Source organism: Artemia sp. Qi Xiang Cuo, chromosome 4 (assembly GCF_049724085.1).
Source record: "Artemia sp. Qi Xiang Cuo chromosome 4, ASM4972408v1, whole genome shotgun sequence".
In the NCBI taxonomy this organism is placed as follows: Eukaryota; Metazoa; Arthropoda; class Branchiopoda; order Anostraca; family Artemiidae; genus Artemia; species Artemia sp. Qi Xiang Cuo.
This window is the reverse complement of record NC_142797.1, coordinates 63,598,992-63,887,349: the sequence shown is the minus strand read 5'-3', so window position 1 is coordinate 63,887,349 and position 288,358 is coordinate 63,598,992. Positions and strand designations below refer to the sequence as shown.

General features: G+C 35.2%; 1 protein-coding gene and 1 pseudogene across 5 annotated transcripts; one reads left to right on the top strand and one right to left on the bottom strand.

The window, feature by feature from the left end:
* The first annotated feature begins 51,784 nt into the window (after positions 1-51,784).
* On the top strand, positions 51,785-256,791 carry Gprk2 (G protein-coupled receptor kinase 2). 5 transcript variants are annotated; one of them, XM_089088485.1, is made up of 14 exons: positions 51,785-51,872; positions 97,383-97,545; positions 117,837-117,932; positions 140,013-140,125; positions 154,819-154,896; positions 170,829-171,019; positions 182,542-182,746; positions 189,318-189,464; positions 204,312-204,486; positions 215,270-215,418; positions 222,861-222,953; positions 226,620-226,901; positions 247,515-247,640; positions 252,001-256,791. In XM_089088485.1, exons 2-14 carry the CDS (start codon positions 97,494-97,496, stop codon positions 252,007-252,009), a joined length of 1,716 nt encoding a protein of 571 aa, XP_088944611.1. In that variant the 5' UTR covers positions 51,785-51,872; positions 97,383-97,493; the 3' UTR covers positions 252,010-256,791. The 5 variants fall into 5 exon arrangements, with proteins under 5 accessions (XP_088944611.1, XP_088944612.1, XP_088944610.1 ...); XM_089088486.1 differs by lacking the exon at positions 51,785-51,872 and adding an exon at positions 77,564-77,822; XM_089088484.1 differs by lacking the exon at positions 51,785-51,872 and adding an exon at positions 103,326-103,530 and having other exon boundaries at positions 97,412-97,545.
* On the bottom strand, positions 125,435-126,411 carry LOC148953324 (uncharacterized; annotated as a pseudogene).
* Positions 256,792-288,358: the final 31,567 nt, after the last annotated feature.

Genomic DNA, 288,358 nt, shown 5'->3' with positions numbered 1-288,358 from the left:
CACAAAGGTATTTTTTCAAAAATAGGGGGCAAGTGCTCCTTATTTCTCAATTGTCACCACTACTCTCCTAAGCTCCTGTTGAAGCTAGTTTTGAATATTGAACTTTGTATTTTTTAATAGTATAACTGCCACAAAACGTTATTTTTTCAAAAATAGGGGGCAATTGCTCCTTATATCTCAATTGTCACCACTACTATCCGAAGCTCCTGCTGGAGCTAGATTCGAATATTGAACTTTGAATTTTTTAAAAGTATAAAAGCCACACAAGGGTATTTTTTCAAAAATAGGGGGCAATTGCTCCTTATATCTCAATATTCACCACTACTAACCAAAGCTCCTGCTGGAGCTCGTTTCGAATCTGGAACTTTGTATTTTTTTAAAAGAATAAAAGCCACAAAAACGTATTTTTTCAAAAATTGGGGGCAATTGCTCCTTATATCTCAATTGTCACCACTACTATCCTAAGCTCCTGCTGAAGCTAGCTTAGAATATTGAAATTTGTATTTTTTAAAAGTATAAATGCCACAAAATGGTATTTTTTCAAAAATAGGGGGAAATTGATCCATATATCTCAATTGTCACCTCTACTATTCTAACCTCCTCCAGGAGCTATCTTCGAATATAGAACATTGTATTTTTTAAAAGTAAAAATGACACAAAAAGGTATTTTTTCTAAAATATGGTGCAATAGATCATGAGATCTAAATTGTCACCACTACTATCCTAAGCTCCTGTTGAAGCTAGATTTGAATATTGAACTTTGTATTTTTTAAAATTATAAATTCCACAAAAATTTATTTTTTCAAAAATAGAGGGTAAGTGCTCCTTATATCTCAATTGTCACCACTACTATCCTAAGCTCCTGTTGAAGCTATATTCGAATATTGAAATTTGTATTTTTTAAAATTATAAATCCCACAAAAATTTATTTTTTCAAAAATAGGGGGCACTTGCTCGTTATATCTCAATTGCCACCACTACTATCCTAAGCTCCTCCTGTAGCTAGAATCGAATATTGAACTTTGTATTTTTTAAAAGTATAAATGCCACAAAAAGGTATTTTTTCAAAAATAGTGGGCAATTGCTCATTATATCTAAATTGTCACCACTACTATCCTCAGATCCTTCTGGAGATATTTTCGTATATTTAACTTTGTATTTTTAAAAGTATAAATGCCACAAAAATGTATTTTTTCAAAAATAGGGGGCAATTGCTCCTTATATCTCAATTGTCACCACTACTATCCTAAGCTCCTGTTGAAGACAGTTTTTAATTTTGAAATTTGTATTTTTTATAAGTATATAAGACAAAAAAATGTATATTTTCAAAAATAGGGGGCAATTGCTCCTTATATGTCAATTCTCACCACTACTATCCTAAGCTCCTGTTTAAGCCAATTTCGAATATTTAACATTGTATTTTGTAAAAGTAAACATGCCACAAAAATTTATTTTTTCAAAAATAGAGGGCAATTGCTCCTTATATATCAATTGTCACCACTACTATCCTAAGCTCCTGTTGAAGCTAGATTAGAATATTGAACTTTGTATTTTTTAAAATTATGAATGCTACAAAAAGTTATTTTTTCTAAAATAGGGGGTAATTGCTCCTTATATCTCAATTGCCACCACTACTATCCTAAGCTCCTCCTGGAGATAGCTTCGAATATTGAACTGTGTATTTTTTAAAAGTATCTATTAAACAATATAGTATTTTTTCCATTATAGGGGGCAACTGCTCCTTATATCTCATTTTTCCCCACAACTAACCTAAGCTCCTGCAGGAGCTAGGGTCGAATATTTAGCTGTGTATTTTTTAAAAAGTCGAAATTCCTCCCAAAAGTATTTTTTCAAAGATAGGGGGCACGTTCTCCTCATATGTCACTTGTCCCCACTACTAACCTAACCTCCTGCAGACTCTAGCTTCGAATATTGAATTTTGTATTTTTAAAAAGTATAAATGCCACAAAAAAGTATTTTTTATAAAATAGGGGGGCAATTGCTCCTTATATCTCAATTGTCACCAATACTATCCTAAGCTCCTGTTGAATATAGTTTCTAATATTGAACTTTGTATTTTTTAAAAGTATAAATGCCACAAAAAGGTATTTTTTCAAAAATAGAGGGCAATTGCTCCTTATATCTCAATTGTCACCACTACTATCCTAAGCTCCTGCTGGAGCTAGCTTCGAATATTGAACTTTTTAAAAGTATAAATGCCACAAAAAGGTATTTTTTCAAAAATAGGGGGCAATTGCTCCTTATATCTCAATTGTCACCACTACTATCCTAAGCTCCTGCTGAAGCTAGCTTAGAATATTGAACTTTGTATTTTATAAAAGTATAAATGCCACAAAAAGTTATTTTTTAAAAAATAGTGGGCAATTGCTCCTTATATCTCAATTGCCACCACTACTATCCTAAGCTCCTGCTGAAGCTAGGTTCGAATATTGAACTTTGTATTTCTTAAAAGTTAACATGCCACAAAAAAGGTATTTTTTAAAACATGGGGGGCGATTGCTCCTGATATCTAACGTGTCCCCACTACTATCCTAAGCTCCTGCTGGCCTTATTGTCGAGTATTGACTTTTGTATTTTTAAAAGTATAAATGACCAAAAAAGGTATTTTTCAAAAATAGGGGACAATTGCTCCTTATATCTCAATTGTCACCACTACTATCCTAAGCTCCTGCTTGAGCTAGCTTCGAATATTGAATTTTTCCAAAAGTATAAATGCCACAAAAAGGTATTTTTTCAAAAATAGGGGGCAATTGCTCCTTATATCTCAATTGTCCCCAGTACTATCCTGAGCTCCTGTTGTAGCTATTTTTGAATTTTTAATTTTGTATTTTTTAAAATTAAAAAACCCACAAAACGGTATTTTTTCAAAAATAGAGGGCAATTGATCCTTATATATCAATTGTCCCCACTACTAACCTAAGCTCCTGCTGGAGCTAGCTTCGAATATTGAATTTTTTAAAAGTATATATGCCACAAAAAGGTATTTTTTCAAAAATAGGTGACAATTGCTCATTATATATCAATTTATCTCACTACTATCCTAAGCTTCTGCTTGAGCTAGCTTCGAGTATTTAATTTTGTTATATTATAAATTACAAATAAAGGTATTTTTTCAAAAAAATGTTAAAATTTCTACTTATATATCACTTGTCACCACTACTATCAAAAGCTCCTGCTGGAGATAGCTTCGAATATTGAAGTTTGTATTTTTTTAAAATTATAAATGCCACAATAAGTAATTTTTTCAAAAATAGGGGTCAATTGCTCCTTATATCTCAATTGTCACCACTACTAACATAAGCTCCTGCTGGAGCTAGCTTCGAATATTGAACTTTTTAAAAGTAAAATACCACTTTTACCAATATCCATAAAACTCTATTCTGTATATGAAAGGGGCTGTCCCCTCCTCAACACCGCGCTTTTTACGCAAAAGTTTGTCTTTCACACGAGTATTGTTTTTAAAACAAAAAAAAAATTTCGATTAAATATCGCGGTATTGAGGCGGGGACAACCCCTGTCATATACGGAATAATTTCTGTTCGGTTTAAGTTTTACCGTCGTTCCTTGCTTTAATTTTAAAAAAAAAATTGTTTTTGTTTTTTAATATAATTAATAAGTGACATCAAAATTATTGTTTTAAGTGATGGTAGAAATGATAAACATCACGTAGATACGAGCATTAGCTTTCGAATGAGCCATTAAACGTCAATCTAAAAGTGCTGGTAGTCCACTAGCCCCCAGCTTTTCCACTTGAGACATTGCACTAAGAGTGCCGTTTTTAGTGCCGTTTTGAAGTTGTTGATGGTTGAATTTATAGGAAGAACGTAGATATGAGTAATATCTTTTATACGAGCTACTAAAAATCTGTATAGATACCTGCGATAGCAATACACCCAAAAATAATACGTCCGATACCGATACGCTGTGCAGCCCTTTCCCCAGGGGACTTGGAGGGTCATAATATCACCAACACCAAATATATTTGACTCTAGCAATGTCTCTTGTAAGCGTCAAATCTATTAAGTATCTGATGTAAGCACCCCATTCTTTAATTACCCGTGAGGCATTCTTAACCATCGCAATACCTTTACGCTAATACCTCTTCGCAAAAAATTCGCAAATCTCGTAAAATAAAGAAGTAATTACATCACTGTTGCTAGCTCCATCATTAATCTCCAACAATGTAAATGCACCACTCATTTTTTTCCTCTACTAATATCCTTGCAAATAAAAACTATTCCCTTTGAATTCAATTCTCTTACTAATATGAATTGTAAATAAAACTAAAAAGATACACCTGTTTTTCCAACACGGATTTAACCTAAAAAAAAAAAACTTGTAATTAAACCCATGAAACGAATAGCCAATTTAAAAAAAAAAAAAAAAACCTACTAATCAACTTACAGATGAATGACCACGGATTTAACCTAAAAAAAAAAAAAAAAAACTTTTATATAATTAACTAGAAATCTACGTCAGAAAAACTTGTCCTTAATAGGACCGGTATTAAATGACTGGCCCGTGGTAAGGCATATTACGCAATCACTGGCCGCGGTAATTGGGCGCTTACTACTGTAATACTTTTAATTAAGACGGTCTTTTTCATTATTTTAATTACAGAATTTACCCGTTATAATACATTTCCATTCTATTTTAATTACTGTCTCGTTTGTTTGTTGTTTTTTTTTTGAAAAAAAATTGAAAAAAAATTACCGAGCAAAAAAACAGTAAGCAACTAGCAGAAATTGTACATAATTTAAATTCACGAAAAAGGAGTAGTTTTTTGCGTTTTTTATCATAAATTTAATGAAAATCAAATGAAAATATGCTATAACAGGTGAAAATTTTATTTAAGCTAAGTTAATTATTTTTATTTTTATTTAAATTGAAGTTTCACCCTTTACAATATATTTTAGCTAATTTTAATTATGAATAGAGAGTCAGTATGGTCTAAAAAATTGTTTATGCATAACCTGTGAGTGGCAAAAGAATAATACAATCTCATTATTTTTGGATTCGGGGGAAAAACTCGGTAATATAATTAATCAACAAAATCTTTTGGAAGACAGTAAAAAACAAAAACAGAAAAACGATACCGAAATCGTTACGATTTTATTTGAACAAGCGTGTAAACCTCTATTTAAGTTCTTTCTATATGCACTTTTATATTGGCAGATGTGATGGTTTACGTAAATTCCAAAGATAGACGATAAACGTTGGTACATGGTCTTTATTAAATAACGTGAGAATATACATAGAGAAATTAAGGTAGCACAAGAACAACTAACTACGACGAAGGCGAGAGATGGACTCCCTTTAGAAATGAGCGAAGAATGTAACTTTCCTGGAACGGAAGTTCCAGGCCTGGGAACGACCACTTTCCCACGACTAGCTTTAGTCCCAAGAGCTCCCCCCTGGATCGCTATCGTTGACACATTAATCCCCAACTAACTACGAAATGAGATACCCGGAAAAGCTTCTAAAATTGATGTTAAATGCTTTACAGAGTCTCCCCCCTGTTTTAAGTTAAATTTCCCAAATTTTGCTTATTCCCTTCTAATTAAACCCCCAAAACATTAATTGGATTCAAAACATCCTATTAACAAATCATTCACTTCTCACCTACTAACATTCTATAACATGAACTAGTAAACAATCATATAATACAAACACTACACAATACTTGCATAAGTAAAACCTTACATAGTATAAACGAACCACACTAACAACCGTAGTCGGAAACTGGATATTTTAACACTTCATTTTTCTTTGTATACTTTAAAATAGACTTGTTCCCCATACTCCTGAATTTGATGAGAACAAGGAAAGTTGGGATTATGTATAAACTTTGAATTAGGGCAAAAGGACTGACCGGGAAAGGCTAATTAATCCTGAAAATACCAGCGACAAATAAATGAAGTTGCAGAAACTCTAAAAATCATACCATGCTGCAATGACGTTAAGATATTATTCCCAATAAAATCCTCGGGGTTTTATTGCTGCGGAACGCCTCGGTTTAGACCTATTTGGTTTTTCTCTGCAACATGTGGTTCGACACATGGCAGTACTATTGTTGATATTTCTACATAACTATTAGCGCGACGCATTAAAACCATCCCGTGAGGCATCAACCTCATCTCTCGAGACATTACAACCAGCTCCCTCTCCCTGGGTAGCCAAACCGCCCTGCGAGGCATCAGTACCATCTCGCAGTGCAACAAAAAAAACCATCCCGTGAGGCATCAGTACCATCCCACGGGACCTCAAAACCAGCTCCCTTTCCCTGGGTAGCAAACCCGCACTGCGTGGTTTCAGTACCAACTAAGTGTGCAACAAAAAAAAACCATCCCGTGAGGCATCAGTACCATCCCACGGGAACTCAAAACCAGTTCCATTTTCCTGGGTAGCCAAACCACCCTGTAAGTCCTCAGTACCATCTTGCAATGCAACAAAAAAAAAACCAACACATTAGTCCTCAGAAACAACCCACGGGAGGTTAAATCACGCTCCCGTTTCCTGTGTCGCCAACCCACCCGGAGAGGACTCAGTCCCATCTCGCAGTGCAACAAAAAAAACCATCCCGTGAGGCATCAGTACCCTCCCACGGGCCCTCAAAACCAGCTCCCTTTTCCTGGGTAGCCAAACCGCCCTGCGAGGAATCAGTACCATCTCTCAGATCAACAAAAAAACCATCCCGTGAGGCATCAGTACCATCCCACGGGACTTCAAAACTAGCTCCCTTTTCCTGGGTAGCCAAACCGCCCTGCGAGGAATCAGTACCATCTCGCAGCGCCTTCTCATTATCATTGAGTCCAAATTTCACCCTCGTCAGCGCAGAAAGAGATTCATCGGAAAAAGAAGACGTGTCTTCTTTCCCCACTATCTGTTCTATCTGTTCATATTGTATTGCAACCTTATACGCATCACCTAAACAAAAAAAAATTCTGCACTGTTCTCTAACAAATACCGTTTGTAGGACGGTCTGATCCACTCCTTGAATAAATTTAGAGCAAATCTTCCAAGAACTACACCATCATCCCTGGCTTCTAAGGACACCCTAAATGACCTTCCTAATTTTTGCATCCTTCTATAGAATAGATATACCTTAAATACTTTACAAGCGTAACGAATCTTTTCACAGTCTTAATTAAAAGTTCAGTTTAACAACAATGGGAAGACAACACACTAATAATTAAACAATTATTAATTAATTTTAATTATTAAGATTAATTATTAATTAATTACTAATGGTGATAATTAATCACCAGATTTTTTTTAGATGACTGTAAAAAAAAACTAAAATCGTTTCGATTCAACTTTCCCTTGAACAAGTGTAACGAATCTTTTCACTGTGTTAATTAATAGCAGTGGCGTCAATTGAAGAAAGAGCGCTTGCCGCCAAATTTTTTGCCCTTTGCCCTTTCCCCTTCGATTTTGAAGAAATGCCCTTTTTTGCGATTTTTACTGAAAAACTTTTTTTGTATTTTCATTGAAAAAAATTAAAAAAAATTGCCCCCCCCCATCCCACCAGATTAAAAAAAAATGCATTTTAATTAATGTATCTGTTAATTAATATCAGTGGCGTCAATTGGAGAGGGGGCACTTACCGCCAAATTTTTTGCCCTTTGCCCTTTCCCCTTCGATTTTGAAGAAAGGCCTTTCTTTTGCGATTTTTACTGAATTTTTTTTGTATTTTCATTGAAAAAATTTAAAAAAAATGCCCCCCCCCCATCCCACCAGACTAAAAAAAATGCATTTTTGCCCCCACCCCGCTACATTTCAGTCAATTCACGTCACCGATTAAAGATTTGGTTTAGCTATAAATGGATAGACAGACAGGTATAAGAAATTATTTAACCTTTAATACGGAACTTTCGTATTTGTACGAATGAAAAACATCCTCATTTCCACTGAATTTATGAAAATTTTTGCAATCTTTTCTTTTTTGGCCAATAGCCTATTCGATATCATATATAACTTTTCTTTATTTTACTACTATTGCTGCTAATACACCTACTGCTTACACCTTATTTCAATACTATGGCATCCAAGGCCATTAGAGCTTCGCACACTCCTCCTCCACCGAACCTATTCAAACTACTCAAAGCTCCGCTCTTTACCTCCTCCTCTAAAGTTCTAATTTCCTTTTGCTGCTAAAAATAATTTATTTAGCAGTTGCTTCTTACATACAAGATTCGGCTTCAGCTACTCTTAAATAAATTCATCTAAATCCTATAAAAATAACTAAATTCAATAAAAATACAAAGAAACTAACGATTTATGTTAGCTAGTGTTCATGCCTTTATTTTCTTTATTTTTACTTCCTTTAAATATATTTGACAAGGTCGTGAATAAATTTAAATAAAGAGGTACAAAGAGAGCTTATTTACTTTAAGCAGTAAAAACGGCATTTGAGCAATTACTTAAAATTAGTAGTCTACTAATATGAATTCAGGATCTGCTGGAAAATTATCTTATCGGAAATTGCCGGAACACAAGGAATGTTAAAAAAAAAACGGATCATTATAAACAAATCGCACGGACAGACATAAATTTCAAATTAACATTCGAGTATTCAGATAGATATAAAAAAGGTCAACAAGTATTTTAATTATATTTCGTTCTGTTAGCCAGTACACACTCGAGAATTTAGATCTACAGGTACGGGGTTGAAACAAAAGACACGCTTGGCAGATAGATAGAATATATATGTAATTTGGGCTGAATATTTGCACATTAGCGGGTTGGGGGTCAAGTATAGCGGTGTTGCATGCAAAACGTAACCTAAACTAACCAAAACACCAACTAAATATTTATTAAAATACAGCTACAATATAGTTATCCACTGAGCTGAAGCTAATTGTCTCCATATAGAAACAGCAATAAACCGGTTATTGTCTGATATTATAGATCCAAATTCTCGAGTGTGTACTGGATAACAGATGGAGCCCAAGTACCGAGATTATAACTTCTTGGGAGGAGTTTAAAGAGGGAGACTTTCAATATATTGTGATGAAGGAGTAGCGTGCGCAGCTCTGTAGGCCTCAGGCGGTATGGTGCTGCGGTGAGTTGTTAGTAGTATTAGTAGTATAGTCAAACAACGTGTTTTGGAGCTTTTCATATTGCAGAAGGGAGAGAGGTCAAACCATGAACTCCTCCGCAATCTGGACACGGCCTTGAATATACCAACACTAATTATTAGAAGTACAGGGAAAAAACCGTGTATATGGGGATCAAGTAACAACAATCCGTTATGATGGCGCACACGTCTTTTCAAAATGATACAGCGGAAAAAAGTATTCAATCAGTCAGTTCACTGGAATAACTGGACTTAAAAAAGAAGCAGTTCATTAGCTGTAAGTATTCCTCAGAACATACATGACAGGGGAATCCTGGTCAGTGTTTCCACTATCACCAATTTTGTCAGGACTTCCCTGAAAGATCATTGGGTTCTCAAAAATCTCCAAAAAATTATAATTTCGTAAATATGCGAACGTTAACACAAAACACGAACCGTTAACTTTAACCAACGTTCAATTTGGGGAAATTTCGGAGAACCCAATTTTTTTTTGGGGGGGGGGATTTTAGGAAACCTTAAAAAGTTGGGGATAGTGAAAGCGCGGATCCTACTCAAGAGTAATGTCCATGCCCCCTCTAATACTTTTCTTAGGTCCCTATATGGTCCCTTAGGTCCCTATATAAGATGCAATTATTCTGTAGCACAAAGATAACAAAGACAAAGACCACACTGCTTTCCAATAAAAAAAAGTTAAGAAGTTAGCGGGGGGTTTTCTAAGGACAGTGAATAAAATATAAGATACAACCTAAGCGAATATTTCTTTTCTCTTCTTACCTTTTTTTTACAATATATTTCGCTGAAGACAACTGTTGGTTATATAGCCGAAATATTCGCTTAGTTGTATATTATATTTTATTCACTGTCTTAAGAAAATTCCTCAGTATCTTCTTATACTTTGTACGAAAAAATACGAAAGGAGATCTCTTAAGACAGCGTTGTTCGGCATTTTTAGGATTAGTGTTTTTCCTTGGGAGGGGGATACAAAAAATTTTTGGCCACTGTTTTTCGATTTTTGCCCTTTATCTTGAAAAAACTATTTACGTCTTAATTTTCAAAAATCAACCTTGATAACTAAAAAATTGATAGAAGTGAGCACCTTCTTCGTGAATGTAGGGTTAACAATGGTTTCTGAAATAGCTTATGCTTCAGGTACAGCAGTTTTCAAAAAATGAAGTTTCTTAAACTATTTTAAGTCTAGCCCATTTTTGACATTGATTAAATTAAAAAGCACAAACAAAAATGATTTTTAAATGGAAATTTTTAAATGGTTATTATATATAGGCTTTAAATATAGCTTTAGAAGCATTCAATCTGCAGTCGCTACCTTGTTCCAGCAGACAACCTAACACCAACTAATTTATATTTTTATAATAGAATTATTTATATGAATTGACCTTACCTGCTGATCAAATAAGGAATCCGATCTGAATTTTCAGTGATAATATTTCCTTCGGTATCCATAGTTCTATTTAAACGACTAATTCTAGATTCCGCGCCTTGTTCCTTAAATGTTTCGTTAAAAAGTCCAAGATAAAGCATGATAAAAAAAAATCTATCATCTTCATCTGATAAAAAAAAATATTTTTAGCCAAATAAATTATTAGAACGGGCTGAGGCTACGGAGAGGGAATATTATCAAAATATTTTTTAGGTCGGCATGAAATTGGATGAAGGTGTTTAAGCTCACCTACAGTCAGTGGCGTCGTTGGGGGGGGGGGAGGGGGCAAGAGGGCAGTTGCCTCCTAATAATTTGGAGAAAAAATTATTAGGACAACACCATTTTCTTTTCTTTTTAATGAAAAAACAACCCAACTTACACTTTTTGGGTGCCATTTGGCACTTAATGATCGCCTTGTTAAATCAAATTCATAAAGAGCAACTAAATATAACAATTAATTGATAAATAAGCCCATAATTAGCTCTCTGCAGTGTTCATGGTTCTAGGCGTTTACCCCCTCCCCTCGGAAAAATACCCCCCCCCTCCCCCGCGACAAATACCCTCCGGAGAATACCCCCCTGGAAAAAAGGCTTTCCAAATTTGAGAATTTGATTTGAATTTTGTTTTTTAAATTTCCGCAGGCGGAAGGAACTTTGGTACTTGTGTATTTTGCACCACTCACTCAAGTTTGTGCTGTTTAAAACTCGAGAACACACCGTTTTTTTCGTTAGTTCCTTTATTAGTTTAGAAACGAATTTGGACTATAGATTTGCGCATTAGGGGGGGGGGGGGGGGTAAATGAAAGCGGGTCTGCATGCAAAACGTATTTGGTACAATTATTCTGCATATTAGATAGATAGATAAATAAGTGTATTTTAGAGCCAAATATACGGCCATGAACATAGTAAAATAACATAAATGAATATAGAACAGAATAGAATACGATTTATTGGCTAAAATAGCACAAAAGCTAGCTTAAGCACGTCAGAATTACCATAACAAACCAGATGTTAGGGGATAAATATAAAACAAAAAATTGAATCAACAATAAAACAGATGTTAGAGGATAAACATAAAAAAAAGTTATATCAATTATTAAAATGGGAAACAAAATAGGGGACAAAAGAGTTTTGGTATCTCATGGTCAACATTTGGGGATACAGGTTCAGTTGGGTATTTGGAGTTCAACGAGCATTGAGTCTTGTATTAGGAAGGGTTGGGGGATTTTCTTTAAAGGGAGGGAGAAAACGTCGATGATAGTCAGAACTAAGGTACAGTTCATGATAAGGATGTGACGTCGTGATTCCAATGTAACAAGTTCAAGTCTAGCCAAACCTTCATCGTATGTAGTATAGGCCGTCCCCAGAATAATTTTTATTGCTCTTTTTTGAATACGTTCAATTTTAGAACATTGGTCCTTGGTCAACCCAAGGTGCCAGACAGGACAATCACTTTCCAGACAGGGTCTTATATAAGAACTATAATTGATTTTAAGGTTTTGGATTGATGTGGATAACCGTTTGAGAAGGGAAAAAGTTTTAAGGAGAACAACTAACTGACTTAAATACGTAGGAAACGCGAGAGCTCCATTTAAGGTTGTTGTCCAACTGCGCACCTAGCAGTTTAACCGTATTTATACTCCGTATGCAAAGGTAATTATTGATGAGGGGTATATTTTTAAAAAAAGAAAATAACATGAAACTGCTTTTGGGTATGCTTAAGTTGAGTTTAACATTGTCAAGATCATTCAAATGATCTTGACGATGTCAATATAGTGAATGGGGTGTGTTTAACGCCCCGGAAAATACCCCAACGCGGAAAAGGCCCCCCGACGAAAAATACCCCCCACGGAAAGTAACTCCCGCGGAAAATACCCCTTTCTTTGAAAATACCCTCGCGGAAAATACCCCCCCCCTGTGGAAAATAAGGTTTCTAAATTTGAAGCCTTTATTTGAGTTTTTTTTAGTTTCATTGAAAAGTGCTAAGGAACGGGAAAAAGAGGAATTTACACACCAGAAGTATCTTAAAAACTTAGAAAAAAAAACAAAACAAATCTATTTGTGTTGGAAAGACTTCCATATGAACTTCTGCAATTTTTGGCAGTAGCGGGGACCAAATTAAAAAAAAAATTAAAGAAGAAAAAAATACAGGCAAACAATCATCAAAATTGAGTAAAAAGATATGACACCAAAAAGTTTAAGAAGGTTTGGCCATCCTTTGAAAGGGTAGTTGGCTTTGGGAACCAACAAATTCTAAATTGTTTAAGTTTTTACAGACGAAAGCGTTGTAAAATTCAACGAGTTTGTTTTTCTTATCTTCCAAGTGTAAAACTACCACGAATCAACATTAACAAATAAATGAAACCTACAGAAACTAACAGAAATTACAATAGATAGCCTAGTCAAACTCACAATGAGCAAAAATTAAAAGGAGTATGGCTGACAACACCCATGTCTTCTTCAGACCAGAAAATAATTTGCATTTTACCTTTTTTTTTAAATCGTGTATTGTCAGGTTGACATACATACTCTGATATCTATTCCTTATAGTCTTAATACTTCTTTATTTGTTAAAGTCAAAAAAGTTAAAACATTTATAATGTACTTTGTTTTCAGTGAAGTGCAAATTATGTTCTAGTCTTGAGGACGTGTGGGGGTTGTCAGCCCTACTCATGCTAATTGTTGCTATTTTGAACAAGTTATTTATTGTAATTTCTGTTCGTTTTGGGTTCAATTCATTTATTTGTGATGATTTGTGGCGGTTTTACGCTTGGAAAGTTATTTGAATTTATTTCTGCTCGTTTTTGGCTTAACAAGGCTGTTTACTATTCTTTGACAAACTTGTTTTATGGAAAACGTTTTTTTTTTGTTTAAAAAATTTCCCGATACCTCGCTATTCTTCTGAAGCTTTTTAGTGGCCATATACCTAGCAAGAATTGTTTTCTGACTTCAAACTGTCCAAATACTTTACCCCCCCCCCCAGAGGAAAAGAAGGTTTTCCAAATTTGAGAATTTTATTTGAGTTTTATTTTTTTAATTTCCGTAGGGGGGAGGAGTTTTGGTACTTGTGTATTATGGGCGATTCACTTGAGTTTACGCTTTATAAAACTCGAGAACAAAACCGGTTTCTTCGTTAGTTTATTTCAGCTTAGCGCGAGACAAGACAAAAGACGAGTGACAGAATATATGGGAAATATATAATTTGGGGTATATATCTGCACATAGGGGGGGGGGGAGTAAAGAATTTGGATAGTTTGAAGTCAGAAAACAATTCTTTCTAGGTATATGGCCACTAAAAAGCTTCAGAAGAATAGGGAGGTATCTGGAAATTTTTTTAATAAAAAAAATAAAAAATCCCAGTATAAAGTAAATATAATGTTTCATTTAAGTTTTTTTTCCAAGTGTTGAGTGTTTTTTTTGTCAATGACCGTTTTTCCAAGTATTAAGTACTATTATTAGGTTAATGTAGTGTTTCATTTAAGTATTTTATGATGATCGCTGATCAAAGTTTATGTTATTTGTGCCTTTCATTTATGTTATTTTACTATGTTCATGGCCGTATATTTGGCTTTAAAATACACTTCTCTATCTATCTATCTAATATGCAGAATAATTGCACCAAATACATTTTGCATGCAGACCCGCTATACCTTACCCCTCCCCCCCTAATGTGCAAATCTATACCACAAATTTATTTCTAAAGTAACGAAGAAACTAACAAAAAAACCGGTGTGTTCTCGAATTTTACATAGCGTAAACTTGAGTTAGTGGCGCATAATACACTGAAAAAATAAAACTCAAATAAAATTCTCAAATTTGGAAAGCCTTATTTTCCGCGGGGGAGGGGTTATTTTCCGTGGAGGTTATTTTCCGGGGGTATTTTCCGGGGGTGGTGGGGTATTTTCCGCAGGAGGGGGGGGGGGTAATCACCGGGGGGTAAACGCCGGCCACCAGTGTTCATGTGTCTGGCCCAGCCTTTCCATTCCAACAATTTCACCCAAATTGCGCTTTTAGTGTACCACGTGGAACACTCCGTGCCAAATTAGTGTCCTTTTCGTGCCACGTTAGTGTGACGAAAAGCCCCGTAAGCATTTCAAACGCTCCATAGTCAGGTTAAAAAAACTGCATTAGCTCGATTTTTTCTACGGCTGTTTATAATAGTGAAAACATATAGTGTAGGATAATTTCACTCACAGGAAAGTGCTAACGCATTGATTAGGATAAAAGCGATTATTCGTTGCTAAGCAACAGAGGGTCGTACAAAATTCCCACACAAACCATTCGAAAGTGGGGAAAAAAAATATGCCGAATGACAGAAGATCTCTATTATTTTTTGTTTTTCTTACAGAATACGATAATTTCGCCCTCAGGTCGCGATACACAGAAATTGAGCTCGAATAAAGTACTCTCCAGAAAATACAGAGGAGAGAAATTTTAACATCGAAAGATCACGAATCTGAAATTGGCGACAATTCTTATATGACTTTCCAGTTATCTACACCTTCGTAGGCGGGCCTAGTAGATTTTGCTGCAACAAAAAAGTTTCAGAGGTAGAAACTGTTCAAAAAGATTTCTCAATTCAAGATAATATTTTTTTTCTAAAAATAGTTTGTGTGACAGTCAAATGCTAATTTCACAAATAGGCCTACAAAGAAGGCAGAAAACCTTCAACAGTTGACAGGAAAAGCCCTTCTTTCTCAGAAAAGCCAGAAATGTAACATAATGTGTAAATTACAACATTGAAACTCAGCAGAGTGTAAAATCCTCTAATAACCCCCAGTGAATCAAACCTTCCTTTTCGGCCAGTTCCAGGAATTTTTATGGCGAAAACGAAAAGATTCAAAGAAGTGGAACTTTCCAAAATTTAACAGCTAAATTTATTTTTCACGATATACTAAAATTTTCCACAGAGGGTGAGCTTATTAGGTTATTTAAAAATCCCAACAATATCACCAAGGGGATATTCAGCGGATGGGTTAGGGGTTTTAACCCCCAACCCCTAAATGTTTGTCCGACTCGTAAAAACGTAATAAAGATAAATAAAACACAATTTGGTACATTTTTAAAGTTTTTGTACCCCCCCCCCCCCTTCCCGAAGAAAATCCTGGATAATGCCCTGAATATCAGATTTGACACCAAATAAAAATAGTCAGCTTACCGTACTTTAGGCCCAGTGACGGAAAAGAAAAGTTAGGCCGAAATGTCCCACCTCTCGTCCCGCCGTCAAAAAAAAAATACTCATATTTAAATTACCGACAAATATAAATTACCAAATTAAAATAGTCAGCTTACCGTATTTTGGGCCCCGTGATTGAGGAGCAAAGTTGAACCGAACTATCCTGCCTCTGATCCTTGATCCTCCCGTCATATTTAAATTACCACCCAACAAAAATTATCAAATAAAAAAAGTAAGCTTACCGTACTTTAGGCCAGGTGATTGAAAGGAAAAGTTGAGCCAAACTATCCCGCCTCTCGTCCTGTCGCCCCGTACACTCTACATGCCAATTTTCACTTTCACAAGTTCTGTTTTCTATATTTATCACAGGTATCTCACGATATGGAAGGCCATAAAATTCACTTAAGGCACTTTTCTCAGGTAGCAAATCAGGAGGAGGCGACCACATTGCCAGAGATTTTTTTCTTACCTAAAATTTACAAAAACAATGAGTCATTAACGGTAGAAGCCGCTTGGTAACGGTAACGGTAGCCGTTATTTCTTAGAACTTTTTTTTAACGGTAGCCGTAAAATTGGTAACGGTAGATGTTAAACGGTAACGGTAGCCATTATTTTTTGAAACTTTTTTTTAACGGTAGCAGTATAATTGGTAACGGTAGCCGTTAACGGTAGGAAAATCTTTGCTTCCTAATATGCAGAATAATTGTAATTAACACTATTTGACTGCGATTCCACTGTACGATCATTGCCCTAAGCTACTTAATAAACCAAGAGAAATTGTTTCAAACATTATTCTGGAAATCATTCTAGCAAGAAGTCGTGTTGCCAGATGGAGATCATTTTTTTATTATTTGGTTGCAGATTGAATTCTACGTATCAGCTCGTTTTTCGAAGCAATATTTTTTCAAATTGCACCTTCAGCAAAAACTTTACTCCAAAATGGTGCATTCAGTGAATAATCGCTTTCATAAATGGACTGCGCTAAGGCTTATATTCCCTGTGCAATTTTTTGTGTTTTTTTTTCTGATCTCGTAAAGTTTGGATATTTCAAATTTGATATATAAAAAACGTCAATTTTGACATCATTGCATACCAAAAATACATTTCATTATTTTACCAATATATATTTTTGAAATCTGGTGCATATGGTCACAAAGACTGAAAATATATCGAATATTGGCTACAGCTCTGGTCCAAGTAAAAAATTTGTTCAAAGTGATCAAAGACTCGGAAGCCTAATTAGTGTAAAGCCAAAACAGATAGTCGCTGAGAGAGGCAAAGCTGGCAAAGGTTTTTCAGAGTTGTATAAAAACGATTATTTTCACTTCTTCATCATGGTCTATTACACTAGGGCAGAACTAAGGAAGATAGACATGAAGTAAGGAAAATTCAGAAAGTCTATCAGTCTTTTGAGCCATTTGAAGGCAATTTAAGACCAAAAATTATCCAAAATTCATGACCAGTAAGGTCCATTAGACTTGTAGTTGAAACAGTTAGTTGAGCTTTTTTCTAATTGTTGTAGTTTATATTATAAAAATAATAGTTTATTATTTTGTTTAAATTGTTGAAAATTATTTATTATTTGTTTATTATATCTTTATTTATTTTTTATAAATATTATCAATAGGTATTAATAGATAGAAATATTATTAACAGATAAATATATCATAAATAGGTTTTCTCATTTCTAAGCAAGTTTAAATCCTTCTCCAAGAAAAAGTCTAAGCCATATAGTAGTTCTAGGTTAATGAATGTAGGTCATGAGACGTCAGAATATAAATACAACGGTAAAAGTTGTCTCTTCGGTACAAGCAAGTACAGTCTTATGTCTGGGCCATATTACACTCATGTGTGTAGATAAAATAAAAATTACGCATGTTGAAAATACCAAAAATATATCCCGTTGGTAATTTCTTTGGTTGAACAAGGTTCAACTTTCAAGCGTATTCTTTTAGAGTGAGAATTAAAGGCACATTTTTTTGAAATTAGAAAAAAATGGAGGCTTCGAAATCTAGTTTTCCTAACTGGAAAACTTGCTTGGAAACAAGTTATCGTTCATAACCTTGCCATAATATTCATAACAAGCTAAAAAAAAAACTTGTAAACACAATTATGCATCATGCTTGCATGTACCTTTTTTCATTGGGCAGATCCTAATTTTAATGTTTAATTTGACATCTTTGAAAAAGACCAATCCAGACTTTTACAAAAAAAACAAGGCTTTTTCTAAAAATATATGACTTACATTATCTGAACCACTAATACGTCTTCCTTCTGTATTCATATGGATTCAATACGCAGGAGTATTGAAATCAATTATGGAAGCCTAGAAAATAGAATCAAAATTAGAATACAAATCATATTTCTTTGGGTCAGGCCAGTACGAGATATTGCCAACAGATTGTAGCCAATGAGAATTTTTGCAAGATGTGCATACCCCAACAAATGTAAAAATAGTATTCTGGAAGATTTGATAAAAAAAAAACGTTTGGCAGCTAGAGTACATCTACAAGTTTTTTTTATTAATCCCTTAGAACAACACAATTCATTCAACACAAATATATAATGTTCTGAGGTATGGAGTAAAAAATTTCAGTAAAGTTTTTCTTGGGGGAAAGATAACAGTAAACACAACTCCAAATTTTGTGTTGGGGGCTAAGGAGCAAAATATTTTTTCTCTGGCTCTCAGAAAAGAGTATAACCACAATTATTCTTATGCCAGTTTTATAACAAGCTGAGTTGCCAGTTGCCAACATTAGTGTTAAAAATGTCAATATCTAATATTTATGTAAAATAGATGGCAGCACTTGTTGACATAAGTTTTAACATATTGAATAAAATCTTGCAAATATGCCCTTAAGACGCTACACCAAACTACACTTATTTCGGACTAAGTACTAAAAAGTACAATGAAGCTGCTTGGTGCCTTATAACCTTTTGGAAACCTTATTAAGCCAGACTACTTTTGCTGACCTACTAAGAATGATTATTTTATAAACAGTCCATTGTTCCTATACCAGGCCATCTATTGTTTATAAACCAGTCCCATAGACGTACATAAGGGCAGGAACCTTAGGTCCCTCCTGAAATCCCAAAGTTTTCCAAGTTTCTACGTATTTCTTAGTGAAATTACCAAATAAAATTTGTTTTTCTTTATCATTGCCCCACTCCCTAAGAAAAAATTCCTGCATGTGTGCCGTTTGCCTGTCCATTCCTGTTTGATATTCAAACCTAATGAAAGATAAAAGGCTCAAAATTGAAAATATCCAAAACAGAACCCTAAATTATTATCTTACCATCAATTATGACTTACCAAGATGATCTAATCTTTTAATACAAAAGCATTAGAAATTAATTCTGTACAACAAGAGCAATTAAGACTATCAAATTGTTGAGTTGTTGCCACAATTTTCATATTTTACCTTCACTTCTTACCGAATATACTCTTTCACTCCAAACTGAAGTATTAATTTAAATTTCCTACTCTTGTACAGCTGTATTTACTCCTTCATTATAAACTAGCCAAAGACGACATGTATAAAAATAGAAATAAAACTGTGATGTCTACTGTTTTTTGAGGAATGTAGGAAAAATATTTTACATTTTTCCCAAAAGCTATGTGTCCCTTATCGGAATTACTGAACTCCCCTTATATTCACCTCCCCTCCCCCCAGATTTCGAAAAAAAAATAATTAATTTTGGTATTTTCAATGGAAAATACAATTTACTTTGGTATATTCATTGAAAAAGATTACCACCCCACCCCACCCGAGAATTTAGTTTCATCAACCCCATTCTCTGTTAATTCCATGAGCATTTTCAAATTAATACAGTATGAAAATACTGGATTTTTTTTTTTTTTTAAACACTGAAAAATTAAATTAAAATCAGAATTAGAAAATTAAAAATTAAATTAAAAAAAAAAACTCTGAAAGCAATTTTTATTTCGAGCCGTGTGTTTTTACAAGTCATAACATCAACAAAAAACAAGAAAACAGTTACCATAATAACCAAGATTACTGAGAAGAAGTAAAGAAATGTAGATTGACATTAGAAAGCTTCATTTTTAAGTTTCATTTTATAATATGTTGCAATTTCTGTAAATTTTGGTTTCATTTATTTATTGATAGTGGCTTATGTTTGTTTTGTAGTTGGATTAATTAAAAAGACATTTTCCACAAGATAAGTTTTTCAAAAAAAGGTAAAGAACTCCATTAAACCAAAAATGAACAAAAGGAGCAGAAATTAATCTGAGTAGGGTTCTAAACCCTATGCTTTCTAAAAGTCAGAATATATTTTGTGCTTTACTGAAAAAAAATCCTTTTAAATGTTTTCACTTTTATAACTTTAAGAAATCAAAAATTAATTAAGATTTTAAGGAATAAATATCAGCATATGTACATTAAACTGACAATGCACATTTATTTAAATTTTTTTCAGTAAAGTACAAATTATATCCCGGCTTTTTAAAAGCATAGGGGGTTATGAACCCTACTCATGTTAATTTATGCTCGTTTTGAGTTTGACTCAGTTATTTACTTTAATTTCTGTTCGTTTTGGGTTTAATTTTTTATTGATACTGCTTTGTGGAATTTCTGTTCGTTTTATACTGACATAGTCTTTTTCTGGGAAAAAGAAAATAATAGTTTGAATCTTTCCGGTTTTCCTTTAAAAATTTACCGTTTGGCCTGATATTTATATGCTGAACAAACTTTTTCAGCAATTTTTGAAAATCATGACACAAATAGTAGCGTTTAATTTAGTCATATACATCCTCTAGTTGACCTGATAAATAAAAGTTAATACCATTCCCCCAAAAAAATTATATCTATGCTCTTTTACAGCCTGGATACACTAAACTCTTTTGATATAGTAAAATTTTAAGAGCAGAAGTAGTAATAGATGTAGCCCCAAACGTTTGAACATAATACCCTCAGTCGTTCTTGGCATGTTGCTGAGATGTCTTATTTGCAACCAGCATACAAAGAGTATTTTTTTTATTTAATTTTAAAGCAACATTTAGTTTTTAAGCATAATGGGCAAATTACATAACTCTGGCGGGTTGACCTACTCAATAACCCTAGAGATGTAGTTATTAGACCACTCAGCTATGATGAACAAAATAGCTGTCTTAAAACTTTGACTGGAAATGTCTGGAAAATTATGAGCTAAAGAGGAGGGCTGATTGCTGCCCTCCGATTACTTTTGACTCTTAAAAGGGTACTAGAACTTTTAATTTTTAATCAAGTTAGCTCCTTTAAAATATAAATGCTACTACTAGTTATGATAGAGCATTGCTGCCTATGTCCTTATATGCCCTATAGTGCTTATATGCCCTTGTAATACCTGCATGCATATAGTTTCCGTTTCATTGAAACTCTTCCTAAATGTTCCCTAAAAGTTTCTACTTAATGCCATTAGTGCTATTAGTTACAGTAACCGTAGAAGCAGCATTAAATGAATACCCAAAATGTCTTCTAGCTAACTCGAAACCCACAACATATGAAGGTATGAAGGGGAAATTTCCAGAGAGTATATCTTTTGTACAGATGACAACCTGCCATCCGTATGCAGGTTGTCAAAAGGGCATATAAGCAATATCTTAGGAACAGTTTCATATTTTAAATTAAAACTTAGAACACTTGTTGTGAGGGATGTTGAACTAACCAAAAGACAATATTTGCATTACAGTACTAATGCTTCTACTCCTACTACTACTGCTACTACTACTACCGCTACTAAAACTAAGACTACTACTATAACTGAACTCCCACTGCTACTACTACATTTACGGGTGCTACTGCTACAACTAATAAACTTAAAAGTATTAAGGCGAAAATTTTGGACAATATTGTAATTGTACAGAAATAAATCGAAACACACTATGCCCATATAAGTAAGTAAGTAAGTTTATTTGTAACCCTTTATATAAAATAAATGCAGAGTAAAAAAAAAGAAAAAACAAAATAATATTATCCACAAGGAAATAATAAGGAAAACACAGCATAGATAACTTAACAATATCCATAGAAACACTAATCTGTAAAAAAATAAGTGAGGGGGTCACTGGCACATAGCTTCCTTGGAGTATTGGTCCTCAGATCCTTAGTGATGTTGTCAAGCAGCTCTAGAGGGTCGATAAGTCCAAAATGAGAAATAATCTTGTGATTTCTGTACCATCTTGGCAAATATAGCAGGAATTTACGATATTTAAAATAGCCTCTCCTTAGCTGAAGACGGTCCTTTTTGCACATTAGAGGCTGCAAACCGGAATGAAAAAGAATTGCAGGAGAACAAAAACTATGGTAAAGTTTATATAAGCCTTGGCGGCTGTACCTCCCTCTATTAGGCGAGATTTTACCATATGAGAATCAAATGCACTGCAGAGCACTAGCAACCAGAGACCAGCATGTAGTCGAAAGTGTATCAGAAAAAGTAATTCCAAGCCATTTCAACTTTGAGACACACTCGAGTAGCATTGTGCCCCCATGTAAAGGAGGAGCAGGGTTAGAAATATTAAAACAAAGAAACTTGCATTTAGACGCATTTACAGAAAGCCCAATCATACCCAAAGCATTAATCAGAACATGTAGATTATTAGTGAGGCCTGACCTAGTGTGACTAACAAGCAGAACATCATCAGCATAGGCAATGTGACTAACAGCAGTATTTTCTAAAAACACAGTAGGAGACAGCATTCGCAAACAGTCCGCAAGCACAGTTTTAAAAATATATTGATTGACAACGGTAGCATCTAGGAGGTAACTTCTGAAAACGTCTAATTTTAAAAAGCTCTTATCCCAATCACAAACCTTCGTTTATAGCTTTATTTAAGGCAACATCGTCTAGACATTCAAGGCGGAAAGATCCGGAACTTCCAATTTTAGTTGCATCAACGAGACCGGGAATCATACTAATAAGTGGGAATCATACTAATAAGAATCATACTAATAACATGAGTGGATACATTTAGCTGACTAATTGCAGCGGCGGCGAGAGAGACGGCTGAGGCTTTATCTTGGGTATGGACTATCCTATATATAACCTATATATAGGTTATCAAGAGGACGTATCAGGAATCCTTCAGGACCGGTTGATGGTATTAAGTTAAGAATTTCATCGTGTGTTGAAGGGGATGTAGAAAAAAAGGTGCCATTCAAAGGTACTGCTAATACTACTACAACTATTGCTATGCATAATTAATGAGCCTTTTAACAATGCTGAAAAAATGGCTATCTCAAAACTTTGGTAGGATATTTGTTAAGGGATACGATGTTCGTGTGGGGGGGGGGTTCTCTCAAATCGCCTTGACTCTTAAAAAGAGCACTATAACTTCCAATTTAAAATCAAATGAGACCAATCTGAATTTAACATGACCACCCATTCCATAAAAACCTTATATGCCTCAGGGAATAACTTAAAACCCTTGTCCGAGGGCTCCGGGGGGTTTTGCCAACCCTGGAAGCATTGTTATATGTTCTTTAAACTACTTTAAACAAAATTGCCATCATAAAATTTCAATCAGATGCATTTGGTGAAAAGAGGGGTAATTGGGTGGGGGGAGGTGCTACTTAACCCCCATCACTATTGACTCTTAAAAGGGAACCAGAACTTTTAAAATCAATCAAATGAGCCACCTCTAAAAATTATACAATCATCCCTTCCATAAGAACCTTAAATACCCCAGGGGCATAACCTACAACCCTAACCCTCAGGCTCTGGTGGTTTGTATCAACCTCAGAAGTCTTTTTATATGATATTTGGACTATTTTGAATAAAATGACTGTCTCAAACATCTATTGAATACATCTCAGGGAAACACGATGTGTTTGTGTGTACGTGTGAGGGGGGGGGAGGGGTCCCTCCAAACCATATAAGACCACCCTTTTTATAAGAACCTTATATATCACAGGGGCACAACTTACAAATGTTTCCCTGAGAGCTGGGGGGGGGGTGTATTCCATACAGACTTAATTTCCGAAACCTTCAACTACGATGAATAAAATTGTTATCTCCAAATTCCGATTGCAGGTGTTAAGGTAAATGCTGAGCGTGGAGGGGGGGGGCTGTTTGATCTTAAATCATTTTGGCCCTTCAATAGGGCACTATGACTTCCTATTCCAAATCAAATAAGCCCCATCTGCTGTTTATACGACCGTCCATTCAATAAAAACCTTATATACCTTCATAAAATAACTTACAACCTTATCCCCAGGGCGCTGTGGGGGGGGGGGGGGTTGTGTCATCCCTAGAGACATTATTATATGTTCTTTGGACTATTTAAAAAAAAACGCTATCTCATAATTTAAATCAGATGCGTTTGGTGAAAGGAGGGGTTGTAGGAAAGGAGGGGGGGCTAAATGCCGTCCATCTCGTTTGACGCTTAAAAAGGGACTAGAACTTTCAATTTCCAACCAATGAGCCTCTTCTAAAGGTAAACAACCATCCCTTCCATAAAAAACCTTAAATACCGCCTGGGCATAACTTACAACCCTTCTCCCAATCTCTGGGGTTTGTTTCAACCCCAAAAGTCTTGTTATATGATACTTTGACTATTTTGAATAGAATGACAATCCCAAATTTCTATTAGATGCATTTTGGAATAATAATGTGTGTGCGTGTGTGTGGGGGGGTAGCTTCCCTCCGATCACTTTGACTCTTAAAAAGAGTAGTAGAGCGCCTGATTATTAATCCAATGAGCCCCCTCCGAAGTTTGTATGACCACGCTTTCTACAAAAACCTTAAATGCGCCCAGGGCATAACTTAAAACCCATGTCCTGAGGGCTGGGGGGATTTTTTATCCTTAAAGACATAATTTCCAGACCTTTCAAATTTGTTTAGTTTTGATTGGAAGTGTTTGGGAAAATGACGGGCGTGGGAAGGGGCATTTTCCCTCTGATCATTTATGACTAATAAAAAAGGCACTAGTCCACTCAATTTCCAATCGAATGAGCCCTTTTTGAAGCTTCTACGACAAAAATTTATACAAAAACTATATATGCCCCAAGCGCATTACTGACTACCCTTGTCCTGAGGGCTAAAGGGGGGGGGTGTCATCCTTCAAGACATAATTTTCAGACCTTTCAACTACGTTGAACAAAATAGCCATATCAAAATGTTGATCAGAAAGGTTTGAGGAAATGATGGGTGGGGGGGGGGAGTGATTCTCCCTCCGATTACTTTCGACTATTAAATAGGGTAATAGCCATGAAATGAGCCCTTTTTGAAGTTTTTACGAAAACGCTTTCTATAAGAACTTATATGCCCCCCTGGCATAACTTACAACCTTAGCCCTGAGGGCTTTGGAGGGGGGGAGTTGTCTTAGTCAAAGGCGTAATTTTCGGACTCTTCAACTACTTTCAGCAAAATGGCTATATCAAAATGTTGATCGGAAGTGTTTGGGGTAATGCTGAGCGTGGGGGGGGGGGGGGCATTCGCCCTCCGATTGCTTTTGACTCTTAATAAGGGCACTAGACCTCTCAATTCCAAATTGAATGAGCCCAATTTGAAGTTTCTACGACAAAACTTTCATTAAAAACCTTATATGCCCCGAAGTCATAACATAATAACCGAGCCCTGAAGGCTGTAGGGGGTTTGTCATCCTCAGACGTAATTTCCGGACCTTTGAACTATGTTGAACAAAATGGCTATCTCAAAATTTTGATTGGAAGTGTCTGGGGAAATGGTGGGCGTGAGAGGGGGGTTAGTTGCCCTCCAATCACTTTCGACTATTAAAAAGAACACTAGACCTTTCAATTTCCAATCGAATAAGCCCTTTCCAAGGTTCTACAACAACACTGTAGAGGAGTGATTCTCCGTCCGATTACTTTCGACTATTAAATAGGGCATTAGCCATCTCAATTTCCAATCAAATGAGCCCTTTTTGAAGTTTTTACGACAACGCTTTCTATAAAAACCTTATATGCCCCCAGGGCATAACTTACAAACCTTGTCCTGAGGGGAGTGGGGGGGGGGATTGTCATCCTCAAAGACCTAATTTCTAGAACTTTCAACTACGTTGAACAAAATGGCTATCTCTAAATTTTGATTGGATGTGTTTGGGGAAATAGTGTGAGAAGGGGGTTAGTTCCCGTCCAATCACTTTCAACTATTAAAAAGTACACTGGCCCTTTCAATTTCCAATCGAATGAGCCTCTTTTGAAGTTTCTATGACAAAGCTTTCTATAAAAACCTTATGTAGCCCCCCCCCCCGGGCAAAACCTGTAACCCTTGCCCTGAGGGCTGTGGGGAGGTGTCACCCTCAAAGACATAATTTCCGGACCTTTCAACTATGTCGCACAAAATGCCTATCTCAAAATTTTGATTGGATCTGTTTGGGGAAATGGTGGGCGTGAGAGGGGGGTTAGTTGTCCTCCAATCACTTTCAACTATTAAAAATGGCACTAGCCGTTTCAATTTCTAATCGAATGAGCCCTTTTTGAAGTTTCTATGATATGCCCCATCCTCAAAGACATAATTTACAGATATTTCAACCACATTGAACAAAATGGCTATCTCAAAATTTTGATTGGATGTGTTTGGGGACATGGTTGGCTTGGAAGGGGAGACAGTTGCCCTCCAATCACTTTCTTCTATTAAAAAGGACACAAGCCCTTCCAATTTCCAATCAAATGAGCCCTTTTCGAACTTTCTACAACAAATCCTTCGATACGCAGTGCCCTGGTCTAAAAGAAACCTAAAAGAAATTATTAAATAATACATTGTGCCCACAACGTTGCGCAACGTTACTTAGGCAGCGATATTGCGCTGCCTGTGACTACAATTTGAATTTATTTATGCCGGACTTAGTGCGGCTCTTTAATTTACTTTGAAAACTTCCTATGTTGAAAAGTCTTTTTTAGTTAATTTCTGTTCATTGTTAATTGACATAGATTTTCTTGTTGGTTAATAAAATGAGTGTCTGTAAAGCTAGTTTGCTTTTTCTCCTAAAGAACCAAGATTTTGGCTTAATGTTTATATTTTGGACAAAATTTTGCAAGAAATTTGGACAATAGCTACAGAAATTTGTACTACAGAAATTTGGATGGATGGGTGCGCAGAATATTATTCAAATAAATGGATTAAAAACCGGCATAGTCTTTGGGCTTCTATAGGGCTGAAGCCATTCTGACCACTAATATGTTAGAGCTTTGAATATAGACAAAACTCAATCACTCATCCCCCCCCCCAAAAAAAAAGTGCCCTGACAGTTTGTAACTTAATTCTCTTAGATGTTTCTGGGATATTGCAGATACACCCTTTTGACAATCTTGGATGCAAATAGTGTCTTTGGTCATGGGCGCCCATAAAGGGGGGCCCATTGACGCTGCCTTATATTTTCATTTTGGTATAAATGTATGACCCACGCCAGGTCATAAGGAAACATGTTAAGAAAACAATTTTTACTTCATAATATGCATAATTATCCTAGTTAACATATTTTCAAGGAAGAGCATTTTTATCGTCACTATTTTCACTGTTGTATAATTCTCTTCTGACAAAATTGTGAAAAATAAACAGATTTTACTGCATTTATGAGTTTTCAAATATTCTATATATGAAAGTTAAACACCATCACTGTCATTTACCAAAAAGAAATAAATAGGCAAATATTGATAAATTTAGGTTAGGTTAGCTAGATGGCTCTTGGGTGTTTGTTTTATAAACAATTTTCAAGACTTGGAGAATTGGCATAAAAATGAAAAATGTGATTGAAAAACTTGAAAAACAAGGAAAATAATGAGGATAAATGTGCTCACCCTGGAAAATATGAGAACTAGGATAATTTTGCATATTACGAAGTAAGAATTTTTTTTTTAACATGTCTCCTTATGACCAGGCGTGGTCATACATTTAAACCTTTATTTTTTGTTTTGAGATTTCTATTGTACAACAAGACCCTGGTGCCGTGCGAATAAGGGAAGGTCGGCGGCGGTGGGGGCATAAAATAGCAGCAGTGGAGCGCCAACGGCGCGATCATTGTTGACCACAAAAATGTTTGTTTTGATCAGTCTTTCTCAAATCCCGGCTTTAAGTTACATCAGATAATGGTCTAGTCAAGAGTTAGAAAAATTGCGAATTGCTGCCTGGGTGCTGGTCTTCTTCGTTATTCATCAAGAGAGGTAGAAATCTGGTAGAAACGAAATGGCTGTGGCATTTCAGAACCCTTGCATAATAGTTGAAATATCTAACAACTATGTATTCCTAACAAAGTTAATTATCAAAATTAGTAGTATTTTTTTCACCAAGCAACCATCACCATCAAGAAGAAATGTCACCATTTACATCACAGCTGGGTTGGTAGGAAAATCTTTCCCCCTTAGCTTTCATGCTATCAAACATACAGAAGGGATTTGGAAGGTATTATCCCCTTTCAGTCTAGATAATTTTGAAAATGAAGATCTACCTGCGAGCCTTCACGCAGAGAGGTTCTCCGTGCCGAGTGAATGAATTCGTATTAAAAAAAAAAAAATCGCAGTGTTATAGTGAAAGGATACTATACCAAAATTTCGCAGTGTTATACTGAAGGGATACTGCAAGCTGGTTTTTGGAGAATTTTCATTTTGACGAAAGTGGGCCCCGAGTGATAACTGGATTTATTACATAAAAGGGGCCCTTGCGTGTAAGTCTCACTCAATGCCTTTCTAGTTTTATTTAGGCAGTGCGGTATTAATTGGTAGCAATATATCAGTGACGAAAGACCATTTTGACCGCCGTATGGATGAGCTTCAAAGTTTGATTTCAAAGCTTCAAAATGAAAGTAAAGTACTAAGAGCAGAAAATAAATTTCTAAGGACTGAGCTGGTTCATGTCAAGACTACTGTCCTGCGATCAGAGATGTACGCTCGAAGAAATAACACTCTTATTCACGGTGTTGAAACCCTACAAGGAACAGAAAAACTCCGAAAAACTCTATTGACATTTCTTCAGTGTAAGCTTGGAATTACAGATGCTAATCAGCTAAGTATGGGTATATTGTACCGTATTTCTAAGAAGACGGCTCCCTCCAAATCTGGAGCTATGCCGAGCTTTCGAAGTAATTCACAAGAGCAGACGGCTATCGAGCCTATCTTTATTAGCCTTTCAGACACTGAACGCTCAGCCATTATGAAAGAATGTCGAAAACTGAAAAAAACGGGTTTTAGTGTGTCAACAGACTTGCCAGCTGAGCTCGGTAAACGAAGAAAAGAATTACTAGCGCTCGGGTACAAGCTGAAAAGTTCTAAATTGTCAGCAGAAAAGGTTGCAGAAACTCGTGTTGTTCAGCGAGGAATAAGACTATGGTTAGAGGTAAAAAAGTCACGAAATTTACAATGGACTAAATCTCAAGATGACTGCTTTGATCCGCTAAAGTTGGCAGTACCCACCGAACCGGACGATACCAACTTTGATGCTTGAAATGATTTTAGTGTGATTTGTTTGTTGTTGTCTGATAGTTCCGCCAGCTGTAGTAGAAGAGATTAATGAAAAATTTTAAAACATTAGCTTAAGAGTTTTTTATAAAAAAAAAATATTATTTTTTATTTTTTTTATTGGGGCAAAAGCACCGGAAACGGAAAAGAATTTCATTTTTGAATTAGTTTTTTTTTGTCGCTTGCCTAAATGAGGTATTTTTTGTACAGAAATGTTTCATTTTCCAATTTTCTGTGTTTCTTGTGTTAATCCATGTTTGTTTACATCGGTTTTTTGTTGCAGTTTCAATGAAGTTCATTCGGGTGTGTGCATTTCTCACGGCTCTCCGCTTTGCTCCAAGATGCGACCACATTCCCAGAGAGTTTTGGGTAAGTTTTGAGTTCCTTGTCTTCGTCCCCGAGGCCCAGTATATTGCCAGCAGCTCAAAAAAAATTAGAACAATTAGAAAAGGCGTTCTTAAATTTTGAAGAAATTTTTGATAGAGTAATTAGTAATGAAAATGATTGTTCTTTTTTTAGTGAAAATGAATTTCCTCGAAGTAAATATATTCAGTTAATGATTTTGTCCCAGGGATGCTCTGAATCTCAGCGCAGTATAGTTCAGATCAGCTGCCAAGGATTATGTTCGTCACTGACAGATGTAATTACCATGTGCCTACAAATACGACCTGACGTTCTTGGACTGTGTGAAACATTTCTGTCAAGGCAGACTGACATCCTGGTAGATATCCCCGGGTATACATCGAATTTTGTACACAGAAAAGAGTCAGTACGAGGAGGATTGGCAATCTACACAAAGAGCGAATACCCAGTCTGTGTTATTGGCAAACTGACTCGAAATATAGAAGGTATTTTTGAGTCACTTTTTCTTGATATGTTCCTTCCTTCACAACGGAAGGTAATCGTTGGAGAAATTTACCGATCACCGTCAGGTTCTGTTGCTTCGTTTACGGAATATTTATTGGAAACACTCCAAATGATTGAAAAACAGAATCATGATGTGGTCATCATGGCTGATTTCAACATCAACTTAGCCTATCCCCTAACTAATAGCGCTAATGATATTCTTACTCTTATGTCTGGATTTAATCTTTACCCGTCAACAACTATCCCAACGAGAATAACTGAGAGTACTCATTCACTAATAGACAATATTTTTTCTACTCTACCTCCACTCTCGGTTTCAGTAATCCTCAGTGACATGTCAGACCACTTCCCCTTATGTACCGTTTTCAAAACATCAAAGGCACCAAGGTCATTTTCAAAAACTAGAGACGATATTCTGGTTGTAGATCTGAGTGAATAAAACTTACGGTTACTTAACGAGGAATTGGAAAAAACGACCTGGGATAGCGTTATGGATAAAGAAGATCTGAATGAAGGATTTGAAAATTTTCACAGTACATTTACAACACTATATGAGGCATGTTGTTTTAAAGAAAAAATAAAGAAACGTGGAAGAAAAAACGCACAAATTTGCCCGTGGGTTACAGAAAGTTTACTCAGGTGCATCAATAAAAAGAATAATCTTTGGGTGGAATACCGTAATCTACCAAATGTAGCTAGCCTGCGTAGTTATGAAATTTATAAGAAATGCCTACGGTCTGTTCTCAGAAAAGCTAAAAGGGATTACTTTAATCAAAGGCTAGCCGAAAGTGGGAAGGATGGAAGGAAAGTATGGAAGACAGTCAATTCAGTGTTACGACCGAATAACCAACAGCCTGAACTACCATCCAAAATTACGGTTGATGGAGAAACCTTGAATGAACCAGCACAAGTTGCAAAAGCTCTTTGTACCTTCTTCGCCAAAATTGGAGAAAAAACGGCTAACACAGTGCTACCCCCCAGAAAATCCTACAGGGACTTTTTGGGCCCAGCGTGTGTCAAATCGATGGCACCCATTCCTGTAACTTCGACGGACGTTTCGATGATTGTCAAAGGCTTGAGGGGAGCATCTACCTCTAGATTTGACAGCATCCATACTGAAGTGTTGAAGGCAGTATTGCCCCCTGTAGTAGAACCTTTAACACATTTGGTAAACCTCTCCTTGAAGATGGGCGTGTTTCCATCACTTCTCAACAAGGCAAGAATAATTCCCCTCCACAAAGGTGGCCCTCAGGACGGCCCGTCTAACTTTCGACCCATCTCTATTCTTTCGGTGTTTTCCAAAGTGTTCGAAAAACCTATGAAGAACCAACTTTACTCTTTTCTGGAAGCTAAGGGATTCCTTAACCAACGCCAATTTGGATTCAGACCAGGACACTCGACGGAAGATGCCCTGGCATCACTAAGCCTGTTCATTAATAAAGCACTTGACCTGGGACTTGTGCCAGCTGCTATTTTGCTTGACATAAAAAAAAGCGTTCGATAGTATGGATCATGGGATTCTATTAGGTAAAATAGAGCACATTGGGGTTAGAGGAGAAGCTCTACGATGGTTCCGGTCTTACCTTAGTAGTCGACGTGTTTATATAGGAGATGATCCGCTGAATGACACCGTTGTCAACTTCGGTGTGCCGCAAGGCTCAATCTTAGGCCCACTGTTATTCCTGGTTCATGTGAATGACCTAAGTCGCGTTCTGAACCCTAACTCTAGGACTTCACGTTTGTGCAAGTTATGTTGCGACCCAGAAATTTTAAGCAACGATCATGAATCGGATGAGCTTGTGGCGTATGCGGATGACACTACAACAGTATTCTGTAACACCGACATGTCAGCGCTCCAGAGTAAACTTGAGGTCATCTTAGAAAGAAACTTACATTTGCATGGATGCCAATCGATTTGTAATAAATGTTGACAAATCTTGCGCTCTCTTCTTCTCAAGGATTGGACCTCTCCGCTCAGAGGTATCGGGAATAACGACTTCTCGAGGAATGATCAGACGACCGAAAACTGGCTGTGCCAGGTACCTAGGTGTACTCCTTGACGAAAAGTTATCCTTCGTACATCACATCCACGCTGTGGAGCTAAAGCTCTCCCGTAATCTTGGGATTATCAGGAAACTGAAACACATATTCCCTCAAAAAACCCTTCGTCTACTTTACAATGGACTTATCAAGTCTCATCTACAGTATTGTGCGTCAATTTGACAGTCAACATTTACTTCCCACCTGAAAAGACTTGATTCAATCGACAAACATGCCCTGAAAATTATCGGAAATATGGACGAGTTTCATTCCCGTGAATCTCTTTATTATTTATCGTGCTAAGGTATCGTTTTTAAATTTTTCTCCGGATTACTTCCATCAGCATTCCACAGTCTATTCCAGTTGGTATCGGACCAGCATCCTAGGAACACGAGATCTGCCTCAAACCTTCTGGTGAGATGAACACCTACAGTATGGTCGGATTTTGCACCGGATGTGGCGTGCGCGAAAGTGTGGAACATGCTTCCACAAGAGCTGAGATGTAGGAGCTCTCTTGGGTCTTTTAAAAATAATTTGAAAAAATATCTTACTGAATATTCTTTAAATAGAGTTTATTAATAATTGAGATTTTTTTTTTTTTTTTTTTTATTATTATTATCATTATTATCTCGGTTTGTTTGCTTTTTCTCTTTTTTTTTATTTATTTATTGATTTTTTTTTTGTATGGTTAGGGTAGCTGTGCTTTTGGGGAGGAAGGGGGGGAATCTCTTAGATAGTGATTTGTATGGTTGAGGGATGTGGTTGTGTTGAGGAGTAAGGCGAGAGTCGTAAAGCGTGATTAGGAGGAATCGTTATTTTTTTAAGGGACTCAACGTGCATTTTTTTGCATAGAGAAGTTTATTTATTTTTATTTATTTCTATTTGTTTTAATTAAACCCTATTGAATCTGAATCTGAATCTGTGCTCTTAAATACAGATCAACCAAATATTTTTTAGCCCATGAAGCTGGTGGCAAATTGCCGTGCTCATTAGAGGTTCTAACTCCAACCCCATCCCTACCTGCAGTGCCATCCTCCCACCCAATGTTTTGAGTAAGCCCTGTGATTTTGCAGCCACAGTGAAATAGGATAGTCACACCTGAATAAGTAAAACCACATCCCAGCACCACCAAGAAAATAAAATTTTTCAAGGAAGAAAAGAGGGCAGAACAAAAGTGCTTAGTGATACATCAGTGAAAGCCAAGTTTGAAGCTGTTTTTGCTACAAGGAAGATAAAGAAGAGGTGGAAAAGAAAAAATTGAAGCAACGAAAGCAGGCAAAACAACGAAGCAGAGTGTGAAGACATTTTGTGAAAAGACAGCACTGAGGGTGAAAATGAAACTTGAAAAGTTCAGACAGTGACTGTTGACGGCAACTCAGACAGTTCTCTTGGGTAAGATAGTGAAAAGGAATGTGAACTTAGTTTTAATTTGGGTTGCAGTTAGCAACTTTGTATAACCCATCTATGACGGTCATTAGGGAGAAGGTAGAACCTACTGCAGAGGTCAGTGTGACAACAGTGAGTGGTGGGAGAGATAATAAGTGAAAGTGGTTGGAACAGCAAGATCATATCTACTACATGAAAGAGGATTTAGAATAAAAGCCCCCAGTACCTGGACAGTGTGTGATCTTGGACAAATGTTTTGACTAAAATGTATCTTCTCTAAACAAGGACAGCAGGTTCTTAATCTTGGATCAGATGCAGATAGTTGGGATTGGCTGACTACAATCTTATAGCCAAGTCTATTTCAATATGATTACTCTTTTTCACAAAACATGTCAGTGATTGAATCTGTCCATGATGGAGATACTTCAATTTTAAGATCCTTTGTTCAAGATTGGGCAGTAGCCTATTTTCCAAGATTAGAGTCAAGCTAAAAATTTGCAATTACAATTAGGTTTCTACTATTAACTGTCTGTGGATTCAAAATACTTACCATTGCATATGGTTGAAATATTCAAACTAATGAAATACTTATTAAGAAAATTTAAATAGATTTAGTAGAGAAAAACTAATTTTCCAGGTGGTATAATAGATATAAGTATTTAGATGGTGATTAAGGAAATCTGCATTTGTAGTTTCCTTCCCATTCATTTCTGTCAATGTCTATAAATAAACATCTCCTAGTAATTACAGTGGTTTCCAGTGGTTTTATGACAAACAATGAAACATATTAATTGTCCTTGATGTTAAATTCAGTACCGTTTCAGTAACGCATCTATGTCACAGAATCTAAACCTCAGTATTTATAAACACCTGCCTAAGGCAAGGACTAAAGAAATGTTGTTACTTTGCTGTACCAAGGTGTCTTGAAATAGAGAGGTCCTTAGATCCCAAGTTCCTACATGGAGTTTAATCTGGTGTCTGTTCAAAAGACAATTGTCCATTCAATGGATGTGCTACCAGAACTAGTGCTGAATAAAAACTCACACTGGGAGCAGAGGTAATTCGTGCAAATTATTTGTGTGTGCACTTAATTGTTTAATTTGGAAGACTGTACTTGATTTCTAAGCGGGAAAAACGAATTACTTAACCACACGAGAAAAGAAAAGCTCCAACATTGCAGTTGACGCAATAAAGAATTGGCTCAAATTAATTCAAAGTCAGCAGAACGCCGCCACTTCGGCGGCAGTTGACCAGGCCTCTCGTCAGCGGCGTTCAAGCATAAGGCATTCGGTGTTCGAGCCCCCTGGGAGCAGCAGGAATTCATGCAATTTATTTGTGTGCACGCTTGTCTTTTTAATTTTGAAAATCACACTTGATTTCTGAGCAGGAAAATCGAAATCCTTAACCGCACAAGAAAAGAGAAGCTCCAACATTGCGGTTGACCCAATAAAGAATTGGCTCGAATTCATTCAAAGTCAGCAGAACGCCGAGGCCAGCTTGGCGGCGGTGGCAGTTGACCGAGCCTCTCGTCAGCGGCTTCGATGCATGCGCCGGCACAGCACCAGGGTCGATATCCAACATTGAAAGTACTGATTATATCAGGTAAGCCCCCCTCTCCCAACATTCAGCTTATAGGCGCCCATGTCTTTGGTTTCATTCAACATCACCCTCAGCCTACCCTGTAAGCTTTACTTTATTACCCTTAACTGATTCTGAGAAATTGCAGATACATCCTTTTGACCATCTCAATGCACATAACATCATTTGATTTAGTTCAACATCCCCTGAAACTTTCAACTTAATAACCTTGGCCATTCCCAAGATATTCGATATGTACCCTTTTGACAGCCTGGATGCACATAGTTTCTTATGATTTAGTTCAACACACCCCCAGCATGACTAAATAAACTTTTCACTTAACACATAATACAAATTTCAACTTAATACCATCAGCTGTTCCTGGAATATTGCACAGATGCCCTTTCAGCAATCTTGAAACACATGCTCTCTACGCCCTACATCCTATTAGTTTCACACAATAAAACACTCCAATAACAATACCAGTTATAGATCTCGGAAGCTTTTTTTGTCAAATCATAATCCAAATCATTTCATCATCGTCATCAATATGGGGAATCTGCAGAAGTCGCGGCGTCAACTGCTCACGTACGAAACACGCTACGCCGCCACCTTTCTTACCTAACGGATGATTCTGAACCGTTCATTGATTTTCAAGTTATCTTTTAAAAATCTAAGTGAATTGCCGTTTAGTTATGAACAGAAAGACTTTGTGTACTGCATGATTCATGGAATATTACCCTTTAGTAATACAGTTAGTCGCATATTGAAAACCCAAACGCCTACTTGTTCAATGTGTGGAGACGAAGTGCTTGACGGACTACAGAACGAATTGATTCAATGCCCCTCGAACGGTGGATTATCCCAAAGATTATTGGAAATATTAGAAAATGAAGCAATAAAAACAACGTCTGTAGAAGAAAAGAAGAAAGCTCTAAAGCTGTCCTTTTGTGTTAAAGGTAAGCCAAGGAATTATGTGTTGTGTTTGCTAACGCTTGCATGCTAACAAGTGTTAGCATGGCATGTGTGGAAAATGCAAAAACGTCAGAAACAGGTCAAATTCCTTTGGCGAATGTTTGGCTTGAAAGTTAAGTGGATGACTTGAGACGGAGTCAAGTATGGAGGGAGAGAGTAGATGTGGAATGGATGAGTAAAATTGAGTTTTAAATTTGAAAATTTTGTTTTAATTTTTATAAAGTGAAAATAGTTTTAAATTGTATAAAAAAAAAATTGAGGAAATGAAGTTAGTATTAAGATAAAAGATTTTAAATTATATTTTATTGGTTATGGTTTGAATTTTGAGTAACCAAATGGGTATTAAAAAGATTTTAGTAGTTTATTTGTGTGTTATTAATGAAGAATTAGAATGCCGTGCCTAAAGATATTGTAAGGGCACAGCATTCTATTCCTCCTAGGTTAGTTTTGGGGTTTAGGAAGGTTGGGAGGATGAAGGTTGATGTATGGTTGATGGAGTTGATGTATAGTTTATTGAGAACAAGGTCTTAAGAAAAATATTTGTGTATTATTCATGTATTTCCAAGGTGAAAGAGGTACCCTATGGCGGAAGGACACCCTGCAAAACTGGGAATGGTATTTTTTTTTTGGTGGTTTTGAAACTTTTTGTAGTATACCTTGTCTTCATCAATTATGTTTGGCTACCCAAATCCAAAATTAAATGATGTTTTTAAATTAGTGTAGGTGACATTAAAGTTTGAATTTAAGTGAAAAAGATTATTATGTCACCAAGAGGAGAGGAGGTGGGATTTAAAAAAAACGGATGATTCTGATGTCTTAGTTTAGTAGGTTGTTTTTAACCTTGTATTGTAAGATGTTCAGGACTTTGGCTGTAATATGTTCAGGAATACAGGAATATTACAGCCAAAGCATTTGCCGCCATTCCACTACATGGATTCCAAACAGCAAGTAATAGGCAAACGTGGGAAAACCTGTCTAGATTTAAATTTAGACTAAATTTACTCCTACAGTCTAGCCTGTTTAAATACAATTATTCTGTTTCAAAATGCTTGTCTTAAATTAAATATGTACAAGATTCAGTCTGTCCATGATTTAGACACTTAATTCTATATTCTTTTTGTTTTCCATTTCAAAAACTCACTCATCTAGAAACAATTTAAAAACTAAACACTGTAGGTTGGGTTTACTTATGATTACTGATTCTTCATACATATTTGGTTAACCCTAGAAGAGTAATGTCATTATAGAAAAATGTAAATACCTACTGTTATTCAAATTGACTGGAAACAAGTTCAGAAGTAAATAAGTTGAAAAGTGTAACTGGTAGAATCTAAACATGATATAAATATCTGATATGTGGGTGGGGTAAAGTGAATGCTCATAATGCCTACAGTCTTGATAGGTCTATTGCCTCCAGTTGTTAGGAATGTGCCCTGCACATTATAAATTTACCTAATTGAGCAGTCAATGCCTGCAGCTCAGAGGTCAGATGAATTACCTGCCCAGTAAATTCATGGACTGCCTGGGTAAATGTAGACAAGTCAGACAATGTTATAGATAGGCTGTAACTAGTTTTGTGCACAGTATTATCTGAAACTACCACCTGTTTGCAGCTTTTTTTTCTGTCTGTTTCTGTTGTGCCAATAATTGACAAATGCATTGGTTGTAACGGGATTTGAAATTCCATAGAGATTTGCAATAGCCATCTACAAGTTGTGCATCTGTAATTAAGGAACTGCATATTGCATTAAAAGTGTCAATGTCAATTTTTTTATTGTATGGTGTAACCATTTCTAGCTTCCCAGACTTAGTGACTGACACCCTCATCCATGTTCAACAGATGAAGCCCAATCTTATTGCTATTTGAAAAAAAATACAAAACCAGAGTCTTTTCCCTACCAAAGCTGAACATGGATGCTTATTTACCCATATTTACATATGTAGAAGCAAAAAACAAGAAGTTGTTCATCTATTGTCACCTAAGGACCTGGCTTGTATTTGCTCTGCAGTTGCTGATACACTTTCCTTAAACTGAATTAAATCTAAGGACTGTTTTGGCTATTGAATCTTGTTGCAAAGAGAAAATCTTACATATGTTCTTCAGTCTGCTACTACTGCAATAACAAATATGACTGTGACTACTACTTTTGCTGATATAGCTGCTGCTACTGTCACTCCCACTGCTGCTACCACTACCATCACTGAAATAAATCAAAAGAGTTTAAGTGAATCCTGGTTGTCAAAATGGCATAAATGCAATATTATCTGGGAGATAGTATAGGGTATTAAGCTGAAACTTTCAGGGAAAGATGAAAGGGTGTAAAACTAATAGGGTGTAGGGTGTAGAGAGCATGTGTTTCAAGATTGCTGAAAGGGCATCTATGCAATATCCCAGGAACAGGAACAATTTGTATCAGGTATTAAGTGAAAAATTTATTTAGTCATGCTGGGGGTGTGTTGAACTAAATCATAAGAAACTATGTGCATCCAGGCTGTCAAAAGGGTACATATCAAATATCTTGGGAATGGCCAAAGTTATTAAGTTGAAACTTTCAGGGGATGTTGAACTAAATCAAATGATGCTATGTGCATTGAGATGGTCAAAAGGATATATCTGCAATTTCTCAGAATCAGTTAGGGGTAATAAGATAAAGCTTACAGGGTAGGCTGAGGGTGATGTTGAATGAAACCAAAGACATGGGCGCCCATAAGCTGAATATTGGGGTAGGGGGGCAGAATCAAGGTTTTGATTCCATGACATAGATGTGTTACTTGAAACAGTACTGAATTTAACATCAAGGACAATTAGTCCTTGTGACAGTGTTTTATTGCTCACCTAGTATGGCATCTTTCCAAAAAAAGGTCTTTGCTGAAAAGTTAGATTTGTGTGTTGATCTTCTTACTTCTAAGTACCCAAATGTTGGAATTTGCATTACTGGTGATAAGAACAATCTAAGAATTGAAATATTCCTCAGAAGTCAAGGACTCAAGCAAATAGTAAAGTTTCCAACTACTAAAGGTAGCCTAATACTAAACTCAACATAATTTGCACAAATTTGTCAGAATATTATAATGAACCTCAAGACCTACCTCCCCTTGGTGGTAGCTACCACTGCATGATAAAGTGGGCTCTGCTGCCTTTGCATAAAGTAAAATAAGTCATTAAGAAATTTTCCTACCAACCTTTTTTGGACAGGAGTCTCTTAGAATTTGGATTACATCCAAGTCCTGGGATGAGGTAGCAATTTTAGAGACCTCTGATGAAAAGGCTAAATTTTTACAAGATAAATTAAGAAACAAATATGAAGAATGCTTTCCTGAGAAAACGTTCAAGCGGTGCAACACAGATCATCCTTACATAACCCAAGAAATTAAAGATTTAATTAAGTATAAATTCGACCAAGAAAAGAAGGCAAAAAAGGAAGTGCTAATGTGCTCTGCAACAAAGTACGTAAAATGATAAGAAAAGTTGCGGCTGAGTATTACCACAAAAAATTTGATAACCTTTTTAAATCAAAGCCTAGCATATGATATTAGAAAATAAAACAAATTTGTGGAAAATCCTCTAGTGGTGTTGATTTTTGTTCAGATTCTAATGATGAAATAGTTGCTAACAAGTGAAGTGGTCATTTGGCCAGAATAATCCAGTCTTTGCTGCCTCTTGATGTAAATAAAACAAACCAAGAGTATCAGAAAATTCCACATGATGATGTACCTTTACCTATTATTTCTGAGGATCAAGTTTTTAGTGAAATAAAGAAACTTAAACAAATTAGTATAACTCCCATAGATATTCTGATTGAACTTATAAATGCATTTCCTGACAAATTGACAACACTGCAAATACAAGTTTTCAATTGCATTTCAACTTCTTCAGTTTACACACAGATATGAAAAACAGGGTATGTTACTCCAATCCCTAAAAAAGATACTGAACTTAATTTCGATGGTGTGAGGCCAATCACTTTGACCCCTTTGCTCAGCAAAATGTACAAAAGTTTTGGAGCAAATTGGCTAAAAGCAGAAGTTGAACCCCTCCTTGATCCTCATCAGTAAGGTAACAGAAAGAATACATCAACATCCCATTATCTATTCAGTCTTTTATATTTTATTTTTAAGCATGTTGATGAGCCTGGTAAATGGCTGAACTTAATAACAATTTATTTTAAAAAGGGTTGGATTTGATTGATCATAATATTTTAATTCCTAAGCTTTTAATTGGTTTTAGTGAATCCTGCTGTTGTGAAAATGATTCAGAGTTTTTTAATAAATACATTACAAATTTTAAAATATAAGAAGTCTTTCTCTGAACCCAAGCCAGTTTTTTGTTGTGTGCCTCAAGGTACCATTCTGGGTCCTATTCTTTTTCTAGTTATGATAAATGATATTGCTAATGATTGTGAAAACCGCTAGAAATATGTTGACGACCATACAATTGAAAAAATTTGTGAAGCAAATGAATGTAGCAAAGCTCAAATTTTAATTGATAACATGAAGACTAAAGCTACCAGATCAAATATGACAGTAAATTTTCAATTTTAACTATTTCATTTTTTAATTCTTCCGAACCTAATTTTCTACCAGCTATCTCTGATTCTCTTAAAGTCAGGATGATTAAACTCTTGGGAGTTATTATTAGTGTTCCTTGTTTTCAGTAGAAAAGCTCTTTTTTTATTTAATTTATGATTGTTTTCCAAATCTTACCCAGGCCTAATCAAGATATAATTTGAGGTACCAGTCCCTTAGATCTCTTGTCAATTGCTTTTAAAGTGTAAATGAATAATTAGACTTTGATTAGTACCATTCTACATTTAAATTTACAATTTTAATTTTGGATAAAATTTGAATACACTTAAAAAATTGGCAATGAATAGAAACTTTGGTGAAAAATCCTTGTTAATATTGCTACTAAAGAATTTTGGTTGAATGAAAAGGGGATTATTGTTTCTTTGGATGGAAATTCACAACCTCTACAGTAGGATTTTCTTAGTGATGAATTTATTGCATATTTTTTTTTTTAAATACATTGAAGTGCTTGATATAAACAGAAAAAGAAAAATATTACCATTGGAAATTGCTGAAAACTAAGTTCCTAGCAGTATTTGCCACCCAAAAGAAATTTCATGATGGGGCTGATGATGACCTGCCTTACCCTTTCCACCTCTGTGCTGGTAGATATGGGAATGTAACATATTAGCTGTATAGAGAAACATTTTAATTAATTCCTACTCCCCCCTTCTTCTTTCAATATTTATCTGAAGCCTCATGAAGAGTAAGCAGTTTGTCAATTGAAATGTACTGTAGCAAGAATCTACCCTAGCCCCAACTAAACAATGACTCACACCCCCCTCATTATAGCATATATATTTACTAGTTGGTAATTTTTTGGCAGTTCATATTATTGACTCATAAACAAAGTAAACATACCACCTGATGCATTTTTTATGCTCTTTCCAAATATAATAACATTTTTGTCGGAAATGAATTTTACCCCCACCCATATATATATACCAATTCAGGGTATATATTTGCACATTAGGGGGTGGGGGTAAAGTTTATTTCTGATGGAAATGAGAGGTAAGTTTAAACTTTACCCCTATCCCCTTTAATGTGCAAACATATACCCTGAATTGGTATATATAGGGGTGGGGGTAAAATTAATTTCTGACAAAAATGATTAGTATATTTGGAAAGAGCATAAAAAAAGGTATTGAGTGGCATGCTTACTTTATTTTTAAGTCAATAATATGAACTGCCAAAAATTTACCAGCTAGTCAATCTGGCCCTGCTGAGAGTAGTGATAACACATTAGCAGCCTCCTATGAATATAAATCTATGGGTAGTATGATAAAGAAGTTCATAGCCAATGCAATCTCTTCACACAGCTATCGGTAAAATTCTACTTTAGCTACTTTTGGCCATCTTGGAATGGGTTTAGGTTAGGAAAATGAAACTTTCAGGTATAGGTCTACAGGCCAAAGAATGTCCTGGGAAGGTATGTTGAAGTACCTACATCCACTCCTTCTCCCCCTAGAGGGTCCTGAAATTTGCCTAAATGATAGGTCTATACCCATTGAAATTTTGACAAAACAACATTTTACCTTAATTTTCAGTTATCAGTGTCTTTCTCTCTGGCTTTAGCTCTGAAAATGCAATTTTAGTTATTTGAGCAGAATTTTAAGCCATATCAATGTTTTAATTCCAAAATTTAGGAAAAGTATTTGCATATCTTTAAAACCTTATAAATTGGGATTGAGCAAAGTTGTGAAGCTGAAAACAATTTTGTTATGCTTCATTTAAACAGAAAATCTATTTTGCAAGGTTTCACTTCTATAACTCACAGATTTTTAAAGGTCATCAAAGGTCAAGACCCTCTAGAGGGAGAAGGAGTGGAGGTAGGTACTTAAAAATACCTTCCCGGGACATACTTTAGCCTGTAGACTCATCCCTGAAAGTTTCATTTTCTTAATATAACCCCTTTCTAAGATAGTCAAAAGTAGCTAAAGTAGAATTTTACCCAGCTATCTACCTTGGTTACTTCATTTTAATCAAATAGCCTTATCTAGTCTCCAGGTAGGCCTCTATATTCTGGGTGCTGCAATATCAACCAAAAATATAAGGGAGCTGCAAATTCTAAAATTTTGAAAAACCCCACCCAGAAGTGTACTTCTAGGCAAGATATCTGTCAGAACTTAAGCTGGAATTTAAGCATAATTACAGTTTTTGTTTTGTTAGGCTTAGGAGCTTATAGGCTAGGCTTATTCAGGGGTGTAGTTCCAGCATTTTCCTTGGGAGAAGGAGGCAAGAGGTGACCATATCCGAATAGTCAAGGGACATCGCCTATATAATAATTTTGTATCCAAGTTATGGGGGAAACTGCCCCCCCCCCAAAAAAAAAAAATGACACCCCTGCTTATATTTCTAGAACCTTTCAAACCTTTGAAGTGTGGAGTGGATCTACAATTTTTATGGACTTCCACAAAATATGTCTGAGTCTCATATATCTTTAAACTCACAAATGCAGGTATTCCTGCAACAAGGGCAACAGCAACATTAACTTTTAATAGAAATCGCAGAAGCACAATTTTAAAATTTAAAAATCTAGCCTAGCTCATCTTTGTATAGCGGCGTTTTAAGTTTTGTCATCAAAGATCAATTTTCGGTAGAACATTTTTATTACTAGATATCAAGAAGGGCTCAGTTGGGTTGTCAGTAGCACCATTTTCAATTTTGTATTATCTTTTTGGAGATGTCCAAATGCCCTGAAAAAAAGAATATTCTCGAACTAATACTTTTTGGGTGTTAAGAGTCATCTGTGTTTCCGAAAAATTGGTAAAAGTGGAAGACACAGCTGTGCTACTGTCGCCTTATGTCTTTGGCTCTCATGAAATCTGAAAATTCTATTGGCAGAAGATCGAATCTCTCCTCAACTGTGGAAATTTGCGTTAGGAATTGATTTTTTTCTTCAAGCAGGAGCAAACAAATTATTAAGTATTGTTAAATATTAACATTTTTCTAATTCTAAGGAATAAAATTATCAAAATCTTAAAGAAAAGAGTAGTTTTTACGTAAAATAGTAATCCAATTAATTATTTGTAAGTTTGACTAAAATATTAATTTTACGTTGACAATGTATTGTCTTTTTTTCTAAAAAGCACCTGCTAAACCCTGAGTTTGTGGGAAAAGCTCTGTTATTTCTTCTTTTTTGATCTAGGAAAACAACACTGGTCCTACAGAACACCGGATGATATGGAATCTGGTACATCAGCGTTAAATTTTATCTAATCTTATGTCGCACCCTTAACCTTTTAAGGTTTTATCTAACTTATGTCACAGGCGTTTTGCAAAGAATATAAATCTATTTTTGTTTAAAAGAATGCTAAAATAGACCGAACATTCGAAGTATTTTACGATGTCCAATGTGTAATGGGAAATGCATTGCGATTGCTTAAGTCTAAGAATAAGAACCAAACATAAGGTTGATTAAACTTTAACACTTTACTTCCAATTTTTAAATTTATTGTGGCATAAGTACAGATTTTAACGAAAAACGGGCATAAAGTTTAATCTTGATTTCTTTTCGCCTCTTGAAAATAATAGCTATTTCTTAATAATATTTCTTATACAAATATAAGTATGTTAGCTGCTCAAAACTTAAGCTACTTAACGTAAGGAAATAAAATGATCTATGACCAGTAATTACCTAGCGTAACGTTAGCTAGGCAACGCAAGGATGTAAAATGACCATCTAAAAATAATCCACTAATCAGGATAAAGTTTACATTCTTACGGGCTTTAATATTTGGAGAGAATGAAAATCGTCTATGATTCCGGAAATGGGACTAGAGTTTCGCGAAATCATTCTATAAATTGATTTCTGATCGTTTTAGCTGACATAGACAAAGTGACAAACTGACATAGTTTTTTTGTTGCTTAATGATAAGGTTTTTCTGATTTTGCAGCCTCTTTATTTTGCAAGTTTCTTGACTTGAAATAGTTATAGATTCCTTAAAGGTGGGGCATTTATAGTGTGATGGGCATCTAGTTGCTTTAGTAGGTATAATGGATGAATTCCATGAACAAACTTCAATGTAAAAACAGAGTAAATTGCCCTCGTGGTGTGGGGGTAATAAGACCAAAAGATGATAGAAGCTCTTCAACACATTATATCCACCATTTTAAAAATTGGTGATCTGGAAAGTGAAAAGCTCAACTTCTTAATCAAATGCCAGACTAGTAAGTGTATGGCTGTACAAAAACGCTGTCCAGAAGCATTAAAATATAACTTGGAAACACATAATTTATAGCTTTGCTTCCACATATATATTTTCTTTTTTTCGGGAAGGGGGGGGGGTTGTTGGATCTATATTAAAGGGTCTGTGTTGAGATAAAGGTTTGAAAATTATGGTTTCTGACAAGAAACCATGTAGAAGCTGATTTTCTAGTTCTAATTGCATTCAGTAGTTCCTCTGTCATATTTGATAATCACCCTTTGGAATGTTTTTTTTAATTAAAAGAAGTATTTAATGGAAGGAACTGTAATCAACATAACTATCTTTGATTTAATGGTTATGTTCCCTGTGGCAAACGAGATTTTTCGAACAGCCTACATCTGTAGCTTGTATTCAAAAGCCAAGATTGTTATATTACTGAACCAATTAGTTTCAGACTCATCCATTCAAAAATCCAGTATTGTGCATTTTTTGGCTTTTCATTATAGAGCAGGGCCTTATCCAGGGGAGGCTAAGCGGTTGGAAAAGTCTCACTTTCTCACAAGGCAGAGAAATTATAGTTTAGAGACAAATCTGATTCTTAAATAAAATGTTTTCAACGAATGGGATACCTAAAACAATATATTTCTATTTTGTTCATTCCACCCCTTTCCTTATTTGGAATGCAGCTCTTTCTCAAATTCGAAATCAGTCACGAAGGACGCTTAGGACTGACAGATTTGACCATAAGAATATGCAATTCAATTTCTTTCTCCTACATATATTTTTCTATTATTAAGTGGTGCTAATTTATGAAGATTAAAGGGGGGTGGGGTTTGAAGAGCTGTCATTTTTAAATGAGGATACAAAAAAGGAATTGTACAAATACGGGGGGAGGGCATTTTTTCCTTTTCAATTGTATTATTGAAAGTACTCAAAAAAGGTATTTTCAGTATCTTTATAGAAACAATTTGTATTGTTAGCAGCATGTTTTGTTTGTCATGATATCAACGACAAAAAAAAAAAAAAAAAAAAAAAAAAAAAATTATTACAAGGCTACTCAAGACCTACGAGATTTACCACCCTCTTCTTGAATGTAGTTTGCGTTCTGTTGAAAACGATATGCATTTTGAAAAATATGGGTTTTATTTGTTAAAAAATGATCAACAACAACTACAAAAAGAAAGTCACCATAGTAATTAATAATTCTGAAAGAATTCTTTTCAGTATTTTCGAATACTATGGTGATTATCTTTTTGTTGTTGTTGTTGATGATGTTTTGAAAAATAAAACCATATTTTTCAAAATACATATGGTGAAAGTAGACTGACTTTCTAATACATAATAGTACTAATTCCTGGAAGTTTTAAGAATATTTAATTAATTAATGTTATAATTACAAAAGACAAGATGTTTAAATTATGTTTTGCATGTGACACTTTACCCTTAGAATGTTTAGTGGGCGTTAGTTGGGATGGAGGAGGAGTGTGTGTAGCTGTGTTGGCATCAGACATCTTGGTACAGCATTAAGTTGTCACTGTAGTAATAGTAGTTCAAATTAGAAACAACTATTCACTGTACTTTCTGTTCGTTTTGGGTTTGATTTATTCATTGATAGTAATTTAGATTCATTTTAGGTCTAAGTTTATTAAATACTTTTACTTCTGCAGATCTTTGATTTTTATTATGGATCCTTACTTTTCTTTAATAAATTTCTTTTTAGCCAATTCTTTAGTTTATTTCTGTTAGTTTTTAATTGACTTTAAAAACTATCAAAAAGTTTATTGATATATTGATATATCTGTGAAGTTTTTGTTTTATCTTGTCTGCTAGACAAGAATTAAGGTTTTGAATTGCCACTTAAGTTTTCTGTAAAAGTCAAAAGTTTGTTGAAAATTTTTGAATAACAATACTTTTGTCCAATAAATTTTAATAATAATTTTACTATGTGACTTTGGGAGGATGAGTAGGGACATTGTTAATCAAATGGATACAAATATGCATATTTTTGTTCTTCTACTGGGCTGAAGCCATCTATTATAAAAACTTTATTTGGTTATATTTTCTTATAATTGCTTAGTTCTGTTTCGGTGTCTTTAAAAAAAAACTTAGACAAAATAGGATGTCAAGAATCAATCCCGCCAGATTCAATTTCTAAATTTTGTGTCTTAATTTAGATTCCGTTAGTTCTGACATTGTCTTTGACGTGTCTACATGGCCTGAAATCTGAAATCTAAAACAGGTCAATATAAAAAGAAATCAAGTTCTTCGTACTAAGAATTGATACTGCCACATTTCTCTTCCAAAACTCATTGTCCTTGTTCCCTCACACTATTATTTCAGTAAGTTCACAAATATTTCAGTAAGGTTCCCTCACACCATTCTGCAGATCATGAAAGTTCCACGCATATCAGAGAGAAATAATGTTTAGCCCGTTTTAGGGTTTCAAGTAAAGATACAACCCACTTTTCCAAGATATTCTTTTCCTCTTGGGTTCGCCAAGCCCATAAAACATATCCAGTAGCTTACTTGCCCTCGGAGGCAAACTGGCTTATTTTGAGTGTCACAAATGAGTACAACATTTGTTTCCAAAGCTTATGTCTGCATTGAGGTCCCTATATTAAGTCTAACCCGAATGTAGCAAAATTATATGTGTTGGGTTATTTTCAGGTGTCAAGTATAGATACAGTCAATCTTCAAAATGTGTTTCTTTCTGTTAATTAATTCAAAAAATAATTTCCAAAAAATAAGTTTTTGAAAGAAAAGTAAAGGCCATTTTAAACTTAAACTCTGTAGATACAAATACCTGTTAAAATTCAAACTCAAAACGACCAGAAATTACTATTAAAGAATAAATTAAACCCAAAACGAACAGAAATCAAATAAACAATCATAGCAAAAAACATACAATAAGTAATAATATAAATGAATAAACAGATCGTAGAGCGAGTAATACTTAGATTGAGTATGGAAATCAAGCTTAAAACTAAAAAAAATATTTTGCTATTGAAGTATAAATGAAACTTAAAACGAACAGTAATTAAATAAACAATCAATGCAAACAATCATAAAATATATATTAGCGTAAATGAATAAATAAATCTCAAATAAATGAAAGTTAAATTGAATATGCAAATAAAGCTTGGAACGAACAAAAATCACTACAAACAAGAGTTTGGGCATCGCCTCCTTCTCTCACTGTAAAAGTCTAAAACCTACTACGTCATTGGCGCTTTACTGAAAACCAATTTTACTACAAATATTTTCTTTTGTACTTAATATTGAAAATAAACACTAAAATTATAGTAAAATTATGAACTGATAAGCTTTCAGAAATTAATATCATTATACATCAAATATTCAGTTTAATTTATTAGTTCTTTCTAAAGTTGTTCAAGACGAATATAGTTTCACTACAAACAAAAGTTTGGATACTGCCCCTTCCTTAACTTTAAATAAAAACCGAAAGCCTACTGCGTTATTGGTGTTTAACTGAAAACGAATTATATTACAAATATTTTCTTTTCCAGTTCTTACAGCATTGAAAATAAAAATAAAATTACAGTGACATATATTCTTGAACTGATGAACCTTTCAAGCAATTAATATCATTATACATAAAAAATTCATTTTGATGTTGTTTATACTTTCCAATACTTTTCAAGAAGCATATAGTTTTCATTAAAGCGCCAATGACGCAGAAGGTTTTAGACTTTTACAGTGAGAGAAGGAGGCGATACCCAAACTCTTGGTTACATTTTTTTTTTTTTTTTACAGGCTATGACTGTTTGCATTGATTGTTAATTAAATTTCTGTTCGTTTTAAGTTTCATTTATACTTTAAAAGGAAAATATTTTTTTTTTCGTTTTAAGCTTGATTTTTATATTCAATTTAAGCATTACTCGCTTTATGATCTATTTATTCATTTATATTATTACTTGTTGTATGCTATTTGCTATGATTGTTTATTTAATTCCTGTTTGTTTTGGGTTTCATATATTCTTTAATAGTAATTTCTGGTGGTTTTGAGTTTGAATGATAAACAGGTATTTGTATCTGCTGAGCTTAAGTTTAAAATGGCCTTTACTTTTTTTTAAACACTTATTTTTCGGAAGGTTTTTTTTATTAATTTTTGTTCGCTTTTGATTGCAAAAAGTTTTAAGTTTTTAAATATTCCTTATTTCAAAATCAAACTTTAAAAAAATGAAATTTTCATCAAAGTATCAAAACCGGTGTCAAAGTAACAATATCAAAGTGAAAATATGGGTTTGTGTCAACCTCGGAGTATTTATTATCTGAGGTTTGAACTATTTTTAACAAAATGGCTATCCAAAATTTTATCGGATGGGTTTGGGAAAAAAAGGGCGGGGGGGGGGGGGGTAATTGCCCTTCGATCTCTTTTGACTCTTTAAAAGTGAACTAGAACTTTATATTTTCAATCAAATGAGCCCCCTCTGAAGTTTATACGAGCATCCCTTATATAAGAACCATATATACCCACAGAGTATAACTTACAACGCCTGTCCCTGGGTCCTGGGAGTTGTGTTGACCCTGTAGTTTTAATATCTGAGGTATGAACTATTTTTAACGAAACGGTTTACCCATCAGATAAACTCAAAGGCGCGGCGGATGGGAGCGGCTAGTTGCCCTCTTATTTTTTTTTACTCTTAGAAAATGAACTAGAACTTTTAATTTCCATTCAAATGAGCCCTCTCTGAAGTTTATACGAGCATCCCTTTCATAAGAACCATATACGGTGCCAGGACACAGCTTACAATGCCTGCCCCCGGGCCCTGGGTGGTTGTGTCGACACCGAAGTTTTTGTTATTGGACCTTTGAAGTGATTTAAAAAATGGCCGTCTCAAAATTAGTATCGGATGGGTTTGGAGAAAAAGGGCGTGGGGGGGGGGGGGCTAGGGGCCCTCTGATCTCTTTTGACACACAAAAAAAATAAACTAGAACATTCAATTTCCATTCAAATAAGCTCTCTCTCAAGTTTATACCAGCATCCCTTCCATAAGAACAATATATGCCCCAAGGTCATAACTTGCAACGCCTGCCCCCGAGCCCTGGGTGGTTGTGTCGACACTGGAGTTTCTTTATCTGACCTTTGAACTATTTTTAACAAAATGGCTATTTCAAAATTTTTATCCGATGCAAGTGGGGGAAAAGGGGCGTGGAGGGGATAGTTGCCCTCTGATCTCTTTTGACTCTTAAAAACTGACTTAGAACTTTCAGTTTCCAATTAAATAAGCCCTATCTGAAACTAATATGAGCATTCCGTCCAGGAAAGCTGTATAAGCCCTCCAGGCATAAATTCAACGCTTACCCCGGGCACTGAAGGATTGTGTCGACATCGGAGTTTTCGTTGTATGACCTTTGAACCAATTTGAAAAAAATGGCTCTTTCAAAGTTCTTATCGGAGGGGTTTGAGGAAAATAGGGCGTGGAGAGGGGGGACTTTGTACCCTCCGAAATTTCTTGACCCTTGAAAAATTAACAAAAATATTCAATTCCAAATGAAATGAGCTCTTTCCAAAGTTTATACGAGCATCCTTTCCATAAGAACTGTATATGCCCCCAGAGCATTACTTACAACACCTGCCTCCGGGCCCTGGGGCGTTTGTGTCGACCCCGGAATTTTCATTATATGATCTTTTAACTATTTAAAATAATGGCTATCCCAAAGTTCTTATCAGCTGGGTTTGAGGAAAAAAGTGCATGGAGGGGGGGGGGCTATTTGCCCTCCGATATCTTTTGACTCTTTAAAAGTGAACTACAACTTTCAATTACCAATCAAATGAGCCCTCTCCGAAGTTTTTACGAGCATACCTTCCATAAGAACCATATATGCCCCCAGGGCAATACTTAAAACGCCTGCCCCGGGCCCTAGGGGTTTTTCTTATCTTATCTTTGAACTATTTTTAACGAAATGACCATAATACGTAAAGGACTTTTTGTTATATGATCTTTGAACTATTTTTAACAAAATGGCTACCCGAAATTTTTTGTCAGATGTGTTTGGGGAAAGAGGGCTTGGGGGGAGCTATTTGCCCTCCGATCACTTTTGACTCTTGAAAAGGGAACTAGAACTTTCAATTTCCAGTCTAATGAGCCCTCTCTGAAGTTTATACGAGCATCCCTTCCATAAGAACGATATATGCCCAAAGGGCAATACTTACAACGCTTGCCCTCGGGCCCCGGGGGGCTGTATCGCCCCCGGAATTTTCGTTATATGGTCTTTGAACTATTTAAAAAAAATGGCTATCTCAAAATTCTTATCGGATGGGTTTGAGGAAAAAAGGGTGTGGATGGGGGGGGGGGGGTAGGTGTTCTCAAATATCTTTTGAATCTTAAAAAGTGAACTGGAAGTTTCAATTTTCAGTCAAATGAGCCCTCTCGGAAGTTTATACGAGTATCCCATCTTTATTTATACTTCGACAGGCATGTGGTCTAAAAGGCCATTTGCTAGTTAAACATAAAATGGAAACCTTCGTCTATGTCTGTAAGTCTTTTGGTTTGGAAATTATCTACATAAGTATAAAGCTTGTTATCCAGCTATCAATGGAAACTAATAGCATTTTGTTCTAATCCCAGCAAAAGCCACCAAGTAAGTTAGTAACATATAGTATTTTTTGTCCTAAAGCAAATAATAGGACAACAAAATACCACAGATTGTATATTGCCACACCAGGAGGGGGAAAGAATGAGACGCAACTACTTCAGTAGTGATTTTATATTTGGAAAGAACATTGAATCGGGAATCAAATAATATATTCTTTTTCGATCTGATGCTGCAGTTCAGCTAGCGAAAAATATAAGATAGGAAAAGGGATAAGATGTCACTCAAGATTCCTCTAAAGGGCTCAAAATGAAATTTGTGGTAGCAATTTTAACAAACGACTGTCAAAAGGTGCGTCTAGAGTTTTAATGGCTGGCGAGTCTTACTCACAGTTTTTTCGGCTTATCTTAAAAAATGTATATATGAAGCTCATAATAAATAACTGTCGTTCAAAATTAGAAGTTTTAACCAAAATATAATTATTAGTAATTATTCTACTTTGACAAATCTCACTGACCTATTATCAGTAAATACGTAGTAGCAGAATCCAATCGCCCAAGAATCAAAACAGAAGTTTGTAAACAAAAGTAAATCACTTTGGAATAACATCAAGGATTAGAATAAATATGGTATGATCTTGGTAGATTGTTTAGGTTTTGTAATATTTGTATAAAAAATTTTATTCAGTGGCTTTTTGCTATAAAGAATCGGTAAAGATGAATTATAGCCTAGGAAGGAAATCAGATAGGCTAGGCCTAGGGAAAAAAAAGTTAATCTAGATTATCAGTTGATTCGGCGTTCTTCTTTTTCCAAATATGTTAATAAATGTTGTTGCAATTGCCCTCCCCCCTAATTGGGTAGTGTATAACCCCAAGCCTAGGCAGCCATAGGCCTAGGGCCTATGCAAAATGTGGCTTGTTTTATGTGTTTGTCTTTATCTTTTGTGCTTGTTTCACATTAACCATTGGTTCATAGTGTCCAGTAAAGGTTATGATAATGACCAAATTTAAAGGAAACACCAACAAATTTGGTAAATTACCATATACACTTAGCCTATATTATTCTAGCCTAAAAGCAAATTGTCTCAACTTACACACTGCCTCTTCTGATGGATAAATAAACAACCCACTATATATTCCCACTATGCTTTTCAATATCAAATACTTATGACACCCAAATAACAGTTATAGTAGCCTACCTGATGATAAGGCTAGCCTACATATTTATCTATTGGGAGGGGGAAGGGGTAGGGCTCAAGCAAAGGAATGTTCTTTTCAGGAATGAGATGAGTAGGTGTTTATGGTTATTTTAAAGTAGTTTTCATAGGGTAATACTCCTAGGCCTAGTAGGCAACTTGAACAGTGCCTTATCTTAGACAAGTAGCCTACTGCAATTGAAATGCATCTAGGTAGAATTGCAGAGTTACCTTTTCTAAAGGAACTCTGTTGATTTATGTAACATTCAGTTGATTTAGATCAGGACAATCCATAGATACAAATCTAATGGGTGAGCAATGTTTGACTATTAAAGTCATTGGTTCTTTATGCTCTAAGCAACACATTTTGTCATTTTCCTTTATATAGAAAGTATTATAAAGTTAAACAAAAGAAAATATTGTGTTTCCTTTAAACATGGAGAATGATATAAAGTCTTCTGTATGACTTAAACATTAAATTATTATAGAGAAGTATGAATAAAGTTATACAGAAGACTTTTTGGTTTTCTTATTTCATATATGATCCACTAAAATGTCATACAGAAAAAATTATATCAGCCTACCCTACTTATACATAGAGAAAACAACAAAAAGTCATATAGATGGCTTTTTATAGCCTATGCCTACATGATTTCATTTATAAGGCAGCCTGAATAAAGTCATACAGATGACTTTTTAATATATCATTCTACTATAAAGCATTATGAATAAAGTCATACAGATGACTTTTTATGCCTCTTGCTATTATAGAGCAAACATAATAATAGTCATACAGATGGCTTTTTATACCTCATACTATTATAGAGCAAACATGAATGAAGTCCTACATATGACTTTTTATGCCTTTCTTAAAAAGAGCAAACTTAAATAAGGTCATACAGATGACTTTTTATACCTCCTGCTAGTACATAGAGAAAACAACAAAAAGTCATACAGATGGCTTTTTATAGCCTAGGCCTACAGGATTTCATGTATAGAGCAGCCTAAATAAAGTCATAGAGATGACTTTTTCATATATAATTCTACTATTAAGTATAATGAATAAAGTCATACAGATAACTTTTTATGTATTCTGCCATTATAAAAAAAACATAAATATAGTCATACAGATGGTTTTTTATACCTAATACTATTATAGAGCAAACATGTATGAAGTCCTACATCTGACTTTTTATACCTTTCTTTTATAGCAAACTTCAATAAAGTCATACAGATGACTTTTTATGCCTCCTGCTAGTACATAGAGAACAACAAAAAGTCATACAGATGGCTTTTTATAGCCTAGGCCTACAGGATTTCATATATAGAGCAGCCTAAATAAAGTCATACAGATGACTTTTTACTATATCATTCTACTATAAAGCATTATGAATAAGGTCATACAGATGACTTTTTATGCCTCCTGCTATTATAGAGCAAACATAAAAAAAAGTCATACAGATGGCTTTTTATACCTCATACTATTATAGAGCAAACATGAATGAAGTCCTACATATGACTTTTTATGCCTTTCTCTTATAGAGCAAACTTCAATAAAGTCATACAGATGACTTTTTATACCTCCTGCTAGTACATAGAGAAAACAACAAAAAGTCATACAGATGTCTTTTTATAGCCTAGGCCTACAGGATTTCATGTATAGAGCAGCCTAAATAAAGTCATACAGATGACTTTTTAATATATCATTCTACTATAAAGCATTATGAGTAAAGTCATACAGATGACTTTTTATGTCTCCTGCAAACATAAATAAAGTCATATAGATGGCTTTTTATACCTAATACTATTTTTTATTATTTACAAATGGGTTACAATTATAGAGCAAACATGAATAAAGTCCTACATATGTCTTTTTATGCCTTTCTTTTATAGAGCAAACTTAAATAAAGTCATACAGATGACTTTTAATGCCTCCTGCTAGTACATAGAGAACAACAAAAAGTCATACAGATGGCTTTTTATAGCCTAGGCCTACAGGATTTCATATATAGAGCAGCCTTGATAAAGTCATGCAGATGACTTTTTAATATATCATTCTACTATAAAGTTTTATGAATAAAGTCATACAGATGACTTTTTATGCCTCCTACTATTATAGAGCAAATATAAATAAAGTCATACAGATGGCTTTTTATACCTCATACTATTATAGAGCAAACATGAATGAAGTCCTACATATGACTTTTTATGCCTTTCTTTTATAGAGCAAACTTAAATAAAGTCATACAGATGGCTTTTTATACCTCATACTATTAGCCTATAGAGCAAACAGGAATGAAGTCCTACATATGACTTGTTATGCCTTTCTTTTATAGAGCAAACTTAAATAAAGTCATACAGATGACTTTTAATGCCTCCTGCTAGTACATAGAGAAAACAACAAAAAGTCATATAGATGGCTTTTTATAGCCTAGACCTACATGATTTCATTTATAGAGTAGCCTAAATAATGTCATATAGATGACTTTTTAATATATCATCCTACTATAAAGCATTATGAATAAAGTCATACAGATGACTTTTTATGCCTCCTGTTATTATAGAGCAAACATAAATAAAGTCATACAGATGACTTTTTATGTCTCCTGCTATTATAGAGCAAACATAAATAAAGTCATATAGATGGCTTTTTATACCTAATACTATTATAGAGCAAACATGAATAAAGTCCTACATATGACTTTTTATGCCTTTCTTTTATAGAGCAAACTTAAATAAAGTCATACAGATGACTTTTAATGCCTCCTGCTAGTACATAGAGAACAACAAAAAGTCATACAGATGGCTTTTTATAGCCTAGGCCTACAGGATTTCGTATATAGAGCAGCCTAGATAAAGTCATAAAGATGACTTTTTAATATATCATTCTACTATAAAGCATTATGAATAAAGTCATACAGATGACTTTTTATGTCTCCTGTTATTATAGAGCAAACATAAATAAAGTCATACCGATGGCTTTTTATACCTCATACTATTATAGAGCAAACATTAATGAAGTCCTACATATGACTTTTTATGCCTTTCTTTTATAGAGCAAACTTCAATAAAGTCATACAGATGACTTTTTATACCTCCTGCTAGTACATAGAGAAAACAACAAAAAGTCATACAGATGGCTGTTTATAGCCTAGGCCTACCTGATTTCATTTATTGAGTAGCCTAAATAAAGTCATACAGATGACTTTTTAATATATCATTCTACTATAAAGTTTTATGAATAAAGTCATACAGATGACTTTTTATGCCTCCTACTATTATAGAGCAAATATAAATAAAGTCATACAGATGGCTTTTTATAGCCTAGGCCTACAGGATTTCATATATAGAGCAGCCTAAATAAAGTCATATAGATGACTTTTTAATATATCATTCTACTATAAAGCATTATGAATAAAGTCATACAGATGACTTTTTATGTCTCCTGCTATTATAGAGCAAACATAAATAAAGTCATACCGATGGCTTTTTATACCTCATACTATTATAGAGCAAACATTAATGAAGTCCTACATATGACTTTTTATGCCTTTCTTTTATAGAGCAAACTTCAATAAAGTCATACAGATGACTTTTTATACCTCCTGCTAGTACATAGAGAAAACAACAAAAAGTCATACAGATGGCTGTTTATAGCCTAGGCCTACCTGATTTCATTTATTGAGTAGCCTAAATAAAGTCATACAGATGACTTTTTAATATATCATTCTACTATAAAGTTTTATGAATAAAGTCATACAGATGACTTTTTATGCCTCCTACTATTATAGAGCAAATATAAATAAAGTCATACAGATGGCTTTTTATACCTCATACTATTATAGAGCAAACATGAATGAAGTCCTACATATGACTTTTTATGCCTTTCTTTTATAGAGCAAACTTAAATAAAGTCATACAGATGGCTTTTTATACCTCATACTATTATAGAGCAAACATGAATGAAGTCCTACATATGACTTGTTATGCCTTTCTTTTATAGAGCAAACTTAAATAAAGTTATACATATGACTTTTAATGCCTCCTGCTAGTACATAGAGAAAACAACAAAAAGTCATATAGATGGCTTTTTATAGCCTAGACCTACATGATTTCATTTATAGAGTAGCCTAAATAATGTCATATAGATGACTTTTTAATATATCATCCTACTATAAAGCATTATGAATAAAGTCATACAGATGACTTTTTATGCCTCCTGTTATTATAGAGCAAACATAAATAAAGTCATACAGATGACTTTATATACCTCATACTATTATAGAGCAAGCTTAAATAAAGTCTTACAGATGACTTTTTATACCTCATATTTGTATAGAACAAACATGAAGAAATTCTTACAAATGACTTTTTGTTGTTTTCTCTTTGTATCAGGGGGGTAATATAATTTCTTCTGTATGACATCTTAGTGGATCATATATGAAATAAGAAAACCAAATAGTCTTCTGTATAACTTTATTTGTACTTCTCCACAATAATTTGATGTTTAAAAAGTCATACAGAAGACTATATCATTCTCCATCTTTTCTCTAGAAATAGAAATATATAATTATAAACATACAAGGTATAAAGCCATTTGTAAAGCATAGCATATATAGTACAAGGTATAGAATGTCATCTGCACTACTTTATTCATGTTTTCTCTATAATAGTGTAAGATATAAAAAGTCATCTGTATGACTTTATTCATGTTTTCTCAATAATAGAGAGATATATAAAAGTCATCTGTATGGCTTTATTTTTGCTGGCTCTATAATAGCATGAGGTATAAAAAGTCACATGTATGACTTTATTTTATGTTTGCTCTATAAAAGAATGAGGCATAAAGTCATCTGTATGACTTTTTATCATTCTACATAATAGGAGAAAGCAAGATATTGTCTTCTGTTTGACTTTATACTGCATTCTATATAAGACTAAATGACAATTTTCTATTGTTCAGATATAAAGAAATTTTTTTCTATATTGTCATATGTAGTAACCCAATCTGATAAGTGAATAGAATTTTGTTACAAAGCTCCTAGATAGAGGGATCCCAGTAGATCTTATTATCTTAGCATTTGATTTCATAGCCAAAGCATTTGACAAAGTAGGTCATCATATACTACTGGCAAAATCAGTTGTAATTAGGGTAAGCCATGAAGTTGTTGAGTGAGTGATGGCAATCCTGAAAGATAGAAGGCAGAGCATAAAGGTGCATGGGGAAAATGGTCAAGTATTTTACTTGGATAGTACTGAAGTGGAAAGTGGAGTCCCACAGGGAATGATCCTTGGTCCAACATTTATTTAACATCTATGAAGATATTGAGCTGAACTGGCCAGCCATGACAAAGAACAACAAAGAGAGAAAAACCTCAATGAAGAATAAACAAACAAGACTGCAGCCAGCAGAGAAAAAATGAAAAACTAAAGTGAGACAGATATTTTTCCTGTATAAAAATGAGGCATCTTCAGCACAGAAGAAACAAAGATAAAAACTAAAAACAAATAAAACCACCATCAATATTAATAAAATACAGTTTTTGCAAACCAATCCACATAGGTCACAGAAACTCTGTATTGTTTTAGTTTTTTATCTTTTCTCTCTATTGGCCGAAGTCTTGTTTGTTTGTTCTTCAGTGAGTTTTTTCTCACTTAGTTGTTCTTTTAACTTCTATATGAACAATGCAGCACAATCTGTCAAAAATAAAATGAACCTATATGCCAATGATTTGAAAATCATCAGCCCTACAGAAGCAGCCAACATCAGCCCTGCAAAGAGCAAGCCTTATTACAAGCTGACCTAGACAAACTCTCTAATTGGGCAAAACTGGTGGTTAGAATTCAACATTATGAAATGCAGGACAATTCATTGTGAGGGGTCAGTATCATATATGTAGAATAGGCGGTGTTGGGCAAATGATTGGTTCCTCCCATTCAGAAAGAGACCTGGGTATACTTGTGGATGATGAATTCAAGCTTGGCCAACATGCTCAGTCAGTTGCCTCCATAGCTCTCCAGACCCTAGGAATTGTAAAAAGAACATTCCTCAGTAGGTCACAATAGCTGATGTCAAAGCTATACAAAGGACTTGTTTTACCAATATATTTTTCAATGCGTAGGGGGGAGGGGGATTTGTTGTTTTTTCTATTATTTTGAATGAAAATATAAAAAGAATCCATTCAATGAACAAATACACAATAATTAGTTCTAAACTTGTACCTCCTTAACAGGCAAATGTTTTGAAAATTTAACTTACCTCAAGAAATACATCAATTGAAGAAGCAAAGCCAGTTTTTGCTGTGTGGATGGTAGGGAAGAGCTTCAAGCTTTGGTATGTTTATGGCAACCCCATTAAATAAAGGCAACAAGAAAAAACTAGAGAGTGTCCAAACTAAATCAATATAGGGTTGTAAAATCCTGGACTCCCTTTCACACCTGGAGAAGTTACAGATTCCTACCTTGTCCTATAAATAGAAGCATGGGGATGTCTTCATGGCATAAAAATGTTGCACACTCAGTCCTTGCAACAAAATATGCTTGAACTTGACCAGTGAAGAGGACACACCATGAAGCTGTACTGCAGATGAGCCAACACCAGGCTACAGAACAACTTCCCAAAACAAGTTATGGGCCTCTGAAACTCCCTGAGCAAAGGAGCAGTCTCAGCCCCTTGTGTAGAGGCCTTTAAGGGAGCTGGGGACAAAGATTGGTCATCCAAGCCATGACTTCAAGAATGGGATGCAGCCAACATATTGGCTCAGCATCTTGACTAACCAGCACCTACAGGATAATTCCTTATTTGCTGGACGATGCATATTAAGGTAATTGAGACAAATCTTATGGATCTATATAGTTATGTCATTGAGTTTCTAGATTGCCATATCCTAGATGATATGATCAGGGGTGCAGCAAGGGGGGGGGGCGGAGGAGAGGGGTACTCCCCCAAAGTTCTAAGGTGTCAGCACACAGCACCAACACTTTGGAATTTAGCTTATATCTCTGTGTTTGTTGGCACACTGGACAATTTTCTCAGCATATTCTTTATATCCCCCCCTCCAAACCTAAAATCCTAGCTGTACCCTTGTATATGGTTCTCTTACATTATGTCAAAGCATTTGATAAAGTCTATCATCACTGACTGAATGCAAAACAAATAGCTATCAGCATACACAAGGAGATTATGGAACAGGTAATGAAGTTCCTCAAAGGAAGAATACAGAGAGTTATGGTGCTTAGGAATAACTGGCAAGGAGGTTTGTCAAAATTTCTGAAGTTGTCAGTGATGTGCCTTAAAAACAATCTTAGGCCTAAGGTTGTTCAATACTTGCATTAATGAAACTCCACAAGCTATAAGACAGAAAATGAGTATCTATACTGATGGTTCAGAGCTTATTGGATCTGCAGAATTGTTAATGACATAAACATCCTTACAGGAAGAAGGAGGTGCTTTTACATTTTTTGAACACAAGTGAAAGCTTGAATTTGATATCCAAAAATGTAAACCTTAAAATTATCTTAAATCACATTGTCCAGCAACTAAGGTAAATCCTGTGATGCCACTGGTGAACAATGTCAAAGAGTCAAATTAGCAGCATCTCATTTTTTTTTTCATGGTTGCTTCAGCCAGTCACAATCAACTCCAGACTTGAATGTATTTAAGACAGCACTTTATGAGAGAAAGTATAAAAAAAGGTGACAATAATCCTCTCAAAGTCCTTGAGAGGATTGTTAATGATGTACTTCTTCAACACCTTGTTACTAATGAAATTATATCTGATAGGCAGCAAGGCTTTCTCCCAGGACAATCTGTAGAAACTAACCTTCTAGACACTTAAAAAATGGTTACCCAGCCACTGGACAAAGGCCTTCCTGTTGATTTGACTCTTTTAGACCTAGCCAAAGGATTCAATAAGGTCCCACATAATTGGCTTCCAATTAACATTTTGATATGGTCATCATGTTCAACATAGTTGAAAGGTCTGGAAATTGTGGCTTTGAGGATGACAGCCCTCCCCCCATAGCCCTCAGGACAAGGGTTGTAAGTTAAGCCCTTAGGGAATTTAAGGTTCTTTATAGAAAGCTTGTTGTAGAAGCTTCCAGAAGGGCTCATTTGATTGGAGAGGTTTAGTGCCTTTTTTATTAGTCAAAAGTAGTCAGCAGGCAAATGCCCTTCCTCCCATGCCCATCATTTCCCCAAACACTTACAATCAAAATTTTTAGATAGCCATTTTGCCAAATGTATTTGAAAAGTCTGGAAATGATATCTTTGAGAATAACAAATTCCCCCAGCCCTCAGGGCAAGGGTCATAAGTTATGCCCTGGGGTATATAAGGTTACTATAGAAATTGTGATCATATAAACTTTGGAGGGGCTTTCTATAAAGAACCTTATATGCTCCAAGGGCATAACTTACAACTCTTGTCCTGAGGGCTATGGGGGGAGGGCTGTCATCCTCAAAGACACAATTTCCTGACCTTTCAACTATGTTGAACATAACGACCATATCAAAATGTTGATTGGAAATGTTTGGGGAAAAGATGGGCATGGAAGGGGGTGATTCTCCCTCCAATTACTTTCAACTATTAAAGTAGGCAATAGCCCCCTCAATTTCCAATTGAATGAGCTCTTTTTGAAGTTTTTAAAACAACACTTTCTATAAAAACCTTATATGCACCCTAACTATAACTTACATCCTTTGCCCTGGGGGCTGTGGGAGGTTTGTCATCCTCAAAGACATAATTTCCAGATCTTTTAACTACATTGAACAAAATGGATATCTCAAAAGTTTAATTGAATGTGTTTGGGGAAATTAAGAGTGCAAGAGGGGGGGATTTCCCCTCATACTGCTTTTGACTATTAATAAGGGTACTAGCCCTCTCAATTCCCAATTGAATAAGCCTTTTTTGAAGTTTCTATGACAATGCTTTCTATAAAAACCTTATATGCCCCCAGGGCATAACTTGCAACCTTTGCCCTGGGGGCTGTTTGGGGTTTGTAATCCTCAAAGACATAATTTCCAAACCTTTCGACTATATTGAACAAAATGGCTATCTCAAAATTTTGATTGAATGTTTTTGGGGAAATGGTGGGTGTGAGAGGGGGGTTAGTTGCCCTCCAATTACTTTCTACTACAAAAAAGGGCACTAGCCATTTCAATTTCCAATCAAATGAGCCCTTTTTGAATCTCCTAAAACAACCCTTTCTATGAAAACCTTAAATGCCCCTGGAGCATAACTTAGAACCCTTATCCTGAGGGCTGTTGGGGGGGGGGGGCTGTCATCCTCAAATACCTATAATAATATGACTCTTCAACTATGTTCAACAAAATGGCTATATCAAAATGTTGATCGGAAGTGTTTGAGGAAATAATGGATGTGGGGGGGGGGGGCATTCACCCTCTGATCTGTTTTTAAATATTAATAAGGGCACTAGCCCTCTGAATTCCAAAATGAAAGAACCCTTCTTGAAGTTTCCATGACAACACTTTCTGTAAAAACCTTATATGCCCCCAGGGCATAACTTACAACCTCTGCCCTGGGGGCTGTGGGGGGTTTGTCATCCTCACAGACATAATTTCCAGACCTTTCAACTATGTTGAACAAAATAGCTATTTCAAAAGTTTGATTGAATTTGTTTGGGGAAATGGTGGGCGTGAGAGGGGGGTTAGTTGCCCTCCATCACTTTTAACTATTAAAAAGGGCACTAGCCCTTTCAATTTCCAATGAAATGGACCCTTTTTGAAGTTTCTACAACAGCACCTTCCATAAAAACCTTATATGAAAGTTTGGTTCTCAAAATATCTATTGGATACATCTCAGGAAAATACATTGTGTTTCTGTGTGTGTGTGTGGGGGGGGGGGGGTGGTAGTTGGACTCTGATCACTTTGACTCTTAAAAAAGGCAATAGAACTTTTGATTACCAATCTAATGAGCACCCTCCAAAGTTTATACAACCACCCTTTCTGTAGAAAACCTTACATCCCCCAGGATATAACTTACAACCCTTACCCTGAGGGCTGTGGGGGGGGGGGTTGTCATCCTCAAAGACCAAATTTCCAGCCCTTCCAAGTTTCAACTACTCTGAGAAAAATAGCTATCTCAAAATTTTGATTGGATGTGTTTGGGTAAATGGTGGGCATGGAAGGGGTAATAGTTGCCTTCCTTTCATTCTTGGCTATTAAAAAGGGAATAAGCGTTTCCAATTGAATGAGCAGTTTTCGAAGTTTCTACAACAACTCTTTTGATACGAACTGCCCTTTTCTAAAAGAAAAAAAAAATAATGAATAATACATTGTCCAATCATTGTTTTTTACTTAGGCAGCACTATTGCACTGCCTATGATTGACTTTATTGTTAAATAAATTCCCATGTGAGCATAACCATCAGTGCCACCTAAACACAAAAAAAGAAGTATTTTGAGAGTTTTCTTTGGAGGTATTTTGTTAAACATTTGGTCATGCAGAAAAAATATAAGAGGAAAGATACAGTGGAAAATGAATAATTTTGTGATACCTTTGATGTGAAGGAAGAATTAGTAACGGTACTAAAAGAATTAGAAAATAATAAGGCTTCAGGTGCTGATAGTGTGGTAAATGAGTTTCTTAAATATGGTGGCTCTGAGGTTAGAATAAGTTACTGAAGATTATGAATATGATTTTTGAAAAAGAGGAAGTACCTAACGATTTTGGAAAACCTTAATTAAGCTACTGTATAAGAAAGGTGATAAGAGTGAGTGTTGTAATTATCAAGACATCAGTTTGGTCACTGTAGGTAGCAAATTACTTAGTAATATGATACTTTTTAGACTGAGAGATGCTGTCGACAAAGCTTTAAGAGAAGAACAGTGCGGTTTTAAGAAAGGTAGAGGATGTGTTGACCAGATTTTCACTCTTAGGTTAATAAGTGAGAAGTGCCTTAGTTGTCAAATACCTGTGGTCCTCAGTTTTATATATTATCAGCAATTGTTTGATTCTGGTAATAGAAGAGCTTTAGCAAAGGTCTTATCCTTGTATGGTATACCAGACAAATACATTAAAATGATTTATGCTATGTACAAGAATAACACTGATGTGGTTAAGGTAGGAAATGAGACGAGCAGCTGGTTTTGTATTAAATCAGGAGTTAAGCAGGTTTACATTCTATCCCCCTTTATATGGATCATTTTGATGGACTTTGTCTTAATGAGCACAGGAAAGGCAATGGGAGACCATGGAATCAAATGGGGAGGAAAAACTCTCTTGGACTTAGATCATGCTGAGGATTTAAGCATTCTTGATGGAAGTGTAAGTAAAATGAATGAACTTTTAGAGGTTTTGCAAGTTCAGGGTTCTAGAATAGGTTTGAAAATTAATGTTAAGATGACTAAGTCTCTAAGGCTAGGAATAAGTGAAGATGAAAAGGTGATGCTGGGTAATGAAGAGATTGATCAGGTGTGCAGCATCACTTAGCTTGGTAGTATTATTAGTAAAGACGATGGGAGCAGTGAAGATGTTACAAGTAGATTAGACAAGGTTCAGGGTGTTTTTTTAACAGTTAAAAAAAGTTTGGAAGAATAGGAAGATAAGTCTTCAAACTAAGATTAGAATATTGGAAGGTACAGTGATGACAGTGGCCAAATATGGCTCTGAAGCATGGGTGCTCCAAAAATCAGGTGAAGATTTACTAGTTATTTTCCAGAGAAATTGCCTACAAATTGTTCTGGGTACCTGACTGACTGACTGTGTTTCAAACAGTAGGCTGTACAAATAATGTGGTTCAATCCCACTTTCTAGGGCTATAATGAAGAAAAGTTGAGATTGCTAGGGCATTTTCTGTGGATGAAAGATGACAGATTGGTAAAGATTGTCCTTTTTTGGACAACTGTATAGGGCTAAACAGAAAGCAGGTCGCCCTCGTCTGGTATGAGAGGATGTCATAAAGAAAGATTTAAAGGAAATATGAACAGGGGCAGATCCAGGATTTTTTTTTTAATGGGGGGGGGGGAATAGGTTGATTCAATAAACATGTGTTAGGAAAAAGTTTAATTAACGCAATCTTGCGTTAATTAAGTAAATTACACTACTTTAGACTACGTTCGGGAGGGGGGGGGCACCCCCCGGATCTGCCACTGAATATGAACTTCCTGGGAGGGTGTAAAGATGGAGGCTTTGATTGGGATGGAAGAGGAGCATGCATAGCTGTGTTGGCCTCAGGTGGCATGGTGCTGTGGTGATTTGTTAGTAGTAGTAGTAGTAGTAGGAGTACTAATTGTAGTAGTAGTAGTAATAACAGGGCTAGTAGCAGTAGTTGTATGTACATATTGCCTTTTGATCAGTTGAATCTTGCTCTTATCATGCCATGGAAGTTTTAACTCAATGCTCTATGCTGTTCATAAGATATTGCTGATACAGCCTTTGGGTAACCTCTATACACATAGTATGTTTTAGTTTAGTTCAATGTCCCCCTCAACGTTTCCTAAAATTTTGCCTTACTACCCTTAGCCTTTGTTGTTGTTGAAATAGAAGTAGCCATTGTAGTAGTAGTAGTAGTAACATGTACATATTGCCTTTTCATCAGTTGATCATCCTACTCATCATTCCCTGAAAGTAGGAGTCATAATAGTTGATAGTTGAAGTAGTAGTAGTAGTAGTTATATTAATAGTAGTTGTAACAGTTGTAGCAGTATTAGTATGCACATAAAGCCTTTTTGTCATTTACACATCCTCCTCACCATGCAGTGGAAGTTTCATCTTTGTATGATAAGTCATTTTTAAGATATTGCCAATGTTCTCTTTTGACAACTGGTATACACATAGTGTGGTTGTTTTCATTAAACTTTCCCCTCAACATTTCTGGTGATTTTCATCTTAATACCTCATCTTAATTTGCTTCAAATACAAGAGGTGGGGGGGGGGTGTTATCACCAGAGACATAGTGTATGGACCTCTCAACTCTGCTGAACAAGATAGCTATCTAAAAGTGTTGATCAGATGGCTTTGGGAAAGAAGGTACACGGGAGGGGGGCTGGTTGCCATCAAATCACTTTTGACTCTTTAAAAGAGCACTAGGGGTTCCAGTTTCTAATTTAATGAGCCTCTTCCAAAGTTTCTGCTTCCATACAGAGCATCTTGCTGCAAAAAAAAAATATATTGTGTCCACATTGCTCTTTTTGTAGGCAGTGCTATTGCGCTGCCCATGATTAATAGTAATAATAACAAATTTACCAAAAAGAAGTGTTTCATTAAGATTACAATAAAGTGAAGTAAAAAAAAGAAAAAGAAAAATACATGCAGAAAAAACACATACAAAACAATTTTAAATATAAAACACAACAAAGCAAACCAAAATAATCTCACAAGCAGATGAAATGGACCTAACCACATGCAAGTCTCTTTTTTTTAACTTGGTTTTTTTTTTTTAACTTATTATAAGATGTTAACATACCAGTGGCACTAAACATTTGAATAACATTTTGGTTCCTAATCAACAAGGCAGATTTAAAAGGATTTTACAGTATTGGAAATACAATGCCCTAATGTCCTGCATATCATTATCATTGACACTAAACAATCAAATAACCTTTCAGCTCCCATACAAACAAGGCATGCATAGAAGGAACTTGCAGTTACAGAAATACAATACCATAATGTCCTGCATATCAGTGGCACTAAACAATCAAATAACCTTTTGTTTCCCATACAAACAAGGCAGACATAGAAGGAACTTACAGTAATGGAAATACAATACCATAATGTCCTGCATATCAGTGGCACTAAACAATCAAATAACCTTTTGGTTCCCATACAAACAAGGCAGACATAGAAGGAACCTACAGTAATGGAAATACAATGCCCTAATGTCCTGCATATCACTATCAGTGGCACTAAACATTCAAATAACCTTTCGGTTCTCTTACAAACAAGGCAGACATAGAAAAAACACAGTAATGGAAATACAATGCCCTAATGTCCTGCATATCAGTAGCACTAAACAATCAAATAACCTTTTGGTTCCCATACAAACAAGGTAGACATAGAAGGAACTTACAGTAACGGAAATACAATACCATAATGTCCTGCATATCAATGGCACTAAACAATCAAATAACCTTTTGGTTCCCATACAAACAAGGCAGACATAGAAGGAACTTACAGTAACGGAAATACAATACCATAATTTCCTGAATATCAGTGGTACTAAACAATCAAATAACGTTTTGGTTCCCATACAAACAAGGCAGACATAGAAGGAACTTACAGTAATGGAAATACAATACCATAATTTCCTGCATATCAGTGGTACTAAACAATCAAATAACGTTTTGGTTTCCATACAAACAAGGCAGACATAGAAGGAACTTACAGTAACGGAAATACAATACCATAATGTCCTGCATATCAGTGGCACTAAAAAATCAAATAACCTTTTGGTTCCCATACAAACAAGGCAGACATAGAAGGAACTTACAGTAATGGGAATACAATACCATAATTTCCTGAATATCAGTGGCACTAAACAATGAAATAGCGTTTTGGTTCCCATACAAACAAGGCAGACAACGTTCAATTTTCAATGGGTTTATTAACAAATGAAAATAATAAATCACACCTAATCAAAATACTCAGTCCATTCCTGGACGCCAAGAACCAAAATCATTACAATTTAACATAATACGCTGAATGGTCACTGCTCCTAATCTCAGACACAACCATACCCCTCATTTACCAAATAACTAAAACTATTACCGTCCCGATTCTTACCCTCCGGGGAAACCCCCCCCCCCGTCGTATTTAAAAATCATAAAATTGCAACGTAAATTCATTACTAACATTTAATTCTAATTTTTTTTTCTTTTTATTAACTATTAATTTGTAATGCTATTAAATAATTTTTTACTCTTTTCTTAAATGATGCGAAGGAGCTCCTACCTCTCAGCTCTTCTGGGATCAGGTTCCATATCTTTGCACAAACTATGTTAGGAGTGAAATCTGATTGCATGGTTGGGGTGAGGGGTATTTGCAGCTTTGATGAGGATTGGGTCTGCAAATTATGCTGGTCTGATATAGGTAAAAATAATATTTTAAATGCAGATGGCAGCTCTCCAGCTAAAAACTTGAACACAAAGGTCAAGCATGATAATTGATGCAGGGACCCTAATGACAAGTACTCTTCATTTTTTCCAATTAATATCAGGCATCGTTGATGAATCGAATTCAGTTTTCACAGGTGGGATTTAAAAGTTGATTGCCAGATCATTGCACAATTCTGTAAATGGGGTTTTATAAGAGCATTGTATAGGAGGTCCAGCATTTTCTGTGGCAAAGCGCTTTTCAGTTTTTTTATTATTCCAAAATTCCGGGATAGCTTCAACTCTACTGCTTGAATATGATGCATGAATGATAGGTTCTCATCGAGGAGGATTCCTAGGTATTTTGCAAAATGCTTTTCTGGCCGACTAATCACACCTCTGGATGTCTGGATACCACATACCTCCGGATGGACACTTCCAACCCGGAAAAAAAAATAACGCAATATTTCTCAACATTAATAACAAGTCGGTTAGCATCCAATCAGAGATACGTCCCCTCCAGAACCTCCCTCAGATTAGACATGAGCGTTGTCTTATCCGTTTCACAGCAACCAAGCGTGGTGTCATTAGCGAAGGCCACAAGCTCATCATCTTCACCTTTGGACCAGAGGGAGTTTTCATCCTGGCACAAGTTACAGCAGCAAAGATTTGTTCGTGTCGGGTTCAGCACTCGACTCAGATCGTTAACATGGATCAGGAAAAGTAATGGTCCTAATATTGAGCCCTGGGGGACACCACAGTTCACAAGCACATCATTTCCAGGGTCTTGTCCCAAAAAAATCCTGCAGTCCCTCAGATATGATCTGAGCCAATCCAGAGCTTCACCTCTTATTCCTATATGTTCCAGCTTCCAAGGAGAATTGAATGGTACATGCTATCAAATGCTTTCCTGATATCAAGCAGAACCGCTGCAGGTAGTAGACCAGAATCCAAAGCTTTGTTTGTCCATAAGCTTAACGCTGTTAGTGCATCCTGCGTGGAGTGCCCTGGTCTGAACCCAAACTGGCGATTATTAAGAAACCCTTTCTTCTCTAGAAACTGGAGTAGCTGTTGTTGCACAGGTTTTTCAAAAACTGTTTAAAAAACTGAGAGAATACAAATAGGTCTGTAACTAGCTAGGTTAACTCGAGAACCCACTTTATGCTGTGGAATTATTCTAGCTTTCTTTAGCAGTTCTGGGAAAGTGACCTTGTGCAGAGAAAAATTTATGAGGTAAGTAAGGGGCTCTATGATTGAAGGGGCAACTGCTTTTAACACTTTGGTATGTACTCAGTCGAACCCAGAAGCCAAATTGCCTCTTAGATTTAGTATGATTAGCAGAATTTCAGATGGAGAGACAGGTGCTATTGTCATAGACTTATTGCATGCTGGACCAAGGTAATCTCTAAAACTCTTCACGGAATTCTCAAAAGAATCTGCTGTTTTTCTGCCTACTTCTGCAAAAAAAGTTCCCAATGAATTTGCGACGTTATCTGGTCCTGTTACTGTTTCCCCATTGACATATAATTTAGATGGAAGCTCAGGTGGGGGGTTGCAGGGACGCAGTATAGAGTTAACAACCTTCCATATTTTCCGAGAATTTTTGCCACTTTCAGCTATTTTCCCACTAAAATAATCTCGTTTAGCTTTACGTAAAACTGATCAAAGACATTTTTTATATTTTTCATATTTCTCCAGCGTTGCAATGCATGGGTCATTTGTGTATTCCATCCACAGTTTATTTTTCCTGTTAATACACTGGAGCAGTTCATGACTAATCCAAGAGCTTATGGGTTGATTTTTCCGTCCCGTCCTCCTTGAACGCTTTTCACAACAGCAATCCGTATATATTCTCATTAAAATGTTATGAAATTCCTCAAATCCTGTATTAACATCATCTGTATTCATAACACTTTCCCAGGATGTGCTCTCCAGATTTTGATTAAGATTTTTCAAGTTCTCGTCATTCAGTTTCCAGGTAGTAAACCCCTGCTTAATCGAAGCATTAGGCTTTGGATATTTATGCTGTATGTTGAAATTTGTAAGCAGAGGGAAGTGATCTGAAGTGTTGGATAGCAAAACTGAGGCTGATGTTGAGGCAGAGTCGAAAAAATGTTGTCAATCAGTGAGTGGGAAGTGGCAGTTACTCGAGTTGGAATCGTCGTCGAGGGGTACATATTCGAAGCAGACATTATACTAAGCAGATCTGCCGCTCCGGAAGATAGAGGAAGAGTAAGATTGATGTTGAAGTCCCCCATTAAGATAGCTTCATTCCCTTGTTTCTCTAGATGATCTGATATTTGGCTTAAGTTTTCCAAGAATGAAGAAACAGATCCTGCCGGTGGGCGGTATACTTCTCCAACTGTTAATTTCTTCTGTAAAGTCAAACATATTTCCAGGAAAAGTGATTCATGAATTTCTTCTATATTCCGGGTTAATTCTTTTTAATGCATACCGAGTACTCTTGCCGTGTGTAAATAGCTAAACCTCCCCTCTTCAATGCTGTTCTCTGCAAAAAATGGGAAGTATATCCAAGTATTTCCAGAAGGGTATCTGTTTGTCTTGTTAAAAAGGTTTCGAAATGTCCGACTACATCTGGCTGCAACTGTTGACAAAGAGTCGTTAGATCCGCGAATGATGAGCATAACGCTTGACAGATCAGTTGAAAAACAGTGAGCTGAGAGTCAGAGCGTCCCGTACTTAAATTACACACTTCTTCATAACGGCTTCTAGGAAATTTACTTTTATCAATTAACGGGGTATCCGATTCATTATTAATTTCTAAATCAAAAATATTTTCTAAATCCAAAAATTTTTCTTCCAGCTCTACTAATCTAGCATTACTTTGGCTTGTTGACGAGGAGGCACCCCCGGAAGGATTAGAACAGGAAAACATTAGTTACCAACATACTGAAGAGAGGCAATGGCTGTACCTTTGAGAAGAGCAGTAGACCACTCTGAAGTTTGTAAACCCGAACTTTTCTTGTAACTCTGGAAAAGAAAAACAAAGCAAGAACACACGAAAAGGAAAAACATCTCATTGGATAAACAGAAATCAAGAATACGCAAGCGGCAAATTACACATAAACACTCGCTCATGGCGCAGTTATAATACTTTTTAAATTTAAATTATTCATCAATTTTGCTTTTCTAATTTTCCCAATATTCACTCCTAATTACTTCAGTATTATAGCTGCCCCACAAATCTCACAAAATATTAACAAAAAAAAAGAAAAATTCTAAGCATCCTAATTAGAATCATTTGCATCGTCCGAGCCAGTGCGGGGGAGCTTGAGCGGATCGTAGCATTCGTCTGGAAACTTCATCCACTGAGCTGCCTTTGATTTCTTGGTTTCTAACCAAAGTTTGATCCCTTTTTGGATCAGACGCGTTTCCGCTATTTTCTCACTCGCTACTTTTGAATTTCGTAGCTTATAACCAAGTGATAAAAGTTCTTTGCTTCGTTTCCCGAGAATAGCTGGCAAGTCAGCAGATACACTAAAACCGTTTTTTTCAGTTTACCACGCTCTTTCATTATTTCTGACCGATAAAAATTTTCAAGGCTAGCAAAAATCGGATCAGCGGAATTTTTTCGTTGCGCGCTGTTTCTCAGTGTTGGACTGCTAGAGCCAGACGACTCGGCATTTGACGGTTTCTTCGAAATTCTGTATACCACATTCATCTGTATCTCATTCGCGGTAGCTCTTCCGAGTTTTGATTCGAAGAAACCAACTACTTTCTGATGGAGATCTTCGCCATCTGAAGATTCTAGACCGTGGATAACAAGATTGTTTCTTCTCGAGTATAGTTCTGACCGAAGAGCGGTTGATTTAACTCTTAAAAGCTCGGATCTGAGCGACCTGTTTTCCGACCGTAGAAGTTTATTCTCCTGCTGGAGCTTTGCGATTTTTTGCAGGACTTCGTCCATTCGGTCATCAAAATATTGTCTCGTGAGTGCCATAATTCTCAACTATATTTCCACTAAGCCTTCAAAAATTTTCAAAAAAACATAGAGTGATACTTGCTCGCAAGGGCCCCTGTGTCGTAATAGAACCAGCTATCACTTGGGCCCCGCTTTCGGAAAATGTATTGTTTGAGAAATCCAAATTTGACGTTTCTCCGACCAGCGTTAGTAAACTATCCAATCAGTGACATAGAAGGAACTTACAGTAATGGAAATACAATACCATAATATCCTGCATATCAGTGGCACTAAACAATCAAATAACCTTTTGGTTCCCATAAAAACAAGGTAGACATAGAAGGAACTTAGAGTAACGGAAATACAATACCATAATGTCCTGCATATCAGTGGCACTAAATAATGAAATAACCTTTTGGTTCCCATACAAACAAGGCAGATATAGAAGGAACCTACAGTAATGGACATACAATGCCCTAATGTCCTGCATATCACTATCAGTGGCACTAAACATTCAAATAACCTTTCGGTTCTCTTACAAACAAGGCAGACATAGAAGGAACTTACTGTAATGGAAATACAATGCCCTAATGTCCTGCATATCAGTAGCACTAAACAATCAAATAACTTTTTGGTTCCCATACAAACAAGGTAGACATAGAAGGAACTTACAGTAATGGAAATACAATACCATAATGTCCTGCATATCAGTGGCACTAAACAATCAAATAACCTTTCGGTTCCCATACAAACAAGGCAGACATAAAAGGAACTTACAGTAACGGAAATACAATACCATAATTTCCTGAATATCAGTGGTACTAAACAATCAAATAACGTTTTGGTTCTCATACAAACAAGGCAGACATAGAAGGAACTTACAGTAACAGAAATACAATACCATAATGTCCTGCATATCAGTGGCACTAAACAATCAAATAACCTTTAGGTTCTCTTACAAACAAGGCAGACATAGAAGGAACTTACAGTAATGAAAATACAATGCCCTAATGTCCTGCATATCAGTAGCACTAAACAATCAAATAACTTTTTGGTTCCCATACAAACAAGGTAGACATAGAAGGAACTTACAGTAACAGACTTACAATACCATAATGTCCTGCATATCAGTGGCACTAAACAATCAAATAACCTTTTGGTTCCCATACAAACAAGGTAGACATAGAAGGAACTTACAGTAATTGAAATACAATTCTATAATGTCCTGCATATCAGTGGCACTAAACACTCAAATAACCTTTTGGTTCCCATACAAACAAGGCAGACATAGAAGGAACTTACAGTAACAGAAATACAATACCATAATGTCCTGCATATCAGTGGCACTAAACAATCAAATAACCTTTTGGTTCCCATAGAAACAAGGCAAACATAGAAGGAACTTACAGTAATGGAAATACAACACCTTAATGTCATGCATATCACTATCAGTGGTAACCTTTTGGTTCCCACACCAACAAGGCAGATATAGAAGGAACTTACAGTAATGGAAATACAATGCCATAATGTCCTTCATATCACTATAAGTGGCACTGAACAATCAAATAACCTTTCAGTTCCCATACAAACAAGGCAGACATAGAAGGAACTTACAGTAACGGAAATACAATGCCCTAATGTCCTGCATATCACTATCAGTGGCACTGAACATTCAAATAGCCTTTCGGTTCTCTTACAAACAAGGCAGACATAGAAGGAACTTACTGTAATGGAAATACAATGCCCTAATGTCCTGCATATCAGTAGCACTAAACCATCAAATAACCTTTTGGTTCCCATACAAACAAGGTAGACATAGAAGGAACTTACAGTAACGGAAATACAATACCATAATGTCCTGCATATCAGTGGCACTAAACAATCAAATAACCTTTTGGTTCCCATACAAACAAGGCAGACATAGAAGGAACTTACAGTAACAGAAATACAATACCATAATGTCCTGCATATCAGTGGCACTAAACAATCAAATAACCTTTTGTTTTCCATACAAACAAGGCAGACATAGAAGGAACTTACAGTAATGGAAATACAATACCATAATGTCCTGCATATCAGTGGCACTAAACAATCAAATAACCTTTTGGTTCCCATACAAACAAGGCAGACATAGAAGGAACTTACAGTAACAGAAATACAATACCATAATGTCCTGCATATTAGTGGCACTAAACAATCAAATAACCTTTTGGCTCCCATTGAAACAAGGTAAACATAGAAGGAACTTGCAGAAATAGAAATACAACACCTTAATGTCGTGCATATCACTATCAGTGGCAACCTTTTGTTTCCCACACCAACAAGGCAGATATAGAAGGAACTTACAGTAATGGAAATACAATGCCATAATGTCCTTCATATCACCATCAGTGGCACTAAACAATCAAATAACCTTTCAGTTCCCATACAAACAAGGCAGACATAGAAGGAACTTACAGTAACGGAAATACAATGCCCTAATGTCCTGCATATCACTATCAGTGGCGCTAAACAATCAAATAACCTTTCGGTTCCCATACAAACAAGGCTGTCCTGCATATCACTATCAGTGGCACTAAACAATCAAATAACCTTTTGGTTCCCATAGAAACAAGGCAGACATAGAAGGAACTTACAGTAATGGAAATATAACACCTTAATGTCGTGCGTATCACTATCAGTATCAACCTTTTGGTTCCCACCCCAACAAGGCAGATATAGAAGGAACTTACAGTAATGGAAATACAATGCCATAATGTCCTTCATATCACTATCATTGGCACTAAACAATCAAATTACCTTTCAGTTCCCATACAAACAAGGCAGACATAGAAGGAACTTACAGTAACGGAAATACAATGCCATAATGTCCTTCATATCACTATCAGTGACACTAAACAATCAAATAACCTTTCAGTCCCCATACAAACAAGGCAGACATAGAAGGAACTTACAGTAACGGATATACAATGCCCTAATGTCCTGCATATCACTATAAATGGCACTAAACAATCAAATAACCTTTTGGTTCCCATACAAACAAGGCAGACATAGAAGGAATATACAATAACGGAAATACAATGCCCTAATGTCCTATATATCACTATCAGTTGCACTAAACAATCAAGTAACCTTTTGGTTCTCATACAAACAAGGCAGACATAGAAGGAACTTACGGTAACGGAAATACAATGCCCTAATGTCCTGCATATCACTATCAGTGGGACAAAATCAAATAACCTTTTGGTTCCCATACAAAAAAGGCAGACATAGAAGGAACTTACAGTAATAGAAACTCAATACCCTAATGTCCTGCATATCACTATCACTGGCACTAAACAATCAAATAACCTTTCAGTTCCCATACAAAAAAGGCAGACATAGAAGGGGCTCACGGTAACGGAAATACAATGCCCTAATGTCCTGCATATCACTATCAGTGGCACTAAACAATCAAATAACCTTTCGGTTCTCATACAAAAAAGGCAGACATAGAAGGGGCTTACAGTAACGGAAATACAATGCCCTACTGTCCTGCATATCACTATCAGTGGCACTAACCAGTCAAATAACCTTTCGGTTCCCATACAAAAAAAGCAGACATAGAAGGGGCTTACAGTAACAGAAATACAGTGCCCTAATGTCCAGTATATCACTAGCAGTGGCACTAAACAATCAAATAACCTTTCGGTTTCCATGCAAGAAAGGCAGACATAGAAGGAACTTACAGTAACGGAAATACAACACCCTAATGTTGTGCATATCACTATCAGTGGGACTAAACAATCAAATAACCTTTCATTTCCCATACAAACAAGGTAGACGTAAAAGGAAATTACAGTAACGGAAATACAATGCCCTAATGTCCTGCATATTACTATCAGTGGAACTAAACAATCAATTAACCTTTCGGTCCCCATACAAAGAAGGCAGACATAGAAGGAACTTACAGTAGCGGATATACAATGCCATAATGTCCTGCATTTCACTATCAGTGGGACTAAACAATCAAATAACCTTTCGGCTCCCACACAAAAAAAAGCAGTTATAGAAGGGACTTGCAGTAACGGAAATACAATGCCCTAATGTCCTGCAAATCACTATCAGTGGCACTAAACAATCAAATAACCTTTCGGTTCCCATACAAGAAAGGCAGACATAGAAGGAACTTACAGTAACGGAAATACAACACCCTTATGTCCTGCATATTACTATCAGTGGCACTAAACAATCAAATAACCTTTTGGTTCCCACACAAAAAAGGCAGACATAGAAGGAACTTACAGTAATGGAAATACAATGCCCTAATGTCCTGCATATCACTTTCAGTGGCACTAAACAATCAAATGACCTTTCGGTTCCCAGACAAAAAAGGAGAAATTCAGAAAGTCTTATCCACTTATCTTCCGAGTAATGGGTCAATTCAGTAAGAAAATGCTTTGCCGTTACTATTATAACGCGGTCGTTGCTTCTCATCTTTTCTTTCTGGTATTGACCTGAAATTTTTTTTTTACTGTATCTGAACAGAAACAAGTTTGTACTCCGTTTTCTATGAATTGTAAATACTTCCTTAGTATTCCGATTTTATATACTTCCTTTAGTATTCCGATTTTCGATATAAATATGCATCAAGACGTTATGGACTGAAATTTGATAAATCAGATGCTTTAGCTGCTAAATCAGACAGTTTGTGGTAACGAATTGTAAGTAAGCAGCGACCCGGCTCAATAGTAACCGATACTAAAAAACGGTTTTGATACCAATAGATACATCACAAGAATCATATTTTAATGCTGATTTCAAATATATTAGTTTCATCAAGTTTAGTCTTACCAATCAAAAGTTACGTGCCTGAGAAAATTTGACTTATTTTCTAAAAAAGGGGAAACACCCCCTTAACACCATAGAACTTAAATGAAAATCCCACCATCAGACTCAGCGTATCAGAGAACCCTACCATAGAAGTTTGAAGCTCCTATCTGCAAAAATTTGGAATTTCGTTATTTGTTGCCAGAAGAAAAGATCACGGATGCGTGTTTATTTGTTTCCCAGGGGTGATGGGTTTTTTTTCCAGGGGTGATCGTATCGAACCAGTGGTTCTAGAATATTGCGGGAGGGATCATTCGAATGGGAATTAAAATTTCTAGTGCCCTTTTTAAATGACCAAAAAAATGGAGGGCAACTAGGCCCCCTCCCACGCTCATTCCCCCCCCCTAAAGTCACCTAATCAAAATTTTGAGATAGCCATTTTGTTCAGCATGGTCAAAAAATAAAATAACTATACCTCTGAGGATGATTGAATGCCCCACAGTCCCCGGGGAAAGGTTTACAAATTATGAATTTTACCCAATGTTTGCATATAGTATTTGACATTGGTAAATATACAAAAGTTTTCAGGGGGGATTTTGTTTGGTAGTTGTGCGGGAGGGGTCGGGGGTTACGTGGGAGGATCTTTCCATGGAGGAAGTTTTCACGGGGAAGGGACATTGCTATGAAGGGGGGGGGGCGGATTTCTCAGCATTATTTAAAAAACGATCAGAAATTAAATAATACAAAAAAGAATTTTTTCAACTGAAAGTAAGGAGCAACATCAAAATTCAAAACGAACAGAAATTATTTTGTATATGATTGGGTTCGTCCCCTAGTCATTACCTCTCTCTTTACGCTAATTTTTTTTTGTACTTTCATCAGATATATTAATTCTAATTAATGGCCTTTGTGATTAAGGGGTCATTCTTAATGAATTGGAACAATTTCCTTAAAGTAATCTCTACTTATAGTTTGTTGCCACAAAGTTCTTGATTAGTATTGTCATACTCAGGAACATAGGTCTTCTGAGTTTTATAGGCCCCTCTCAGGCTCTCATTGGCTTGCGTTGAATTTTTCTTCAAATCTGGAAGCTAGTAGCTTGTCTTTCTCGTGAGATCCGGATCGATTTAGAAAGCAGTGTCCAATACAAAGTCTCCTTTTTCGGAACAATTTGCCTTTTTATCTTGCTCTGTTATTTTCGACATATCTTGTAAGTGTTCAAAAGCTCGTTTGTATTGATTATGGTAAAGAATTCAGCTGTTCTATAAAAAAGAAACTGCACTTTTTTTCTTAGGAATAGTTGTATAACATTCCTGAAACTGAGAAAATTCAGCTTCAAACTGATTTGCTAATTCTCTTAGAAGTGCTGAAAAACTTAGAAGGAGGGAAAGAAAGAATTCGCTGGAAAAATGAAATTATGCAAAAAATAATGGATATCAAGACAGTTCAGAACATATTCATGGTTTAGCTTCTGGGCTTGGCTTCGCATATCGTGAAGAAAAAAAAGATGAATCATCCTATTTGTGCAATTCATCTCCAAGCATAGAACTGGAACATCTCTTTTTAAAAGGCGATTTTTGGAAATTGATTAAATTACTTTAAAGGTTTGTGGATGCAGAGATCTTCTAGCTTTGAAAACCTATAAATAGGATTGATTGTGCGTAAATTTCACTAAATTTTATTAAATTTTAGCTTGTGCTGTGCGTAAATTTTACTAAATTTGCTTCTTGGCTCGTTTACCCTGTTTGATATAAAAAAAATTATATCAACTACAGATACTAATTTTAATGTATACATGAGAAATACTGCTGTAGCAGGGGTAGTTGCATATAAGTGTTTTAGACTCACTAATTCATTTTATATTTTGAAAGTATTAAAAATGGCGTAGGAAATAATTAAGAAAATACCGTTTAAACATGATTCTTTATCCTAATACAATTCCTTTATCAACATATCCTTAAATAATATCCTTCGGAAATTTAGGACATTATTTAGAAAACACAACTGTATTGCCCTATTTATGCCATTCATCCCTCAGCAATTGATTGGAACATCCCTTTTCGACAGACGGTTTCTGGCAATTGCTTGAAATACTTTAAAGATTTTTGATTGCGAATTTGAAAATGTATGAATAGGTTTGGTTTCTAGCTCGTTTGAATGTAAATATGACTTGCTCAGATTCTTTACTCGTTTCTTTGATTGTTTAATTCGCTTCTTTGCTCATTTACCCTGTTTGATATAAAAATGGCGCAGGAAATAATTAAAAAATACCGTTCAAACATGATTCTTTATCCTTAGAAAATTGCTTTATCAACATATCCTTAAATAATATCCTTCGAAAATTAAGACATTATTTAGAAAAACACAACTGAATTGCCCTATTTATGCAATTCATCCCTCAGTAACTGACCGGAAAATCCCTTTTCGATAGAAGGTTTCTGGCAATTGTTTGAATTACTTTAAAGGATTTTGATTCCGAATTTGCAAATCTATGAACAGATTTGGTTTCTAGCTCGTTTGAATGTAAATTTGACTTGCTCAGATTCTTTACTCGTTACCCTGTTTGATAAAGATTATGACAACTAAATATGATAATTTGCGCACACACAAGAAAATGCTGTGGCTGTTGCAAGGATTATTGCAGATACGGGTTTTTGACAGGTTAATTCAGTTTTATTTTTTGGAAGAATTAGGAATGGCGTAGGATATTGTTTAGGAAATATTCTTTAAAACATGATCCTTTGCCCTTAATGATCCTTTAGCCACATATCCTTAAAAGATATCTTTTGAAAATTTATAATATTTTTCAGAAATAAGACGAATCAACTTTTTCTATTTTTGCGAGTGGGGGATGCTGATATCCTTTTTCGACAGACGTTTTTTTGTCAATTTTATGAGTTGTTTTAAAGATTTTGCTCACGAAGTTCATCAAACTAGAAAATCTAAAAATAGGTTTGGTTTCCAGTTAATTTATATGTAATTTTGACTTACTTAGCTTCTTTGCTCACTTACCCTGTTCGATATTTGAAAAAAAAAATCATTTTAACTTAGGATGCTAACTTAAGATAAGAGATAAGATATTTTATTTCAAAAAAATCACTATCACAAGCCCACAAAGGGCCGAATTCGGACTTTGGAGTCGACAATATAAATGGTTACACTAAAAATGCAAAGAACAACAACAAAATAGAGAAAACCATAATGAACAATCATTTAAAAGTCAATAATTAAAACTGCAAAAAGTCAATTAAAAAATTAAAAAGATAAAAACTGGTCGAATTAAACTTAGAGCGAGACATGAATGCATTAAAAACTGGTAGAAACTGGTCAAACTAAACTTAGAGCGAGACATAAATGCATTTAATTTAAAAGGGATATTAAGAAAATGTCAATTTTCTTTACTTAAGGATGTACGTTGAAAACACTACCACTTCTTTCTGAGGCATAGTAGGAGATAGGTGGTGTTGACTGACTAATGCAGATTCCTTCGTTCAAAGTGTTAGAAATAGTGTAGGATATTATTAAAAAAATATCCACTTGAGATTTCTGCTCTTACCATAAGCTTATATTTTTTTATATATGATCATTTATGATTATTAATTATAAAAAACTTTTTCAACAAAATAAGTTTTAAAAAAAGTAAAGAACTCCATTAAACTAAAATGAACAAAAATAGAATAAAATAATCTACCAAGAATACAACTACCACTAGTCAGTATCAATTAATAAATGAAACCCGAAACAAACAGAAATTAAAATAAATAACAGTCAAACTCAAAACCAGCAGAAATTAATATGAGTAGGGCTCAAAACCCCAAGCTTTCTAAAAGCCAGAATATAATTTGTACTTTACTGAAAAAAATTCAAATGAATTTACTGAAAAAAATCTGCATTGTCATATGTTGTTTATTCTTAATTGGTTTTTGATTGAATTTGAATTGGTTTTGATTTTAAAGATCTTAATTGGTTTTTGATTTCTTAAAGTTAGAAAAGTGAAAACATTTAAAAGAATTTTTTTCAGTAGAGTACAAATTATATTCTGGCAAAGGTCAGATAACAAAAAACTCAGGCGTCGACAAAGCCCCCAGTGCAGGGGGTCACTTCTAAGAGTCAAAAGAGTTCCGAGGGCAACTAGCCACCCCCTAGCCCATTTTTTCCCCAAATCCACCAGATACAAATTTTGAGGTAGCCATTTAAAAAAAAAATAGTTCAAACATCAGATAGCAAAAACTCCGGGGTGGACACAACCCCCCAGAGCCCGAGGGCAAGTTAATATTATTATACATCCAACATTCAGTTAAATTTATTAGTTCTTACCAAAACTGTTAATTCATTTTGGAATAACAAAAATATTTTGAAATAGGGATTTTTGATAAACTTGAAAATTTGGCAATCAAAAACGAACAGAAATTACTTTAAAAAAACTTTCCGAAACAAAAGTTTTCTAAAAAAAAGTAACGGCCATATGAAACGTAAGATCAGAATAAATAGAAGGCTACAATAAATCAAACTCAAAATAACCAGAAATTAGTATTAAAGAATAAATGAAATCCAAAACGAACAGAAATCAATAAACAATCATAGAAAAAAAAACACACACACGCAACAGTTACTAATATAAATGAATAAACAAATCTCAAAACGAGTATAGCTTAAATTGAATACGCAAATCAAGCATAAAACCAACAAAACTATTTTGCTATTGAGGCATAAATGAAATCCAAAACGAACAGAAATTAAATAAACAATCATAGCAAATAAACAAACAGCAGTTACTAATATGAATGAGCAAATAAAGCTTAAAACAAGTGAAATTTATACTAAATAGAAGTATCTAGCTTGGAACGAACAAAAATCAACAAAGAAGAGTGGGTTTTGCCTCCTTCTTTTGCTGTACAAGTCTAAAACGTACTGCGTCATTGGCACTTAACTGAAAACGAATTGTGTTACAAATATTTTTTTTGCACTCATTATAACATTTAAAATAAAATCAAAAATTACAGTAAATTAAATTTTGAACTGTCAGCAATATATCATTATATATATGAAAAATTTAGTTTAATTTTATTAGTTCTTTCCAGGACTTTTCAAGACAAGGGGGATACTGCCCCCTTCCCTACCTGTAAAAGTCTTAAGTCTGCTACGTCATTGGTGATTCACTGAATACGAATTATATTACAAATATTTTCTTTTCCAGTTATTGCAGCATTGAATATGAAAATAAAATTACAATGAAATAAAATCCTGAACTAATGATCTTCCAACAATTAATAGCAGTATATATTGAACATTTGTACTTTTCAAGACTGTTCAAGACGCATATAGTTTTAAGTAAAGCACCAATGACGCAGTAGGTTTAAGACTTTTACAGTGAAAGAAAGAGGCAAAACCCAAGCTCTTCTTTTTAGTTTTATATTCGTGTCAAGCTTGATTTGCATATACAATTTAAGTTTTACTCGTTTTAAGATTTATTTATTCATTTATATCAGTATCTGTTGTATGTTTGTTTGCATTGATTGTTTTGTTTATCTAATTTTTGTTCGTTTTGTGTTTCATTTATACTTCAATAGCAAAATGTTTTTTTTTTCGTTTTGAGCTTGATTTGCATATTCAATTTAAGCATTACTCGCTTTAAGATTTATTTAAGATTTATAATAGTAATTTCTGGTTGTTTTGAGTTTGAGTCATTGTTGGCTTCTATGTCTTCTGATCTTAAGTTTCATATGTCCTTGACTGTTTTTTTTTGTAGACAACTTTTTCTGAAAGTTTTTTTTTAAAATTAATACCTTAATGCACAAGTAGGGACACGTTTATTGGGCATCAGCCCAATAATTTTATACATTATGTGTAAAATAATTGGGCTGAATAATAATATAAAATAATTTATACAATAATGTACAATAATTTTGTACATTAATTTTAGCATCCATGGATAAAAGCCACTACACTGTTCGCTTGTTAGTTTTACGTAGATACCCTAAATTTGGACCTAACATACAAAGGTGGATCTAGAGAAAAATCTTTGGGGAGGGGGGTCCAATGTGATAAGGGCGCCAATAATTGACCAAATTGACAAGTCTATTTAAAAAAGAGTAGAAACAGGAAAAACGGAATGAGGGCACCAGAAAAAATATGGGGGAGGGGGAGCCCTGGGCATCCCACTCCCTCTTGATCCCCACATGTAAACGTAGTTAGATATGGTATGATGAAACTGACGCCATGATCGCTCTCAGAGCTTGGTGTCCTGTCGATGGGTGACCAATTAGCCTTCACATATGTGAAAGGCTTAGTTATTTTGTTTACCTCTGCTGTTGAAAGGGAGTCTAAATTGAATTTTCAAATCTATCTGATTTTCTGATTTATTGGAAAAGTTAATAGAATAAAGGTAAAAATTGTGCAAACACCTAGAAATAAATGTAAGTCACGGCAACAAAGTCATGTTTTTGTCTTTTTTTGTGACACTTTCAGTTCTTGTTTATTTTAATGCTTTAGCTTTTTCTTCTTCTTCTATGACCAAATTGCGAATTATGTTTATTTTGCTGTAAGCAAATGTAGACACTAACTTCCAAGGGAAAGAAGAGAAGTTCTGAAATCCAGGATTGGGATTTCTTTTCTTATTGTTGATTTTAATCTCTCTTACAGTGTAAAAAATAAATTAGACTCCCAACCGAAAGTTTGTTGAATTTCCCACTGTCAAGCAAGAAATCAAATTTCTCTTATGGAAGTTTCAGTAGATATTTAAAAGTCTGCTAAATATGTTTTTTTCCAACATTTTCTTTAAAAATTTAATAGACAATTATAATCTTCAGTATTCTGTTTGTATTTCAAAAACAAAGCTGCGGTTTACACTGCAATTATAGATTGGAATTAGCAATTTGCTGAATTTCAATTTCAACTTGACGTTTGAATTACCAGATTGAATTAAATATAATTAGGTTGGAATTTTAACTGTCAAAGCATGAATCAAATTTTCTTGTTGAATTCTCAATTAATAAGTGCTAGTAGGTTTTAACATATTGTTTAAATTTAAAAGACAAGTTTATCTTGAATAGGCTATGTTGCTTACTTTTTAAAAACAAAACAACGATCCGTACCGCAACCATTGATTAGAATTCTGAATGCGTAGAATTACAGTTTCAACTTTACCATGGAATTACAAGATCAAATTGAATACAACTTGACAATTACGGTTGAAATTTTAACTGTCAAAAAAAAAACAAAAAAACAAATTTCTTGTGGAATTTTCGATAGATGTTAAAAATTTAGATAAATGTGAGTATATGTTTGAACATTTTGTCGAAAATTTAATAAACAAATTTAATCTTCAATATTTTATTGTTTTTTCAACAGAAAAACTAAGTTTGAACCGCAGTGATCGACTAGAACTGTAGGATTTTAGTTTTGATTCAACTTTCCAACAATAAGTGAAATTTCTGTGGATTTTTATTTTTTTTTTTGGGAAATCTAACAGGTATGAGTGTGTTTCACAATCTCGTTTAAAATTTAAAAGACAGGTGTTCTTTGCAATGTTTCATTTACTTTTCAACAACAAAACTACAGTTCGCACCGCAAAGATTCATCAGAATTATTAAGACTAGGATTACAATATCAACTTTACCCTGGAATTGCCAGATATCAAATTGGAGACAATTAGACTATTATAATTAGAATTTCCACTGTTTAACAATATTTCCTATTTTCTGGTTGAATTTTCAGGTTTATTTTGTTTAAAATTGAAAATGTACGTGTAATCCTCAGTATTTTAATTTATATTCAACAATACTCTGCGGTTTGCTCCGCAACTACTACTACTACTAACATTCCCTGGAGCACCAAGCCGTTTTTGACTAACAGCTGTATATACTCCTCCTCCGCCCAAATTTATTCAAATTTTCACTTTTTACCCCATCCTGCACAAAATTCTAATTTTTTTTAAATCCTTCCTTGTGACCTCTTTCAACCTATTCGGGGACCACCTACCTTTCCTTTGGCATTGGATGAATGGCCAAAAAACACCGTCTTTGGCAATCTGTCGTTCTTTATCCGTAAACGTGTCCTAGCCATCACAATCTTTCTTTCATTATTGGCATAGAAAGTGGGATCGAACCATATTTTTTGTAAATCTTGTTGTTTAACATACGGTCTGTCAGACGAGTATCTGAAGCTATACTACTACTACTACTAACAACTCACCGCAGCTCCAAGCCGCCTGAGAACAACACAGCTACGCACGCTCCTCCTCCATCCCAATCTATTCAAAGCCTCCCCTTTTAAACCCTCCCAGGAAGTTTCCGTTTCCTCTAAATCTTTCTTTATGACGTCCTCCCACCACAGCCTAGGACGACCTGCTTTCCGTTTAGTCCTAGACGGTTGGCCGAAAAGGACAATCTTTGGCAATATGTCATCCTTCATCCGCACAACGTGCCCTAGCCATCTCAACCTTTCTTTCATTATACCCCTAGAAAGCGGGACTGAACCACATTTTTCGTACAGCCTACTGTTTGAAATACGGTCAGTCAGCCGGGTACCCAGAACAATCAGTAAGCAATTTCTCTGGAAAACATTTAGCAAATCTTCATCCGCTTTTCGAAGCGCCCATGCTTCAGAGCCATATTTGACTGCTGTCATCACTGTAGCTTCTAATATTCTAATCTTGGTTTGCAGACTTATCTTCCTATTCTTCCAAACTTTTTTTAACTGAAAAAACACCCTGAGCCTTGGCTATTCTACTTTTAACATCTTCACTGCTCCCACCATCTTTACTAATAATACTACCAAGGTAAGTGAAGCTGTCCACTTGATCAATCTTTTCATTATCCAACGTCACCTTTCATCTTCACTTATTCCTAGCCTTAGTAACTTAGTATTCTTAACATTAATTTTGAAACCTATTCTAGCACCCTGAACTTGCAAAACCTCTAAAAGTTCATTCATTTTGCTCACATTTTCATCTAAGATGCTTAAATTATCAGCTTAAATTATCTTAAGCTATATTTACACAATTCTTCTTGAAAACAATTAACAAATCTTCCTCTGACTTTCCAAGAGTACAAGTTTCAGAGCCATACTTGAGCGCTGTTATTACTGTTGCATCTAATATTCTAACTTTGGTTCGCTCATTTATCTTCTTGTTCTTCAAAACTCTGTTCAACTGCAAAAAACGCCATGAGCCTTGGCTATTCTACTTTTTACTTCTTCGCTGCATCCAGTATCTTTGCTAATTATGCTACCCATGGCAGTGAAGTTATCCTCTTTATAGTTCCTGTAGTCAGCCAACGTCATGTCTACACTTTGCTCCCAATCGAAGCGACTCAATTTTCTTAAGTTTTCAAACCTATTCCTGCGCTTTTAACTCTCAAAAATTTATCCCTTTTCTTAACATTTTTATTCTATAATCTGTAACTAATTTCCTCGAGGAAATTATAGCCTAGTAAACGACACAGCATTCGCAGGGGATTCTGACTAATGGACAATTCTTCTGGGCTTGGTATGTTTTGATGGGCATGTTCTGGATTAAACCCATTGTCCTAATTAGTTTACCGATGATGGACCACCTCCCCATAGAAGAATCATGTTTGTAAGCACTAATCTGCGCTGAGTTAGAGATAGCGGGTTTGAGTTCTTCTGTATAGAATTCTGGATCTTGTTTATAGGAAAGAATTCCCAAGTACTGAAAACCATGTTCTGACCAAGATGGGCCCAGGATTGCAAAAAGCCCCCATTCATTGAGGTCCCAGGGAGTTCTTGCTGTCTAGCTCGAAGTTGGCTTAAGCGCTTTGGTGTAGATTTGAGAAAACGTGCGATCCCCGTCCTACACTGGTATCCAGGATCATTGCTTTTCCTGAGGAAAAAAAAATTTCAATGATTTAAAGAACAAGAAAATTGGAACTTGGAATGTTACGACGTTAAAAAATGGCTATCGTATCTAAATTTTGACTGACGAATTCAGACGATTCGAACTGAATTTATTAGGAGTTTCAGAAACTGATTTCCCAGGTGTAGGAAGCATGAAATTAGGTGATATTACTCAGGCAGGAAGGATGGGGTACATAGACAGGGAGTAGGGCTCATGATGAATAAGGATTATTAATAATAGAATACTAATTGCTCACTTTATGACTAGAAAGTTCAGGGTATCAGTTATAGTAGTATACGCTCCTGTAGAACAAACTGACGGAGATACTAGGGACTCAGATGAATTTTACTTACAGTTACAAGAGCAAATAGACAAGGTCCCAGGTAGAAATATGATGTTACTACTGGGAGATTTTAACGACCAGGTTGGTAGAAATAGGGATAGATGGTACCCTAGTCTAGGTGAATTTGGTGTAGGAAAAGAAAACAGTAATGATTACAGACTTTTGCAATTTTGTAGGTATAACAATCTAGTTGTAACCAACACGGTGTTTGGTTATAAAATGGTTGAAAATTAACATGGTATTCACGTGATGGTAAGACAGAAAACCTTATTGATTATGTTATTGTAAACCGAAGACTGGCAGGATCAATACAAGATACTAGGATATATAGAAGTGCTGTTATTGATGTTAAAATTAAAGATCACCATCTAGTAGTGTCTAGGGTTAATTGAAAGCCGAAATTTCGGGAAGGTAACTACCTCCGGGGAAGTTATGATGTTGCTAGACTCCAAGATAAGAATTTGAGAGAAACTTTCCAGGAACAGTTGAATGCTAAACTTGAGAGTTTAAAATTTGATAATGTGGAAGATGGTTGGAATAATTTTAGAAAAATAATTTGTGAAGTTGCGGAAGGTGTATTAGGGAAGAAAGCTAGAACTGTAGCAAAGAATATTAGTGAAAAAGCTTTATGTTTAATAGAAAGGAGAAAGGACTTGTACAAGAATTATCTGAGTGATAGATCGTATGAAAACAAAAGAAATGTAAAGAAAGAGGAGAAAGTATTAAAATATGGATTAAGGAGGTGTGAAGTTGAGGCGATGGATAAAATTGCGGAGGATCTGGAAGATGCTGCTAGACGGCATAATAGTAAAATATTGTACTAGTATGTCAATAAATTGAGAGGGAGTAGTCAATCCGGACTTGTCCCAGTTAAAGATAGGAATGGGGTTGCAATTAGCGATAAGGAAAAAACTAAACAGAGATGGGCCGAACAACTTGCTTAACCGAGATAGAGTTGCAGGAAAAAATATAGAGGAAAATGAAAAAGTTTGTGATACTTCGGATGTGAAGGAAGATTTGTTTTGTGAGGAGAAATTAGCAACAGTACTAAAAGGATTAAAGAATAATAAGGCTCCAGGTGCTGATAGGGTGGTAAATGAGTTTCTTAAATATGGTGGCTTTGAGGTAAGAAATAAGCAACTGAAGATTATAATTATGACTTTTGAAAAAGAGGAAGAGTCAAATGATTTTAGGAAAACCTTAACTGAACAACTTTATAAGAAAAATGATAAAAGCGAGTCTGGTAACTATCGTGGGATTAGTCTAGCCTCTATAGATAGCGGATTACTAAGTCATATGATACTTTTTAGACTGAGAGATGCTGTAGACAAATTTTCGAGAGAAGAACAGTGCGGTTTTAGAAAAGGTAGAGGATGTGCCGACCAAATTTTTACTCTTAGGCTAATAATTGACAAGTGCCTGAGTATTCAAACACTTTTGGTCCTCAGTTTTATAGATTATGAGTAAGCGTTCGACTCTGTTGATAGAAGAGCTTTAGTAAAGGTTTTATCCTTGTATAGTATACCAGACAAATATTTTAAAGTGATAAGTGCTATGAACGGGAATAACACTGCCGCGGTTAAGGCAGGAAGTGCGCTTAGCAGCTGGTGTCGTAATAAATCCGGAGTTAAGCAGGGCTGTGTTCTATAACCCTTTATATGGATCATATTGATGGACTTTGTTCTAAGCAGGACAGGAAAGGCAATGGGAGACCACGGAATCAAATGGGGAGGAAAAAGTCTCCTGGACTTGGATTATGCTGATGATTTAAGTCTCCTAGAGGAAAGTGTGAGCAAAATGAATGAAGTTTTAGAGGTTTTGCGAGTTCAGGTTGCTAGTATAGGTTTAAAAATTAATGTAAAGAAGACTAAGTCACTAAGGCTGGGAATAAGTGAATATGAAAAGGTGACTTTGGATAATGAAAAGATTGATCAGGTGGGCAGCTTCACTTACCTTGGTGTTATTATTAGTAAAGATGGTGAGAGCAGTGAAGATGATAAAAATAGAGTAGTCAAGGCTCAGGGTTATTTTTCACAGACAAGAAAAGTCTTGAAGAATGAGAAGATAAGTCTGCAAACGAAGATTTGAATCTTAGAAGCTACAGTGATGACAGTGGTCAAATATGGCTCTGAAGCACGGACGATCCGAAAAGCGGATGAAGATTTGCTAGATGTTTTCTAGAGAAATTGCTTGAGGATTGTTCTGGGTACCCGGCTGACTGACCGTATTTCAAGCAATAGGCTATACGAAAAATGTGGTTCAATACCGCTCTCTAGGGCTATAATGAAATAAAGGTTGAGGTGGTTAGGGCACGTTGTAGGGATGAAGGATGACAGATCGCTGAAGATTGTTCTTTTCGGCCAACCATCTAGGGCTAAACGGAAAGCAGGTCGTCCCCGCCTGGGGTGGGAGGACGTCATGAAGAAAGATTTAAAGGAAATGGGAACTTCGTGGGCGGGTGTAAAAAGGGAGGCTTTGAATAGATTGGGGTGGAGGAGCATCGTGCGTAGCTGTGTTCGCCTAAGGCGGCTTGGTGCTGCGGTGAGTTGTTAGTAGTAGTAGTAGTAGTATTAATCGGAAGAGTTTTACCTTCCCACTTGATTTCATGCTGTCCCATGATCTTTGCCGTGTTCCTTAGTGCAAAGTCCATCAAAACAATCCATATAAAAGGGGATATGACATATTCCTGATCAACTCCCGACTCAGCTCCAAACCAGCTGCTAACCTCAATTTCTTCCTTATCGCAGCAATTTTGTTCTCATACATAGCACTAGACACTTTAATGCAGTTTATGATATACCTTATAAGGATAGGACATTCACTAAAGCTTTTTGATCGGCTGAATTAAATGCCTATTCATGATCTATGAAACTGAGGACTAAAGGAGTCTGATGATTCAGACACTTCCCATCTGTCAATCTTCGAGTGAAAATCTGATCGGCGCTTTCTCTTTCCTTCCTAAAACTATACTGTTTTTCTCTTAAAGTTTTATCTAAAGCATCTCTAAGTCTAAAAATCGTCTAAAAACTCTAAATGCGTCTATAACTACCACACTCACTCTTACGACCTTTCTTGTAAAGAATTTTAATTAAAGCTTTCCTCAAATCACAACTTGCTTACCCATTTGAGAAAATTATATTAATAATCTTTAGTAATTTATCTCTAGATTTTCAACCACTACATTTTAAGAAATCATTTACCACACTATCAGTACCCGAAGCCTTGTTTTGTTTAATGGTTTTAAAAATGTCTTTAACTCCCTCTTGTACATTAAGTCTTTCTTCACTTATAAAGTGTCGAGTTTTTTTTTTATTCTTGCCTTTATCAATTCCTACAACTTTATCTCGGTTTAGCACGTTTTCAAGGTGTTTTCCTATCTCTCTTTAACACTTTCCTTTCCACCAATTGAGTCCCCGCTCCTATCTTTAATTGGGACAAGTCTGGGGTAACTATTTGGTCTCAATCTTTTAATATGACAATACAGTATCTTGCTATAATTTTGTCTGGCTGCATGTTTCAGGTCTTCGTGAATTCTGTTTATGGCTCCCATTCTAAACCCCCTTTGGGTTATACCCAACATAACCCAACAAGTTCTACTCTCTAAACTATCTCATTGCAATATAAGAGGGAATACCAGTGCTTGGTCAGATTCCTATTTGTCTGGAAGGGTTATCATCATGATTCCTTTTTTCGGCTCATCAACTATTTGAGTTTGGTGTTCCGCAAGGCTCAGTTCTAGGGTCAATTCTTTTCTTAATTTATGTTAATGATCTTATTGTTGCAGTTAAAAACCAAAATCCAACAGTTTGTTATCGTTTATGGCACCCCGGATCTTTCCATACCTTCAAATGCAGGTCTGTATTAATAGCTGAGGACACTCTAGCTGCCCTTGCTGATGACAATACACTTCGCGTTGCTGTCAGAGCAGAACCATCAATCCGTATTAAGTTGCTTGTTTTGCTTTAGAGAGTAATTATATGGTTTCAACCTAATTGCATGATTCTAAATGTTGCTTAGTCGAGCTTCCTGATTGTCTTGTGAATTTGTCAGGCTTGCCCCCAAATATTGAAAATCTATTTTTCAAAGGGTAACCTAGTGATCCGTACCTCTGGATCCTAGGTATTCTTTTTGATCCAAACATCTCCTTCGGGCATCATATTAGTCTAATTAAAACGAAGATATTGATGAATCTTGGAACTATTAGAAATTTCAAACACATTTTTCCTGAATCGATTCCAAAAATTCAGTTCCATTGTTTATTTCAATCTTACGGATCTTATTTCCCTACTATATGAATGTCAACTTTTTCTTCCCTACTTTTACCGTTTTCTAAGATATATGAAGAAGTGAGGAACCCTATCGTATGAATAAATTGTTCTCTTAATAAGCCGTTGCTTGATTTAGTCACTACATATTCTTTCACTTGCGTCTTCCGTCTTTCCTCGATTAGAAGGTGATGTTTTTGTGGCCCTCAGAACTAATCCATCTCTTGTTTCTGACCATTCAACACACCATCTTTGTAATTATGGTAACAGTCGAATTCTACTCAGTCCATCGGTTAAATCAGATTTCAATCCCCAGTCTGTTTCTCAGGCTGCCTGGAATACTCAGTTTGAATCAGCTAAGAAGTTTCACGCATTTTGTGCCATCAGAACTCGTAAGACTGAGTGCCGAAAGTCCATCTCTCGTCTCTGACCATTCTACACACCATCTTCGTAATGCTGGTAACAATCGAATCCATTGAGTCAGGATTGGCTCAGTCCATCAGTCAAATCAGACTTCAATCCCCAGTCTGCTTCTCAGGCTGCCTGAAATACTTTGTAGAGTCTGCTAAGAAGTTTCACGCGTTTTGTCCCTTCAGAAACCTTTGGATATCAGGATAATTTTAATTTATTTAGTTACTTTTTTTTTAATGCCGTCGCGCGGCTGATGTCTCTGGGCGGAGTTGGAGTTATTTGTTCTTATTGTTTATTGAACCTGGCACTTTGTTCCCACTTGATTTTCGGCTGGTTTTCAATAGAGGGTGGTATCTCTTCATTTTCTTTTTCATGTGTATTTTGTTATCCTTTTTTGCTTTTTTGTTCTTTTTTCTCCCTGCATTTCTGGTCATAGAGTCTTGTGGGGGCTATATGATGATGTTTGGGCCTTTTTTATTTACTATTGTTACTTCATTATATCTGAATAAATTTCTATCTGATAAATCTTATTGTCTGTTTATCTAGTGCAAATTGCATACTATAAGTCAAAATACAAATAACTTATCAAATGCAATTTCCCACTCCGTTTTCTCATGGCTGCTGCAAAGACCTTACATTTCTTGACTCTAAATATCGAAACAATTATATTGAGAAATCCGAGATGATTTATGTTTCCCGTGGGTAGTATGTATGGAGGTCGTTTCTATTGATGGAATCTAAGATCTTTATTAGAAGGTCAGTGGAGAAAACTTGAAAGAGGATGGAAAAACTCAGGAATGTTCATGTTAGAACGTCTTTTGTATTTGGTTTGGATATTATTCGAAGATCCTTCGTTCCCTCCTTTAAAAACTCAATATTGAGTTTTTGAATAATGTTGAGTTAAAAAAACAAGTTAATGAATGAAAACAAGTTAATGAAAAACCTCAATATTACTCAAGTTGATAACAAATTAATGATTGAAAACAAGTTATAGAAAAACTCAATATTTCTGGCTTTGCTTCAATCCTTGATCCGCGTCAATAGGAAATAGCTCGACTATAGCGCGGACAATAGACTCTATGGGAAATAGCGCGGAAAATAGACTCTATTTCTCGACTCTAGATGTCAAAAAATTATAATGAGAAATGCGAGTGGATGTGTCTTTCCCGTGGGCAAAATTTATGGGGATCGTTTTCATTAACGGAATGTAAGATCTCTATTAGAAGGCCAAAGGAAGAAAAAAACTTTAAAGATAGCAGAATGACAGGAATGTTCACAATTTGAGAATCACCCTATTGAATATTTATGAATATGTGGCATGAAGATCAGAAGAAAAGACGCAAAGAGATTGCTTAAAATAGTGTTATTTTGTCTTGATAATTTTCGAAGATCATTGATCTGCTCCTTTAATTCAGGATATTGTTACAGCAAATATACTTTTTACTTTAAAAGTAAGTTGATAAAAACAGAACTTCTAATTCTTCTCATCAGGAATGTAGAAATCCAGCGTTGTGAAACCTGATGGCAATTCTCAAAGTTTGTCTAGAGCCGGTTTCCCAACGTGAGGCGCAGGCAACACCAGGGGGCATGATAATATTTTGGTGGGTCATGGGCAGGACAAACACTCTTTGGCTGACTATACTTAGAGCCTTAATTTGGAAATACTTTTTTTTTAATGACATTACATTTAAATGCTTTTAAAGATAAAAAAAGATACATGATGTTGTATTCAGACAATACTTTTCATTAGTATAAAGTATTACCAAGTTACCAAGTTTAATACTTGGTAATAATAAAATATTACCAAGTTACCGAAAAAAGTTACCAAGTTAACGGCTTTTGGGCTTTCTTTAGATGAATGCACGTAAAATTTCGAATAACAAAATTTAAATATCATGACTGGAGCATCAGGATTTTAGAATGCCTAGGTGGGGCGTGGCCCAAAATCGGCCAGTAAAAAGATCGGCCTGTAGGTGGGGCATGGCCCAAAGAATGACCTGTAAAAAGATCCGAAGTTAATGGACTGGTAAGCTTCTTTCAGGTGACTGCAGGTAAAAATCTGAATAGCCAAATTTAAATATCACGAGGGAGGCATCGGGATTTTAGAAGCCTAGGTGGGGCGTGGCCCAAAATCGGCCTGTAAAAAGATCGGCCTGTAGGTGGGGCATGGCCCAAAGAATTACCTGTAAAAAGATCCGAAGTTAATGGACTGGTAAGCTTCTTTCAGGTGACTGCAGGTAAAAATCTGAATAGCCAAATTTAAATATCACGAGGGAGGCATCGGGATTTTAGAAGCCTAGGTGGGGCATGGCCCTAAATCGGCCTGTAAAAAGATTGGCCTGTAGGTGGGGCATGGCCCAAAGAATGACCTGTAAAAAGATCCGAAGTTAATGGACTGGTAAGCTTCTTTCAGGTGACTGCAGGTCAAAATCTGAATAGCCAAATTTAAATATCACGAGGGAGGCATCGGGATTTTAGAAGCCTAGGTGGGGCGTGGCCCGTAATCGGCCTGTAAAAAGATCGGCCTGTAGGTGGGGCATGGCCCAAAGAATGACCTGTAAAAAGATCCTAAGTTAATGGACTGGTAAGCTTCTTTCAGGTGACTGCAGGTAAAAATCTGAATAGCCAAATTTAAATATCACGAGGGAGGCATCGGGATTTTAGAAGCCTTGGTGGGGCTTGGCCCATAATCGGCCTGTAAAAAGATCGGCCTGTAGGTGGGGCATGGCCCAAAGAATGACCTGTAAAAAGATCCTAAGTTAATGGACTGGTAAGCTTCTTTCAGGTGACTGCAGGTCAAAATCTGAATAGCCAAATTTAAATATCACGAGGGAGGCATCGGGATTTTAGAAGCCTAGGTGGGGCGTGGCCCAAAATCAGCCTGTAAAAAGATCGGCCTGTAGGTGGGGCATGGCCCAAAGAATGACCTGTAAAAAGATCCGAAGTTAATGGACTGGTAAGCTTCTTTCAGGTGACTGCAGGTAAAAATCTGAATAGCCAAATTTAAATATCACGAGGGAGGCATCGGTATTTTAGAAGCCTAGGTGGGGCGTGGCCCACAATCGGCCTGTAAAAAGATCGGACTGTAGGTGGGGCATGGCCCAAAGAATGACCTGTAAAAGATCCGAAGTTAATGGACTGGTAAGCTTCTTTCAGGTGACTGCAGGTAAAAATCTGAATAGCCAAATTTAAATATCACGAGGGAGGCATCGGGATTTTAGAAGCCTAGGTGGGGCGTGGCCCAAAATCGGCCTGTAAAAGATCGGCCTGTAGGTGGGGCCTGGCCCAAAGTATGACCTGTAAAAAGATCCTAAGTTAATGGACTGGTAAGCTTCTTTCAGGTGACTGCAGGTAAAAATCTGAATAGCCAAATTTAAATATCACGAGGGAGGCGTCGGGATTTTAGAAGCCTAGGTGGGGCGTGGCCCAAAATCGGTCTGTAAAAAGATTGGCCTGTAGGTGGGGCATGGCCCAAAGAATGACCTGTAAAAAGATCCGAAGTTAATGGACTGGTAAGCTTCTTTCAGGTGACTGCAGGTAAAAATCTGAATAGCCAAATTTAAATATCACGAGGGAGGCGTCGGGATTTTAGAAGCCTAGGTGGGGCGTGGCCCAAAATCGGCCTGTAAAAAGATCGGCCTGTAGGTGGGGCATGGCCCAAAGGATGACCTGTAAAAAGATCCGAAGTTAATGGACTGGTAAGCTTCTTTCAGGTGACTGCAGGTAAAAATCTGAATAGCCAAATTTAAATGTCACGAGGGAGGCCTCGGGATTTTAGAAGCCTAGGTGGGGCGTGGCCCAAACTCGGACTGTAAAAGATTGGCCTGTAGGTGGGGCATGGCCCAAAGAATGACCTGTAAAAAGATCCTAAGTTAATGGACTGGTAAGCTTCTTTCAGTTGACTGCAGGTAAAAATCTGAATAGACAAATTTAATTTTCCCGTGGGAGGCGTCGGGATTTTAGAAGCCGAGGTGGGGCGTGGCCCAAAATCGGCCTGTAAAAGATTGGCCTGTAGGTGGGGCTTGGCCCATAGAAGGACCTGTAAAAAGATCCTAAGTTAATGGACTGGTAAGCTTCTTTCAGGTGACTGAAGGTAAAAATCTGAATAGCCAAATTTAAATATCACGAGGGAGGCATCGGTATTTTAGAAGCCTAGGTGGGGCGTGGCCCAAAATCGGCCAGTAGGTGGGGCATGGCCCAAAGAATGACCTGTAAAAAGATCCGAAGTTAATGGACTGGTAAGCTTCTTTCAGGTGACTGCTGGTAAAAATCTGAATAGCCAAATTTAAATATCACGAGGGAGGCATCGGGATTTTAGAAGCCTAGGTGGGGCGTGGCCCAAAATCGGCTGGGAATCACTGGTCTAGCGAAACCACTAAGCCAAGACGTTGATTATCAAGCTCAGCAAAAGCTGTAGGACTTCATTTTGGGGCTCTTGCAAAATTTCCCTCCGTGTTGTAATTCACGTTTTCATTATGTTTTTTTTTCAAGTTATCGTCCAAAGTAATCATTCTGTATATAGTCCTTCACTAAAAGCTTCAGTCCTAATTTTAATATTTGATATTTTGTAGGCGTGTAAATGTAACACTGTTTTAGTACTTGATTAAGGGGATGGATGCCCTTGTTGTTACGTTTGCTATGTCTTCTGAAAGTATGCAACCACATACCGTACTCTGAAACGAATTAAATAGTAGCCTTTCACTCCATCCACCATTTACAATCTGATATAAAAAAAAGCTTTTCATTTCATTTACCTCCATCAGGAATGTCTCATCATGCTTCAAAGTCTGTCTCTTATTTAACATTTATAAATCACCTCCCATTCAAGACTAGTTAGTTTTTTTCTTTTCTTGCCTTCTTAAGCTCTTTTTTTTTAATTTTCTATCCTATCTTGCTTGAGCAGTAATTTACACTTCATTTGTCAAAGACTTCACAGATACTTGAGGCTAATGCATTTGTGTGATGTGTTTCAAAAATTAATCCACATTATTTGAAAATGAACTCGGCTAGTCCCATTTTGGTTTTGAAGGAAGATATCCCTTTTTATTGATTCTTGTGTTCAGCGTGTTCTTGTTAACAAAACACAGCTTAATTGCAAGTAATGTCCTGCGATCGATTTAAATCTGATTTAATGCATCTCTGATATTAAATCTGAATGGTCCTTTGGTCCTCTGGTCCTCTGAATGGTCCTTTGATAGACTGAATTCAGCCCAAATGGCACATTTCATCAGTTGCATCATGAATATAGGCTACACATAACGTAATGCTTATCTTATAAAGTTGTTGATTAAAAGTTTTTTTTAAGAAATGGTTCTTTGATAGACTGAATTCAGCTCAAATGGCACATTTCATCAGTTGCATCATCAATATAGGCTACACATGACGTAATGCATATCTTATAAAGTTGTTGATTAAAATGGTTTTTTTTTAGTAATGGTTCTTTGATAGACTGAATTCAGCCCAAATGGCACATTTTTTCAGTTGTATCATCAATTTACACATAACATAGGTTTTTTTTTCATGGTTTTTTTTTCAGCGTTTTCACAGCTTAATTGCAAGGAATGTCCTGCGATCGATTTAAATCTGATTTAATGCATCTCTTATAAAGCTGTTGATTAAAAATGTTTTTCTTTGTAGAAATAATCCTTATGGTAGACTAAATTCAGCCAAGTGTCACATATTGTCAATGGCATTATCGGTATAAACGTGATTTAATTCATATCTTTTAAGGCTATTGACTCTAAATCTTTTTTTAAGAAAAGATCCTTCCGATACACAGAATTCAGCCCAAATAGCATATTTTATCAGTTGCATCATCAATATACACATAACGCAATGCATATCTTTTAAAGTTGTTGATTAAAAAGGTTTTCTTTTTAGGAATGGTCCTTTAATAGACTGAATTCAGCCCAAATGGCACATTTTTTCAGTTGTATCATCAATTTACACATAACATAATGCTTGTCTTATAAAGTTGCATATAATTCAGCCCAAATGGCACATTTCATCAGTTGCATCATAAATATAGGCTACACATAGCGCAATGCATATCTTATAAAGTTGTTGATCAAAAGGGGGCCTTTTTTTAAGAAATGGTCATTTGATAGACTGAATTCAGCCCAAATGGCACGCTTTATCAGTTGCATCATCAGTATAGGATATAAGTACCGTAACACATATCATATAAAGTTGTTGATTGGTCCCTCTGATAAACGGAATTAAGCCAAATGGGACATTTCATTAATTGTATGTCTGATAAGGTTGTTGATTAACAATTTTTTTTTTATAGAAATGATCCTTCTGGTAGACTAAATTCAGCCAAAGTGGCACATATTATTTTCTATAATACGCAGAGGGGCGTCTTTGCGGCGACCCCTGGGGACTTGTCAAGCTGGAGTTGATGGAGTTAGAAAATATAGTAGCTAATACAGTCTATCTTAAGGCAAGGGAGGGTAAGACAACATTTAATTTTTCTCTTCTTTTTCTATTTCTTATTTTTGTTAATAATCTGTATTCTGTATTTTCTATAGGCCTATGTGATAGCATAATGGGATAGTCTCTGTCGATTTTTGTAATTTTCTTTCGATCAATTGTTTTTAATTATGGTCATTTAAGGCTATTTTTATAACACCGATAATTATTCTGCAAATCATCAGCTATATTAGATTGTTCGAGCTATTAATAATATAAAACTATATGACGTTTTTCAAATCGTTTTTTCCGTCAGGCTTATTGAGCAAATAGATCATTAGAGCATCCTATAAGCCTCCACACCCTCTTAATTATGAAAGCTTCAAGTAAAAAAAAAAAACAAAAAGTACAGAGAATTATAAAATAAGTCGTAGAGAATGACACAAAAAGAGAAAATTTTAAGCTCCGGTCTTAAAAATTTCATTAAAAGCTAACCTATTGGCCCACTATTATGGGAGCGGTCCCCCTTTTGCAGCTTTGGTTGTACAAATGTCCAAAAGCTTGATGAGTCTTGAATTGATATCCCATTTGGCCTCTTTGTCACTCCTTTTTATGCGTCCTGAGCCTTATTGAAATGTTCCTCTTTCAAGGTACACAAAATTGGCAACAAAAAAGCCCCTTAAGCCAAGCATGGCGAAAAGGGTTTATCCTTGACTGCAAATATTTCCTGGGAAGCTAAAAGCTGCTATATGGCAAATGCGCACTGCAATAGATCATTGTTGTTTCGACGGGAAGAAATGCGTATTTTTAGGTCTTTCTCGACCTAAAATTAAGACGGTGGATTAAGACGGTGCATGACATCTAAATAATGTTGCGAGTTGACAGTAGTACCATTTGGGACAAAGTCTCAATGTATCGCACAGTGACACCAAAGAAAAGGAAGGAACACTGTTGTGGTATTTGATTTCCGCAACATGGTTTTCCTGTGGAAACCACTACGTCCAACGTCCTACGCCATACTATGCTTCGTCTTTCGTGCAGGAACGGGAAAGCCAACTTTTATCCCAGCAACAATTCTTTGCAGCAGTCATGTTGCGTTCACGCAGTGGAGGCACGTTCATGCCAGTTGAGGTCTTACCCAGCTTACTATGAGATGTTTATCGCACATCTGGTCTGTTTAGCAAGGTTTAACATGCTTCACCGTCTAATTCTTGTTTTTTTTTTTTACAAATTCTTGTTTTCTTGTCTAATACTTGTTTGATTAGGTGGACACTACTGGGTCAGTACGCTTGGAAGTTTCTCCTGCGATTGATTGCAAGGCAGTTAAGAAGGTCTTATTTATACCCCAAGCATGATTCACTACTGCGAGATTTTTTAACCGAGCTTCCGTGGAATCCTGGTATAAGTAGAATCCTTTTCTGAAACAAGTTTCATAGAAGGTTCTTAGAGGCTATGCAAGAAAGGGCAATCTAGACAAAATATAAACAATATCAGAGATGGGGTATCAAGAACATATGGAGAAGCTTATTTTTAAGAGAGAGTCACATGTTCAAAAAAATAACACAGACAACTATATGAAAAATGGAAAAAATATTTGAAAACCGCAAATCTAGGTATTTTGGAGGGTTGGGGGCTGAGACCTAAAGCTTACCGCAGCGTGCTTACCTGAATAGTCTACATTGTGGGGAGGGGTTCTTTGAGACACGCACCTTATTTTAAGAGATTTGCAAAGATAAAAAGACATGGAAACAGCAACCCCTAGTGTCACGTATCTGTTGACTCCCAGAGAATTATGGGATATTTATGTAAAAGTTTCACTTGATTCAGATCAAGTGAGAAAAAATGAGGAGAAAAACCATTTATAAAAGCGCGAACTTGCTAGACGAGGCACAAGAGTCCGTAGCCTCAAAAAATATTTTAAAAGCATAAAACATTTTGTAAATGTCTAACAGATTTGTCAGTTCTTGTGTAATAAAAGCCTTTAACCATCGAAGCTGGAAGTTCAAAACTAGCTTGTCTAACAGAAATGTGCTCTGAGAATTAGCCCTACACTAAAGGATCTAGCCTAACCCCTTTAGCCTCGTTACAAAAGGATTTAGAGGAGCTTCAAGCGTAGTGTCTCTTGTTTGGAATGTACAAATTCCATTTCTTTTTTATGAATTTTGTTCCAAATTTTTTGATAAAATGAAAAACTTTTGATGAAAAAAGTTTATCATGAAAAAAATTGTATTTTTTAAACTTTTTCTTCAACTCTCTTTTTTTTACTTTTTGTATCGGTTTTTGTTGCTATTTTATGTTTGTCACATTTATTCGTTATATTTGTGAGCCATTCTTTGGCCATTTCCGAATGTTTAATGCACTTCTGATGATATTGCAATAATACAACATCAAAATTTCTGCAGCACAGCAAAAAAAAAAAAAAAAGAAGTAAAACTAACTCTATTATAGAAGACTTGATAGGACAGTGGCAAGGACAATTCCCCTGGCGAAGTTAAATTTGATTCGAATCTTAGATAAGACAAATTTTAGACTTAGAGATGACTAAAAACTTTTTAGTCTTATAGAAGACTAAAAATTGAAAGTAATAAATGTAAATTTAAAAAACTCGTTTTCAAAATGGACTTAAAAGTAGAAAATATTTTTTCTCTATGTTTTTCATTCGTTTTCCTCAATTCCCGACTTTTTTCATCTATGTATTTGTAAGTTATATTAATATCAATGTTATGTAAGCCCAATTCCTTATGCCCCCCTCGGTTTCATTAATATTTGACTATAAAAAATACATTTATGTTTTTATAACCATTTAAAAATATTAAAAAAAAAAAAATTTTAATCACTTTTTAAAAAATATCCTCTACTTTTTAAGCCATTTTGAAAACAAGTATAAAAATAAATGTTTATTATTTTCATTTTTGAAAACTTCTTATGCATTGAATTTTTCATTTACTTTTTCCATTAATCATATCCAGGTTAGGGTAAGGTTTCTACACCTCAATTTTTATTCTAAAAAAAAAAAAAATCCCTCATATCAATTAGGATGTATCCTAGAGAGAAAAATTTAGATGAGAAAATAACTTCAGTAAAACTGAATCTGCAGTACTGTCCCGACAAAACTGTCATAGAGACCCTTTAATTATATAAGAAACAAAATAAAGGGTTGTTGTTTCAGTAATTTCATAACTATTAACGTTCACTTTCTTATGAAATTAAAGTTAATTAATGTAATTGACTAAAAACATAACTGCATTGATTGTCTCCTCTGGGGTTTATACCTTAGTATGAGGTAAAGGACGTAATGTCACTTATCGAGGATACCTATTATTCCTTCATGACTTCTGTTTTACCCGATTGCCCCCACCATCCACCACTTCCGGTCGAGGCACTTAATTGATAATAATACAAAGTTTAACGTAAAATTTGCAAAATCTCGTGTAAGGTGTATCATACATTGTCGTAACGTTTGTTAACTTGAATAGAATTGTTGCAACGTCCCCCCCCCCTTCTTGCGATTAAGTAAAAAGTAGTCTCTTTTATGAAAGCAAGAAGCAACATTAAAACTAAAACGAACAGAACATGACGGGGAGCTACCCCTCCTCATTACCCCACCCTTCGAGCTAAAGTCTTTTGGTACTTTTAAAAAACTTCTGATTCTAGTTGTTGTTTCAGGAGTCGCTCTTAAAGAATTGGGACAAAAAGTCAGAGTTTAGCGTAGAAAGCGGGGTATTGAAGAGGAGGTAGCCCCTTTCATATATGGAGTAATTTCTGTTTGGTTTAAGTTTTAATGTTGCTCCTTATTTTCAGCTAAAAACTTATTTTTTTATTCAGTTTCTGATGGTTTTCAAAATAATACAGGGAAATCTGCCTCCTCCTCCACGAAAATCCTCCCCTCCGAAGAATTCCCCCATGAAAAGTTCCTCCCGCGTAAAATACCCCCTCCCCGGAACCCTCCCCCCTCGGACAGTTCCATCCATATTGAAATTTCTCCCTGGAAAATGTCTTGTGAACGGTTCCGCCTGAAAAATTCTCCTTAGCATGCTTTCATTTCAAAAAAATACTTGTTATTTATTTAATTTCTGATCGTTTTCAAATCATGCCAGGAATCCCCTCCGTGGAAACATTTCCCCAGAATCCCCTCCCCCAATAGAAACTTTCTCCCGATGAAAATTCCCCTGTGGAGGTTTTCTCCCGAGGGATCCCCTTTTCACGGAAACCCCTCCTAGACAATTCTAACCAGCTGAAAATTTCCCCTAGACAATTCCTCCCGGACATTTCTGCATGCAAAATTTAACCACCCAAGAAAAAGTAAGACAAATCAAAGGGATTCGTATAGACATTCTGGCAAATTCCCCCCTCCCCTCCCTGGAAAGTTCACCCCAGAAACTTCTCTTCACACAGAAAACTCTCCCGTTGAAAATCACCCCCCCCCCCAAAAAAAAATATCTGTATACTTCTCAATAACTAATACAATATGTAAACAATGGGCACATTTCATAAGTTACAGTCCTTTCTCTCGGGGGCTTAAAGGTCCATTTCATACCCAAAGGAATAGTTATTGGACCTTTCAACTATGTTGAACCTAATGGCTATCTCAAACTTTTGATCGGACGACTTTGGGGAAAAATGGATGAGGGACGGAGGCTAGTTACCCTTCAATCTTTTTTGTCACTTGAAAAGGGCTACAAGAACTTTAAATTTCCTTTCGAATGACCCCTCACTCGATTTTCTTGGAAAAAAAGGAATAAAAAACGAACAAATAAACGCATACGTGATCTAGAAACCTCTATGGTACGGGTCTCTGATACGCTGAATGTGATGGTGCGATTTTCATTAAAATTCCTTGACTTTTTAGGAGGTTCCCCCCACCCCTTCAAAATTCAGGCAAATTTTCTCAGACTGGCAGCTTTGGATGGATAACATTAAACTTAATGAAACTTAAATATTTGCAATCAGAATGAAAAGCCAATTCTTTTGATGTATCTATTGTAATCAAAATTCCTTTTTTAGAGTTACGGTTACTGTTGGGGCGAGTCACTCCTTACTTACAATTCTTTACCACGAACTGGTTGATATTGCTACAAAGGATTTGATTTGCCCCTCGTTCAATAATCTTCTTGCAAATTATTTTTTTTTGTATTTTTTCACGTTTGATTAGCATATTGCAATTATTAAATTCCGCTCAGTAGCGTTTATTCAAACCTATTAAGTTAATTATTTGCATATTATTTGTCAGAACTTAATAAGCTGCATTTATTCTTTTCTAAACAGAAATTCTTGGTGTATTTATCTATCAGGATGAATTAGAAATCTTCTCGATATAACCTTTCTCAATAGGTTCTATGGTGCTGCAATGTTTTTAACTCTAAAAATTTTGTTTTCATTTCTATTGGTTTTCAAACTACTAGTTGTGGTATAATAGGAACAATATAAGCGTAGAGAGAGTAAAAATTACACCACTAGACTCTGACCATTTATTCCAATTTTCAAATTACTCGCATAAAATTAATTTTTCTCATGGCATTCAATAAAACCTAATGATTATGCTTTTTCAATAAGTAATTACTATTAATTACAATAAGCTATATTGAACTCAGGGTTGAATTTGGTCTACTCTTTATTTTATTTTTATTAGTTTGCCCCGTTGTTAAAAAAATGCGAATCTTTCTGTTTTATTTGAAACTCTTTTGGTTGTATAAATAAACATATTGTAAGTTTTCAACAATTTATTAAAATTTGGCCCTCAATGTTTTGACTGCTTTCCCCAAGCTGCAAACAAACGAGGTCCAGGAGCTTCAAAAGTGTTTATTCCAGTTTCTCAAAATAGGGCCCTAAATCGATTATTCAAGGATAATAGTTCAGTTCGTCCGAGGATTAAACTGGAGAGACTTTTATCTGAATTGATGCCGAGTGCTAAATTCCCGGGCCATTTAATGCTTGTGTGTTTAGAAGATGAAAATCCCCAATGGATGTTTATTGGAAATGGATTATTTTAAATGAAAGTGTTGATTTGGATGTTTATGGTGGATTTAGTGAGTATTTTCTCAGCTTTGTTAGCAGTAGCATAGTTAAGGAGGATGGGGGTTGGATTTTAGGAAGATTTCGAACATTGATCTTAGCTGTATGTTTTTTATTTAATTTTTCCCTTAAGGATGTTTATTTAAAATCGATTGTTCGAAATTGTTGAATCGCTTGACTTCTGAAATACTTTGAGCGTCTGGCCGTTGTTTATTTTTATTTTATTTTATTTCTTCCGTCAAGGATGTTTATTTGAAACTGATCGTTCTAAATTGTATTGTATTGTGTCAGATTACTGACGCTTCTTGACTACTAATGTTCCTGCGTCGGCCCTGCAGTATGCTGCAGCGGGTTCGAACTCTGAGTCCCGTATTACCATTCTGAGATCAAACCCGGTGCACCACCATAGGATTTATTGTTTTAAATTTTTGATTTAGATGGTAAAGGGGTTTTAATAACCGGTTCTTGAAACTTGTTTAGGCGCTTGGGTAGGCCTACTTGTGTCTTATAGCCACCACACTCAAGTTCTGTCGAAAAGTGAAGTTTGGTTATCGCTAATGAAATAAAACAAAATATGATGAAAACACAATACTCTATCAACAAAATTATTAGCCCAGACCGCGTTATATAAATACGTAACCTAAACTAACCTAGACCTAACCAAAATACCAACTAAATATTTAATTAAGATATAGCTACAATGTAGTTTCTCACCGAGCCGAAGCTAATATTGTCTGATATAAAGACCATGAAAACCGGTTATTGGCTCATGTTCACGATACGAGATCTTGAGTGTGGTGGCTATAAGACAAAAGTACCGGGGCTTGTTAAGAGTGATATAATGGGAGGAGGAGGGTTGAGAGCCCGACCCTTGAGTTCTGAAAGACTGAACGTCTGACCATTGCATAGAAGACGTAGCCGTGTTAAAGACCACAGATTCGGTGTCCGCTTCCATATCTCTTCAAGCCGATCTTCTGGAGATTGAGAAAGGTTCTAGTGCTTAAATAGGCAATTTTAAGGTTTATGTTTACTGTGAAGCATGCAATTTTGCGACTAAGCTATATTTGTAACTTGCCCCGAAAGGACAAGAAACTTCATTAATTTCAGATCAGCTGTCTCCCCCTCTGCTTCATAATGTACGATAAGTCGGATTTATATTCTTCCAAATGGCACAATGTAGGGTTTAAGCCCCTTCTCCGTATTAATTTGAACGTTATAAAATTTGGGCCTTTTATAAGAGTCAAAAGTTATCAGAGGGCAACCAGCCTCTCCACCAAGGCCTTTTTTCGCCAAAAGTGTACGATCAGAATTTTGAAATGTGCTTGATGGTTGTCAAAAAGGAATATCAGTAATATCTAAATAACGATTCAGGGTATCAAGTTGAAAATGTCAAGGTATGATGAAGAGAGATTTGAGGACAACTATCCCCCCTCCTTGCTCTTTTTATGGGTCCCCTCTGGCTAACACTGATCAAAATTTTGGAATTGTCATTTTGTTAAAACTAGTGCAAAGGTCTAATAGATGTACATCCTGGGATGCTATGCCCCCATAGCCCTGAGGAAGGTTTGTGAATTATGCCACTTGTCCATTGTTTACATGCAGGATCTATCATTAGGAAAAGGAGAAATACTTGATTCTGGGTGTATTCGAAAAGGCTAAGGGCATTAAGGTCAAACTTTGGAGAATGTTGAGGGGTGTGTTATCATAGGCAGCGCTCTAGCGCTACCTAAGTAAAGAACGATGTGGGCACAATTTTTTCTTTTTCTTCAGCTGGGCACTTCGTATCGATGGAGTTGTCGTAGAAACTTCGAAAAGGGCTCATTCGATTGAAAATTGGAGTGGCTAGGGCCCTTTTTAATGGTCGAAAGTGATTGTAGGGCAACTAGCCCCCCCCCCCCCCCGACGCCCATCATTGCCCCAAACACATCCAATCAAAATTTTTAGATAGCCATTTTGTTCAGCGTAGTTGATTTCCAGATAGAAAATATGTTTTTGAGGAGGACACTCCCCCACAACCCTCAGGGCACGGGTTGTAAGTTATGTCCTGAGGGCATATAAGAAGGATGTTGGCACAATGTACTATGTATTATTTTTTCCTTTAGAGTAGGACGCTTCATATGGAAGGGGTCGCCGTAGAAACTTCAAAAGGGGCTCATTCGATTGAGAGTTCTAGCGCCCTTTTTAATAGTCAAAAGTGATTGGAGGGCAACTAGCCCCCCCACGCCCATCATTCCCCCCAACATATCCAATCAAAATTTTGAGATAGCCATTTTGTACAGCGTAGTTGATTTCCAGATAGAAAATATGTTTTTGAGGAGGACACTCCCCCACAACCCTCAGGGCAAGGGTTTTAAGTTCTGCCCTGGGGCCATATAAGGCTTTTTATAGAAGGCGCTGTCGTAGAAACTTCAAAACAGACTTATTCGATTGCAAATTCGAACGGCTAGTGCCCTTTTTAATAGTCGAAAGTGAATGGAGGAAAAACTAGCAGCCCCCCTCCCCTCTCCCACGCCCATCATTTCTCCAAACACATCCAATCAAAATTTTGAGATAGCCATTTTGTTCAGCGTAATTGATTTCCAGATAGAAAATATGTTTGTGAGGAGGACACTCCCCCACAAACCTCGAGCCAAGGGTTTTAAGTTATGCCCTGAGAGCATATAAGAACGATGTTGGCACAATGTACTATTTTTTTTTCCTTTAGAGCTGGGCACTTCATACGGAAGGGGTCGTCGTAGAAACTTCAAAAGGGGCTCATTCGATTAGAAATTGAGAGTTCTAGTGCCCTTCCTAATAGTCGAACGTGATTGGAGGGCAACTAGCCTCCCCCCACGCCCCTCATTCCCCCAAACACATCCAATCAAAATTTTGAGATAACCATTTTGTTCAGCATAGTTGATTTGGAGATAGAAAATATGTTTTTGAGGAGGACAATCCCCCACAACCCTCAGGCCAAGGGTATTCAGTTATGCCCTGAGGGCATATAAGGTTTTATAGAAGGTGTTGTCATAATAACTTAAAAACAGGCTCATTCGATTGGAAATTTGAAGGGCTAGTACCCTTTTTAATAGTCGAAAGTAATTGGAGGATAACTAACACCCCTCTCACACCCACCATTTCCCCAAACATATCCAATCAAAATTTTGAGATAGCCATTTTGTTCGACTTAGTTAGAAAATTAAACCCCCTATGCCCTATGTCAGTAGAGTGCTAAGTTATACTTTGCTTGGTTTATGTTCCTTCCCATACTATTTGCTTGGCTTACGTTCCTTCCCATGCTATTTGCCTAGATTACGTTCCATGGCACCTTTCCAGAGCATGTACTTATGGATTTGGGTGGATTTTGTTCCTTCCTATGCTATTCTAAGGGTTTATGTTCTTTCCTATGTTATTCTAAGGGTTTATATTCTTTCCTATGTTATTCTAAGGGTTTATATCCTCTCCTATGCTATTCAAAGGGTTTATATTCCTTCCTATGCTATCCTAAGGGTTTATGTACCATCCTATGCTATTCTAAGGGTTTTTGTTCCTTCATATGCTATTCTAAGGGTTTATTTTCCTTCCTATGCTATTCTACGGGCTTATGTTCCTTCCTGTGCTATTCTAAGGGCTTATGTTCCTCCCATATTATTCTATAGCGCTATGTTCCTTCCTATGCTATTCTAAGGGTTTATGTTCCTTCCTATGTTATTGTAAGGGCTTATGTTCCTTCCTATGCTATTCTAAGGGTTTATGTTCCTTCCTATGCTATTCTAAGGGTTTATGTCCCCTCCTATGCTATTCTAAGGGTTTATATTCCTTCCTATGCTATTCTAAGGGCTTATGTTCCTTCCTATGCTATTCTAAGGGCTTATGTTCCTTCCTGTGCTATTCTAAGCGCTTATGTTCCTTCCTGTGCTATTCTAAGGGTTTATGTTCCCTCCTATGCTATTCTATGGTGCTATGTTCCTTCCTATGTTATTCTATGGGACCTCTACACGTGAGTAAACACGTTTTGCTTGCTTTTCCTTGGTACCTTTCCAAACGAGCGGGGATTCCCCACTAGTCCCTAAACATTGCAAAAAGCAAGATATTTATTATAAATTTGGAACAATATCAATCTATTGAAATGGTTAACGATAACAAACATTTTTTCAACCAGAAGGGTTTTTTAAAGCACATTTAGCATGGCGTGTTTTATTTTTTTTTTATTTTTTTTTTGGCAATTTGCATTTTTGTCTGATAACAGGTACCATTCATTGCGATCATAGCTCTAAAAAAAGGGTGTGTGTGTCGTTTTTGTGTGTTTATCGTCTCTGTGTTTGTGTCGTCATAAGATTAGACAAGAATTGCCAATGAATTGTATGATATTGAATTGTAGAGCCAATGAATTGTATTTTCCATAATTTTCTTACAAAAAACTAGAGTTTACGGTCAAAAACCCTTTTTAGCTTAGATTTTACGGAAATAGTTTTATTTTTCAATATAAAAATAGACTTAAGTTTCAGATTTGAACCATAGAATTGTATTTTCCATAATTTTCTTACAAAAAACTAGAGTTTACGGCCAAAAACCCTTATTAGCTCAGATTTTACAGAAATAGTTTATTATACAGTACACATCGAAGAAGTAAAGCTATCCGTTATTAAAATTCTTTTCTTGCCATCTACATCTCTCTTACTATCAACTTTTTTAGTATACTAACGTTAGACTCTATTTCAAACTGACAACACTGTTCGAACACCACTTGCGTATTATAGAGAACACATCGGAGAGGTAGAGCTAGGTCAACTCACAATGTCATTCTATCATCATTAACCATTTTCATAGATTTATGTTGTCCCAAATTTATAACAAATTGCCTGAGTTAACAAGCCCTCGTTAGACTCTATTTTAAACTGACAACAGTGTTCAAACACCACTTGTGTATTATACAGAACACATCGAAGTATTCGCGAATGCTAAACCCTTTCTTTTCCACCTTAATAGGATCAAATTCGCAAATGCTAAACCCTTTTTTTAGAGCTATGATCGCAATGAATGGTACCTGTTATCAGGCAAAAATGCCAATTGCCAAAAAAAAAATAAAAAAAAAATAAAACACCCAGTGCTTAATTTGCTTTAAAAACCCCTTCTGGTTTAAAAAATTTTTTTTATCGTTAACCACATAAATAAATTGAGATTTGTCCAAATTTATAATAAATATCTTGCTTTTTGCAATGTGTAGAAACTAGTGGGGAATCCCCGCTCGTTTGGAAAGGTACCAATAAAAGGCAGGCAAAACGTGTTTAATTACATTTAGAGGTCCCATAGAATAACATAGGAAGGAACATAGCGCTATAGAATAGCATGGGAGGGAACATAAACCCTTAGAATAGCATAGGAAGGAACATAGCGCTATAGAATAATATGGGAGGAACATAAGCCCTTAGAATAGCACAGGAAGGAACATAAGCCCTTAGAATAGCATAGGAAGGAAAATAAACCCTTAGAATAGCATAGGAAGGAACATAAACCCTTAGAATAGCATAGGAGGGGACATAAACCCTTAGAATAGCATAGTAAGGAACATAAACCCTTAGAATAGCATAGGAAGGAACATAAACCCTTAGAATAACATAGGAAGGAACATAAACCCTTAGAATAGCATAGGAAGGAAATTAGTGTTATAGAATAGTATGGGAGGAACATAAGCCCTTAGAATAGCATAGGAAGGAACATAAACCCTTAGAATAGCATAGGAAGGAACAAAAACCCTTAGAATATCATAGGAGGGGACATAAACCCTTAGAATAGCATAGGAAGGAACATAAACCCTTAGAATAACATAGGAAAGAACATAAACCCTTAGAATAACATAGGAAGGAACATAAGCCCTTAGAATAGCATAGGAAGGAACATAAACCCTTAGAATAGCATAGGAAGGAACATAATCCATCCAAATCCATAAGTACATGCTCTGGCAAGGTGTCATGGAACGTAATCCAGGCAAATAGCATCGGAAAGAACGTAAGCCAAGCAAATAGTATGGGAAGGAACATAAGCCAAGCAAAGTATAACTTAGCACTCTACTTATGTCTTTACTGAAAAAAATACAAATGAATGTGCATTGTCAGTTTAATATACATATACTGATGTTTAGTAATCAAAATGTTAATATTATTTGGTTTATTAAAGTTATAAAAGTAAAAACATTTATATTTTTTTTTCAGTAAAGTGCAAATTTTGTTCTGGCCTTGGAAAGGCATAAGGGTTTTCTGCCCAACTTATGATAATTTCTGCTCGTTTTGAGTTTGACTCGGTTATTTATTGTAATTTCTGCTCGTTTTGGGTTTCCTTTATTTATCAATGCTGATTTGTGGTAGTTTCACGCTTGGTAGATTATTTGATTTTATTTTTGCTATTTTTTTTAATGGAGTTCTTTACTTTTCTTTGAAAAACTTATTTTGTGGAAAAAGTTTTTTTTAATTAATACTAAATCAAAAGGCACAATGTTCATCCAGTTTATGAAAAGGGGGATCTTCAATGAATGGGGATGTTGAAAAGTGGTTGGAGGACTACCAACCCTCTCCTATGCCCTTTTTAGTTGCCCTCCCTCCAAAAATGTTTGATCAAAATATTGAAAAAGACACCTTATTTAAAATAGTCAGAATCTCAAATAACTATGCTTATGGGGATGACATTACCCCCACGGCTTTGGAGAGGGATTCCAAACACAATAAAACACAATATGTGCGTGGTGATTGTCAGAAGGACGTATCATCAATATCTAAGATGCAGCTACTAAGTCATCTGTGCTTTACTGAAAACAAATTATATTGCAAATATTCATTTATACTTAAAATTTTAAATTGATGAGCTTTCAGTAATGAATATCACTATAGTTTTCAACAAAACGCAAATGACGCACTACGTTTTACAGTTACGACTTTTACAGTTAGGGAATGAATACGACTTTTACAGTTAGGGAATGGGTAAGGGAGCAGTATCCAATTTTTTTTTTATTATTGATATTTGTTTGTTTAAAGTTTGATTTGAATATTGATTTTAAGTTTTACTCGTTTTAAGATTTATCTTTCATTTATATTAGTACCTGTTGTATGTTTGTTGACCATGATTGTTTATTTAATTTTGTACGTTTTGGGTTTCATTTATTCTTTAATAGTATTTCTGATATGAATTTATTTCTTTAATAGTAATAAGAATTTATATCTGTTGGTGTTTGATTTAATATGGCTCTGAACTTTTCTTTGAAAAACTTACTTTTTCGTATTTTTTTTAAAAATTAATTACGTTAAAAGAGCACAAACCATTTAATTTTCAGCTCGTTGAGTTTTCTTTTGATATTATATGCCCACGGTTTCAATAACATTAACACTGTAATGAAACAAAAACATATATACAACTGCGACTATCCTTGTTGGAGAAACTAGGAAATTATTTTTATAAATCGGGGTGTAAACCCTTTGCCCTTAATGTCTCAAACATGTTCAGTTTAATGGTCTGATTAACATCAAGATCTCACTTTTTTTCGGGGGGGGGGGGGGTCCCTTTTGAAAACTAAGCGAATTTTTTATGCTAATAATTTTTACCGCTTTTTATTAAAACCAATTAATTTGTATATTTTAATCGGCTCAATACTTTTTTTTCCGCGTACCAAAGAAACTTTTTTTAATTGTTTGTTTCTTTTGACAAGGATCGCTCTTTATTTATCATTCATTACTGTGAACGGTTAGATGATATATTTCCTTTTCTGCCAAAGATGTGAGGAGGCGAAATCGAACAGATACTTATCTCGGTTTTATGTGGCAGTTCCATAAATACTAGCTGATATCAACAATAGCAAATTGACCCCATTTTTGAAGGATGATAAAGTGGCAATTTATTTCAGAGGGAGCCTGATATTGTGAGGGAGAATAGCATGGATTGGGAAGAAAACGCCCAAAATAGTCGAGCTAAAGGGAAATTTTACAAATTGTAAAAACGTTTAATTTATTTTGAGGGACGGACCCGAAGCCACCCTGAGTACATGACCCAAACTTGGCACACATATCACACTAAACAGAAAGAAATGCTGGACAGGAGGGGCATGGGAGGCTACCCCAAGATGGGTACCCTAAAATAAATATGATAAAAAAAGATAATATATTTTAGTGAAAAAATAGTTTAATATTCAATTGTCATTGGTCAGTGTACAATCGTTAATATTTCCTTCTTTAATTTTAGCTGAAATTTCCGGGATGAATGAATTAGGGTTTAACATTCAACTTGTATTTGTTTGAAAATAGTGGTATTTGTGCTTAATAATTAATATTGCTATGCAGCTATTAATAATAATTAATAATTGTATGCCTCCCAAACTGGGGATCGGGTGAAATTTGGAAAGGCTCATGAAAAAGACTAGCTGTTTTGGCATTTTACCCAGGGCACAGGCAGTTTTTCATTAATATGTTTTCAGTCGAGTATCAAAAGGAGGTATCTCCATAATTGTAGATTTCCAGATGAGTAGAAAAAAAACTTTTTTATGCCCCTCCCCCGATAACCGTAAAACCAAAACAAATCAGTATGGAAGATCAATACATATCAATTCATTTTTGCTTCATGGTAATTGGACGGAAAATAGTAATGTTGTGAGGCTTTTTTTCTGCTCTTCAAAAAATTTACAATTATTGAGATACGCCCTTTTGATACGCGAATGACGGCATGTGAATTAGATAAACTACCTCCATTTTTATGGAGGTCTTCACTAGTTTTACTAGTAAGTCTTCACTTCACTAGTTTTGTTTTTAATCATTTTTTTTTTCCTTTTCCCTTCATTAGCTCATTTTCATAAAATAATAGACACATGTAATTTCCTCAATAGCTTGGGAATGTTAGAAAATAAGCGCAATAGGTTTGGTAATGTGTCTAGGCTGGTCCCTTTGTGCAAATCCAACAATGGGAGCTTAGGTTCCCAAAAGATCAAGAAAAGACGGAAACTGAAATCCAGATAAATGATCCTGAAATCTATTCTATAGACACAAATGATGGCTCTAAAGCCTAGCAGGTTTTTGATTCAAAGATTTCATGTAAGGTCCGTTCACAACGAAATTTTATTAATACTAAGATTTATTGAGTTGAAATTTGAACCAATCAGGTTCCTCGCGGAATTCTCTGATTGGCTAAAATTTTTTTATAGAAAATGCTGATTGGCTAAAATTAGCGCTAGCTAATTTGAAGTATTGGTAAAATCTTATTGTGACTGGCCCTATAAATGCCAGTTGTCTGAAAAATCGTTGCTCGAGTGAGGATAACATTTTTTTTTTTTTTTTAATTCCGAACAAATCCTTCAGATCAAAAATACCCAAAGAGGTTTTGATTCCTCTAATGAAAAAAAAATGTAAAACCTCTGATTGAGGCCTTTTGTGCCTTGAATAAAACTTATGAGTAAGGGCACTTTGAATACAGTTGCCTTGTGAAAAGGGAACCGATGTTGATGTATTTTTATAGAATTTTCATATTTATGGGTTACTTGCCAAGGGACAGCGATTTTATTTTTTAATTAGGAAAAAAGTTTCAGTTATACTAAATTAAAAAGAAGCTAATACTTTTATTGAAATTTTTTTTGTATTTCAAAACTATAAGTAAGCCTACAAGCTAGGGTTCTATACTGTAGCCTATACTAGGCTATTGGGAAATATGGCCTTAGTTATCAAACAGTTCGTGGTAACGAACTGTAAGTAAGGAGCGACCCGGCTCAATGGTAACCGAAACTCTAAAAAACAGGATTTTGATACCAATAGATACACCAAAAGAATCAGATTTTAATTCTGATTTCAAATATATAATTTTCATCAAGTTTAATCTTACCCATCAAAAGTTACGTGCCTGAGAAAATTTGGCTGATTTTCGCAAAAAGGGGGAAAGACCCCCTAAAAGAAACATATTCTTAATGAAAATTACACCGTTATATTCAGAGTATTCGAGAACCCTACTGTAGAGGTTTCAAGCTCCTATCTACAAAAATGTGGAATTTTGCATTTTTTGCCAGAAGAAAGATCACGGATTTGTGTTTATTTGTTTGTTTGTTTGTTTTTTTTGTTTGTTTTTCTCCACGGGTGATAGTATTGACCTAGTGGTCCTAGAATATCGTAGGAGGGCTCATTAGAACGGAAATTAAAATTTCCAGTGCCCTTTTTAAGCTACAAAAAAAAATGGAGGGCAACTAGGCCCCCTCCCACGCTCATTTTTTTTCCAAAGTGACCTGATCAAAATTTTGAGATAGCCATTTTGTTCAGCATGGTCGAAAATATGATAAAAATGTCTTTTAGGATGACTTGATCCCCCAAAGTCCCCAGGGGGAGGGCTGAAAGTTATGAACTTTACTCAATGTTAACATATAGTATTGGTTATTGGGAAGTATACAGACTTTTTCAGAGGAGATTTGTTCCGGGAGGGGGGGGATGGAGAGGGTCGGGGGCTATATGGAAGCATCTTACAATGAACGAAGGTGTCCTGGGGGCCGGGACATAGCTATGACGGGGGCGCCGGATTTCCCAGCATTATTAAAGAAAAAGATCAGGAATTAAATAAAAAAAAACAAGTTTTTCAACTGATCAACTGATTGTGATTAAGAGGTCATTTTTAAAGAACTGGAAAAAAAATTCGAACTATAGTTTAAAGAGCAGGGTATTGACTAGGGGGCGAACCCCCTAATATACGTGTTAAAAATTTATGAATATAGAAGTTCGTTACGTAAGTTAATTCTAAGTTACGTATATTTATTACTAATAAAAACGTTCGTAAATAAAATTAAACAAGTTTCGAGAAAGCCATTTAACCAAATATAATATGCAAATTTTGTTTTAATTATTCATGTACGGTGAGCCAAAATCAAAACCTGCATTAATTCAAAAACGTTCAAAAATTAAATAAAAAAAACAAGTTTTTTTAACTGAAAGTAAGGAACGACGTTAAAACTTAAAACGAACAGAAATTATTCCGTATATGAAGGGGGCTGTCCCCTCCTCAACGCCTCGCTCTTTACGCTAAAGTTTGACTTTCTCCCAACTCTATTTTTTTAAACAATAATTAAACTTTAGCGTAAAGAGCGAGGCGTTGAGGAGGGGACAGCCCCCTTCATATACGGAATAATTTCTGTTCGTTTTAAGTTTTAACGTCGTTCCTTACTTTCAGTTAAAAAAACTTGTTTTTTTTATTTATTAATCTACTAGATAGGGAGTTCATAGGTGTTAACAGTGCGATTTTTACAAAGTTAATCTTAGCCCGAATGCTGTTCTATATATATATATATATATATATATATATATATATATATATATATATATATATATATATATATATATATATATATATATATATATATATATATATATATATATATATATATAATGAGCTTTTTTAATAATAAGTTTTTCAAAGAAAAGTAAAGAACTCAATTCAACAAAAAATGAGCAAAAATAAAACAAAATTGTCCACACAGCGTGGAAGAACCAAAAACAAGCATCGATAAATAAATGAAAAACAAAGCGAATAGAAATAACAATAAATAGCCAAGGTAGACTGAAAACGAGCAGAAATTAACATGAGTAGGGCTCAACACACCTATGCCTTCCCAAGGCCAGAACATAAATTGTACTTTACTGGAAAAATATAAATGTTTTTTTTTATAACTTTAATAAATCAAATAATATTAATATTTTGATGACCGAATATCAGTATATGTATATTAAACTGACATTGCACTTTCATTTGTATTTTTTTCAGTAAAGGCATAGGGCATATGGGGTTTAATTTTTTCACTACGTCGAACAAAATGGCCATCTCCAAATTTTGATTGGATATGTTTGGGGAAATGGTGGGTGTGAGAGGGATCTTCGTTATCCTCCAATCACTTTCGACTATTAAAAAGGGCACAAGCCCTTCTAATTTCCAATCAGATGAGCCCTTTTTGAAGTTTCTACAACACCTATAAAAATCTTATATGCCCCCAGGGCATAACTTACAACCCTTGCCCCGTGGGCTCTGAGGGGGTTATCATCCTCAAAGACCTAATTTCTAAAACTTTAAATACGTTGAACAAAATGGTTATCTAAAAATTTTGATTGGATGTGTTTTGGGAAAAGGTGGGCTTGAGAGGGGGTTAGTTGCCCTCAAATCACTTTCGGCTATTAAAAAGGGCACCAACCGTTTGAATTGCTAACCCAAAGAGCCTCCTTTCAAGTTTATACAACAAAAATTTAAGCATAAATCGCAGATACCCCCCAGGCGTAACTTGCAGCTTTCACTCTGAGGACTGCGGGGGGAGTGATATTCTATTCGATATAATTCTGGACATTTCAACTGCTGGGGATAAAAGGGCTATCTCAAAATTTGTAGTGGGGGTGTTTGGATAATTGATGCATATGGTAATGATGCTAATTGCCTTCCGATCACTTTGACTATTAAAAAGGGCACTAGCCATTTCAATTTCCAATCAAATGAGCCCTTTTGAAGTTTCTATGACAACGCTTTCTATAAAAAAAAACCTATGTCCCCAGGGCATAACTTACAACCCTTGCCCTGAGGGCTGTCGGGGGGGGATATAATCCCTAAAGACATAATTTCCAGACCTTTCGGCACCCTGTAAGAAATTTGCAATCGCAGAATTTTGATTGAATGTGTTCGGGGACATGGTGGGGGTGAGAGAGGGCTAGTTGCCCTCCAATAACTTTCGACAACTAAAAATGGCACTATTCCTTTCAATTTCCAATCGAATGAGCCCTTTTTGAAGTTTCTACGACAACGCTTTTTATAAAAAAAAACGTTATATGCCCTAAGGGCATAAATTAGAACCCTTGCCCTGAGGGCGGTGGGGGAGTGTCCCACTAAAAAAACAGAATTTCCACATGGAAATCAACTACGCTGAACAAAATTGCTATCTCAGAATTTTGATTGGATGTGTTTGGGGAAATGGTGGGCTTGAAAGGGTTGTTAGTTGCCTTCCAATCACTTTCGAGTATTTAAAGGGCACAAGCCAGTCAAATTTCCAATCGAATGAGCCCTTTTCGAAGTTTCTATGACAACTCCTTCGATACGAAGTGCCCCGGTCTAAGACTAAGAAAAATAAAAAAATATTGTACCATCGTCGTTCTTTACTTAGGTAGTGCTATTGCGCTGCCTATGATTTGTATGGGAACTCATGGTTAGGAGCCTTTTTAAAGACCACTTTAAAAAGTTATCCAGTTTTGTGCCTTTTGTGCCCAGTTTGTGCAAAGTTATTTTGTATATATATCATTGTTTTTGATCCGTATAACTGCATATTGAGGTCTTTTTTATTAAAAAATTGAACTCCTATTTTTTCCTATTTTTTTTAAGATATTCCGTAAGTTTCCAATTAACCAATCCAAAAGATAGAATTTTAATTTTACTCTTCTTAGTACATTAAAAAAGACGGTCCTTTTTAAACTTTAAAAAGTTTAAAAAGTTTATATCTGGTCATATGAATTAATAATTCAAGTTGTTTGACTAATGATTGATGCGAGGATAAGGTGGATAGGGAGGAGTTTATTTGCATGGTGGTGCTGAAATGGAATATCACCAACAGGAGAGGGGGGCACAAATTTAAATTTCTGTAGCCTATATTAGAAAATAATTCATTGTTCTTATAGGCGGTAAAGTTACATTAATCTGACTTGTCGGTGGAACGTCGTAACTCAGTGGTTAGAGTCGTTTACGTTGTTGCAGGAGGTCGTGACTTCGACTCCCGAAGTCACGACGTATGATCTATAAATAATTCGAAGCTTTATGGACTGGCAAGTACAGAGTGATGAGAACATTGTGTCACCAGACTGGACCTCTCCCTACGAAATGTCTAAATTTCCGGTATCTTTTCTAGAATTTTTAAATATTTACAAGATACAAGATTACCTAGCTTTTTAGTGTGATTTTTACTCCACCACAGAAAATCGTTCCACACAAGACTGGGTATGGGAAAAAATAAATGAAGCTATATCAATAGCTTCATTCGAAGATTGATATATAAGAAAAATTAACAGCAGACGAATCGTACTAAGTTTGTCACGACATATACAAATGTTTATGGTGGATTTTTTGAAGTTTTCATTATGGATTCAATGTAATAATTGTATTCTTCCATTTTCTATGTAAATGTATAGCCCATCCTATATTTCTGTAGATCCTTCTGTAAGATTTCTGTCAACTTAAATTAATCAAGGTAACCGAAATTACTCGAGTTACGTCCCTTCCCGTGGCTAATTCATCTTTTTATCTTTGATTCGAGTCTAATTAAATGGCGGTTTAATATATTTAATACATTGGAGTGAAGTTGGTTCTTTTTTAGGTGGTGGAGATAGCAACAAAGGGCGGTCTCGGAAATGGAGGAAGATATTACAGTTTCCACATATTACTGAGTGCATTGGACTACAGGATAAACTAAGTATTATTTATTTCTAATTTCAAGTATTTTCTAATTTCTAAGTATTCATTTATTTCTAGGGTTTTCTAAATTTCAAGCACTAAGGGCAGTGAAATTGAAACATAATTGTTTGAGTTGGTTAAGAGGAAACTTACACAACCATGTATGTCTTAAAAAATAAGGAAAAATCAAAAATTTATTTTTTAATTAAAGGAAACCTTTATTTGCAGTTTTTGGTAGTGGTGGGTTAGTCCAGGAAGTGTGTGAAAACAAGGCCTAACCCGAAATAAATTGCAAGAGAGATAATTCTTTGACTACCCAACTAAAAAAAAATAAGCTTATTCCAAATATGTAAGGTTTGATCATTTAGCTGTTTTTTTTTGTGTTTTTTTAGGTTGAGGTTGATTTTGAGGGTTGAAACTCGTGTTTCCATGTAGAGACGTACAACAACAAAATTGATGTCTAGAATTGGGTAATAGATGACGGTGATTGTGAAAATCATTTTTATTTGAACGTAAAATTATATTTAAGTTTTTTGAGGTTGAGGTTGATTTTACGGAAGCGAAATTTGTTCTTCCATTAAAAGGCGTACAGAAACAAAATTGATGTCTAGAATAGAGTACTAGATCATGGTGACTATGAAAATCACCTTTATTTGAATGTAAAACTAAAAATTTGGTTTTTTGAGGTTGAGGTTGATTTTGAGGAGATGAAATACGTGTTTCCATTAAAAGGCGTACAGAAACAAAATTGATGTCTAGAATAGGTTACTAGATCACGGAGACTATGAAAATCACCTTTATTTTAAAAATTACGTTTTTTGAGGTTGAGGTGGATTTTGAGGAGGTGAAGTTCATATTTCCATATAATGGCGTACAACAACAAAATTGATGTCTAGAATAGAGTACTAGATCATAGTGATTATCAAAATCACCTTTATTTGGACGTAAAAGTAAAAATTTCATTGAAATATCCCATTAGTGTTAAACCACGCTGAATCTGAAAGAAACCGGTCTTAAAATGTTGAATGACAACGACCGCCCATTTCGGTGGTTTAACTAACAATTAAAACATTCTCGATTTTTTCAGTTATATAATATATCAATGTGATAAAAAAACGAAATATCAATATTCATAGATCTTCGTTATCTTCAGAATCGTCAACTCCGAGAAACTCTGTTGTAACACAGTTGGCACAACTTGTTCTCTTGCAAGGTCCACAGGCCCAGACGCATTTCATGCCGTTTCTTATGTAATTGCGTCGCATATTTGAGCAGTCGGTTTTGAAGTTACTGTGAAAAACTGCAAGAAGAGAGTTGGGGGCAGCGGGGAGTTCACCATAAATAGAGACACTGTTACCCGTTCTATGATGTAGCCTAACTCCATAGTTTTCAAATTAGCTGTTAGCTTATAACCCTGCGGTAGTACAGTGGATTCATGCTCTGCTTGGCGATACGGAACCCAGGGATCGATCCCCGCTGTGGCGAGACAAGGTTGCTACTTGTCCTTGTAAAAAAAAAATCCAGCAACTGAAGTTTCGTTTCGACGCCCAATCCGCCGGCAATGGCCCTGGAGGATCTTTATCCTTTTTACCCTATTGGCTAATAAATTTTACGGACAGGAACGAATTGTAAAAATGTGAGACGTACCAGTTGCAGATTCTTTAATTATAGTTTTGACCTTTACTAAAGATGGTCTAAAATGCATTCTATTAAAACTGAAGAAGCATATTTCACTGTAAAGTGCATGCACTGGGAATTTTGAAAATTATTATTTCTACAAAAACATTGTTGCCCCCTAATTTTTAAAGTGCCCCGAAGTAGGTATCATCAGTGAGCACCTCCTGGCAACCTGAGGATAGTTTAATGAAAGCGGCTTAGATCTTGTCTAGTAGTTTTCAAAAAAAAAATAAAAATGCTAATCGAGTTTCCAGGAAAAAGCAAATAATATAATTGAAAAAAATAATACTTATTCTTGTTTGATAATTTGGAGACATTAATATAAAATCCTCATGTTATTCCTTGCCGTTTGGCAGCTGAAATCGAACTTTGGGTCCCGTATTACTAAGCAGAGATTGATGCCACTGTGCTACCACGAAGTTTTAAACATACTTCTTGATCTTCTGCTTGGATTACTATGGAGACGCTTTCGCATAATCTCATCGAAATCCGGGTTGCGTATTACCCATCAAAGATCAATCTCACGGCGTCACCAAAGTACGATTTTTTAGGATCGTTATGGAGACGATATCGCATAATCTCATTACCAGCATCAAATTCTGGGTTCTGCGACGGTTCTCTGCAGCTGAGAGCGAACTCAGGGTCTCGTATTACCAAGCCGAGATCCATCCCACTGCGCCATCACAGGACGGTGATAATTTGTCTTCATCTTTCTTTTTGGATAAGTGTGGAGACTCTTTCGCATAATCTGATCACCAGGATCAAATTCCGGGACCTGCAGTGGGTTGTTGCAGCTGAGTCCTATCTATAACTGACGATTCAACTTCTATATAAAACAATCAGTGAACGACCGACCACTAACCTAAAATCCTCACAAGATTGCTGATAATTGATGATATTATACCGGTAAATTATGGTAATAAAAATTATCGATAAGATAGTGCTGGTGAAATAGTAGCTCTCCATTAATAGATAAATATCTCTATCAAAAATCAAATGATCTTCATTAAAAAAAAATAAAAAAGACTTATCCAATAAAAGAAACAATCAGTTCAAACGACTTTTTTAACACAAAATACCCGGAAAAGTTATTGCTTCATGACTTTTTAACTTCATAAAAGGAAATTAATTTGTCGGCAAGGAACGTATGACGTCAATTAGTGAAGTACTTTTTTTTAATCACCCTGACAATTGAAAAACAACCTTTCTGAATTATCTGCTAATGTATTGTCTCTTAATGCATTTTCGCAAGATTAGGGGGCTAGTTAAACCGATCAAAATATACATCTAAAAGAAGACAAAATTCTCAATTTTAAATTTTCCACCTTTTTTTCTGTAGACAAATCCTTAGAAAGTATCGTAAAATGTGAACAATTAATTCTTTTAAACAAGCAAATAGAGTCAATGAAAGTCTTTGTCCTGGCGCATTTGTCTCCTTATAATTTCCTTTCACAGGGAATGCCCTCTTTGAAATAATTAACAGTTTGTTCCTATGATCCGATATGCCTCCATGTATTTTGGGCTGGGGGGGGGATTATTTTTTTTTAGTAAAAGGAAAGACAGACATCATATAATTTAGGTTACCGTACAATACTCGATTAATAAAACGTGTGACAAAAATATGCGTTTATTTGAAATTGGTTTCTAGAGTTTCTTCATTATCTCCTCTTCTAGAGAAATCTTGGTTGTTGAAAGGAGATTTAAGAGGAAGTTATGCTATGTAAAGCGTTTGACATATACTTTCTGATCTTTAGAAAACGTATTTTTTTGTGAAAGATTTTTTTGTGATATTATTAGAAAGATTTCCAAAAGAGAGGAGCTTAGTTGATTACTTTGCATAATTAGTGCATAATGCATAATGCAATTAGTGCATAGTGCAAGAATTAGTGCAAGAATTAGTGCAAGAATTAGTGCATAATGCAATCGAATGAAAATGTTTATGGAAAGATTTTGTTTTATTTTTAAGACCAGTTTGCAAATTTTGAACGGAGATCCTGATGATTGTAGATGACTCGTTTGATTCCCACCCCTCGAAATTTTTGTCTGACCCGTAAAAATGTAACATAATGCTTATAAACAAGATTTTTGATGCGTTTTTTTTATTGTTTTATTGTACCCCCCCCCCCCCCCCAAACAAAAATCCGGGATGCACCAGTGCTGATTAGCATATTTTTTCATAACTGCGCCTTTTTTTCGCTGAGAGCTGATGCGAACAGCTGCTAAACTTTTAAATATTTACTTGAAATAGGCAAAAAGATGAAACGAAAAAAAAAGAACATGACAATGAGATAAATGGAGGGGAAAACCTTGTTAATAATTGGGGGCGCATTTAGCTCACAACAATATCTACTGTGATGCCTACTATGAGGCAATATTTCTTCTTTTCTAACTGGTGGGCTTGTCTAATAAGCTGCTGCTTGGTTTCTCCTATTTTGGTAGAAGGATGGACGGGGTCAATCAATCACGGAGAACCTTGAGGAAAAATAAGATAGAATTGTAATTGAATATATTTCAACCGTTCAGGGGGTCTTAAAGTATATAAAATAATCTTGCAATATTAAGAGGGTTTTGGGTACCCGTCTGACTGACCGCATCTCCAACATTAATCTATATGAAAATATGTAGTTTAATCCCACTTTGTAGGGCTATAATGAGAGAAACGTTGAGATTGCTAGGACACGTTCTGTGGATGAAGGATAGTAGATTGCCAATGATTCGTAGTTGTCGGCCAACCATCTAGGACCAAACTAAAAGTAGGTCGTCCCCGAATGGGGTGGGAGGATGGAGTAAGGAAGGATTTGAGGTAAATTGGGCTTCTTTGGAGGGTATAAAGAGGGAGGCTTTAAATAGATTCGGGTGGGGGAGCTGTGTTGGCCTCAGGCAGCTTAGTGGTGCAGTGAGCTATTAGAACTAGTAGTAATAATATAAAGCCACCAATAAAGATCATTTGGTCTGCTTCTTCCTTTCTGGGTATCTTTAAAACGGGCAACTCCCTGAGAGACCAAATATATATATAAAAGAGGTCAAAATTCAACACTATTCTGACTGGAAGCAAAAGAAAGAAAAAGAAGAAGGAAATAATGTTCATTTTACCCGGTATTTCCCATCTGGGCATCTTTTGACTGAACTTCCCCCTGGGACACCAAAATATATTAAAGTGGCGAAAGATTTGCAATATTTAGACTGGCTGTAAAATAAATAAAAAATAAATAGGGGACTTCAGCATTCAGACTCAGAGTAAAAAAAAAATACCAATCATTTGGCCTGCTGCTTCGTTTTTCCTATTCTGGCAAAAGGATTGACAATTCTATTAGAATTCTAATTGAGTAATTTCCGACAAAGGGAAAAACTATTTGACCAACTCTCTTAGAATTTTCGGGCAAAGGTCATTTTTCTTGTCTTTTTGTATGAATGCCAAGTCAGTATCCATAAAAATGTTGCATTCAGAATGAAAAGTGAGGAGGAGGTCAACACTAATCGGCACGGAAAGAGGTGTCACTTTTACAAAGAGTTAAGCTTTCGGCGAAAGAAAAATATGGTGGAGATTTGAAGTAGCTAACTGTTGAGGGTGTGACTGTATAATTTAAATGACATTTTGGAGGTTGGTACTGTGTGAAAACTCAATTCGAGTATTAAGTTCACGAAAATTATATTTTTGTTTTTCAGAAACTATATGCAATATGTTCAAAATGTAATGTGTTTCTAAAGTTGACCATTATATTTCTATTTTATTAAATTTATTTACTTTGAGTTGATGCAAAGATTTACGGATAAAAAAGAAACATGAAAAGAAAGAAGATATTTAGCGATTTTGGAAACGTCACAAACGTCTGATCAATAATCTAAAATTTAAAGTTTACTTGGTGAGATATGGTATGAATAAAAGGTCATATCCAGGATTTTTTCGAAGGTAGTTTTACAAAAGATGTTTTTTTTTTTGGGGGGGGGGGGGCGACACAAGAAACCTTAAAAAACGCATAAAAAATTTGGTCTATTCATTTTTGTTACCTATTTACGAATCGGAAAAACATTTTTTGGCGGAGGGGCTTCAAATTCCTTACCCCCCCCCCTCTGGATACGGCCTTGGGTATAATGGTATAAGACAGTCCTCTTTTCCTACTTTTTCTTCTGATTATGTTAATAGACGTCAAGCATAACTTACAGAAACGTTTTTCCCTGAACAATGTGAGAGCTTCTAGCAGGGTATGGGTAAGAAGATGGGTCTGGCGGTATCACCCAGTCTGGTTGTCCCTCCCCCAGGTTGTTGCCAGCCCCGCCGTTTTAACTTGTCAATCGACTTAACCCTGTGACAGATTTTTAAGTTGTAGCAGACTCACTTTTGTTTGAATTTTGAAATTAGAATAATAGACAATAGGGTACTTGTGTACTATACCGACCACACTCAAGAAGTGAAGTTAGGTTAATCATAATGAAATATACCAAAATCTGATGCAAATATCATATTTTAGTAACAAAATTATGGAAACTACAACAGAGAATTTATGGAAAACAGGCCGCCCAGAACGCATTATATTAAATACCTAACCTAACCAGCTATATATATTAAATATTTAATTAAGATATACCTGCATAGTAGTTGATCCTACTCAGGCTAAGCTAATTATCTCCGAGTGCACACAGAGAAACCGGTTTTAAACAGATCAAAAACAACAGTGTGGTCGGTATAATGCATAAGTAGGGGAGACCGGCCCACATTCGCCACTTTTATGGCTATTTATTTTTTGTAAACACAGTTTTCGACTTTAAATAATTCTGAAAGTTGCCACGTATATATTCATATTAGGGGTATCTAAAAATATCCCTGACGACCAATGTTTCTGGAAGTAGCAGAAAAATGGGTTACACTGATGTAGTCCAAAAGTGGCGAACCAGGGCCTCCCCCGTTCAAGTTTGCCACAGACTGGCCCAAGTTCACTACCGTCTTAACTCAAGTCAAGAAAAGCCTTTACTCCTCTAGAATTAGTCCTAGAATTTGTTGTTTATCAGATTTTTAATTGTCTTTAAAAATTCAGATACAAAAAATAAACAGACTTAGGACAGTAGCCTACACAAAGACCCACCTTCTATAAATCAAATCCTACTTAAGTTTACTGTTGAAGGCTATCTCATTAGATGAAACACAACTACCGATTAACACATCTTTTATCCTGAAAGGTTAACATCAAACTTCAGCCTTTTGGCAAGTCTTGAAGTCCCACCTGAGACTGAGTGCTTACCTATTCCTGTTACAACCTCAGACTTCAAGACGCACGATTCTTCTTCGGTAAGCACAAACTTTCTTAGTCCTACCTACTTCAAGAATAGAACATCAAGTTCAACTGGATATTCCTTCAAAACTTTTGCAGCAATGAAGCACTTAGCGCTCTTTTTACCTGCAAGTCCAACTGAAACAAAGTGATCGACTTTTATTGGCTTGTTTCCCATATCTTCCTTATCTTCTCCGAGTGTCCTCACTCTTATCATCAAGCTCCATCTCAACATTATCAGAATTACTTTGATTCTCGAGGCACAATAGCTTGCTTGCTTCGTGCAATTTAGCTTTCTTTGCGCTCTTCTTCTCCTGGGTTTTCTGTTCTTTTTTCCTCTTGTCTGCAGCTTTCAGATCCTCTTCCTGGCGGATTCTTTCCTTTACTGGGGTATCAGTCAAAATTTCGGTAGTCTTTTTTTACTGCATATCTGATTTCTTTTCTCGGAGAACCTTTCAGAAATAGAGACACATCAACTAGTTCAGAGAAGCTTTTTTCAGCTTGTCCATGTAAGGGGAATCCTGAAAAAGTTTGGGTATCGTTCTCATAGTTGGTGGGCTGATTAGCCGCATCATCGTCAGCAGAATGGTTCCATGGAACCATGGTTCGAAGCTGATGGTCGATCAGAGACATATGGACGGATGAACTCGTGATCTTTGAAGATCTTGAGATTGAAATGGAAAATGCCGGTGCAGCAAAAACCGCTGATTATGTTTTCTGGGGTCACTGCTTTGGGATACGCTTTTCCAGAAAGCTCAGAGATATTATACATTGAGATATTCTCGTATTTACGTTCTGTCATAAAAGTCGCAGGTTTTCTGTTGTAGAAAGCCTTCAAAGGCAACATAACTGACTTGTCAAGTGGTTGCAGCTTATGCGTTGTATGAGGTGGAACGGTGAGCATGACAACTCCATTTTCTTTGGCTAAGTCAAGCAATTCACTACTGTAACAACTAATGTAATTGTCAAGTATTAGAAGTATAGGATTAGCCCTACTCGTTCTTGTATGATTAATAAAATGGTTCATCCCAACAAGAAATAGTTCATTACACGTCCAACTAGAAGCCGTTTCTAACCCATGAGCAATGGTTCCTGGCGGCGTTCCTTTCAGTAAGATTGTTTATGTCAGCCATGGCACTGACCCAAACACACAGTAATATTCTGCCCTCTTTCTGCTGACGTTACCTTGCCAACCTGTTTCTGTCCTTTTGCTGCAACAATTTTCATTGGCTTGTGGACTGTTGATAGTCCAGTTTCGTCTACATTCCAAATATTTTGCGCTGTAAATTTGTGGCGCTAGTACACATCACCAAGATTTTCAAAAAATCTCCCAACTGTCACACGATTGAAAGTAGTTACACGGCCAAGACTGGTTGCTTCAGGCACTCTTATAGTAAGATTTGGGTGTCTTGCCATAAAACCACGGTACCTATCTTCACCTGCAGCATTTTGATTGTCACTGCTTGTCCATGAATTTGGGATGGTAAGTCCTTTTGCAAGAGAATATCTGCAAGCAAGCCGACGAACTTCAAGCGGTGTTAAACAATAATGCATATGGCACACGACTTGCAAGTATTTAGCAAGAGCATTTTCTTGTTTCTTCTGTAAATTTCTGTCTTCAGCATAAAGTGGTAAAGAAAAATGAGAGAGATAGAAGCTCAATATCTACACCCTGTTTCTCAACTTTGGTGACGTATCCCCTCAGAGTTGTCTATGGTATTCCATATTTTTTTGCAGCCGTTTTCTTGTTCTGTTTCTTTACAATAGCTTTGATTAGTGCAGCTCGGACCAGTATTTTTTATTTTTTATTTAAGCTTATTTTTAGTTTCCTTACCAAGCTATTTTTGTGGGCCAGGTTTGATCTAACTATACTGAATATTCCAGGCTAAAGTATATGGGATTGTCGTTTCTTCATCGAGTGTATCTGACAAAATATGAAGTAAATATCAATGAAGTGTGTTGCAAAATTTAGCTTTTCAGGTTCGCCAGTCCTAGAGTGGCCAACCAGAGCTGGTTTTGGCGAACCAACCCTCTTCGGAGAAAAATCAGCACTTTCCAGTTGTTATCGTAGATGGCGGTAAACGTCTATCATTAATAGTCTACTAAGTCTGAGACGTTTCTACCGACACCAAAAGTTCTCTCTTACCTTAACGTTAGAGAGCAACTTTTTCATTTTCCTTTAACACAAAAATTTACTTTTGAACCCCTAAAAATCAACTTACTATACAAAACCTTGAAAACGGGGTTCAACTCAAAGTTGGATACATCCAAACTTTCGCTACTAGATGACAACTTGAACACTAAGTTATAGGAGTTTTTCCATTGATGGCTCCCTATGTAAATGCAAATGACGAACCTGGGCTGTGGCCAACCTGAGCCGGTCTCCCCTACCGACTATAGTCTTAATGACCTTGACTTAATATTGAGTTGGAATTTTGAGTGTGGAAAATCAAGAAAGAAAGAGGACACATCGGTACTGCCCATGGAAAAAGTGATTTTCCTTGTTATTTAAGATGGGGGGCTGCAAGTTCCCTGCATGGGGTCTTCAGCAATGGCGAATCCGATTTGAAAAGTTTGTTTTGTAAGGTTCTGGAATTTAGGCTAAGAGATTGGTTAGATAAGGAGGAAATACTTAGCCCGATACAAGCGGGATTCAGATCGACATTCAGCACTATTGACCATATTTTTACTTTGGATGCATTGAGAAAAAACTATACTAGAGGAAAAAATGGTAGACTATTCGTAGCCCTTTTAGATCTAAAAACCGCTTTCTATTCGGTGAACAGAAATCTTTCAATTGAGTCTGTTAGAATTAGGCTTGCTTTCATGCAATGTTGCAATAATAGCAGATATGTTTCAGAGGGTGAAATTTTTTGGGAAAGTTGTGGAAAAATTTTTTAGGCTGGTCATATCTCACTTGGCTGTAAAACCAGGATGTACATTATATCCTAACATCTTTTCTTGATTTTCTATTGATTTAAATAGGTTTATGAAAAACAATGAGGGTTTATGAGCCCCTTATTTATCTTTGAATTGGCTTAGGCTATCATTCATGTTAATTGTGGTTGATATTGCTCTAGAAGCGGATAGTAGAAAGAACCTTCTGAGGCGATTAGATATTATAAAAAATTATTTAGAAAAGAGGGAGTTAGAGTTGAACACTAGTAAATCAGTAGTATTAGTAGTTAGGAGTAAAGGAGATGTTGATTCAGAGGTTCTTTCTAATTTTGGAGAACAGGTTTTAGAGGTAAATGATGAATTTGTTTATTTGGGCGGCAAGTTTAATGCTTTAAGGGGAATGTCTAGGGATGTAGGAGATTGTAATTTAAGGAGTAATAGGCTAATAAATATGCTTTTGAGAAGTAATTTAAATCAGCTAGCTGACATGAGGATCCAGAAAAGAGTTTTCCAGACAAAGGTAGCTGCTAGTCTACATTGGGGCTCTGAGGTTTGGGGTTTTGCTAAAGGAGCTAAGCTAGAAGTAGTTCAGCAAAGATATTTTAAGAGAATTCTAGGATTGAAGGATTCATTTAGTTCAGTGGTACTGAAAGGAGATTTGGGGCTTTTTTCTTTTTTTCTTTAAGGAGTGTTAGATTGGTTAGAATTGTAAAATTCTGGGAGAAGATAATTAGGCTACTAAGATTTTGGCTTCTTAAGGCAGCTTATTTGGAGGCCTTGAAGGACAGTATACATGATTCATAGTCAAACCAGGTTAAGAAAATACTGGACCTTTGTGGACTTTCAAAGACGTGGAATTAAGGAAAAGGCCCAATGGATGAAACCGTGTCAGTATGGAAGGAAGTCCAGCAAACCCTAAATGACCAAGAAATCAAAGGGTGACAAGCTCATAAGGAACAATCTATGCCTTTTAGGTTTTACTCCCAAGCCAAAGACTGTTGGTGGAGGAGTTTTATTTTAGATTTGGGTTGAGTAAAGAGGATTTGAAGAACTTATTGTTGGTAAGAGGGTATAGTTTGGATTTAGGTGAGTGAAGGAAATTTTTGATAAAGTTTAGGCTGGCGGCTGGCCCTTATTTCTGCCCAGTGTGTGGATTGGTGAAGGAAAACTTATTTCATTTTGTATCCGAGTGTGAGGAGCTGTCTGAGTTGCGGAATGAATGTTTAAGACGAGTGTTTGGGAGCTAATGCTAGTTAATCGAGTGGATGGCTGAGATGAACACGTGCGTTATTAAACAGTTGTGTAAGTTTCTTCGTTTAGGGACTAAATATAGGGAATCATGTTTGAGGGGATAGCCTGATACTATTTTTATGATTTGAATCTTATTATATGGTGTTTGTTGGTTAAAAGTCGAACCTTGGTGTGTTTCTTTTTTGTCGTTTTGTTGTTCTTTTTCTTTTTTCCTTTTTTGATTTTTAATATCTGAGGTTGTATTTTGTTCCTGAGTGTTTGCATATAGATTGTATTATGTGTTGCTATGGCCCACAGGCTTTTTGCAATAAATCTTATCTTATCTTATCAAGTGTGAACTTGACAGAGGAGGTCATTTGTGTCAATAGTTGAAGAGGAAAATGTCATATTCTATGTTTAGAGCTTTAATTTGTTTTTCATTAGCGTTAATTGTACAAAAGCTTGTCCTGTGGTACCTGGAGGGTTGTGCATCCTGGAGGGTCGGTGTTTTCGGGGATTTTCCTATTGGCTTAAAAAAATATTTTTCTTCTTGTCAGAGTTCTCTTTTGACTCACTTTTAGCTAAGGATGTACCAGGCAATATTATCTTCAGGCTATAATCTCAACCATCCTTATGCCTCCAATTCCTAGGATTGTTAGTATTATGTGTAATTATCAGATTGGCATTGGATTTTAGATATATTTTGCATCAGTTTACAAGTCTACGTTTAACTGTAACCTCTTATAATAACAATAATTTATTTGTACCCTCTAAATGCAAAAATATACACAACGAGAGTAAAATAAAAAAAGAGAAAAAACAAGACAAGAGCTACATTAAGAGAACAATAATATTCTTACTCAACAAACACACGAAGCAAAAGGAAAAAAAATGATTAAAGTACATTTAATCGTTCGTAATTTCTTCACCTTGTAGTTTATTGATTTTGTAAAAAACTAGCATAATTTAGGTGCAGCCTAAGCCAAAATAATAAAAAAAATTATTTTTAAGTGCATGTTGAATAGTCAATAAGGACAAGGAAATGTCATATTTCAAAAACAAAGGACATCAAAACAGAAACATTCTCTTTCCCTGGATCCATTGTCCATTCATACTTCAAAACAGAGATTTTCTAAGAAATTAACTTAGGTTTTATCAAAATTATGAGGTTTTCAGGGCAGCATCATATTTTCGTCAGTGTTGTCGCGTCTGAACCGTGAAACTAAATAAGCTAAACCAGTTTGTAAAATTTGACAGCACTTTTTGTCTTTCAAAATAAAAAAAAAAACCTTAATTGACCTAATGCACATTTTAAAATTCTATAACTCATAATACTCATACTCAAAAACATACATAATGCAAGATAACTCTAACTTGTTGCAATTACACTGTTCAAAGGCAGGTTAACAACATGGCCTCAGACAAACAAAAATAAACTCGTATATAAAACCAACAGAAACTATTACCAATAATAAACAAAACAAAATGAACTCTGAAAAAAATGGAACATAAGAATTACAAAATTAGAATGACTTATATCTATGACAGTTGAGTAGAAAATTGATTACTGATTCGCATGTAACTCTGAATTTAGCTACTAGTTTATCCATTTTCTCGCAAATTTCGAAGACTCCATAACGCCTTGATATGCACCTGTTACGAGTCCAAATTGGAATACGAAGAAGATATTTACAAAATCTTAAAAATAACGAACGAATTTGATTCCGTTCAGAAGCAGTGAAAAACTTCCAAATAGGGACTAAAAAGAAAATATAAGGAGCAAAAAACGAGCTATTAAGACAACCGAGTGTTTTCTTATGAATTGACCCTTAACCCTGGAGAGAAGTCCATAGGAGTTCAACATAGGAGAAGTCACTTCAATGCTTTAATAATGAGCGTGTTGCTCGAATTGATGTTCCGTATAGAAGCCCATGATATTTGAGAGATGGGGAAGCAGAAATAGTAGAAGGGCCAACCTGGATCCTGGATCTATATATATGTATTAATTAGAAAAAACGTTTTCCAAAAAGAAGGTTTTCCAAAGAGTAGTAATGTTACAGGGATTAAAATGAATAATCAGGTCAAAATTACAACGAACAGAAATTACTAAATATGAGAGTAGGGCTATCGCCCTCCAAAATTCTTAAAGGCAGTATTCATTAGAAGTCAACCCTCTCTTTTCATATCCCTAACTGCTTAGTTATGATTATTGGCCTTTTGTATTGCATATTAAGAATTCCCGATACAGAGCTTAGGCATGCAAATTGCTTTATGATTGGCCAACTTTTCATGCCCCTAACTGTTTAGTACGGTAATGATTATGGGTCCTTTGTATTTCTAGTTAAGAACTCTAGTTACAGTGCTAAGGTATGTAAACTGCTTTAGAATTGGCCAACTTTTCATGCCCCTGGCTGCTTAGTAATGATTATGGGTCTTCTGTATAGACCCCGGCGTCGCGCCGATAAGGGAAGGCCAGCGGCGGCGTGCCGCCAGAAATTTTTCCGTGCCGCCGCTGGTGAGATGTTGGCAGAATGCCGCCGGCGCGATCAGTGTTGCCGCAAAAATTTATTTTTGATCATTCTTTCTCAAAGCCCAGCTTTAATTTACAAGGTATTTGGGCCTATTCATGAATTAGAAACTTCGCGAGTCGCTGGCTGTTATCCGCAGTTGTCCTCAAAACCTAATATTATGTATTTTCCTTTTTTATCATTATTTAATTAACACCAGATTTATACAGGAGAGCTTTTGGGACCTTGTTCCCGAAAAATCTCAAAGCGTTTACAAATATCTAAGTCCAACCACATATTTATACCATTTTATATTTTTCAAATACTGTCAACACCCACCCACCCATACAAGTCTTACTTCCTTGACTGCAGCCTAGGCCTTCAAAGATTGAAGTGCCTGTTAACGTATTTTTTTTATTAATAGACAAACCAACTTTGATAGCACTGATCCATTATATATTATCATGTTTTAAATATATTTGGAAGCCTGAAAGTATGGATTTTTTTTTTTTTTTAAATAAGACGCTATCTTTGAAACACTGTGCTAGAAATAGCAAGTCTTATCTTCTTAGGTGGATCAAAGGTCCTATATTTATAGATTATATCAAATATTTAGTGAAGGATTTGTATGCTTCTCCTGATACTATGAAGCTACTCATACCACAGAACCATGATGCTCATCTTCATCCAAATATGACAAAGTATGCCAAGGAGCATGGGGTTATACTGCTGACAATTTCATCCCATTACAGTCATTGCATGCAACCATTGGATAGTTCTGTCACTGACCCACCCAAGTGTCAGTGCAACCAATCCATGGATATGACGATGGTCAACAATCCTGGAAGAACTTTCACCATTTACATCACAGCTGGGTTGGTAGGAAAACCTTTCCCCTTAGCTTTCACACCATCATTTTTCCAGAAATTATCTGGAAGATATATCCCCTTTCAATCCAGATTGTTTTGATAATGGAGATCTGTGCTCTTAAATACAGATCAACCAAATATTTTTTTTTAGCCCATGAAGCTGGTGGGGAGATGCAAAGCTCATCAGAGGTTTTAACTCCAGTCAATCCCAACATGCACTGTCATCCTCTCACCCAATGCTTTCAGTAAACCCTATGATTTTTCAGTCATTGTGAAATAGGATAGTCACACCTGAGTAAGTACAACCACATCCCATCACCACCAAGAAAACAATGCTTCAATGAAGAAAGTAGGGCAGAACAATAGTGCTCACTGATACATCAGTGAAGGACAGGGTCGAAGCGGCCTTTGCTACAAGGGAGCCAAAGAAGAGGTGGAAAAGAAAAATGAAGCAGCAAAAGCAAGCAAAACAAAGAAGCAGGCTGTGAAGAGATTTGGTGAAAAGACAGCACTGAGGGTGAATATGAAACTGAAAAGGTTCAGACTGTAATTGTTAATGACAACTCATACAGTGTTCTTGAGCAAGATACTGAAAAGGAATTTGAACATAGTTTTGATTTGGGTTGAAGTTGGCAACTTCGACTATTAGGGAGAAGGTAGAACCCACTTCAAAGGTCAGTGTAATGACTATGAGTGGTGCGAGAGGTAATGCGTTAAAGTAGCTGGAACAACCAGATCACTACATGAAAGAGGATTTAGGGTAAAAAGCCCCAGCACTTGGACAGTGTGTGATCTTGGACAAATGTGCTATAGCTTGGTTTTGGAACATAGACGTATGCTTATTGATGCTGATTTTGCTCAATTTTGGACTTGATTTTCGGACTGTCGGATTGGTTATACTGTTTTGTCCTGGGGAACTGGATGGATGAGTAGGGTCTAGACCTTGTTCAAGTGCTCATTTATTTCAGTTACTAAAGTAGGAAGACAGTTTTTTTTTTTTTTTTTTTTTTTTTTTTTTTTTTTTTTTTTTTTTTTTTGCCAGGTGATTACCGTAATACACTATAGATATAGAAAAAATAATAAGGCACGAGGTGCTGATACTGTAGTAAATGAGTTCTTAAATATAGTAGCTCTGAGGTTAGAAATAAGATACTCATGATTATGGATATGATTTTGAATAAGGGGAAGTACCTAACGATTTTAGGAAAATCCTAATTAAACCACTGTATAAGAAAGGTGATAAGAGTGAGCATCGTAATTATCGATGCACTAGCCTGATCTCTGTAGGTAGCAAATTACTTAGCAGTGTGATACTTTTTAGACTGAGAGATGTCGTAGACAAAGTTATAAGAGTAGAACAGCACGGTTTTAGAAAAGGTGGAGGATGTGTCGACCAAATTTTCAATATAAGGTTAATAATTGAGAAGTGTCTAAGCTATCAGGCACCTTTGGTCCTCAGTTTTATAGATTATGGGCAAGTGTTCGATTCTGTTGATAGAAGAGCTTTAGCGAAGGACCTATCCTTGTATTGTATACTAGACAAATATATTAGAGTGATTAGTGCTATATACGGGAATAACACTGCTGCGATTAAGGTAGGAAATGAGGTTAGCAGCTGGTTCCAGATTAAATCAGGAGTATAGCAGGGTTGTGTTCCACCCCCCTTTATGTGGATCATTTTGATGGACTTTTTCTTAAGGAGCACAGGAAAGGCAATGGGAAAAGACGGAATCTAATGTTGAGGAAAAACTTTCCTGGACTTAGATTATGCCGATGGTTTAAGCATACTAGATGAAAGTGTGAACAAAATGAATGAACTTTTAGAGATTTTGCGAGGTCAGTGTGCTAGAATAGGTCTGAAAACTAAACTAAGTCGCTAATGCTAAGAATGGTGATGTTGAAAAGGTAACGTTGGGTAACGAAAAGATTGATTAGGTGGACAGCTTCACTTACCTTGGTATTATTATTAGTAAAGACGGTGGGAGCTCTGAAGATGTTAAAAGTGGAATAGCCAAGGCTCAGTGTGTTTTTTCACAGTTTAAAAAAGTTTGGAAGAATTGGAAGATAAGTCTGCAAACCTGGATTAAAATATTGGAAGCTTCAGTGATGACAGTGTTCAAATATGGTTCTGAAGCATGGGTGCTCCGAAAAACGGATGAAGATTTGCTAGATGTTTTCCAGAGAAATTGCCTACGGATGGTAATGGGTACCCGGCTGACTGACCGTATTTCAAAGAGTACGTTGTACGAAAAGTATGGTTCAATTCCGCTTTCTAGGACTACAATGAGAAAAAGGTTGAGATGGTTAGGGCACGTTCTGCGTATGAAGGATGACAGATTGCTGAAGATTGTCCTTTTCGGCCAACCGTTAGGGCTAAACGGAAAGCAGGTCGTCCACGGTTGCAGTGGGAGGATGCCACAAAGATAGATTCAAGGTAAATGAGAACTTCCTGGGAGGGTTTAAAGAGAGAGGCTTTCAATAGATTTGGTTGGAGGAGGAGCGTGCGTAGCCGTGTTGGTCTCAGGTGGCCAGGTGCTGCGGTGAGTTGTTATATATATATATATATATATATATATATTTATATATATATATATATATATATATATATATATATATATATATATATATATATATATATATATATATATATATATATATATATATATAACTATTGAGATGGTGATTAGGGAGACATGCATTTGTAGTTTCCTTCCCATTCATTTCTGTCGATGTCTGAAATAAGTCCTCGTCCTGTAAAAAACACCTCCTAATCTGCTCCTAGTTATTACATCTCCAGTGGTTTTATGAAAAAAAAGGAAACATATTAGTTGTCCTCAATGTTAAATTCAGAATTTAACAGTTAGGAACTTGAGAATTTTCAGAGCCTACCGTTTCAAGTAACGCTGCTATGTCACGGAACCAAAGCCTCGGTATTTATAAACACCTGCCTATGGTAAGGATTCTAGAAATATTGATTCTTTGTTATACCAAGGTGTCTGGAAATAGAGAGGTCCTTAAATCTCAAGTTCCTACCTGTAATTTAATCTGGTGTCTGTTCAAAAGGCAGTTGTCTAGTCCAGTGGTTCTCAAACTGTGGTACGCGTACCCCTTGGAGGTCCACCACAATTAGTAGGGGGTTTGTGGTCGGCCAACAAAAAAAAATAAAACAACTCTTTAACTCTAGAACTGACAATTTTATTTGAATTTTATCTACAGTCTACTTAGCACCGTTAACTAAGAAGGGGCACCTAAAGTGTTATGTGGGTAAAACGGGGTACAGTGTCTAAATAATTTTGAAAACCACTGGTCTAGTCAATGGATGCACTACAAAAACTAGTGCCAAATAAAAACTCCCTGTGAACACAAGGAATTCTTGCAAACTATTTTTGCTCGAACTTGTTTGTTTAATTTTGAAAACCGCACATGATTTCAAAGCAGGAAAGTCAAAATCCTTAAACACACGAGAAAAGAAAAGCTCCAACATTACAGTTGACGCAATAAATAATTGATGCGAACTAATTCAAAGTCAGCCGAACGCCGCCACCTCATCGGGTGGCGCCGCGCTGGCGGCATTACGACACTCTGGCTGCGGTCGACCGGGCATCTCGTGGGCGGCGTTCGATTCAAACATCGGCGCGGCCCCGGGGATTACTTATGTATCGCAAGTTAAGAACTCCTGTTACAGAGCTAAGGCATGTAAACCGCTTTATGATTGGCCAACTTTTCATGCCTCTAATTGTTTAGTAATGATTATGGGTCTTTCTGTACTGTAAGTTAAGAACTCCCGTATAGAGCTTAGGCATGTAACTGATTTATGATTAGTAATACGAAAACTATAAACCATCAAGACACGACATTACCTTCTTTAGCTACGTGACGTAAGTTCTTGCTGTCCTTGTCCATTGCTTCTTCAGAACTTAATTGTGTTAACTCGTTTCTGATTCGTCAGCTAAGGTTAAATCGACAATCGAATACTAAGTTGTGTACTGAAGTTTCGTAGTGTAGGTTCGGGAGTAGCAATTTGAAAGTATCATTATGATAATGACGTGCTGATGAAAATTCGTTTTCATAGATCAGGGCGCCAGTTTACTTACTTTACTCTGTAACGTAAATTCTTTCAGTTTTTTCCATTGCTTCTTCAAAAAGTTAGATACGAAGCTTGAATATGTTAGCTCCTTTCTGATTGGTCAGTGAAAAATAATTTAGCGCTCAAAAATAATTTGGATACTCACGTTTCTTAATGTATGCTTGGAGGTATCAGTTCGAAAGTCTCGTTATGGTAATGACGGACTGACGAAAATTCCCCTTCTTACATCAAGGTGCCAGTTTACTTACTTCAGCTTCGTAACGTAAGTTCGGTACTTGTTAATTATACAGAACACACCTAAGAAGTGAAGTTAGGCTAATCCTAACGAAATATTCCAAAGCATGATCAAAACATAACACTTTATTAGCAAGATTACGGAAACTAACGACAAAGAATTATGGAAAACAGGCCACCCAGAACGAATTATATTAAATACCTAACCTAACAATCTAACCAAAATAGCAACTCCATATATTGAATATTTAATTAAATATGCCTACAGCGTAGTTTTTCCACTGAGCCTAAGCTAACTGTCTCCGAATATAGACAGCTGAACCGGGTTTTCCCAGATCTTACATATCAAAGTTTTGAGTGTGTTCTGGACAATTAACAAATGCTGTAAGTTCTACTGGTCTTTCCTTTGCAAACACAAACAACAGGTTGAACAATAGGGATTTTCTTCTTTTTTTGTTGTAAAATAGTGGAACTCAAACCGCAAATGAATTTTTCAACCCTATATGCAAGGGCCGTCCTCAGCAAAACACAATCTCGTCTGGGGTGGGAGGACGTCATAAAGAAAGATTTAAAGCAAATTCCTTGATGAGTTTTAGTATATATGGAAGATAGATGAAAAAAAAAATCAATAAATCCCTGTTTTTCAACCTGCTGTTTGTGTTTATGATGGGAAAGCAGTGCGTTCTTCGTCACTATTTACGTCTTTCGTTTGCTTCCTTAGAAATTAAGTCGAATCTTAAATACATTGTATATAACCTTACTTCTATTTGATCTATTAGAAAATATTCCTCTCTTAAAAACTAATTTATGTATTTAAGATTCGTAACGTGGGTTTGGAAGTAGTAATGTCAAAGACCAATTAGGGTATCAATAACAGAGGGAAAAGTAGCTATTATTCCACTAAGTCGTCAGTTCAATAAGTTTGTCTCTGTATTGTAATATTTTGCTGTCCTTTCCCAATGGTTCTTTAGAGCTTTGGTTAAGAAGCCGAAATATGTAAATTGGCGTTACTCGCATGCATGCAAGGGCTTGTGATGGGGAGGGGGAAATTTTCGTCTAGCTGTGATAAGCGTTGTTTAATCGTAACTGTTGAATCAAAATTTGTCCTTTTTTTTTATGGAATTTTCTAAATTTCTGAGTGTCTGGATTCCCTGACCAGACTTCTTACTGTTGCCACTGCTTTCTTTTTACTTATATATGAATATATATTTTCCTCATATCTTGCTTATATAGTAGTTTGAAATTATAATTCTCATTTCATCATTGTATTTTTTCATGTGATTTCTTCATTTCTTCTCCAAGTGCTGGTATTTAGGAAGTGTCTACTTTCTAGGATATATATTTGTATACGAAGCACCTATGCTTTATTTTCGACAAAGATTTGAAGGAAAGCGGTGCAAAAGAATGCTGAAACCCGATGCAACGGCTGTATTCTTAAATTCATAGTTCAATTTGACTAAGAAGTCCCTATTCACCTGATCAAAAGATACATTTAAATGTTTCTTGTGCGTTTTTAATATATCTGATGTCATTTAATATAGAAATTTTTCTTGATATAACAAGAACCGTTACAAAATACAACCAGGGGTGTAAAGAGGGATGTTTTGAATAGACTGGGATGGAGGAGGAGCATGCGTAGCATGGCACTCCTCTTTACACCCTGGAAGGGTGTAAATAGGGAGGCTTTAAATAGATTGGGATGAAGGAGGAGCGTGCGTAGCTGTCCTAGCCTCAGGTAACTTGGTGCTACAGTGAGTTGTTAATAGTAGTAGTAGTAGTAAATAGAGTAGTAGGTTGTTTGAGCAGTAGTAGCAGTATAAGACCCGATACAAAACATGTTTAGTCGGAAGTTGTGTTTATTTGAATAAAGAATTTTTTTCTATCGTCCAACTGTTAAATAGCAGAGTTTCCAAAGAATTGTCATCAAAACAAACACGTAGGCTGACAGTTCTAAGAAGCTTATTAATAAGGCACGATTAAAAAAAAGGATCTTATTTTTACTTCTGTTTCTTTTCAAGCTTAATATATGTTTTTTTTTTGGATAATAGCATGCTGTATCGATAACTGTAACAAATAATAATAAAAAAAAAGTGATAAAGATCAATGTTCCTCGGAAGAAACAAATTCGAAACGTCGTCTTTCAAGTGAATTGCTTCTTAATCCATAAAGGTTTATTCAGACGGAGAAAACAGCCCATGCTGAACAAACGCGAGCTTGGATTTCGGCGATAATAGTACCATAAGCATCCATCAGGGAGTCTAGGTATTAGAATGAGTCGGATCTTTAATGGTATCTCCATACAACAGGACGGGTATGTATCAAAAACCGCTTGTCCTGATGATTTTGTTTTTGTTAGCTTATATCTGAACTTATAACTTGAACTTGATACGAAGCACCCATGCTTTATTTTCGACAAAGATTTGAAGGAGAGGAGAAGAGGAAGAGGTGCAAAAGAAGAGGAGAATGACTAATGCATTTAGTGAAGTAAAGTTGACTTGTTCCGAAAAATAAAAAAAAACAACAACAGCAAATATTAAGTCCAGCTAACAAAATATTGTGGAAGAACGCGCAATAGAGGTTTAATGGGCGTAGTTACTGACCTTTTGTAGTCAACCATAGTAAAAGGGTGCTTCTTTCAAAAGAAATTATGCAATTTATTCTCTCCAATTATTCTGACCTTTATTATAATATTCTGTAGGGGAAAAAACCTGTCCATTTGTATTCAGTTCGTTCTGAAGGACTTCTGCAGATGTAGTCTCTTTCTTTAAAGTTAGGAGAGTAATGAATCTTGGAAATTTTGAGGCGTCTTCTTATGTTTTAGGGGTGAAGATGCTGTGAAAATATCGCTGGACCTTGTGAAAATAATGTAAATATGTCCTTGAATTGAGCGGGAAGAGGTCACGGAAAACAATTAAAGGGTGTTGCAACTTAATGGGAGGAAGCAAAGAAGGATGCTTCGAATGCAGTGGAGTGAAGGAGTAGTATGTTCAGTTTTGTTCAGCTGGGGTATTTTGACACCACGAGGAGTTTTTAATAGCAATGCTTTATCTTCGCAGAGTATACTACGGGAACATGCTCAATTTTTTTTCCTGGGTCTACTCTCAGTAAAGGCTGTATTTTTGGGAGCTTGCTTCTTAGCGTTTCCCATCTTTTTTTAGTCTTTTTAATGCTATTGGTTTTTGTTAATTTGACAATAGATAATCTTTTAAGCTGCTGCTTCTCTCCTCCGTCCGTGCTTCCCTTTACTCCCCATCGATCCTTGTATTTAATTGTTTTTTGTTTAATTTGGCAAAAATTTTACAAATGTTCATAAATTCTTTTTTTTTCCAGATTCATCTTACGGGTACGTTGTTGAAAGACAACCGATCGGTCGACTTCTGTTTCGACAATTTTGTGAGCTTAATCCAACTTATCAAAGATGTCAGGCCTTTCTTGTCGCTGTTGTAAGTGGTGCTAGACATCTCTTTGTTCTCTTACATTCTCTAACTGTTCTCTGTTACTCTGTCAGCTTGAATCAAAATTAACATAGACAAAATAGTTTCAATAACTCAGCCCTTATGGATCCTCTATCCTCTATTGGTTCTAGGTGAATACCCCCTGGCGAATACCCCCGGAAAATACCCCCCCCCGCAGAAAATACCCCCCCTGGAAATTACCCCCCGAGAAAAATACCCCCCCCCCCCCCACGGAAAATACTCCCCGGAAAATACCCCCCACCTCCCCGAAAAATACCCCCCCCCCCCCCCGTGGAAAATAAGGCTTTCTAAATTTGAGAATTTTGTTTGAGTTTAATTTTTTAATTTCCGTAGGGGGAAGGAATTTTGGTACTTGTGTATTATACGCAACTCACTCAAGTTTACGCTGTGTAAAATTCGTGGAAAACTTGTTAGGGGTCACTCAGTCAGACCAGAAAATAATTTGCACTTTACTTAAAAAAAAAAAAATAACCGTGTATTGTCAGTTTGATATACTTATTCAAATATCTATTCCATATAGTCTTAATACTTCTTTATTAGTTGAAGTCAAAAAAATAAAAACATTTAAACAATCATTATATGGATAAAGATAGAATTAATATGGATATAAATATTTATTATCTGGGATAGTGTAAAATAACTCTTGACTTCTAGTGTAACGAAAAACCTACCTTTACTATATTGCAGCGATATCCATTATTTGATGCGGCGAAATCACACATTTTTTGGAGAACGAAAGAAACATTTCAAGAGGGCAAAGTAGAATTATGTAAAAAAGAAAATCAAACTATTAGATTCTTTATTCTAAAATAAGTCATTGCTTTGTTGCCCACTCCCTCCCCCCCCCCCCCATTAACAAATAAACGGAATTTTCCATTTTAATTGTTTTATCAAAAGTGTGTAAACAACCTCTTAGAAAAATCAAACAAGATAATACCTTGTGACAGCGTAGTGGATGAGGCCGGGGTTCACTTTTTTTAGGGTCGCTGGTTCAATCCCGCGTGTCACAAGGAATCTGTTTATACCATGTGTGATAATAATTTTTTTGTTTTGTTTGATTCATTATCTAATATCTTTCTCAAGATGATATTTGTTATGTAAATAATTAAGATCAAATTTTCTCTGTCACAACTCTAGTTTTTTTTTTTTTTTTGGATGAAGACTTTAGACAAATATTTGCCTAAAAGGCACAAGAGCCTTGTTATAAAAAAAAGAGCGGGAAATTAGGTATTCTCTCACATGTTTTAACCAAAACGGGAGAAAACAGAAAAAGAAAACAAAAGCCAATAGCTGAAAATTCAGAATTCATGATAATTGGGTTGGCTGAAGAGGCAGATGTGCTAGTTAAAGCATATTATTGGTTGAATACTTTAAATTGAATTCATTCTTATTGAACCACCACATTCAGTCCTTTTTTTTATTTTTGAATACTTTGCTTATCACAATTGGGGTGACTTCAGACGACGATTATGACAGTACTAATGGGGTTTTTACGTTAGCCTAGTGTGAAACGACTTATTTATGTGTGAAAGGTTATACTTAATGTAACATAACAACTTAGCATAGAAAATTACACACATAGTGTGAAAACCACTTGATGTATTATTGTTTGCGTAACTTAGTAAGTTAGGCTGTGTTCAATCATCAGGCACAATTTTATGTCTGATCAATCAAAACAAAGATTTAAAGCATCTTTTTTTTGTAATATGCTTTGGAGCAAATAAGTGTTGATAAGCTTTACAAACCAATTTCTGGCTTTTAATTTTTTGTAGTACATGTCTTATGTTAAAACTAATGAAAAACGCGCAAAAATTTCATTCTTTTAATTTCAAGACTGGTATGGCTTGAACCACACCAACCCAACCCAATTGGGAAACAAAATGTTTACCGTTAAAAATATTGTACGTTTTAAATGTTATTTCAACAACATCAATAATTGTAAAAAGTATACTAATTTTATTATAGTACACTAATTTTACTATAATAAAATTACTATAGTTTACTAATTATATAGGATGCTAAATTATATAGGAAACTAATTATAATTAGTCATAAAAAAGACAGTAATTATTTTGAATAAGTTAAAATGGAGAAAAAGCAGTTCTCTGTACAAGAGTGAACTTAAATTTAATTAGGCTAATCGCAAGTGAATAGACAATATACTATATAAACAAGAAGACCTAAAATTTAGGAGAGATTTTGAAGTAAAACTAGTGTACCACAGATTTGGGATGTGCAGTCCTGTTTACTGTGGCTACGCGACCCTGCTCTATTGTATGTTTTATTTGCCATTTTGATTGCCCATAAGTATCTCCCAACCCATGTTTAGCTATGACTATATTTACGTGTAAACACCGCCAGAATTTTATAGGGGAATGCAGAAAATATTTCCTGGGTGATAGTCTGAAATACCAAAATATGAATTTTAAGGATATAGTATCAAATACTGCAAATCCCCGAATGGGGTAGGAGGATGTAGCGAGGAAAGACTCAAGGAAAATAGGAACCACCAGGGGAGTTCAAAGAGGGAGACTTCGGACAGCCTGGGACGAAGGAGGAGCGTGCGCAACTGTGTTGTCCTCAGGTGGCCTGGCGCCTTAGTGAGAGCCAGTAGTAGTAGTAGTAGTAGTATCGACTAAATTTGATTTTCGCAATCAACTGTGAAATTCCCATTGCCAAAGAGTATCGGTAACTTATAAGACGAAGCGTGGAAAAAAAGAAATCACAGACGTCTAACATTTCGCTTTTTTTCAGCGTAATACAAAAGTAAAATTAACGTCATTGGATTCGACGCAAGGACCTTAGTAGTCAAGAAGCGTCGTTAATCCGGTACAATACAATAGTGTAAATGGTAAAATTAGTGTTGTAGTGTTTAATCTTAGTTTCTGAAAAGAAAAAAATAATTACGAAGCCTGAAAAGATGTCAAGGAACGCTGAACGCTAGATGGTGTTGGCAATTTTTTTGTCACCCTTTGCTAGTTTTTTGCCAGTTTACCCTCTTGTAAGTTATCCACACTCTTTGTCTGTTGTCTTTTTCTATTTAATAGAAAAAAACGAGGCAGATTTAAGTTGGGTCATAACAGAGGCTGGCTAATTTACAGAAAATTTAAAAATATACAATTTACTACCAAACACTTACATTCATTTTGACTTGCAACTTAATTAAAAACGTTATAAAACGTTAAAAACGTGTAACTTAAGTAAAAACTTATGTAAAAACGTTATTAAAATCAAAAAGAAGAGAGAAAGTTTTCCGACCACAGGAAGCCTCCCTTTGATAAATTTGTATTTTGAGGTTTTTAAAGGAACTCGAATCATGGAGAAAGACGGAAGATAAAATGAAAAATAAACAAAAACACTTACTATTGTTATATAGTTTTTATGGTATTGAGAGACTGTAAATTCTTCGTATTCTGATTTATGAAAACGTGCTGGGAGTTATGGACTGTATGTGTATTAGAATGAATGTAAAGATAAGGGTTTCTGAATTGGCGATATTTAAAGTACCATCGAAATCACAATAATGACGATTTTTGTCCCCTTGACCCATCTTAGGACTATTCAAACCTGAAAACCGCAATTTTCTACAAATTGTGATTTGGTTGTTTCAAGAAGTTTTTAGGGCAGTATGACATTTTCGTCAGTGTTGCTACGGTAAACCGTGAAAATAAGTAAAGCAAAACTTATTTTTCAAAATATATGTGGTTGCGTATGTTTTCATATGGCTCTTCACTTTTCTTGGAAAAACTTATTTTTCGGAAACTTCTTAATAACTAATACAGAATAAACGGTTAACATAGACAATTACTGTTGGGTTTCAATTAACTGAGTCCATTCATTGAAGGGTTCATAGAATTTAGTATAGTGGTGTCTAGCTGTGCATCAGCTACTCAAAGTACGAGTCAAGTTAAAAAAAATGTGATTTTGTGATTGTGATTTCACTATCCTTGGTATTTTAAAGCAAAATGAAACTTGTTCTTAGAGACAAGAGATATGAATCTCTCTTGCTATAAATGACAAGCAAAGAGGGCAGTTGCAGTGTCTCTGATAACATAAGATGGGTTCCACTTATATGCCCATAATAAATTTTGCTCCTAATAAATCTGTCTGTTTTGTATCACACTGTTCACAGTACTGTTCACTGTATCACATCTGTATCACAGTACCACACTGTTCATCTTTTCATCCCATCGCCAAGAAACTTTAAGAAGTTGTTGAATTCATTCTTGCGAAGGTTTTAGGTATAAATCCCTCCCACTCCCCCGCTCCTCTTATCATTTTCATGGTGATCTAAATTACGGACCTCGTACACGTACTAGACAGTTCCTTCAGTCTCATTATTCACATTTTCCAAATCTTCAGTTAATGGGTTAGTTGCATATGAATTCTATGTGTAGTCACACTTCCAAAGGTATAAAATTTCCGTAAATTTTCTGTGGGGAATTTCCCTTGGGATTTTCCTTTGTGGGTGGAAATTTTTGAGGAGGTGGAGTTTTTAGCAGGTGGGGGATTTTCCTTGAATTTCGTTTCTTTTGCGTGACGTGTATGCTAGTAATAAATTAAAATGGATCGGATTTTTGTTTTATCTGAGATTATAATACAAAGACCTGACTGAAGTTTTATATTATCTTGTCTTTTGGAACGCAAATTATAATAAACTATTAATTACCCTGGATGATACACGCCCATAATCAAAGGAAGAAACTTCTTATTTTTGGTTTTGTTGTTGAAGTTCCAGCTTCGTTGAATGGTATTTTTAGCCCTTCCACCCCTATAGTTAGTGTAATTTTGGTCTTCTTGGTGAGGGAGGAGGCATTTGCTTCTAAAACTACCCCTTGAATCTGCCCCTGAAGGAGTGGCCGAGGAAAATTTTTAAGTGGCTTACTAGTAACCCTAAATCGAAACATTATAACTAAAACTAAGGGCATGTCTTACTTTTTAGTAACTGTATAGGAAATCAAGCTTTTTGCTGGAGCGGTTTTTGTTGAAACATGTATAAAAGAAAAAAAAAATTATACAGGCTAAATGAGATGGCTCTTTTGTGGTACTATTATGTTGGTTAGTATTGGGTAGTCTTGGTAGTCTTGGGTAGAAGCACTGACCTTTTTTTCCATTTTGGTCAGTCCTCCCTACGTCCTCTGAAACGGTTGCCTCTAACTTCTAGAAATGCTGCCAGTGGATAAGTACCCCCAAAATAAGTCTTTCTCACTTTCTGACTCATTCTCAAAAAAAAATTAGAGCGTGTTCTTGCCAAATTAATACGTATTAGCAGATTCGTCCTTTTTTCCTCCATTGTGTTTGAAAATAGAAGGCTGGAAAATTATTAAATATCTTTTGGAAAGTATCTCATAATAAATTAACGTGGGAATGCTGGGTTGCGATTTGTAGTCTCAATTCATGTCTTTTTGTCAAGGAGATTATTTGACAAGATCTTTCTGAAAAAGTTCATTAAGATTTCAAAAGAAAAATTCAATAAATTGAAATTTGTACTTTTGTTTCGGGCGCATTTTTGTGACATAGTGGAAAATCCATATGTGAAAAATTCATTTTTAATGTTTTCGATATTCTCCACTCTATTCCGAAACGACTTTCTGATGGTATTCGGCTCTCACTGGGAAAAAAATTTGCAATTCCAGTTTTTACAACCAGTACTCCTCTCATCTATTCTTTTGTTCTCCTCCCCGTCCTCGAAATATTGGCCACCCCATTCGATATGTAATATGAGATATGATATTTAACGGCGAATACATCGTCTGAAATATGATGAAAATTGACTGATATATGTGATTATGAGTGAATCTTATGATACTATGTGATGTCTGGGAAGATTTTTAGATTGATTACGGAGCCCTCCTTCACCACCCCAAACTGTTACAAATTTTGAAAGGTATTGTGTATACGCTATAATAATGGAATACTCGAAATAAGACTTTCATTGAGGCAGGATCTTCCCGGGCGGGAGGATAATGATACTAAACAGAAGGAATTTATCCTAACAGCCTTTAAATTAAATTTAGTCGGCGTTTTATATGACTGACCCGTTTTGAAAAAGGGAATTCTGCATAATCTAACCTTTGATTATGGTATAAATCGAATTACATCATATTAAAAAGTTTAACTGTAAAATTCATAGATAATATAAACCAGGTTTTTATCTTTCAGTTTTATCATCATATTTTTTTTATTTATTTTTTTGCAACGCCTCTGTGGCTTTTTCCCGAAAAATATCATCATCATCGTGTACAACTTCTATTAGTACAACCTATGTTTCCATTTAGCACATACGCTGTATGTGTAGAATGTAAGATGGTAAAATTGATAATTTGATGGAATATCTAGGGTGTTGACCAAACCCTGGTGGATAACAAAATCGAGTCGTCCTACTTACTTTAAATTCAATATAACCCTACGTAATCTAATCTTTAATTATTACATAAATCGAGTTACTTGATATTAAAAACTTTACAGTAAAAATTTACAAACAACGAAATTTTCGTTATTATAAAACTGAGTATTAACAACATTTCAGTTTAATTTAGTTTTCTTATTTTTAATCATTTTTGAGATAATCAAATTGTTTCTAGTTCTTAAATGCAGCATTGCTGTTGTAGTTGCTGTTATTGAGAACAAATTTTTATACGTATACCCAAATACACTAGTCCAAATGTCTGAATGATAATGACTAAGTCACATATGAGTGGTTAAATAATGACTAAGTCATAAAAGAGTCACCTTAAGTTATTACTTATACAGATTAGCCACATATTAGTTACCCTTATGGGTTTGGTCATGTTTAATTAGTCAGATAAAGTCTTGTTATACTGATTAAACCCATAAAGATTAGTTACTTTTAAATCCAATTCCCATTAACATTTGTTACTTTCAAAGATAATTCACATAATAGGGATAGATTATTTTCTTAAGTGCTAGTTTTTTAATTTTTAGTTTTTAGTTTTAATTTAGTTTAAAATTTTAATTTGTCCTAATTAAGATTAATTAATTTTTTAAATGCTAGTTTTATTCTTGTGGAAATTTATGCAATGTTTGATTTCAAAATAATATTTTCAAAATCTTAAAACTAATCTTTTTGGATAGTTTTGGAGGGACTGGTGTGGAGGGACCTACAACGGGTTGGGGGAAAGTTGGGAGATATGGAATTTTGAGTCGGATTGGAAAGATTTGGAAAGGAATCTGATATTTCTGATCAACTCAAAAGAGGGGTTGTTCCTTTATGAGGGGGAGGAATCCCTTGGGGAAGATCCCCTGCGAGAAGTCGCGAAAGATAGCCCTTTTCCTCAATGCACAACTGGCGGACAATTTGTGATCCCTTTACCGATATTTTGCCTTTCTGATCTGGATTCCTTGGGGGATACTCTCTCTCAGTCACTTCATACTTCACCCAAACCCTTTTCCAGTAACCCTGTTCATAGCTGTTATTCTTCATGGGAATCGACAATTATTTCCGGCAAATTGTATTCAGTGGGAAATTTATCTAAGTTTCATCTTCAATTAGCAGCAACGTATATTCTGCATTTAATTATCTCAGGGGAGGGAACCCAGAAAAAAGGCGGTTCATGGTTCGCAAAAAATTTTGCTTCATTCCTAATATCCCTGTCGTTTTCCCGAGCCTGTGCATTTTCAGCCTTAGATTATTTGAAGTTATGCCAAGAGGCACTTTACCTTTTTATTGATATGTAGAATTGTTTCCACAGATGGAAATTAAGAGGCTAGTGCAGCCAATTTTTCATGATGGCTGGCATCATCACATGTGTCAGAAACTGATTCTCTGCTCCTCTCAAATGTAAATTCGTGAAAGCGAGAAAATTTGTTGTTTTGAATAGTGCTGCGCACAATCATTATCTATGAATCTTGAAGACTTCAACTTGCAAAATCTAAGGCGGATGTTATGCGATTTAGACCATAGTGGTCCTACAGTAGGGACGTGTCGAGGACGACCGATCCAGAGCCAAGCGGTGGAAGAGAGAAGGCAAATGGATTTTGTAAAGTTGAAGTTAAGTGTTTATGTTTGTAAGGGTGGACCAAGGTAGCGAGTGGGCGGTCATTTATCTTACGGGGGGAGGTGTTGGGGTTCCAACCCCTGTTTCTTTTCCTTTCAGATAAATGACCTGTTTTCGTTTTCTTAATTGCATTTGCTTATAGTATAATTTCAAAAGACAGGTTAAATTCCGTTACTAAGTGATAGTGGTTTTGCTATAGGTAAGCTGTGAACCAAGTTTATTTTTTACTTCCTGGTTTGGGATTCATTTAAAGATAAATCTAAGAGTTAAAATTGGGTTTGAATGGGGATGTAGCTGATTGACTGGGCCAAGTGGAGGTCCACCCATACAAACAGTGCTGTAAAAATTATTATTATGTTTTAGTCTGCGTTTTGACCCCGATTGGGGAAGGATATTCCTATTGTTATATGTGACCCTTTTGGAAGAATACAAGTAAAGTATTTTATACAAACTGTGTACTATTTTCCGTAACCCAGGCAGGGTAGGAATAGAGCTACAAGGTACCGTCATTATTATATTGACAGGGAGGTTTGTTACCTCCAAGGAGAGAGTTAAGAGAATTTCTAGCCTTAACCCAAGGTGGATGCATTTGGCTTTAGAAAGTGGCCATTTGACCACTCGATCGCGTTATCATACCCTGGGACAGGGTATACTGTAAATAGGGTAGTACCAAACCCGATATTTGCAGAACCGTTGGGTTAAGAGCGGGAATCTCACTAACATTTGGGCCGACAAGGGGTTCTCTACTTCGAGTAAGTGGCATATCAACCTTTTTGCGCCATTTTAGCATCAATAAGTGGCGACACCCGTACATACACCCCAATCATTGGTGCCAGTGGTAACTAGCACTAAGAACACTGGTGGCAGCAAGAAAAGGAACTATTAACCACGTTGATAATCAAGGAATTTTGAATTTTTGAAGACACTAGTCGACTTAGCCTACATAGTGATAGTAGCCTATCCTGGTTGCATATAAAGAGAAAAGAAGGAAATACGAAATCAATTAATACAATTATGAAGATCTATTATGGGCTATGCCATGTGAGATCATAATTGAAAAATTTACGAATCAATATATCGCGCAACTAATTAGTATTCAAAAATATAAGGCTAAAAGTTCTGCGTGTCAAAACACTTTTCCGCGAGAGACCGGAAGCTAAATGGATAAAAGAATTTTCATTTAGACTGAAGAGGTAATTTCAGTTAACGAAATCCTGAAATTATGTCGGACAGAGATGAGATTAACTCAATATCGAGAAGGGCGAGTGAAGCCCAGAGAAAAAGTAGGAAAATAGAAAGAAAGGCTAATATGGAGGCCTTAGAGAGAGAGTTCCGAGAATATAAGAAAAAAGGCAGGCTGATAGGATAGCCAGAGAACGAAAGGAGGAGGAAGATAGAGAAGAAGACGAAAGAGATAGAAAAGAAAGGGAACAAAGAGAGAAAGATAGACGAGAAAGAGAGAAAGAGAGGGTAGATAGAGAACGAAAGGAAGAGGCTGATAGAATAGCCAGAGAACGAAAGGAAGAGGCTGAAAGAAAAGCCAGAGAGGAAAAAGAGGAGGAAGATAGGAAACAAAGAGAGAAAGATAAAAGAGAAAAAGAGGAAGAAAGACAGGCCCGTAGGGAGGCCGATAAAAATATTACCAGGATGTCGCAAAAACAATGGACAGACTAATGAAAACTCGTTGGGGAAATTTGCAGTGACGTTTTATCACAAGTTACTTACATAATTTCGGAGACCACACTGCCTTTCCATGACGATAAATAAAAGTTCAAATAGGGATAACATCCTTTTAATAGACAGTGTTTTTTATAACAGTGATAGAAATTCACAAAAATACCAGATATTTCGGTCACTGTATATGTGACCGAAATATCTGGTATTTTTGTGAATTTCTATCACTGTTATAAAAAACACTGTCTATTAAAAGGATTTTATCCCTATTTGAACTTTTATTTATCACAAGTTACTTATAGGCCGTCAGATAGCCATAATAATTTGTCTAAGAATCAATCAGGAGAAAATAAAAATTACCAAACATTAAACACTTTTACGAGAAAATATACAACTCTGTTAATTACGGGGGGAGATGAACCAGCCCTTAAATCCAATTGTATGGCACCGCCGCCCTATCGGAAAAAAAGAAATGTTCGATAGTCAAAATGATGATAATCTGGTAAAAATTGATTTCTCGGAGCCTTTTTCTAAAATTTGCCATAATAAAGAAAAGAAAGTAACCTATAAAAGATCGAATTGGGCTCTAGCCCATTATAAAGGAAACATTGTCGAGTTTATTAGATCGTATAAAATAGAAAGAAAATTAAACAGAAAATTTACTTAAATGGTAATTGACTCGGGAATTGAGCAAAGTTTTTTGCCAACGGAACTAATTAAAAAAACAGAAATAAACAAAAAAAATAATATTACAACATTATGTTATTATAGAGACAATCACCAATAACCATCTGCTTGGATAAGAATAGAAATTGCAGGGAAGTGCGGTACGGTCCAGAGAAAAACGATAAAAGTAGGGTTAGTACCTATGCTAGCAGTGGATCTTTTAGTAGGAGGAGACTTTGGGGATATCGGAAATCGGAAATCCAAATTTACAGAAAATGGAAAAATTAAGAACAATTTTAACGAGTGCGAGACGCCGAAAAAAATTTGCCAAAATGAAACACTGATTGTACCAGAGAAAAATGAGACGAAATTTATTGTACGCGCTTTTCCTCGGAAAGTTCGGGAAATTTTAGTACAATATGAAAAACGAAATGTCGGAATTCAGTTCCCATTTGATGACGAAATATTTGTTTCTGCGGTAAGAATAAAGAAGACTAAGAGAGAGAAAAGAGAGACTAAACGGAGCTATAATGAAGTAATGCAGTCAAAGATGGTGAACACTGGAGTCCAAATCAGATTTAACAATGTTTTAGTATTTTGCGCGAAAGACAAAACTGAGACAACTAGAGATGAAAAGAAAAGTGTAAAAAAGAGACAGCCTTCGGAGGTTCAGCCTGCAGTGGCGAAAAATAAAAAAAATGTTCGATGGGATGTGCCTTGATAAAATAGATAATAGGTAGAAAACTAAATTTTTGGATGGGTTATACATTGATAACATAGATACTCAGGGGGGGGAAGAGGTCAAAGACCCATGGGGAATAAAACAAGATGATTACAAAATAGAGATGAATGACCTACAACGGGTTGGGGGAAAGTTGGGAGATATGGAATTTTGAGCAGGATTGGAAAGATTTGAAAAGGAATTTGATATTGGTCTGATCAAATCAAAAGAGGGGTTGTTCCTTTATGAGGGGGAGGAATCCCTTGGGGAAGATTCCCTGCGGGAAGTCACGAAAGATAGCCCTTTTCCTCAATGCACAACTGGCGGACAAATTGTGATCCCTTTACCGATATTTTGCCTTTCTGATCTGGAGTCCTTGGGGGATACTCTCTCTCAGTCACTTCATGCTTCACCCAAACCCTTGTCCAGTAACCCTGTTCATAGCTGTTATTCTTCATGGGAATCGACAATTATTTCCGGCAAATTGTATTCAGTGGGAGATGTATCTAAGTTTCATCTTCAATTAGCATCAACGTATATTCTTCAGTTAATTATCCCAGGGGAGGGAACCCAGAAAAAAGGCGATTCATGGTTCGCGAAAAATTTTACTTCATTTCCAGTACCCTTATCGTTTTCACAGGCCTTGCATTTTCGGCCTTAGATTATTTGAAATTATGCAAAGGGGCAATTTACTTTTTTATTGAGATGTGGGGTTGTTTCCACAGATGGAAATTAAGAGGCTAGTGCAGCTAATTTTTCACGATGGCTGGCATCATCACATGTGCCAGAAACTGATTCTCTGCTCCTCTCAAATGTAAATTCGTGAAAGCGAGAAAATTTGTTGTTTTGAATTGTGCTACGCACAATCATTACCTATGAATCTTGAAGACTTCAACTTGCAAAATTTACGGCGGATGCTATACGATTTAGACTATAGTGGTCCTACAGTAGAGACGTGTCGAGGACGACCGATCCAGAGCCAAGCGGTGAAAGAGAGAAGGCAAATGGATTTTGTAAAGTTGAAGTTATGTGTTTATGTTTGTAAGGGTGGACCAAGGTAGCGCGTAGGCAGTCATCTATCTTACGGGGGGAGGTGTTGGGGTTCCAACCCCTGTTTCTTTTCCTTTCAGATAAATGACCTGTTTTCGTTTTATTAATTACATTTGCTTATAGTATAATTTCAAAAGACAGGTTAAATTCCAACACTAAGCGATAGTGGTTTTGCAATAGGTAAGCTGTGAACCAAGTCTATTTTTTACTTCCTGGTTTGGGAGTCATTGAAAAATAAATCTAAGAGTTACAATTGGGTTTGAATGGGGATGTAGCTGAGTGGCTGGGCCAAGCGGAGGTACACCCATACAAACAGTGCTGTAGAAATTATTATTATTTTTTAGTCTGCGTTTTGACCCTGATTGGGGAAGGATATTCCTATTCTTATATGTGACCCTTTTGGAAGAATACAAGTAAAGTATTTTCTACAAACTGTGTACTATTTTCCGTAACCCAGGCAGGGTAGGAATGGAGCTACGAGGTACCGTCATTATTATATTGACAGGGAGGTTTGTTACCTCCAAGGAGAGAGTTAAGAGATTTTCTAGCCGTAACCCAAGGCGGATACATTTGGCTTTAGAAAGTGGCCATTTGACCACTCGATCGCGTTATCATACCCTGGGACAGGGTATACTGTAAATCGGGTAGTACCAAACCCGATATTTGCAGAACCGTTGGGGTAAGAGTGGGAATCCCACTAACATTTGGGCCGACAAGTGGTTCTCCCCTTCGAGTAAGTGGCATAGCAACCTGTTTGCGCCATTTTTGCCTCAATAAGTGGCGACACCCGTACATACCCCCCAATAAGTGGTGCCAGCGGTAGCTAGCACTACGAACACAGCTAATTAGGGCAATTCCAAAGTCGTTTGTTATAATGCATCCCTACTTTGCGATCATCACGATCACTCACCGCTTAGTTTCGCCATAGCCTTTGTTTAAAGCACACTCTGCTCGGTTAAACAAATATGGATTCTTGAAGTTGAGCATTTTGAGTAAAAGCAGAGTAGACTTGGGTAATCTTAAATTAACTTATTACAGTGCCTTCTAATTGTGCTGTCACCAAAATAACACGCTGCTTAGGTTGACAATAGCCTTTATTTGGAGTGTACTGTGCTTAGTTGGACGAATGCAATTTTTTCAAATGTAGCATTTGGAGCACAATCGGACCAAATTTGGGTAATCCTCAAGCAATTTGTTTTAAGGCTTACCTACTGTGCGAACGGCTAGATCACACACTGCATAGTTTAACCTTAGCTTATGTTTGAAGTGAACTATACTCAGTTGGAAAAACGTCTATTCTTCAAGTGGAACAAATTTGATTAATTCGTGATATGTTATTAATTTGTTATTATTTGGCTCTACTTAACACCAAGTTATTCGTTTCTTTCCTTAGCATTCATTTCCTGTCCTAAAAGAGCTTCTTCTTTGTTAGTTCTTGCCCCGTTTAATTTTATTACTCCCCAAGGTCAAATTGTTTCGAGTATAGACCGGAATTTATAGCGTAGAACCTATAGAACTAAATATGAAGGTTGCCAGGTAAATGGAGCCATCAGTGGTGCCATGTTACACCCTTTTCACGAAATAATTCCATATTTGAAAGTTATATTCTATTCTTTATTCTTATCCTATATTCTATATTATATATTCTCTGTTCTAAATATATTTAGAATATATTCAGATAATAATGTATTTATTATATAATAATAATATATTATAATATAATATAATAATAATATATTATAATATATTTAGATAAATATAATATTATTATAAATATATATTTAAATATATTGTATATTCTAAAATATATTCTATACATATTTGGAATATATTTAGATAATAATATATTATTATATAATGTATTATAATATAATAATAATAATATATTATAATATGTTTAAATAATTATAGTAATATTATAATTATATATTCTAAATGTATTCTATATTCTTAAATATATTCTATCCCCTGGAACAAAGCAAGCTCTATCGATTTGTCCCATCCATTATCTGCTAACTTGTTTGGCTCCCAAGATATTTAGAAGCTTTCCCTTTTCCCCCGGATTGCGTAATTTCTTTCATTTCATTTTCTTCACAGAAATATTTGGGAATTTGTAATTTTCACCTTTAGTTGTTTTTTTTTTTTTTTTTTTTATTCCTATAAAACATATATATAGATAGGTATGTTGTTCCAGTCCATTTGTTTGGTTGTTCGTGTCTAATGCGGTACTTGATTATTCTATTTATTCTATTATATGTATCTATTTGTTTATTCCCCCCTTTTTGTTGTCATTATTTTCATTACGTGAATTCTGTTTATACATTATATTTATTTATCTTGCCATTTCTAGTTGTCATCATTTTCATAGCGTATCGTCGTAAGCTTAGCTTTTGGTGTGAGGCTGATAATTTTGTTTTTTAATTTCGGTTTATGTGTTTATATTAGTATTTAATTTTTTATTATTTTAATTATATAGTTATGAATTTACTACAACTAAAAAAAGAAATATTATCAGCTTTCCTTTTTCTTAGGAGAAATATGAAGTGGAGCTTGATGACATGAGATCGGTTTCATCGAAAACTATTTTTGACAAATTTCTTGCTCAAAGTGTAAGTAGCTATCTTTAATCTGTATTTGTGGTCCTATTTGGAAAACTTTATATTAGTAATTCGCAAAGTGGCCCACGTGGACACTCAGGGGTTCACACGAGACTCAACTAGAGTCTATTTTGGCGTGACAAAACATAGGAGGTTGACAATTCGAAGTCCGCAAAAATTTATTGGTTTAGATATCGAAGAACTAAAATGTTGGCTTGACTTATCTGTGCAGCCACCCCTGCGTGAGTATAAGTCAGTCTAACATTAGAACTGAATCTGTCATCTATAAGTCCCCACATCCCGACAAGGAATATTCTACAAAATACATTTTTTCGTTGACCAGCGATTCATTCGAGTTATTCCAGTCCAGATTCGATTTATTTACAGCATAGATTAACCTAAATCTACTACTGCTCAAGATCCTATCGTCTAAAAATCTACCCCGTTTTCTTCTTTTCCTGTTAATATCAGACTGTTATAAAAGAAATTAGGTTTAGAACGATAGTACTCATGTTCGTGAGCACCTTGTGAAGAATGATGCTTACCAATGGTTAGGCAAACTTTTAAATGGAGAAATAGGGAAAATATGCAGTGCAGAAAATTCTACTTTTCATGCTTGTTCTGTGATGGAAACTTTAAATAGGATTAGGGCTAGTTTTGCTCACCTGCCAAAATGATTTGCATTAGAAAATTTACATAATTCCACAAAAGGGGGAAGTATCTGTCGAAGGAATAGTTCAATAAATATTCCACTTATAAGTTAAATAGAGGCCTACTAGATAATTTTCTCTGACTTCTTAGCGCCTCCTTTCATCTAATGAAAAATTCATAAAGGGACGTTGTTTCTATGCGACAGTATCTTTTGGATCTTCTTTATTTTTTTTCCCGTGCCTGTGTTGTATCGAGCAGTTGGTTTCAGAAAGTTTCTTTTTAAAAATGACGTAAAACTAGCAAAATTAAGAATAGATACTTCTGTAACTGTTAAGTGAATGCAGGGGTCATTCATTGGTCTTTAAGCTCCCTAATGGTATTTAAAATCACAGTAGTCCCTATTTTCGGAAAAAAAGTCTCTTAATTTCTTACTTTCAGTATGCCAGCTAACCAACATATTAAATTCTCGGTTTGCAGTTTATTGTTTCTATTTCCTACTCAATTGTTACCCGTCCTGTCATATTTTTTATGGCCATAGTTAAGTTGTTTAGATAGGAGTTTCTCTTGATTTGAAAATTAGAAGTCCAAAGTCAGGTGTATTCTGGTCAGAGAAGAGTGTGGTCAGCTGGAGTGTGTTGTGCTACTAGCTTTTGATTGATTGTCTGCATTTTGAACTTTTGTCTTTTTTTTCTTTGCCTGCCCTTTTTTGTGTGTGTTTTACTTCTCCACTTTAATTTAAAAGAACCCTTACTAGGTATGAAATCCTCTTTTGGCACTCCCCCCTAATTTATAATTTCAATATGATGCCTCCTTTCACCATATGGATGGTTCAGTTTTACAGCCATTGTGACATTTAGGTTGGTTCCAGAAAAATTACGAAAGTGTTTACATGGCGCAGAAACAAGTCTACTGAGTCTCTTCCAAGAGCAGTTTTCAAAGTTCTGGGTATGGATCTATAAGTGGTGACTCAATTTATGTCAGCTTGCCTTAACTATCAGGAATAAATGGGATAAAATATAGGTGATTATCATCAAGTTCATGGATGAAAGCTGATCCTGGTCACTTGCTCTTGCAGCTGTTCCAGATGAAACTTCCCAGAGTTTCCATCCAAATGTCATATGTAGGCTACGATGTTTGTCAGTGAAACTGCCTATGGTTCGGTACAAAAAGCGTCTAATATAGGAATTTCCGGACAAAAGTTGTGATAGTACTAGGGGGCCCGATTGTGGCACCCTAGCGGCAATGGTTTGCCTGAAAGTGGGCTGGAGAAACAGCCTACAGCTTTTTTTTTTTTTTTTTTTTTTTTAGGTTCTTTCGTATTATACCGACTCCACTCAAGAAGTCAACTTATAAAACAGTTCTTGCGTCATAACATGCAGAATAATTGTAGTTAATACATTTTGCATGCAAACCCACTATACTTTACCCCCCAAGCCCCCCTAATGTGCAAATATATTGTCCAAATTATATATTTCCCGTGCATTCTGCCACCCGTAATTCGTTTTTCCATTTTTTGTTTCGTCACAGTTGATTCAATTTACAGATACACGGGTGTATTATGTAGTATTGTGAAGTATATGAAGTATGAAGTATTATGAATATTTATTATTATGAATATAATATAGTATTATGAATATTATGAAGTATTATGAATATATTATGAAGTATGAATGATTAACCTTAGTTTACTTTTTGAGCGGGGTTGGGATAATACGCAAGTACCTTTTTTTTTATCTGAAAAGTCGGAAACTTGACATTGTAAGTCTCTGGCCAAGTGGATCCTAATGTTCAAGAAAATCAAAGTTGCGGCTCAAAGAGGGCCATTCTTTTTTAATGAACTACAAAGTTTTAAGGATCGTTGCCTGGATTAAAAGGTCAACAAATTTTGTTTGGAAAGGGATGGGTTTCAAGGGAGCCTGGAAATGGGCAAATAACCATGTTGTCCTTGATCAGTCTGAAAATTGGAGCCACAAGTCTGCCCCAAGGGGACTGTGAATGAGACTGCAAAAACGGGGACCAAAAACTAATGTATAAGAAGAAATTTAGATTTCTGGCACGGGCCCCCTGAATATGAGCCAATTTTGACTCGAGAGTTCTATTTGAAATTCCTTGTGTCAAGAAAACCCCAATTCACCAAAAAAGTGAAACATATTGGTACACCTAAACATTTGGCCCAAAAGAAGGTCAAGAAACTTTTATGGATAGAATAAAATTCAAAACTGTGAGTCCTTGGGCCATGTAGACCATAATGTACAAGAAACATTCAGTCTGGGGGGCCGATCCCCTCTCCGAAGACGGGGTGCTAAAAGGGCCATAAAGTTTTTCGTGTTGGCTTGAAACTTTCAGGGATCGCTCATGGGTTAAAGGGATCTCCCATTTTTGATGGGAGGGGATAGGTTGTTAGAGAGTACATAACAGGGCCAAAACTTGCTGTCCTTTATCAATTTTAAACTTGCAGCCGTGAGTCCCTGGGCCAAGAGAAGATTGGTGAACAAAAAAAAATTGTTGGGCCAATTCGGTCATTTGCTTAAATGAAGGCTATAAAATTCGTCATTGTTGCAAATAATAACATAAGTTCAAGCTGACGTAGTTTGAATTTGCTTACGATGCAGAACTATCATCATTATAACTTAAAAAAAAAAAAAAAAAATGCCGGGAGTTAATACTTAAACAATCAGTCTAGTTTCTTTAGAAAATTCTTCCTTTTACTTATGACTTTGACCTGTGTAGATAATCACTTGTTGACTCATTTATTGATTTACCAACTTAAAATTATTGATTTGCCAATTCAAATGTTGATTTGCCAATCCAAATTGGTCAATTCATTAATTTGCCAATTGCTCCGAAAATCACCAATATTCATTTTAAGGTTTCTATATGTTTACATGAATGGAATCAGAAGAGAAAGTTTAGACAAAAACGTTCTTTTACACTGGTAAAATCAAATTGAAACTTAAATTAAAAATTAAATTACATTTAAATTAAATATTGATTTGCTAATTCATTAATTTGCCAATTGCTCTGAAAATGACCAGTGTTCATTTAAAAGTTTTCTATATATTTACATGAATAGAATCAGAAGAGAAAATTTTGACAAAAACGTTTTATATATATATATATATATATATATATATATATATATATATATATATATATATATATATATATATATATATATATATATATATATATATATATATATGTATATATATATATATATATATATATATATATATATATATATATATATATATATATATATATATATATATATATATATATATACTTACTTATTTACTACTTACTTACTTACTTACTTAAAGCTCTTGCTCGGCAGCGTCGCCAGCGTAGAGGGAACCAGTCGTCAGCGCCGTCAGTCTTCTCCAGAGTGGTCGGTTCAGGGCGAGGGTTGTCACTTCAGCCGGTTGATGTTTCTGGAGGCGAGCCGATCACGGATTACGTCCGCCCATCTGGTGCGTGGTCTTCCCCTAGGACGCCTCCAGCCGTTTGCAGCTGGGTCGAAATCAAAGATGAGCCGGGCGGGTGTTTGGGCAGGCAGACGGAGCAGATGACCAACGCAGCGAGCGAGACTCAAGCTGCTCGGACAGGGGTGGGAGTTTGAAGGACCTGAGGATTTCCGAATTTCATACCCTGTCGGGCCATTGGGAGCGTTCGATTTTTCGGAGGTGTTTCGTCTGGATGGCATCTACCTTCAGCGTCTGTGTCTGAGTCAGCGACCAAGTCTCAGTAGAATAGAGCATAACGCTGGCAACCGAAGCAGAATATATTCGTGCTTTGGTGAGACGGCTGATCTGGGGTTTATGGAAGACTGTTTTTAGAAGGCGACCGAAGACAGAGTTTGCTTTTGCCGCTCTTGCTGATATTTCGGCATCTAGGCCACAGTTTGGCCACAAATTTCCACAGATGGCAGGGGGTTGGACGGCGTTTTCTCAACGGGCATTATCTTGGTCTTCGACCAATTTATTTTCAGACCGAGTTTCTCAGCGGCAGAGGCCAGTGTTTCCAGTGTAATTTTGAGGTCACTAATGTTTTCGCATATTAGCGCCACGTCGTCGGCAAAGTCGACGTCTGAAAGAACTCTTCCAGCAAAGCCTATGCCAAACGGCTGCATCTACTGTGTTTTATTCAGGATGTGGTCTATTACACAGTTAAAGAGCTCAGGTGCTGCGGCACATCCTTGCCGGACACCATTTTTAATTTTGAAATATCCAGAAGGCCGTCCATTTACGATCACCGCACTTTCAGTGTTATTATACAGCTCTTTGAGGAGACCAATGATTTTCGTGGGTACGCCAGTAGACTGGAGGATTAGCCATAGTGACTGCATATCGACAGTGTCGAAGGCAGATCGAAAATCGACATAGGCAATGTACGCCTTCCTCTTATATTCAAGAGTTTTCTCTACTAGCTGTCTAATCGTATGGATTTGCTCGGTGCTGGACCTGCCTGGCATGAAGCCAGCTTGCTGGGGGCGACGCAGGGCATGGAGGTATCTTGTTGCCCGTTTGAGAAACAGCATAGCGAAGAGCTTTCCAGGAACTGAGAGTAAAGTTATGCCACGATAATTGAGACATTCTGCTTTGCTCCCCTTCCTCTTGTAGATTGGCACAAGTAGGCCCTTCTTCCAGTCTGAGGGGATTTGTTCAGAGTGCCACACAAGGTTAAACAGCATTTGTAGCCAGAGGATCATGGCTGGACCCCCATTTTTAAGGAATTCCGATGTTAGGCCACATATTCCTGGCGCTTTGTTATTCTTTAGCTTGCGGGTGGCAGCTTGTATCTCCTCCGCTGTAAATTCAGGACCATCAGGAGCAGGTATGGTAGTAGCCGCAGCAGCTGCTAGCTCATGGTCCGTCTGGTGTGGTGGATCTGAGTTGAGCAGTTTCTCAAAGTGGTCCTCCCGCTGGCGGAGGCATTGTGATTGGTCGTAGATATTCTCACCGCTAGCGCTTCGAAGGTATGGCGTAGTTTGAGTGTGCTGACCTGACAGCTCACGAAGAATCTTGTAGGTGGCTCCACTGTCCTTTTTCTTGGCGGCCTCTTGCAGTTCGGATGCCTTGTTGTCAATAAAAGCCTTGCGGTCTTTATGCAGCATGGAATTGCACTCTTTGTTTAGCAGTCTGTATGTAGCCATGTCCCCGCCAAGACGTGCTTCTCGCCTGAGCTCTATGATGGCAAGGGAGTGATTAATGATCCAGTCCTTTTTCTTCCGTTGCCTCATTCCAACAACGTCAGTTGCTGCCGCAAGAATGTTCTCTTTGAAGGACTTGCAACTTGCAAGGACATGCAACTTCACTATCATCGCATTGGCCAAGGACCTCAAATCTGTTGGATATCTCCACATGGTACCGCTCAGCCAGAGCGGGGTCCTGTTTGATGTAACCGGCATCAATTTTCCGAAAAGATTGGTTGTTCTTCATAGCTTAGAGGCGGAGCTTAATATTGGCTGCTACCAGTCGGTGGTCGGTGTTCCCGAGCTCGGCGCCACGGTAGGTGCGGCAATTCTGGACAGACGACAGCCATCTTCGACGTACGATGATGTAGTCGAGCATCTTCTTTGTTGATCCATCATTGCTATGCCAGGTGTACTTGTTTATATTTGGTCTCTGGAACCATGTGTTCGCAATCCTTAGAGTGTTGGCCAGACAGTAATTCAGCAGCCTCTCTCCATTATTGTTTAGGCTATCCACTTTAGCAGGTCAAACAGTGAGATTCCACAGGCCTGAATCGTTTGAAACACTTACATTCAAGTCTCCTAGCAGGAGGAGGTAGTCATGGGGAGGTACAGAAGATAGTTCAGGACTAAGCAGATTATAGAAATCGTCTTTGTCTTCTTCATCAGCGTCGTGTGTGGGGGCATAGCACGTAATGACAGTTATTTTGCCGTGCTTCCCATCCAGTCTTGCGGTCAGGAGTCTAGGCGATACTGGTTTGAGGGAAAGGAGGGCCCTACGTGCAGCACTGTTCAGTACTAGGCCAACACCTCCTCTTCTTTGGCTACCGCCAGACCACAGCAATGTGTGTCCTTCACTTATGTCCTCTTTATCATGTCCAGGGAGGTGTGTTTCGGTGACTCCAGCTATTGTGACTTTATATATTTTTAGTTCATTTGCTAAAAGAAGCTTCGAACCGGGTTGGTTCAGCGTCAGGACGTTCCAGGTGGCCACATTGGTGCCACCTTGGTCAACGATGTTCAGAGGGGATTTTCCTTCGGCGGTCCGAGGTCGATACGGGGTTTTAGATGATATATCCGAGGCTGAAATTCTGGTTCCACTCGTAGCAATAGAAGTTTCAGGAGGAGGGCTGCCAACACAACCGTCCCTAAATGCATTTGGTTCTCTGGTGGCTAGCCAGGTATCCAGAGGCACGTGGAGGTCGTTCTTCATGCGCCAATTTGCATGGGAACTAACTCCGGACGAGTTAGTTCCCATATATATATATATATATATATATATATATATATATATATATATTGATTGTTGATGTATTGACGAATGAAACTAAGTCTTTTTTACCTTTAGTGGCTTTTAGCAGGTGGTAGCCTTACTCTTGTTTGTTTTTAGGTTTGGTTTCGTTTTTCGTTAAAATTTATGGTTGTTCTCGTTTCATTAATTCATTCAGAGTAATACCTGTTCATTTCAAACTATAATTATTATTGAAATTCACTTCTGCTCGTTTTGGGTCTTTAAAGGGCTCCATATTTTTCTCCGATTTTTTTTTTTTTTAATCGTTTTTTTAAATTAATTCTTAAAATTATTCTCAAGTATTATATTAATGTATGATTAAGCACTTTCAGACTTAATTATTTCTAAATCAAAGCATAGTTCTCCTTATAAAAAACTGTTTAAGTACTATAATAGAACTGTAATGTGGTGCAAATCCAGATTTAGACCCAGAACCCAGTATGATCAATAGAAAATAGGTCCCAGTTTAAATTTACAGTACAATGAATACTAAATGTCAAAGTTTCTGATGAACTTTCTTGAGCACTACCAGTGGTGATTTTAAGGGAGGAATAGAGGGGACACTTGGCCCGGGTGTAGAAATTTTAGGAGCGCAAAATTTCAAATAAATGATCTAACGGTTTTACTCATTGTGTAATTTTTGAAAATTTATTTCTATTGAATAAAAGTAGAGGGCAAAGTTAATTCATTAAAATAATTGATAAATTATATTAAAATAAAAAATAATTAAATAATAATAATTAAAATATCTAATAATAATTTATATAATAAACTAAAAAATAAATTATTAATTGAATAATAATACTACTACTACTAACAATTCACCGCAGCACCAAGCCGCCTGAGGCCAACACAGCTACGCACGCTCCTCTTACCTCCCAATCTATTCAAAGCCTTCTTTTTTACACCCTCCCACGAAGTTCCCATTTCCTTTAAATCTTTCTTTGTGACGTCCTCCCACCACAGACGAGGACGACCTGCTTTCCGTATAGCCCTAGATAGTTGGTCGAAAAGAACAATCTTCGGCAATCTGTCATTCTTCATCCGCACAAAGTGCCCTAGCCACCTCAAATTTTCTTTCATTATACTCCTAGAAAGCTGTATTGAACCACATTTTTCGCACAGCCTACTGTTTGAAATACGGTCAGTCAGTCAGGTACTCAGAACAATCCGTAGGCAATTTTTCTGGAAAACATCTAGCAAATCTTCATCCGCTTTTCGAAGCGCCCATGCTTCAAAGCCATATTTGACTACTGTCATCACTGTAGCTTCTGATATTCTAATCTTGGTTTGCAGACTTATCTTCCAAATCTTCCAAACTTATTATCTATTCTTCCAAACTTTTTTCTAACTGTGAAAAAACACCCTGAGCTTTGGTTATTCTACTTTTAACATCTTCACTGCTCCCACCATCTTTGCTAATAATACTACCAAGGTAGATGAAGCTGTCCATCGGATCCATCTTTTCGTTTCCTGGCGTTACTTTTTCCTCTCCACTTAGTCCTAGCCTTAGCAACTTAGTCTTCTTAAAATTAATTTCGAAATCTATTCTAAGACCCTGAAACTATAAAACCTCTAAAAGTTCATTCATTTTGCTCACACTTTCCTCTAGGATGCTCAAATCATCAGCATAATCTAAGTCCAGGAGACTTTCCTCCCCATTTGATTTTGTGGTCTCCCATTGCCTTTCCTGTGCTCCTTAATACAAAATCCGTTGAAAATAATTTTTCCAATAAATAATTTTTTTTTTTTTTAATTGTGCCTGAAAAGTTTGTGGGAGACAGGAGATGTGTGTGTGTGTGTGTGTGTGTGTGTGTCGTCTCTGTGTGTTAGTCATCTCTGTGTGCGTGTCTTTTCTGTGCGTGTGTCGTTTCTGTGATTTTTTCGTCAATATCTCCTTGAGTCGTCTCTGTGGGTGTGTCGCCTCTGTGTTAGTGTCGTCTCTGTGTGTGTGTCGTCTCCGTATGTGTATCGTCTCTGTATGTGTGTCGTCCTGTGTGTGGGTAGTCTCTGTGCGTGTGTCGGCTCTATTTGTGTGTCGTTTTTCCACTAAGTCATCCGATCAAAAATTTTGAGGAGGCCATTAAAATAGCATAGTTGAAGGGTCCAATAACTATCCCACTTAGGATGACATGACCCCCAACAGCCCCTGGGGAAAGGACTGTAAGTTATTAAAACTGTCGATTGTATACATGTAGTATTTGTTATTGGGAAGCGGACATACATTTTTCGGGGAGGAGTGATTTCCCCGGGGAGAATTTTTCGTGGGGAGAGAAGTTTTTGGGGGTCAACTTTCCTGAGGGAATTTTATACGGGGAAAACTTGCTAGAATTCTTATACGAAAACGTTCTTATTTGTCTTGCTCTCTCTTTGGCGACTCACTTTTACATGTGGAAATGTTCTTGGAATTGTCCTTGGGAAATTTTCAGCGGGCTTGGAATTGTCTTGGTGACTTGTCCGTCGGAAGGGGGGGGGGCAGCAGGAGACATTCTCCTAGGAAGAATTTTCCGCGAGGTAAAACTTAGTATTGGGGGGGGGGGAATCTCCGGAAAAAATTTTATACGGAGGGGGATTTCCGGCATGATTTAAAAAATGATCAGAAATTAAGTAAAAAATAACTAATACGGTATAAAGTAAAAAAATGTTTGTTTTAATTGTAATGCTTTAATATTTCTGCTGATAACGAACATTGGTGTATGTGGTCGAAATATTCAGATTTTTTATATCTGTTTTTGCTGTCTAATAAAAGGACTTATCCTCATTTGAACTTTTATTTTTTCGTAATAAATAACGTTTTTTTTCAAATGAAGGTAGGCTAAGGAGAATTTTCCAGATGGAATTGTCCGAAGGAAATTTTGGGGGAATTTTCAGCGAGGATGGAATTGTCCGGGGCGATTTTTCGGAGGTCGAGTTTACGCGTTGGGAAACTTCCGAGGAGTTTTTGTGGGGGGAGGGGAATTTTCCATTGAGGGAGAGACGGATTTCCCGGCATTATTTGAAAAATGATCAGAAATTAAATAAGGGAAAACGCAAGTTTTTTCAACTGGACTTAACGAGCAACAGTATACCTTAAAATGAACAGAAACTATTCCATAAAAGATGGGGGGGGGGTATTCCCTAATACCTCACTACCGCCTCCTCAGATTTCTGAGCATTATTTGAAAGCGATCAGAAATCAAGTTAAAAAAAAAGTTTTTTACAATTGAAAGTAAGGAGCAACATTAAGACTTAAAACAAACAGAAATTATTCTGTATATGAGGGGGGCTCCCCTCCTCAATACCTCGCTCTTGAATCTAAAGTTTGACTTTTCTGCCACATCGTTATGAACGTATTCTGAAACACAAAGACCGCTTAATTAGAGTAAGAAGCTTTTTTAAAATACTAAGAAACTTAGCGTGAAGAGCGGACATTGAAAAGGGGGCATTCCCCCGTATATACAGAATAATTTGTATCTGTTTTAAGTTTTAATATTGCTCCTTACTTTAAGTTGAACTTTTTTTTATTCAACTTATGCAAAGCCAGACTCTAAAGATGCTATAAGAGGGTTTTAGTCTCATAACATGAAATTTGTATTTATCTCTTGATCTATATTTGAAAAAGAGAGAGAGAGTGAAAAAAAAAAGAACGGATGCTCGTTAAGATATGAAAGACGTCAATGGTGTTATGATTCAAGAACAGTCAGTTTTGTTAATGAAAGTTTTCTAGTAGCTCTTATGTCTGATGAATGGTATATGACGTAAAACTTTTGAACCAATATTACAATTGAAAAAAACCTTTTGATTGATTGTCTAAGCAATCTAGACTCCAGACTTAAGAAAAAACATGGTTAAACAAAAGGCTTGAGGAAAAGGAAAATATTTTGGCTGTATCAGCTGTTAATCTTGTGATAAAATATAAGAAAATTATTTGGGACATTTTTGTCGTTGGAGTTAATGGAATTAATTATTGTAGATGGGATTAATGTCTTAGATAGCGTCTCTGCGAATATAGGAAAGAAGTCTATGTATGTTTTTAAATTGGTGTCAATTCGCGAAAATCTTGGGGGTGGGGCAAGATGTGTTGTTCAAAATCTGGGCGGGGCAACTTTGTTTTGCTTTTATTTTTCGGTAAAAATATAGAAATGGTATTTTTCAATGAAAACAGCAAAAATGTATTTTCTAAATCTAGGGGGGCAAGTGCCCTCTCCCCAATTGATGTCACCGGGCATAAACGATTGTACCTGTAAATCCCGAGTTCGATCTTTAAGCTTATCGAAGTTTCAGATAGAGTAAGTAGCCTTGGTATATGCAAATGAAGATCTCAAATAGGTATATCACCGCATCAGAGTTGCCACTAGTACAAAAATAACTCGAATGGTAAATTAGCCAATAAATGAGTAGTTTAGCAATGAGAAACAATCATTAAATATGAAAAAAATTAAAACTGTCATCATTTTCTACACGGGGAATTTTTTTTCTTTTTTCTTTAGGAGAGACTTCAAATGTAAACTTTTTTTCATTAAGCTGATTGTACTAGGGCCTACGTCGTCACTTGGCATTCTTTGACATTGAACTTAGCAATTACTACCCGTAAGGAGTTGAAATTTAAGAAAATTAAAATTAGGCAGCAAAAAAAAAGTGCGAAAGCTCACTGAAACATTTTAGGAAGAATATCAGTCTGGGAAAAGCAATCACAAAGAATAGTGATAAATCAATTAAAGTGGTAACACTGCCCGTAAGTAGTGAAGATGTGAAAGTTAAAGTATTTTGGTTTAGTTTTTAAATTTTCATAACAAGCGACGCTGACCTAATTATGATTAGAGACATAATATTGTGTCTGTCACAGTTGTGATCTGTCCAAAAAGCACCTACAGCCGCTTCTTACTTTCCTTTTTCTTTATGCTAGAAGCTCATTCTAGTAGATCTCATGACAAGACTGGAAGAGCCCCTTCCCCTATAAATATACCATCAGATATGAATCTTCAAAAGACAAATAAAAAAAGATGGCATATTCTTACTCTTCACTAAGTTTGGTTCATATCCGACAACCCATAGAACACCCAGTGGTACTACCCAGGAAAAAAAGAAACGAAAGATCTACCATGGAAGAATGAACTTACCAACCATGATAACCTCAGAAAGTGAAATAAAAACTAACCTTCATTCGGAGAAATTCAGAGAAGAAAAAAATAAAGAAAAATGATAGCATAGAAAAAATAACAACAACAGCTGTAAAGAAGCGCACTTGACAAGAAGAAATCAAGAAGGAAAAAAAAATCAAAGGAATGCAGAACGAAAGATTTTTTTTTTTAATTTAGAAGATCTTTTTAAAGCAGAACGTTGATAAAAACATTCATTGAAACGAATATTCAATTAAAAATCAAAACAAAAAACTTTTTCTTTGTATTGGGATCCTTAGTGAGCTTTGGGCATAAATTGATCTAATCGGAAAACGTTAGCGAAGGATGGCACAAGGGGAGGAGGCTCCTTCAAAGAAGATGAGCAGAAGGAGAAGGAGGTAACAGAAAGGGTTGAATAGACGGCAGTCATTTAAACCACATTGAATCTTTCCCTCAAAGATAGCATTTGATCTTAGATGGTGCAAACCCAACAGTTTGCCATGATGTTAGAAATCATCTTAATTGATTCCAATGGGGTCTTCAAAGCCCCTGTATAGGACTGACTGTTACGGCGACTACGGAGGCTCGGAAGCTTCCAATGTTGGAGCGCTTATAGACTTCCTCCTCTTCGGTCGGCGTCTCTCGTTGAACATGATGATGACTCATTTAAATCGGCTGCTGGTGAAATTATGGTCCAGATACCGTTCGACCGGTATCTCTTGACCGAGATACCGGTACGCTGCTTCATCTCGACACGCTGATACGCTGATCGATACATCGAGATACGCTGCTTCATCTCGACCTGTATCGGCTGCTGGTGAAAGAAGATGAATGGAGAGTGAAGGAGGTAACAGAAAGAGTTGAATAGACGTTTGTCGTGATAGCTATGTTCGAAATCATCCAAATTGATGCAAAGGGGGTCCTGAGAACCCCTATATAGGGCTAACTGATATGGCCGCTACGGAGCCTTGGAAGCTTCCAGCGTAGGGGCGCTTATAGACTTCTGCCTCTTTGGTCGCTGTCTCTCGTTGCACTTGATAATGCCTCATGGAAATCGCCTGCTGGTGAAATTATGGATGCCGGCCGGGATGGAGCAGCGTCTAGTTTCCGTCAAAAGTAAAAATGAGCAGATAACTTGCCTTATACAAGACTTGACATAAAAGGTGAATGGAAGATGAACGGAAGATAGTCATTAGTGTAAAGAATGACTACCATGTTTCGTATTTTATTGGCTTTCATATTTTGAAATATTTTCAAAATACCAGATTTTATTGTTTGTTCTCATCTTTGGCCAATTTGTTTTTATTAATTGTGTTTTTCTAGCTTTAAAATATTCTGGAATTTCGGTTTTATGTAAGTTTGCTTATTGAAATTTTCTGATGCAAGTTTGCTCATTTAAAAGTTGGAAAACTGTTGTAGTGGAAAACATCTATTCAAAACTTGCAATTTCCATTAGTAAATTTTGAAGAGAAAAAATGTTAGAGACATCTTCAGCTTAGGTGTTCATTGTAAAGGGGGGGGGGGGGTTTGCGAGTGTTAGTGGTACTTATCTATTCGACAATATTGAAATGCGATTTCGTGATTAAACTAAACTAACTACTAACAACAACTCACCGTAGCACCAAGTCGCCTGAGGCCAACACAGCTACGCACGCTCCTCCTCCATCCCGTTTCGTGATCCATTTTTCTTGATTAAACGGATCTCCAAAAATGAAGGCACATCATTTCTTCTTCTTTTTTATACAGTTTTGGGTCAACAGTACATCATTTAAGATAAGACATGATTTATTTTGAAATGGCATTCGCCAGCATAAATACTGAAAATACGCAAAAAAAACACTAAATAATTGTCAGACTACACTGGCTAAGCATGGAAAAAAGAGGAAGAAAATGTCGTCAGACAAAACAGGGTAAGTCCAATTGTGATGGTTGCAGATCAGCTCACTCTGACTGGACAAATACTCTTTAGAAATCCTAGCTCCAGCTACTGATTGTATAACCACATGTGATTGACACTTAATGTCTTGCGGAGCTACGGACACTTAACAGTTGTATAAAGTGAGATACAAAGGCACTATCAGTTCTCTATTTCTACATATCAATCGAAGGTACACATACTTAATTGACTTGATACTTGCATTTATTAGATAGGGAAACATAATGACAAACGAGGCAGAGGTGAAAAGGTAGACGAAAAGCCGTTTCACCGTTGCTTTAGAAAGGGCCTCCTTTTTTTAAAGGCTTGTCTTTTTATATTGTCCTGTGGACTTTCATCTATATATTTTTGTTCTTTTTCCTGCACTGAGGACGGAAAAGATCTTCACCGAAATATTTGCTTATTTCTTTTTCTGCCACTGGTTGTGATTTAAATCGTTTTTATTCGTTGTCTTTCGTTATTCGTGCTTGGGAAAACACTGGCAAAAAGAGTGCTGAAAACGAAAACAAACAAAAACAAAATTGGGTTTGATAAGTTTTATCTGTCCAAACCTAGGACGTCAAAATAAATACATTTTTGCCCTTTGGGCCAATCTTAGGTCTGTTCATTCCCGAAATTTCAATTTTCTAAGATTTCTCTTTTGGTCGTTTCAGAAAAAATATTAAATAAATAAAAATATGGATTCTTTTGGTCAATATCACATTTTTGTCAGTGTTGCCACATTGAACCTTGAGAATAAATAAACGAAACGCATTAGTTAAGTTTGACAACCCTTTTCGTCGGTAAAAAACCTGAACACTAACAAAGAAAATCTGCACCTTCTTAAGCTGTTTGGTTCCATATGTGTTTAGCTCATATATTGCCGATTTTTCACTTTTTTCTTCTTTTTTTTTTGGTGCCCGCTAATAACGGAAACTGAATTACTGCAGACGGATGTCCTTTTAATAAAAAAGTGGATTATCCTTTTTACAAGATATATATCATTATAGAAGTTTCTATTTAACTAATACAAACAATTAGGCTTCATTTTCACTGTCCTTGGCACTTAGAGATTTGGCACGACAAATTGCCTCTGTCGTTATTAAACAAATTTGCGGATCAGGTGTGACAATGGATAGAAAATAGTCTATATTTCGAATAATTTAACAAAATCGTGAATAGAACTTGTATTAAATCGAAGGCACCTATACAAGAATATTTGGAAACAATTAAGAATCCATTTTTTGTTAGGTTTTTTTTTTTTTTTTTTTTTTTTTTTTTTTTTTTTTTACAGTTACCTTTGGTTGTATAATTCAATTTAAACATTAACTTTCTGAGCATTAATCTTTAATTTTTCATTTTCGATTTTTCATTAACATTTAATTTTTGATAAAATATTACATTTCATTTTGCAGCTTTCTTCCTTTTGTGCTAAAAGCTGACAACGCATACGAATACGAATACAAATACGAAGAAGAATTACGAATACGAATTAAAAATTTATTTGAATTGATTTCGCTTCAAACAAGGTGCTACATACTTTCCCTTCTGCAAAGCAAAGAAGACGGATAGAAGAGGGCGGGGTGGGGTGTTGGAGGAGTAGTAAGCCCGTTTCGTTCTTCCTAATAATACTACCTGAAAATGTCTGCATGATTTCGATTCTGACGAGATGCAGATTGTTAATGTTTTTACTAAGGCCTGGTGGCTTTTTGATGACATATTAATTGTTGACAATTGTTGGCAAAGTTGACATATGTTAGTTTAATATATTAATTTTTGTGATTAATATTGCAGGATTCAGAAGTAATAGCAATATTAAATGAAAGAGACATAGAGGATTGTCAAAATCGTTTGGCATCCGGGAGTAAGGATGTGTTTACACAATGTAGTGCTGTTATTAGGACTTATCTCAGTGGAATTCCCTTTAGAGAGTTTGAATCGTCAATGTATTATCATAGGTACCTTCAATGGAAATGGTTGGAAAGGTGATTATCTTTTTTCAATTAATCCATTATTTTCTTTTATAAAGTAGCTAATTATGTTGAATGCACTAGATGTACTCTCATTCTCTGTGGGATTTTTCTTGTTTTCTTCTGGTGAAACTTCTCTCGTTTACGGTTTTAAGAGAACAATTTTTAAAGAGAATGTATTTAAGACAGCATCGTTCTAAGAGATAGATCAGGGGAACAAATTTTATGATGAAACTACATTCTTCTTTCTTTCTATATTCTCTTCGCTTTTCTGTCTTTTCATGAGGAAATGTTTTGAGAGAATACTTTAAAGTGAAAGCTTACTCTTCTCTCTTTCTATATTCTCTTCGCCTTTCATCTAATTGTAATCTCCACTCTAGCTTACGCAGTATTGCGGAGCAGAAAAGATCCATCTTGGATCTTAATTTTGCACCGAATTGTGAATTAGGGTAATTTAAAGTAGGATTAACTTTCAGATATAGCTCAACTTCCTCTCACTCATTTTTATATGGTAAGTTATGGCAAGACACAGTTGTTATATGGTAAGACAGACTGTGAACTGAGGTGATTCAAAAAGGCTGTTTATTCCTAAATATATGTTACCGTGAATGCCCGAAATTGGTGGATGTCCAAAATACCTTTTTTTTTCTCCTTGGATTTAGTCAGTGTTGCCAGCCAACTTTTTCAGCTTCATGTAGATGGTGACATGTTAGGTTAGGTTGGGTTAGTTTAGGTTCTTAAGCCATTTTGAGATTTATAACTTAATTTAACCTAACCCAACCTAACCTAACTTTAACTTTTACCAGCAAAGCTTACATAAGACTGGAAAAGCTGATTTGTAAAGCTAATTGAATCCAAGTAGAGAAAAAGGAATTTCGGACATTCACCGGTAAACGTTGGCACTAACCAGATGACATTGACATTTGGACATTCACAGTAACATTTTATCTTACCGAAGAGTGGAAAAATAACCTAAAAAGTTATTATTAAGAAAGTTAGTGTAAAAGAATATTTCAAAGCGTTTAAGATATGGTAAAGAGTTGTATATGGACCAGTTTTCAATTATTTATGTGACACGAAAAATAGGATATAAACTCATTATGCTGAAAATGTGCATAATGAGATAATGCGCATAAACACACTGTCTCAGGGACCTGCTAAAATAGGATAAAACACCGAAAAAATGCATATAATTTATTTTATTTTGGGGAGTAAGATGTTTCTGGAAAAATATTTTTTGTAATCAATTTAAATATATAATAAATAATATGATCAAACCACTACAACCAATATAAATATATAATGAATATGTAATAGATGGTATATCCAATAAATTTGTTATAATCTTATAGTATGTTATTACCTTACTATGTAATTCTAATAAGTTACAATAATTATGCTTATAATTTCACGTTTCTTCGAAACCTGAATTGACACTGAAAAGTTTGTTGGAAACGTTATCACTACAACGCAGTTAAAGCCAGCCTCGCTCTTGCTTGGCTGGTCGTTTCGGAGGATCTATCCTTGTCCCTCTTTAAAAATGAGGTAAAACAGTCCTGAGACTCACTTTCTGTGACCAGCGAACGGGAGCAACAATGGAGTGTGTAGTTGCGAAGTTTTCTGGCTTCACTATGTGCTTCGTTTTCTTTGCAAACTGATGGTCAACTGCCTTTGCCGTATTTGCGCTTTTTTGGCTTGTACCCTTTTGACGGTCATGCAGTGTTGTTTCGGAGGCTTTAAGATTTAACATCGAAAATTTTTCATATCGAATTGACTATATGTGACTATATGAGGCCGCATCAGTGCTGCCCATGCAGAAAACCTCTTTACCTTGTTGTTCAAGTTACGGGTGATGTACCTTTCCTGTATGGGGTTTTCGACAATTAAGATTCTAATGGTGCAGTTTTCATTTCGAAATTCCCATAAATTTGTTTTTGCAATAAACTTAAGATTAATCGAAATCATAGTTACCATTCCTGAATCAGCTTCTAATGGCAATTTTTCTCACTTGACAGTTTTTTTCATAAGCGCTTTTAAATTTGTGGTTACTATTTGCTATTACTATGGGCTAAACTTTGCTTTTTACTTGGTTGATTGATGTGAATAATGCAACAACGATCAATAAGTAAACAGCAACAAGGATGGTGCTCAAAAAGAACTCTAATGCAGCAACTAACAATCTTCGGAATATTCATAAAAAATGTAACAGCATAGAAAATGTTCATAATGTATTATATTCGATTATATTTGTTTATAGAAATTACTCTGAAAAAAAAAAAAGAAAATCGGCCGGTTCATTTGCTGGTGTCTTTTGCGTATTTTTATCTCTATGACGTCATGACATTATGATAAATTGCTAATAAAAATGGTCATTTTTTCTTTTACTAGGTTCCAACCATGAAAAGCCGAGGGCTTTTTCTGTGTGGGATATGTATGCTCAAAAGTAGCAAAGCGAGGAATAATGGTTGTAGCTATATCTACAGTCTAGTTCAAACTGAACTTAGTCCAAAGTGAATCTTTATGTTTTCTGCCCTAAACACCAACCTTTTAGAGAGGGGGGTGGTTTGCACGGATAAAAAAAAAAAAAAATCCGAACAAACCCCCTAATCTTCTTGCCGACCGAACTTCATGTGTCATAAAACGAGATCGAAGTAATTTTTAAAAAATGCGAATAGATGGCGCTGAATCGTTTGCTGTAAAATTTTCCTGTTGAGCTACTTTTCTCCTGAAAAAAAACATGTTAATGTAAATCCAGCTGCAGGACGACTATTAAACTTCAAACAGAGCCCCTTGAAAGAAATTTAAACGTTAAGAAACACTTTGTAAAATAAGAAGCAAATGGCTGGGTGTATCTAAATTCAAAATATCGTGATAATAGGGTAGCAAAAGGTGCACTTTTTATGATTTTTTTTTGGGGGGGGGGGAATTTGATCGAAGCCGGTGACTGTCCATAATTGACTGTCCAGATAACCTTCGGGGAAGATAAACATCCAAGTCCAGTTCCATTTTTGAGTGTCCTGCATTTAGTGGTGTCAATTCACGAAAGTGAAAATGAGTTAAATCTATTTTTCAAAATCAAGTGGGGGTGGGTCAATTTTGTTGTTTGTTCAATTGTTTCAAGAGAATTACCCAGAAGGGGCATCTTCAGTGAAAAATGCCAAAAATATATGTTTCGAAAGATGTATCTGAGGGGGGGGGGGGGTCAAAAAGGTCGTGTCTGCCATTTTCACACCTCTGAAAGAATTACCAAAATATCTTTGCCAAGTGGCCCTTAAAGGGAGGATCTGCAGAACAATGTATGTTGAATCATACTTTTGATCCTCGTAATCGACATTGTTCAGCTGATCCTCCATTTGACAACAGCTTAGCAAACAGGTTTGGTAATTATGTCAGATGTTGCAAAACATCAGATACGAATGGGCGACATAGCGACGATGTATTCATATGCGGTTTTCAATAAAAGGAAGTTAGACTGTTGCATCCACCTTGGGAGTCGAGCATGTAAGGTCTTTCTATTGTAGGAGATTGTTGCTCGTTTTAAGCTGCAATCTCTTGTATTGTGTTTAAGGGTAGATTCTAACACGTCTTCGTCAATGTAATTTCACCCCACTACTCAAGTTATAAGCTCCTAGGGCTCCTGATTCAGCATTGGGAGGGCTCGTATAAGCAGGTATCCCCCCCCCCAACTCCAAGAGAATATTAATAAAGTAACAAAAGGGTTTCCTAAGTATAAAAGCTGTGCTTAAATGACTTTTTTTAGAGTGGGAGGGGGTGCACAAACGAAAAAGAAGAATATTTTTTCTGTATAACCTTCCGGTTAAAATGCCATCCCCTAGAGTGGTCATAAGTCCCCAGCTATTCAATCTGTACTTTGCGATGTTTTATGCGAAATATGAATCAATGACCATGTAAAATGTCAAGGAGGTTAGAAATGGTCCAGCTTTGTTATTACGAAAGTACCCATCTAGTGAAAATCAAACTAATTAAAATTCAGCATTCTACTTAGTAAAACTTAGTCCCTCGCAAATATTTTTCAGGAGAGGTTTTTTTTCTGGCAAGAATTCAAGTGTTTTTAGTATAACCTAAATTCTATTCTGTTTTCATTGTAGATGCTTGTTTGATTTGTAGCGATCATTTTTTTTTCGGATCATAAATTAATGCAGTCAAGCGGAATCCCTAGTTAAAGTAAAATGGTTCCAAATAATGTGGAGGAACTGGTCTTTGTTTTAAAGATAAGAGGAAGGGAGGAAATCTGAGCAATTATAATGGTCAGTGATATAACTTTATTCGAATCTGGATTCTAAGGATTAATTCTTTATCTAGGAATTTCGTTTCTGAAGAAATTATTGAAAAATATTGGCCTACTTTTTTGAGCCGTCCACAAAAATATACATTACTGCTTTCGCTTATATTTTATCATTTGAAATTATGCTAGATGCTTTGCATAGGAATTGTTCAAGGATAGTTTATTGTACCCATTTGAGCGACTGTATATCAAACAGTGGCGGTTCTGGCCTGTCTTGATCTTGGGACAAAATCTTAATTAGAGCACCCCTCCCCCTTTATCCCACAAAATATTCAGGCCAAATTTTGACAAAATGTTAATTTATTTAAAAAAAATTTCAATTTGGTAATTAATTAGTGATTTATTTTTTATTTACAATTTAAATCGTTCAAGTATTATTTAATTTGATTATTTTAATTATTATTTTTTTATTAATTTTTTTAATTGATTTATAATTTATTTATGATTTTCATTTATTAACTGCGACCTCTCTTTTATTTTAATAAAAAATACTTATTCAAAAATTGTAAAATGATTATAACCTCTATATTATTTATTTGAATTTTTTTTTACCCTAAATTTTCTGCGCCCGGGGCAAGTGCCCCCTCTATCCCTCCCCTAAAACCGCCTCTGATATCAAATGAGCGTTATCAAAAATGTGGCTCGATCCCACATCTTAGACATTTAATGAAAGAGTCTAAGATGCTTCAGTCAAGTTTTGCGAATGAAGTATGATAGGTTACCTAAAATTGTTTTTAACAATCCAAAGCTGGGCGTGCTTAAATAGAGTGGAATGAGGCCACGTCAGTTGGAACTTTGTGGTAGGAAGTAAAGAGCGAAGTTCTAACAGAGGGGGTGAATATAGGACTTGCGCCGCTGAGTTCCCTTCCAGCAGTTGTTGCTGCGTGGAGTAGCAGCAGCATGGCCTTATACCGTACTTTTATTAGGGGGGAGGGTTACCGAGAGAATCTTCATTGAGTGGTTCGGAAAAAAATTTAAGGGGTCAAGAGTTTTTTTTTAAGAAAAATTTACTTGTCAGAGATGTATTTTGTAGTTATTTAAGGTAAATAGTTATCTCCACCAGAATTTTACGACAATATGTAGTCGAGAAATGTTTTGGGTCTGGGGAGGGGGGCAATTCAATCGAGGAGGAGGAGTAGCTGTATCTGGCAAAAAGATATTTAGATTTTATTTTAATTGGGTTTTGTCTTTCTAAATATTGTTTTTAGTAGCAGAATGGGCTTAAATAAGCTTGAGTATGGCAAATTGGCTTTCTAAAAATTATTTTTTATTCGTTGGCCCTCTTTTTGTCATTTTGGGTATTAATAACACAGTCAGCAATGGTTTTGCATCTGTCTTATATTGTTTTTGTAGCGATGTAGTTTCTGGTGCTCTGAATTTGCCTTAACTATTGAAGTAGTTTCAAATGCGGTCAAAATGCCAATTCAAAAGTTCCGAGAAGGCCAGTCGATCTAATTTTTTTCAGGGTATATATAAAAAGTCCCCCCTCCAAAATCTTAATCCATCCCTCTCCCTCCAAAGGACCCTGAAGTTTGGTGAACTTAGACATATTTTTCGTTTTTCATATGTTATCGAGTTTCATGTAGTCCAATATTAGCATGCGTGTACAAGTAAGTCTTGGGAGGATATAAGATCCATTAGAGATAGCCCATAAACAAACATTCCTTTCGATTTGCCAACAATGTTCTATCTTTGTATTATAGTCAGGTCCGTCACAAATACTGACTGCTAAGTCTTATGAAAAAAACGTTATACAAAACAAAAATAATCACATATTTAAAAAAAATCCCTTTTGAGCCCTTCTCCGTTTCTTGTTCAGTTTTGGCTGAAAACTGTCAGTCTAACATCCTGCGTTTAACAGCAGCAGCAGATTTTGGACCTTTCTTGACTGTAGATGTGACTTAGGTCCTCATTCAATGGTTGCTCAAAATATCACATTAGAAAATTGAATAAAATAAGAAGGGGCTAAACTGCCCACCAATGCTCTGATTGGTCAAAATACTTTTACACTGCAATAATATTTAAGTTGCAACAAATTTAAATAACAAATTGTACTATATCTTCTTATCTGCTCCTATGTCTTGTAAAAACTAAACTACAAGTCGGCAAATTTGCATACTTTTTTTGTCAGCAATACCTCACGAAAGTAGGTCCCGAAAGTAGAATTCTGTGCATAGAACTTTGCTATATTTTGTCTCTGATGTTGATAACTATCACAATCTAGTAGAAAATGTGCAATTATCTCTTCATTGCTGCAATGTTTGCAATGTTCCTCTCCAAAGAATCTAGCACGATAGAATTGTACCCCTGCATGTTGAGATCTTAGACGAAAGATGATAACTCCATCTTTTTTTGTTAATTTCTCATATATTTTTAGTCCTTGGCTTCTTATGGTTTTGCAAGTGACAAAGTATTTGCCTGACAAGTTCCTGTTTTCTTCAAAAGAGAATTTATCTAGGCTCTTTATCACTTTATCAATCATCTTAACTTCCTTGGTGCACCCTGCGTCTATTTTTATGTCTTAGCTTTTTTTTATATTAAGTGATTTTGAAAGGAGCTTATTTTTATTTCTGACGTTTCTGATTATTCGACGTTTCTGACAGGAGGCGCCTTGGTTCTTGATTAATCGTGGGGAAGATAGTGTTTCTTTGGTCATTAATATGATTCTATGATTCCATTTCTGTGATTTCTTCGGATGAACGAAGTACCTAATATAATCTGCTTCAATCAGCATATTCATAGAGAAGCATCAGATTATACACTTTTTTTTTAACAAGATGAAACGATTTACTTGCTAACTAGTATCGATTTTTGTTTTATAACTGGCATCGACTAATTGTGATTGATTTCTTGTTATAAAATTGACGAGAAAATTCTGTCCAAACTGAGGAAAGGTTTTGGGATTGCTTTATATTATCTGTCATTTTGATTATCTTTTAAATCTGAATATTTTTCAAATGGACGTAAAAGATGGCAACCCTTTTCGTAAAATCCTTTCGCCAGAGACTCTAGCTCCTTTGCGAGGGCGTTTTAGAGTTTTTCGTCATTGAATCAACCGTATTGAACCCAGTGGCTTTTCTTCTGCATAAAAGAGCACAACCTAGGTATGTGCATACTGTCATTCACGTTACTATATTTTCCATTGAAGAGTTCTGGGACACATCATGTGTAGCGCATTTCTTCTTGGCTCCTCCTTCGCGTTTGCGCAATGATGGATTTACACACATTCGCCGTGCTTTGATATTTTATTAATCAAAAAAAACTTTTTGCGCAAAATAAGTTTTTTCAAAAAAAAGTAAAGAACTCCAATAAGCCAAAAATGAACAACAATAGAATCAAATAATCTACCAAGCATACAACTACCACAATTCAGTATCAATAAATAAATGAAACCAAAAACAAACAGAAATTAAAATAAGTCAAGTTCAAAACGAGCAAGAATTAATCTGAGTAGGGTTCTAAACCCTATGCTTTCTAAAAGCCAGAATATAATTTGTACTTTACTGAAACTTTACTTTGCCTTCCAATCACTTTTGACTATTAAAAGAACTCTAGCCATTTCAATTTCTAATCAAATAAGCCTTTTTCAAAGCTTCTACAACACACCCTTCGATACGAAGTGCCCTGGTATGAAAAAAATCTAATGCACTGTGCCAACATCGTTATTTACTATGATTAGGAATTTAATTAATAGTTCACTCCGCTGACCACGTCCGTTTATGGTGGTATGATGTGTCCCACTTTTGAAACAAATTTGCATGACTGTGTGTATATACCTAGGCTGTGATAAAGAGATACTGGCAACTAGATGTAGGTCTTATGGTGGATGACAAAAAATACCGCCTGAAATCAGCTGTTCTTTCCTCTCACTCTCTGTGCCTGACAATTTTGGTTTCCACCGCGAATGTTGGATCGGCTAAGTTTAATGATACCTTTTGTTGATGCTACGTAATTGATCCTTATTAATTTGTTTGCCTCTAAAATAGACAGATTTTTCGAATAATAATACTTTATTTCTGACTCGCTAAAAAAAAGAAAGCAGATTATCGAAAGAAAGGAACAAACCCCATTTCTGAGGACAAAAATCTAGGGAACTCCTCTGCTGATATAGGCAGGACCAGATGCAAGCTATTAAAAAGCACAACTAATACTTTCCATGACTCTCACCTCGGTTTAGATGGTTCAACTTGTTCTGGCAGCAAAAATAACGCCTGAATAGATTCAGTAGTTTTGTCCTCACATTCTTTATGGCTGACCACTTCATTCCTCGTTGCCAATTCTTGAGCAGTTGGACTTACAATTGGACTTTTTTTTAATAATTTTTTGGCATAATATTTGTTTTTGGCCCTATATAAAGATTAAAGCAATGTTGCAAAAAAGGAAACAAAACATCATAACTAGTGACGGAAATTTAGTGATCACCTCCCCGTCATAGGCAGGGCCAGATGCAAGTTCTCAAAAGTCAAACCTAGGACTTCCAGCAACTCCCACCTAGATCGGTTGAGGTCCGACAACCCGTCTGGTAAGGGCCGTGTTATTGAAAAATACTGCCTGAATCGATTAAGCAGTCCGATCCTCATACTCTATATTCATGAAAACTCCTTTGATCATCCCGAGTGTTAGGTTGGCCATTTTAAACCTCGGTTTGCTGATGAACGGATTGCTAATGAACGATGCCATCATTATTAATTTGTTCGCCTATAGCCAATACAAGTTTCATGTTTAATTTTAATAATGACTTATTAATGTTTGTCCCTGTATAAAAAATGAAAGTAGTGATCAGGTATAAAATGATCAAAAGCAGAACTAGTTCTGCTTTTGATCATTTTATTGGAAATTGCTAGGAATTTCCAACAATTCCTAGCAAGAGTGGTTGAGATACGAAAATCCATTCTGGTATGTTTCTGTGATATTGGAAAATGCCGCGGGAATAGATTCAGTAGTTCTGTCCTCATACTCTTTTCTCTTCTTTTGTGGTTGACCACTTCTTTCCTCGTCATGAATTTTGGTTCGGCCGTACTTAAACCACCACTTTTTTATTGCTGATGTACGATATCATCGTAACTTTTGTTTGCCAACAACAAGACAAGTTTCATGAATAATAAAAAATTACTTTATTTCCGACCCACTGTAATTGTGGAAGCACATTTATGCACATTATTTTATTTGCCACAACATTTAACTTTTAACATTTTTTACATAGGTGTACAAGATTACAACCCTCTATGTAAAATTATGCCGTTCGATACGTTAGCCGGTCTATGAAGAAGTTTCCAATTTTTCTTATTTTCGTGGTTGCAGTGATAGCTGCCACCTAGAAAAGAGCGAATTTTTTTAGACGTATATGGCTGTGCTGGTTTTCAGGCAAGCAATTCAAAAAAATCGGAATCCATTTTCAGTGTTAGTGGTACTTTAAAATGAATTAACCGGGAAGTCCCCTAAACTTTGCACCAATGTCAGGGAGTTCTTAAACAAATACTAGTTCTATGTTTCTAAACCATGGAGATTGGTAGTAAAAACAAAAAAAAACGTAAATAATGTGATCGGACCAAGCAATTGACTTGATCATGTAAAACAGGGTAATTTTCGCAAAAACCAACAAAACAGAGTTGTCAGTAAAGACCAAAATGCAAGTGATTTCCTATCATATCTGCCTCGATTGGCTGCAATTTTGCTGCCAATGCTGTAACGCTGTTTGCTGCAATGCTGTTTGCTGCCAATGTTGTAATGCTGTAACGCATGTTGCCTACAAAATCTTATCGTTGGACACTGGTAGAGTAGTTTGTTCGCTAAATGTTTTGAATAAAAACAAAATGGATTTTCTTGACATCTTTACTGACAAAGCTGTCAGTAATAGAAAGTAGCATGCCTGCACAAAGCCTGCGTTGTTATCTTAAGACAAAGGAAGTTTAAATCCATATAAAGCTGATACCGTTGCAGCGATAGTGAAAATCTGTCGTCCTCATACTTCTAGTTCTGCCCGTCAATAGAGGGTACTTTTCGCAAAGCCCTCGTATTTTAATGAGCTGTAAAATGAATTAGTGTTTCCTTCTTCTAATTGTTCATTTAGGTAATGATACAATCGTCCTAGCCTAGTTACTGGAAACTAAGACCAAGTTTGCAAATAACAAAACAAATTAAAAGTTAATGAAAAACTTTGTAGCGCTTGTTTGTCTTACATTTAAAAACAACAACGGACAAAAGACAAACAACTATTAGAGAAGAAAAAAAAATTAATGAAGAAAAATGACGAAGACGATAGTTGACCATATTAGGAGATGTATCGACTCCAAAGGATATTCTTTTGGTTTTCTCTGAACGGCTTCAGATCGTTTGAATTTTGACTTGTCTCTTTCAACCTTTCTGTGTGGTGACCATCCCTTAACAAATATGCTTACGTGAAAATCCGTTCAATCTATTCTTACGACAACGATGAACGAAATATAACGATAAGACACTTCTGTCTTTACTGTTTTTTCTTTTTGTTTTTACAGTGTAATATAGTCAGTATTTTGGTGGGCCAAATTATTAATGTTATTACTCCTGCACATCATCACACCGTGAGGTTGATTCGCCGGCGAATACTCCTTATTTATCTCATCCTGTTTGGAGCTTCGGCTTTGCCCCCCTCCCTGAGAAATCACAAAGATTTTTTTTTAATTGTGTCTTAAAATAATCTAAATCGTCGGGTCCGTTTGCGGAATATTTAGAGAAACTCTTTTTTCCCCGCTTGTCTCCTAGTAGAGGGTGCTCCTCAAGCACCCTCTACTCCTCCACTATGATCATTTTCCACCTTGTTTGAAGTGGAAACCCACAACAATTTTTAGCATGTTCTATTGATAGACAGATCAACACTGTTGAGACCAGTAACTCCTTCCCACACTTTATTGTAATTTAGTCCAGACTTGTCAGAGTTTCAGAATTCAGAGTTTTATTCATCAATAGATACAAATTGGAATTACAATATTCTTATTCCTCCCCTCCCTCCATGGCATGATTTTTTTTTTATCTTCTTTTCTCCTTCTTTTTTTGTCTACTTTAAGCTTTCAGACACGAATAAATGCTCAAATAAAAAGTATGTACAAAATCATCATTATTTTAGATAAGAACAGAATTTTAGTAGATGGAAAGAAAAACGGACCAAAGTTTGTTTTTAATCTTTATTCTGTGACCCTTTTTTTTCCAAGGCCCCTTTCTAATATTTCGCATTGTTGATTTTTTGTTCTTTCAGCCGTCCAGTGACGTGGAAAACATTTAGGATGTATCGCGTTTTAGGAAAAGGAGGTTTTGGTGAAGTATGTGCCTGTCAAGTTAGGGCCACTGGAAAAATGTATGCCTGTAAAAAGCTAGAGAAAAAACGTATTAAAAAACGGAAAGGTGAATCTATGGTGCTTCTTGAAAAGAACGTACTTCAAAGGATCAACTCGAGGTTTGTGGTAAGGATTTTCTTTTGTCTCTCTTCCCCTCTTTAAGATTACTCTAATATTCCAAGCAATATTTGTTTGTAATTGCTTTTGTTTGCAAACAGCATTGAAAAAGGTAAGCCGACATAATGGTACTATTTGGAAAGAACGTCTCAAAGGATCATCTCCAGGGTCGTGGTAAGAACGTGTCGCTACAAACAATGTTTTATAAAGCATTAAAAAAGATTAGGCGAAATGATGGTGCTATTTGAAAAGGACTTACTTCAACGGATAAACTTTAGGCCCAAGGCGACGAACATTCCTCTGTTCCTTTTTCCAAGCTTAATATAAAACTACAAGGAATATTTTATAACTAATTGGAAAAAGGAAAGGTTAATTAATTGTGCTTCTTCTTTAAAACAACGTACTTCAAAGGATCAGCTCGAGGTTTAATCTAAGAAATTCCCTTCTCTATTCCTCTTTTCAAGATTGAACGAACGGTACAGGCGATACTTTGTAGTGCATCAATAAAAGAAAAAGGCCAATTAATGTTGATGGTTGAAAAGAAGGTGCTTCAAAGGTTCAACTGGTAAGGCCTCGTAGGATATTTGCCAGAGTCCTTTTCTCTCAGGCCCGCTCCAATCCCCCTTTTTAATCCCACTTCCCAACGAGCCCCAGCCTTCATCCCGAAAAATATGACTCTCCTCCCTCAGATCCACGTTCCTCCCACTCCCTTCCCGCTCCTACAATTAACACACAAAATACTTCTCGCTTTAGTAACCGTTTTTACTTTCCAAAAGTTCCTTGTTACGAACGCCGAAAGCCTGAATTTCGACAAATTGATTGAACTAGAGGCCCTCTGTCAAGTACACAAAATTGATGTAATTGCTGTAATAGAGGTCCAAGCACAGAACCTTGGCTTACTGAAAATTAAAATCCCCTCCCAATTCATAAAACTATGTCCTCATAACCACCCCCTAGGTCAAAAAGGGAGATGGAATATTATTATTTGTAGGTAATTATCTTTTCCCTAAACTAATTCATACTCCCAACCTTTCAGATTATGATGAAATCATTTGGGCAAGTGTAAAACCAAAAGGTTTACCATGCTCTTTTAATTTGATCGTGTTTTGCTGCTTTTATTATTCTCCAAATCTAAATGCTGCACAAAGACAGAGATTCTTCCAACAACTGCATAGTATTGCAGACTTTGTCCTCTGCTGATTCCCGAACGCCAATATTTTCTTAGTAGGTGATGCGAATGACCTAAAGTTAAATTCCCTTTGCAGTTCCCTCAATTTAAAACAGATACTAAAAATACCATCAACCAAAGGAAATTCTACCCTTGATTTGATTTGCACGAATATGCACGCTTTTTACAGCCCACCTGTCCCTTTGCTCCCGTTAGGGGGAAGCTACCATTTTTGTTTATTAATGAGGCCTATAAATGAGGCCCAGCTTTAATCATACTTTTTCTGTTACTAAATTCTCTTATCGCCAAATTTTAAAACTTTTTCTATTATCCAAGCTTGTTATTACCGAAACCTTAACCCAGGGGGCTTAGAGGGTTTAAACCCCCTCGCCAAAATGTTTGTCCGATTAGTTAAACCGTGACAAAAAGGCAATAAACAGTTTTTTTTTCCTTTTTTCTGTAACCGTTTTTATGCCGAGACGAGGTAATATTCTTACCAATATTATTGGAAAATGAAGCAAACACCTCTTGGACATTATGTTCACAGATTGCGTAGAATCTATTGCGTGTAATTAAATGATGGCCTCTTTGAATTTGGATCTTGGATTAATAATGAAAACTGACTGGCTCTCAAGGGGAACAATGACATTAATGTTAAAGTCTCTTTGCTTCTCTCTTACTACTCTCTTACTAGTTATCCCAATCCTTTTAGAGTTGTTTCTGTATTTATTTTTTACCCAATTTTCCTAATTTTTTGTTTTCATATTTGAACTTTCCATTTTCGAAAACATAAAACGCAACAGAAAAATAATACCAAAACTATAAAGAAAAGAAGAAAATACAGCCTACTTGTTTTAGTTTTGTGCTTCCTTCTCCTGAAAAAATGATGTGATCAGCCCCTACTTGTTTGCTTTTTTCTGACAAATTATGTTTTGGCCCGAGTTATATCACTAGTATCACATCTTCTGGTATTTACGGTCTTTTCTCTCCATAATAAGGATTCCTAGTGATTACTAAAAACATACAATCTGAGAATCATAATTTCATCGAAGGAATTGGGTTTCGTGAGCTATTTCAGTCTTTTTATAGCTTTTTTCGAATTTTCTTAGTTTTAATTTCTTTTTTTAACTTTTCACTTTCTATAACATGAAATAAAAAACAAAAAGAACATCAAAACATTAGAAAAAAAAGCCCAATCTTTTGGTTTTGTGGAGTCTTCTGCTGAAACAGTGTTGTTATCAGCATTTGTCTCTTTTACTCTATCTTGACAAATTATGTTTTGGTCCCAGCTATATCATAGTTGTCACATTTTCAGGTATTTACGGTCCTATATTACCCTGGAAAGGATCCTATTTTTCACTATTTGATTTGAGGTTTGGTTTTTATATTGTCCTGTGGACTTCATCTGTATTTCTTTATTATTCTACACTGCGGACGGTTGAGCCGAGGTCTCGACCGAAATATTTGCACAATTTTTCTTCTGTTTTTCACTGGATGCTATTGTCCTAGTTTCTCTCTTTTTTGCGATTTTTTCGGTTTGTCATTTATAGGCATCAATTATGGCATTCATAGTATCAACTATATCCCTTGTAATCAATTTATATTCAGGATCTTGAAGCCAGTATTCCCTCGTAAGAAACGTTTTCTCTCATAAGAGAGCAGAGAATAGTATTTCCTAAGCTGGAGGCTTTTTATTGTCTATTCATTTCGCTATTATAGCTCAGAGGGGAAATCTTGCCTCATTCCTTCTATTCAAAGCAGGACCAGATTTGAGTCCTTTGACTTCCTATAGAAAGAGGTTCCACTCTCCTGTGATCTGAATAAATAAATAGAAAAAAGATCAACTTATCTCTTGCAAGTTTTTCTTGGGGGTGGTATGTTGAATATTTTTGTAAAGTGTCTTTGATAATTTTGAATAAATGAGTCCCTTCTCTTTTAATTTTTCTGTTTTCCAATTCTCGAAAAAGCATGTTGCTTTAGTTTACTTATCTGGTATATTAATTAAGGATAGGAACTTCGCTAGAGCGTTTCTATCAGCTAAATAAATATACATATATATTCCCATAGTAACGAAGTTGCTATTAAGGGTATAACTGATTTTCAATTGTCTTAGTATGGCTCACCCGTGGCGCCTTTTTCATTAGTTCTATTTTTCGTTTTTTAATGGTAATTTTCGACAAACTAAAAAAACGGCCTCTCAGCCTTAAAAGAAACACAGTATTTATTGCAAATATTCTAGAGGGGGCATACTGTTTTTGGTGCGTTAATAATCCCTGAATAAAATATTTTTTTCACTTTTAAGCCTCGTATTTTCCAATTTCGCAAAAAGTACACGGTATTATAACATTGCTATTAAGAATACATCTAACTCTCAATTGTCCGAGCATTGCTCGACCATGACCCCTTCTTTGGCTAGTTTATTTGTTCGTTTATTGATGGTAAGATCAGACACATTAAAAATGTGAGTCGGTACTACAGTTACTTACCCTATAAATTCATTTCTATTGACCTGTTTCCCAAAGAACAAATTTTTTTGTAATTTTTGTGTACTTTTAAAAAAGCTTCCTATTCTAATTAAACCGCCCTTGTGTTTCAGTAGTCGTTCTTAAAAAATTGGGACAAACAGTCAAACTTAAGCGTAAAGAGTAATATATTGAGGAAGGGCAACCCTTAATATACGGAATAATTTTTGTTCGTTTTGAGTTTTAATGTTGCTCCTTACTTTCAGTTACAAAAAAACTTGTTTTTTATTTAATTCTTGTTCGTTTTCCAAATAATGCTGGTAAATCTGGCTCGTCCTCCATGAATTATACCCCCCCCCCTCACAAGAAACTCCTCCCTGAAAATCTCTTCCAACGTAAAGCACACCCTCCCCCGTCAAGTTCCCTCAGAAAGTTCAATCCTCGCTAAAAATCTCTCTCCCCGTAAAATTTCTCGCGAGCAATTCAGCTTGAAAAATTATCCGTAGCATACTTTCATTTGGAAAAGACTTTAATCTAAACGGTTTCTTGATCACTCCGGAAATGCCCCCTTCTTTAGAATTTTTTTCTGGAAATCAAAAAACCCGAAAAATAGCCCCCGGATAATTCCCCCGGAACATATCCATATACGAAATTGAGTTGGCAAAGATTATGTAGGACAATTAACAAGAATTTCGTATAGGAATTCTGTCAAATCCCCCCGGTGTAAAATTTTCCCTGGAAAATTCACCCCCTCCCCCCCAAATTTCCCTCCCCAAGGAAGATTCCCCTGCCCCCGAAATTTCCATCCCCAAGGAAGATTTTCCCAATATAAATCCACCTCAAGCACAAAAACCACCCCGAAAAATGTCTGTATACTTCCCAATAACAAATACTAAACGTAAACAATGGGCAAATTTCATAACTTACGGACCTCTCCCCACGGACTGTGGGGTGTCTTTTTACCCTCTAAAGACATATTTAATTGATCTTTCAACTATACTGAACAAAATGGCTATCTAAAAATTTGGATCAAATAACTTTGGGAAATAATTGGGCGTGGGAGGGGGCCAGTGGCCCTTCAATCTTTTTTTTTTCGCTGAAAAAGGGCACTAGAACTTTTAATTTCCGTTCGAATACGCCTTCTCTCGATCTTCTATGACCATTATTTCAATACGATCACCCCTGGAAAAAAAACAACAAATAAACACATCCGTGATCTGGCTTCTGGCAAAAATAGCAAAATTCCACATTTTTGTATATAGGAGCTACAATGGGGCTCTTGGGTAGGCTGGATCTGATGGTGTGATTTTCATCAAGATTCCTTGAATTTTAGGGGGTATTTCACCCCCCTATTTCAGTAATAATCAGCTGACTCTTTTGATATATCTATTGATATTAAATTCCGTTTTTTAGAGTTTCGGTTGCTATTGAGCCGAGTCATTCCTTACTTACACTTCGTTACCACGAACTGTTTGATTTTGGGGACAACTTTGGCGTCTCTGCTTACGTGTACATCTCTTTAAATTTCTTTGCTTAATAATACATCATATAACTTTATATGATGTATTATTATAAAGCAAACAGCTTTAAGTAAAGTTGTAAAAGGATCCGTGATTGAATAATTTCCTTGTTTCTGTTATTTATGTATATCGGAGTAAATGTATAATTTATTGAGAGTGATCTGAGTTCAAGACTAGCGGGCGCAAGTGTCGTTTAACTGTTTTTTTTTTTTTTTTACCGTTTCTTGTCATATTTACACTAGTTAATATGATTATCTACTGCATATCTTTTTTAATTCACTGTTGATTTTTTTTTTTTTTTTTTTTTTTTTTTTTTTTTTTTTTTTTTATGCCAATTACGGCTTGATGCAATGATTTTCATATTATTTATGTTTGTTCTGTATTTAGGAGCCTAAAAAAAAGAAAAGAAACATGTCGCGTACCTACAGAGCAGTGTATAATTGTGTTTTTCTTTCTCGTTTTGTGTAATTTTTTCTATGTGCTGATTTAGATCTTAGCTCCAGCGTTCGTCACTACAAACCACATGTATAACTCCTAAGTTTATGTGTATTGCTTTTTTTTTTGTTTTGCTTATTGCTCCGTCTTTTCCTGTTTTGTATGACGGGTTTTCCAATAAATAATAATAATAATATATTATCACTATCATTATTGTCCTTGACAACAGCCATAACAAGAAATTCTGATCGGATGAATCAAATAAGTTTAGGATGGGGGGGGGGGGAAGAAGAAGTTATTGCTTCCACGTTTTAAGGAAGACTAAAAGTTAAACCTGTAGGAACGTGGACACATTCTAATTCGCAATTTGTGGTGGGGCAAACCCAACCGGATCGAGGCTTAGGCCTCAAAGGCCCGTTGCTTATGCACCTCAAGTGACTTGGCTCGCAGAGTCACACCACTGACCCCCACTCCATGCCAGGATTCAAGAGGGGTGACGCAAGGACTCGAACCCGTGTCCCGATTAATACAGAATCCCAAGTCCGGTGTGTCTTCCACTCGGCTAGGGTGGCTTACTCACCGGAATTATGTACAAAAGGAAACGTCTAGGATGAGGTCTGAGAAGCAGCTTTAATTGGCACAGTAAATCCAGTTAGAGTAACATCTCACAGGAAAGGATCCCCAGTCATTTGTTGATTACCTCAAACGAAGGTTTGACAGGTTGATAAAACCTAGAGATAGAACTAGGTAAAATACTAGAAGGACATTGAGCATTTTAAATGCCCAGTGTCGCAAATAAAGCTATACTAAATCTGGTGAATGCGACAGGGGTATTAAAATTTTTTGGCATTGATATTGCTGTATACTCGGCCTTAATTTTAGTCTCCTGCTTGGAATAATTTATGTAATTATCATTAAATAACAAGCTAATAATCTTCTCTAAGTCGAAAGATAACAGCAACTCACGAATATATGATCTCTATCTTTCATTTCAGGTTAGTTTAGCGTACGCATACGAAACCAAGGATTCACTATGTTTAGTTCTAACTTTGATGAATGGTGGTGATTTGAAGTTTCACATATATAACATGGGTGGCGAGCCGGGTTTTGACTTCAATAGAGCACGTTTCTATGCTGCCGAGGTAAGAATTAATTTTTTTCTTTATTATAGTCTTCGATTAATTTTTGTACACAGACTATTTAGCGGAGCGGTGCAAATTAGGTATAAACAGAAAGATTAGCAGGATCCGCACATTGGCTCAACACGTCTAAAAAGTTTTTAGGCTGAAAATTCCAAATTTTTCAGAGGGGAAGGAGGTTCGTCTGAACAATCTTAAGAGTAAGTGTTTTTTTTTTTTGGGGGGGGGGGGCTCTATGTACAGATTTGACCTGGAAAAATATTTAGATAGAAAATCGTAATTGAACGAATATTCCTAATTTTTCAGAGGGGAAGGAGGTTCGTCTGGCCAATCTTAAGAGTAAGTGTGTGTTGTTTTTTTTTTTTTGGGGGGGGGGCTCTATGTACAGATTTGACCTGGAAAAATATTTAGATAGAAAATCGTAATTGAACGAAAATTCAATTAAACAAAAACAATTGTTCTTTTTAATGTCTCATGCCTAACGTCAAAAGTAAGAAAAACATGGTCTTGACATAAATAAAAACTGTAAGAAATAGTGTCAATATGCTTTCGTATGATATCTTTTCTAATACTATTTCTCGAAAAAAGGCAAGATACAAAAAAAGAGCAGATTCGGTGAAACTAATGATTTTGAAATAAGAATATATTAATATACCTTCAATATATATGAATCGCGAACGATAGAAGAATATGATAAGCAGAATCTTCCCACTTGTGGGATCACTCATTCCTTTTTAATATTAGAAGATAATTATCGTGTCGAAGGTAGGAAACACATATAAGGCTGCTACTTTTTGGGGGGGGAACCCTTTGGACTAGTCCTTGTGAACGAGGTTGACTCCCTCCTATATCACTGTCTGCAGCACGATTGGTAGTATTATCAGATATAAGAAAGAGAACTTCCCTTTTCTTTACTTCTTGTTTCGTTTTTTTTTTGTTAGTCAGTTTGTGCATCTTCTTGCTGGCTTTCTTAGACCAGTTTTTCGTTTTCTTTCTACTAGTGTACTACTAACCCGAGAGAAATGTGTTTCGACCGGATGAGTGATGGAGACTGGATTGGTTATTATTATTTTTCTTTTATATTTTATATTATTGATTTTCTTATATATTTTATTTATGTATTATCATTTTTAATTCAGTTATTTATTTATTTTTTTATATTTTTTTTTTATATTATTATTATATATATATATATATATATATATATATATATATATATATATATATATATATATATATATATATATATATATATATATATATATATATAGATAAGATAATATTTATTTTACAACGGCTATCACAAGCTCTAATAGAGCCGAATTCGCTTCATTTGTCAAAAAGAAATAAACAAAGAAAAACGAATAAACAAATAATACAACAAGAAAAGAAACAGCAATCAAGCATAAAATGTTCGATAAGAATTTAACAAATGGCAAGAATAAAACAGAAAAATAGAGGAAGAAGGGGTGGGGGATAAAAGAAAATCACAGTCAGGAAGAAAAACATTGCCGAAATCGTTTTCAAGGTCAAATACCTAAAATAAAAAAAAAACACTTAAAATCAAGCCAAATTAGTTGTCTAAATAAATATTTACAATTGAAGAAAGGAATACAAATAAAGGAAAAAAGATTTCAAATTAAAGGTCAGAAAAGAAACTTAACATAAATAAGTATCAACAAAAGGGAAAATAAAAGCGACAAAGATAAAGAGAAAAAAAATGAAGCATGATTAATGTGAACATACACAACAACTAAAACAAGGGAGGGAGGAGTTAATTTTGGTACTGAGCATAGTTCAGGGATTATTTGTAAGGTGCGCCAAAGTAAAGGGGATAAAACTTTTCCGGAACCTCTCAGTAACGGTATGGATAGGTGAATATGTTGGAATTGCCAAGGAAGCTAAGCGGGGGAGACGGGGTCTAATGGGGTCTTGTAAATCAAGAAAGATGTCCTCAGTACGAGGATTAGATATTGCGGATTTAGCAAAGCGCAAACAAATTTGTACTCTCCTTTCTTTTAACGTGGTAATACCTGCGGATTTAAGGAGGAAAGAGTATGGAATTTTGCTCTCTTTGTAGATGATCCTGAGCGAATGCTTTTGGACCAACTCAATTTTGTCACTAAGCTCGCTTGAAAGATGTGAATGCCAGACCGGACATGCAAATTCTAATAGCAGCCTGATAAATGATAAATAAACACAGAGGGACTTCATGTGGGGGCAATTAAATCTGTTTAAAATATTCAACGTATGTTAGGACAGTTTTGCTTTTATGATAATATAAGAAACACGCATATTATCTCCAAGATAATTTGAAGTTGTGGTAACAAGGACTTTAAAAAGTTTCACAAGAGTTTTGGGTGGGATAGAGTCAAGGAAAGCGGGAGTGGATTTCAAAAAAATTATCGCCATTATAATTGATTTGGTGGAATTTACTTTCATATTTAGGTTCTTAGCTTCATCTGAAATGTGGGTTGGGATTTTGAGGGGGTCACTTTTAGTATTACTGTTACATACTTCAAGGATTGACAAGTCGTCCACATATTTCCACCTTTGGGGAAAATCCGAACCAATATCGTTAATCATGACTAGAAATAAAAGTGGTCCCAATAAGGTTCCTTGAGGAATTCCACAATATATAGGGAGGGGAGATAAGATAAGATATTTATTTAAAAAAAATCGCTATCACAAGCCCACAAAGGGCCGAATTCGGACTTTGGAGTCGACAACATAAATGGTTACAATAAAAATGCAAAGAACAACAGAAAAATAGAGAAAGCCAAAATTAACTATCATTTAAAAATCAATAATTAAAAATGCAGAAAGTCAAACAAAAAAATAAAAAGATAAAAACTGGTCGAGCTAAACTTAGAGTGAAATAGAAACGCATTAAAAACTATTAAAACTAAACTTAGAGCGAGACATAAATGCAATTAAATTAAAAGGGATACTCAGAAAATGTCGATAATTCAACTACAGTAAATCAATAAAAGAGTTAAAAGCAATAAAAACTGGTCAAAAAAAAAAAAAAAAAAAGGGGGGGGGCAAGCAAATGAGTGCAAGAACCTGGGCAGTACCATCAGCTAATAAAAAAAAGAGTGGGGGGGGGGGGCAGAAACTATGGAGGTATTTTATATATTTTGTATTTAATAAAGGCGATTAAAGTTTTCTCGTATCTGGACGTAACGCAGCAAATGAGGAACAAAACAAGGATGGGATCAGAAACAATTCGAGGTGGCCGTAATCTGGACGAAGAGTGACGTTTGGGGACAGTACTTGCCGTCCAAGGGTTTGTTATGGTATTTTTTGCAAAACGGAGGCACAACGAAATCCTCCTTTGCTCCAGGGTTTTCAGACTAGTTTTTTTAGGAGCAGAGAGTATGGCACCTTGTCTTCTTTGAAAATTATTCGCAAGGGCCTTTTTTGAATTGATTCGATTTTTTCCGATTCTTCGTGACAGATACCAGGGTGCCAAACTGGACAAGCATATTCTAGATGCGGGCGGACAAAAGACGTGTAAATTCGTAAGGAGTGGGAAGGGGGGACGCTAAATTTATTTAAGAGCTTAAGGAGGGTGATAGACACATTAGCTCTATGGATGATGTCCTCAACGTGGATATCCCACGTTTAATTTGACGAAATTGTGACGCCAAGTAATTTAAAGGAGGACAAAGAAATTTTACGAGGCATAGGATTAGGAAAACAGGGCGAGGATTTGAGGAAACAAAGGGGCATTAACATGGACTTAGAGGCATGTAATGTCACGTCTAAGTCTAATGCTTCGTCTCCAATTTCATTGAGGATACTAATAGGATCAGTTATTAAATTTATGAAGCAAGTTTAAAACAACGGTAGGTCATCAACAAATTTACATCGGTCAGGAAATTCCTTTGCGAGACTGTTGATCATTACTGAAAAAAGGAGGGGACCTAGATGCTAGAAGAGTACCTTGGGGTATGCCGTTGTGGACAGGGAGAGGATTTGAATAATGGTTTTGGTATTTGACAACTTGCGATCTATTTGTTAAGAAGGAGGCAACTAATTTCACCAGTAAGGGATCAATATTGAACTCATTGACAAGTTTCTCAATTAAAATATTGTGATTAACAAGGTTAAATGTTTCTGAAGGTTAATGGAAATTACATTTAGCCAGGAATTAGGCTTTTCAAGGGTTTTCCCGATGTGATCAATAAGAGAAACGAGGTAATGGGAAGTAGAGGTGGATTTTAGGTTCCCAAATTGTTTCAAGTCAGTAAGAGGTAGGATTTTTTCCTTTAGCCAATTAGAGAAAATATTTTTGTATTTAACAACTTGAGATCTATTCGAAAGAAACGATATAACAATATTTACTAACAGAGGATCAAGTTCAAAGTTAACCAATAGTGAACGAATTAGGATGGTGTGATCAACCAGGTCAAAAGCTTTTTGGAAATCAACTAAGACAAGGTTTAGCCAAACATTTGGTTTATCAAGGTTACTTACGGCGGCATGCATTAAGTGCACAAGGTAATGGGTGGTAGAAGTTTTCCTTAAATTACCAAACTGACAGGTGTCAATACTCGGACAAATTATATCCCCAAGCCAGTCACAGAGGAAACTTTCATAAAGTTTGGAAAAAACTGAAGTGAGTGTAATGGGGTGAATGTTGGCGAAAGTTATACTGGTGCATTTTTTGGGGACAGGTGTTATAAAACCTTGTTTCCAGCAACTTAGGAATTTACCAAATTTTGTGATGTGGTTGAAAATATTTGATAAAGGGTCAGCAATTTTGTCTAAAAAGGCTTTAATTAAGTCAAGTGAGATGTCCAAGAGACAAATACTTGATTTTTAAACTTTATTACTTTAATTATAAATTCAGAGGGAGAAATAAAGGGAATGGAAGTGTTCGGAGAAATAATCGTACTTGAGCCAGTGGAAGGGCGGAAACTTTGCACGATGGAAGCAAGATACAAGTTTAAATCGTTGGCAGTCTTATTAGGGGGTTCAGGGATATAAAAATCAACTTCGGAAGGACTTTTTCCGCAAATTTCTTTAATTTTTCTGTACCATTGCTTGGGCTTGTTAGAACACTTTACTATTATAATAATTAGAACCTACTTTTCTTAATTTTTCCTATAGGAACTTCCTTAGACTATTAGCCTCAGTAATACGACCTGCTTTGAAAATTTTTTTTTTCTTATAAGTTTTTTAAGAGACTCAGCAACATAAGGCTTATCTGTAGAAAACGTTTTAAATTTTTTCTCAGGAAGCTAGAATTTATAATTCACCCTCAGCAGATTTAAGAGGAAGAAATCTATATAGTCTATCTCATGTGACTTATTTATGGTGGGACAATTTTCAGTAGTCGTTCCGAAGTCAAATTTAAAAAGTCGTGATTAAGTAACAATTATATAAGTCGTTTCGCTTAGAAAGAACGACAGTTTAACTTTAGCCAGTGGAGATATGAGAAAGCTAAAGTGGTAACTACCCCCTAGAGGGGGCAGAGTGGATACGGGTTTGTAAAACTTCGAAATATTAGTGCAAATTAAATCAAGAGCCACCCATTCAGGAAAATTCCTGCATTTGGGTATTTTGATAGTACAAAGTCAGCACTTGCATGTAATTTTTCAATAAAATTTATTTTGTCAGCGGATCTCTGATTAGAGGAGTAATAAAAACAACGCAGGAAAATTAAACTGAAAGGACGTGGCAAGACTTTAGGTCGAACGCACACCCACATAATCTCATCAAAGGGAGCAAGACACGGAATTGATATTTCACTTGGGTAAAAGTCATTACGGACAAAGAACAGAATTCTGCCACCTTTCTTACCCAGAGGGTGGTTTTCTGGTCTGAGTTTAATAAATTGAGAAAAATTGTTAATCTTTAACATGTGCAAATTTTTATCTTGAACTTCAGTAATAGCAATTACATCTAATCTATATATTTTAGAAAGGGTGTCTAATTCATTAAGTTTTTCAAAGTTAAGGCTTTCAGTGTTGCTCAACATAAGTGTGGGTAATCGAAAGCAACTCGTCAATGTACCGTTTCTATACTATACTTTTTTTATGTCACAGATAGGGTCATGGGTTCTAGTCGAATTCTTGACGGGGGCTAAAGTTGGGTAGTGAGAATAAAGGACAGGGAGATCAAATCCATCTTTTTAAAATACGATTGCAGTTGAATGAGCAGGTACAAGCGGAGACTCTAAACTACAGTAACTAAGTAGCGGTTGAGTTTGGGGTGAGCTGGAGGAATCAGGAGAGATAAGATTATTTTTGCAGGGGAATGGTACGAAGAGTCCCCGTTGAGGGGGTACGCAAGGTGGTGGGGAATAATAGATGGACGGGTAGGAAAATGCTGGAAAGCAGCCAGAGGGGTGGGTGGGTTTATCTTTGAAAAAGAAGGAAGGGGGTAGGGACGTGGATATGGAGACGAGGGTATCCTTTGGATAGGTACTCGATTGGTAAGGACTGGATAGCTCGTGGGCTTTCTTGAGTGCGAGCGATGGTCTAAAAAATGTTTAGTAGGATTAGCAGAATTAAGGGGGTCTCTGAGCAGCCCAGTTTTGTGGAACCTACTACGACTCTTAATGGACAATTTGATATGATGTTTTGCACAGCCAAAGCACCTTCCACTTGAAAATTGTTTACGGATATCAACATGGGGGTATTTGCACATATTATTTATACAACGGCTAAAAACATGAAACTTACAAATGTGTAGATATTTACAATTACTAGACATACATCTACTGTCTAAAGATCTAAAGCAAACATTGGGTTTATTACACTTAAGACCACAGAACTCATTTTTTTTAATATATGATTGCATTGGTTTAGAATTTTCGCCTGAAAATTCGACATCATTGCCAGTTTTTGTAGATTTGTCATTACCACTGCATTTCAAGAAAAAGCAAACTTCAGGGAAAAAAAAGTCAGGAGAAACAGTTTATGTATCCTTTTTTATTCTCTGAAAAAATGCTGACAAGGAAGGCTCACTAGCACTTGATTGATTACATATTGTGACGTTTTCAGATTCAAAGGGTTTTACAGTTTTTACGGAACTTGAAGAATTTGGATAATGCATATTTGGATTAGAAGCATCAGCTGAAGGAGAAACACTGAGCGATGTATGAGATTTTAATGCATGTATAGCATCAACAATTGCTAGCTGAAAACCGACTTTTAACATTTGGATTTCATTGTCCTTGAAAAGATCACTTTTCTGACGTTCGTAAAGATCAGATAAACTATCATAAATAAATTCTAGATTAACAATCAGTTTCCTGAAATAGATAATTTCCGCGTCTTTTTTAGGTAATCCTTACAGGCATAGCGCTCAAAGTCACTAGCCGTTTCTGCAATTACTTCCGATACTTTTAATGCAAACCATTGCTGAAAAAATATATTTGTGGGGTAATCTTGAATTAATGTATAGTGGTTATTTTTGCAGAATCAATCGATCGATCAGAACTATTGTTGACATTGCTCGAAGCACGAGGCATAGTAGGGGAATTTGTAATACCACTTCGAACGATCACTTCAAGTTGATTTTCGTTGGAGATAGATGAATTTTCTTCATCCAAAACAACGGGGGATTTTACAGCCTCGATTGGTTGAACCATTTCGGGTTGATTATCGATGGTATTAATCACGTCATTTTCAACCATCGACGCTTGGCATTGAACGCATAATCAATTAGGGTTTTTAAGGCGATTACTTTTATTATGCCAGCACAAGCAGGGTGCAACCAAGCATTACACTTAGAACAACTGAAAGACCCAGTTCCCCATTTTCTGTAGCATTCATTACAATGATTGGACATTCCAGGCTAGAAAATAAAAACGAGACGGACCATGAATTAGAAGCTATATCTTCAACTAATAGCTGGTCACCTAAGCCAGGATTAGCACTGGTTCTTGCTAAAGAAAATTTCACAAGGCTGATCTCGCGTCTTCACTTAAAAATCACAAGCGTCATTTATTTCAAAACAAGACGTCTTGACAGGTCAAGATCTAATGGAAGACTGGATATAAACTATAGGATATAGTTTATCTATTTTTGGTTTATTTATAATAGTTTTAATTAAATAGTTGAGGTTTATGTAAATAGTTGAGTTATGGAGTTTCGCGCGATCGCAAACCTTCATAGGTTTTCTCCAGCGTGAAAGTGTTGTTTATTTTATTTATTTGTTTATGAATGTGGATGAATAAACTTATGAACTTATTGTACCTTGAGGTACTCCATTCCAAAAGGAGGAGGCTGGAGTAAAAGTTGAGGCATTCGGTTACTTGAAATATTGTTGAAGCAAAAGGCACAACAATTTTAACCAAAAATATATCAATCTTAGAGTAAAATAAAAGTAAATGTATTTAAATACTGTGATTGAACCCCTTTCATAAACTAGAACACTTTTTTTTAAGATGTGAATTAAAATGGCTTAGATAGGTCCGATCTTTTTTGCTCTAAATATAAATTGTATGTTTTAAGTCTGTATTTTATTATATGAACTAGATGAACAAGTTAGTGAGAGGTGAATGTAGGCTGTAAGTTGCTGATTCTCCCTTTTAAATATCATGGTACTCTATTCTGTTAGCAAAATCAGTTTCGGTGCCCCAACTTAATTTGGATTCTATTCAAGAATTGCATTACAACTTCCAAATTTTGTTCTGGTTATTAAGCTATCATATTGATTGAATTATCTTATGGACGTAGCACAGGCCTGATTTCCCCACATATGGCCGTTCAATCGTTAAATACCTGTGATTTTACTTCCTCGACCCCTTTTTTTGAATGATTTCGTCAAAAAAGTTCGAAGTTCGAAACTTCATATCATTTTCAAGGATCTCGTTTTTGGTGCCTACAAAGCTACAAATAGTGTCCACATTGGAATAAACTGGTAATGATAATCGGCTATGTATGTCTGTGTGTAACTCGGTAGATATAATTAGGGTATTAATTTAAAAACTTTTTCCATGAAACAAGTTTTTCAAAGAAAAGTAGAGTTCCATTAAACCAAAAATGAGCAGAAATAACGCCAAATAATCTTCCAAGCATAAAACCTGCACCGAATATAGATTACAATAAATAACCGAGTCAAAATCAAAACTAGCAAAAATTAATATGAGAAGGTCTGACTACTCCCATGCCTTCTCAAGACCAGAACATAATTTGCACTTTACTAAAAAAAAGACCGTGGATTGTCAGTTTAATATACATACACTGATATGTATTCCTTAAAGTTTTAATATTTTTTTTTACTTATTAAAGTCAAAAGGTGAAAACATTTAAAATATATTTTGTTTGCAGTTTCTTGTTTTATATTTTACATTTTTTCTTAACCAACATCAACCATGCCTTCTCAAGACAAGAACGCAATTTGCACTTTACTGAAAAAAATACGACCGTGGATTGTCTGTTTAATATTCATATACTGGTATTTATTCATTATAGTTTTAATATATTTTTTTGCCTATTAAAGTAAAAAAAGTGAAAACATTTAAAATCTATTTAGTTTTCAGTAAAGTGCAAATTATGTTTTGGTCTTGAGAAGGCATGGGGGCTGTCAGCCCTACTCATGTTAATTTTTGTTCGTTTTGAGTTTGACTCGGTTATTTGTTTGTTATTTCTGTTTGTTTTGGGTTTCATTTATTTATTAGCGGTGATTTGTGGTAGTTTAGTGCTTGGAAAATGGTTTGACTTTATTTCTACTCGTTTTTGGTTTAAAGCTCTTTACTTTTCTTTGGAAAACCTCTTTGTGGAAAATGTTTTTTAAATTAAGATTGTATAAAGGCTAAGCTATGTTTAACGGATGAACGGTGATAGGTTGAGCTCTTCGGCAATTCACCTGGGGCCAAACGAAAAATTGTACAAGTATATAATATACTGATATTAATAGTTACATTAATATAACTATAATGCTATTATACTTATATTAATATAGTTATGTTAATACTTATATTAATATTAATATATAATATACATAATTATAATTATATTATATTAGTATCATTATATTATATTTATATTAATATAATTATGTTAATACTTATATTAATTAAAGTATATACTTTTAATAATATTGATAGTTTTCTCGGTGCGATTCACAGCTGTAGGCATGTCGCGATATTGCATTTTTTACAGGGAGCAGTAACCTTAACCATTCCAGAGAATAATGCATAAATTGTTGCATATCAGTGCTAATTCGCTGCTGAGAAATGGCTTGTAAAATCTGCTAAAAATAAGAAAGAAAAAACCATCGGTAGCCTATGGAAAGGAGATTTTTCCATAAGGGGTATTGCTTTACAGAGAGGTACCGTGGTATCTGTATTTGACATATCAATACTGGTTTATCTGTACCTGAAAAAGAAAGAACATTTCCCGATTTTCGGTTTCCCGATTCCCGATTCTCAAAAGTACCAAGAACATCAAAACAAAAACTTGTTTTCCCTTGACCCAGTGATAAGTGAGTCACTTATGTAGTATTGAACGAATAACTATACTTTTTGCTTATCGTAGATATTGGTGAGCGACTCGCTTTTGAAATTAAGGTTTCTGGCTTTTAAAATTTTTAATTCTGGTAATTTTTTATTTTATCTATTTGTTAGTCTAGTTTGTTTTCCGCGTTGTTGGGTTTTTAATTTTTCAATTTTGCTTTTTGTTTGTTATTTTTTCTGCCGTATTGTTTGTTTTTATCCGGGTTGTTTTATAAAATGTGAACGTGTTTCCTTCTAACTTCCTTCTGATGTGTGTTTCGTTCTTCTTCTTCTTCTGCGATTCTCTGATGTGCTTAAAAAGGGAGGTGGGTGCCGTCCCGAAATAAATTATTTTTTCGTCCAGTATTTTCGTTGTCGTTAAAAACACTCATCCTCGATTTTCTTTTTTTTTCTCTTTTTTTTTGTACATGGCAAAACTACTTCTTTTCTGCTACGAAAACAAATTAATGAAAATCCTTTTTCGGTACATCTTGTTGGTCAGATTAAACTAAGAATTTACAATTTATAGTCTCTTGATGGGGCAGTGCCACCACTGGTAGGATCTGGAGCCAGAGGGCGTGTATTTTCAGACTCCCTCCTTATGGATTTTTCCATTATAAATTGGGCTTTATAAAGTTTGAAGACTGAATACATAAAAGCCACAGAATAATATTTTATTGCCCAGTCCTTGTAAAGCCTACGCTCTATGTATTTTGGCCCCTCCCTTCTCACTCTCTTCTCTCTTCTCGCTCTCTTTTCCCCTCTACTCTTCTCGCTGAGACCGAGGTAGGCTTCATCATTTTTGGCATAGGATTCCTTCTGTTGTTCATTTTCCCTTTAAGTTGCTAGGAAAAAAAAAAAATCAATGCTGATGTTTCTGTTTCTGTCAGCAATACATTTTCCCTCTTAGAAAAGAAGGCTGTTGGAAATCTAATACCGCCTTTTAGGTTTTATTTTCATTTTCTTTGACGGGGATAATGTATTGGTTGTTGGCTACTAATTGACACTTTGAAATATCTTCCCTTTCAAGGAGAAACAAAACTTATGTGTTTCTCTCAGTCCTATTATTCCTTGCAACTTGAAAAAGCTATTCTCAACCTTTAATGTTAAATATTTGTTTAAGCCCGTGATTCTCAACGTGGGACAAACGTCCCATCGGTCGCGCATGGGAATATTTTGGTGAGTCATGGGAAGGACGTGCACCCTTCAGCTGACAATGCTCCAGAGCCTTAATTAAAAAGAAAACATTTTTCATGTAAATGATGTCACATTCATATGCATTTAAAGAGCAAAATACATGATAGTATTGCAGTGACGTCATGCATTGTATGAAAGGGTGTTGTATACAGAAAACATTTTTCATGTAAATAATGTCACATTCATATGCATTTAAAGAGCAAAATACATGATAGTATTGCAGTGACGTCATGCATTGTATGAAAGGTGTTGTATACAGAAAACATTTTTCATGTAAATAATGTCACATTCATATGCATTTAAAGAGCAAAATACATGATAGTATTGCAGTGACGTCATGCATTGTATGAAAGGTGTTGTATACAGACAACAATTTTCATGTAAATAATGTCACATTCATATGCATATAAAGAGCAAAATACATGATAGTATTGCAGTGACGTCATGCATTGTATGAAAGGTGTTGTATACAGACAACAATTTTCATGTAAATAATGTTACATTCATATGCATTTAAAGAGCAAAATACATGATAGTATTGCAGTGACGTCATGCATTGTATGAAAGGTGTTGTATACAGAAAACAATTTTCATGTAAATAATGTCACATTCATATGCATTTAAAGAGCAAAATACATGATAGTATTGCAGTGACGTCATGCATTGTATGAAAGGTGTTGTATACAGACAACAATTTTCATGTAAATAATGTCACATTCATATGCATTTAAAGAGCAAAATACATGATAGTATTGCAGTGACGTCATGCATTGTATGAAAGGTGTTGTATACAGACAACAATTTTCATGTAAATAATGTCACATTCATATGCATTTAAAGAGCAAAATACATGATAGTATTGCAGTGACGTCATGCATTGTATGAAAGGTGTTGTATACAGAAAACATTTTTCATGTAAATAATGTCACATTCATATGCACTTAAAGAGCAAAATACATGATAGTATTGCAGTGACGTCATGCATTGTATGAAAGGTGTTGTATACAGAAAACATTTTTCATGTAAATAATGTCACATTCATATGCATTTAAAGAGCAAAATACATGATAGTATTGCAGTGACGTCATGCATTGTATGAAAGGTGTTGTATACAGACAACAATTTTCATTCGCATAAATTACACCTAGAGGACAACTCGATATCAAGTTAATGGCCTTTTAAGCTTTCTTCAGGTGAATATGCGTAAACTTGTGGGTAACAAAATTCAAATATCACCAGGGGGCATCAGGATTTTAGAAATAACTTGGTGGGGTATGGCCCAAAGGCCGTTAGGAACCACTGGTTTAAGCTTTTGTTATTTCATAATTGTAGTGTATATTGAAATGAACATGAGAGTTTTAGTTCCAATCCAAAATTATTTTGTAACAATTTAGAACTGTTTAAACAGGGAAAATAGTAATATGATTTAGCTAATCTGAGTAGCATACTGATTTAATTATGAAAATATTATTATAATTATTAGTCAATAAGGAATAAGTAATAAAACAAATTAATGAGAATGGCAATGAAAATAAATAGTAATAGTTAAATTTTACACTTCAGAGTAGTTAATTGATTATTATTTATATTTCAAGGGGCTATAGAACCAGGTGAATCTTGGGTGATTTTAACATGGCAAGCTTAGACAAATCTTAATACAATTAGGGTGACTTCAAATTTACTTTCACTCAATTGAATGTCTGTTCATTTTAAAATGATCAGCTTAAAACTTTGTAACATCTACCTCTCTCTCCCCTAATATCCCCTAATATCCCTCTCTCCCCAAATATCTCCACGATATTTGTATCTCATGATATCGGTAAGTATTACTGGGTATCTTCAGAGCCATTCCTAGGGTTGGTGGCATCCAGGGAAAAGTCTATTACTTTTGATGCCCAGAAAATGGATACCCAGGTATCCATCTTGGTGGCCCTCAAAATCCAAGCATTCCGAAACTATAATAATCGTTTGCCTATTCATAAAAATTGAGTCGTCATCCCATCATCTTTTTTGCCGCTGAAAAATGGTTAATGGCAGGAGTCAGCAGCCCTTTTTGGCGACGGGTCAAAATTAACCAAAATGCAAATATTTAGGTCAGTGATATTTCCACTTTTAAAAGCTTTTAAGGGAATAATAAGATGTGCTTTATTAAGATAAGAACTGCGATCACTATGAAATGTTAGGGGGAAACTTGAAATTATGATTCTTATTACCATAAATACAAATACACTTTATTTCTAAACATTCCCATTGCTCCCAAAATGTAAGTTCGTTGAGTGTCTTTATACAAGTCACGAACCATATTTTTAAGGAAACGAAAAGCTCTCATGAGATCACTAGCATAAATTATTAAAAGGAATTTGTCCCCAAGAGCACAAGAGGTAAACCCAAATCTGTGTCCTATATCAAAGGGGAGAGAGAGGTAGAGGTTACAGAGTTTTAAGCTGATCACTTTAAAATGAACAGACATTCAACTGACTGAAAGTAAATTTGAAGTCACTCTAATTGTGTTAAGATTTGTCTATATTATTCCTAGTTTGACCATTTGTGAAACAGTTTGTGGTAACGAACTGTAAGTAAGGAGCGACCCGGCTCAATAGTAACTGAAACTCTAAAAACGAAATTTTAATACCAATATATACGTGAAAAGAATTAGATTCTTGTGCTAATTTCAAATATACAAGTTTCATCAAGTTTAGTCTTACTCATCAAAGAGCGGGGCGTTGAGGAGGGGACAGTCACTTTCATATAAGGAATAATTTTTGTTCGTTTTAAGTTCTAATGTCGGTCCTTACTTTCAGTTAAAAAAACAAAAAACTTATTTTTCTTATTTGATATCTTATTTAATCTAAACCACGGAAAGACTAAAGCGTACTGAGTGCTCACTTCTCCCCCTCCCCACACACACACAAACCGTTAGATTAATTCAACAATCTTACTGAGTTGATTTGGGGGCTTTCAGAAGCGAAAACTATCCTTTCAATTAACGTTTCTCCTCAATCAAATTTTATGTTAATTTGCTCATTTTAAGGCATTACTCTTCTTAGCTCATATACATAGAAAAAAATATACGTATCGATATTCTTGACCTGAATATATTCATATTATTTTCAGGTATTATGTGGCTTAGCTCACTTGCATCGAAATGGAATTGTATATCGAGATTGTAAACCTGAAAATATTTTTATTATTTTCAGGTATTATGTGGCTTAGCTCATTTGCATCGAAATGGAATTGTATATCGAGATTGTAAACCTGAAAATATTCTTTTGGACGATAAAGGCCATGTTCGAATATCTGACTTGGGCCTAGCAGTTGAAATACCTGAAGGCGAAACGGTTCGGGGTCGAGTTGGAACTGTAGGATACATGGGTAAGCTATTTTTTGTATTATTATTTACCTTTTTATGTTAATACGGGGAATGCCAGTCAGCCAGTGGTGTCTCAACCTAACGTTAAAATTGTTCCAGAAAAATATGGTTTCTCCACCTTTTTTTCATAGATACTCCCAAAATGAACGGTAAATTTGGCAGTAAACCATTAGAACAGTTTGCCTCTTTAATGGATTCCAAGCTTTGAATTCTGTTATTGAAATTAGAATAGCACTTTTATTTCCAAAAAAAAAAGAAAAGAAAAAAAGAGATTGAGTTACTTAAAGACAGAACAGAACCCGTAGTATTAACTATTCACCGTAAAACGTGTATTGAAGAACAAATATAACCTATTACTCCCTGATTAGCCCGCCCTTCTTATCCTATTACTTATTGTAAGATTAGAGCTCTTGAAAAAACATCCATTTTATAGTTTTTTTTAGCAATAATTCTGTCCCAATAAAGATGTGGAAGTAATTTTGGCACCCCTGTATTTTTGGGAAACATTTTTGGGATAGATTGTTGTATGTATTGTTTCAAGTTATTTACAGTATTGTTTTACATCACGTAAAGTCATCTAAATTTCTTTAAGTAACAATTTATGGGATCAAAGGCCTTAAGATTATCCTGGAAATGAATTATTTACTTAATCATTAAATGGGAAGTTCCTTGATAAAAACAAGATTTGCTCAGCAGATTAACTTACCATCAGATTGTCTTATCATATTCTCTGAACTTACCACCAGAGTTCCAGGCTATTATGTAAGAACATTAGAAGACATTTCAGTTAAATGCTCCTACAATTCTAGTTTCAGCATTCAGTTAAATGTACCTTAAGTCAATTCTAGTGTCAGCATTCCATCATTATAGTGCTGTAATATCAAAAGACTAATTAAAGGAGACAAATAGAGAATCAACTTTGCGGATTATTTCAGCTAGAATTAGCCTCCTAAACACGACGCACAATTGTGTGGCGTTTTGCAAAAAGGGCCTATGTTCACTTTTTCTAATTTTACAGGAGAGCAAAATGAAAACACACAATGAAAAAATCTTTCTCACAAATCAGAATTTAAGAAATTTGAAGCTTTAAAGACTGATCCCTTGCTAACCTTTCGATCGGAATTCGCTAGGAACGTCCAAATTTCTGAATTGTTCATAGAAGATGAGCGACTTACGTTCTTTTTCAAGCCTTTTTGAAGAATTTGTAACTTGGCCAGAATTTAAAATAAGCTAATTTTGAATAGACCAATCGATATATCTACTCGAGCTCTTTCTAACCATGCGCTTAACTCATTTTTGGATAAAATGTGACTTAGGGTGTTTTTGCAAACCGCCACGGAATTTAGGCTGCAGAAAAACAAATCAAAAACGAAGAAACGATGCCCCACAGATATATTTGTCCAAAGTAATAAATTCAAATATCCTCTATATGAAAGGCGCTGCCGCCCTCCAGACCCCCCAACCATATACACATAAGTTTAAGATTATTATAGATACTGATCATACTCTCACTTAAACACAAGCTAAACTTACCGTAAAAAGCAGAGGGCTCAGGGGAGGACATTCCCTTGTTCTGTTTGTTTTAAATATTAACATTGCAATTAGGGCCCGACCGACACATCGGCTGACCGATATTATCGGGCTGATATGAGGGTCAGTCTCATCGGATATCGGGGAAGAAATAACGGTTATCGACCGATAGGCCTATATATTTTTGTATTCGCAACTTGTCCAGAAGATGACACCATATTTCCTCAGGTGATTTTGCTTGTTCAGCCATTGGTGGTAGAGGCACCAGCTAAGTCTGACCTTGGTGGAGGGAGCAGCAGAGATAAGTCAAAGTATATTTGTTGTCAATACACACCTGGTGACTTCAAGAACGTACACCATCTATAAAAAAAACTAAAAAGAATACAATAAACGATTCAGTTTCTGTTTAATGAATGTTCACTTGCGTGGGTGAAAGATCCAATCGGTTAAAAACATGATATCCCGTCAGGAGTGCAGCTAAGGGGGAGAGGGGGAGTTGTAAGGTGGGGAGTGGGGGGGGGGGCTCCACGGTGTTGCCGCCGCGTGCCAACTCCTTAAAAAATTTACCTATATGCGTTGGAAATTTAGCTTATGTGTCCACATTTGTCAGCATACTGGACGATTTTGTCCATACATTCTTTAAATTCCTCTTCCAAACTTGAAACTTTAGCTGCAATATTGTATCCAGTGTGCCTAGCATGGATTCGTTAGTAAGAGACCATATCATATGAATTTAAAGTGAAGTTAAGGTCCCGCTATTGAAAATTGGATTTGAATAATCAATTTCAATAAACATCTCACACTTCTTTCAGTCAGATTTGCACGTATTTTTGTTTATGTAACTAAACCGGCCTCTATGATTAAAATTGTTCTTATTTGTCACTTCCGCAAATATCTGCCATTTCTTTTGTATGCTCAGAAGCTGTTGATCAGAATAGGTAAAGAAAATCAAGCAATTCTTGTAAATGGCCAAATTTTTGGAATCCAAAATGAATTATTGAAGCTATTGTTTTGGTGTGTTATAGACCAGGGACAAACATGATAGTATGAATATGGACAGAAAATGGAGGGTTTAAACTTTAGGTAAGGTTTTTTTTTGGAGGAGGAGAATTTATCGGCAAATCATATCAATATCGTTTCGGTGCAGTATCGATATATCGGTATCGGTATCAGACCCCAAAAATGCATATAGGTCGGGCCCTAATAGCAATATACTTTCATTTGTAAAAAGAAAAAATAGTAATAATAATTTCTGCTTATTTTAATTGAGAATATTTCCGCCCTTCTCTCTGCACTAAAGTTTAACTTATGCATAACAACGCTTTAAAATCACCCCTGAAAAAAGGGGTGCACCTTAATTTTAACGCGGTCAGAAGTGCTAAATATGATTTGCTTATTTTAGGTTATGATGTCTAATTTCTTTCAGGGAGTGGGGATGCGGTGGACAGATATTGGTCATAGGGAATGCCCCAATCTTCTGCCTTTGCGCAGATGAGCATATGAATGTGATGTTTCATTTCGCACTGCAAAAGCTTCTGTCTTAAGAGGGGAGCTATTTTCCCCTTCAGCATGTATATTGCATGGTCCAAACATATTATTTCAAATGAAGGGAAGCAAGGGGGTAACCCCCCTCCCTCTGTATAGAATTGAAGAACCTTGAAGAAAAGCTAAAAATATCAGGTTGAAAATTCACTTTTCGAGGTTTCCTGTGTCCAGTAGTTGGTGTGCAAACCTGCAACACTCTGCAACCGTTTGTAAAGCTCCGTATACGCTCTATATAAAGTTGTTCATTTTGTGTCAATTGTGTTAAACACTTTGTGGTAACGAAATGTAAGTAAAGAGCGACTTGTGCAAATAGTAACCGAAATTCGAAAAGAAAAGTTACTTCGCTTTCAATGTACGTATGAAAAGAATTATAATAATTCCAAATCTGCAAAATTTGTTTATTTCAAAGTAACTTATCAAAAGCTGTGAGTCTGAGAAAATTTGCCTGTTTTTACAAAAACAGTGGAAAACTCCCCCAAAAAGGGGAATGATTCTTGTCGAATTTTCACCATTCAATTCAGCATACAGTGTTGATTTCTCCTCCGGGTTCAGCATACCAAAGGCCTGTATTAGAGAGGTTACAAATCCGTATTCACAAAAGTGTGAACTTTTAGTTTATTTTTTTAAGAAAGATGATCATGGATGCGTTTTTATTTAGTTTTATTAATTTATTGATTACTTTGTTTATTAATTAATTGCATCAAACATGTCCTAAAATATCGGAGAAGGGCTAATTCAACAGGGAATTGAATATTTTAAAGTCCTTTTTGAGCAGCAAAAGAGATGGCGCTGTAGCAAAACAGTGTTTTTTGTTACGATTTTGTAGGGCAAAACAACAAAATATGCTCGAAGATTTACGGTTCCTCAATAAGTGCATTTGTAAGGACGAAAAGTCAAATTTTGTACGATCCATCGCTCTCGACATATTCTTTTCTCGATGTTCTACAATCGCTATTTTGTTATTTTCTAGTGGAAAATGCTTAGAAATGCTTATTTCTAGTGGAAAACAATACAAACAAATAAACATGCATCCATGTCCAATTTTTCGGAAAAAAATTAGACTTTCGTTCTTTGCATATAGGATCTTGAGCCCTATGGTCAGGGCCGTATCTAGGATCTTTATTCGGGAGAGGGGGGTATTTTGATTTGGAGGAGGGGGGTAAAAATTACAAAACGCAGCAAATATTTGTTTACTTCTATTTTTGTTACTCTTGTACGAGTCGGACAAAAATTTTGGAGGGAGGGGTGGTCCAAACCGGGTAACCTTCCTCTGTATACGGCTCATCTATGGTGTAGAATTCTTATACATGTCGAATCTGGTGGTATAATTTTCATGAGAATTTTACTTTCAAGGGGTGCTTTCCATTTGTTTCTATAAATTACGTAACTTTTCTGATGTTAATGTCTTTTAATGAGCAATTTTGACCGTTACTACTACTACTAACAACTTACTGCAACACCGAACTGCCCGAAGCTAACACAGCAGCTCATGCTCTTCCTCCACCTCAATATATCCAAAGCTTCGATATTTACCAACCCCCCCCCCCCACCCCAATGAAGTTCCAACTCCCTTTAAATCCTTTCTTATGACCTCGCCCCGCCATATCCGGGAACGACCTGCTCTTTGTTTGGTACACATTGTGGCCAAAAACGTTTAGCTCGATGAAATGTCCATACTTGGAATCATCGGGAAGAGTTGTGTCTCTTTTTTTTCCTTTTTTTTGTTCTTTTTCTCTTTTCTTCTTTTTGTTAGTTTTTTTATTTGTTTTTTTTTCTCTTTTTTGTTCTTTTGTTCTGTTTTTTTTTATATTCCATCTTTCTTTAGTATCTGTTTCTATTGGCACGGGTCGCTCTTGATACAGTATATACTTTGTTGCCATGAACTGTTTGAACACACTATTATGCTGCTTCTGGTTGAATCTTTTGTCAAATAATTATTGGTTGAAAACTATAATAAATATCAAATTACATTATTAACAGAAAATATTATCAAGTAATTATTATTGTTATTTGATTTTTTTTTTTCTTGCTTCAGACTTTAATTCTTAATACGAAACTGTTTATCTAAAATGAAAATTTCAAAGGAGACATATAAAGTTCTAAAAGGGAAGCATTTTAATCAGTATAGCAAATAAGCATATCTCTTTTGTCTTGGTTACTAATGCAATGTCAAAACGTTAGACAATTAATTGCTGGGAACAAATATATGAGTTTTGTGAAATATTTCACCAGGTGACAGATCCATTAGCTTTCTAAATATAATTGTGTATATCTTCGTAGAAATTGCCAGAAATTTCTTCTAGGAATTGCTAGAAGAATGTAGAAATAGCTTCGTTCTTTAGTATCTATTTATGCTACGTTAAAAAGAGAACAGACCGTAGCTTCATGTACATTAAAAGATGATTCTATATTTATGTCAATGTAGATTTACATTATTTTATATTGTCGGAACAGATTTCATTTCTTTTGTTTGTCTAAACTCACCATTAATTTAATTTTTACTGTCGCCGCGCCATCATTGCCATGTCAGCGTTACCGATTGCTGATTGACATCGATCGACATATTGATTGTCGATGCCATCGTGTCATCAATTGCTTGTTCGTATGTCACCTGTATTGGCAAATAGACAATTAGCCAGTCTGGTTAACCCATATAGTTGACAAGAATTTTCCTGAGACAACATTGAATCACTATATAACATAAAATTGCGAAGAAAGGAGACAATGAGGACAATAACAACCAGTGAAAAAAATTAGAAATTATGCAAATATTTCGATCAAGGCCTCCGCTTGGTACAGAATAAAACCGATAAAAATATAAAAAACCAAACCTTAAAACAAAACACAAAACTAAAGAAGATGACCCTTTGTGAGCAACGGTGAAAGGGTAACCCCAGTTATTGATTCGGATTAGTCAATCACAGTTGTAAAAAATGCATCCCAGTTTTTAGAGGATGATATACATAGATTTGAGTTTTGGATATTAAAAATTGTCTTAATATTAATTAATTTTCACATTCTCAATAGTTCTTTGGCTTCACAATGTTATTTAATCCTTGAATAATTTTCTTGCTAATGACATAATTTATCTGCTTATATGAGAAAAAAGGCTTATAAGTAATTCAAAACCATCTCTGTAGTAACCAGAAACAAAAACACGACGTGATCTCGCACTGATATTTGATATTTAGCAGAAATGAGTTATTCCTCTAACTGTTGGGCTCAGATTGTAAGACTGTTTCTCAATATGATTAAGCTAAACTCTTTGCTATCGTTAATTTAAAAAAGTATTTCCGAGAAAGAAGTTTTTAAAAGAACAGTAAAGAGCTATATTAAACTAAAGACGAGCAGAAAAAGTCATGCTATAATTCAAGCTTAAAACGAACAGAAATTACAATGAAACCTTCTAAAGGCCAGAGTGTCACTTATTCTCTACTGAAAACAATTCGCATTTCGAGTAGTATGTTTTTATTTATCATAACAACAGCAAAAAATAATATCTCAAGGCTAATCAAGACTTATGAATAAGAATGGTGCTGCTTGTCCCTTACCCTTTGGGAACACAGTGGTTTGATGCTCTGCTTGCCTCTGTGGCATATATGTGGCCCGGGATCAATGCCCGTAGCGGCATGGTTGAATGGCATGCTTGCTGCTTGTCCCTGCAAAAAGGCGCAAAAACTGAAATGTTGATTCAACGCCCTATGCGCCAGCAATAGTGCAGGAGGATCTTAATCCTTTATTCAACAGGACCTCTTCCCCCCCCCCTCTCAAAATTTCTAAACGGCATTTACGTATCATTGAAGTTGATACGTGTTTTGAAAAATGTGCTTTTTATTTGTCAGAACTCCAACAAAACTGATTATTGAATTGTTATATATAACCAAGATTATTATTAAATATATGGTATAATCTTTCCTATGAGTCTTGGCAATTTTTATTTATAATTCTATAAAAGAGAAAATGTTCTAGTGTTTAGAAAGCTTAAGGGACGTCAGTTCTGTTCCTGCTTGTGTTAATTTCTGTTCGTTTTAACTTTGACTTGATTATTCATTTTAATTTCTGTTCGTTTTTGGTCTTGTTTACTCATACATATTAATTTCTGTGTCTTTTTAGTTTAAATTATTATTATACGACTTTATTTCTGCTCACTTCTTTCCGAAAAAAACCCTTTTTTACTGAGAATTTTTAAATTAATGTCTGCCATTTTTAATTGACATTAGCCTTTTTTATGATCAATGAAAAAACTTTTTGTAAAGTCTTTTTTTTCAGTTTTCTGCTTAAGAATTAATATTTTGATTCGCTCTAGAATTTTGGTTGGATTTGGAGGGGGAATATTATTCAAACGGATTGAAAACATGCATAATTTTGGCCTTCTTTAGGACTGAAGGCATCCCGCTACAACCTTGAATTTATACGAATATTTATCCACTACTGCATTATAGAAGCATATATTTGCATTACTACTATAATTGCATTATAGAAACATTATAGTCTTAGTTTTAATAACAGTAGTACCAGTAATAATAATAGTAGCAGTAGGAGTAGTTTTAGGAGTAGAAAAGTAGTGTAGTGTAGGAAAAAATTAAAGGGCTTGTGACCTATTTAATAGTCGAAAGTGAATGTAGGGCAAGGGTTAGGTAAGAAGGGTTAGGTTTCTTTCTGTTATATTTTGTTGTAACTGCGTGCTTGCTTAAATAAACGCATTTTGATGTCACTTATTAAAAAGGGTTCTGTTTTCTTGTTAAAAAAAAAGAAGAAAAAAGTAAACAAGAAACAGAACGTCAAAAATCAACACAGCCAGACTCTTTTCCTGATTGACGTTCTCTTTGTCCAGGAATTTTAATTAAGATGTCTTTACGATGTGAAATTATAAAACAGGTGAGTGTCAAAAAATATCTTTGTTTTTCGCACTAAGATTCAATATAGCCACAATTTTCTTCCAAAATGCATTATCCTTGACAAGATCCTTGATAAAGTTTCAATTATATCTTTTAAGCTATTAATTTCCGTCCCTGAGATATTGCAGGCATTTTTTTTTTTTTTTTTTTTTTTTTTTAATATTAATTTATTAACACACACAAGGACAATACATTTTACTCACAACCGACCCAACAACCGGGGGGCCGGTTGTCCTAAGGGTAGGCATATATCAAAATTTAATATGCACAACAGAAATATACAACCTAGGCCTAAAAAAATAAAATAAAAGAAAAATCATTCCCCTTCGCACGCGGTTCCTACCACCAATCACAAAATCACTATACTTGTCCTCCAGGTACATAAAAAAATCCAAACCAAAATATAAATTAATTAAATAAAAAAAAAAAAATTTTAAAAATAATATTTTTCATATAACATTCCTTTTATTTTATTTTTAAATTCCTTCAGATCCCCTATTTCTCTTAACTCTTTATTAACCCCATTCCACAACTTTAATCCCCTATAAATAGGCGAGAATGTCGACCTGGCAGACACCACGAGCGGGGCATGTAAATTTTCCCTTTGGCGAGTTTCATGATCATGAATCGAAGATCTAGCTTTTAGCATTCCTGAAAAGCAAGACGGTAATAATTCATTATTATATTTGAACATAAATTGAAGGCTATAAAAATCTCTAAGGCCTGCAGCAGGTAATACTTTTACATCAATATAGGTAGCTCTAACAGATACAAGATTTGATTTACCAGTCAACACACGGATTCCTTTATTTTGGATCACTCGAACTCGATTAGTAATTGATGGAAACGTACTCAGCCAAATAGATGAGCAATACAATATATGTGGATTTATAATAGAAAAATACAAAGTGCGAAGAACAGAAGGGGGTAATACATGTTTCAATTTACGCAGTATTCCCAGATTACGGCACAGGATTCCTGACACCTTTTCAACATGTTTCCTAAAAGATAGTGTTTCATCTATCATAATACCCAAATATCTAACACACTGATCACGCTTAACTTTACCTTCCAGGTAACTCACTTCTTGGATCCATGGGTAGTAATTAAATGTACGCGAAAATATTACAAAACTGCTCTTAGATGGGTTTACTTTTATTTAATTAACTCTTAGCCAGCTAGACACTTGATCTAAACACTGTGTCATTAATTCAACTAAAAGGCGTTCTGTTTTTGCAATGCAAATCAATGAAGTATCATCGGCAAATAGAGGTACTGTAACGTCACTGTCACTGTGAAACATGTCGCTCATTTTAGTTTTCGCATCCTTCAGGGACAGTACAAGATCATTTACAAATATCAAAAATAGCAAGGGGCCAAGAACGGACCCTTGTGGCACACCACATTTCATATCTACAACGGAAGAAGTAGATCCATTTATTCGCACATACTGCTGCCTATTAGACAAAAAACTACGTAGGAAATCAAGAGCAGGCCCTCTAATCCCATAAAATTCACATTTTTCAAGCAATATACCATGGTCTACAGTGTCGAAAGCTTTTATAATGTCCAAAAAGATGGTAGACACTTTAAAACCAAGGTCCAGGGCAGTATTCACAACACCACAGAGATAAGCCACAGCTTGTTCGGTCGTGCGTCCATTTCTGAATCCAAACTGGGTGGATGTTAGTATTGAATGGCACTCTAAATAATGGTACAACCTCCGGGAAAAGCACTTTTCCACAAGTCTTGACATGACCGGTAAAACGGAAATCGGGCGATAGTTACTTACCTCACTGTGATCACCCCCCTTATGAACCGGTGTAATTCGTGCCAACTTGAAACAAGATGGAAATACTCCCTGTTTAAAACAAAGATTTATTAGGTTAACTAATACATGCGATATAGCTGGCCACAGATATTTAATTATCCGTAGAGACAAAATGTCACTACCAGCTGCACTATTTTTCATGTCGAAGATTATTTCTTTTACTTCACTCTCGGTCACCGGTTTCAGGTAAACTGAAAATTCTGTTTCGCTATTTCCAAGGTAATGTTGGAAAGGGCGGTCGCCATCCACTATTCTTACTCCCTCAGCCACATTATGTCCAACTGTAGCGAAGTGGTCAACAAATTCTTGGGCTATATCAGACGGGCTATATCATTCTATTTTGATAACATGAATATACTAACTCTTTTGATTTTGCTCTATCCTTTCCCCCAAGTTACAATTCAACTTTAATCCCTCTCCCCTTAACATTCCCTGAAAGTTTCAACTTAATGCCGTTAGTCGTTTCTGAGATATTGCAGATACGCCATTTTGACAACCTGGTAGTGTATAGTGTCTTTTGATATGTTTTTCTTCTGAACCATGCATAATCCATAAGTCCTATAAGAGCTTAAAGTGCAAAAACGTTATTTATTTAGTGATTGGAGACAAAAGTTGGGAAATTGTTTAGATAATTGCCCGCCCAGAATCAAATACGCCCTCCTCTCTAATCCATTATTAACCAAAGTGTAAACAATGGGTAACTCGGGTAATTTACGGCCCATGTCAAGCATGAAAAGGGTTTTCAAGTATTAATAGACCTAAGATGGATCAGGGGGGGGGCAAAACCATATCCATTTCAAACATATTCATTTCATCATTTTCGTTTCCTTCGTACTTTAACGTCGCTCTTTATTTTCTTTTGAAGAATTTTTTTTTTTTTTTAGGCTAAGGCCGAAAATTCATATCTGCCAAAATTAATTATGCATTTCAATAAGTGGTTATCTTATTATCTAATATCTATTTTCTTGTCTTTGTTTTTAGCACCAGAAGTAATTGACAATGCCCGATACACGTTTAGTCCTGACTGGTTTAGTTTTGGTTGTTTAGTATTTGAGATGATTGAAGGACAGGCGCCTTTTCGAGCCAGGAAAGAAAAGGTCTGTAACGCAAAATGTTCCCGATTTAAAAAGGTCTAACATTTCTCTATCTCTCTCTCTTTTCTTATTTGTGTGTTTTTTATTTATTATTACTTAAAAAAGGCCTATAAAATCTATTAAAAGGAGGGGGAAATATTTGTGTAAAAACCGTATGTTCCTCTACGTAACTTCTACCTAGCTTCTAGAAAAGTATCATAATGCCTGTATTTGTTCTATCAATACTAGTTCCCTATATCACAAATACGAAAGAAGCCTTCCATATTCCTTAACCCTCTTCTAGCTCTAATCCTTTTGAGTTGATTTAACAAAGCGTTGGTTTTCCGGGTATATACTACTACAAAATAGAAATTACATTTAAACTACTAAGGACATAAAAATAATGCCCCCCCCCCGGCTGGAGCCATCTCAGGTCCATTCATACCTTAAAACCGTGGCTTTCTAAGATTTTCTTGTGTTTTCAAAATTATTAGATTATAGAATTGTGCAAAAATTAAAAAACTTTCAGGGCAAAAACACATTTTCAGCAGTGTTGCCATGCTGAACAATGAAAATAAATAGCCAGTTAAAATTCACAACGCTGAGAGCTATCTCAGACTGAATTTTATTTTCAAAATTATTAAATCTTAGAATTGTTTCAAATTTATAAAGTTTTAGGGCAGTATCACGTATTTTTTAGTGTTGCCATGCTGAAGGATGAAAGTAATTTAGGGAAACGTACTAGTGAAATTTGACAACGCTTTCCGTCTGAAAAAATCCGAACACGTTACAATCTGTTAATTCCCCAACAAACTAGACCTTCAAAGGAAAGCTATATCTTCTTAAGGTGTTTGGTACTACATATTCTAAGTTTATTTTTAGCTGAATTTTACACTCGTTTTTCTTTTTAATTTAGTGCCCGCTGCCATCAAAACTACATAGCTGTATACGAAGGGCTTTTTCATTAAAAGTTGAATTTCTGATTTTTCCCGAATTTTCACGATACATACTGTTGGTTGTATAAATTTCTAGTTAGCCAATTCAAACAATCAAGTTTCATTTTCACTGTTATTTGTATTTAATGTCATTGGACTGGCCTGTTTATATAGAGTCCTTTATAATTTAAAGCAAAGATTGTTTACAACTAATACTTTTGTTTTCTTTTTTTTTGTTTCACTTTAAGGTTATGTTTCTTTATATTTTCGTGGAATTTTGCAAAAATGACTTAAGTCCACTTTTTTCAAAAATGAGTTAAGCATATGGTTTGAAAGAGCTCGAAGAGATCTATCGATTGGTATATTCCAAATAGGCTTATCTTTAATTCTGACCGAGTTACAAATTGTTCCAAACGAGTGTAAGTCCTTATCTTTTAAGTAACGAATAATTCAGCAATCTGGACATTTTTAGCGAACTCCAATCAAAAAGTTAACCAGGAATCATTTTTAAAGTTTCCACCTTCTTAAATTCTGATTGTTAGAATGATTGCTTAGTGTGCGTTTTCATATTCCTGAAAAATTAAGAAAAGTGGACTTGTGCCCTTTTTACAAAATGTCACGGATTTATTGTTCGTCATAAGGTCACTTTTAAGTTCTGACTCTGTGTTAGATTGCACTAATGGATAATCTCCTGGGAAATGACTCAGTTTTTGGTCCTATTAGTTTTCCATTGTCACTGGGATAGAGTCTATAAAGCATTATAAAACCATTCTAAACTATTCAACGTAAATTAATGCATTTTACTTCTATTTCGTTGCCGAGCGAAGGCATGTACAACATACTAAATGAAAGAACTAGAATCCGTATGGAAACAGGATTTCCAAATGGGAAAATAAAAAGGGGACTTACGTGATTTAGAAAAAAGTATCGGTATCTGTATTTTATATACCGATTTTGACTACTTTAGTAATTTAATTAAACCAATTTTTTAATAAACAATTTTCAGTTTTAAACTAGAAATACGAAAGAAGTTCCTGAGACTCCCTAACGTTAGATAAAAAGCGAAGATATTACAGAAAAAAGTAATTAAGAAACCAAATTGGAGTGATTTCCAGCCATTTAAAAAAAACGGAAAGACAAATCAAAAATTTCGGCAAAGACTTTCGCTAAACTGTCCTCGGTACTCAAAAAAAAAGAAAGAAAACAAGGTATAAAAAAAGAGTAAGTTTATATATATATATATATATATATATATATATATATATATATATATATATATATATATATATATATATATATTTCTTCCCGTTTTGAGTGGTAGGGACAGGTTAGCGGAAGTCTTTGCCGAAATACTTGTTTTGTCTTTCCGTTTTTTAGTGACCGAAAATCATCTTCCTCTGGTTTCTTGATTAATTTTTTCCCCTTATCCTCCTTTTTGCCGCGTCATATATAGCGTGTTTACAAATTCCTAACTTTCTTTTAAATATATTTTTCCTGAATTGAGTGAATGACGCCCTCAGCCAAATTCTATACAAATAAGCTGTTATAAACTTTAATGGCAGCCATTACCCTAATCAACAGGTTAATCGAGAGGCTGCTATACCCCAATAAATGCTTGAATTTGTTTTGTTGTATTTTATCCTATGAGCTCGAACCTCATGAGACGTGGCTGGACCCTCCTGTTTTTACGGTATGTCCCCCCCCCCAAAAAAAAAATCCCCCTTGTGAGTGTGTAGGCGACTGAAAGGTAATATTTGTTAGCTACCTTTAAAACGTTTCTGCATTAAGAAGGAGGCTGTGACTCCGCAGCACCTCACTCCGGAGGCTGTCTGAGCTTTATAAACTCTTATTGCAGGATAGTTGACCGAAGATTCCTCAGGAAGATTTGTCTTTTGAGCTACAGCTTTCTTAGAGGGGACTAAACCCACAATGGAGAAATACTTGGATGTACCAAGTTGCTTCAAATGTCATAGTTGATTTTGATACCTCCGACCTCTTCTCGGAAAGTGTACAGTATCAAAAATCTTTTAGTTGTGCCTTTTAAGGACCATGCCCTTTCTGTCCTCTCGGAGAAGGGAGGGGTCGCAAGTTATTGTCATCACGACAGTTAATAGCACGGGCTGTAGGATCTCAACCAAAATTGGCGAAAAGTATGAATTCACGTGATATGTGTGTCTTTGGGAAGTGCCCCATTGTTCCGAACTATATGGGGGAGGGGGCCCTACTTTTTTTTCGTCATTATATTTACCAGAAGTGACTGTTCATCCTAATGCTGAGCTAAATATGTTTTGTGAATTTTCCTTGAACTAAAACTTTCTTAGAGAAGACTTGACCCAGAATGGAGAAATACTTAGACGGCCTAGTTAGGCCAACCCAATGGTCGAGCTGCTATTTAAACCTTTAACCTCTTCTTGGAAACTGTCTAGCTTCTTATACATGCAATCTAAATAATGTATATAATATACTTCTATAGTCTTTAATATTCCTAAATTGTGAGTACGGCCAGCTTTTGTTTTATATATTGTTATATTGCTTCTGATAAAGTATTTTTATCTCCGTTCTTGAGTTCCTTCGATATGTAGGGGAAGAACTAGGTCCAGAATCGCGTTAATAATGAACATTTCTTTGTCTTTGAGACGGTCATCCGACGCCGAAGCTCCCAATTTAATAATTTACAAATGAGCTTCACAATTTTTGCTACTAAAGTATTCTATTTTCATCATTTTTTATGGTCACCAAACTTCACTTATTGAGTTGTTTTATATAATACACAATTACTCAATATTGTTTGGCTGAAATCCCTCTTTTATTGAACATACCTCATTCTAGAAAAATTTCTAAAGTATTTTCTAAGCCTTCTGAAGAATAATCACATTATTGAGAGACAACACTATACACAGCTCTGTTTGAGGACATTATGAAAAGCATATTTTAAGCACTATGGAGAAGAAAGAACTTAGTGGCCCAAACGTTTTAGTAGCTCTAGTGGCTCTAGGGGCCTAAAATTAAGCGTTTGGTACTACTTTCCTATATAGTCATGCCGCTTATAAGCAATAACAGGCATCAATTATTATGCAAAATGATGGTTTCACTTAAAGCAATAGCTTATAGCATTGTTAAAATCATGAACCGTGCAAACTGACTCTTGACATATATAAATTTTATTTATGACTTATTTTAGTTTATTGACCTTGAAGCAATACTTGCTGCTTTAAACTTTTGTGTTGCTGTTTTTTTATTTTTTTTTGTTCTTAGTCATTGTTTTGCTTGTTTTTGTACCGGGTTCGAACCCTCACTCCGAAATGTTTGTCCGACTCGTAAAAATGTAACTAAAATGTATCTTGAAGACAAAAACAAAGAGTATTGGTAACTTATAAAAGGGGGAACTGGCGCTAATGTCGACAAAAATAACTATCAACGCCGTCTAGCGTTTGACGACACGTGACATTCTTTCTAATGTAATTATCAGAACAATTAATTTAATCAGTGTAATTGGTAAAATTACACTGCATAGCCAAGGCTCAGGGTGTTTTTTCACAGTCAAAAAAAGTTTGGAAGAATATGAAGATAAGTCTGCAAACCAAGATTAGAATATTAGAAGCTACAATGATGACAGTAGTCAAATATGGTTCTGAAGCATGGGTGCTTCGAAAAGCAGATGAAGATTTCCTAGATGTTTTCCAGAGAAATTGCTTAAGGATTGTTCTGGGCAACCGGCTAACTGGCCGTATTTCAAACAATAGGTTGTACGAAAAATTTGGTTCAATATCGCTCTCTAGAGCTATAATAAAAGAAAGGTTGAGGCGGCTAGGCCACGTTGTGCGGATGTAGGATGACAGGTTGTCGAAGATTGTTTTTTCGGCCAACCGTCTAGGGCTAAACGGAAAGCAGGTCGTCTTCGTCTGGGTTGGGAAGACGTGATAAAGAAAGATTTAAAGGAAATGGGAACTTCATGGGAGGGTGTAAAAAGGGGGGCTTTGAATAGATTGGGATGGAGGAGGCGCGTGCGTAGCTGTGTTGGCCACATGCGGCTTGGTGCTGCAGTGAGTTGTTAGTAGTAGTTAGTAGTAAAGTTTTTTCTAAAGAATATGAGTAACTTATAAGAGTCGAAATTGACGCTAGTGTCGAAAAATCACCAATGCTATCCAGCGTTTGGTGACACTTGGTATTTTTTTTCAAGCTTTCTAATCGTTTTTTTTCTTCAGGAACTGAGGTCAGACGTTTAATACTAAAAATAGCGTGCTAACAATATTTAGTGGCTTGAAAAAAAAAATTTGCGACCGCTATAGATATTTAAATTTTGACATTGAAATTTCGAAAATTTAAGTTTTGACTGCTAGTTGTATTGAAGTTGTAACTATTTGACTCGTTTTTAAATCCAGCGTTGTACGTAAATATATCGATTTTCACAGTCGAAGGAAGTTCCTAGCAAAATAATTAAAATTTATTGGCTACGTATTCTCTCCTTGAAAAAGGCTTATGTCGCGTTCAGTGACAAAGGAAACCGTACAGAATATAATTGCATGTTAAAAAACTTTTATATAGTACTTCGTGGAAAATTGGAGAAGCTTCCACGTTTATGAACTTGTTTATTGTCTCTGGTGTCTGGCAAGTTTCAAATACCGGTTCTGCAGGTTGGGAATATAGGATTTCTTTGGCTCGATATCTATTCTTTTATTTTGAAAATTCCCTTTGTAAAAATTTGGAAATTACTGAATCATATATTAAAGTTCAAAATAAGGGAATTTTGGCTACTGCAACAATTTTAGACCTGGATGGGTACTACACAATTGTTGAGTAAGAGGTGTATAAACAGTGGCGTAATTTCATCAAATTTTTGGGGGGTGGCAAAGTTGAAGCCAATTTTCCCAAATCAAGCAAAAATGACAGGAAAAACTAAACAATAAGCCATTTGGTACTATAAAGGTACTATTTAGAACTATAAAAGTTCTATAAAGGTACTTTATAGTACTATAAGGATAAATATAAACTAAACAAAAACTGAAATGTTCCTGTTGATGCTTGAATTATATAGATTTATCTTAGTTCTGAGAAGATTTTGGTAGAAAATAAATTATAGCTGGGGGGGGGGGACTGGGGTCTGGAGGTGACCAAAGTCTGGGAAGGGTAGTTGCCCCCTGCTTCATAGAAAATTACGCCCCTGTGTATAAAAGGAGAAACTGTATTTTATAATAGCCTACCAACCAGTAGAGTGAACGTAATGCAGTTAATAAGTGCGCCTTGATGCAGGTCTAGACAGTGAATGGCCATGTATTGGGTTTTTCTGTGACTATTAGTTGTTGGTGAACAGCAGCCGTTGAAGCCAGAACGCGTACAAGCTGTTTTTTTGGATGAATGCAAAAGCGACAGTGAAAAAGTTCGAAGAACAGCAGGTGTCTGGGAAATTTTTTTCAAACTTTGTATGACCTTGAAAGTTTTTAGTTGTCCATTTAATAGAAGACTACACCAAAAAAAGACCAAACACAAACAAAAAACTATCCAATAAATAAAAAAGAAGGCAAAAAAATGGTATTAAAAGCTTGGAATGTTGTAAATGTTGTAAATTAAAATGTTATAACTTTTTTGTTGTAACAACATTGAAATGTTGTAAATTAAGCTGTAGCACTACTATTAGTTTTTTTTTGTTTAATTTAATTTTCGTGCGACTTTGATCTGAATCGAAAATCTATTATTTTATGCAGTTCCAAATACACAATGATCCAATCTATGGCCTGACGAGCCTTGGACTGACCCTAGGAAATTTTTGGGCAACAGTTTTTGTGGATGGGGGTTTTGAGACCAACGTTGGGGATGGAACGACTCATCATGTCCTCCCCTGTGTTTAGGTATTCAAATACCTTTATTAATACATCTCAGATTTTTTTTTTTTAGACTATAACCAGTAAAATTTGGCCAGTATAGAAGAGAAAAAAGAAATTTGACAGGTATTCACGGTTCTTCCCTGATGCCTTATTTAATTCAAATATATCTCCAACAATAGTAGTGTTGCTCTGTTTTAAAGTAAAACCTAAAAGTTTACGGTAAAAAGGGTAACATGGTCTACACTACATTTGACAATATATAATTGTGAGCCGTATTTTGAAGGTATATATTTATATATTTAAAAAAAATGGAGTTACTGGATAGTATTTTGCATAAGTTGTCAGTAGCGCAAGTAGATTTTTCAAAGTACGATGAATTTCTCTTCCTCAGTAAGTGACCAATGTATTTTTGATATAAAGTGGCATGCTAAACGTCTTAACAATTTGTCGGTCTTTCAAACTTAATATTCAGGGTCTCTATTCGTCGTTTGATGAGTTAAGGCTAATAGTTGGTGTTTGACTGCCTGATATTATTAGGCCATGTTAAACCTTTCTGGATAATAGCAATGAGATTCTGCTGGATATACCGGGTATAGGTCGGAACGACTAAATGAAAAAGCTATAAATATTGTCATTCTTGCGACTTAGTCAAAAGTGCTCAGTTCAGCATATTAGTTAGTCTATTTCCTGAATTACAAAAAATAACCCTGAAATTTCAGTTGAAATGAATCTTGATTTTTAGGTGAAACGAGAGGAAGTTGATAGGCGGATTCGAGAAGTCACGGAAAGTTACTCGTACAAATTCACAGAAGAAGCCAAGTCTCTCTGTCTAGGAGTAAGTCTATCTCTCTCTCCCCCTCTCTTTCTCTCTCTCTTTTTTCCCTCACTTATCTTTATCTCTTTCTATGTATCTATATAAGGGTTTGAATTAAGATCGGTAAGGTTAAAAGCAGTTTCATAGGCAGTGCAGTAGCGCTGCCTAAGTAAAGAACGATGTGGGCACAATGTATTATTTTTTTATTTTTATTTTTTGACCAGGGCACTTCGTGTCGAAGGAGTTGTCGTAGAAACTTCGAAAAGGGCTCGTTCGATTGGAAATTAGACTGGTTTGTGCCCATTTTAATAGTCAAAAGGGATTGGAAGGCAACTAACACCCCTTCCACTTCAACCATTTCCCCAAACACATCAAATCAAAATTTTCAGATAGCCATTTTATTCAACTTAGTTGAAAGTTTTGGAAATTAGGTCTTTAAGGATGACAACCCATCCCCCCCACAACCCTTGGGCAAGGATTGTAAGCTATATCCTGGGGGCATATAAGGTTCTTATAGACAGAATTGTCGTAAAAACTTCAAAAAGGGCTCATTCAATTGCGAATTGAGAGGGCTAGTGTCCCTTCTAATGGGCGAAATTGATTGAAGGGTAATTAACAATCCTATCATGTGCACCATTCCCCTAAACACATCTACTGAAAATTTTCAGATAACCATTGTGTAGAAAGTAGCCGTAGTAGAAAATTATGGAAACTAGGTCTTTGAGGATGACAACCTCCCCTCCCCCCCAGCACTTAGGGCAAGAGTTGTAAGTTATTCCCTGGGGGCATTAAGGTTTTTATTGAAAGTGTTGTCGTAGAAACTTCAAAAGGGCTCATTTGATTGGAAATTGAAAGGGCCTTTTTATAGTGAAAGTGATGGGAGAGCGACTAACGCCCCTCTCACGCCCACCATTATCCCAAACACATCCAATCAAAATTTTGAGATAGCCATTTTGTTTAACGTAGTTTAAAGTTCTGGAAATTTTGTCTTAGAGGATGACAACCACCCTCACAGCCCTTAGGGTAAGGGTTGTAATTTATGCCCTGGGGGTATATAAGGTGTTTATAGAAAGTGTTGTCGTAGAAACTCAAAAAGGGCTCATTCGATTGGAAATCAAAAGTCCTATTGCGAAAGTGCTCGGAAGGCTTGAAATTTTTATAATAAAGATTAATGTGGGTATAATGTATGATTTTTGTTTTTGGGGTTTAGACTAGGGCATTTCGCATCAAAGAAGTCGTAGTTGGAACTTTGATAAGGGCTGATTCAATTGGAAATAGAGAGGTCTGATGCTCTTTTTGATAGTCTAAAGTGATTGGAGGGCAACTAATCCCTCTCCCACGCCCATCCTCCCATTTGCCCTCATGTTTAGAAACTTATTGTTGCCTAAAGATTCAATCAAAATGCACTGTGTTAATGTCAATTCCCAATAAGGTATCTAGACAGCATCCCTGGAATATTCGAGGATATTATTCACTAACTTTCGGGGCTACTTCTGCTATTAAAATTTAACCAAGTCAGAATAGAGCCGGAGTGTCTATCCTATCAAAGAAAATAAACAGATTTTTTTGCGAATGGTATAAAATTTTCCATTTCAGGTCAACTAGAGGAGGTATGAAACTAAATTAAACACTACTATTTGTGTCCAGATTTTTAAGAGGGTGTATGTTGTTGAAAATTGCTGAAATTTTTTCTGCAGTATACAAATAGCAGGCCAAACTATAAAGTCTTAAAAAAACGAAAAGATTTAAAGTATTATTTTCTTTTTCCCTGGAAAGACTACGTCAATATAAAACGAACAAAAATTAATTAAAAAAACTGTTTCCACAAAATAAGTTTTTCAAAGAAAAGAACTCCATTAAACAAAAGATGAGCAAAAATAAAATCAAATAATCTACGAAGCGTGAAACTACCGCAAATTAGCATCGATAAATAAATGAAACACAAAATTGAACAGAAATTACAATAAATAACCGAGTCAAACTCAAAACGAGAAAAAATTAACATAAGTTGGGCTCAAAACCCCTATGCCTTCCCAAGGACAGAACATAATTTGCACTTTACTGAAAAGAATATAAATGTTCTTACTTTTATAATTTTAATAAATCAAATGATATTAACATTTTGATTACTAAATATCAGTATATGTTTATTAAACTGACAATGCACATTCATTTGTATTTTTTTCAGTAAAGTGCAAATCATGTTCTGGCCTTGGGAAGGCATAGGAGTTTTGAGCCCTACTCATGTTAATTTCTGCTCGCTTTGAGTTTGACTCGGTTATTTACTGTTATTTCTGTTTGTTTTGGGTTTCATTTACTTATCGATGCTGATTTGTGGTAGTTTCACGCTTGGTAGATTATTTGATTTTATTTTTGCCCATTTTTTGTTTAATTGGGTTCTTTACTTTTCTTTGAAAAACTTATTTTGTGGAAAAAGGTTTTTTTAATTAATTGTTATAAAATTGCCTCGCTGGCCAGTTTCTGAGGGAGGGCAAGTGCTATTGGAATCTTGTTTTTTTTTTTACCGTGATTTAAACTGGGATACTCATTTTCTTATTCTTATTTTCATATATTCTTCTTACGGGGATGGGGCATTGCCTCCCCCAGCCCACCCTGGTCGACGCCCGTTACAGATTTTCAGTAGGATCGATTAAATGCAAATGATGCTTTTTTTCCTTTATTAAAGGAAAAATATTGAAAATATATTATTTGGATAAAAGACTTTGGTGCAACTAGTGTAAACATTCCTGGACAAATTCTTTTGATATTTTAAAGAAAGTATTAGATCTTTCTGAATTATTCGAGAATACGGTGAAACATCAAATCCTTAATTTTTGAATTTTTATGAACCTAGATGAATTAAAATATTTTAATATTTTAAAAAAGATTTGTCCAGAAAGCTTATTTTGTTCTAATTCAAAATAGTCTTTAATCAGAGTAAGGACTTTTAACAGTTTCAACTTCAAAAATTATTTCTAGATACCACACCTTAGCAGGGGTGGAACCAGAGGAGCGGATCCAGGGGGTGCCCCCGCCCTTCAAGATATTCAACCCTCATTCCGTTTTTGTTCTTCTTTTGCTCTTTTTTTTAATAAACATGTCAATTTGGTCAAATATTGGTGCCCTTGTCACATTGTCCCCCTCCCCCAAGATTTTGCTTTAGATCTGCCTTCGCGCCTTAAGATTAAAAATGTTCTTGTAGGCTTTTCAACAAACATGCAAAGAAGCTAGACAGATATCGACAAATACGAAAAAATCCACATAAAAATACTTATATATATATAAAAAAAACTGTTCATTTCCACACCTATTCTCTGCATGTATCATAAAATGATACTTCTTTTTAATCCTTTATATAGTAATGGTATCTAAATATAATTGTATACTGTAGCGTCTTCTTTTTCCAAATATAATGTACTTTTCATACCACGCGTACTTGCTCTGAGCAAATACGTCACAACCTTAGTTCAGTTGCTGCCTGGCAAAAACAGGCTTTTCCATAGACATACCGTGATGTGTACATCGGAATTGCGCGTGCGTGAAGGCGGAGTTTGAATCTTATGTGGTTTTAAATGTGTTTTACTTTTTTTCAAGGGAGAGTATAGCCTTTGTCGATACTGTATATTCTGTCTACTGTGCTAAATATAAATATATATATATATATATATATATATATTTTTTTTTCAGTTATTAAAGAAGGAGGTTCACGAGAGGCTGGGGTGCACAAAAGGTCGATACGGAGCCGATGAAGTAAAAACGCACGAATTTTTTAGGCCTATAAATTTTCGTCGTTTGGAAGCTGGAATGTGCGACCCTCCGTTTATACCCGATCCGCATGCAGTTTATGCAAAAGACGTGTTAGATATTGAACAGTTTTCAACAGTTAAGGGTGTAAATTTGGATAGCAGTGACAGTGGCTTTTATGCCAAGTTTAATACTGGATCTGTTTCAATTCCCTGGCAAACAGAGGTGAGTTCACTCTTTTGGATCAAAATTAGGTCGTACTCCACTTGTTTTTTGCAACACACCAAGCTTTCTCATTGCTTACTTCTCATGATTTCTGTTGATTATTTTTTTAGTTTCTTTTTCTATTTTGCTATTGCTTTCTATTCCCCGTTTCAATAACTTCGGGCAATGAAAAAATTTTTGTGTATAAAATGCGTTGTTACTTGTTTACTATGCCCTATCAATTTTCCTTATAAATTTGTATTCTTCTACTTTTGTCAATCTTCTGTTGTCTGTCAATCTTCTTCTGTATTTTGTTTTCACTCCAAGCTCTTTCATTACTTACTTCACATAATTTTTGTTCATTCTTTGTTGTTTTTTTTTGTTTTTTTTTAGAATGGTTTAGTTTTCTAGTACTTTCTTTTCCCCATTCTAATAACTTCTGGGAATGAAAGAAAATTTTGTATGTGATGTTCTGTTGCTTATTTTTATTGCCCTATCAATTATGAGATTCTTTTTTAAATCGAAGGCAAGTAGAGGCAGGTTCAATTTTATTCTTCTTCTTCTATCAAAATTATTCAAAATTTTGTATCTTCTTCTTATTTGCTTTATTGTTCTTCCCGCTTCTTATGTTATGAGGCTTGTTAAAATGAGAGAAAAAAAGGGACGTTTTCAGGATTCATGCTTGCGCACAGGGAGAAGGGTTAAGTAAAACCAGTAAGACAGGAGGGGGTGCTACCATTTTGGCGAACCTTCACAAGCACGAAACGTCATAACATCGAACCGTCAGAACCGTCATAACATCTAAAAAAAATTATAAGTTTATATAATAGTAATAAGTATATAATAGTTTAGAAAAAAATTTCGGCTATATATTTGCACATCAGGGGGGTGGGGTAAAGCATAGCATATATTAAATACGTAACCTAACCCAGGTACCTTTTCCCCCCTAAACCCCAAAAAACTAAAGTTTTAAAATGTTCGATGTTATGACGGTTCGAGGTTCTGACGGATTTTTTGTCGATGTTGTGACGGATTTTGTACTGCTCCTAACGTTCGTGCTCCTGACGGTTCGATGTTATGACGCCTTCCCAGATAGGAGGCATGCTGTCCGATCTTAGTAGTAGTATCAATTCGCATCTCTCAGTAACTACTAAGGAAGAATCGTAAAACTACACATAATTTAGTGCCACACTTGTACTGCAGAAGCGGAAAATTGAAATGGCGAGAACTTGGCTTGAGAACCTTGTGTCAACACTAATTTAACCCAGGCTTTTTCCTACTAATTCCATGTCTTTAAATCTTTTTTTCAGATTCATATCATACTACAGTTAATACTGCTACTAAAAAAATCACTGCAGTACCGAGCCGCCTGAGTCCACCACAGCTACGCACGCTTCCTCCATTCCAATATATTCACAGCTTCAATCCACTTCATCCCAAGAAGTTCCAATGTCCTTTAAATCCTTTCTTATTACGTCTTCTCACTCTGTTTGGGATAGGAGCCGCTTTTTGATTTGGAACTAGATAGATTGCCCAAAGAGCCCAATCTTTGGCAATCTTCCATCCTTCACCCATAAGACGCGACCTAGCAATCTTAACCTTTCTTGCAGTATAGCCCTAGAAAGTGGGGTCGAACCACATCTTAGTGCAGCTTACTCTTTGAAATACGGTCAAGCAAACGTTGGCTTTTTCAGTCGACGCTTCAGAGGCAACGACACTTGTGAGCCGTACCTGACAACTGGCATTTCCCTGGCTTCCAATATTCCCTGCATAGTCTGTAGACTTATCTTCCAATTCTTTCAAACTTCTTTTCATTTGCAGGAACACCCCGCACCTTCACTATTCTGCTATTTACATCTTCACTAAATCCACCATCTTTACTAATAATACTACCCGGGGTAGTGAAGCTATCCACTTGATCAATTTTCTCGTTACCTAACAACATCTCTTCATTATCATTTTTTCTAACTTTAAGCGAAATACATTTCATAACATTAATTTTCAAACCTTTTTGCACTCTCAAATTTTCCAAAAGTTCATTTTTTCGCTGATTTTTTTTGTAACTAATGTCTATCAGAGAATAATTCATAGGGCACAATCTGCCCATCAGGGTTTTCTACCTTAACCGCAACAATATTATTTCTCGTTCTTGGGGCTGAACCTTTTCTGTCAGCTGAATCAAATTTCTGGTTACAATAATAATTTATTTGTAATCTATGCAACCTTTGTTTATTTGCAAATATGTATAATATGTATAAAAAGTGGATTAAAAAAAAAAAAAAAAAAAAAAAAAAAAAAAACACCTGAGACCCAACAATTTCATGGTTACTACATCATGTATAATGTGTTAGTTAAATCAAGAAAACGTCGCTCGAAAGAACGTAAACAGAAGGACCATGATGTTTTGGTCTGTAATAAATAAAAATTTATCAGTTCAACCTACCACAACTCGTCTGATTCTACTGTTGGCCTGCTAAGGTGTGCCGTTTTTAACTAGCGGAGATGCAAATGTGATTACTAAGCTTTAGTCAATACTCACTTTTATTTTAGTATGTGAGCTGGAATAAAACTTAAAAATGCGTAATAACAGGGTAGGTTGGGTATTAGGGAAACTTCAGCGCTACTTCAGACCGATTTTAACGACCCACCATCAGCACCAAAAAGAATTTTGCTTTCGTCATGATTGGTTAATTCGATTGTAGAAATTATAATTGCAAAGATGCACTGCCATATGTATTAAGGTTGTGTCAGTAGATTGTATATATGGAATTCTAGCACACTATGTTCCTTGGCACCTTTCCAAGGCAGATTACCAGACTGGTTATTGCTATTGATATCAATTGCACAAGGACCTTCACAAGAATATACACTACAGTTTGACGTGCACATTGCAAAAAGCGAGCAAACCTATAAAGTAGTCAAACACCTTTTGAAACTATAGTCGAGATTTTATAACACAATTAGACTGGTTATTTTTATTCGTCGAAATATACAAGGAATTTCATAAGAATGTACAGTAAAGTTTCACGTGCACATTGCAAAAAGCGATCAAACCTATAAAGTGGTAAACACGTTTTGAAACTATAGTCGAGATTGTATAACTCAACCAGACTGGTTATTGCTTTGCGAATTGGACTATACGAACGATATTAATTGAATAATAGGGAAAAAACGGAGCTAGATAGCATTTGCGAATTGGATCATATGAAGGTGGAGAAAAAAGGGTATAGTATTTGCGAATTGGACTATACGAACGATATTAATTGAATAATAGGAAAAAAAGAGCTAGATAGCATTTGCGAATTGGATCCTATGAAGATGGAGAAAAAAAGGGTTAAACTGATTATTGGACAATTGCCTTTAGTCAAGACTAGTTTGTTAGGAATGTGTCGCTGCTAAAGCTAACTCTAATTGCAAAAAAAGGGTATAGCATTTGCGAATTGGGGATTATCAGTTAAGGTAACCCCTCAAGGTTGTTAACTCGTAGAGCATTTATTATTGCTTTGAGGCGCCGTGGATGTATGAAAATTGTTAGCGATGAAAAATTGATCGTATGACTTGACCTAGCTCAACTTTTTTAATGTTTTATGTATAATACACAAGGTGCGTTCGAGAAGTATCTTCAATGTAAAATAGAGTTTACCGTTATAGTATACTAAAAGGTTGATACTAAGAGAGATGTAGATGAAAAGAAAAGAATTTTAATAATGAAAATCAGAACAAACCTTAGAAATCCTTGCAAATCAAGTAGTAAGGTGTGTGTGAGTACGAACCATCAAGGATCATAAGTACCAACGACCCTAACCACTAGAGACCTAAACCCCCCAAAGGTCCCCTATCCCCAAACTCGAAGGGTGCTCCCCCCCCCCCCCTCCAACTTGTTGGCCCCCTCTCCCCATTTTTTTTTATTTATTTTTTAACTTTTTTTATAATTTTTTTGAACATGATATATTTTTTTCAACTATTTTTTTTACATGTCTTCGAATGAGATGAAACATAAAACAAAAAAATCACATTTAATATTTTCCAAACTCAAAATGAGAATGTTATTGATATGTTAGTCATGACCTTTACTATTTGAAAAATAATGTTCGTAGTAGCACTTTTTTTTATTGGACTAAAAATTTTTTTGGACTTAGAAATTATTCAACTTTTTTTACGTATTTAAAAATGACATCGATGACACATCAGTAAAAATTGTGTACAACTCAAAATGGAATAATGATTATTCTACTGATTACGAACTAAGAGAAGACAATAACTACAATATCAAGAGAGAAAATGGTAAACTATTTTATGGATCAGATTCAAAATGTGGATCCTTCGTCGGATCTGCTGGATGAAATTGACAAAATATAAGTATCAGATTGAATAAATGCTTTATCAACACCATTTGTCGGATATGACGGATAAAATTAACAAAATCTAAGTATCAGAGTGATTAAATGCTTTATGAGCATCCTTTGTTGGATATCTCGGATAAAATCTAAGTATCAGAGTGATTAAATTCTATATCAACATTCTTTTCTCGGATAAATGGGATAAAATTGATAAAATCTAAGTATCAGAGTGAATAAATGCTTTATCAACATCCTCTAAATGCATTATCAACATCATTTGTCGGGTATATCGGATAAAATTGAAAAAATCTAAGTGTCAGAGTGAATAATTTTTTATATCAACATCTATTGTAAGATACATAGAATATAATTGACAAAATCTAATTATAAGAGTGAATAAATGCTTTATCAGCATCCTTTTTCGAATATATCAGATAAAAGTGAGAAAATCTAAGTACCATAGTGAATAAATGCATTATCAACATCATTTGTCAGATATGCCAGTTAAAATTGACTAGTCAGATAAAATTGACAAAATCTAAGTGTCAGAGTGAATAAATTTTTTTTCTCAACATCTTTTGTCAGATACATCGAATATAATTGACAAAATCTAAGTGTTAGAGTGAATAATTTTTTTATCAACATCATCTGTCAGATACATCGAATAAAATTGACAAAATCTAAGTATCAGTTTGATTAAATTCTATATCAACAACCCTTGCTCGAATGCATGGGATAAAATTTACAAAATCTAAGTATCGGATTGATTAATTTCTATATCAACAACCCTTTCTCGAATAAATGGGATAAAATTGAAAAAATCTAAGCGTCAGAGTGAATAATTTTTTTTTTATCAACATCTATTGTCAGATTCATCGAATATAATTTACAAAATCTAAGTATCAGAGCGAATAAATGCTTTATCAGCATCCTTTTTCGAATATATCAGATAAAAGTGACAAAATATAAGTACCAGAGTGAATAAATGCATTATCAACATCATTTGTCGGATATGCCAGTTATAATTGACATGTCGGATAAAATTGACAAAATCTAAGTGTCAGAGTGAATAAATTTTTTTTCTCAACATCCTTTGTCAGATACATCCAATATAATTGACAAAATCTAAGTGTTAGAGTGAATAATTTTTTTATCAACATCATCTGTCAGATACATCGAATAAAATTGACAAAATCTAAGTATCAGTTTGATTAAATTCTATATCAACAACCCTTGCTCGAATGCATGGGATAAAATTTACAAAATATAAGAATCGGAATGATTAAATTCTATATCAACAACTCTTTCTCGAATACATGGCATAAAATTGCAAAAATCCAAGCGTAAGAGTGAATAATTTTTTTTATATCAACATCTATTGTCAGATACATCGAATATAATTTACAAAATCTAAGTATCAGAGTGAATAAATGGTTTATCAGCATCATTTGTCGAATATATCAAATAAAAGTGACAAAATTTAATTACCAGAGTGAATAAATGCATTATCAACATCATTTGTCGGATATGTCAGTTAAAATTGACATGTCGGATAAAATTGACAAAATCTAAGTGTCAGAGTGAATAATTCTTTTTCTCAAAATCTTTTGTCAGATACATCAAATATAATTGACAAAATCTAAGTGTTAGAGTGAATAATTTTTTTATCAACATCATCTATCAGATACATCGGATAAAATTGACAAAATCTAAGTATCAGACTGAATAAACGCTTTATCAACATCATCTGTCGGATATGTTGGACAAAATTTTTTTATCAAGGGAACATCTGAATGCGTTTAAGGTATAGTACGAATGGCTTGCAAACAACACGAAAGTACTATCAGAATGAATAAATTTTTTACCAACATCCGTTGTTGGATATGTCATTATGAAAAAATTGTAAGTAGGTAAGTAAGTAAGTAACAAACTATTTCTTGAATCCACCTCTTGGATACACAATGCAGAAATTTAATTAAGGAAATTATGAAAAAAAATTGAAAAAATTACTTATTAACATTAATTATCGATTGAAGTCCCTTTCTTGACAGACAATATAACAAATTCATAAAATCTAATTCCAACTTGAATTAAATTCTATATCTACATCCATTTCTCGGACACATAGGAAAAAGTAGACAAAATCTAAGTGTTAGAGGGAATAAATGGTTTTATCAACAAATTTTGTCAGGTACGTTGGATAAAATTGACAGAATCTAAGTGGCAGAGTGAATAATTTTTTTATCAACATCCTTTGTCAGATACATCAAATAGAATTGACAAAATCTAAATTTCAGAATGAATAAATGCTTTAACAACATCCTTTATCGGATATGTCGGATAAAATTGACAAAATCTAAGTATCAGAGTGACTAAATTCTATATCAATATCCGTTTCTCGGATACATAGGATAAAATTGACAGAATCTAAGTGTCAGAGGGAATAATTTTTTTTTATATACATCCTGTCAGATACATCAAATAAAATTGACGAAATCTAAATTTCAGAATGAATGAATTTACTATCAACATCCTTTGTCGGATATGTCGGATAAAGTTGACAAAATCTAAGTGTTAGAGTGAATAAATTTTTTTATCACCATCTTTTCTCAGATACATCGGATATAATTGACAAAATCTAAAAATTCGAGTGAATAATGTTCTTATCCAAACCATTGGTAAGATGCATCAAACAAAGTTGAAAAAATCCAAATTTAAGAACAAATGAATAATTCACAAACATACTTTATTAGATGTTTTGAATAAAATTTACAAAATCCAGGCATCTGTAGTAATATTCTATATTAGCATCTTTTTCTCGGATACAAAGGATAAAATTGAAAAATTCTAAGTGTTAGAGTGAATAAATTTTTTATCAACATCCTTTGTCAGATACATCAAATAAAATTGACAAAATCTAAATTTCAGAATGAATAAATTCATTATCAACATCCTTTGTCGGATATGTCGGATAAAATTGACAAAATCTAAGTATCAGAGTGAATAATTATTTTAACAACATCCTTTGCCAGATACATCGAGTAAAATTGATAAAATATAATTGTCAGAGTGAATAAATTTTTTTATCAACATCCTTTGTCAGATACATCAAATAGAATTGACAAAATCTAAATTTCAGAATGAATAAATGCTTTAACACCATCCTTTATCAGATATGTCGGATAAAATTGACAAAATCTAAGTATCAGAGTGACTAAATTCTATATCAATATCCGTTTCTCGGATACATAGGATAAAATTGACAGAATCTAAGTATCAGAGTGAATAATTTTTTTTTATATACATACTTTGTCATATACATCAAATAAAATTGACAAAATATAACTTTCAGAATGAATAAATTCACTATCAACATCCTTTGTCGGTTATGTCGGATAAAGTTGACAAAATCTAAGTGTTGGAGTGAATACATTTTTTTTATCAACATCTTTTGTCAGATACATCGGATAAAATTGACAGAATCTAAGTGTCAGAGTGAATAAATTTTTTTATCAACATCCTTTGTCAGATACATCAAATAAAATTGACAAAATCTAAATTTCAGCATGAATAAATGCTTTAAAAACATCCTTTACCGGATATGTCGGATAAAATTGACAAAATCTAAGTATCAGAGTGACTAAATTCTATATCAACATCCTTTTCTCGGATACATAGGATAAAATTGAAAAATTCTAAGTGTTAGAGTGAATAAATTTTTTATCAACATCCTTTGTCAGATACATCAAATAAAATTTACAAAATCTAAATTTCAGAATGAATAAATTCATTATCAACATCCTTTGTCGGATATGTCGGATAAAATTGACAAAATCTAAGTATCTGAGTGAATAATTATTTTATCAATATCCTTTGCCAGATACATCGAATAAAATTCATAAAATATAAGTGTCGAAGTGAATAAATTTTTTTTATCAACAAAGTTTCTCCGAAGCGTCAAATAAAATTGACAGAATCTATATGTCAGAATGTATAAATTACTTAACAACATAATGTATCGGATATTATGGCTAGAACAGTCAAAATCTTAGTACCAGATTGAGTGAATTCAATATCAACACCCTTTTCTCGGATACATAGGATAAAATTGACAAATTCTAAGTGTTAGAGTGAATAATTTCCTTTGCCAGAATAATCCTTTGCCGGATACATGGGTTAAAATTGACAAAATCTAAATATCAGAGTGAATAAATTCGTTATCAACATTCTTTGTTGGACATGTTAAATGAAACTTACAAAATCTAAGCAACAAAATTAGTAAAGTGCATGTCAACAGCACTTTTTTTCGGATGATTGAGGTAAAATTGACAAAATCTAAATTTCATATAGTATAAATTCATTAATAGTATCCTTTAAACGCATTATCATTACCCCGCCCACGCGGGGTACACTCCATGTCTTTTTCGGTTTTTGTGTCTAAATCTACGTATTTGTATGTGTTTTTATCTCTCTCACTCTTTTTGCCTGTGTGTCTGGGCGGGTGTTTGCTTATTCCAATGCATGTCTGACGACTCCAAGTGAACCTAAATTAACTCAACTTTTTGAATATCTCTCACTATGACTGTGTGTCTGAGCGGGTGTGCTGCCATCTATAACGGGTCTAACCTAAATTCATCGTAACGACACATGAAGTCAAAATGAATAGAATTTGGATTTTATGACTGTTATCTGATGTATCCGATAAAAACTTTGAAAACGAATTTATTCTTTCTGGTACTTAGATTTTGTCACTTATATCCGATATGTCTGACATGTGATGTTGATAAAGCATTTAAGGGATATTGATAAAGCATTTAATCACTCTGATTCTTAGACTTTGTCAATTTTATCCCATGTACCTGAGAAAGGGGTGTTGATAAAGAATTTAATAACTCTGATACTTAGATTCTGTCAGTTTTATCCGACATATCCGACAAAGGATGTTGATAATGAATTTATTCACTCTAACACTTAGATTTTATCAATTTTATCCCATGTATCTGAGAAAGGGATGTTGATATAGAATTTAATAACTCTGATACTTAGATTCTGTCAATTTTATCCGATATAGCCGACAAATGATGTTGATAATGCATTTCAAGGATCTTGATAAAGCATTTATTCACTCAGATACTTAGATTTTGTCAATTTTATCCCATGTATCTAAGAAAGGGATGTTGATATAGAATTTAATCATTTTGATACTTAGATTCTGTCAGTTTCATCCGACATATCTGACAAAGGATGTTGATAATGAATTTACTCATTCTGATATTTAGATTTTGTCAATTTTATCCAATATATCTGACAAAGGATGTTGTTTCATTCTGAAATTTAGATTATGTCAATTTAATTTGATGTATCTGACAAAGGATCTTGATAAAAAAAATTTATTCACTCTGACTCTTATATTTTGTCAATTTTATTCGATGTGTCTGGCAATGGATGTTGATAAAAAAAATTATTAACTTTGATACTTAGATTCTGTCAATTTTATTCGACATATCCGACAAAGGATGTATGTATCCGATAAAAACTTTGAAAACGAATTTATTCTTTCTGGTACTTACATTTTGTCAATTTTATCTTATGTATCTGACATGTGATGTTGATAATGAATTTAAGGGGTATTGATAAAGCATTTATTCACACTGATACTTAGATTTTGTCAATTTTATCCCATCTATCTGAGAAAGGGATGTTGATATAGAATTTAATAACTCTGATACTTAGATTTTATCATGTTTATTCCAAGTATTCGAGAAAGGGATGTTGATATAGAATTTAATCAATCTGATGCTTAGATTTTGTCAATTTTATCCGATATAGCCGACAAATGATGTTGTTAATGCATTTCAAGGATGTTGATAAAGCATTTATTCATTCTGATACTTAGATGTTGTCAATTTTCTCCAATGTATCCGAGAAAAGGATGTTGATATGGAATTGAATCACTCTGATATTTATATTCTGTCAGTTTTATCTGACATAACCGACAAAGGATGTTGATAATGAATTTATTCATTCTGAAATTTAGATTTTGTCAATTTTATCCGATGTATCTGGCAAAGGATGTTGATAAAAAAAAAGATTTTGTCAATTTTATCCGACTTATCCGATAAAGTATGTTGTTAAAGCATTTATTAATTCTTAAATTTAGATTTTGTCAATTCTATTTGATGTATCTGACAAAGGATGTTGATAAAAAAAAATTATTCACTCTGACACTTATATTTTATCAATTTTATTCGATGTATCTGGCAAAGGATATTGATAAAAAAATTATTCACTCAGATACTTAGATTTTGTCAATTTTATCCGACATATCCGACAAAGGATGTTGATAATGAATTTATTCATTCTGAAATTTAGATTTTGTCAATTTTATTTGATGTATCTGACAAAGGATGTTGATAAAAAAAATTTATTCACTCTAACACTTAGAATATGTCAATTTTATCCTATGTATCCGAGAAAAGGATGTTGGTATAGAATTTAGTCACTCTCATACTTAGATTTTGTCAATTTTATCCAAAATATCTGATAACGGATGTTTTTAGAGTATGTATTCTTTCTGAAATATAGATCTTGCAAATTTTGTTTGATGTATCTGACAAAGGATTTTGATAAAAAAATGTATTTACTCTGACACTTAGATTCTCTCTATTTTATCCGATGTATCTGACAAAAGATGTTGATAAAAAAAAATGTATTCACTCCAACACTTAGATTTTGTCAACTTTATCATACATATCCGATAAAGGATGTTGATAATGAATTTATTCATTCTGAAATTTAGATTTTGTCAATTTTATTTCATGTATCTGACAAAGGATGTTGATAAAAAAAAATTTATTCACTCTGACACTTAGATTCTGTCAATTTTATCATATGTATCCGAGAAAAGGATGTTGATATATAATTTAGTCACTCTGATACTTAGATTTTGTCAATTTTATCCGACATATATGATAAAGGTTGTTGTTAAAGCATTTATTCATCTGAAATTTAGATTTTGTCAATTTTATCCCATGTATCTGGCAAAGGATGTTGATAAAAAAATGTATTCACTCTAACACTTAGAATTTGTCAATTATGTATCTGACAAAGGATGTTGATAAAAAAAATTATTCACTCTGACACTTAGATTCTGTCAATTTTATCCGATGTATCTGACAAAAGATGTTGATAAAACAAATTTATTCACTCTAACACTTAGATTTTGTCAACTTTTTCCTATGTATCCGAGAAATGGATGTTGATATAGAATTTAATTACTCTTATACTTAGGTTTTCTGAAATTGCTGCATTGTTTGTCTAGGAAGCGACTTCAATCGATCATGAATGTTAATAAAGAATTTTATTAATTTTTTTGCATAATTTTCTGAATTAAATTTCTCTATTGTGTATCCAAGAGGTGAATTCAAGAAAGAGTTCGTTACTTACTTACTTACCCACTTACAATTTTTCCATAATGACATCCAACAACGGATGTTGATTACGAATTTATTCATTCTGATATTATTTTTGTGTTTTTTGCAAGCCATTCGTACTATACCTTAAACGCATTCAGATATTTCCTTGATAAAAATTTTTTGTCCGACATATCCGATAAATGATGTTGATAAAGCATTTATTCAGTCTGATACTTAGATTTTGTCAATTTTATCCGATGTATCTGACATATGATGTTGATAAAAAAATTATTCGCTCTAACACTTAGATTTTGTCAATTATATTCGATGTATCTGACAAAAGATGTTGAGAAAAAAAAATTATTCACTCTGACAATTAGATTTTGTCAATTTTATCTGACATGTCAATTTTAACTAACATATCCGACAAATGATGTTGATAATGCATTTATTCACTCTGGTACTTAGATTTTGTCAATTTTATCCGATATATTCGACAAGGGATGCTGACAAAGCATATATTCACTCTGATACTTAGATTTTGTCAATTATATTCGATGTATCTGACAATAGATGTTGATAAAAAAAAAATTATTCACTCTGACGCTTAGATTTTTTCAATTTTATCCCATATATTCGAGAAAGGTTTGTTGATATAGAATTTAATCAATCCAATACTTTAGTTTTGTCAATTTTATCCCATGTATTCGAGAAAGGGTTGTTGATATAGAATTTAATCAAACTGATACTTAGATTTTGTCAATTTTATCCGATACACCACACAAATGTTTTGATAATGCATTTAGAGGATGTTGATAAGGCATTTATTCACTCTGATGCTTGGATTTTGCCAATTTATTCCATATATTTAAGAAAGAGATGTTGGTATAGAATTTAATCACTCTGATACTTAGATTTTATCCAAGATATCCAAAAAGGAGGCTGATAAAGCATTTAATCACTCTGATACTTATATTTTGTCAATTTTATCCGATTTATCTGACAGAGGATGTTGATAAAAAAAAATATTCACTTCAACACTTAGATTTTGTCAATTATATTCGATGTATCTGACAAAAGATGTTGAGAAAAAAAATTTATTCACTCTGACACTTAGATTTTGTCAATTTTATCCGACATGTCAATTATAACTGACATATCCGACAAATGATGTTGATAATGAATTTATTCACTCTGGTACTTAGATTTTGTCTCTATTATCCGATATATTCGACAAAGAATGCTGATAAAGCATTTATTAACTCTGATACTTAGATTTTGTTAATTATATTCGATGTATCTGACAATAGATGTTGATATAAAAAATTTATTCACTCTGACGCTTAGATTTTTTCAATTTTATCCGATATACCCGACAAATGATGTTGATAATGCATTTAGAGGATGTTGATAAAGCATTTATTCACTCTGATACTTAGATTTTATCAATTTTATCCCATTTATCTGAGAAAAGGATGTTGATATAGAATTTAATCACTCTGATACTTAGATTTTATCCGAGATATCCAACAAAGGATGCTGATAAAGCATTTAATCACTCTGATACTTAGATTTTGTCAATTTTATTCGATTTATTTGGCAAAGGATGTTGATAAAAAAAAATATTCACTCTGATACTTAGATTTTGTCAATTTTATCCGACATATCTGACAAAGGATGAATGTATCCAACAAAAACTTTAAAAACGAAATTTTTCTTTCTGGTTCTTAGATTTTGTCAATTTAATCTGAGGTATGTGACATGTGATCTTGATAATGCATTTAAGGGTTACTGATGAAGCATTGATTCACTCTGATGCTTAGATTTTATCAAGTTTATTCCATGTATCTGAGAAAGGGGTGTTGATATAGAACATAATAACTCTGGTACTTATATTTTATAAAGTTTATCCCGATTATTTGAGAAAAAAACTACGATAAAAAATTTAATTAATTTGCGGCATATATTTTGTCAATTCTTTTCGATATAGCCGACAAATGATGTTATTAATGCATTTCAAGGATGTTGATAAAGCATTTATTCACTCTGATATTTAGATTATGTCAATTTTATCTGACATATCCGACAAAGGATGTTGATAATGAATTTATTCATTCTGAAATTTAGATTTTGTCAATTTTATCCGATGTATCTGCCAAAGGATGTTGATAAAAAAAAATTATTCACTCTAATTCTTAGAATGTGTCAATTTTATCCTATGTATCCGAGAAAAGGATGTTGATATAGAATTAAGTCACTCTGATACTTAGATTTTGTCAATTTTATCTGACATATCTGATAAAGTATGTTGTTAAAGCATTTATTCATTCTGAAATTTAGATTTTGTCAATTCTATTTGATGTATCTGACAAAGGATGTTGATAAAAAAAAATTATTCTCTCTGGCACTTACATTTTATCAATTTTATTCGACGTATCTGGCAAAGGATGTTGATAAAAAAAATCATTCACTCAGATACTTAGATTTTGTCAATTTTATCAGACATAACCGACAAAGGATGTTGTTAGTGAATTTATTAATTCTGAAATTTAGATTTTGTCCATTTTATTTGATGTATCTGCCAAAGGATGTTGATAAAAAAAATTTATTCACTCTAACACTTAGAATTTGTCAATTTTATCCTATGTATCCGAGAAAAGGATGTTGATATAGAATTTAATCACTCTGATACTTAGATTTTGTCAATTTTATTCGACATATCCGGTAAAGGATGTTGTTAAAGCATGTATTCATTCTGAAATATAGATTTTGTAAATTTTATTTGATGTATCTGACAAAGGATGTTGATAAAAAAATTTATTCACTCTGACACTTAGATTCTCTCTATTTTATCCGATGTATCTGACAAATGATGTTGATAAAAAAAATGTATTCACTCCAACACTTAGATTTTGTCAACTTTATCCGACATATCTGACAAAGGATGTTGATAATGAATTTATTAATTCTGAAATTTAGATGTTGTCTATTTTATTTGATGTATCTGACAAAGGATGTTGATTAAAAAAATTTATTCACTCTGATACTTAGATTCTGTCAATTTCATCCTATTTATCCGAGAAAAGGATGTTGATATAGAATTTAGTCACTCTGACACTTAGATTTTGTCAATTTTATCCCAAAAATCCGATGAAGGATGTTGCTAAAGCATTTATTCATCTGAAATTTAGATTTTGTCAATTTTATCCGATGTATCTGGCAAAGGATGTTGATAAAAAAAAATTTTTCACTTTAAAACTTAGATTTTGTCGATTTTATCCTATGTATCTGAGAAAAGTATTTTGATATAGAATTCAGTCTCTCTGATACTTCGATTTTGTCAACTTTATCAGACATATTCGATAAAGGATGTTGTTAAAGCATATTCTGAAATTTTGATTCTGTACGTTTTATTTGATGTATCTGACAAAGGATGTTGATAAAAAAAATTATTCACTCTGACACTTAGATTCTGTAAATTTTATCCGATGTATCTGACAAAAGATGTTGATAAAACAAAATTATTCACTCTAACACTTAGATTTTGTCAATTTTATCCTATGTGTCCGAGAAATGGATGTTGATATAGAATTTAATGACTCCTATACTTAGATTTTGTGAAATTGCTGTATTGTCTGTCTAGGAAGCGACTTCAATCGATAATGAATGTTAATAAAGAATTTGTTCAATTTTTTTTTCATAATGACATATCCAACAACGGATGTTGATAAAGAATTTATTCATTCTGATAGTATTTTCGTGTTTTTGCAAGCCATTCGTACTATACCTTAAACGCATTCAGATATTTCCCTGATAATAAAATTTTGTCCGATATATTCGACAGATGATTTCGATAAAGCATTTATTCACTCTGATACATAAACTTTGTCAATTTTATCAGATGTATCTGACAGATGATGTTGATAAAAAAATTATTCACTCTAACACTTAGATTTTGTCAATTATATTCGATGTATCTGACAAAAGATGTTGAGAAAAAAAAATATTCACTCTGACACTTAGATTTTGTAAATTTTATCCGACATGTCAATTTTAACTGACATATCTGACAAGTGATGTTGATAATGGATTTATTCACTCTGGTACTTATATTTGTCACTTTTATCTGATATATTGATATATATATAGATTATCCGACATGTCAATTTTAACTGACATATCCGACAAATGATGTTGATAATGCATTTATTCACTCTGGTACTTATATTTTGTCACATTTATATAGATTTGTCACTTTTATCTGATATATTTTATCTGATAGTATTTTCGTGTTTTTGCAAGCCATTCGTACTATACCTTAAACGCATTCAGATATTTCCTTGATAAAAAAATTTTGTCCGACATATCCGACAAATGATGTTGATATAGAATTTAATCACTCTGATACTTAGATTTTGTCTATTTTATCCGATATATCCGACAGATGATGTTGATAAAAAAATTATTCACGCTGACACTTAGATTTTGTCAATTATATTCGATGTATCTGACAAAAGATGTTGATAAAAAAAAAATATTCACTCTGACACTTAGATTTTGTCAATTTTATCCGACATGTCAATTTTAACTGACATATCTGACAAAGGATGCTGATAAAGCATTTATTCACTCTGATACTTAGATTTTTTCAATTTTACCCCATGTATTCGAGAAAGGGTTGTTGATATAGAATTTAATCAATCCGATACTTAGATTTTGTCAATTTTATCCCGTGTATTCGAGAAAGGGTTGTTGATATAGAATTTAATCAAACTGATACTTAGATTTTGTAAATTTTATTCGATATACCCGACAAATGATGTTGATAATGCATTTAGAGGATGTTGATAAAGCATTTATTCACTCTGATACTTAGATTTTATCAATTTTATCACATGTATTCGAGAAAGGGATGTCGATATAGAATTTAATCACGCTGATACTTAGATTTTATCCGAGATATCGAACAAAGGATGCTGATAAAGCATTTAATCACTCTGATACTTACATTTTGTCAATTTTATCCGATGTATCTGACAGATGATGTTGATAAAAAAAATTATTCACTTCAACACTTAGATTTTGTCAATTATATTCGATGTATCTGACAAAAGATGTTGAGAAAAAAAATTTATTCACTCTGACACTTAGATTTTGTCAATTTTATCCGACATGTCAATTATAACTGACATATCCGACAAATGATGTTGATAATGAATTTATTCACTCTGGTACTTATATTTTGTCACTTTTATCTGATATATTCGACAAAGGATGCTGATAAAGCATTTATTCACTTTGATACTTATATTTTGTCAATTATATTCGATGTATCTGACAATAGATGTTGATATAAAAAATTTATTCACTCCGACGCTTAGATTTTTTCAATTTTATCCGATATACCTGACAAATGATGTTGATAATGCATTTAGAGGATGTTGATAAAGCATTTATTCACTCTAATACTTAGATTTTATCAATTTTATCCCATGTATCCGAGAAAAGTATGTTGATATAGAATTTAATCACTCTGATACTTAGATTTTATCCGAGATATCCAACAAAGAATGCTCATAAAGCATTTAATCACTCTAATACTTAGGTTTTGTTAATTTTATCCGTCATATCCGACAAATGATGTTGATAAAGCATTTATTCAATCTGATACTTAGATTTTGTCAATTTTATCCAGCATATCCGAAAAAGGATGCACATTTTGAATTTGTTCCATAAAATAGTTTACCATGTTTTCTCTTAATATTGTAGTTATTCTCTTCTCTTAGTTCGTAATCAGTAGATTAATCATTATTCCATTTTGAGTCGTACACAATTTTTATTGGTGTGTCATCGATGTCATTTTAAGATACGTAAAAAAAAAGTTGAATAATTTCGAAGTCCAAAAAAATGTTAGTCCAATTAAAAAAAAGTGCTACTACAAACATTATTTTTCTAATAGTAAAGGTCATGACTAACATGTCTATAGCATTCTCATTTTGAGTTTGGAAAATATTAAATGTGATTTTTTTTTTTTTTAAGTATGTTTCATCTCATTCGAAGACATGTAAAAAAAATAGTTGAAAAAAATATATCGTTATAAAAAAAAAAAAAAAGTTGAAAAAAAAAATAAAAAATGGGGGGAGGGTGCCAAAAAGTAGGAGGGGGTGCCTTTCGAGATTGGGGATAGGGGACCTTTTTGGGATTTAGGTCTCTAGTGGTTAGGGTCGTTGGTGCTTATGATCCTTGATGGTTTGTACTCACGCACACCTTACTACTTGATTTGCAAGGATTTCTAAGGTTTGTTCTGAATTTCATTATTAAAATTCTTTTATTGCCATCTAAATCTCTCTTAGTATCAACTTTATAGTATAATATAACGTTAAACTCTATTTTAAATTGACAACACTGTTCAAACACCACTTGTGTATTATACAGAACACATCGAAGAAGTAAAGCTAGGTCAAGTCATAAGACCATTTTATCATCGTTAACCATTTCCATAGATTGATATTGTTTCAAATTTAAAATAAATAATCTATGAGTTAACAAACTCGAGGGGCTACCTTAACTGATAATCACCAATTCGCAAATGCTATACCCTTTTTTTACAATTGGGGTTGGCCTTAGCAGCGAAACGTTCCTAACGAATTAGTCTTGACTAAAGGCAATTGTTGAATGATTAGTTTAACCCTTTTTTTTCTCCATCTTCATACGATCTAATTCGCAAATGCTATCTAGCTCTGTTTTTCCCTATTATTCAATTACTATCGTTCGTTTAGTCCAATTTGCAAATGCTATCTAGCTCTGTTTTTTTTCCCTATTATTCAATTAATATCGTTCGTATAGTCCAATTCGCAAAGCAATAACCAGTCTGGTTGAGTTATACAATCTCTACTATGCTCTCAAAACGTGTTTGACCTCTTTATAGATTTGCTCGCTTTTTGCAATTTGTACGTGAAACTTTACTGCATATTCTTGTGCAATTCCATAGGTACTTTCAATCAATAGCAAAAACAAGTCTGGTTGTGTTATACAATCTCGACTATAGTTTCAAAACGTGTTTGACCACTTTATAGGTTTGCTCACTTTTTAAAATGTGCACGTCAAACTGTACTGAATATTCTTGTGAAATTCCTTGTGCATTTGATATCAATAGCAATAACCAGTCTGGTAATCTGCCTTGGAAAGGTGCCAAGGAACATAGTGTGCTAGAATTCCATATATACAATCTACTGACACAACCTTAATACATATGGCAGTGCATCTTTGCAATTATAATTTCTACCCTGATGGTAGAAAACCCTGATGGGCAGATTGTGCCCTATGAATTATTCTCTGATAGACATTAGTTACAAAAAAAAAATCAGCGAAAAAATGAACTTTTGGAAAATTTGAGAGTGCAAAAAGGTTTGAAAATTAATGTTATGAAATGTATTTCGCTTAAAGTTACGAAAAATGATAATGAAGAGATGTTGTTAGGTAACGAGAAAATCGATCAAGTGGATAGCTTCACAACCCCGGGTAGTATTATTAGTAAAGATGGTGGATTTTGTGAAGATGTAAATAGCAGAATAGTGAAGGTGCGGGGTGTTCCCGCAAATGAAAAGAAGTTTGAAAGAATTGGAAGATAAGTCTACAGACTATGCAGGGAATATTGGAAGCCAGGGAAATGTCAGTTGTCAGGTACGGCTCACAAGCGTCGTTACCCTTTTATATATTGATTCTCGTTGTAAGAGCAACCTCCAAATGAGTCAGCTTTGTTTGCTACACTTTTTTTGGGAAAATGGAAGGCTCCCCAGGGGATACATAGAACGTTGAAGGTTCCCAATGACTAGTAATCAACAGTTGCGTAGTTTATGGTATCTTTGTTCATTTGTGCTGGGGGTTTTTTTGCCGCATTTTGTTGGCGTCGAAGATGGCACTGATGACGTTGTTCTTCTAATGTAATATTTTGTTCTATTTCACTTTCATTTTTGGCTCGTTCTGATTTTTGATGTCGCTTGTCTTCTGAAAGCATAATTCTGTTTTTCACTCCATTTTTGACACGTTCTGATGCTCGCTTTGTCGTGATTGCTTGTAATTCTCAATGTCGTTTATCTTTTAGCCTTTTTTTTTCTTAACTTTTGCTTTGAGTAGTTTTAATTCTTGCTACCGCTTATATTACAACCGTATGTTTCTTTGTTCTTCACTTTTGTTTTCGAGTCGTTGTAATTTTTGCTGACAAGTATTCTGACTGTATGTATTTTTTATTCATTTTCGTTTGTCATTTCTTTAGAGATTTTTTCAATACCCATTATCTTAGCTAATCGGATTCTTCTTGTCAGATTTGGTGGTCTAGGTTGTTCATTTGTCTTCTACGCATTATGAAACAACTTAAAACGCCTTTTGTAAGCAGACTAATTACACTTGGTATTTTATACTAAGCCATGTTCCTTTTGTAATGTTTCGTTCGTCATAGATGTAATTCCGGTAATTCGATTTCATTAAGTTCATTTTGTTGCGTTGGAAACTGTGAGCTTACTGATGTTTATTCTGTCGTATCTCTCTTTTTATGCTATAAGTGGATTTAACCTAATAGAAAATAAAGCTTCTTTTAAATTTTGTAGGTATTTCTCTAGTTTCAATTAAAAAATTATAATTTTTGATGAAGCACCTTAGATATTTTTGCAGTTTACATCCTAACTGCTTTAGTGACTCGGAACTGAGAGCTAAGATAAAATTGTATTTATTAAAATTAAAATTTCAGATACTTAAGTTCAATTCAAAATTATGTTGGCACATGACGTCATTGCAATACTAATGTGTTTAAAAATGAGGTAGCTCACATAATTTTTTTCATCAAAAATTGTTTTTTCTCTCATAATTGTCTTATCTCTCAGATGATCGAGACGGAGGTTTTTAAGGAGCTCAATATTTTTGGTCCGAATAATACTCGATCACCAGATTTAGACTTTGAGAGGCCGCCTGAACCCGAAAAGAATGGTTGTTTTCCTTGGAGCAAAAAGGTAAAATTTGGTAAATTATGTTATTTTGTATTTTTTGTTAAATTTTTGTGTAAATATTTTATTCCTCCTATTGCCTAGAGAAGGAATAAGGAACTTTTTAAACTGTTGTGGGCTAAATTAAGTCTAATCCTTCGATTTTTTTAACATTTTAAAAATTACATTTGTTGTTTTCTTCGTTTTTGTATGTTTAGACGCATATTGTTTATTTCTTCTTCTTTGCGTGCTAACTGAATCATTGGCATACCAGATTTCATATATTATCGGGATATTCCTATGGTATGTTCTACATTATATTCTCGTGTCAGAATAAAGGTAAAAAGAGTGAATGAAAATTACCGGTATATTGTTTTTTCTTTATTGTCATCTACATAATATCCAAACAATCATAATCTAGATGGCAGTCGCCACTGCCAGACGTTTCTCGGCAACAGAAGAGGGTAAAATTAAGCAGTTGTATTAGGTTAGTACAGCCAGGTTTGCAATGCTAAATTAATTCAGCGCAATTACAATGCGCAATTACTTAATTAATTAAATAATCTCTATATTGAAACTACTGTGCGATTTAGTTTAAAAATCCCGACCAAAAGGAGAGAAATATTTCTGTGGTAAATTTTTTAAATATAAATGTTTAAAAAGAAAGAAAGACACTAACTATGAACAATAGATACTGAGTGGAATGGAGGAAGTTTTTTTTCTGATATCTATAAGCTTACTACTTATTCTAACTTAATGTTCCCATTACGGTACCATGGAGGGAGAAAAAGAAGAAATTTACAACACCGGAAACACAGAATGCGCAAAAAAGAAATATCATTTCTATTTAACAGAGGACAAGATCTGGTTTTGATCACAAAAAGCTGCAGGTAATTTTCACAAAGTCTTTTGATTTATATTTACCCCTTTTTACAACAATTCTTGAAGAATCAATCCGGATTTTCGTCTTTGAGTCAGAAATTAGCCGAGAATGGAAATATAGTAAATTGTTTATAACATTAATGCTCAACAATCTAAAGACGCCTCCAGAGGGGGACAGAAAACGATTTGCATGCCAGTGGTATTGCAAGTGAAAGAGACGAAGAGCCAAAAGTAAGGTACTCGCACTTGACTTAAGATACATCTGCTGCACTAATGGCACACTTAGCATCGACCGAACCCCTCCGAATTTTGGAAACATTTTCATTTCTACCATCTATTAGTGAGAAATTATCTTTAGAGATTTAACTCCTGAAACTCGGAAATTTTGCTTTTCAATTGGTACCTTTTTACAGCATTCCTGCCTCTTCCTAATTACATATCAAAGAGTATTGACAACTTATAAGAGCGGAAATTGGGGCTAGGGAAAAAAAAAAAAATCAAACATTTACCGTTTATTAGTACAATAATCAAGCAGACTCAGTGTAATTAGTTTAATTGGCAAAATTAGTGTAGTAATAAGTGTCTGATATTAATTTCTGGAAAAAAAAACACAATTGCGAAGTTGTAAAAAAAAAAACAAGAAACACCAAACGTTATACTGCATCGCAACCTTTTATATAACACTAGTGCCAGCTAATGCTCTTTTCCTTTAAATAATTTAAGTTGCTTAACGCCTGAATTTGGATTAGCTATTGTCGTTACCCTTACCTGATTCGAGAAGTCCTTTTTTTTGCTTTTTTTTATTCCTAAAATATGTTAGGTCCCTATAAGTTGACAAGGATATTTTATGTTGCCGTTCATGATCCTAAAGAGAATGTAATTCTCCTAGGAATTGATCTTTTTTACACTGTTAACGTTTCTTTTACACTGTTAACGTTTTTTTTTTTTTTTTTTGTTTTTTTTTACACTTTTAAGGTTTTAGTTGTCGTTGACGTTTCCATCATCTGATTCGTAAAAGTCCTTTTTTTTCGTAAAATTCGTTTTTGTTCCCACAAATTCACGAGATGATTTGTGTAATTACTTACTATCAGAAAGAGAAGGAAAGTCCAGCAGGAAATAATCAATAGGACCGAACGTGGAATGGGAAGCAGAAATCTTCAAATCTTTAGACCTTTTAAATTTACAACTAATTCGCCCGCCCTTTAATATCCTGTCGAAACGAGTTTACACCTTTAAGTTCATTTGGAAATTTCCAATTATTCTCCTATATTTATCTGGTGTTGTTTTGCTTTTGTCATTTTTTTATTTCTCTTCTGATTTTTTGCATAATTTTCATTATAGCTGCTAGAATTTGATAATTTTTAACTGTTTTAATGTCTTAATAGTTTTGGTTTTTATTTTGCCCATGCTGCTTGTTTATTCCAGTGTGATTTTTTTTTTTTTTTTTTTTTTTTTAGTAATTTCCCGATAAATTATTATTTTTATCTTATTAACGTTCAACTACGAACCTCAGTTAAAATTAGTCCTTCTGTCAAGTACGCATTCAACTCTCCTAAGATCGACGGAGTTGCCTGGAAAATACCCAGCAATGAGATATCTTCATTAATTTGAATATCGAGTAAGCGAACGCAAGTACGTCAAAATTACATTGGCTAAGCTATTGTTAAAGTGTGTGGGTAAACCCAATAAAGCTTACGACGAAAGTAGAGGAAATACCCAACGGAAATAATTGACCAATATAAAAATTGTAAGTCAAAAAGAAAGAAAGGAAAACTAAAAGTGGAAACGCTTTATGAAATATAGAGTAAATGAAGTGAGAACGTTTTCTCTGGCCCATAATTTTTGATGGATTACATTAAACTTGATGAACTTTATATATTTTGAATAAGCATAAGATTCAATTCTTTTGATGCACTTATTGTCATCAAAATTGTTTTTTAGAGTCGTTTACAATTGAGCTGCGTCGCTCCTTACTTACAGTTCGTTATCACGAACTCTTTGAAACGCATTAATAGGGGTGGGTCGACCTCACAAATTTTATGGTCTAGTCTAGTGTCATATTTACTTTTTGTTGTTGTTTTGGGCACCGCTAGGAATTTCCGGGAGCTAGGAATTGCTTCCAGGAGATCTGTTTTTATCAAGATATATACGACAGTCTTTTCCCATGCTATCGTCCGTGGGAGGAGGGGGAGGGGGAGGATCCATCGATAAAATTTGTAGGACAGTAAAAAGTTCTTGGTTAATAAATGTCATCTCTTCTATAACGTTGTCATATTTATTGGGCTAGACCTTCATCACAGGAGGGATAGCGAGCTCCAAGGATAATTTTAGTAGCTGGGTTTTCAATTGTTTCAGGATGTCAATTGACACCTTTCATTTCTTCATGAAGAGTACAGCAAGACAAAACACTATCAAAATTCATAGACCATAGCCCTCCTACTTTGCGAAGAAAGGCTTGCTTTGCACTAAAGCTAGTGGGGGGATTGTCGGAAAAAATATAAAGAGCTGACAGATTGTACAAAAAAATAGATTATTACTGGGAAAATAATAAAAATTTTAGGTCTTTGAGATGGTTGTCCTGGAAGACCTATCTTAATGAAGAAAAAAAAATTGAATAAAAGGTAAAATAATGGTAAATGTAAACCTTCATTTATTAATGCAACCAGCTATAACAGCTTCAACTTTGTTTTTTTAACAATCACAAATAATTAAATAAATTAAATAATTGCTAAATTAAATAATTTAAATAATTAAATAAACAACATTTTCGCACTGAAGAAAAACCTATGAAGGTTTGCGGTCTTGCGAAAGTCCACGTAACTACTGACCTGTCAAGTTAAATAATTAAATCAAAGAAATGTATAATTGTAAATAAATGAAAACAACTCAAATAAAAATAATAATGGATAACAAAAGTATAAAATAGAAGCAATAACATATTCATTCTTCATCAATCATCGGGACTCATCTCCCTCCCCTCCCCCTCTCTCTCACCCTGTCCTCCAGCTCCACCTAGCCTCCCATACCCCCCCAAACCTCCCCGACCCCTCCTACCACCCATAATAAACAGAGGCACGTGTTTTGCTGCCCAAATGCACACTGGTAGCTCATTCCATACAGATGGACCCAGATGTTTCGTTTACATTTCTTTCCAAAACTCAAGAATAAACCAGTGTTTCCAAAATAAATTCTGATAATATCGATGATGTTGATAACACACATTTCCTTAAATTTCTTTATGTTTAGTTATTTATTTACAACTACCGGCAAGCCTTCTGCTTAACATTTATTTTGTCAAAAAAAATTTGCAATCTGAGCTGAGTATGATTTCAGACTTTCTTTAACAAGAGGAATTTAACAACATTTTATGATGAGTTCAGCGTTGCGTTTCATAAAGCGTTCAGCGTTGCGTTTCATAAAGCGTTCAACGTTGTGTTCTTACAAAGTTTCCGCAACGCTTTATGTTGAAATGGATGGTATTGATAAATTTTATTTCTTTTTATAGAGACGATAGCAAGTTGAATGATGGCCAAACATTTGCACCTCAAGCTTGTGATGAAAACGTAATATCAAGCATATTCTCACCCCTTGCCATTTTTGGGAAACAAAAGGGACTTTTAGTATTCATCACACCAATGTGACTTTTTTGTGTTGTTTTTTTTAAGCTTTCATGTCTCTGGTCAACTGTTTTTTGACTTCTTAAATTGTTTTGACTCAAGTAATGTACTTCATTATTGCAAATCATTTATCTGTTGAAGATAATTTACAGTTAGATTTGGCTATGAACATCATTTCAAAGACATAGTGATTGAAGAGCCATCTCTTTATCCCTGAAACTGCCATGTAAACTTCTTAGACCTGTTTCAAACACTTTCCTTGACTGTCATAGATCGTATGTATAACAAATGAATAACGTCCTTCCTAATGTGGAACATAGGGGTACTTCATCTATATTTACGATTTGTACTCCGTTAGTGACACATAGATTGCGTTTTCCAAAGGTAAGCAACATCTAACAACCGAAGTTTTATTACATTTCGAACCTTTTGACCTAATTTTAAGCTATAAGAACCGATTTTTGGGAGGCAATTCTACCATTTTATTTTCTTACGAGTTCCGTTCAGGAAATTATTTTCTGTAGCAATATGCCAGATTGTGTATAAACAATATACTGGAAAACGATCTTTCAAAGCCTTTGATGGCGCATAGGCCGTCGAATCGAAGCTTCAATCGAAACTTCGAATGGAAGTGAGTCTTCTTTATAGGGCAAGGTAGAAAACATGTCGCCCTACTTTGTGGCAGCTGGAATCGAATCTCCGGCCTCGTTTTGCCGAGTAGAACATCTTTCCACTTTGCTACCGCAGGATGTAGGCTGTACAGCATTATTTAAATTCTTGTAGATGAACAGCATCTATTATCTTCCGCCTAGCCCAAACAGGTAGAAATTTTTGTTTTCCCGTGTTTCATTTTCAAACAAAGTAACTTTAAACAGAGTGAATTCTTATACCTAATATAAAATTTAATTTATCCTATGAATGTGTTTGCTAACAAGCAGCACTAGTAGCGCACCAAGCGGCTTTGCTCGTATAATTTACTCAATAACAACTAGCTTCGTTCAGGAACTATCAAGCCAGGCTAAACATGAATATCTATTTGCCATAAATTCAGAGTCAGAGACATTTTTTTTTAATTTGCAAGTTCTGGTTGTATTATATGAACTTATCGGTTTTTTTTTCTTACACAAAGGTGCTTCTTGTTAATGAATCGTTAATGGTAATTAACTAATGTTATTTCTTAATGTTAATTAATTTTCGATGGTGCTCCCATTCTTGTGACTCTGTGGTAACAGTTAAATTATAAGCGGCTCCATTTCAGTCCCCTGGGCTCCGTATGATCAAGTGTTCACCGTGATATTTGAAGTATGTCTTACCAGTCAAAATTATCAAAATAGATAAATGAACGCATCAAAAATCCTTGTCAATTAACTCAGCTGTTGTATTTTGTCCGTTTTGAGTGTCGTAAGGAAATCAGTCTAAAATGTGAAGTCAGCAATTGAAGCCAATTTAACAAACTCCAGGCTAAAATGCACGTACTTGACGCACGGACACAAAAAAAATACAGAAAACAAGAATAAGAATAATATGGTAGTTTAAAATTTTGAACTTTGTCTCCACCAGTGAATGGGATATGATAGCTCGGTGCTTTTCTTGATTTAATTGCTGTTAGAGTCTGGTCTCTCAAATAGGGATATACCCTCAAGTAGATTTAATTTGTATTTTAAATCAATGCGTTTTATGCATCTTATCGTACGATACGATTATGATAACTTACGATAACGATACAAAACGTATCGTATTTGTGCACAAACGTTTTTTTTTTGCAGTTTCTAGTGGGTATTTTCTACAAACTTCAGGCCAATAACATTTGCGACTGATATTCTTTTCGAGAAGTGTTTTGGCGTTAAGATCAAGTGTGTGTTGTAGAAGCTTTTCCAGCCAAAGGATTGATAACGAATCGTGCACAAAGTATCACATCCAGGTGAGGCTGGGGAATAATCCGTTTTCTTAGAAGCCTGAGCTTTGAATTGCGACAACCTAACAAATACTACTGTACAAGAGGGCTTTGGCGCCCACGTGACTGACAATGAAACGCATATTGAGTCCTATCTTATATGATTGATAGTTTAATTAAGCTAAATAGTAATAGCTATATTGCTTATTTCAGTAGTCATAGCTATTACTTTTCCCCCCTTTTCTTATGCTAGCGCTAGTGCAGTGTTGTCTTTTTCTTACTCTCTTCTTTACAAAGTGTTTGGAATACGTCTTTGAAGTTATAAATGAAAGAGGGTAAAAGCAACCACTATGTGATTCCACTGCTATTTATTGTTTTGGCATTACAAAAGATATTTTGTATGTTTGATTCTTAACTACGGAGCTAACTTAATACCTAGGTCAAACTATAGTCACAAGTGTTGACAAAAAAAATTGTACGAAAACAGTGCCAATAATGCAAGCTATTCATAATTTGATGAGTTGGGTTATACTTAACTTCCAAAGGTAATTTTTAGGACTAGGCAATTAGAGCGAATACATTTTGATGGACACTCGGAGCGTCGGTTTATGCTGAGTCGTATAAAGTCTTCAGGCATAGTATTACTAGAAAATACTTAGGTCAATTTAGTATTAGCATATTTGCATGGGCTCTTCAAACCAAGCTGATGTCGTTTCAATTTTCCGCTTATATAGTGGAAAGTATCCGGTACATGAAAGTATCCAGTATAGATATGGTACCGGATAATTAATAAATCTGCTTTTTTTAACAAGTTTGACTATAGTTTGAGTCGAGTACAACTCTGTTATATTTGCCAATTAGCCAATGTGTACTTAATAATTTTAGGAATGTATCGTTTGGCAAGAATACTAAAATCCAGATCATGGTCTGTAGTTCTCTCGTGAGAGGATAATTTTCGGGGGTGGAACTTTGCGATTTTTTGAACGTGCTTCTTTTTACCTCCCTCTTTTTTATTGCTTACAAAATTGGATAAGGCACAAGTTTGAAGTATTCTTTGGTTTAAGCTCATTAATTCCCTTAAGGGTTGGACTGATGTAGCGTTGTTCTTCTATTATGATATTGTGTCCCATTGCAAAATTGCCTGAGACGAACACAGAGCAATGCTGTTTAAGGTCAAAACCCCGCATATGTTTTTTGAGAGAAAGAAAGGGAAATCTTCTATAATAAAATAATAAATAAAATACTACATTAGTTTAACGGCCACACCGAGAATTAAAAAAGTTGTCCGAGAGGGGTGAAAAATAACAATCACTGCTACATTTAAATGTGATAACCAAATAGCTTTCATTTCACCTTTGGTACCACACTACTTACGAATAAATATCTCATTAATAGAAATTGCAAACGCTCTCTTTGAGATAAATCTAAAAAAAACAACACCCCTCCCCCTAAAGAAAAAATCGTTTCAAACTTTTCCAAACTGTTTTTGCGTCACCTTTTAAACTAGGACTTGTTTGTAGATTAAACTTAGAATCAATAAAGCTGAATATTTTCGACGTTGGATCTGTGAGAATAGTATTTCATTAATTGGAAGCTGCCTTTTCTGTGAAAAGGCCGACCTATCGTTTGTACATATGCGCTCTTAAAATGTTAAAAGAACACGCTGTGTCTGTACATCCCTTTAGTGTGAAGTTTCTTCGTACGTAACTTGTCCAATGTCAAATAACAGATAAGGGTTTGTGTTTCAAAGTTGTTGTTTAGTTTTACATACAGAGTGAGAAAAATTTATGAATTTTTTTTTAGAGTTTGATCATTGCGTATGTTTTCCTTAAAGTTTTCGGGCGACAATTCAAATTAGTGCCAAAACGAGTTTCTTATACAAAAATGAGGTAGTCATCTTTTGGTTTCAAACAAGATCAGTTTTAATTAGTTGTTTAATTCATTAGTTAATTAATTAAGTAGATTAATTGGTTGTGAAACGTGAATCAGCAGTACCATAAACATTCGTTTTATTGTTATCACTGTGATTATTGTAAATTTTCAATTTGGAATGTCGCCAGAAAATACTTTTGTGCTCGCACAGTATGACCGTCGGAAATCTAAATATATTGTCTACAAAGAACATATTATAAGCTTTATATATATATAAAGCTTATATATTAGTATACATATATATTAATATATTACATATATTAATATATAATATATAACATATATATTAATAGCTTTGAAGCTTCAATGTCTTTCCATACTTTACAAGATAGAAATAATAAAAAAGAACTATTTTATTATGACTGTGAACAATTAATATTAAAACAGAATTATAAATAATATTAATTTTGTTTTGTAAAATTTTGAGTTAGATGGACCGTAAATGATTGCCGAACCTGTTGTTTTGACTTATGACTCCTTCGAAGTGAATCCATTTCTTCGTTTTGTGCACCCTTGTGCAAAGTGTGCCATGTGCAGCCGTTTTACAGTATCGCAAATTCAGTTCGCAATCGCTGAAAACGTTCTTCACCGAGATACATTTCGACTTCAGACGGCCCAATAGTGATATTCCTAATTACACTTTCAGATAGCAGTATTGATATTTTATTATAGAACAGTTTTATTTCAGTGTTGTTGTTTCTTTTCTATTGCCTTCTTTCCTTTTGATTCCACTGCCTTTCGCATGGGTTATAAAATAGTTTGTTTTTTTTATTGTCTTTCTTTAGGTTTTGTCTTTTCCAATTTTAACAGCTCTAACCCCAATTGTAATTTAATAAAGTATTTCTTGCCTTTATATTGAGTCTTTTTAGTGTTTCGATTTCAGATGAGGGTTTAAATTTTTTTTAGCAAAATTGTGACAAAATTTATACAATTTTTTTTACAAAATTGTGGAAAAAAAACATAGATTTGACTTCATTTATCCGTTTTCAAATAGTCTATATATGAAAATTATCTACCAAAAAGATATTAACAGCCATCTACCAATAGGATATTAATAGGCAAATATTCATAAATTTGGTGAAATTAGGCCAGGTTAGATTAGCTAGATGGCTCTTGGGCGTTTGTTTATAAACGATTTTCAAGATTTGAAAAAAAGACATCATTATTGAAAAACTGAAAATACAGCGAAAGAAGTGATGATAAAGGTTCTCCCGCTGGAAAATATGTTAACTAGTAATACTTTGCATATTATGAAGTAAGAATTGTTTTCTTAACATGCTTCCTTATGACCTGGCGTGGTTCATACATTTATACCAAAATGAAAATTTTGGTATCGATTAAGATTCATTCAATGAAAAGACAGTCTAGGTCTAAATAGAATCAAATATATGAAATAACATAGTTAAAACCTTAACGGTAAAAAAGTCCTCTGTCAAATGGAGTCGCATCACTGAGGGGACGGTAAGATCCGCTTGTGGTTGTGAACGAGTGTAGGAAAGACGAGGAAAAGGATAAAAGGATTGTTTTCTTAACATGTCTCCTTGTGTAGTGGAATGGTAATACATTTACGCCTAGATGAATATCGATGAAAAGCGAATCTGTTTTATAAAACAAAGGCATTTTGCGGTATGATATTCTTCCAGTTTTCCAAGATCAGCAAGTTTTTATCGAGTGCAAATAGCAGTATTTGGGCCAGTGTTGTCAAATAATGTTGATGTTTTGGGCATATTGTGGTATATGAGTATGCAATTAAGCACATCTGGTCACATTCTTACCTTTATTCATTCTTTTTACTAATAATTAAAAAAAAAAGTTCAAAAAAAAGTAAACGCTACGTACTCACTTTTGTCCCCTAAATCAATGTTCTTGTTTTTTATACTTGGTTTTTGTGTTTTCAGTAAAACGCTTGTTTTCTATAATCCTACAAACATAGGGGAATATCATCAGTTGGTTTATTTGACTAGTTTTATCGACATATATTAGATAGACTGTGAAGTAATAATTTTTGTTTGTTTTAACTTTCATCTTCACTCTTTACTTTCCTCAGAAAAACTTTGTTTTTTAGATCAATTCCGCTTAGAAAGTATCTCTTTTTTTTTTTCCTTTTTTCCCTCTCTCCAGCTAGCGGGACACTCAAACATCATAGGGAGCTGTTTGTTGGTGCATTTTAAAGAAATTTGCTAATATAGCGCCTTTTGTAATTAACACAAAATTATTTTTAGGAATAATAGCGGGACACTCAAACATCATAGGGAGCTGTTTGTTGGTGCATTTTAAGGAAATTTGCTAATATAGTGCCTTTTGTAATTAACACAAAATTATTTTTAGGAATAATTCTAATCGTTGTTGCAGCGGTAGTTGCAATATAGGAAATCGTGGTTGCTGCGGTAGCTGTTAATTAAGAGAATTAAGATCTATGGTTACTCCCTGTTTTAGATATACTTGCTCAATGTTGTTTAGTTTCCTTTATCTTCATTTTAAAAAAAATCAAAGAAAATGCTTGGCCTCCCCCCTACATTTTCGTGAATCGGCGCCACTGAAAAAAAAAACAATATTTTTCCCGATGCTCATTCAGCTGCAAAATACACATTTATATTATACAGTATTTTCTCGTTGACTATACATTTTTAGTAGATATATGGAGGATGTGGAGAAATATGTATTGCTTTCAGTAAAGCGCGAATGACACTTGCGCTATAATTGGGGTGCAAGTGAGACGACCTCCCAGTTCATATATTTAGTAATTTCTGTTCATTTTGACTTTTAGTTGAATCTCAGCTTTGTTTTTGGTAGATAATAAGTCCCGTTTTTTTATTAAGTCTAATATATGTTTCTTTTAACTTTAATATCTGTATTTAACATTTTTCTTTAACTATAGTTGGGGTACAAGGGGGACGACTTCCCTGATCATATATTTAGTAATTTCTTTTCGTTTTGAGTTTAAGTTTAATATTAGTTTTATGTTTAGTACATTACAGATTCATTATTGGTTCCACCTTTAATTAAGTCTAATAGTTCAGTTCAGTTCATTTTATTTAACATCAAAATACATTTAACAAATATGCCAATACCCGCCCCAAGAAAGATACCAAAAAGCACTTGCGACTGGGCGGGTACATACACTAAAAAACAACACACACAAATTACATACAAACGCTAAAAATAAAAAAAAACAAAAAAAAAAAAAAAAAAATCAATCTCTCATCAATTCATTTAATAATAATAATAATAATAATAAAGATAAATAATAATAATAAAGAAAAAAAAAAAAAAAAAAAAAGAAAAAAAAATATGAACCTTGACCTAACAGATATTTTTTCAATTTATTTTTAAATAGCCCCAGGTGCTCAGCCGCCCGAATGCTGTCTGGAATAGAGTTCCACACATTAAGTCCTGAAAATCTAGTATTGAATCCGGCCCTGGTTTCACTTCTACTCGGAACAATGAAATCACTAGCATGACGAGTTTCATAATGGTGCAAAGACCTATTGTCATTAAAATAATCGCGAAAAACCTCTAGACTAACATCATTCCAGCATTGATAAGCAAAAATTCCTATTTGGTAGTCTCGTAGCTGTCCTACATTCAACACTTGCAACTTGTTGAAGCAAGCTGAAGTGTTATTTACAGCTTCAGCATACCCACCAATAAGACGCATCGCTCTATTTTGAAGAGTCTGAACACGTTTAAAATTCACATAAAAATTACTTGCCCATAACATACAGCCATACGAAGTATATGGGTGGATCAAAGCATGGTATAAAAGCAATAAAACTCTCTGAGGTAAGAAATTTTTAAAACGACGAATCGCTCCAAGGCCACGTGCAACCTTTGTGGCAACAACATCACTGTGGCGTTTCCCCGAAAAATTACGATCAATGAAAAAACCTAAGTACCGGATTTCTTGAACTTGAACTACAGGCTTATTATTAAACAGAATTCTACCATCAATATCACTGGGCTTGCCTACTCTAGAATATACAATAAAATTAGTCTTAGTAACATTAACTGATAACAAACTCAAGCTAGTAAAAACATGGAAATTTCTCAGAACACATTTCACTCTCAATACAAGACTATCCAAACAACGACTAAAAAACGTAACTGCAGTGTCATCAGCGAATGACGTTAAGCAACAATCTGGAAGATAAAACCTCATGCTATCCACATAAACCAGATACAGAAGTGGACCAAGGACCGATCCCTGTGGCACACCACACGACACTTGATAAAGGGAAGAAAAAGCATCATCAATCATCACTTTAATAGACCTCCCACACAAATAACTTTCAAACCACTTCAAACTCACTCCTTTAACACCTAAGCATTCTAATCTTTGCAATAAAATTTTAAAATCTACCGTGTCAAAGGCTTTCCTAAAATCAAAAAATACTGTTATGGGGGATTTTACCATTTACTAAACAATTATTTACAAAATCAACAATATAAATTGCAGCATGACTAGTGGAATGACCTTTTCGAAACCCGAATTGGGTGTCACTGAGTAGGCTATGTTTCGTGAGATGATCATATAGACGGCGATGAATCACTTCATCGCCGTCACATATATGTTTCTTTTAAGTTTTAGTTCACTATTCATTATGATTTCTAGCAGATTCCTTTTTTGCTCTGCTCAAGACATAGTTTCAATCTTCAATTTTGTTAAAAAAAATTTTTAAATCTAATATTGATAAAAAAAAAAAAAAATTTGCCACTCACTGACAATAGATTATATTTAAAAAGCATAGTCGCAAGAATTTTGTTTGTGGCTTGTTGCTTTTTAAAGATAAAGCTCTAAAATGGTAAAATTACAATTTTTGGATTGAATCATCAGTTTTTTTCTGAAAAATCACCGAAAGTCACCAAACCAAAAAAGAATCACTAGACTAGATGCTAGTAGATGCTGATGTTTGTATGTGGCTGCATATGATATAACTGATATTTTCATTTGCTTATCTCTGGCCAGATTTTTAACAGCATTTAAATTGTTTATGTCAGTAGTTACTAAGAGGATAACATTTCCGAATGCAGACCTTTCGTCTTTCCCGAATAACTAGAAAAAATATTGCTCAAGTAAATACTCAAGATTAAGTAAATATTCCTTTAACAAAACAATCTGACGACGTTAACTAGATCTGAAGCAAATGTTTAAAAAGAAAACAAAATTTAAGAAACTGTTGTTTATTGAGCACTGAAAGAGAAGGTAATTGATGGCAGAACTATTTAATGAGTATACTCCAGTGGTTTAATTTCGTCAGAATCTGGGGGGGGGGGTAATATTTGGAGCCAATTGAAAGAAAAAGAAAAATGAGTCATAGAACCATAAAGGCAAATTTACTAAAGAAAACTGACCCGTTTCTCTGGATGCTTGAATTATGCAGGCTTTTCTTAGTTCTGACAAGATCTTTTCAGAAACTAAATTTCAGCTGGGGTTAACAAACTTGGGTCTAGGGGGGTTCAAACTAGAGTCTGAAGGGGACAGTTTCCCCCCTGCCCCATAGCAGATCACACCCGTTGTTTACTCACCGGATAACTTGTTGGATTCGACTTGAACTAGACATTAAAATCAAGGTGACACAGAATAACTGAACAGGTATTCTAAGTAATAAACAATGTAACATTCTTTGTTTACATTCTATGAACGATGATGCTCCATATCATGGATGTTCCACATCACGTTCTGATTTGGAACATCAGAGAGGAATGACTGCGTAAACTCATCGTTTAAAGTACCAAAAACAGTAAAAATGAAATGGGATTGCTTGAACTGTTTAAGCGGAAATATATATTTTGAAAAGAAGAAAAAAATCGTAAAGTAGAAGAACTAGAAAGTGAAATTGAATATTTGCCCCTTTTAAAACTGCATAGCATATAGTTTTATAATTATAAATAGTGTTTCCGTAAGAATTAGAAAGTGAAAAATCGTAAAGTAGAAGAATTAGAAAGTGAAATTGAATATCTGCCCCTTTTAAAACTGCATAGCATATAGTATTTGATAATTATCTCAGAAGTAAAAAATAATGTTTCCATGAGCCGAAGCAGAGTGTGAGATAAGACCTTAAATTGACAGTCTAAAAGACTAGAAAGAGGAAAATTTTCCTATATCGTTAGAGTTTTTTGAATTGTGAAGTACGAGGAATTACCTATCCTCATCCACTTTGCCTCAAATGTTGCACTGCTCCCACGCCATGCCTCTTCAAGCCACGCACGGCAAACTTCTGCCATACGTAGAGTGCGTAGAATGATTCTTGTGATTCTTATGGGGATAACCTTTCTGTGAAGTTTCAGAGATCTTCTAAATGAAATCAATCGAAATAAGAAACGGGTCTTAAAAAAAGAATGCTACTAGTCAATTATTTGACGAAACTATCTTAAATGCTTCGGGCCATCGCAAGGCAGGGGAAAGCTTCTGGGGATGGAACAAGCTAAGGAGTCTCAGTTTTCGCCTTTTTTTATTCTTAAAGTCAATGGAGTTTGATATAAAACACTGTTTTTTTTATTTAAGGGATATTTTAGATGAAACAAAACAAATGAGCAATGAAAACAAATAATTTTGCGATGTGAAAAATTTTACTTTTACCAGCAGCCAGGACCGAAAAATCGCAAATCCGAAATTTTCATTTTTCATATCTTCGTCACCATTCCTTGAAAATAAAACACAAGTAGACAAATTTAATTAATTTTAGACGGATTTAAATGAATGAAAAAATTGTTAATAAATGAGAATTGTGTTAAAATTTGGCTGGAAAATGTTTGGAAGACAGTGGAGGGGGCGCTAATGAGGATTTCACCCCGGGCACAAGAGAGGCTAGAGCCGCTACTGAAAAGGGTAGGTTTTGTTCACAAATTAGAAACCACTGACTTCCCCATATTTAACTATTATTTCTGTCCAGAGCCACTACGATCACGATTGATTCCTTACAGTCTTTCTTCCAACTTTAGTGACTCGTAAACAAACTTCACTTCAATGTTTCAGATAGTATGAACGCCATATAAAAAAATATCTACGTTTATAAAGTATGAAAAAAAGAACTAAATCCGACGCCGGAAAGATCCTTCTCTAGGATCATGTCACAACAAGGGTAAATTCTATGCCCGATTTACACCATAGTTGCACCCAGAGGGATCGGGTGACCGTAGGCCCCAAAGATTTTGCTGGTGCCGTCACTTGTTTTCTTTCTACTTTTTTATCCCTTTTTTAAAGTAAATTTGTCAAATTTAAATTGGGGAGCTATAGGCACCCTTGTCACATTACCCCCCCCCCCCTCAAAGATTTTGACCCAGATTCACCTTTGGTTGCACCTATTAAGAAAAAGATTTATGAATGATATATTTTATTTTGCCAATTCTAATGTCACACTTCTACTACAGAAGCATGGAATTAAATGACAAGAAACTGGTCTGAGAAGGGAGAAATAGTATAAAAGAACAAGGCTGGTTTCAGGGGCGGATCCAGGATTTTGGTTGATCCGATAAACTTGCGCTAGGAGCAAGTTTAATTAACGCAAACTTGAGTTAGTTAAGTAAATTACACTACTTTAGACTGCTAGGGGGGGGGCACCCCCCTCTGGATCCGCCACCGGTTGGTTTAAACCCTCACCTTTAAAAGACAAAACTTGTACAGTGGCGGATCCAGAGGGGGGGGGATGCCCCCCCCTAGCATAGTCTAAAATAGTGTAATTTAATTAATTAACTCAAGTTTGCGTTAATTAAACTTGCTCCTAACGCAAGTTTATCGGATTAACCTATTTGCCCCCTAAAATTTTTTTTGGGATCAACCTATTTTGCGCCCCCCCCCCTAAAAAAATCTTGGATCCGCCCCTGCACTTGTATAGGCTTGTGACAACCTATTACCTAAATATCTAAAAACATCGGATTAAATTATTTTTTCCTCTTTTTTCTTATAAAAATGCCAAAAAAAAACAAGGAGAAAATCCTAAATTTTCTTGAATATCTGGTCGCTTCTCATCTAGAATAGTAGTTTTTCTATTATTCCCAACCTCCCCAAATATTTTACTGTTTCACCTTCACCGCTGAAGAGATATTCTCTGGTACGAGCCTGCCGTTGCTTACTGTTGAATCTGGAAAACAACAGCGCTAGCTAACCAGCTTTTCTAAGCTCGTGGGGACAAAGGTATTGGCAAACTTAAGTATTTCCTAGGTACAGAGAAGAAAGGAAGACAGACTAAAATAGAAAGCAAGACTTGCAGTCTTAACAGAAAGCCTTGCTAACAATTGAACATTTTTAAAAGAGGTACAAAAACGAATGCTAGGGTCTGTATAAAATTCTTTCCCCCTAAAATTCTTTCCCTCCCCTCCCTTTCCCCCTAAAATTCTTCAATTTCTCTCAAACCATCATTCTGGCTATCAACATATGCTCAGGTAGCATGTATTGTCTTTTAACGTCAGTTTCGTGCGTTAGTTAAAGATTTAAAAACATCAGACGAATTAGTTCTTTTCTCGTTTTTTTTCTTATAGCACAGCCACGGAAAAGTCCAGGAGGGGGGCTCAGAACTCGGAAAGAAAATCCTGAATTTTATTGAATTTTTTGCTGTTTCTCCTTCGAATTAAAAGATTGAATTTGTCATTGGCCATTTCCCTCCCTCCCCCTAATTTTATTATCATTCTTCCCTCCCCAACGACAAAATGTCTATGGATACGAGCCTGCTGTGGCTTGTCATCTAATCTAGTATCCCACCATGTTTAGCTAACTTAGTTCTCTTAGCTTTTGGAAACAAAAGCTACAAAATTGTGAGGTCATAATTTCCCGAACCTCAACTAACTGTTCCCTTTCTTGCAATACTTGGTCTGTAATAATGGAATAGAGCAAACCCATTAGCAGTACTCTGTGTAAGTTCTATACAACCAATTATTAAAATTGTCAACTGCGATAATTATTTTTCAATCTGACGCTAATTTTCATCTTCTTTCTTGATTATAATAATTTTGATAGCTTGATAATTTTATAAATACGTCCATTACTTCAAGGGATAAGAGCTCTCCAAAAATAAGCATGGAGTTGATAACCAGCAAGAATCCCGCTAAATAAAAAAACCAAGAGAATAATAGAAGAACAAATTAGGAGATCTTTTAATTGTCAGAGGCAGTGCTATAGCGTTGCCTATAGTAAAGGCCATACGGCTCCAATGTTTATTATTGTAAATTTTTTTTTCAGAGACACTTCATATGGAAGGAGTCGTATAAACTGCAGAGGGGGCTCATTCGAGTTCTAGTGCCCTTTTTAAGAGTCAAAAGTGATTGAAGGGCAGCCCCCCCCCACGTCCTTTTTTCCCCAAATACATCTGATAAAAATTTTGAGGTAACCATTTTTTTAAAAATAGTTCAAAGATCATACAACAAAAACTCCGGGGTCGACACCACCCCCAGGGCCCGGGGGCAGGCGTTGTAAGTTATGCCCTTGGGGCAACTATGGCTCTTATAAAAGGGATGCTCGTATAAACTTCAGAGAGGGCTCATTTCGAAATTAAAAGTTCTAGTTCACTTTTTCAGAGTCAAGGTGATCTGAGGGTAACTGCCCTCCTCCACCCCTCTACTCCCTTTTTTCCCCAAATACATCCGATAAAAATTTTGAGATAGCCATTTTGTTAAAAATAGTTCAAATATCATGTAAAAAAAAAATTCGGTGTCGACACAACCGCCCTGGGTCCGGGGGCAGATGTTGTAAGTTAGGCCCTGGGGGCAAATATGGTTCTTATGGAAAGGATGCTCGTATAAATTTTAAAGAGAGCTCATTTGATTGGAAATAAAAAGTTTTAATTCATTTTTTCAGAGTCAAAAGATATCGGCAACTAGCATCCCCCGTCCCACGCTCTTTTTTCCCCAAATGGATCAGATAAGGATTTTGAGATAGCCGTTTTGTTAAAAATAGCTCAAAGGTCAGATATCAAAAGCTTCGATGTCGACACAACCCCCCAGGGCCCCGAGGGTAGGCGTTGTAAGTTATACTTCGGGGGCATATAAGGTTCTCATGGAAGAGATGTTTGTATAAACGTCAGAGAGGGCTCATTTGATTGGAAATTGAGAGTTCTAGTTCCCTTTTTAAGAATCGAAAGTGATCGGAGGGCAGCTAGCCCCCCCCCCCTGCTACGCCTTTGCATCAGATTAAAACTTTGAGATAGAAATTTAATTAAAAATAGTTCAAAGGTCAGATAACAAAAACTCCGGTGTCGACAAAGCCCCCCACGGCCCGGAGGCAGGCCTTGTAAGTTATGCCCCGGGGGCATGTATGGTTCTTATGGAAGGGATGCACGTATAAACTTTCAAGAGGGCACATTTGATTGGAAATTGAAAGTTTTAGTTCACTTTCAACAGTCAAAAGCAATCAGAGGGCAGCTAGCCTCCCCCCTTCCCACGCTCTTTTTCCCCTAATACCTCAGGTAAAAATTTTGAGATTACAATTTTGTTAAAAATAGTTCAAAGGTCATATAAAAAATTTCCAGTGACGATACAACCGCAGGTGGCAGGTGTTGTAAGTTATGCCCTGGGGGTATATATGGTTCTTGCGGAAGGGATACTCGTATAACCTTCAGGGTGGGGGGGGCTCATTTATTTGTAAAGTAAAAGTTATAGTTCACTTTTTAAGAGTAAAAAAAGATCAGAAGGCAACTAGCCCCACCCCCTCCTCGCCCTTTTTCTCTAAATGCATCAGATAGAAATTTTGAGATTGCCATTTTGTTAGAAATAGTTAAAAGGTTAGATAACAAATGTCTGACGTCGACACAACCCCCCAGGGCCCGGGGGCAGTCATTGTAAGTTATGCCCTGGGGGCATATATGGAAGGAATGTTCGTATAAACTTCAGGGAGGGCTCATTTGATTAGAAATTGAAAGACCTAATTTATCTTTTAAGAGTCAAAAGAGATTCAATGGCAACTAGCCCCCCCCCCTCTTCAAGCCCTTTTCCCCAAAACCCTTAAGATAAAAATCTTGATAGCCATTTTTTAAAAGTAGTTCTAACATCAGATAACAAAAACTTCGTTTTTTTCGAAGTTTTTTTGTTAAAAAATAGCTCAAAGATTATATAACAAAAAATTCCAGTTTCGACACAACCCCCCAGGGTCCTGGGGCAGGCGTCGTAAGTTATACCATGGGGGCATATATGGTTCTTATGGAAGGGATGCTCGTATAAACTTCAGAGAGGGCTCATTTGATTGGAAATTGAAAGTTCTAGTTCAGTTTTAAGAGTCAAAAGAGATCCGAGGGCAACTAGCCCCCCTATAGCCCTTTTTCTCCAAACCCATCCGATACAAATTTTGAGATAGTCATTTTTTTAAACAGTTCAAATATCAGATAACAAAAACTCTTGGGTCGACACCACCCCCCAGAGCCTGGGGGCAAGCGTTTTAAGTTATGCCCCGGAGGCGTATAAGGTTTTTATGTAAGAAGTGGTCGTATAAACTTTGAAGGTGGCTCATTTGATTTGAAACTGAAAGTTCTAGTTACGTTTTATGACTCAAAAGTTAACGGAGGGCATCTATTCCCCCTAATACAAACACCATCTTTTCCCCGAATACATCAAACAAAAATTTTGAGATACCCATTTTGTTTTAAATAGCCCAACAATAAGATAACAAAAAGTTCGTTGTCAACACAGCCCCCCCCCCGCCAGTCTAAATGTTTTCACTTCTTCGCCTTATTTACCTATTTTGGGGGAGATGCTCAAACGAATTTTATATAAACATAACATTGATGTATGTTTCCAATCAGTGAGACCAATAGGTAGTTTCTTTAATTCCGGGAAGGATTTAACCCGGGAAATTTTAGTTAGTGGGATGTATAAAATTCCTTGTTCTTATGGGAAGTTTTATATTGGTAGAACTCACCAACAATTTCTTGAAAAATTTATTGAGCATCGCAACTCAATAGAAAAAAAAACCTAGAATTAAGCAAGCCCCCTGAAACCTTTGTTTCGGCTCTGGCTGTAAGTTCCTCTCCTAAGTTTCTGAAATTTACACTGCACAACTTTACTTGTAATTCCAAAATTTAAACACTAAAAATTTAACGATATATTTTACTCTTATGATTTTAAACTGTATGCTATTCTGGAATTTAAAACATCATATTCCGTTTGAGCCCATTTAATTTTCAAAAACACATAAACGCCCCAACTAATGAATTTCAGGTCGGAGTAGTTAACTCGTTGATCAACATATTAAATTCTTAATTCTTTCTTTTCAAATTCTGTTTTTACTATAACTTTTCATTTCGATGAAATACTTTCATGACCAAAATATATAATAAATGAGAAAAAGCTGTAAATTCAAATTTTTTACACTGTATATACAATATAACAAAAGAATGAAATTAGTCTTATTAGTTTTCCAAATAACTTATAGATAAAATCCACCACTTGCATAAAACAGAATACTTTTCCACCATCTCAAACTTAACGATTCCCTAAAATAGACAAGACATACAGAAGACATGCCATTGGGAAGTTTATAAACCTTCAGAAACAACTGAGGGAATTATAAAACTAAGATTATCCGAAGTTTTAGTTTCAATTAATGTTGCTTTGAAGGAATTTGTATCATAGGCAGCGCGCTAGCGCTGCCTAAGTAAAGAACGATATGGGCACACTGTATTTTTGTTTTTGTTTTTTCTCCATACCCGGGCACTTCCTATCGAAGGAGTCGTCGTAGAAACTTCGAAAAGGGCTAATTCGATTGAAAATTGGAGTGGCTAGTGCCATTTTTATTAGTCGAAAGTGATTGGAGGGCAACTAGCCCCCCCCCTCATGCCCATCATTCCCCCAACCACATCCAATAAAAATTTTGAAATAGCCATTTTGTTCAGCGGAATGGATTTCCACATAGAAAATAGGTTTTTGAGGAGGACACTCCGCCACAACCCTCAGAGCAAGGGTTTTAAGTTATGCCCTGGGGGCATATAAGGTTTTTATAGAAGGCGTTGTCGTAGAAACTTCAAAACAGGCTCATTCGATTGGAAATTCAAAGGGCTAGTACCCTTTTTAATAGTCGAAAGTGGTTTGAGGGCAACTAGCCCCCCCCCCCCCACGCCCCTCATTCTCCCAAACACATCCAATCCAAATTCTGAGATAGCCATTCTGTTCAGCATAGTTGATTTCCAGATAGAAAATGTTTTTGAGGAGGACACTCCCCTCGGCCCTCAGGGCAAGGGTTTTAAGTTATGCCCTGGGGGTATATAAGGTTTTTAAAGAAGGCGTTGTCGTAGAAACTTCAATAAAAGCTCATTCGACTGGAAATTCAAAGGGCTAATAGTCGAATAGTCGAAAGTGAATGGAGAGCAACCAGCCCCCCCCCCCCACACTCATCATTCCCCCACAGAACAAAATTTGCACTTTACTGAAAAATTACTAATGAATGTACATTGTCAGTTTAATATACATATACTGATATTTAGTAATCAAAATGTTAATATTATTTCATTTATTAAATCTATAAAAGTAAAAACATTTATATTTTTTTCAGTAAAGTGCAAATTTTGTTCTAGCCTTGGGAAGGCATAGGGGTTTTGCGCCCAACTTATGTCAATTTCTGCTCGTTTTGAGTTTGACTCGGTTATTGATTGTAATTTCTGTTCGTTTTGGGTTTCATTTATTTATCGATTCTGATTTGTGGTAGTTTCACGCTTGGTTGATTATATGATTTTATTTTTGCTCCTTTTTTGTTTAATGGAGTTTTTTAATTTTCTTTGAAAAACTTATTTTGTGGAAAAAGTTTTTTTTAATTAATTCAAATTAAAGAACTACAAAGTTTTCCAATAATTATAACTACCATGTCAGAATGCAATCTGTGGTACAAAGACATAAATTTCCTTCTTAGAAAAGAAAATACATAAAGATTAGAAAAGGAAATCACCAAATACACCCGATTAAAAATTAAACAAATTTTACCAGGAGATCCAAAAATTTTTCCAGCACAAAATAGTAAGTATTTGCTGGATATATGGGGAAAAAGTTGAAAGAGCCTTTTAGTCGGGTACAAATACTATAAGATCTGGAACAAAAAAAAAGAAGTAGCCCTTAGTCAAGCAGAAGTTACGCTGAGATTAATAGGGAATGAAAGAATTCAATTCAATGAATTATTTTTAGTCGCGTGTAGAATGGGCTGAGTATGTGTAAGTTTTTTTACACTCATCATAGCATGGATTATTTATCAAAAGATTAAAATAAAACCTGAAAGACAGGAAGTAACTGAACTACAAGAATTGACGATAACGCCAAGAAAATTACAAATGATCCAAGAGTGTGTCGGGATTGCACGTTGATTCACAAATACTTTGAAAAAAAGTTAGCGCTTGTATGTGTTCTATATATTATAGAACACATACAAGCTTATAACAGCCAAGTTTAGGGTCATAAAAGGAGTTTCGTTTCGCAGGATGAATACCATCAGACCAATGGAAGGTTACTGGCAAATTGCCATTAGGTTTGATGTTTCAACCTTGTATAAACTCCAGAACCAAATAACGGTACTTGCAAATAATCTGGAAATGACAAAGAATTAGAAAAAAAAATTTGACTGACCTCCTTTTACACCCCCCAGGTAATAGAAAAAGACTCTAAAATATCGTTATTTCAAACTCAGGCGACCTTGTTGTTCAATGTTTTGAACAACCAGATCAAAGGGATTTCGGAAGATATAAAGAGAATTTTAATTACATTGCGAAAACTAAATAAAAGGAGTCAAACAAAACGTTTGCCAGAAAGAAAAGAAGTCTAATGGGAATTGTAGGGGAGATTTCAGAATACCTATTCGGTCCAGTATCTGAGGCCACGTGGAAGGAAGGAGAAAAACGAATAGAAAAGGTCGCGGTAACAAATCAAAACCTTTTACACTTGGTAGACAAACAACTAACAATTTTAAAACATCGCAAAACAAGTATATCAAAAATTAAAGAAAAAGTTAACCAGACTATAAACACGCTTTCAATTTTTAAACAGGAGATCACCAATGCTGTATTAATAAATCTAAAACGGATAATATGTAATCAAAGTGAAATTGTAGCAGATATAAATTTTCAGATGGCCCTGTAATTATTATCTAGCGCCATCATGGAAATATCACATGAATTTAATCAATTGGAATTAGAGTTTCTAGCCATTTTGACGAAAAATGTACCAGCACGACTTTTAAATTCTTACCTTACCTTAGATCCGCCTGTGCCTCCAGAGGCACCCAGGGCATCAAGAAGGAGCCGCCAATCTTCCCGCCGGTTTGCTACTGCAAGTATGTCCTCCCACTGAGGTTGGATTGATGTGTGCAGGTTACGGAGATCTGTCTGGTACGTTCAACGCAGGGTGTTTCTGGGTCTGCCCCTGCGGCGTGGACCCGATGGCTGCCAATGGAGCGCTGCGTTTGGTAGTCGGAGATTGTCCATACGTAGTACATGGCCAAGGTATCTCCATCGGCGGGCTCTTATGATATGTGTCACAAGAGGCTGGCCAGTCTTGTCACGGATGGATTGGTTTGTTATTCTCTGCTACCAACGGATGTTGAGAATTCTTCTGAGACATGTATTTTCAAAAGCAAGTATTCTTCTCTCTTGTTTCTGGTTCAGGTGCCAGGTTTCGGAAGCGTAAAGCAGCACTGGCATAACATTACTATTGAAGAGTCGTACCTTTAGCCGTATAGAGAAGCTTTGGGACCGCCATACTTTCCGTAATCTATTGAAAGCCCCGTCGGCTTGGCCGATTCTTGTGAGCACTTCTTTTGTGGTCGATCTGGTACTTTCTATTATGCTTCCCAATTATTTGAAATGGACGACTTACTCTATGTGTTGGTCACCGCAAGTGATGCTCGGGGGTGAATCTGGGGTAGCCATGCATATTATTTTCTCATTATTTATTTTCAGGCCGACATGGCCATCTCTCTCCCTCACTTTGTCAAGGAGTTCTTGGACTCTTTCCCTGCATGATCCTAGGACGGTAATGTCGACAGCAAGGTCTACATCACTCAAACGTGTTTCTGGATTCAGCTGGATTCCATCTGTGCTTGTATTTCGTAGTATGTAGTGAATGACGATTACGAAAAGTAGCGGTGATAAGACGCAACCTCGCTTAACTCCTGACAGAATGCGGAAGAAACGGGGTTTGGCCATCTGGTCTCTTTACACAGCACTCGCTATCTTCATAAAACGCAACAATCAGTGAAACTATCTTTTCAGGGATTCCGTAATGCATTAGGATCTTCCACAGACCTTGGCGGTCTACTGAGTTAAATGCCTTCTCAAAATCGACGAATATCATATAGATTTTGGAGCGTCATTCTCTACTTTCTTCCGTCAGTAGCTGTAGGGTAAATATCAAGTCTGCACATGAACGGTTTGGTCTGAATCCATGTTGGTCGTCGCGAAGATGTGTGTCGAGCTGCGAGCTCATTCTCTGCAATAAAATGTACGTCAGCAATTTGCTAGGTATGAAAAGCATGCAGATTCCTCGCAAGTTGCCTGGGAAGGACGTATCGCCTTTCCTAAAGATCCTCACAAGCGTGCTGCGTTTCCAATCCGAAGGCATTTTGGCGGTCGTCCAGATTAATGCGAACAACGCTGTCCAGAAATTTAGGCAGGTCTTAACAGTCGCTTTGATCATTTCCACAGATATCCGGGCTTTGCCAGGTGACTTCCCATTTTTCAGCTTCTTTGCTGCTGGTATAATTTCAGTGAATGACAGCGGATCCGCGCTGATATCTAAGGAAAACAGTGTTGTTGCTGGGGATCTTCTGGTGGAGGTCTATTCAACAGCTTTTCAAAGTGGCTGGCCCAAACTTTGCTTTGTCAGACGGCTCTGTTATCAGGATGCCCGAGGGGTCTTTTACTGGTCCATGTTGAATAGAGGATTTCTTTCCAATAAGCTCATTAGTGATTTTATAGACTGCTCTTGAATCACCTCTCTCCGCCGCCCCTTCTGCCTGCGCTGCTTTTCGCTCCAGCAGGTTTCTCTGGTCTTTTCTGGCACTCTTCCTTACCTCTTTATCCGCGGCTCTGTATTCATCGTTTCTGAGGATCTGTCAATTAATTGTATTTCAATTAAACTGTCAATTGTTTTAAGTCCAAGTCAATTAATAAAAGTGCTCAAAGGCAAAGAAAGCCATTATCTTATCAATTAAGATTAGGACTAGAACCAAAATTTGAGAATATCCTATACTTTTATAGTATGGCTGAAAATTATTTACAAATGAAACAAGGGGAGTTATGGATATTTTTTAAAGGTACCCCAAGTTAAAAACAAAGAACATGCACTGTTTCAAATAAATGCTTTCCCTACAAAAATGACAAACACCACAAGCTGGATTAGAATAAATGATTTGCCACCATTTATAGCCATTTCCAACCTAGGATATAGAATACCAGAGCAACAAGAAATAAGTAAATGTCAAAATGATAAACTACCCTTCTGTAAATTAGGAGCTATATCAGATCTACTAGAGAGATTAATTAGTTAAAAAAAAACTCTCTTATCTGCAAACCGCATACATCACGGTTGACATTACATGGAATTAAATAAAAAAAAAGAAGTGTTTTTTAATTGAAAGTAAGGAACGACGTTAAAACTTAAAACGAACAGAAATTATTCCGTATGCGAAAGGGGCAGTCCCCTCCTCAACGCCTTGCTCTTTACGCTAATGTTTATTATTGTTTAAAAAATATAGAGTTGTGAGAAAGTCAAACTTTAGCGTAAAGAGCGAGGTGTTGAGGAGGGGACAGCCCCTTTCATATACGGAATAATTTCTGTTCCTTTTAAGTTTTAACGTCGTTTCTTACTTTCAGTTAAAAAAACTTGTTTTTTTTTTATTTAATTTTTGAACGTTTTTGAATTATTGCAGGTTTTGATTTTGGCTCACCGTACATAAATAATCAAAACAAAATTTACATATTAATTTTACTTTTATTTGGTTAAATGGCTTTCTCGAAACTTGTTTAATTTTATTTACGAATGTTTTTATTAGTAATAAATATACGTAACTTACGAATTAACTTACGTAACGAACTTCTATATTCATAGATTTTTAATAAGTATATTAGGGGTTTCGCCCCCTAGTCAATACCTTGCTCTTTAAGCTAAAGTTCGAATTTTGTTCCAATTCTTTAAAAGGGCCACAATTATTCATAAGCAAATAGTTAAAAAGAGATGGGCAGAACATTTTGAGATTGAGATTGGGTAAACCGTGATTGAGTTACAGGAAAAGATATAGAAAGAATGATGAAGTTTATGACACTTTGGATGTGAAAGAAGATTTATTTTGTGAGCAGTGATTAGTGACAGTACTAAAAGGATTAAAAAAACAATATGATCCAGGTGTTGTTAGCGTGGTAATTGAGTTGTTTTTAAATATGGTGGTTATGAAGTTAAAGATGAATTACTGAGGCTTATGAATATGATTTTTGAAAAAGGAGAAATACCTAGCGATTTGAGAAAATTTTAATTATACCCCTCTATAAGAAAGGTGATAAGAGTGAGTGAGGTAATTTAGAGACATTAGCCTGATTTCTGAAGAAAAAAAACTACTTAGTATGATGATGCTTTTTTTGTCTTTGAGATGCTGTAGATAAAGTTCTAAGAGAAGAACAGTGTGCTTTTAGGAAGGAGAGAGGATGCTTCGACCAAATTTTCCCTCGTAGATTAATAATTGACAATTAACTGAGACATCAAACCCTTTTAGTCCTCAGTTTTACAGATTATGAGTAGGTGTTTGACTCAGCTGATAGAAAAGTGTCTGTGTCATCAAACCCCTTTAGTCCTCAGGTTTATAGAATATGAACAATCATGTGATTCAGCTGATATAAGAGCTATAGCAAAGGTTTTATCCTTGTATGGTATACCAGACAAATACATTAAAGTGAATAGTGCTATGTACGAGAATAACACTGCTGCGGTTAAGGTAGGAAATTAGGTTAGTGAACGCTCTTGTATTAAATAAGGAGATAAGCAGGGTTACTTTCTATCCCCATTTATATGGATCATATGGTGGACTTTGTCCTAAGGAGAACACCAAAGGTAATTTGAGGCCATGGAATCAATTGGGGAAGTGAAACTCTCTTAGACTTAGATTATGCTAAATTTCAGGATCCTAGATGAAAAGTTTGCAAATGGATGAATATTTGGAGGTTTTGAGAATTCCGCTGTAAGAATAGATTTGAAAATTAATGCTAAGAAGACTTAGTCGCTATAGTCCCAGATATAAACCTTGTACCATTTTCCCAATCACATAATCAGACACGTCAACAACCCCTTAGGTATCAAAGAGTGTCTGCAAGGAATGCGATTATTAAAATCAGATGCCATAGCTCTCGAACTCATTCAATTGCTGGTTCGTTTTGATTTGAGTGGATGAATGTTTTTCTTTTATTTCTCAGTTATTCGCTAGTATTCATCGATGGCGGTTCAAATTTTTTGAATTTTTGCGAATCGCAGATATTGGTGAATGCCTCACTATTATTGTTGTTAGGTATTTGGTTTTAATTTTTATAATTTTTGGCTTTTATCGAATTTTATTCATCAGTTAATTTTTTGTCTTTTTCATTGTTTTTTTTTTGTTGTTTTGTTGCTTTTTTTCACATTGACTTTCCGCGTTTTATTTTGTAGATTTTTTCTTCGGCACTCTCATTGATTACATTTTTTCGTTTCGCACCGAAGAAGAGAGGCATTTGTCCCCTCGAAAAATTCGCTTTGTTGTGTTTTGTCAGTATTTTCATTTGGCTTTTAAAAACCCAATTTTTGCTCGTTTTCCTTTCTTTATGTAGAAGAATAAGAAGAAAAATCTGCGAACTAAGGTTAAAATATTGGAAGCTACAGTGATAACAGTGGTAAATTATGGTTCTGAAAAGTTTTTTTTTTCTGCCGGAAGAAAGATCACGGATGTGATTATTTGTTTGTTTGTTTTTTTCTTCCCAGGGATGATCGTATTGACCCAGTGGTCTAAAATATCGCGAGAGGGCTCACTCGAACGGAAATCAAAAGTCTTAGTGCCATTTTTAAGTGACCAAAAAAATTGGAGGGCAACTAGGTCCCCTCACACGCTCGTTTTCCCCAAAGTCATCGGATGCAAATTTTTAGATAGCCATTTTGTTCAGCATATTCGAAAATCTAATAGCTATGTCTTTAGGTGTAAAATGACCCGCCACAGTCCCCGGGGGAAGGGCTGCAAGTTCTGAACTTTACCCATTCTTTACATATAGTATTTGTTATTGGGAAGAATACAGCAATTTTTTTTTGGGGGGGGAGGGGCTCGGGGTGGATTTCTAAGGGGACAATCTTCCTTTGAGAGAGAAATTTCTGATATGTGAATATTCTAGGGGCAATGTTAAACTGGGGGGTTTTGATGGAATTATTATATGAAATTCTTTTTAATTGTCTTACATTATTTTTGCCATATTTTTTTATATGGAAACATTCCGGGAGAATTATCTGGGGGCTTTTTTCCGTGCTTTTGTTTTCTGGGAAATAATTTCCACGGAAGGGGGCATTTCTCGAGAAACCGATTAGAGATTAGTCTTATTCCAACGAAAAAATGCTAAGGAGAATTTTTCAGGGTGAATCGTCCACAGCCAATTTTCCAGAGAGAAGGGGATCTCAGCGAGGAATGAATGAGGGAATTTGACGGGGGTGGGGGTGCACTTTACGTTGGATGAAATTTCCACGGGTGATTTTTCCGTGAGGGGAGGGGTATATTTCATAGAGGGTTAGCCAGATTTACCGGCATTATTTGAAAAACAAACAGAAATTATGCCCTATATGAATGGTTGGCCCCCCCCCCACAATACCTTATTTTTTACGCTAAGGTTTGACTGTTTACTAAAATTGGAACAAAGTGGCTGTTTAATTAGAATAGGAACCTTTTTTGAAAGTGCTAACATTTTTGCGTAAAGAGCAAGGTATTGAGGAGGAGGTGACCTCTTCATATCCGGAATAAATCTGCCAAAATTAATATGCCAATTGTGTTTTAATTTTTCATGCACGGTGAGCCAAAATCGAACTAGCATTAGTTGAAAAACGTTTAAATTAAATAAAAAACAAGTTTGTTTTTTAACTGAAAGTAGGGAGCGACGTTAAAGCTTAAAAAAAAACAGCAATTATTCCGTATATGAAAGGGGCTGTCCCCACCTCAACGCCTCGCTCTTTACGTTAAAGTTTGACTATTATTCACCACTCTTCTTTTTAAAACACTAAAAAACTTTAGCGAAAAGAGTGAGGCGTTGAGGAGGGGACAGCCTCTGTCATATACGGAATAATTGCTGCTCGTTTTAAGTATTAATGTCGCTCCTTACTTGCAGTTAAAAAATTTTTCTTTTTTTAATTTCATAAAGACGATACTTTTGTCTACATATGAAGAACCGTTTATATTGCAATTGTATCTATCTGGTTTATATACAAAGTAACACAAGAGACGAAAATTAACGAACAAGAGAGCAGTGAAGAATTATGGAATACAAAGCAATATTTGGCACTGATAGTCACTGATGATGTATCACTAGGGGTGGCACCGTGATTGGGTGATTTTCGGGAATTCGGGGAACCAATTCTTTTTTCGGGTGACACATAAACTTTCGAGGAAATCCCCAAAAATTCGGGGATAGTGCAAGCCCTGCTTGATTTCTAATAAGGAAAACCGAAATACTAAAAAAAGCTCTGACTTTGCGGTTGACACAATAAAAATTGCCGCAAAATTAATTCAAAGTCAGCGAAACGCCGACGCCTCTACCGGTGGCGGCGCGCGTGGGGCGCGCCGGTGGCGTTGTGACACTTCTGTGGTGGTCAACCGGGCCTCTTGTTGGCAGCGTTCGGTCGATGCGCCGGCGTGGCACCGGGGTCTAATAACAATTATATAATATAATAATTGTTAGTATAATAAATATATAGTTATAGTATAATAATAATTGTTTGAAACGAATAAATATATTAATAATTATAAATAGTAAATAATAAAACTACCAGACAGTGTCGAATCAAGTCCTCACTTGTGCTGGCAGGAGCAGTTGCCCCAAAACGTCTCCCAAGGATGGGCGGGACCTAAGTAAGTAATATACCGGTTTGAAACGAGAATTTACGGAATTATGTATTCCAATCTTTGCTTGTTATTATTATTGCTTATTAATTGTCTATTAAACTTCAGTTATTATTATTAGCATCCTCTTTTAAAATTTTAACTATTATTTTTTAGACATCGGAAGACAAGCTAGATGATGTTATTTCGTTGTTAGAAAAAAAAAGAAAAAAATGTCAGAGGCAACGCTATAGCGTTGCCTATAGTAAAGGCCATACGGCTCCAATGTTGTATTATTATTATTATTATTATGTTTTTTCCCCAGAGGCACTTCATATAGAAGGGGTCTTTGTAGAAACAAAGGGGGCTCATTCGATTGGAAATCGAGAGTTCTAGTGCCCTTTTTAAGAGTCAAAACTGATTGGAGGGCAAAAAGCCCCCCCCCCCTAGCCCTTTTTCCCCCAATGCAGCTGATAAAAGTTTGAGGTAGCCATTTTATTAAAAAATAGTTCAAAGATCATATAACAAAATCTCCTTTACGTATGGACATTTAGTTATAAGTAGTTCAAAAGTCAGATAAGAAAAACTAGTTTACTTTTAAAGAGTCAAAAGATATCGGAGAGCAACTAGCTCCTATCCCCCCTCCATGCCCTTTTTTCCTCAAACCCATCTGATAAGAACTTTGAGACAGCCATTTTCTTATAAATAGTTCAAAGAACATATAATGAAAACTCTGGGGTCGACACAACCCCACAGGGCCTAGAGGCAGGCGTTGTAAGTAATGCTCTGGGGGTATATATAGTTCTTATAGAAAGGATGCTCGTATAAACCTTGGAGAGGGCTCATATCATTGGAAATTGAAAGTTCTCTTTCACTTTTTAAGAGTCAAAAGAGATCAGAGACTAGCCCCCCCCCTCTCCACGCCCAGTTTTCCTCAAACCCATCCGATAAGAACTTTGAGAGAGCCACTTTTTTCAAAATAGTTAAAAGGTTAGATAACAAAACTCCGGTGTCCACACAACCCCCTGGGCACGGGGGGCAGGCATTGTAAGCTATGTCCTGGGGCCGTATAAGGTACTTATGAAAGGGATGCTCGTATAAACTTCAGAGAGGGTTCATTTGAATGAAAATTAAAAGTTGTAGTTTATTTTCTCAGAGTGAAAAAAGATTGGAGGGCAACTAGCCCCTCCCGCCCTCCACGCCTTTGGGTTTATCCGATGAGATAAACCCATCCGATAAATATTTGAAGTGACAATTTTGTTAAAAATAGTTCAACCATCAGATATTAAGACTTTGGGGGTCGATACAACCCCCCAGGGCCCAGGGACAGGCTTTGTAAGTTATACTTTGGGGATATATATGGTTATTATAGAAGGGATGCTCGTATAAACTTCAGAGAGGGCTCATTTGATTGAAAATAGGAAGTTCTAGTTCACTTTTAAAGAGTCAAAAGAGACCGAAGGCCTATTAGCCCCCCCCCCACGCCCTTTTCCCCCAAACCCATCCTATTAAAATTTTGAGATAGCCATTTTTTTTAAAAATAGTTGAAACATCAGATAATAAAAACTCTGAGGTTTACACAAACCTATTTTTCCCGTTGATATTGTTTACTTTAATACCAGTTTTGATACCTTTATGAACATTTGATTTTTTTTTTTTTTAGTTTGATTTTGAAATAAGGAATTTTTAAAAACTTGAAACTTTTTGCAATCAAAAACGAAAAAAAAATTAATAAAAAAAAAAAAACAAGACTACACACAAGACAAGAGTTTGGTCACTACAAACAAGAGTTTGGGTATCACCTTCTTCTCTCACTGTAAAAGTCTAAAACTTACTGCGTCAATAGTGCTTTACTGAAATTATCCGCGTTTTGACCAGTCTTGGGAAGTATAAACAACATCAAATTTAATATTTGACGTATAAGTAGTGTGCTACTAGGCACCGCGAAACTTACAAGACCTGTTAGACCACTTTCTGCAGCTACACCTATTTCTGGGCAAATCAGAGTAGGTACCGCAAAACTTACAAGACCTGCCAGACCACTTTCTGCTGCTACACCCAATTCTGGGCAAATCGGAGTAGGCATCACAATACATGCAAGACCTACCAGACCAGTTTCTGCAGCTACACCCATTGCTGGGCCAATCAGAGATGTTTCTACGAACGCTACACTATATAAGGTAAGATGAATATTGTAGCTATGATGCCATAGCAACCAGATTCAATATAAAGAGTGATTTTCATTCTAGCTCATATTAGTAAGAGAATTGAATTCAGAGAGAGAAAAGTTTATTTTTTTTTTACTCTATTATTTGACAAGTTATTAGCATAGAAAATGAGTGCTATGTTTACACTATTGGAGCTTGATGATGGAGCAGGTAGCAGCATTGGTACAAAGACGAGAGTACCAAACGTAGCTGTGGAAATTACAGGAGGATCTCGAAAAAGCCTTGAATGGGACGATATGTATGCAAGATATGTGATATCATTGAGCAAATTTAATTTGGACGAGCAGTTATGCTTTGCCACGAAACTAGATATAGTGCATATAAATAGACTTCAAGCTTCTTTAAATACAATAGTGAAATATATTGAGGAAAATAAGTTGTATCAGTGATTAATATTGTTGTTGTTGTAATTATATTTAATAAAAATGTTTCTAAATCGAAGATATTTTTTTTATAATAGGTTAGTGTATATTCTTAAAATAGAAAAAGTAATCATGGTTAGCCTAAAGTTGGTTGTGAGAGTGTTAGGACTGTAAGAAATGTATAGATTCGAGAAAGAGAAAATTAAACGGAATCTTTTGTTTATGGAAAAACGTTTGATTCTAGATGTTGATTTTCTGGAGATATCTCTTCAAAGGAAGATATTTTGTCTCGGAACACTTGTCGATATAATAAAAACTGATTCTCCATCATTAGACTATTGTATGAAACCTTTACGTCGTGATCCAAACACTTTTACAAAATTTATTAACATTTTAATCGAAATATAACAGAATGATATTATTGATTTGCTTTTGAACACATTGCCCTAGAAATTTGAAACCATAATTTTTCGTGAGAAAGATATTTTTAAAACAGGATTTACTTCTCTCTCTTTCTCACTCCATCTCAATTTGTCGATCGCATGTCAGTTTGATTTTGGCGATGAGAGTGTCAACACATGAAAAAATGTTCTATACATGTCCACTATGCATGTATACACTGGGTAGCTGGTCATCATGTGAGAATTGTACAATGATTGACGAGTATGATGGATAGTGCAGATTATGCAACTCGTATAAATTGCATAGAGGATAAGCCTTACAAATTAAAGGTTGTAATTCCTGTCTTGAAGAGATGTGTGACTCTCACCCTAGAGGACACCTATGCTCCAATTTTCATTACGATAAATGTAATCAGTGGGAGAATACATATCCTGGTATGATTGGAAAGAGTCCTAAACGTGATTTTAGCTTATAACTAAGAGACTGGCATCGTCGTGGCTTTGAATTGTTTTGGGAGGAGGAACCAGGTCTACGATTCAACTGTTGGAATAACAAAAGAATTTGGTTTCTACGTCATCTTTGTGAAGACAATGATTGCTATGATTATAAGCCTACTGATTTTTATTTAGTTGTTAAAAAGTGTGAATTACGATTTGAAAACACTGTATGTGATATTGCTTCAAATAAGCAAATTGAAACACGTGAATTTTACAATATGAATGAAATTAGTATCATTAACTATATAAAGAAACACGATAAGAGTTAATTTACATTATACTATAGAAAATGTGACCCTGACATTGCATCACATCATGATTAGTATACAGGGAATTCAAAGAATCTACCGCATTAGTTGTTCTCGACAAATACCTATACTTAGTAGAAGAAACCTGTTGTTTTCGAACATGAAGAATTACTGAAGGGATAATGACATTTGCATCAGGTGCTGCAGCAAGTGTTTTTCTCCAAATGAAATTTGATGGAGCTAGTTGTAACTTTAAGTCAATCTTAACATTGGGAGGCAACCATTGAGATATATTAAGCATATCTCATGATTTAATTTCCCAACTAAATGATACTCCTGGGTCACTACGGCAGTTAACTCACCATCAGTATCAATATTTGATCTATATTCATAGCCTAGTGCCTGTCCTCTCAACCCCTTATATGACTTTGGAGTCATCATCATAAATTTTATGTAGCTCGCATAGTTTGATAAATAATTGCTATTGCTCACCAATGTTCCATTAATGAATACATTAATTTGTTTGAATAGGTTGTGTAGAATACGGTTTCCATAGGACAGGCCATCGCTAGTAATGCGAGTTGTACAATAAATGTTGATGATAAATCAATGAAACAATCTTCATTGGAAAATATCTAAAAGTGTATATTTTCCGACAGGGGCTGTTGAGGATGAAATAGTTCATAGTACCCATACTTAAAACTGACATCAATATTTTCAGTATTGAATAGATTCAATGAGGAGCTGATTGATGGATGCGATTCCTTGGGGGGAAGATAGGTCATCTTAAGAGAAAAAATCCTTCTTTGATCTAATAATATTTTCTTCTTCCTATTATTGCTCTTCTTCCTTTTTTTACCTTAAAGTCGTTGTTGATGTCTTTCGCTTCCCATCTGGTTAGAGACTGATGAGTGAAAGACGACCGCACAGCCATTTTAATCCCTTCCCATTTTGCTGAGATTTTAATTGTTCGCCAACGGCTCTTGCAGAAGATCTAATATTTCCTTTAACACTCTCGTTGAAATTTTTACAGGACCCTCAGTCCTATAGTGTTGAGGCAGTAAAATTTGATGCAGCAGGTACAAGATATTTTCTGGCAAGGGGCAATGCAGAACGAAATAGCCAAGCAAAACAACTACCATGGCCATAGCCACACATTGTAGTGCGCCCCTTGTAATAGTCCAATCCATGACCTATTTGACGAGGACTCAGAGCACCAACATAGCAGTCAATATCAGGACAGACAAATGGAATTCTTCTATTGCTCATCTAAGGCAACGATGGGTCGAAAATTACATGTAATCACATCTAAACCTTTTGTTATTGCTAGAGGGTCACCCAATTCACTTCTTAGTGTTACCTGACAGAGTTACAAATATGAAGTGTTTACAGGAACATACTGAACATGCTTTATATTATAGTGATGAACACGTTCATGGGTTGTTTTTTGTTCAAGAACACGTAGTAGGGGTACATTTGAATTACGAACTCTTTATGTTGCCACAAAGGACGCATAAGGAAATATACAAGATTCTGAGGCGAAACCAGGTGGATAATCTGCAAAAATAACATGATTCATCCCGCTAACATATCCAGCGTTTTTACCACCGATCATATTCTGTTTAAAGCCAAGAATATGTCTCAGATTATCATCGAGATGAATCCATTCATTGTCAACAGGTGAGCTAATGTAAATCCTATCATATTTATTCTTGAAACGGCTCTATGTTTTTTCGGGGAAATTGGCATCCTGATATATTCTCGCATAAAAAAATGATCTAGATAGATAAAAAGTCTGAGAAAATTTGTTAAGAGCCTTAATTTTGGCTTTTGGAATTGACGTCATGCAGTAAAAATTAAAACGACATCATGGCCCTTGTCACACTTATGTGGAAAAATTGAAGATTTCGTGTATGGAAGACTTTATATTAAATTGTTAAATATAATATTTGCATATATTTTGACAAGGGATTACAACAATTCAAAAGCCTTGAAAAAGAAAACGAAAAGTTTGAAGCATAGTAGATATCGTTGTTAGATATCGGAATTGTGGCAATAATCAAATATCTTTGAATTACCTCAGTATGAAAAGAAATTAAATTGCATAATGAACAAAAACTGCAAAAATATATGTATATATTTTAACAAGTGATTACAACAATTCAAAAACCTTAAACAAAAAAACCAAAAGTTTGAACCTTATTAGAAATCGTTGTTAGAAAAAAATCATTGCTGAATTTCTTTTCTTATAAGCAATGTCTTTTTAAGACCTGGAAAAAAGTAGAAGGCATTTTCAATCTTAAAATGTTTCAAATCATTGCAATAAAATCTTTTTACTACAAAATCTACAAGTCCACTGAAATCTTTTAATCTAGTTTAGCTTTTTTAAGCTAATGTGCCACAATAATAATCTGTTCAAATGTTTAAATTCTTATATAATTTTTTTTGGCGATTGTTATTTAGAATGAGAAACCAAAAGTTTGGAGCTTAGTAGAAACTTGTGTTAGAAAAACATCATTAACGAATTTCTTGTCTTATAAGTATAAGCATTGTCTTTTTAAGATCAGAAAAAAGTTGAAAATTTTTTTAAGTTAAGTTCAGAATTGCTAAAGTTATTATGTAAACTGCAAAATATTTACGATGCCTGAGCAATAATTTTAATGTTTTAGTTCAAACTAGAAAAATGCCTGAAAATATTCGTTTGTTTTTTTGTAAAATAAAATCCACTCGCTACATGATTAATCGTGGGTCGGTCGAAAACAGAATCAGCCGCTTTGTGGCATGTTGGAAACAGGTTTGCTGCGGCCATGCCAATTCCAAACAAAAACGAATATTTGTTGAAAACGGGCATGTTTAAGAGCTGACGTCACAAAACTTGTTTTTGTTTCATAAACTAATACGAAGGTGATGACATGCCAATTGTGACCAAAAAGGGACTCTATCGAAAAGTGACATGTTTAGGCACTACGGCAAAAAACTGGCTTTTGTTCCATAAGCTAATATGAAACCAATGGCAAAAGTGCATTTTCATTGAATAATTATGGGTCTGCTGGAATCCAGTGGTACAGTAAGTACTTTGAACAAAAGATGGCAGTTGAGAGATAAATCCCTGTTTAGAAAAGGGATGTCTTTTAAACTTAGGATTTATAAATACCTACATCTGAGGTTTAGAATTTACTAAAATAAAGTAAACATATTTTTTTCATTTATGTATAAATTATATATTTTGGAAGGAGATAAAACATTAGTTGACATTTGTAGATGGTTTTCGTTCAAATTGGAAATTTTGATTATTACGGGTTTTATACCTAGTGGGACTCTTGTTAAAACGGATCTACATGGCCATATTCATTAGAAAGGGCTGATTCCCTCTAAATAGCTCCCTCTGGAGCTATTGTTTTATCCTTATATAATTTCACTCTATTCCGTCAACTCTGCTTCTACTTAGCCTTTTGTCTAATTCCTATCCTGCGAGATTGAATACATAAAGGGTCAGAATCGTTAATGAAGTTTTTTTCAGAATGATGTTTCGAGCAGTAAAGAAAGTTTGGTAAGGTCATAATTAATTGTCGGCTCATAACTGAGTTCCATGTTGCCATGTATTTGAACATGAAAGACTGAACTTGCAAGTATTGTCTCTCTGCTCTTCATCTAATCTCTTGGGATTTTTTCACATGTCATTGCTAAATTTCAGACCTTGTACCAAAACAAAAACCTAAATTTTCATTATTCTTTCTCTTGGGATTTTTTCACATGTCATTGCTAAATTTCAGACCTTGTACCAAAACAAAAACCTAAAGTTTCATTATTCTTTCTCTTGGGATTTTTTCACATGTAATTACTGAATTTCAGACCTTTTACCCAGACAAAAACCTAAAGTATTTGTTTTTTCCAATACAGACAAAATATTAATCATAAAAAGTTTGTGAAGGAGTATATATTTTCCGGGACGATAATTCCAGTGTCGCTGCAATCCAGTAACGCTGCAATATGCAAAAAAAAGCATGAGAATTGCTCTTATTTGTTTTATCTTTAAATTTAACTTTACTCATATTAATTTGATATCGTTAGTGTGATTAACCACGACTATTGCTTCAAATAATAGTCCCTTTACAATATCTTATAACTTACTTACCATTGCCTTATGTGTTTTAACTTACGTGATTGTAATGATTCTGCCGAGATATTTCTATTCTAGGAAGCGGAGTAATCAGTGGAAATTCAATCATGGTATACCACCATGCAACACAGAAACAACCTACTAGCATGTACTCTCATCATTCGTTAACCAACGATAAGTAATCACCAAATAAATCCCTGAAGGCAATACCCTGAAGGCAATACCCAGATGACAACCCCAGTTACCAAAACCTAGTACCAGGTAGCACTACCTCAAACAATATCGTCAAACAGAAAAACCTCATATATATGTATTAATCAGCGAATATCTAGAGAACCAACCCGACCAGTCATATAGCAAAAATTGCATAAAAATCCGTCAAATAACTATCCTTAGACGGCAAGGTCCCAAACATTAAATACCAAGGACCAAGAAAAATCCTGAAGGTTAATCGCTCAATGATTATGTATTTTAAACCCCGAGTCAAAGACAATATATGGATACAAAATTCCAAGTTTAAGTCTTGACCCTACCCAATCATTATTAGATGTCGCAAAAAACAAACCATCCTCCATGAAAAGAAGAGCCAAACATGAACAATTTTGTGTGAAATATAAACTGTACGTGCTAAATCTTCCCAAAGTAAAGTGTTCAGAGAAGAGACCCAACCAAGTTATTATAGTTATAATCCCCATGATTAAGCCCTCGATGATTGTGTATCATTGAACCAGAAATCAGAGACAATGCGTCGAACCTAGACCCCAAGATCAAGTTTTGATCCAAACGTAATTAACTTTATATGTCGTAACAAAGACCTTTATTCAAATAAAAGAAGGGCCGAACGTGAAGAATTAACGGGAAACATAAACTGTAGGCGTATTAAATTTTGCCGAGGATACAAATGATCAGAAGAGATGTCTAGCCCAGTTATCAATATACCAATCCCCTGTAATTTCCCCAAGGGTTATTTACATAGAAAACTTTTCCACGACTCTATAACACTAACCCCTCGTATATGATGTGAAAAACCACGCACGGACAATTTTGTGCAAGAAGTCATACTTATGAACATTTTAAATGCTTATCCCAAGCAATAAGTGCCAAAAGTGAAACACCCCGAAGACAAACCATAAACAATTAGCAGATTCAGTAATTAATTCATTAGAAGCCCAAAATAAAGTAATAATGTATGTGAAGATTATAGCCACGTAGAATTATGAAGTAAGTGTGAAATCTTATGTATCTAACATTTAACTTTAGTGAATATTGAGAAACTTTTCATAAAACAGATGAAACAAGTGCAAGCTACGTTATTCCAGTGTTGCAATCAGATATTAAGTTAAAATCTATCAATGTGTCAAATACGTTTCTTAGCAAATTGTTTTAATCCATATATATCAGTGTGTTAAAATTTAGATTTAATAGGCTGCTCTTAGAAGTCAGTAGCTGACAGTATCCGTAAAGCGTCAGGTGGAAGCATTATATATAAATAGAAATAGTTAGTGTATAATTTTGTTCTTTGTATCATAACAGATAGCAAAGTGATTGTTTTATTAGAATCAAGATAGTTGAATCAAAAAGAAGTATTATTAGGTCAGTCAGATGTGTTCTCCGTCTTTGGTAAAGAGAAGTAAAATTTACATACTTAATCATATAATAAAATTCGTTAGTTAGTAGAAACTCTTTGGCCCTTTCGCCAAATAGAGTGAATAGGTGATGGATCTTTAAGTAATATTTTCATTAATGTAGTAACATAAAGCAATCAGGAATATGAAAAAAATATACGTCTTACTAAATATGAGTTAATTAAATTAATCAGTGCAAAGTTTTAAAAATTAAAAATGATATAACGGGATCAAAATTCAAAAAATAAAAAGAGAAGTAGCAAGGGACATCGTTAACAATGGGAAGGATGATATGTAACGGGGTCAGAATTCAAAAACCTCAAACCTTCCAAATTAAAGTTACCCATACCCATGTAAAATAGAAACAAATGTATCTTGTTTGAACAAACATTGTATAATCTTTCCTACAGCAAATGTAGTAGCAATAGTAGTATCGTATTAATTACCGCGACCCCTACATGGAATTACACAAGAACCATACAAGAATATGCTCAGAAGTGTAATAGATACGAAGGATACATTGGAATTGTGCAAGAAAAACCCATGCTTCAGACACTGTATTTACGCGTGAACATTCTAAAAGTTGGCACACTAAAGTCGAGGTTTTTTTTTAAACTTGGCAATGTATAATGTAGTCAAGCATGTTTTGAGAGTTTGGTCGTAATAATATAATTTAAAGCAAACAGGTTTTTTTTCTGTTTTTGTTGTCGATTGCACAATGAATGTACGTCATGAATTCACGTGTACATTCTTAAAAAAAAAACTGGTATGATATTAAGTAGTCAGACATGTTTTGGGAGCACACACGAAATTATGTAACTCAACATCCGTTTTTTTTATTTGTCCTTGAAAAACTGTATAAAATGTTCATACACTACAATTCAATTTTCATTATGTTTTAACACATCGATTATAGTACACTACATATTATTAACTTTGAAAACAATGGATTC

Coding starts and splice junctions, on each gene's coding strand:
- Gprk2 (XM_089088484.1), top strand. CDS start 103,464: ATGGATGTTTATTGGAAATGGATTATTTTAAATGAAAGTGTTGATTTG. Junction 154,897..170,828: donor ACAAATTTCTTGCTCAAAGT/GTAAGTAGCTAT, acceptor TTAATATTGCAG/GATTCAGAAGTAATAGCAAT. Junction 222,954..226,619: donor CCAAGTCTCTCTGTCTAGGA/GTAAGTCTATCT, acceptor TTTTTTTTTCAG/TTATTAAAGAAGGAGGTTCA.